At 43.6% G+C, this 288,358-nt stretch overlaps 3 protein-coding genes across 10 annotated transcripts; 2 read left to right on the top strand and 1 right to left on the bottom strand.

Annotated features, from left to right (window-relative positions):
* Nucleotides 1-80,716: 80,716 nt before the first annotated feature.
* plxna2 (plexin A2) lies at nt 80,717-226,062 on the top strand (the record flags this gene model as incomplete). Its single annotated transcript, XM_079274062.1, has 31 exons — nt 80,717-81,916; nt 87,413-87,595; nt 128,212-128,346; nt 150,283-150,383; nt 159,665-159,788; nt 162,483-162,636; nt 165,991-166,087; nt 168,213-168,327; nt 170,141-170,341; nt 171,022-171,118; nt 171,428-171,627; nt 179,394-179,545; nt 183,409-183,526; nt 185,005-185,141; nt 186,690-186,857; nt 188,247-188,340; nt 193,818-194,057; nt 194,723-194,872; nt 195,424-195,652; nt 197,616-197,758; nt 198,824-199,092; nt 205,069-205,135; nt 205,393-205,539; nt 206,212-206,371; nt 208,307-208,410; nt 214,422-214,521; nt 217,646-217,836; nt 217,972-218,141; nt 218,272-218,484; nt 218,747-218,897; nt 222,129-226,062. The coding sequence occupies 31 exons, from the start codon at nt 80,717-80,719 to the stop codon at nt 222,222-222,224; spliced, it is 5,706 nt and encodes a 1,901-aa protein (XP_079130188.1). The 3' UTR covers nt 222,225-226,062.
* Nucleotides 226,063-237,448: 11,386 nt separating this feature from the next.
* cd34 (CD34 molecule) lies at nt 237,449-255,369 on the top strand. The gene is made up of 8 exons (XM_079273318.1): nt 237,449-237,687; nt 247,721-247,828; nt 247,995-248,224; nt 248,474-248,551; nt 251,295-251,406; nt 251,530-251,582; nt 251,885-252,031; nt 252,929-255,369. The coding sequence occupies exons 1-8, from the start codon at nt 237,606-237,608 to the stop codon at nt 253,121-253,123; spliced, it is 1,005 nt and encodes a 334-aa protein (XP_079129444.1). The 5' UTR covers nt 237,449-237,605; the 3' UTR covers nt 253,124-255,369.
* A 17,971-nt stretch (nt 255,370-273,340) lies between these two features.
* On the bottom strand, nt 273,341-282,955 carry LOC306781594 (C4b-binding protein alpha chain-like). 8 transcript variants are annotated; one of them, XM_079274503.1, is made up of 14 exons: nt 282,864-282,955; nt 282,018-282,110; nt 281,711-281,899; nt 281,455-281,554; nt 281,121-281,197; nt 280,850-281,029; nt 280,546-280,725; nt 279,551-279,730; nt 278,562-278,741; nt 277,625-277,804; nt 276,487-276,531; nt 275,973-276,039; nt 274,775-274,865; nt 273,341-274,518 (listed from the first exon to the last, which is right to left on the bottom strand). In XM_079274503.1, exons 2-14 carry the CDS (start codon nt 282,073-282,075, stop codon nt 274,516-274,518), a joined length of 1,530 nt encoding a protein of 509 aa, XP_079130629.1. In that variant the 5' UTR covers nt 282,076-282,110; nt 282,864-282,955; the 3' UTR covers nt 273,341-274,515. The 8 variants fall into 8 exon arrangements, with proteins under 8 accessions (XP_079130629.1, XP_079130630.1, XP_079130631.1 ...); XM_079274504.1 differs by having other exon boundaries at nt 274,775-274,835; XM_079274505.1 differs by lacking the exon at nt 274,775-274,865.
* Between the last annotated feature and the right edge of the window lie 5,403 nt (nt 282,956-288,358).

Genomic DNA, 288,358 nt, shown 5'->3' with positions numbered 1-288,358 from the left:
TACACGACAGCCATAACACCATCCACCTCTCTCAAGATGTTGTTTATCTAGCTATGTTGAGCTCTGACTGGAAACCTGCAGAAAGCGTCATTTCTGGACATGAATGCATAAAACGGCTTTTATCTGCTGGATGACTGCATATATACATAGTTGCCTCTTAAACGTGACAGGGGGGAAAGTGCGATTTTATTTGGTCGCCACCTCATAATGTATTCATCGTAGAGCATCACAGTGCTGCCCATATTTTCCCATTAACGTATGTTGGCTGTATTATGGTTTGATACCAGAAAATGAGCTACGCTCTCATCTCCTTTCTAATGGATATATGCGGTCTGCTCAGCAATTCCTTATATAATGTCATTTTAATTTTAGGGCACATTATGATGAGCCACAGTGGTCACGTCATGGTTGAGGTTTTTTTTCTTTTTTGAGGAAAGGAGGGGTTGTTTGATGGATTAAAGGAACAGCAGCTGTGACAATCCATCACTCTTGCAACAGAGGTCATTGCAGGAAACCGTTCGCTTGCACACCTCACTCTCATTGTAATCTGTTCTGTTGTAACTTGTTCTGAGATACTTTCAGATAAGAACGACAGTTGGGGGCTATTCTGTGAACCGTCATTGATGTATCTCGTAACATTGCGGTGGCTCACGAGAGGGAATCAAATTTTTGCAATAACACAATCATGTCTCCTGGATGAGCTAGCTAAGCTGTTCCTCATTCTGAATTTAGATTTAATACACCGGATCTTTCTACTACACAGTAAACTGACTGGGTTACCACAACAGGCCGGATTATTGGGATGCCTTAAATCTGGTTTTACAACGTAGTTCAATACCATGTGGAGACTAGCCCCTGTGCTGTAGGGGCCTACAGTATCTGTGACAACATGGATCTTGGCACTTCCGTGGGTTATGGTGGATTTACCCTCTCTGTAAAATGCCCCATTTTAATGCCTGACGGATTATTGTCACAACCCAGGTCCTCAGGAGACACTGCAGTCTGCTGCAATCAGAGGTTTATATGGAATTAACACAGCTGGAGATGATGGTAAGTGACAGCTGCTGAGTCCCATCAGGGACCCACCTTAGCAAAATAAAGGTATTTCTTCATGCTCTTTCTTCAGCACGTGAGAGTCTCTGTAATGAGCTTTTCCTGGCCACTCAGGTCCTCTGAGATATAGGAGATCTTCTGTTGGCTTTCCACACCACGCTGACAAGTTATCACTGCAGAATCAAACATAATTACAGGAACATGTCGGCACCATCTGCGGTAGATCACTATATGGTTGTAACTGAGGCTGCAGCTAATGACTATTTTCATTGACAATTAGTCTGATAGCATTACAAGTTTGGGAATGTACAAAAGTGGACTGTGTAACGTAAGACTTTGGATGGCATTTCATTACCATCCCATTTTCTCCAGATAGGCACGGAACGACCGCAGGTAATGGTCCTTTTCAAATGACTTTCAAATGGACTTATTACTAGATGTTAGCAGAGTTAGTGAGAATAATAAACAAAGATATTGAGGAGATGACTTCAACGGTATTGGTGGTTAGTGGCATACAATGTAACAATGCAATGCAGCAGTTAATGTGATCTTTTACTTGGCCTTACAAAAACAGTTTCTAATGTGTGGTCAGACTACTATAAGAACAACAGGATTTATTGAGCTGTAAATTGACTGGACTACAGTGTTTAGTTGTTCACTTATGTCTTTGGTGCATCTCTACAGACTATATGAACCTAAAGCTGCACATTCAAAACAAGAATAGTCTTCTGCACTGGCCGAGCGGTTGTCATCTCTCCTAACATTACACACAATGTGCTCTGCTAAGTTGTACTGTCAAACAGATGTGCTCAAAGTTGGACTTGAACTTTGACCCTTTTTTGCCATCGGCTTATTAAAGGTAAAGTGTGAGATCTAGATGGAGGAGAAATGTATTACACGCACAACACACAACTGCGGTGAATATATTAAAAATGCGTTCCTCTGCACTGGAGGAGGTAACAAATATCATTCCTCAAGGGGGCAATATAAAGCTAATAAGAGTGTTTCAATGACGACAGTAAGGAACACACATGGTGTTGAGGAATGTGCACTGCTGTACTTACTGTGCAGAGAAGCTATTCTTGTTTTAGTCATATACCGTACAGCCCGTTGAAATGTCAGGAAGGGATGAAAAAATAGATACCGTCCAAGCCAGGCACCAACCTTCTGGTTCTGCCAAGTGAAGCCAATGCGGAAGTGTCTTCAAAGGGGGCGACTCCTCCGGTTGGAATAGAAGCCCGATTGTATGGAAGTCTATGAGAAAATGACCCTACCTCTCACTTGATTTATGCGCTCAGTAAACATTGTAAACATTAGTTTATGGTCTCAATGGTTAGTTTTAATTCTTCTTCAATACAGCATGATGTTCATTTAGTAAATTGCTGCCGCTACCAGATATGGCATCTCTATGTCCTCTCAGCATTCCAAATATGGTAACTACCATTGATCGGTTGCAAAAAGTCAAGACAGCAACGGCCGTAATCTAAGATGGCGACGGCTAAATCGCCAAACTCGAGGCTTCACAACGACACCAACGTCAACAAACCAATGGGTTACGTCACAATGACTCCGTCCACAATCGTGCCCTCAAGATGGATCTGCAGCAGATCAATCAATCAACTGCTCATCCGACAAAGCAGTGTCATACCGATACCTGGGAAACATTCCGGTTAACAGCTTTGCCTCAGATGGAGAGGCGCTAAATAGTGAGTGGAGGCAAATAGTCGAGGGGCCATCTGCCTGTAGGACCCTGTATACAAGAGAGAGAGGGCTGCACTACAAGACAATTTCAAAGACAAATTTCTCTCTGAGGCCGGGGTTCTGCCATACGAAAAGGTAGTAGTTAAGACAGGCACTCTGCCCTCAGAATGAAATGCTCATTTTTGTTTCTGTCTATGTTGTTCATGTTCAGTATTAGATTATCCATGAACTAATTTTAATATGATGACAAATCATTGTTGTGTCCTATTGATTGTACATCTAATAGTGTCATTTTTACAGGCCACATATTTAAGCAGCCTGCCTTTTTATTTTCGAAATTCATTTTTTTTTTTATTTTGGACGTCATATAAAAGTGCAACACAAGGCAGTGAATTCTCACCAAGAGCTGATGAGGTGTCATAGATGGACATGTTCAGCTAAAGCTTCAGAAAACTGGTCAGCCATCATTTTTTGAGTGGAACCCAACATGAAGAGGTCCCCTTTCTTTTATTGTTTCGCTATAGCGCCCTCAGCGGCAACGCTCAGACTGCAGCTCACGCTTGCGTTGTGTTGCGGTTTTCAGGTGACACATTCTGGAATGCAAAGACGTGTGACATTGATCTTGCGTCGCTCGAAGCAACATTTGCATACTTGCGTAACCAATGTCTCTGCCTTCATCTTCTGCAAAGAATTTATTGATTTGCTGATAAAGTTTTGAAGCCTTTACTGTTTTTTTTTCTTTGATTTTCCAAAAAAAGTTTCAAAGTCAATTCCCCAAGCTGTCTGACAGACGGAGCCATATTTGTCAAGCTTGACAAACATTGTTCATAACCTAGGAAAAAAAGAAAGTAATTCCATCTGCTTTTGATGAAACTTCCTCTCGCCAGTGATAGCACTGCAGGCCCACTCTACAGATACAATTATCCAACTGGCCTCTGACTTAAAACAATACAACAGGAGGAGAATGACACCAGGTGTTAGAAATATAAAGCCATGAAACAGTCTTTCTTTTGCAGTCTTATTCCATGAAAAACGGCGGCTTTGTGGAGAACAGAGTAGGCAGAGGAGTGTTGTATCTTTTCCTATACTCAGTTGGGCTTTCTTATAACTGATTTTGTAAACCGCTTAAGACTTTCTTTTTGAATGGAATGAATCTATGATTTTAATATAATTTGAGTGTATGAATTAGTTGTGTATGTGTTTACCAGACCTGGGTTTGAGTACAGGCACTCTTTTCTGATCAAATCCCCTTTGTATTCTACAAGGTAAATGCCAGTGCCACTGTCTGAATGCTGATGACTGCAACTTCTGAAATCTGTTTTATTCAGGACTCAAATGAAGGATCTAAAGAGGCACTAAGATTATATTACATTGTTACATTATAATATCCAGACAACAGAGCTGATTCACATCCAAATGAACGAACCAGGCATCTGTCCAGTAAATGTAAGTTTTAAATCCAGTGACCTCAATGCAAGTGGCAGGTCTGTCCTATTAAAAGGTCTCTCCTCCTTTGTCTCTGTGTAAACAGATCTTTAAAAGGCGATGAGGTTGCCTGGCCTGTGCTGCTTTATCTGCAATGTTACGATTGTCTGGAGAAGATGACCCCAAGCTATTGATTTGTGATCCCTCATATGAACACACACACACACACACACACACACACACAAACACCTACTCTGTTTGGTTTACTTTCACTCTTCTGTTGGCCTTCGAAAAAAGGTTATTGATGGCCAGCTCATGAGGCTTGCAGAAAAGGAAGAAATGTAAAATCAGAATTTGAGAACTTGTGCGTCGATATCTACGTGAAGCACATGTAATTGTGCACAGAAAGTTGTTTAAGTGGACAATAGAATATTAAGAGAAAGATGAATTGTGTAGCTTCATGCATTACTATAATTACATCAAATAGGTGACATTAAATCATTCTAGCAACATCTTGTCTTGCAGGTTGTTTTTTGCCATCCTGCCATTCGGTGGGCCTTTTTGTTGGTTTTCCCTGTGTGTGTGCCATCTACCGTCTGCCTGATTCCATATGCATGCAGTATAAGGGAAATAGCTCTTTACAGATACGAAACAGATCAGAGGAAAACTATCCATCTAAAATAAACAATTACTCAAAAAGCCATCTGGACTATTACCACGGCACAGCTTCTTTTCCTCCACAATCTTGCTATATCTTGTCACTTTGCAGAGGCCTGACTGTGTCAAATCAATGTCAAATTTGAATGTTAATAGAATCTTAAATTATTCAACATGCAGTTTAGCCCATTTGAACCATTCCCTGGCTCCAAATGACTCCCTCCCCCCCCCCCCCCCCCCCCATACAAATAAGGGTCTGGCCTAATTCTAAGGTGTGTTCAATGGTTGGGAAACAGGAATTAAGTTAAGGACAGATTCAATTAATAGAACATGTTCCTACTTATTTGACAAATAACAATGTCATTAACAGTTTGTTAAATCTATTATAAATGAATCTCTACTGTCCTATGAAGAAATTCTAGTAGTTATACATGTATATATTATAGTTAAATCATGTGACTACTTCAAAGTAGTATTATAAAGCATTGCTTATATTTTGTTTGGAGAACATGTCAAGCAGTCAATCCCAAAGTCTGGGTTGTGACTTTAAAGTGGCTCCCGGCTATAATTCAGCTATAACTCATGCTTCCCCCTTTTACAATTACAGTGTTTGAGTTTCACTATTCTCTCAATGGAAAGTGTTGACATTTGCCAAAATAAGCATATAGCTGCATTACTTTATGTTAGAATACTTTTAGCTTGTTAATGTGACTGGAACTTTCTTTGAGTCACACGGTGACAGTGCTACAGGGCAGATTGCATCTCTGCACACACCATTGTTACAATCTTCAGTTTGACGACGAGGGCTTACTTCCCTATTTCACAGTGACCCTTCAATGCACGCCATAATCGTTGCAGCATTATTGCCTTCGCTGCCCAGAGGTGTCCATGTCAGTCAGCGTGGAAAAGATAACAGCACAACTAATACAGATGCTCAAAGCTGGTACAGGTCAGAGCCACTTCAACTTTTTTCGAATGTGGGGGGTAGTGGTATTTTAGATGCAAGGAGAATACTAATAACAAGTGGGGTGTTTTTTTTTCATCAGGATGAAAGAGGATGAAATGTCATTGGTGAGGAACGGCGGCTGACTGATGTGGACTGTGAATGGGCCAGTGGCAGCATCTCGGAATATGATTTATTATTGCAGAGGAAAATAGCTGGAACTTTCATTGAATCACAGAGAAATCATTTATCACTTTTATTAGTCTCAAGTATTTGGTTGGCTATTCAGCCTAGAGCCATCGAAATAAACACAGAGGGGGAAGTCGGAGAGATAGGACCCCTAATGGCTGCGGCAGAGAGGCAGATTCTGATATGTTCCAGATGTTTTATGATTAGACATAATGGCCTTCTTGAAATGGCAACCACCGAGGCTATGGCTAGAAACTATTAAACTGTCTACTTGCACCCATTTGAGAACAATGTACTGCCCCTGAGAATACTAAACATCTATCATGTAATTAGGGGGCCTGCACACCATATGTAAAATCAAGTCTATCTGAAAACCTGTGCACAATAAAATGACAGTGAATGGTGGCGGGGAATGGCAGTCATTATTATTCTTTCATCCATCTGTTCACTTCACATAATCGCATCAATTGCCCGGTCCTCTTAACAATAACACACAGACAACCACACTAACGCGTTAGACATCTGCTGGTTGAGACACCAGAGTGGAAGTTACAATTCAGTTACAATTTCGCCACAAAAACAGACGTTCCACTGTTTTCTTTCAATCAAGCTACTTCTTAATTCCACAGGGCACAAGCCTGACACCAGCAATCAGCTGTGACGTTATGTTCCATTGAGATGCAAACAAATGAAGACAAGTCCTTTTGTAATCCATCAAACCTGTGCTTGGACTTATGAGATCTTTTAGCCAGCTTGTCTGAAATGCTTCTGGCACATGTCTGTGACTTTGCAATGCTCCAACAGGCTGCATCCCTGTTTCATGTTTTCTTGACCTTGACAGTGTAGTTTCCCACTGTTCCATATGCATGCTTTGATGAAACCACGTGTCACTCTCAATGCTGTCGGTGCGCTGTCATGCTAATTTGAAGCTTTTAAAATATGTGACAAGCTTTGAAAACAACAAAGCCCCCACACTTCAATCAAGCAAATAAAACACACTTACACAAAGGCAGACACAAGCCGGCAATCCACAAACACGCCCGTGCGCACAGTCTTTGCAATCATGTGCAGACACACAGGATATATAAAAATAGAGAGGGACGGAGTGTCAAACTAAAATTGTCACATTTGGCAAGATGAGGCACCTCAGCAATAACCAGTATGCAGTGTTTCTTCCCTGCGGCTCAGTCATTTAATGGACGATACCTGACAGCGGACGGACAAATATTGGTTTTCTCCATCTCGCTCAGTACATAACTAGAGGGGTCCACATCCCCCCCCCCCCCCCCCCCACACACACACACAAATTGCTCCTGTGCTCATTACCTCTGCAGGATTGATGTTTTCTGTTAATAAAGCACGAAGCTGATATCCCTCGGATTCAGAATGAATAAACTATGAAGGACATTAATATTCCCAGCATTCACATTTTGCTATTATTGCAGCGGTGCTAGTGAAGCCCCTGACTTGCCCAGCCTGTCAATCACCCTCCAGGTACGCTGCTGCCTCTCTGCCCCAGTCAGGCAGGAGGTGAGCACCGCTGACAGACTTCAAGCGCCTCCCTCAAGGCCATTAAAGGGCAGCTTATGACACAGACAGTGCATGCCCCTGCATTTAGGACTCACTTGTTTTAAGGGAGACCATGTTAAGAGGGCCGAGGATCATTTGTTGTCTTTGATGATTTGTTTGGAATTTCACTGATCCCTCAGTCTTTGATTGTAGACCAGCAGGAAAGAGGATACAGGTCTTTATTTTCCATGTTTCCATGCATACACACCTGCTTTCCTAAAAAGTATGGTGGTATTAGGACGTGCTGATGTCAGCCCTGCTTCTTTTTCTTTCTTTTTTTTACAGTAACCATGTCCCTAGCTCATGAACATCTACTTTGCAATATGTAGCTGCACTTTCCTAAAGGATTTTTCTTCTTTTTAATGTCCTCTCATTCAGCCCCATCTTTTCCCTTTTTCTCTTTCACCTGTCCATTCATCGCTACACTGCTCAGCCACGCACACCTGGGGTCACTGACCCAGACAAGTTTCCAGAATCCAGTGATATTTACACACACGGGGGAGAGACGAGGAAAGAGAACGAAGAGTAGGAGAATGACGTGAGTCAGAAGTTATTTCAAAAAGAGAAAAGTGGTCAGCAAGACCAGAGTCTTTATTAACCAAGAATGGACAAACTCGTATCGGTTCATTCTTCCCATGGGCGGTTCAAAACCAGTATGTCGCATAAGACCGTGGCGATAATTAAAAGTGGAAATGTGAAGCGCCACTAGAGACAAAGCATAACTCTTTTGAGCAAACGTATCCCACTCACATCCGAAATGAAGTCACAGATAACAAACAATCTAAGAGCCCAGTATGATCATAATCCTAACACATGTATTCATCACTTGACATCACTTCACACCTGAATGAACTGAATTCAAAGCTTTAAGGCAATTCAATATTTATTTCTAAAATGGAATACTATATTTTAAGATGCACATTTTTCAAAAGCTTTCTGTTATTTAATGTATTCTTTGATCCAGCCTTTATTTTACTTGAAGCGAGAGAAGATCATTTCTTTGTTATTGGAGTATGTATTATTTATAATTCATCCAGTTCAATTTGAAATCTGACAATAAATATTGTTGAGATATTATTCAATTGAACTTTCTTTATTTCATTGACAGTCAATTGTTGACTACAACTGCTAGGCTACTTCAACATATACGGGACTAAATCATTGTCCAAGTTAGACATTACTGTGATGTTCCGGACCTTTGCATGAGGACATTCTCTCAAACTGGACCTCGTTGAACTTTAATTGAACACCCCTGCTCTACACACTGAACATCGTGTTAATGTATGCGTGCCTGCGACCAATTGCATTTGATCTTAAGGTTAAAAAATGGCGGGGAAGGCTGGCTATCTACAGTTATGAGTGACGAGTGTTTTTGCTTTTATTTACCCATTTCATACATTGGCCAGGCCACCGGACATTCTCCTGGTGCTCCCAATACTGCATTTTAATATTTTTATTGTTGAACAGAATATCATGCTGATGATTAGAAATACATAAGAATTTTCATGTGCCTCATTGCAATTTTAATTTCTCCTAAACTTTACCCTTCAAAAAATCGAACAACGCCGTTTTCTTTTGTCTTTGTTTTCACCGAGCAAGCAGACTGGACAAAGGAGTATTCGGAGAGAACTAGATGTGCACATATAGCAGAGACTGATTTTGTGGTGTTCCTCTCTCATCGTAGCGCAGCTTGTCCAGCGCTGTGGCTCTAGGTGGGTTTCTCTGACAGTCTTTAAACATGACAGATAAGAGAGAATAATTAATTTATCAGAGCAGGCCAGGCTTTAATCCCTGGTGTCTTGGTGATAAGGGAAGGTTTCTTCTCCCCTGATGCCTCTGGCGATAGGGGCTTTTTCCTTGGCGGTTTCCCGTTAATAAGCCTGTCAAAGACTCTGGGCTCTGTCCTGTACAGGTTATCTTGCCGCCACACGTTCCCATCTCCTCCCTGACAGCCGACAGCAGCCGGGTCGCTGGGCCTTTGAAACCCAGGGAGAGCAGGGCCTGTGGGCGTCTCTCTGAGGCGCCCTTGTCATTTAAACCATCTAATTCAAACATCAGGTGGGTCTGAACCCACGGGAGACTTGGTAGAAAAGAGAACACAGACTGACAGACCAATGGACGAACATCACTCGCCGAAAGCTGAACTTTAATAATTCTCTTTTAAGGCAAATACAAATGCAGGCTTGTTTAGAACAGCTTTTCTCCCTTTATGCAGTTCCTACCTGTGTGTGTGTGTGTGTGTGTGTGTGTGTCTCTCTCTCTCTCTCTCTCTCTGAGTGGCAGGCGGTGTGCGGAGCTGCAGGAGCGGAGTTTTGAGAGCGATAATTAACGTGTTTTTCGACATTTCTCTTCGTTGGGTAATGTTGGGTATGATGGTGTAGTGGGGTGTGCAGGGTTCACGGGTTTTGTTTGCGTACTTTTATCGGGTTTTTGGGTCTTTTTTTTTGAGCGGAGTGCAGCCGGGCAGCAGGTGCTGTCGGCGTGCTAACCGCTAGCATGCGCCTGACGGAGCTAACCAGGGAACACGGCGTGAAGATCCCGCCGCTGTTCGGGTATTCCGTGGAGGAGCTCAGCTTGGCAGTGGGTGAGATGGTCGGGCACAGCCACGTGAAGTCCGCAGCGCGGATGAACAGCGCTGTGGTCATCTTTCTGGACAGTATCGACCTTGCGGAAGTGGTGTTGATGAACGGGATCTCCATCGGTGAGCACTTCCTGCCCACGTATCCTCTCGCCACACTGGAGGTGCGAGTCACTGTGTCCAACGTGCCGCCATTCATAAAGAGCGAGGCCATCATCAAGGAGCTGTCCAAGCATGGGAAGGTGGTATCTCCGGTTAAGAGGGTGTTCTCTGGATTTCAGTCTCCGCTGTTGCAGCACGTGGTGTCTCACAGGAGACATGTCTTCATGATCCCCAGCAACAGGAGCAGAGTGGTCAACCTCAGCTTCAAGATCACTGTGGGCGACTTTGACTACGTCATCTTTGCAAAGACGAACGATTTTAAATGTTACAGCTGTGGGAAAGAAGGACATCTGAGCAGGGCTTGTCCTGGGGAACACGGCTCAAACAAAGACCGGGATCGGAGAGGTACTGAGGACAGCGGGGACAAGCAGGACGGACAAGAGGGAACAAGTGGAGCACAGGAGGCGAGGGTGGAGGAGACGGGTGGGGCTCAGGTGGAGAGAGTGGAGGAGACAGGTGGGACCCAGGAGGCGAGAGTGGAGGAGGCGGGTGGGGCTCAGGTGGTGAGAGTGGAGGAGACAGGTGGGACCCAGGAGGCGAGAGTGGAGGAGGCGGGTGGGGCTCAGGTGGTGAGAGTGGAGGAGACAGGTGGGACCCAGGAGGCGAGAGTGGAGGAGGTGGGTGGGGTACAGGAGGTGAGAGCGGAGGTGACAGGTGGGGTACAAGAGGTGAGGGTGCAGGAGACGGGTGGGGGACAGGAGGTGAGAGCGGAGGTGACGGGTGGGGTACAGCAGGTGAGGGAGTGTACTGGAGGACAGGTGGAGGCAGGTGGGGAGGTGGCCATGGAAGCAGACGAGGAGCAGCTCAAGGCCCCTCAGCTGAAGAGGAAACAGAGAAGAGACAGAGGAAGCTCACAGGCCAAGAAAGTGGCAACTACAGAAAGTGGAGGAGCAGCCGAGTGTGAGTCCAGGCCGGAAGAGGACCCTGAGTCCGGTTGGGAGGACTCTGAGTCCAGTCAGGAGGAGAACTCTGCTGTAAACAGTGAGCCCTCTACACACGGTGCTGGCAGCTCGCGGGGCTCTGGAGGCTACAGCGTGGAGGAGATCAAGGAGTTTCTGAGGAGGAGTAAGAACGTGAGAAAAGTCAGAGTGGAGGACTACCTCTCGGACAAGGAGCAGCTCTCCAGCTCTGCCAGGTCTCACATGAGGTGCAAGGACAGAGGAGGGCTCACGAAGCAGGAAGGATACAGACTCAAGAAAATAGTTCACAAAGTGAACAAAGAACTGGACAAAGTGGGCACTAAGTGAGAGTCGGGGTCTCGGCCTACAGACAATTGCAGACACGTTTATGTTTGGTGGACCTTATTTGGTTAACCGTTTTAAATGATACCGTATCGTGTTCGGACAATAATTCGGTTTTTTTATCTCAATGATGGAACTGTAATGTCTAAAAAAGCGGTGTCAATAAAGTTTTTTTCAACAGTCTCTCTCTCTCTCTCTTGCTCTCTCTTGCTCTCTTGCTCTCTTGCTCTCTTGCTCTCTCTCTCTCTCTCTCTCTCTCTCTCTCTCTCTTGCTCTCTCTTGCTCTCTTGCTCTCTTGCTCTCTTGCTCTCTTGCTCTCTTGCTCTCTTGCTCTCTCTCTCTCTCTCTCTCTCTCTCTCTCTCTCTCTCTCTCTCTCTCTCTCTCTCTCTCTCTCTCTCTCTCTCTCTCTCTCTCTCGTTGAGCTCTTAGTGAAATTGACTGGTTGCTTGTGAGATGAAATAAGTGTGGACATTTTTCATCCCGCTATAGTATGAAGTGTATGTCTAAATGGTAGAATGATGAGATCGGTGTTGAAGCCGAATCTGGCAGGATATATGGTAATGTTAAGGCAAAGGTCTGTAGCCTTGGGAAGATGGAATTTACAGTATGTGCGCAGTAAGCAGCTTCAAATGGAATAACTCAAAGCGTATTTAAGTACTAAACTGCTGTTTATTGTGGAAAAACTGTTTTTTTGAATGTCTTGCCAGTCGACATAAATTGAACAGTGTTTCTTTCACAATGCTCGGCCATTTGACAAACAATTGAAGCTAAATCTTGAGGACATACTGTGGATATTTACACCAAATTGCAGATGCAACAACGATAGTGACTCGTTTAGCTTTTAATTTGGAGGCTGAGTGGCCCGCAGAGTGAGTAAGGAGGACAGTGCGTATCTCAGGGGACCAGCAGGATGTCTGCTAAGTAGCAACGTGCGGGGTGGCCTTCGCACTGTGGTGCACTTCATCATTTCCCTACAGCCTCACCTATTTTGCAGGCTGACTGCATGCATTATCATATTTTATGTGGGTCATGAACAGCACAAAGAAGTTGCACTGCTCAAAAGAATTTGTGTGTGTTTGTGTGTTGGGGCTGCCACATTTTCTGTCGAACAATCCAACCATTAATCTTCCTTCAATTTTCCATTTAATTTAAGTTCATTTTATTTTGACAACCTGTATGTCGTTGTATAATGCAGTACAAAACAAAAGTAAACAAAAGTATACGTATTAAAGTGCTAAACTGAAGGTTGATATGTGCTCATTGAAATGTGCTATGTGCATTCTGCACATGCAAAAAATATGCTCCATATTCTGAAAGTATACATGGAGTCAGTAGTGGTAATTATTCTGTAGTGGTAGGATTATTTGATGTTGATCTATCAGAATCAGAATGGCTGTTGATTCGCTCTACAAAAGCATTTTTTGCAAAAGCAGCTGGATAATTTTGATAAAATAGTTTTAGGGTTCAAGCCCCCAAGGGACAGAGCCCTGTTGAGTTTGTGTCAGTTTGCACAAATTTCTCTGAGCTGGAACGAGCTAGAAACATGAAAGTTGGTCCAATAACTAGAAATCGTATGCCAATGCTTCCCAAGAAATATGACTCCAATCAGCCACATGGTGGCGCTGTAAATTACCTCCCAAAAACACGATTTTGGTCTGATTAACTTGAAATATCAATGTGCTCGACAAAAAGCCTTTTGGAGCATGACTAGAATTTACGCCATTTTTAAGTATTTGAAAAACACATTTTTGACATCTCTGCCGTTCATCTGCATGTACTGCCCGTGCTGCAGTGACACAGGGCTGGTTGTAAACTCTGGCAAAATTTCCCTTCAAACAATGATTCAATGATATTTCTAAAGCAGCAGGCAGATGACTTAATGGCTTTATGAGTGTGTTTAGCAACTACAAGGACCAAAGATTACAAAAAACATCAGCTTCGACTCCAAATATTGATGTCGTCGCATTTTCAGCATGAACATCATAGATACCGCCTAATTGTAGCAGTCCTAATGTGTGTGGAAAAACTGCACTTTAGAACTCCAGAATGATGATGGATCTGTTGTACTTCTTACCATATATAGCAATATATGTTTTTTGAATCTACTCTTTGTTTTATTATAGATCTTGTGTACTCAGTTTTTTTTATCTTTAAACCAGCAGACCAGTTTACGCACAACAATCAAGTCAAGGTCAGTTCTCAATGATTTACTTTGTGTCCTCGCTCTGCCAGTCTGTCTCTGTCTATTTGTCTGTCTTCTGGCTAACTGGAGCACTTCAGCTTTTTCGACCTGTCCAGCCCAGAAAAAAAAAAAACATTTAGCCAATGCCGCTCCTTATCTCTCTCGCTCTTCTAATCTTTTGTGAGCTGCAAGAGTGGAGGCAGAGGGGCTGTCATTGTCCAGGGATGTGAACCTGCAACCTTTTCAATTTCACCCCGCGCTTTAAAGCCCTTCCGCCTGGACGATCTCACGTCCTGGACAAAGGTGCCATTTGCTTTTCATTTCCTCCACGATAAGAGAGGAGAAGAGAAGTATTGTATATTGTCATGCTCCCTCACCTTTCTGACATTGGCAAAATTGAGGTCCAGGCGACAGATCGATACAAATTAAAAGTAAATACAGGAAAGGCAGTGAAGAAGAGGAGATACATTACCATCATCCATTTGCTCTGGTTCTCTGGATCACAATGTTTTTTTTGTTCAAGGAAAGGTGAGGGCAAAATTGGAAAGTTAAAAAGCTGAAAGCTTAAATTGAGATCTTTTCATAATTTCATTTAAAATTAAATGAAATTAGTCACTCAAACTTGGATCACCACATCTGGCACCAGGCAGGAGTTGGTGTCACCATTAAGCTGTGATGTCATTCCTCATCTGGCCTGCACTTTAACTGGGGTCCCAGCTTGCATGGTCAATGTTGTGGAGAAATCGTGTGTGTTTTTACCCACGCTGCTTTTGTTTTTTGTGAAATGAGCCATGCTGCTCCAGTTTTAGATTCCAGTCTTGATTTATTGCAACATCTTTGTATTTTTCCAAGCGGACATTCCACTATTCACCATTTCCCTTTGCTCTCCTGGCATCTTCTCCCCACTCCTCTGCTGCATTATAGGAAACCTGCAACCTGATATTCTATCATTAAAGTAGCAATATCTTACACAACATTAAGCAAATTGCATCTGGCTGGTAGCATGTTCCAGTGTCTAAGCACACCTCACGGCGTGGCAGGTGGCCTTGCATCGATCAAGCGCAGCACTGCCAAGATTGGTCGGCAAAATGTGGGAAATGGCTGCTCATGGTAATTGTGTTTCTCTTCCCACTCTTCTGTTTCTCTAACAGTCCTGCATTTCCAAAATAATGGCTTGATGATGTGGCACCTATCTACAGGGGTACATACATATTGATAAAATGAAGATGCACTGTTTATTTTAACATCTACACTTTGGTTGTATCTCCTCCCGGTGTAAATGTAGAGGTGCAGCATTAAAACACTGAAAGAGCTAAGATAAGCAAACAAAATAGAATCTGCACAAACCCTGGAGTAACTGCTGTTGCAGTACTGTATGTGCGGCTGTTACCGGTCTCAAGCCTAATACTTTTTCTGAAGGCTAGTTTGTATGTATCTGGTTAAATACAGAAAAGGTTTCTTTCTTCTTTTTTTTACAATTTACAATTGATGAACATTTAAATCACTATTAAATTCCAATTAACAAATGGGATGTTGATGGGGGTGGTTTCGAGAGGCTGGGGGGGGGTAACCAGGCACTGCACTCAGTACAGCACTAATGACAGATGTTTGGGAGGCCAAGGACAATAGTACAAAGTACGGCTGGGTAATACATTGGCAACTGCCATCCTTATCCATCAATGTGACTATAACTTATTCCAAGCCCATTTCCCTAATTGTGTCCATATTGGACCAATCTGCACCTCGTGATTTATATCCAATGACAACAAGCAGTACAACACAGGAAGTAGTGTGCCAGACATTGGATGAGGCGGACAGTAAGGGTGTGGAGATTGGGGTATGGGGTGTTATTGTTGCATAACCCGAACCATTCCTCAACCGTAATGTATTTGCCATAACGTTAAACTTTTGGCTAAAGTTTTAAAAACGATGTGAAGTGTAACAATAGCAGATGCGGTTCTGCAATGGACACCACTGGACAATTTGGTCCAATGTTAATTTCTACCTCGTCTCTCATTGTGTGTCCGTGTGTGTGTCCGTTTGTGTGTGTGTGTGTGTGTGTGTGTGTGTGTGTGTGTGCGCGCATTCAATATACTTAAGTAAGTGATTCCACAAGCAATCTCATATCACTAGCGAAGGTGTTGTCCACTAACATGCACATTTTACACTTACTGGGAGAAGCCATGCGCACAGTGAGCACATGACGAACACCCTGGGAGACGCGGTGGCATTTTCACCGTTATTGCTTCTGTATATCTGAGCGGAGCCCTGGGATTACCATCGGCACAAATTAAAAACAAATAAAGGTTGCAGAGGGAAACAGAAGGCATATATGTGGATCTCTTATGCTCTGATTTATGGACCACTGACACAGAGCAGGTTGGGTCAGTGAGCTAGTGAGTGTGCAGTGTAGCAGTCTCATTGCCAGCTTACCTGCCAGTCAATAACCTATTTAGTTTAATGTCACAGCCTATATGGGGAAAGCATATTGACAAGCTGCAGAATACACCTTCAAGAGGCCCCCAGCTGCTATCGCCAGATAAACTGCAGTTGAAAAATGCATCCTTTCTTTGCCCCAGAGTCCTGATGAATTATTAAGCCCCCTCACCCCAATGAATTTTAGGGAGAACCTTGTTGAGGAGCTAATGTCAGTGATTTGGGTGGGGGGGGGGGGGGGGGGGGGTGATTAGTTGTTCAAAAGACAAGCCACATCGCATTTCCAGTCCACCAATTCCAGCAAGTCTAGCCGCTTTCAGAGGTGACACAGGCACTAGCTGGCCTTTATGAATCTTTCAGAGGAAAGACGGGAAGAGATGGCATTTCAACGTTTAATAAAGTGTCATTCCTCAAGTGTAATGCTGGTTATTTGTTGGAATGCTGTTAAGCATTCCAACTATTGTTATCCTGTTTCTTTATTGTTGGAATGCTGTTAAGCATTCCAACTATTGTTATCCTGTTTCTTTATTGTTGGAATGCTGTTAACAACAATCAACTTCTGTTAACAAACAATCAACTTCTTCTATTTCTTCCGTCGCACCGCAGCTCTTTCACCAGAGGTCTGCTATGACTTTTCATATTTCTAACCTTTAAACTTTTTGAATTATTAAGCTTTTTATTTTCAATAGGATCTCTATGGAGAATATTTTCAAATGGCTTCAGGCACACAGGTGTTCGCGATTGAGCCAATTAGTGATGTTGATAAACACACAGACTCACAAACACACGCGCACATACACTCCTCTCCCTCTCTCTCTGTGTCTCTCATACAGTCATTCAGGTCTTAGGGATCTTCAGAGGTCTTTCCCCCCTCCCCCCCCCCTCCACCCACATTTGACATGGAAGCCGTTAATTGAGAGGAAAACCGACTTTCTGCTCCATAGAGACCAATATTAAATTTTGCTTCAAAAACATCTTCCACAGTACACGGTACCCCATTTCTATATATTTCCCCCTCCTCCTCCACACACACACACACGCCATTTTAAAATAAAAGCCCCACAGAATGAATCCTAACTGAAATGCTTGTGATGAGCCTGTCATTTAATAACCGGTTTGTGTTTATCTAACATTATGATTCTGTCTCCTCTCCCCTTCTCCCCCACACCCCACACCCCATTTCAAAATAAAAGCCCCAGAGAGTGAATTCTAACTGAACTGCTTGTGATGAAGCCTGTCATTTAATAACCTCTGTTTATGTGTCAAACATGATGATTATGTCTCCTCTACTGCTACAACTAGTACTTATTCAAATGCTACTCATACTTATACTGTGAATAATACTTCTACTACTACTACAACAAATATCACTACTGCTGGAATTCTTTTAAGCGACAGAAACCGTTCGAATATCAAAATGTTCAGCTCTTTCAGGAGAGGGGTGATATAACTTCATATTTGTAATCTTTCAACTTTTAGAATTATTCAGCTTTTTGCAATTTTTTTTTAATTGGATATCTATTTTCAGCAATGTTTTTGAGATTCATTTCAGCTTTCAGCATTCCAACGCATTTTCAGCAGGAAATGCATTTTCTAGTTATGTTATGCTGTAGACCGACTCTTTAAATATGACCTCTTTTGCTTTGTGAAAGCCGGATTCACCTAGAGGTAAATATTGAAGAAGACGACAAAGTGCACGATGAGACTTGGACGTGGCAGCTTTGTTTGAACTCGCTTTTGACTGAAAACAAAATCAAGCGTATATGCGTACAACAACGCAACGATGCATCCCTGTGTGTGTCTCCAACATTCTGTCGGTTGGATGACATCTGAAGGTGACTTGCTCTACAAGTCTACATTTTTGATGCCTCTCCCCGGTCGCAGTCAATAAGCCATTTAATCTTGGTGCTCAGCCGAGTCGATGCAGCCAATGTCGTGTTTGGGGCTTATGGTAGACAAGACGAGGGTTCTGCCCAGACCTGATAAACCATTCATTTCCTTGAGCTCCTTTGTCTTCCATTCCTTTCAGAGAAAAGAGCTCGTGGTCTATTTCAATCATGGATGCCTCTCTTTAATGAGCTGCTTTAATCCATAGCAGCGGACGCAGCTTGCCTCTCGGCGTGACAAAAATGTAACAGATTAGAGGATTACTCGCATTTATGTATTCATGTACTAATTTATGAACACAAGCCATTCTAAGAATCCCATGCAGGACAATGAGAGTTTTGTCCATATCAAAAGCTTATGTTGCACAAATTGACATTTTATATGGGTGATACATCCCTTTGGGATTATTAGCAATTGCATATTTTCATCTTCATTGCCTTTGTTGAAATGAGAAACTGCCCGGTTTACTAAGGGCTTGGATGTTAACTGCATGACTGTCATACTGCGGCCATGTGACCCTACCTCTGTGTTGAGCTCATTACTGTCAGAATGGAAATAACTTTGGTAACACTTTATAATAAGTTTATAATTAAGTATGAGTAAACACTTAATTCATCATTCATAAAGCATTGTTCCGACATTAACAATTCAGTAGTATGCAATTCATAACAACAGTTGTAAATGTTTCATTCTTGATAAATAAGCCCGTCTATTATGTGTTTCATTATTGTGTTTTCATACTTTATAAGTGATGGATTCCCCATTTGTAAATGAAATATTATATATTTTACAAACCAATTATTAAGGAGTTGTAGATGATTAATAAGATAATTTATGAAGTGTTAGTAAATGATTAATAACTTATTTAGATGTACATTATTCATGCATTTATATATATAATGGTTAGGGACTATGTTAATATATGCTTTATAAATGCATATTAATACTGCAATTCATGATGAATTCATGATTTATTAAGGTAGTTACTACTCGTTAGTAAAGTGTTTTATGTGAGCTCATCTAAAGTGAGGACTATTTATGCCTTACAAAGCATTTATAGATGACATTGAAAGGCCAGCAGTGCCTCAAAACACATTGTTTTTGAACATAACAGGCAAATAGACACAACACAAAGTGATTGAATGTTTGGAGTCAATTCATTCTGTTAAAACCCGGTATTTCTGTACAGTTGCAGATAAAGATTAGGGTAGACTAATATGACGACACAGCAACTGCCGGCAAAGACTTCATTTGTTGACCCAACCCTGGGGACAACGTCAAAGATGCGCTCTTGGAAAAGGTGCTGGCAGTGCCAGGAGAGTGAGGCGATGGTGGAGAATGAGATGGTGCCACTCAGCCCAGCACATCAACAGCTGGAGATGGAGACGGAGCACACTGCCTACTCCTCTCGGCAAAAATGTAGCTCACAGACGTGCTTGGAAAAAGAAAAGCGAATCCGTGCGGACTATCATTGTCCTTTAATCAAGCAACTTTTATTTTCTCATCTCCCAACACAATAAAATACGTGCATTAGAATTCGAGAAAAGCAGAAAAAATGTGTGCACATTCTTTCGGCTTGTTTGATAAGGAGCCTGTAAAACCCTCCCCCTTCCCATGATATGGTGGGATGGACCAATAACGTTGCACAGTTGAGCTAACTTTTTATACAGACACATATTTGCATATTATTACAGCAGACCGACACAACTAGGGGTGATAATTATTTAATAAAAGATACATGTTGTAAATTAAATCTCAGTTTACATTTTGACTTTCAGGAAAAAGGTTTGCCAGGTTTCTTTTAACGACACATGTTCATTGTTTCTTTGTCTTTCTTTTACCTTTTGAAAGCCTGTTATTTTAGATGTACAATGCCGCTTTGACTTTTCCAATAGATGTACAATGAGAGTTCCTTGCTGCTGTGCGTAGAAATGTGAATATGATTTCATGCATGATATCTTTCCAAAAGAAATTCTATTGTGCGGCTTAAAGATCAAGTCCATGGGAAACAATCAGTGTGAGGAGGTGTTGGTAGGCAGACAAAGTGCAGTGGGACGCCTCCCAGGCTCCTCTGGATCTGGCCACAGAATATCTCGGTAAATGCGGTCAGACAGATGAGTCTCGCCTCGGAGCGCTGCCTCCCAAGGGCAGAGTGACATTTTCTGGGGACAATATGGGACTGCAGTGGCATAGAAAACACCCCCCCCCCCCCTCCTCCATCTCTCCATCCTTTTACTCCAGTTTCCGCTACCTCCCTCTCCGCTAATTTCCCTGGTCCTGAATGCTGCCGTAGCTGCTTTCTGCCTTTTCATTCTGTCACAGGTCAAAAGACCGAACAAAGTTCTAAAAGCCGATGGCACTGTACCGGGGAGCGAAATGGATGAAAATGTGACTGGGTTCAACAAAAGAAAATGATTACAGACAGAAAAGATACACAACAGTACATTTTTCTGACAATGTATGGCGAAAGCTGTAGCTGTTGTGCATATTTCATCAACATCCAGGCTCAGAATACAAAAAACACAGGGAATGAGTTAACAACCTGAGATGCTGAGTATGTTTTGCTTTTCAATATTTTGAGGTTGTTGTGATTTGGATGGTTTTGCAAAATGTTCCCTGCTAGTCCTTGATTATTGTGATTAAAATGCTGATACTAATTTGGGCTGGAAAAATTATGTCAGAGTATCGGCTGATTCGTGGAGTTGCAATGAGGAGCACTACCAAAATCTTAATACGGTTGCAGCTGGCTCGAGGGAGACCGCCAGGAGACCGCCTGAAAGTTTGAGACGGCCCACCACTGCACTTTATGCACCCTGAGTATCATCGCCATACATGTAGACTAACACATAATGCCAGCCATATGTCAGTGTCCCTGCATGTATTTACTCTTCAGCCTCCTGTACTGTGCTGTCATCCGTTTGAGCCAGACTGCACATCTGTCATTGTTGATTGGTACGGTTGTCTGTGTGACAGATGAGTCCTTCCCTCTCAGCGGGGACTCTCTTCGGGGAGGTGCAAATTCCTGCGCATCCAAGCATTGGCAATCATGCATAGCACCTTGATGAGAGACAGGCCCCCGCCACTTGATTGACTGGCATTCTAACGTGAGGCGATGGCTACGAACACCACCACAGGCACAGAAACATAAAAGCTGTAGGCGTTCAGACGCGTCCTCGACACACAGAAACACGCTTGGACACACAGAACGAATCACTGCACATTAAGAGCTCATCCTTGTCCCTCTCTCCTGTACTTAATAATGGGACGAGCTGATATCCGTGGCTAATCTCATTAGGGCATGTCACAGGGCAGGGGACAGGTTTGCATTGAAGCTGCACTGAGGTATTACCGCTGATTACACAACTAAAAGCCACTCTATCTTGAAGGACGATGTTTTTTTTTGTCCACTTCAGAGGGAGGATAATGTATTCAATCAAGGTCTGGAGAGTTTCTTGACATGGGCTGCAGAGGGTCAGAGATAATTAACTTTCAAGGGTCTGGTGAGAATCGGGGTTAAAAGCGTCCAATTAAGTCGAGCAAGTAATTTGCTTTCCCCCGTGTTGCACTGGTAAGCCAGTTAGTGGTCGATCCAATTAAGAATTTCGGTGTCCTGCAGTGGCGTCCTGCAGGCAGACGTACAGAGAGCAGTGGAGGGCTGTCTGTCACACAGGGAGTGTTTGACACTTGTCTTTGATTGCTCCATTTTTCTGTGCTGGGTTCCACCGTAGGAGGCTAACAGGCCAAGTTCAAATCCGTCTTTCTGTCTGTCCTCCCCAGTGAGGACAAGCGTAGATCCCGCTGGGTCAGCAGGACACTGATTGGGCGAGAGACTCTGCGCCTGCCGGGAGCAAGAGAGAGGATGGACCCGGCAGTCCTGCTGTTTGTTTAAGAGCAGGAAGCCATGTGGAAAGGCTTAATGTCTTAATTGGTCTGAGTGGCAACGGACGGTACCTGACGAGACTCATTAATCAGAGCGGGTTGAAAAGGCTAGAGGCTTGGATAGCAAGAGGGAAAGACAGAAGGAGAGAGTAGGGGAGATATCAGGCCAGTGCTGTGTGTCAAGCAGGTCCCCTTAGCTGCTTTGTCGTTCCGCCGCACACCATTCCAAGACACACTGACACCTCGCAGCTGTGTCCGTCACACTCAGCCACTCAACCGCAGAGTGCAGAATGGTGATGCAACAATAATTAGAATCTATTTACACCCGCGCACATGCATGGCACAAACACAACAGCGTTGCATGTTAAAAAAAACACCCATGATCGCTGCCATGCGCCATAGGCCATGTTCAGACCTGGCATTAACATGTGTCTTGGGTGATCCGATCGCAGGTGGACAGTTGTAAGCACAGGTGTTATTGCACCCACGATACATCGAGGATACGTTGTGATCCGATCGCTCAGATCACATTCGGAGGTGGTCTGAGGGATCTGAGGTGGTCTACACTCCATCAAAAAGTGGAAATCAACAAATTAGCTGAATATATAGTTATACAGCTTAATAGCTTGTCGGTGCTTTTGTGACTGTGCTCTGCAGAGATCTGACACCTGCTCTCATCCTCAGTTTTTTGAAGCTCTGTGCGCCGACGGCACAGATGTCCCACCAATAGTCATATCATTTTATGACCATGATATTTACCCAAATTTACAAATATGTAGGATAGTTTGACTGCTGTCTTCCCACGCTTAAAGATTAACAACGCAAACAGAAAAGATGTCGGCTATTTGTTGATTTGCAGCAGGGAAGTGAAATCAGATCACAAGTGGTCACTCGAATCGCATGTGGAGACACATTCTAATACTGTGTGAACTCACTGGTTGGAGCTGTCCACTTGTGATCGGATCACGTAGGACAAACATAGAGACAAGATTTCTGTTGTTCAGAGCATTTTCCACTTTGAGTTTCATCCCTGTTCGTCATGTCCAACATGGCCTTTGTTTTTTGGGGGCCATTTTAAGCTCTGGCACACATTGACAGCAAAACTCAAAAGACTCATATATGAACAACACACCCACACACACACACAAACACATGCTCACACATAAAGAAAACATCACACACGCATACACTCACATACAAGTTTACCCTTTGGGCCAGTTCATCAGACAGTAGCAATTGTTTAGGGACTGATGTTCCTCTGCTCAAAGTGAAAAAGAAAACAAAAGTTCTCCACTGTCTTTCTCAGCTTGTCCTTTCAGCATGTTTGCCCCGATTTTGTCCAGGTCACTTCACCTAATGGAGTAAAATGAAAGCCCTGAGGCCAGGACTTGTCCTCTGGATACAAACATCCATCTTTCAGGACAAGGACTGCTCTTCCCCTGTATCTGCCCCAGGCTTGCAGAGAGAGAAGTCACTTAACTGCCTCTTACGTTGCCATTTTCTCCGGCTATTCATGGTGATGCCATTAAAGCAAGGCTAGCACTTTGTTTGTCTCACTGCATTTGTTGGCTGCCTCTCTGCGTCCCCCGCTTCCATCGTTGACATAACAACCTGTTAAAACATGATATTACTGCTATGCTGCTACTGAAGTGCCCTATACATCTAGTGCCCTATACAGCCAATCACATATATCTTTAACAGGTCAATGTTTCTGTTTTCAAATGATGGTATGGTTTTTGTTTTTTTAATTACATTTTATTGAACAAACAAAACGTATTCCTTGTATTCTTGTGCAATGCTATTTTCCTACACATTTTTTATTTCACTTGTATATTTTATTTTTAGAATATACTGCCTTTTATTTTCTATACATACCCTTTTTTAAATGTGTTGCTTTTTTTGTAGAGTACATTGAGAGTTTTTGCCTTTTCTTCGGTGTATCGCTCGTCTCTGCCTTCGACACGTTTCAAGTGCTTACTCCAGAGACACTGGAGGGTCTGAAGAAGACGGCATCATTTCCCTTAATTCATTGTGTTAGCTACAAGCTGGGTCATTGGCTGCTTACTGCCCCCACGGAGCCCGTTGCCACAGCGCGTCGTGCATCACAACATAGACCCAACTAATCGATGATGAAATTCGTTGCCAACAAATATTTTTACAATTGATTTAATTGATTAGTTGTTGTTGCCACCCTAGACAAGAATCACAACGAATTTGCCCCTGGGGATAAATAAAGTTTCCATCTATCTATCTATCTATCTATCTGTCTGTCTAGCAACATGTTCACTGTACACGAGCTGATCCAGCTCACTGTTCCAGTATGAGGCATCAACACATCTCCACTGTACGCCACCTACATGCGCAATCCCACACAGTCCTTCCCATCAGGCTATGCACACTATGTAGGGGCAGTTTGCCTGGTGAGCATGGTTTTCTTCAAGTGTCCGCCCACCAAAACTCATCATCTTTATTGTCCCTTCTGTTGATGTAAAATTCAATAAAAGTGGCAGGGACCATTTTGAATTGATTGTGAATAGATGCCACTGCCTGGCTGTCTACATTCATGACAGCTCCAGGAGAGTTGATGTACTGTATTAGACAACGTGTGTGTGTGTGTGTGTGTGTGTGTGTGTGTGTGTGTGTGTTTAGGGGGGAGCTGGGCGGGGGTGTGTGGGGGCTTCTTCATTATCTTGACTTGAAAAGTGGTTTGCTCAGAAATGTGGCACATGGGTGACGAATTGTGTCTGCATTGCCCACCCTCTGTTTTTTACATAACCTTGCTGGTAGTGCATAGCAAATCTGTCTCTTCTCATTTGTATAGATATGTTCAATTGCTCACGGGGCATGAATTCCTCATTGCTGCTGGAAAATGGGGAGGTAAAGATGAAAAACCATCAAGTCCTTACTTTTCACATGGCTGCACTCGACTCATTGCTCTTTGATAGCATGCCCCTCCAACTTAAGCTGTGAATAATGATGTTTTTTAGTCCTTTTGACCTTGCCCCATATATACACAACCTGACAAATATTTAACATGTTGCATTTCCTACACCTGCTATCTCTTGGCACACCATCGTTAAAAGGGCCAAGGAAGTTTAAAACCTGTCAGTGTCACACCTGGAAAAAAAGCATTAATCCGTCTGGAGAGTTCAATACTGTAGCACGGGCTGGTGAGTGCACCAGAGTGGTGGCAGATCAGTTAAGATGCATTTAAAGTCATTTCTGGTAGAATGTCATTCACAATTACATAAATACAGCTAAAAACACATTAAAAGTACTCATGACTTAGTTAATTGATGTGCATGTGTCTGTGGTATTTTTCCTCCAGAGAAGCATGAAAAGCATTTGACTGCTCCTTTTTAATAAATCTGTATTGATCAGCAGTGTGCTCCTCTCCAGACAGCAATCAAGACATTGCGATGCTCTGCACCCATTTCCTCTCTCATCCTCAGGCTACATTGATTTTATGAATGCGGGGCTCTTCTGAACCTAGTTGGTACTTTCAAAACCTCATCGTCCTCTCGCCGGTTATTACCGTGGCTCATGAGCCCTTTCTGCCCTTGGGAATGACAGCTATTGCAGAAAATGCTGCCAAAACATTCTATCTATGTTTAAAAAAAACTGATTTTCCTTTCCTTTCACGGTCTTAATCCAAGATTTCCTGTGGCTTTGATTTTTCTCCGATCACTTTTATTTTGAAAACAGTCAAACATGTTTGGATGATGTTGTTGCCAGATAACCTTAATGTATAACAGTTGATAAGCTTTCAATAGATTAAGGCCCACTCAATCTGGTGCAGCTCCACAATCTTTGCACCGGTGAACAATAATTCCCAACTGGTCCAGCCTCAAGGTCAGGAATTTCCCTCAGACATCAGTGGCCATGTGCATTAAAACTCTGTGGATTCATATGTATGTATGTCTGTGAAGTTTTTATTGTGTGGCCCTGTGAAGCCAAAGACTAATTCCATGTTAGTGGACAATACAGATGTCGAATCAAATCTTCATGACCGAAATATGCATCCTGATTTATAAAGCCACACGTACATCTGGTGTTGTTTTCGAAAATCTGTCAAAGTAGAACAGGGCGCACAAGCCTCGTTCCCCTCCCACAGATGAATGTAGAAACTTATTCAAAACATATATGGTGTGTAATAAATCTATTTAAAGTATCTAATAAGGTAGATGGGATCACATTTGTTGATGCCAAATATAAAATTATTTGGACACTGCCGAGTACCCTCAACCATTCCTTTACCCCATGAGCTCTCTCTCTGTCTGTCTGTCGGTCTGTCTGTCGGTCTGTCTGTCGGTCTGTCTGTCGGTCTGTCGCTCTCCCTCACCCTTCATTAATTATAGGCTCAGCATCAGCAGTGCGTCTCACAGCACGGGGTTAATGTAGACGAGGATATGTCGCCCGGGGAAGCATGGTGCCTGATAACAACGAGTTCTCCACACCCCTCACATCCCACTGTGCCACCCACATCCATACTCTTGCTACCCACATGCAGCTAAATGCAGTCTCTTAATCTGCTGTTAGAACTTTCCTAAACACTGAGCATATTTGCATGAACAATTCATTTACATGCTATAGTGGAATGGCTAAGACTGCTGGGCATTTGGTGTTTTCTTTTCGATTCAGACTGACGGGAAGAAAGAATTATATTTGGACTGATTTTCCATTCAAATGAATGCAAGACTGGACCAGATTTCTGGCTTGTAGCTTTTATAGCGGTGGAGATAGGAATGTCAGACAGACACAACCTGGTCTGTTTTATGCGCTTTAGTTGTTTTAACGTTACGGTACTGTATACTGCACCATGTCTGTGGAGGATGCAATTCCCTGTGCTTGGCTTAGATGCGTAATACATTAATAAAAGGATGAGCACGATCAGTGTCACTCTCCGTGTGATTTATATTGCCTGAGGTGTACGTATTCTTCTGAGACAAAGACAAGTCATGATTAATTAGTTACAAACCATTGCATTACTGCAGTGACTAGGAATGTGCAGAAAAATAGAATTTATTCTGAATATCTGCTCACTCTGACGTATGAATTTTGTCAGTATTCTTGTAATTGTGCTCATGCACAGTAAATTCCCTGCTCTGTTCATTGAAATGCAACACTCACATCTCACCAGGGAAATACATTCTCTTATTGCTTTGGGTAAATAAATGAATTCAATTACGTTCTATGCATTGAATAACTTGGCTCTCACACATCCCGGCTTTGCCTGTTTCAAAGTGATTAATGCTGCAGTGGGGAGCGGTAACTAAAACACGGGAGAGCTTCATTGACATCAAAGAAGATATCATCGTACAAGCTCAGACTCTACCCATCAGTGAAAGAGTCACTCTCACATCAGGGAGACGTGCAGAACAGAACAAGAAGTTTCTAATTTCAGCCAGGTTTATTGAGGCGTCACATTGCACCTGCCGTGAGCTCACTCTCCGATGGCCTTTCAGACCTCAACTTCCTGTCTCAATCAGGGGAAATGATTGCCTGGCTGGCTGCTACCTGCCTTCGTCATCTTGTAATTACACTTACTTCCATTTAGAGACACATGCCTAGCAGCTCTGACTGGTACTCGACAGCTCCCACTGGGGGACTATGAGTTGGGTACCAAACAGGGCTCAGCTATAGCAGGGACTAGATGAGGTGGTTGAGTGATGTTGTGCTACCTTAGTATTTATTTAACAATGAAGCAACACAAAACTGCCCATAAGAAGGCAGGGAAATAACAACAGAGCAGCACTGACATGTGTGATGATGCTGACCTCTTCCAAACAAGGCCCTGAGAGGGCCCACGGTGATCCACCCTAACAGCTGCCTCACTTCACAAGTTTGGCTCGTTTTCACGAAGCTTCTGTTGGGCCCAGTTTTGTTGGTTTGGCAAGTTCCACCAAAGCAGTCTGTACTGTTAACCCAGCCCAGTTGTTTAGAAGTCAGTCAGGTAGACACATTGCACAGTAGGCTGTGTTGCCATCTGTTTAGAGAAAGAAACATGAAACACTCCAATAAAGAAGTTTGTTTTCTCTCTCCTTTATCAGTGGTACACATCTGCGCTGTCTCTTAAAAACCTGTACACATCAGCATCATAGCATGTAAGTCTTATTTGTTTTCCATTTGTTTCGGTGTACAGATGGTTCAAAGAATGTTTAATCTCTTTGCTGTGTTGTTTACATACATTTCACAATCTTGGCTTCTATTTTTTTGAAAAAGACGTTTTCAACTATCTTAGGCTGCTTGGATTTAGAATGCATTCAATGTTTGATATATATTTTTAAGTCACGAATACAATTGTTTTACTGAACAATTGTTAAAAAATATGACCCTTAAAGACCAAGTTTGTAAAATCTAGAGGCATCTAGTGGTTCAATTCAATTCAATTAATTTTTTTGTAGCCCAAAATCACAAATTACAAATGAAGCCTCAGAGGGCTTTACAATACACAGTACACATGTGACATCCTATGTCCCGGAACCCTCACATCGGAACAGGAAAACCTTTAACGGGGAGAAAAGAGGGAGAGACCTGTGGGAGAGCATCCCAGGATGGACAGAAGTGCAATAGATGTCATGTGTGCAGAATGCAACCAACTAAATACCCCTCCGCTCACCCCTCCTCTTCCAAGCGCGTTGGAGAACTACGGTGGCCTTCAGGGGGAGTTATCTTTAGGATTTTAGTACAACTAGAAGCTACTTTTATTAACACTTTGCTTTTCTACATGACAAAATTATTGCTTTTAAGAACAGAATTTATATTATATGTTATTATCTTATGGTTACAACAGCAAAGTCGCTTTATAAAGTCATTATCTCACTGGCAACAAATGTAAAATGTCAATACAGCTCACACACTCTTCCTTTAACTAAACACATGTAGTGTATCTTTACACACGTTTGTTTTTGTTGGGAACGTAAAGGAGCGTGTTTGGGTTATCAGCATTTAAGAAACTGAATTCTTGACATCAATAGAATTATTAATGTATGTAACAATTATTAATGATTATTAATAACAACGGGGCACCACCCTGCGAACAGGGACCAATAACCAAACGATAAAACTAAGTCTCATAATTAGTAGTCACTCATAATGTCAATAGTCTGCGTATGACTATACATTCAGTGACAGTGAAGGGTTACGTTCATACACAAGGCTACTACATACAGTTTCATTACACACATATGCACAAGTAATCACAGACGACTGCTCCTTAAAGTATAACAGAGTTTATTAAATCAAAATAACAAATGATCAGATCAATTAATACTGCAACCAACAAACGCCATCATACAATTTGATATGCCTAATACCTAAAGTCAAATGAATAAAATGGATGAGGATGTATGTATGTAAGTATGTGTGTGTGTGTGTGTGTGTGTGTGTATCTAGGTGAGGATGTATGTTTGCAAGTATGTGTGTGTGTGAGAAGGGAGGAGCCTTAAGGAACTACAGCTACAAACTACAACCAAAATGGCGGACAAAATGGTGGCGATGTGGCTATATGTAATCACGTGTGCCAATGCATCGCGTGTGTTGGGACAATAGGCGGGGGTTCACCCACAATCAGCCGGAGCTCTATGTGTATGTAAGTTATGGAAAACAGGAGGAATAAAAAGAGGCAGGGAGAGGAATCAAAGCTGCTGTGTCGCGTTGTAGTGAGAATGAGGGTCGCTGATCATATCTTACACAAGCTGCAGTTGCGTTGCGAACTGACGACACTTATGCACGATAGCTGCGATTCCACACTTCACCCACAGAGTCGATTCAAGGAAGAGAGAAATGCCACACAAAGTGAAATAAAATGAATGAAAATAATCCCCAAACAAAACAGATCTTTGTCACTGCGGTGAGATGAGCGTATTGTTTTCTTATCACATCTCTCAAGTAATAATACACAAACTCTGCATCCACTCGCAGCGACTGATCTAATGCAGACAGTTACAGCAGTTAAATACACAATACAGCGGAGCTTCGGGGTCCGCGCTGATTACGCAATACCTTGATATCACGCGACAGTAACTTCTCACAACAAAATACAGGAATATCAACCATAAATGAATAACCTGAATTGAACATAGGTTATATTAAGCCAAGCTATGCCCAGACGCCATGAACTCTTACTTTGAGATGCTTCGGAGCAAGGGAAGAGTGTTCGTGGAAGAGTTGTCCTTTTTCCTCGAGAGGAAGGGGGGCTGCTTTTCAGCGCGGCGTTTGAGCTGGCGCTGTTTCGGTCCGTCGTGGCGTGGCTCGTGTGAGCAAACGCAGGTCCGATCTGTACTCGCTGCCGAGAGGACAGTTTAACTTCGGTTGAGGAGACGTGGTCCGTGCGTCCTACCGGGAATCATCGGTCACGAGAGGAGTGAGGCTTAGTCGTGATCCTTCTGCCGGAATGTGTACACAAAAAGAAAAAGCGGGGAACGGATCGCGGAAGGGATTCGTCCCAGCGGGATAAGGGCCTTACTCAGAATAGAACGTTTGTTTCGACCAGCGAAATGGCTTGTGACCTGTCAGGGTTTGAGGAGGGTTGAAGGCCGCGGCTTCCTCGTGGCCTTCGGTTGCCAGCGTCGTGCTGGAGGGGAAAGCTGATGGGTCTTCATGTGGCCAGGACGAGTCCTGGTGCGAAGAGGCAGAATCTCGCTGTGTTAGGGCTTATAAGCCTGGTCTCACAAACAGTGGGGGGCCTTTTCTCGGCCAATGGAGGGTCAAGCATCAGGTTATGAGAGGTGGAGTCTCTGGGGTGGACATCAAGGGGAGTTTCGCTCTGATTCCATGTCAGAGCTTGGTGAGGAAGGCAAGGCAAGGCAAGTTTATTTGTATAGCACATTTCAACAACAAGGTAATTCAAAGTGCTTCACATAAAACCATTAAAAGCATCAAAACACAAGGCAAAAGAAAAGGAGATTTCAAAAACAATTAAAAAACAGTGTAAGAAATAAAATGCAGTAGTAAAATGCAGAAATGCAGGAAATTGATTAATATATTAATTGAACGTGGTTCAATTAAAGGCAGCAGCAAACAGAAAGGTCTTCAATCTTGATTTAAATGAGCTGAGGGTCTCAGCAGACCTGCAGCTTTCTGGGACTTTGTTCCAGATATGTGGAGCAGAAAAACTGAACGCTGCTTCTCCATGTTTAGTTCTGACTCTGGGAACAGAAAGTAGACCGGTCCCAGATGACCTAAGGGGTCGGGATGGTTCATAAGGTCGCAGCAGATCAGAGATGTATTTTGGCCCTAAACCATTCAGTGCCTTGTAAACCAACAGCAGGATTTTAAAGTCAATTCTTTGTTGGACAGGAAGCCAGTGCAAAGACCTCAGAACTGGAGTGATGTGGTCCACCCTCCTGGTCTTAGTGAGGACTCGAGCTGCAGCGTTCTGAATCAGCTGCAGCTTTCTGACGGATTTTTTACAGAGACCTGTAAACACACCGTTACAGTAGTCCAGTCTGCTGAAGATAAATGCATGGACAAGTTTTTCCAAATCCTGTTGAGACATAAATCAGGTGATAGTAGGCTGATTTTGTAATTGTCTTGATATGGCTGTTCAGGTTGAGGTCTGAATCCATAACTACACCTAGATTTCTGGCTTGGTTTGTGGGTTTTAACATCAGTGACTGAAGCTGAGCGGTGATTTTCAATTGTTCGTCCTTGGTACCAAAAACAATTACTTCTATTTTATCTTTGTTTAATTGAAGAAAATTCTGGCACATCCAGTTGTTGATTTGTTCAATGCAGTTACCCAGCCCTTGTATGGGATTATAGTCCCCTGGTGACATAGTTATGTAGATTTGTGTGTCGTCTGCATAATTATGATAACACACTTTGTTGTTTTCCATAATCTGAGCTAGTGGAAGCATGTAGATGTTGAACAGAAGAGGCCCCAGTATTGAACCTTGGGGAACACCACATGTCATTTTAGTCAGCTCTGATGTGTAATCAGCTACAAACAAAGTATTCTCGGCCCTTCAAGTAGGATTCAAACCAGTTAAGTGCTGTGCCAGAGCCAGATTTTTAGTCTTTCTAAGAGTATGGCATGGTCGACCGTGTCGAATGCAGCACTGAGATCTAGTAACACTAAGACTGAACTTCTGCCATTGTCTATGTTCAAGTGGATGTCGTTGAAGACCTTAACAAGAGCAGTTTCAGTGCTGTGGTGCTGTCGAAAGCCTGACTGGAAAACATCAAAGCAGTTATTTACGGCCAAGAAGTCGGTCAGCTGTTGGAAAACCGCTTTTTCAATTATTTTACTTAAAAATGGGAGGTTTGATATTGGCCTATAATTTTTCATCGTTGCGGAGTCTAAACTAGCTTTCTTTAGGAAAGCATGCGAGGAGCTCAGCCAGCCAGGAGGTGGCGCCAGACCCCAACATTTTCAAACCTGATCATATGTTTGGTCAGTGCAAACATGAATGAGACAATACAAAAATAGTGTAATTTAGATAATAATGATGACGTTACCTTCTGCTGTGATCAAATTTATTTTTGACGATTGTTTTAAGAAAAAATTATTTTCAATCCTGCCGGCGGATTTTGGGTTTAACTTTGTGCCTGTTGCAGATGTACTGATACTCCTTACCTGCGGAGGTTGGAAGGATATATAAGTTTCTACAACCTTCACGTTTCAATGTACAAAAGTGTTCTGCTAAAATTAACAGAGTAGGTTCGCCGCGTCATTAACTAGCTTTAGCAATTATATGCTACGCTAGCTAATGAAGGTATACTGAATGTGTACACATGCTGCTTTTGCTTTTTAATGACTAAAAGTAAATAAAGACCTACCTAGCTTTACAATGTGAAATATCTTAATGTCATTGGCTTCTGTCTTGATCACCAGTGATATGGTGGTTCACTATTAGACTGTGATCTGTAGGCTTTAGCTTCTATCTTTATCTTTTAAACCTGTTTTTTCTGCTGAAACTGTTTGACAACCCTGATATATCCTTCAAACGTTTATTGTAGACCATTATGTCTGCTTCTCTCAAAAATAGCTTTTTTAGTTTGTCCAAAAATATGATAATCTTTATTCAAGGGTTACAAATACTGACAGTGTGGGCTCCATGGTAGCTCTGACAGGTTGACGGAGTAAAATCAACGGCAGGGCTCAGCGGATGGTCAATTACAAATAAAGGTCTCCTGGTCACTCCAGTATTAATGGCTTGGTTGGTGTTCTGGTTTGTGTTCTGCATGTCAAAAAACAAACGCATGACAACACATTACAGCATTTACTTATCTGGTTGACTTAATGAGTAGTTCATAAAATCTGATTACAAATTCTCCATGAAATTTTCCTTTTGGGCAAATAGCTTTTTAATGTTAAGAGTACATTAGTTATGCTGAAAGGTGGCAACAGTAAGATGTAGTTAGTATAAGTCATAGGTTCTGAGTTTAAATGTGAATGCAGGATAAACAGCACCACAAATAAAACATTCAGCTGAGATGCTGAAAAGACAAATAGCACACAAGCTGTAAGTGACGCACCACAGCTGAATGCCTTGACAATGGTTCATTTATCAGTCATGTCCATGGCATATGCCTCAATTAGAAAGTAATTTTCTACAAATGTCATTGTTTTCCACAGTGGTTCAGCTGCAACAATGCTGTACATTAGGCCCATTATCACAGCCCCCAGAGGCTGTTTGATCTCACAACATAGCATCCAGGTTTTTTAGGGATCTGTAAGAGAGAGACATTTGGGGCAAGGGTTTTATATTGCACCATGATGATGGACCATTTTGCTGAATGGACCACGATATGGAATGGCTTTCTTTAGGAACTGCAGAAAAGGGCCATCAGAGCTGCGTGCCAGAACAAAGGGGCTTCAGTATTGTCTGTGGCTCTCATTCTTACACCGGGAGTATTGAGAAAGGAGATGAAATTGCAGTGAAAACTACAAAAAAGCAAGAGTAAATGTTACACAACTGTTGGAAATGTGTTGAAGCCATAGATTCATTTTTTTCTGAATAGCTTGTCAATAATTGCATTGACTCCTGGAGTTGGCGATATCACATTACTGCAGGATAAAAGGACAAGTCAACCTGCATGTGCTGTAATGAGCTTTTTGATTAAGAATGAAAATCTGCTGGAGGGGAAAGGAGACTTGTGATAGACTAATTTCTCTCGTGCCACATCGCTAAGCTTGGCTGCGTTCACAGAGAGCATTAAATGGCTGCTTTAGCCAAATGTCCTCATCTTCCTCCAGCCCAGTCTGCCCAGCCAGGGAGCCCAAAACCAGCACTTCTGTACTTATGCATCTGTGTGCATTGTTATTTAAAAAGAGATGGCTTGGTTGCAGCTACTTGCCCTGCGAACAAACGTCAGCCCCCTTCAGGATTGCACTCTCGGGATATGAATCCATGTCTTCGTGGAAAGTGAGCAGAATGGCCCGAAATGGAGAGGAGGCTATTGTTGAGAGAGCATTACGGCCGGGGCCTCGTTATCTGTTACCTCCCTCCCTTTCTATCTCCATTTCACGGCCTTTGTGTGTCTGTGCATCCTGCTCTGCTTCTGTTCAACGTTTGGCCTATGTTCAGAGTTCATTAGCCTCCGTCTCGCTTCATTACAGCCTAAAGATGGGCTGCCATCATCACCGACGGCTATGCATTAGTGTCCCCCTTTTCTCCCCCCACCAGTGTGACAGGATACCCAGTTCAACACAGCAGGGGCGATGGTAGTCATGTGGCATGAGCATGTTTTTGTGTCGCTTATTTGTTAGATGGAGCTATTTCCGAGCTCTCACAAGACCCCCCCAGAGCGGTGATCAGCAGGAACAAAAGTCACCTGCCTGTAAAAGATCCAAGCAAATCAAGCAAGAGAGTCCTAGGAAGAGAGCTTGAGGGGATGCTTCTAATTAAAGATCATGGTGATCATGGTGATTTTGGTGGTAGTGGTGGGGTGATGATGTCTGGCTGTTTTGCTGTAAAGTGTCAGGGCTCTGGTAGACTTCCAGTGGCCGCGTATTGACGACATGCTGGGGCAGCATGTGGAGATAATCAGGCTCTTTTCAGATGAGGATCAGGCAGGTTTGTTTGCTGGAATCCTTAGCACCCTATCACTGCCACATATACACCAGGCATGCCACGCCTGGCGGGAGGCTACTGCTGCTGCTGCTGCTAGGGGTGACACAGATGAAGCGTATTTGCTGATTAAATTACAGCTTTCATCAAGTGATTTTCGATTGAGTTTCTGCATGAGTCACTGTAGCTTCGTATTTTTTCTTTGGTAAACAGGATGAACTTTTTCAGTAAGCAGAAGAGCTCAGAAGAGTCTGTGACAAGTCACTGGGTCTGAGTGAAGGTTACTGAGGCGCTGTGTGGGGAAAATTGCACACTGACATATCAGTGATGGAGCCTTGCATGGAGATACTTGGAAATCTGTCAAGTGAGATAAGTTACAAGGATATGACATTCATGTGGAAAACAAATGTGATTTAGTTCAATAAAAGTCTCACAATTTCTCAGTTAAGATGTATGGCCAGTTGTGCACATCAAATCCAGGCATCATTCAACATTTCCTTTTTACTGCAGCTTCTGTCTTCTCCCCTCATGCGCTTAGTATTCATACTGACCTCAAGGGGGCAGTGTGGGAGTCTGATTGTTCGGAGGTGTCAGACAAATGGGGGTCATTTTATACCTGCATGAAATGTGTCCTTTCATCCGGGGCCTTTTCAAGATTACATTTCCAAAGTGAAATGATTTTGATGACATGTTGAAAGAGGCATATGTGTTTCAAACCTTTAATGAATATGTAAATCAAGCATGTTAGCGCTTCTGTCCGTGTTTTTGGTCTCTCCCTTTCTGGGTAATGGCGCAGCTGTCAAAGCTTTTTCACCGTGACGCAGCCTTGGTGCACCCTTCCCCATCGTGTTATCTTTGGTGAAAGGCAAGAATGGATGTGGTGTGTGTGTGTGTGTGTGTGTGTGTGTGGGTCTGGAGTCCATCTGTGGCAGAACAAGAAGGTTCCTGTGTCATTACCCACTCCGCTGCACTAACATCTTCAATTAACAGCAGCCAGATACTGATTACATGTTTTCAGGATGTTGCTCTGCCTCTGTGACCGATCTCCTCATCCTCTGCTGGGCTCCAAAGTGCCAACAGAAAGCGAAGGTTGCACAGAAAGCATATGTACCTTAAGTACCTTTTTCCACTGGTTCCCGCTGCTGCTCTTTCAGCCTGCAGGGTGAAAGAAAACGAAATGTGACTTAGGAATTGGTGCATAATCACGTCTCCAGGTGTAAAGGAATTTGCAGCATGTTTTTTTTTTTCCTCTGGCGGCATATGGGGTGCATAATCAGTTAGCACTTGACCTTGACATGTATCATTAATTCAGCGAGTAAACCGTCAGCCTCTCTCACCAGCTGTGCTCAGGATTGTACCCTTGGTTCCCTGAAGGCCAAGGGCTCTTCACTTTTCTTTGAGTGTGTGCGTTGTGCAGCTGTCTTTCGGTCAGTAGCTACATTACTTTTGTGACTCAGCCCAACTCTGTCAAAGGTGCCTTTAGACACCCCCAAAGCATTCTGGAAACTTGACAGTACTTGGTTTTTTTTACTATGTTACCCCAGGTACCACGGCTCGAGACTGATGAAGTCCCGTCATCCCGGGGACGAAAGAAAATGTCCCTGATAATGCTTCATTTTGAGCAACAAATGTGTGTTGAACAGGAGGAGAAGTGGTAAAACAAGCTGGTAGGGGCCGGTGGGCAGCAGCACAGCGCTGCTTGTATAATAATAAAATAAGGGAGCGAACAGCTAACGAACGGGGCTTACAGTGAGTTACATTATGATGCATTCAAGTTATATTCAGTAAAGAATTGTGTTGGGTGAAGGTAAATTCTAACTTTATCATGATGTGTTCAGATGCAATTTTGTAAAATTTCGTTTCTGGCGAGAAACTGAGATTAACTGAGATTATCTGAGATTATCTGGGATTAGTATTAAATTCACAAAAAACAGTACGCAAACGGTAATAAAGGAGTGTATGTTGAAGTACATGAAATTTATTGTTTCTTTTTTTACTATGGGAAAGAATTGAGCATCAAAATTCGTAGAATTCCACTGGTATTGGTATCGACTATTACATTTCTGATATTGTGGCATATCTAGTCAATAGAGTTTGTTGCTCTTACTGTAGGTGGAGTGAAAAACTCGTCGTCATTGGGGGGAGATAGACACAATAAAGTTTAAATATAGGGATAACTGTGCACATTTTTGAACAGTCTGTCGTAGAAGCTATTCAAAGCATTGTACTTTTTGTTCACACGAAAAGTGAGAACATATAAAAAAAGAGAGCACGAGAAAGTTCCAGTAATTGTCGGACGCAGCCCCTCTGGTGTCGGAAAGCTGTGTGGGGCTGGGGCTTCTGGGGTTACTGGGTTTATTGACTGTAATGAAATGACTGGATCCCTTATCCTGCTGTACTTACTGAAAAAAAGCAATCACGACGTGTTACTATATGGCCAACACTGCCCGGATCTCATCGTTTTCAACCGCTGTGGTAGAAGAGTGTTGGCTTCATCAGGTAGATAGGGGAGATGGAGGTAGCAGTAACTAGGCCAGCGAAGGTGCACTCTGTTGAGTAACAATGGTATAGTTGCAGGTGAGCGGCTGTGTTACCCAGCCAGGAAATTCAATTAGAGCGCAGCGCCTGCCTGCATTCAGTGGGTGATTATAAATCCTCTTTTGGTCAGCTAGGGGTGAACTGTAAACCACGTTTTACTTAAAATAATGTCTGCCCATTTCTCCCCACCAACACCCCGACCTGCCTTCAAATTACATTAAGGGTCCTCAAGGACATTAACCACCGGACAAATTAAATTGCCATTTCAGGAGGAGGATCAGGGTGAAATGAGCCTTTCAAGAGATTTGGACCCAGACTGACTTTTAGAAGCCCATCAAGCATAACACTTATCCTTCTCATGCCCTTTAGACCTCAGTGCCTTTGAGTAGTGTCTCCTCTGCTTCTGTTTACAAGGATACAATGTCATCCGCTCCTTCTTGTTTGCAGTGCTGCAGAACTCAATCAAATAAGCGTCGCTGATTGAGGCAGGGTCACCGCAGAGGATGTCCCTGTCTGTCCCTGTCTCCTGCGTGACGCGGCTATCTCGAGTGAAATGAGCTGGAAAAGCTGCTGTCATGAGGTGGCAAAGGGGACTCAAGAGCGAGGAGCGAAATGGATTGTGGTCACATCCAGATCTGACTTTTGATAACAGGCGAGCCGGCCTTTGTGTGAGCAGACACACTGATGTGCAGTTAGCAAGGGCAGTCATCCTCGGAGTCGATATAAGTCCCGTGAACCATGAAGGGCAGAGGTCGGCAGAGGTCAGAAGCTCAATCGCACATTGGCTACGTAGCAGTTAAACAAGATTGCTACAAGCCTAATGGGAAAAGGTATGTGTTATGAATCCATTTGAAGCAGAGACAGGTCCACATCTGTTTTTGCAGTAAAGTAATTTTATCAGCGATGGTCGAGCGTGATTTTTCCGATCTGAGAGATATGAGAGGCGACAGAGGGTAGCTTGTGAAAAGGTGCAGTGTACAGATTCATTGTTGCAAATACATGCAGATATTGCCCCCCCCCCCCCCTTTTTGAATTATGTGCTGTTTCTGATGTCCTTGATTCCTTTGTTTTCAGATGAAAACTTCTTTGTATTATTTATTTCAAAAGGAAATCTACAACTACTCTGTTTGCCCTGTGAGTCTGTGCCGTGTCGTGCTACCAGCCTGGGGACTTTCAGCAATGCGGCAATGCTATATCAACAGCAGTCTCAGTTGTGACTAATAGTAGCTCCTCTTGTGGATTTTACTCCAGGGGGAAAACAGAAGGTAGTGGACTACAGGAAGAGAGAGAGAAACTACAATTATTCAAACATATACAATCATCTCATCAAATTCAAGAGAATAAACTACTATAAATCAATGTTGTTTTAGTTCTTTGTCTTTGGACAGCACAAAGTCACAGCGGATACAGATTTACAGGCACTGTCTTCAGGAGGAGGAGGAGGATAATTGTATACTCTGTGTAGACCCAAACCCATGCTCACCTCGTTCCCAAATACTGCAGCTTGACCAGTGCCACTTAAGCACATATATGGGACGCACCATGCTTTTAACTAACTCCGATATAAACCCGTCCGCGTCATTATTCGACAGTCAGAACAGCTGATGTAGTACAAAGATCATGAAAGTCTATGTAGGGCTAGGCGGGAGTGAAGGTTGGATGGGTAGTCACAAACAGGACTTTCACCCAGGAGACCGCTGTTCTTGTCCAATGTGAAACCAAGTCAGTGTTTACTTATTTTTACCGTAGTTTTGTGACATAACTTCTGGAATGATTGACACCAGTAAAGTAACGAATATGCTTCTTACAACACAAACCAACAAGTAGTTTTCTTGTTGCAGTAAACCTTGAATAGACACCATGTATGTAATGAGCAGAAACTGACACGCCGTCCCTGACACGTCCAAAACTGACGCTAGAGGGGTATCTAAAGCGACATCGTTTGAAGCTCAGGGCCACTGACCAAGCTGCGGTATTTGACAAGTTGAGAGTGAGAATGTGTTGGTAAATCCTTCGTTATTGGTTCTATAGACCCTGAAACAGCCGGTTTTAAAGCCTGATGCCCAAAGTGTAATTGCTTTAATGGTGGAAAAGGTGAAAGCAGTTTTAAAGGATTGATTTAAGAGATTTGGTTTCACGCTGAACAAACCAAAAAAGGGAGCCAAGGTCACATCCACTGGGCCAAGACAAGCAAATAAAACTGTCAGCTCATTCTCTCACCCATGGACTTGTGCACATTTTGTACTTGCATACACTCAGAGAAACAAAATACACCTCAAGTCATCTCACACCTCACTGTGTTTTCAGTCAGGAACACTTTTCTTTCTATACCCACAGTCAAGTACGCTCCGGCAGGGCTGGAACCACTTACAAACGATTCATTATCACTAGCTTTTATTTGATTGGCTTATATGATGCTTAAATTTCAACATAACTTATATTATATATTTATAAATATATAAGTGAGGCATATATTTGAATGTATGCATTTTGAACAATGCTTTGGGTGTTCAGAGCATGCTTTCAAACAAAGTAGTTTTTGAGCATATAATGTAATTTATTCAATCATTTAACAAAACTGCTCATTCAGTGTATGGTGTACGTCAGAGTCCCTGAATGCCAGGAAATGTATGTAATGGCATCTCCTAACCCCTTTTCTCCCGGTGAGTGACTTGGCATAAGACAGGGTCAATGCCACTGCTGAAGATAGTGGCCTGTAACTGAATTAGCAAATTCAATCTCCTAAAACAAGATCATGCTTACTTTGAAAAAGACTTACTCCACACTTTTAGCGTAATTGCCCACACACAATTATGTTGATCTAGAGGTTCTGTACTTAATGCTCTGCTTGTTTGTTCCTAACCAAAATCCTATGCTAATTTGAAAGGAAAGATTCCTTCATTTGAGATAAAAGCCTCAGATAAATTGCATTTTTAAAAATTGCCTGTAAGTATTTGTCTCCTCCAAGTGTTGGGGGATAAAATGTTCAGTCACAGTAAAAGTTTTTTCTTTGAAGCAGAAAAATTAGAAAATGTTTAACGTGACTCAGACGGGTCTCAGCTGTGCTTCAGCCCCGGTTTTCTACCGCTCTAAACTTTTGTATGGGGGGGGTAAGTAATACGATTTTTATATCTTGGAAATATTGATAACGTTCTTATATACAGCACACTAGATTCATTGTTTGTTGAAACATGCTTTTGTCATGTAGGCATCGATGATATGAGGATATAGGACACTTGGGGAGTTGTTGGTAAAACTATTTGAAGAAAAGCGATTTGGTCAAAACACCTGAAACTAAATAGTTAACTGTCATCAGGCTGATTCTATTGACATAAAGGGCCGTATATGACAGCAGTTAAATATAAATGTAAAAAAGGACAACAAAAATGTAAAGGAGCAATTCAATATTTGGGCCACAGGTTTGACAATTCTCAGCTGCAGATGTCAATTTTGTCCGGAGCAACTGTCTTACCATTACTATTACATTTTGTATTTTAAATAAAATATTATTTCTAATGTAACCACCATTAATTTCGCATTGAAAAGATGAGTGTAACCACAGCCAATATAACAGTGTATTCTACGTATATTCTGATGTAAAACTAGGCTACGTTTTTGATGACAATGATGGAAAATGCACAAGGCACTTTTTCTGTATGGAGGATATCAAATTCAATCATACAAAGTGATATCTCACACATATTATGCGTATCTGTGAGTTAGAATCTGTGAGACATTGGACAGGATTCAAATTTGCACCTTTACTGTTTGTACTGTAATTTCTTGACAGACCATGTCATTGCATTAGCGAAAATAAAAAGACAAGACTGTTCTACAGCACTGCATGGCACAAAGGAAAACAAAGTACCACATCATAAATGTAAACATCTGAGCTATTTTATAGAGAACTGGTTGGTCATTGGTTGATCAAACGCTTCACACATTCCCCTTCATCAGTAAAATGACAAGATTCACCTGAGAGCAATTCACCAATTCAGTTAGATTACAAAACCGTTTCAATAGAAATGTATCTAAAATGCTACATATTGTACATAACAATGTGCATGAATGTGCCAAAGCATTTGCAATTTGCTCAATAGAATGCAATATTACTTTTATTTGTCAAGATGATATGGAGGTTGAACAAGTAGTTTCAACTCTGATCTGAGAACTACTGAGCAAAACTGAGTAGATGATTGCAAATATCATGTTTTCTCTCTGGATCCTAAAAAGTGTCTGAAAACAGGGCCAAACACAGTGTTTCCCATCTCTTAGACATGTCTTTGCCTCTGGCCTCTGCTCCTTCCAGCTGGTCACATCTGTGTGAACAAGCAGAACAGGCACAGCCATACGGCCTGTGTATATAGCACTCACGAGCGGTTGTTGCTTGGCAACCTTAAAACTCTGGGATGTCTAGCTGCGTAGCGGATGGGTAGGGGTAAACGAGGAGGTGGTGAGTTTTGAGCTAAAAGGGACGCATTCATATGAGGCTTTTAAGGCCACAAACTGATTCATGGATTTTGATTGATTGATTGATTTTATTTGATGAATTTAAAATGCAGTACACAATTGTGCAATCAGTACTAAAATTTACAATGAAGTCATATGGCTTATTTCCATTGTGGTGCTTTAGACAGGCTAGGAGGCCAGCATGAGAAGGGGATGACATGTATATGCTATATCCCATTTTTACACAAACTATTCAGAGAACAGGTGGATTTATACCTGGACCTGAGACCCCCTGAAAGCCTCAACAGCAACATTTTGGGCGGTCTCAAAAAATATTTGTCACTTGCAAACTTGTTACGTCGTGGTGCTTCTTCTAACATTACAAGGTTGTTTCAGGTTATCCTGTGTGGCGCTCTTGCAATATGGTCCGCAGTGTTGTGTAGTTTGTAAAGAAAACTTACCCCGTACCACTTTAAAAACAGTGGATTTCTGCTTCGACATCATTGTTACACTGGTTAAACTATGGACACTGTACGCATCAAGTCGGGGTAAATATGTCAAAGAGAAAAGTGAATTACTTGTGCTCCATTATTTTTTTTTAGACAAGATCGATAGCTGGCCTATATTTGCTGTGACTGAGGAATTGTGATGCACCTGCTGTGGCCTAAAGTGAAAAGTTGCACAACAACACACAAGGTTGCATTTGTCAGGTTAGAGAGCGAGAGACGTGGATTCTGTCGCAGGGCATAGTTGTTGCGTGGTTGTGTAGTTTTGTGTGTGGCCGTATTTGGTAACAATGTTAGCCTTGATAAAGCGTGTGCAAAGCGTGCATAGGCTAGTTGATTGCCTTGGTTTGCATCCATGGAGTCTTGTAGGCCTATATTAAGCATTGAGTATGCTTTAGGTTTCAGCATAACATTGGCGCTCCCGTTTGCCACCAGATAGTCCGCACACTGACAACATGCATCACAAGAGTGAAAGCGCCGAGTCAAATGTGCTCATTATAAAAGGCTCATGCAAAGAGCAGTCATTTTTTAAGTCGTACATGGTGTTGGTTAAAAGGTTCGACTTCGAAATTTGAGAGATTACACCTGTGTGTTGGAGTCAAGGCACGAGTGCGGTAGTGTGTGGTACACTGTGTCATTATGACACTGTCCTACTGTATCGACAAGGGCATGCCATCAGAATTGCTGCAAGTGATTCAATTATGATCTAATTTGATCTGCTCCACAGGGGGCAGGAGGTGCAATGGGACATTAGAAATGGATCATTTACGACACTGTCCAGACATATACACCGCGTCTTTAATCCACGACAAAACACACGTGATGCTACGCACCCTATCACACACTGCAGTGTTTTCCAAACGAAAAGAAAATGTGTATTTCTTCTTTTTTCCTTTCTGTGATGTCTCATTGGGTCGTAGCTCCATTAACTCTATAACTCTCAGGCTGAAGATAGCGTCATGCTACATTAGGAATATAGCCTTATGGATTTCTCATTAAATTACTTTTCTGTAGAAAATCTCAAAGATATTAATTTTGGAGCTTAACAAACCACATTTTAAAATGCACAAAACATGTGCTGCAAAACAGTCTTGATAAAATGCAATTGTGTCGCACTCAGGAGGGGTTTGTCGTCATTTGAATGTTTTCTGCTTTTCTATCTATCGTCATAATGTGATGAGCCATGCAGTCTGGCGAACAGCAGTCATGTGTGAGCAGTAATCATGTGGTGTCAATCATGTGCCTGAAGCTTTCACTCAGGAATCAATCAGCCTTGGGCGGCTTACAGGCAAATCAACCCTTTTGCAGGTGGACAGGATGGACTGGCTGACTGGCAGCTTATTCCGTCTGTCAGCAGAGAATTGAGGAGAAATCGAACACTGCCTTGCTGCAAACTGGGCATAAGAGTTTCGATGACTTTTTCTCAGAATGACTCCCACCACCAAAAATACACTCAAAATCTCCTTTTTCCATATCATGAAAACTATCTACCCCAGGGCCTCAGTCTATTAGGTGAGCAAAAAAACAAAGCAACATATACGTTAGTATACTGCAAACATGATGAGCTGTTACAACAGGCTCGTTTGAGTTTGTTCATACAGTATATGTACATAGTGTGTGTGTGTGTTTGTAACTGGTGCTCGTTTCACAAGTCATTTTCAAATAACCTTTACTATTATCACAAATAACAAAATGTTTAATAGATTACAACTTTATTGCACAAAATGACACAAATAGCCAACAATTTAGTGTTAACTATTATAATTACAAAGAAAATTGGGATTTTCTACAAAACGTAGTGTCAAAACTAGGAGCCAAACAGCTTTTTGATCAAGCCACAGTCAGACGTCTCCCATCATGCCTTGAGTCTTGCAGTCGGTGAAGAGCAACTGTGGTGCCCGGCTCTAAAAACTGTGTCCAGCATGCAATGTGCGGCCATCACCGGTGATCGATTCTTCTCAGGCCTGGTTCATCTCGAAAAAAGCTTAATGTTTAAAACGACGTGGGAAAGAAGATGGAGGGTTAAAGTGCGTCCTCAATGGTCAGCAGATGATGGTTTCCAGTCGTTGCAGACTGATGCTATGATGTGAAACAGCCTGGTTACTGACTGAGACCCCGATGTTGGAAAGAATGATGGTGTAGTATGTGATCCATTCATTCATGTCTCTCCATCTGCTCCACACAAAGAAGTCTTCAATATAACTGATGCCTCAGCTGGACCACGGTTCAGGGGAATATTACGCTTTGATGGTCCATGGATTTACACTGCAATTAAAAGACCAATTAAATGCCCTTTTATTCTGTTTGCCAAATAATGTGCTGCTGAACTTGGCATTGTCTTATATGCTGCTTCAGATCCAACGTGCTTCATAAACATGTAACTGCCATTTTACAGAGCTGTTACAAGTCACGCAGAGACACACTGGGTGTCCCTAACAACCCCCTTTTTTATTTTAAATCACTGACTTTCTAACAGCCACACATGTCAACAAAAAAGAAAACGCACAAAAGTGATGGTGCATCCACAGAAACGGACTATTAAGATGTTCAGCTTCAATCGGCATGTTTAGGGCTGTAATGGCCACCCTCGTGGAAACTGCAGGGATGCTTTTGTACACATCATTCAAACAAGTGTGAATTATATTTCACTTTTTCTGCATAACTCATGCAAACTCATTCAAACGGCATGCATGGCTTGAATGCATGTCATATCAAGGTACTGTGGGAAATAAGCATCACAGCAAAGACCGGAGACACTGAGGCAGTGAGGCTTTGCACCAATGGTCTTGTAGCCATACAGTATACAGGGAGACATTGTTAGTTACTTTAAGTCTGCAAAAAGCCCTGAGGGGTGGGACTGAAAAAAACACAAAGCTGTTTTTTACGTAGAAATGTTACGTTTTAGAAACGGTTTGTTGTAGGACCATGGTCGGAGCTGGCCGAAGTTACGCTATGATTGACCAGTCTGCGTGAGAGGGCAGATCTTTTTTTGTCATTGTATTATTGCCACACTAAAGACAAAGCAGTCATCATTCATCTCAGTGGGAATTGCTTGTTTTTCTCCTTTAGCAGTATGTAAAGAAAAAAATCAAGAGGGAGACAAACAAGTAGAGAGTGAAAAATACGCCCTTGAATAAAACAGTGTCATGCAATCCAGACATTTGTACAATACTATTTAGCATTAACAACAATAACATTGGGTTCCATTTTCAGCTAAAGTTGCACAGAAACACGTCTTTTTCTGCAAATTCTCTTGGACCCTGTAGAAAGTGGCTGTGACAGCTACTTTTGTTCTATTTGACAGTTTCTGCGACCACAGAAATCTCTGTGTGCCTCATAGAATAAAATAAAATTCAAGAAAACCCTGAAAAAAATGAGGATCTGTGCTTCTGGGCTTGTCAATGGAAATCCTATTGGAGGCTCCCTGCCATCAGCGATGTTTGGTGTGCAGCATGGGGTACATGCCGGGGCAGGCTGCATAAAAATAGTAGCATTACTGAGGATCCTCGGGGGGTTTGACTGGTCATATCTACTTGGGGAGGAAAATTGTGATGTTCTCTCTTACTGTCTCTCAAACACCTACATGCACACACACACACACTCACAAAGAAAAAGGAGAAAACCAAAGGCCGTGTCATAGGGGGGGAGAGAAAAACCAAAGAAAGGGAGACATAATTGACATAGTGTAAGATTAGTTTTCTGTGCTCTGGTGTCTAGAGGCAGCACTGGCAGAGCATATCGCCTGTGAGAGACTGAGAGAGGGTGCACACATTTCTGGGGGTAGACGAGGTCTCCAGCTGCAGGCTCTCTGTTGTTGCTCTCTTCTTTGTTGTGGTTTTTGTTGCAACTGACCAAAGATAACTGAGGTGAGGCTTCAGAGGCGTCAGCCAGGTATGGATGGCCATAAAAACAACTTTATTTCTGTCTGTCTTCCTGGAAATTGTTCCCGGAAATGTATGTAAGTACGTTTGAAAGCAACTTAAAACTGGAGTCAGATTCCTGGCTGTAATGTAGCTGCAACATGAACATTTTCTTCTTCTGTCTCCTTCGTTAGGTATCCAAGAGAGCCCATGGGGGTAATTAAACCAAACCTGTCCAGAGACAAACTCCCCTTTACCAGCAAAGCAGAGTGCCAACAAGATTGAACACTACTTCAACAATTGCAGAAATGAATGGCAATATCCAGGTGAATGTTAACGCCGCAATATTTAAGAATGCCTTCCACTGCGTGTGTGTGTGTGTGTTGCTTGGCAACCACTCTCCTAAATGCCACTGAAGAACTGCATTGCTTCGTGAAACAAAATGTATTTGTTGTCAATAAATTAGAGCATTGTTTGTTGCTGTGTGTTTATTTTATCAAACCAGGTATTTTTGGTTTTATAAAGGCAACGTAGGCCACCCCAGCCTAACACAGCCCCATGTGGTGAAATCACTGAAAATCACAGCCTCTTGTGGCTTAAGTAGAGGTTGTGATAATGCATGTTTGGCCTTGTAATAGCATGAGCAGGGGTTAAATGGGTCTGGACTGTCTGTGGTTCAGGGCCTGCAAATAGGCTCTCCTATGTCGGCATCGCCAGTCATTTTTTGAGTGTAGCTCGAATGTAATTTGAAATGCTGTGAGGCTCGATGGGAAATGTAATGTGTGTGAGTGTGCGATAGTCTGCGTAACATGACAGACTGGCAAAGTAAATGCAGGTCTCTAAACCGTGTGTGTGTGTGTGTGTGTGTGTGTGTGTGTGTGTGTGTGTGTGTGCGTGTGCGTGCGCGCGCGCAGGGGGTTCTGCCGAGTGACTTGCATCAGTAAGAGTGGGATTAGAGAAGAACTACCAATGAAATAAAACAAATCAGTCTTTTTGTATTTTTCCTAAAAAGGAAGGAAGAAGAAGTTAACGTATGATTTATATTATGAAATGCATTTGTCTTTATCGTGAGATAAGGGTGTTGTTTCCTTTTTATTTAACAAACTTCATGTTGCATAACATTACGTGGCTCCAAAATTAACGAAAACATGAAATGTCTCATGCAACGATATGAAAACTTTGTGCGCAAACTCACTCTGGAGAGAGAAAGACAGACACACAGCAGCAGATAATGGAGAGGTAAACCATGTAAGCGTTACACTGCATGACCTGTATCTGAAAATTGTGTGTGTGGCAGGAAACCCTTTTAGTATGTCAATAGACGAATGTCAACATACAGAGGTGGATGAAGTGCTCAGTTCTCTTGAATAAAAGTAGCAACACCACAGTGTAAATTACCCAAGTAAAAAGTACAGGTTACCAAAAGTAAAGGTACTGCTGCAGAAAAGCCCTTTTCAATATAATATATTTTTGAATTACTTTGAATACTGCTGGGTACTTTAATCTGGGAGTTTGGAGTAGAAGTATAAAGTAGCATGAAATAGATATACTCAAGTACAAGTACTTCATAATTGTAGCCGACTTACAGTGCTACAGTTTTTTCTAACTCTTATCAATAAAGTTGTGAAGTATTCTGTTTCTACTCAGTTCTACTAATTATTAACAACCACTAATATTTTTAACATCACAATTCATAATTAATCTGGAACGTAAACAACAGTTCTTGGGTTACATTTACTAAATTAATTTTTCAAATATGAAGAGATGTACTTTGATAATTAATAAGGTGCCAGAGTGCATTAAAAAGCATCGAAATAGAGCTTGTTTATTCACACTTTTCCCGGGGAGAGGGTCCCCCTGGACCACACTGCCGAAACCACAGACCACCACTAACAAAGCTGTTCAATTTAACCCCTGAGAATAGGTACAGGAAACTGAGATAATTACTACAATAATTAATAATTACAATAAGCAAGTGTGAAATGATGTAGAAAACAATGCACACTTGTGCTGCTTTAATATTGACAGTAAGTGTAATTGCATTAGCATTGATAGAGGGTATGGTTATGAGAAAATAAACAGCTGTCGAATGGGCATACTCCTACTCGGCAGAAAAGTAAATAAATACCACCAATTATTTAAACTAGGTCTCCAATAGAGTGTGTCAAATTGTCATGTATACCTGTGGTGTTTCAAATAGCGCTGTTGTTGTACCGCCTTACAAGGGCATGTGTGGAATAGGTTACATAACACATCATTGTTCCCCCTCAGAGACTAAGCCATGTAAAGGCAGTCAGAAATCCCCAAACCACATATTTATGATTTTTCAGAGAAACCCCCATTGTAGAAAGTTATGTAGAGATTTTTTCTGTATTCAAAGAATGAATTCATTCTCAAGATATTAGAGTGTGTTTATTCATAGCATGTCTGAAATTGATGCACATTTCATTGCATCCATTTGGTGAAAGTTCTTGCAAACGCAATGTGTCGCAGAAATGTCGTTGGGAGAACAGATGAAGAATTTTAAAGGTGGTCCTCAGGCAAAACCTACATTTTTAATATCATTTTTATAGATAATCATAGCCCAGAACTCCTACAGGACACATTTGGTGGTGCTTCAGAGCTATTTCATTGGTGAATAATTCATGATTAAGAAATGAAACTTGGAATGAATACAATTTCAATGTTAATCTTTTGGCAAACCAATGAACGGTTGAAGGACCTGGTGTAAGTATCCAGATAGTCGACGCTGTTATCTGGCTCTCCGCTCTGCTTCTGGGAAGGTGAAGCAGCCTGGTCAGAACCTTCACATTATACACTGTGAAACCTGAGACTCTCCAGCTGTGAAAACATGGATTATTGTTCACGGAATTACTGATGATGAATGTGGATCATATGGAACATGTGGAGAAAATGATTAGCGTCATTCAGATTTCTTTTGTCTTTGCGTCTGCATGTGATTGTGTGTATGGACACGTGTTCATGTGCAGGCTTTTTGAGTGTGTGTGTGTGTGTGTGTGTGTGTGTTTGTTTGCATGTATTTTAGTTAGTAAAGACGGTCTTTCTGAATTCATCTCTGTCATGTATTCATTGTGTCCCATGTCTCTCCTTTTTTTCTGCCTGAGGCACCGAGAACAATGATGAAGGGGTTAATGATTGTGATGCTTTCATTTCCCTGTTGACATCTTTTATCCCCCATTTACATTTCATCTCAGGACAAGCCACTGGCTGGGGCCACATGTGAAAGGCCAGGCTGGATTAAGGTATCATTGTGATTGTATGCTATACCTTATGGAGCGACAGGCAGGAAGAAGACCTAAATCCCTGTCTGGAGCAGAGCGAAGTCTCAAGCTGCTGGTAAGCTCTCATCAGTCTCACCCTCTGCCTGACGGCTCTCCGTCCTCTCACACCTCGGAGATCAGGCGTGATGGCATGTAATGGTGGATATAATTGCTTTGTCCGCTATCTTTTTCCTCCTCTCCTCTCTTAGTTGGAACCAAGCAAATGAAATGAGGTGACGCGCGAGGAGAGCATGAACTCTTTCTGTCAAAAAGCCCAATGAGAAGAAAATGTCAGATTGGTTGCAGTCTGACAGTATTTTGTTGGTATATCTTGCAGTTCTTCCCCCTCACCCACATGCATCTGGTAACTCGGTGCAAGTCAACTATTTTTGTATTGATGCAATGCAGGAAGCGGCAGATGCTGAGTGAATATGTTGTTCGCTCTCTGTTTAACAGGGCTCATAAGCCCTAAAATCATGTTTCAGTTCTGCAAGCTTGCTCCGCGGGACTGTAAATAGGCACGATCAAAAAGTGAGTTAAAATGGAACAGTAATCCCAACGCAGCCAGTTGTCTTCTCCTTTACAAATGCTACGGATAAAGTGATAACCTTATTTTCTCTGTAACACTCATGAGTCAGAATATGTGTTTGTCATTGTTGCGGAACTATTCTCCATAGCCATGAAGGATTAGGATATCCAAGGTGCCTTGTTAGTATGCGAAACAATGGATCATATTTTTCTCTCATTTCCGATTGCGAATGGGGGAAGGAATGGAAAAATATGCGGGAGATTACTGCGTTAAACAATTTGGTTCCGCTTTAAATAGTGACTCCTTTGATTTGGTCCCAGGTCCCCGAGATGAGCATGGATGAGGATTGATTGAGATGCACGGTGGAGCTCGTTCCTGGCTGCCTGCTCGGCTAAGCAGGCCCACTTCACCATAATAAGAGGTCATCCCTGGAGGAGTGTGGAAATGTGTCTAATTAAAACAAAATGCTTTATCAAGAGCTGAGACAAAGTGAGCAGCCCCAGCGAAATGAAATAGCCAGCAATTTCCTGAGATTCATATTCTGATAAGCATCTTATTAAAACAGCCACGTGTCTAATGGAAGTGCTCTGCATTGTAAAATGACTTTTTCTCTCTGTTTCGCTCTTTTTCTCGCCTGTTTTCTTCCCATCCTCTGTGTGTGTGTGCGTGTGTGTGTGTGTGTGTGTGTGTGTGTGTGTGTGTGTGTGTGTGTGTGCGTTTAGCGGTGAGCATTCATGTTTATGTTGGTGGTTGCATGCGCCCATGACGGATAAACTGTACAACAAACTGGGAGTCTGCCTATTTTGTTGGGCATTTTGGATTTGCTCACCTCATCGTTAAGCTGGACCAGCTGTACTTTTGCCACTCTCTTCTCTCTCTCTCTCTCTCTCTCTCTCTCTCTCTCTCTCTCTCTCTCTCTCTCTCTCTCTTGCTATTTTTGAGGTGCCATGTTTCCACACTGATGACATCTGAGTCTGATCTGCTGCCACAAGTGTGATGTGTGAGATTACAGCACCAAGGCTGCAGCTCATGAAATGCCTCCGAGCAAGGACAAAATAATTTAAATTTAAAAAAAAAAAAACATTTAGCACAATGCCTCTCTCAGCAAACACATCAGAGCAGCTTGCAATTACCACATCTCCTGTGATTGCATCTCTGTGGAAATTAATTGCTGTTTTCATTTCGTTTTTTTTCCATTGACAGGCCCTGACAAGCTGAAGAGATGCCTCCAGTGAGAGACGTACAATTGGGCCACAGATCATACGCATGATGTTCACTTGAACTTCAGGGTGCGTTCTTTTCCCTGAAGAGGAAAACAAAATCGCAGCTCTTAAAACCTCGTCATACTCTCGCTGAGATCGTTACTCTGATATGACTGCCACTGCCCTGCAAATAGTTGCAATTTGTTGACTAAAACTTGAACTCGGCATGATGGTGTTCGGTTCTTTTTCCTGTGTGAAATGTTCCTCCAGTGTAGAGCAGGAGAACTGGCCAATCATCACCGTATGGTAGTAGGCTGCTGGTTAGGGTTGGGCGATTGTTTTCATTGTCACATCGTCCAATCGTGCTTACTTAAGATCGCCAACAGCGAGCTTTGAAATACTAGAACATTTTATCTTTTTGCAAGCAATAAACATAAAAAAAGAGCATTTAAAAAAAATCTATTTAACAGCAATGTCTCCTCTATTCATTCATAATGTTGAAATTTGCATTATTATTATTATTAATAACTTCCGGAAAAAATATTCACTAAATATTCTACTTCAATACACATTAGGTGGCGTTTAGCCATTCAAAAACATTTTTGATGTATGGATTACATTTTCTACTATGTCATTTGCAGGTGCCTTCAACATTTGAAGTGTTGATTGTAAAAATAGATTTCGGAGGTCAAAAGACTGTATCCTGCTTGCAGCAGTGAGGCATGCACCTTTTTTAACCGAGCAGTCTAGCAGCAGTCTAACAACGCCATCAATTACATTTATACCACCACAATAACACAAACTCGTATTTCTGCATTTTGATAATGTCATGAAATATGATGACAGACATTCAAAGCTTCATTTAAAAAAACCTCATTCAAAGATGATATTCGATATAACCCATAACTTTAACTATACTATTATGGAGCGCACATGGAAGGCATAGGGAAAACAGAGATGTGGAGTGCCAGATCCATGGAACAGAAAAGGCAAACTGGTTTGTGATTAAGGATTTAATATTCACTTGTCTCTTTTGCTGATTAACAGGGCTTAGCGGGCTGACGTGCTCCCCACCAGAAACTAGTTTCTGGAGATTTTTTTTGAATAACATCTAAGTTCGGCTTTATATCGGCATAGGAGCTAACAACGGTTGATCCTCACTTTAATCGTGGGTATACGACGCGATCACACAGTAGCACAAGCCTACTGCTGAGTCAGCTCCGTCAGTGAGCCATCATTGATGCAATGGGCCACCTGTAATGTGGTTTCTGCGTGTAAGAGTGTGTATGTGTGCAATTTCTGATTGCATGGCAGTATAGTCACCTAGAGCCATTTGAGTGTGAATCCGGTACCCGCTCTAACAGGTGGCTGGTAGGAAGTAAGCAGCGGGGGTGGACTTCCGTAATGGACCTGGTTCAAATGCCACACACATCCAAGTCCCAAGACACATGCTGCACATTCTGGACTCTGCAATGAGAAATAAATATAGATCTACTCTGGTCATTACCTCCAGGATGAAATGAGAAAATAATACATGATTGCAATGTATGCAATGCCATCCGTCCATTATCCGTACCGCTTACCGCTGATCCCAGCTGACAGGGACAGATCGCCAGACTATCACAGGGTTGAGACAACTATTCAGGCTCACATTCACACCTATGGGCAATTTAAATATCTATATATAGCCTATACTGTATATATATGTATATATGTATAAATATATATGTATACATAACAGTTATGTTATAAAAAGTTGACTAAACGATGATTTCTGAGAATAATAAAGTCTGAACTTTAAAAAAAAAAAGATCTCGCAAAGGGGAATCTTGTACCTGCACTTACATTGTAGCGTTACTGGCGTTACAGAGCTGTCCGCCATTGTCTGGTATGAATATTGACGTGACTATCGTCTTGCATTGTTCTTGTTAGCACCCTAAGAAAGGTGGAAAGTCTCTGGATAGAACCTCCAGAGAAGGTCATTGGTGGAACCATTACACAGAGGAGGGTTCTCGATAGAACCTCTCATTGGGGGTTCTGGGTGGAGCCTTTCACAGATGGTTAAAGGCATAACCCTTTATGTTGGTTCAAGGGTTTCTGGTACAAAGGTTCTACCAGGAACCAAAAAAGGGTTCTCCCAATAATAACTGACATGGTTTAACATTGGAACAGAAATAATTGGCATCACATGCATGAGATTGACAGTTTAGTTTTTCATTTAATTGTTTCCTGGTATTTGTTCTTTCTCTCCAGTCAGGCTGATTGCTTACACGGGTCAGAGAAGAGATGGAATGGAGTTTCAGTGGATTCGACAGGTTGCCACATTCCCTCGTGATATCTTCAAATATGGCTAGAGGGAGAAAGAATTAATGGCATCACCAGAGGCCCCTTTGAAACCTTCCAACTTAGTATGAAATCGCTGCGTGCGAGCACTTTGATCAGCAAACGGTCAAGCGGCAGCCCTGCAGTCGGCCATCTCTCCACGTTACCGTTGGGATCCTTATTCCCGGCACTGTGCACACCCTTCCACCTCGCCACTGTTTGATTTGCTCACCGAACTGATCTTCCAACAAATAAGCTTTGTCACGATTTACCCCTCTCTATCGCCCGTCACACATGCCTCGCAGCGTCACTCCCCCTCTTTGCGTGCACCCAGCCTGCCCCGTACATTCAGAGATAAACAGTAGGTACTGCACATCACACAATCATAATTCCAGCAGTTAACCTTCTAACCCACTGTGGGCTTTGAATCCCATTAGTTCCTTGCCTCACTCCTCTCCACAGAAACGGTCTCTAGGCTAAGACTGTCAACCTGGACCATCTTGACACAGCCCTCTGCGTCTGTGTGTAAGAGACAGGTCTTTAGAGGTAAGTGACAAGAGGTGCATCTGTAAGTTATGAGCACATCAATAAGCAAACGCCGCATCTTTGCATCAAATGAAGCTGCTCGAAGGAGCAAAGACACAGAGCTCAGGCACACAAATATGGATATTCTCCTGCTGGATAGCCTGTCACATGATATTTTTGCATGATTGAACAGACATCAAATTTAAGGAAGTTTAAGAAATGAATGCAATGATTCAAAGGCTAACGATTGTCCTTACAAATTACATTTATCTTTTTCTACAAATGGTTATATGAAGATGATTAAAGCTGCTCTACTAAGAACTGTGACTGATAGCATTGCACTGTAATAACCAAGCCATCTATCAGTTCTCTCTTCACAAAAGAGGCAAAACGTCTGAGTCCTGTTCTTTCAATATCAATTGAGTTATATTCCAATCAAACAAATCACAGCTTGCTCCTCCAAACAGGGCCGTGTGTAATGGATTGAAAAAGTCTGTATTTGATTAGCCCTGCTGCGAGGGTTGACTAAGATCCATTTGGTAGGTAGTGCGGTGGCATTCCAATATGGACAGCCTCCAGCTATTGACCCTGTCTTTAAGTGGGCGCTGTGCTTTTAGTGTACTTATATTGGCTGTTCCACATCTTCTTCCTCCTGGCAGTTTTGCAATACTTTTGATGGCAGACGCTGGCTCCCTTTTCCCCACTCTGCATTATTGATGCATCAGAGAATGTGGATAGTCTACTTTTTTTGTCATAATCTCATAACCCACTAAGGACAAAGATGTAAAGGGGTTGGTGTGTTTTATAACTACTTCAATGTCAAGAAATGACTGTAATAGAAAACATGAGGATTGTGTATATATATATATATATATATATATATATATATACACAATCCATCCATTATCCGTAACCGCTTATCCGCTGAGGGACAGGTCGCCAGGGCTGACACAACTATTCAGGCCCACATTCACACCTATGTGCAATTTAAATATATATATGTGTCATAAAAATAAAGCCTTCCCATTGAAATTAATACAATTTGATGGTTTCTGCAGCACAAGTAACATAGATGTAAAGGTCAGAGAGAGAGAGAGAGAGAGAGAGAGAGAGAGCGAGAGAGAGAGAGAGAGAGAGCGCTGAGCATGTTCACAGTTTGGTCTATAGATGGCAGTATTCGAACAGAAACATAGTTGGATGGGAGAGTGTCACTGACACTCTTCAGTGCGTGCTGCGCAGACAAACTGATGGGTAAGAACATTTTCTTTTTTATAAATTTGATACACAATTCCATTGTCTACTTTCAATATTCATCGTCGAAGATATAGTCGGATATAAAGATGTCCAAAGGGAATGAATGTAAATTGAAATCAGTATGAATCATTCTACAGAGAATTATAAATTATAATTAGTTCGTTAGAAACTTCTGGCATCTTTTGGGTATTCTGCTTTTTGGTTACATGTTCGCAGGGGGAATATTGCAAATTGCTATGTGGTTTTATGTTGTTATGGTTTTTTTTTTTAACAAAATGCTTCAAAACAAAGGTATAATCTTAAATGTTGTTTTTATGACCGCATTTCTGAATTCTGCGCGAATGTTTCTAAAAAAATATTTTAATTATTCACGTTTTTCTTTGGGCGGAAACAGTTAACACCATAGTGAGCCGGAGTGTGAGGGGGCTGGGTTTAAACGCGCAGTGTGCCAGTGACAGGCAGGCAGGCAGTGCGCGCACACACACACACACACACACACACCGTACTGTACATTGATGGAGCCGCTAATCTCTGTCAGTCCGGCAGAGCCCCGTGAGAAAGCAACGCTGCGGGTCTGATCTTACGCTGCGAATTTTACACCGTCGGACACGTTGGCAAGCCCGGCCACGGCTGGTACAGAACCTGCGTGAGCAGCCTGGAGGAGGACGCTGAATCCCCAACTGAAGGAATGTGCCGTTTCACTGACACGCGCTAGTAAAGTCACATTAGGAGGTCAGTTCAGATGGTGAATGCTCTGCCGCGAAGTTTACGCACTGAATTTGCAATTACTGGCGGTGATGAAGGCTTTTGTTGTTTTTTTTACTTGAATGAATGACGCCAACGCCGCAAACAGGTTCCGCAAGCAGATGTATTTAAGGAATTGGAAGAAGTAGTGAATGTAAGATTATTAAAGCATCTCCGAAAAGCGAAGCTTTGTCCAGGTAGAGCATTTTGGAAACGTTGTTTTTTTTCCCTACTGTGGATGTGAGTCCAGCGCATCAGTTTACAACCCAGAAGACCGACAGCAGCCGCGCTGGAGGGAACAGGATAACCGGGATAGCCAGTTTAAATGAAGAGGTGAGTGACGACCAACGCGCGTTAAGGCTAAATGTGCTTCACAGTGTGCAAATATTTGTCTACATCCCGAGAGACACCACGTAGCTGTTTAATTCTGGACAAATTTCCGACACTGCAGACAGATACATTTTTCATTTTAGGCTGCGGTCTCTGTTGAGGTAGCAGTCGGTTTCAATATAAATATTTATATATATATGTATTTTTTTACACTTTGACGATGGTGATGTGAGCTCATCACATATGTGGCTTAGAACAATATGTATATTCGATCATTTAATCAGGGTTTACGCACAGGTGTTATTCTGGACCCTGGACCATTTCCGCTTTATTCTCATTCTTTAGAGTTTAGCTCTAATCTGTTCTACAGAGATGATACTATCAGTTAGCATCATTCACGCTGATGTGCTGCTTCTGGTTTGATTGTAAAATCTTCTTCAGGAGTATTTATTAAGGCAGTTAGTTGACCAGTAGTTGTTGTAGGAGTCTTACAATCACCACAGCGTCTCTTGATTTCAATTAGTTGACCTTGATTTTGAGGGCAAAACGTCACAGACATTCTCCATCGTGTCCACATGATTTTATATTCACAGAATCCTTCAGACTATCCTTTTTTAGAGGTAGTATAGTGCCTGCAACAAGTCAACCTGGAGTCTGGTCCGAGTTGACTAACACTGCACTGTGAATATAGTTTCACACGGTCACTGATTGAGTTCACACCATCTAAACATTTCATGCTGGATTTGTTCTCTTCTTCTTAAGTGGTAAAACCGAAAAAGCCCAAATTGCAACAAAAACCAAACCTCAAACAATCTCAATTATTCTCACCAACTGGCATCAATTTAGGATTCCAGATCGGCTCGAGACCTCATCTGTCCCAATTCAGCAGATGCACCTACAAATCTTCATTCTCTGTCAGACTGCCAGCGCTCCGGCAGGCAGCCGTGACAATGACTCTAAAGAAAATAAATGTTGTCTTAAGTAGAAGATTGCCTCCCATTTGCATGAAAATAACTTGCATCTGCCACGGCTGTCGGGTAGCATATTAATCCCTCTGCTCGTGCAATCAAAACCCGTTCCTTCTTGGTGAGATCAGGCTTTTTGTGCATGTGAAGCGTGACCCGCTCACATCATTATTTTAAAATCCATCTCAAAGTGAAACAGCAGTTTGACCCCAAATCAGCCACCAGGGTGGAAATTGCTGCCTTTAAAAGAACAAACCAGCACTCGGCATTGGTTTGATTATCACATGCTGATTATATTCACCTAATTAACTCCAAGCTAATGGGGAAAAAAACTGAGTGAGTGAAAAACCGCTGAGCAATCAGTCCCTCTGACCATTGTATGACAATTTTGTACAGTTCTGTTCGGTCTGCTTTAGTTCAAATGTATGTCCAACATTTATGGAAGCTAACCTTATGTGACAAGTTGATTAACGCTAAGTCGTTCCCTTTAAGACAACCTCATACAATTGCTGTTAAAAATATTTCCAAAGCTGCTGTTGATAGTCTGAGATCATTCAGAATGTAATTAATCACAGTCCGTTCGCTTGCTTTTTACATCGCGGAGGTATTTTCTAATGTTCTGCTCAATGAATCGTTTTCAAAGTGAGGGCTTTGGAGGCACGCCGTCCGAGGAAGCCTTTGGACAGCCGCAGCATCACACCTTCGTCCAATTAATGGAGTTAACCTCACCAAGCTGGAGAGAAATAGCTTGGACTGGACGAACTTAGGTTGACCTTTGTGCTGCGACGGTTGATGTTTCCCCCGCCACTGCCTCTCCGCTTCACCTCTCTGTAGGGAGCCGCTCTCTATGTTTTCAATTGGATTGACGGTCCAGCTGTGTGTTGAGCGAGGTATCCTGTTCTAAGGACTTCTGATGTCCTTCTGATCTCCCCGGGGAAAATACTCAGGTCTCGCATTCTTTAATAGGGGTGTTTTCAGCTGTCCTCAAACGCAAGATAAATATACTTCAGTCAGGATTGTGCCGGATCTCAAACATTTCATGTTGACTCTCTGACTGTGAAATTTCATCTCAAGCCACCTCTGTACAAGAATGCCCATCGCCATAGCTACCGCCGCCATTGTCGGCCTCTATCAGTATGTGCGGCACACTCTGCTGATTGGCACGCGTGGCTCGAGAGCGTCCTCTGTTGATGAACAGGAAAGAGCCTTAACGAGGCGCTGAGTTAATTATCAGGCCACAATCCGAGCACACAGCCTCTTTCTGTTCAGTGACTTCCACTTGTACCGCTCAACAACTATGATGACATTACGAACAATTTTTAATTATTTTTTTTAACTGCAAGATTTGCTCCTGAATGAGTTGTTACTGAACTTCCCTCTCTGCGTGCTATGTCACCACCAGCACTCACAGAGCACACACTGCCCGCTCCTCTTTGGATTCCCCCCTTAAGGCAGCCAGACTCACCACACTTTAGCTTGAGAGATTTTGACAAGTCGTTACGCATGCAGGCAGAATCCTTGACCTATTTCTTAATGAGTGAATACTGCAAATGCACTCAGCGGCTGTGTATTCTGAAAGAAGCCCCCACCCCTTCGTTACAGCAACCCCCCACACCATCCCAACTGTCTTTTGCTTGCACACACACACACACACACACTCACTCATGCAAACACGCCAACACATGCAGATAATGGTGCTTTTGTGAGTTCACTGACTCATTCTCCCACAGATATAGGTCCTCCCTCTTCCCTCCCTGTCCGCTGGAGTGTACAAATAGCGAACGAGTGTTTGTTTTAATGCAATAGGCCTCCCGTCTTCCCTCACTGTAGGCTGTTTATCTGAACCTCTCAACTGTCCAGCTGTCGCAACAGAGATCTCAATCTCCTTGACCCGCGCACACGCTCCACTCACTCAGCCTCGTTCTGTGCATGTTTGTGTTTGGGATCCGTGTATGGCGAGCGTGTACGTGTGACGACTATCGCACAAGGGAGATCTGGATCTGCCGTGACATTGATCAAGTGGAGTGCAGCCAGGGAGAATATTTAGTCTAAGTGGGGTCTGGCGTCAGTGAAAAGCAACTGCCTCGCTCTCTTCATCCACGCAGCGAGCGGCTTCCTTTACATCCCCTTTCCCTCCCCTTGATAATTGTAAACACCGGGAGTTTTTCTACCTGTCTCTTACGCTTCAAGCGGCAGATCCAGCAGTAGAGATATTCTCTCCAGGCGATGATTATCCCAACAAGCGCTCATTTACGCTGTTGTTGGTTGTAGAGGCAGCGCTCATGGTGATGTGTTGATTCAGGCGTGTAGGAACTGAGAAGTCTTGTCTCTCTGCATCTGGGATGTGATGACACAAAACGTTGTTGCAACGATACCGATACTCAGATATCGGGCAGGTATCAGGCTAAAATAAGGAACTGACGTTGGAGAACTTCCACATTCTTACAACTTGATAGCAACAGAACTTAAAGGGGACATATTATGCTCATTTTCAGGCTCATACTTGTACTTGTTTACATTTGTAAATGTTCAAAAAATACATAATTTACTGACTTATTTACTTAACAAGGAGGCTTAAAAGAGACATCGCTGTGCCATATCATGTCATATCATTGAGGTACAACACATGCACTGTAGAATCTGGTCGGCACTTGCTGAAAGGCTCACGAGCTGGCGCACGGTCACAGAACATGAGGCTGATTGATTGGTTTCTCTTAAGTGTCCGCAGTGGGGGTGTCGCAGTAGGCTACCTTATGGGTGAGAATTACAATTCTGCAATTCTAGAAAAGAGCTGTAATAAAAGACCATAAATCAATCGTTTCTATTTGAAAACATCCGATTTATATATTGGAGGCCACCCACTCGCGCGTACCCAAAAAGTTGCATCAGGTCGAGCGAACCTAAAGGGCACCTGAGAGGACACCTGAGAGGACACCTGAGAGGACACCTGAGAGGACACCTGAGAGGACACCAGCCCCTTTAATTCCAGCGTCGTCTGCTGTAACCCTCCAACATCGCAGCCCCAGTTGCACTGCCCATGTGTCATACCCCAAAGCTTCGGACCCAGCTTCCATTCAATAGCCTGCATGTGACATAGGAAAGGGAACCAAATCTGAATGGCTTGTTGAACCACATGTTTTCTGATCTCGGCAGCCCACAATAACTGACTGGGTTGTCCTATTTCACAGGATGTGGGTTAGTACACACTCAGAGTACCCAAATGTATGTGCACGAGCAATTGTTGTTGTTCATAATATGTCCCCTTTAAGAGTAGAGCGCAATTGATTTTCACACTCTCCATTTCAAAGATGAATGTTTGATCTCTTTCCTGGAGAAGTGGATGATTTTTCATTCACTCGGTCCATAAAATCCAAGCTAACGCTATCAGTCTGTGCCTTAACCTTAATGCATTTGGTTAAAATGTTTTGATGCAGCCCAACACTATTTGTCTAAATAGTGTTATTTGTTCTGTGCCAAAGAGTAAATTCTACTGTTGCAATTGATACTGTAAACATATAGCTGTTATAGATCTTAAGAAACGGCATTACTCTTCGATAATTCCCACACAATAGCAAATGTTAGAGAACACCACAGGACTACATTTAATGGTCTGGTCATGCTGCTGTAGCTCTTTTCATCATCTTGAGTAGTTGTGCGTGTAGCCTTCAGTGACTTATTGAATCGTTGAAACCGTTTTAAATTGATGACTACAGGCCACTACATTGTTAAGTAGCAGCTTGCCCAGTATGAGCAACACATAGCACAGAGTGAAAAAATCAATGCCACTCCTTTGCATTTCATTTTTCACAATACACAGGGAGACTAGTCTTTTTTTCTTTTTAAACTGCTGTGAGTACTTGAAAGAAAAAAGGCAGCTTGCCTGCTATAGTGTTGACTGCTTGTATTTTTTCCTTTGATAGGCCTGTTGAGAGAGTTTAATTTGCCATCTCTGTCAGGTTGCCAGCTGTTTTCTTTGGGGGAGTTTTTTTGTGCAAAAAGAAGGATCCCAGCTGAAGGTCCGCAGCTCCCAGACAGGCTCCAGTCGGTCTCATCAGAGGTCCGTCGGGGAACGGTTAACAGTCGTCCCTCTGCCAGGCGCAACCGTGGCCAGTCCAGATCCTTCTCTCTCTATTGATGGCAGCAAGTTAGCAATGAACCCCAGTGTGCACTCTGCTGTCCCAAAGGCATTCCAGCTTGCTGAAACAAAGCCTTTTGTGGGACCGCTGAATCCAACAGATGGAGAAATGGACAGTAAATGAAAGTAGAGGCAAAGGGGAATAAAGGAATTTAGTGGAGCATGTTTGCGGGTAGGCATTTAGGCTACTCCTTTGGGAAGCCTAACACCCTCACAATGCGATACTGGCAGAACTTAAATGTTCTCTCGTTGACGTGCTGCGACAGCGGCTTTGGGCCCCTATGTGAGTGGAGAAGGCAGTCTGCTCGCGAGGGCTCTCCGGGTCCTGGGAAGCCTTTATTAAGATGTTAATGGAACTGCCTTCGTGACACGTTTCCACGGGACAGGATCCCTCGCCTCTGCCATTCTTTAGTGCCTCAATCTGCCTGCCACAATCATCAGTCTCTCCTCCCCTCACACAACAGCCTGTTTAGGCATTCAGCTCCATCTCCACATTCCCCCTGCCCAGGCGCTCTCACTCTTTATCTGATCTCTGCTGTCACAAGCCATCCTATATTTTACCAGGTGTAACAAAATTACGCGATGCCAGCGATAAGAGCAATCTTGGCACAGCGACCCGTAGAATAACAAGTCTGTCTGTTTGTCCCTGATCTTCACACCGGTTGGTAGTCGGACTGTCACCCCAGCAAGCCATGAGGGCTGTTATGATTCCTCTGAAACACTGTCAGCTGGTAGCTTGTTTCCAGGACACTACCGACATTCGCCCTAGCCCTCAAACGGTTCCCGAGGCTGCCCACTGCAGCCGGAGCAGCTTATCAAAGCAGCAACAACAAAAAGAGAGGGGAGGAAAGATCTCAAGCTTTACATACAAATACCCGCACTTCATTTTCTTGACAAGGCACTGAATGCGTTGTCTCAACCATTTTCTCTTTTCACATCCGTTTGAATATAAGTCAGTTTATCCCGGTACCATCAATAATCAATCCGCTGGTGTCATGCGAGGATGTGCGTTTTTTTGTGTGGTGGAAACTTGACAATAAGTGAGCAACAAAAAGGAGCGGGAGAGAGAGAGGCAGAGTGGGAGGGGGGGGGCCTGTGTTAGACGCCAAGGGGCAGCTGTCAGGAGCAGATGACAGTGTGTCTGTGTGTGATTTGTGCTTGGCTGCGTGGGTTTGTGTCCATTTTAATTTATTAGTGTTTGACTGCATGGCACATGTGTCTTTTGTGTGTGTGTGTGTGTGTGTGTGTGTGTGGAAGATGAGGCACCAGGGGAGGCAGTGAGGGCAACGCGATGCTGCGCTGTCCACACTGCCCCCTGTTGATGAGGATGCCCCTGCCTGCCACTGTCACCATGGTTACTGCAGTAAAAAGGGGCGCAGACATGTGCTTTGTCTAGTCTGCTCATGTGCCGTAGGGGAGCCCGGCCGACAGCAGCTTCAACCCTCCGCTCTATACTCCGCAGCCCAGTTACAACTATAGGACCACTTTCAACTCTTAGGGGGCTATTACGACCATTAGTCATTTCAAAGTACTGTGTCATTTTGCTAATATTTGCCCAAGAATTGTAAAACTCCAGCAGGTATTTTCACAAACTTAATTTTCTCTCAGCGCGCTCTATTGAATTTTTCTGAGGTTGCAGTTAACAACACGCTCAAATTCCCCTGTTGTGCTCAGTGACATGTAGATACCTGCATCTGTGCTCTCTTCATTGTTACTGTTTTGCAGTCAGCCGTGGCTTTATCTGGCTCTTCTCAGTGTGAGGCAGGAGCCTTAACTTAGCAGACAGGAGAGGAGAAGAAAAGAAAAGGGGGAATGTGGTCTTCCAAATTCATTCCTGCGTGAGACAGCAAACAGAAAACCCTGTCTGGAAAAGTCCTCCCCCTTCTTCTTCTATCTTGTTTCTTCTCTCGTTCACACACACGCACGCACCCTCTTGATGAACTTTTTCCACTGTTGCAGACCAAAGTAAATTGAGCTAAATTGATGATGAAAGACCTCGAAACTCCCACAACTTCAAAACAGCGAATGTGGCCCACTGTGGCGTCTTATTTCCCTGCGATGTTGACAGAAGCATGAAGGCAAACAATTACACCCAATGCTTGAACAACTGCATAAGTGACTTGGAAGGTCCATTTTCTTTTTCTATTTTTAACTTGGAACCCTTGGTCGTGGTTGTGAAGGTACTCGGGAGGGAGGATCTTGGATGTATCACCAAAAGAAAACACGCTACTGCTGCCAGTCCTGCAACTCCAGACTCTTTGGCCCAAGTGTCCAGGCCAGGATAAATGAATTCTCCCCTGGGATAACAGTTATGTTTATGTATGAGTCCATGACTCTGATCCACACACTGAAGCCAGTGGGAGAAGAGGGATGAAAGGTACTTAAACAGGGAGGTAGCTTGTCATAAAGCCCGCACAAAGTCTTTTAGGATGTGTGGTTGCTCTCCTTGGCATACTCGGGGCAAAACAGTTGACAGCATTTCATGAATGTAATTGCTTTTGTTGTTTGATTTTGACCCAAGCTCAACCTTTAAGATTATATCTTTTTACACCTTAAGCATAGAGCTTTGTGGAATGTGTTGGATACAGAGGGCCAATAAATCCTGTTTCCTCTGGATGCATTTCTGGAAGCCCGTCTTATCAAAGGATATCAACAAAATGGCCATTGTGAATCATGCTGTACAAACTAAATTGAGCTTGGCGAATGACTGGTATTTGTTCCTGCCAGCCAAACATTATCAAGATGAATCTGTCGTAGGGAAAGTTAGACGTTGTTGTTTCACTACTCTTACTTCCTAGTGCCCCTTTGCTATCAAAGGGAAACACTCTATGTTCTCAGTGGGAGCTCGCCCAGACAGCCGCATTACTCTGTCTCTGTCATAACCAACGGAATGGGAAACACGACAGCAGAAGTCTTCATGTAACCTGCATCAGACGGAGAGGAAAATGACATGATGTGATATCACGCCATGCAAAGCGCACACTCGAAAAGTCGCCACATCCTCGCACATGAGCTGCAGTGTAGTGTTTAAGGAGAATGAACCGGGGTTTTGGAAGACAATTATTCAGAGTGTGACAGCCAAGCCTTTTGCTGCAGAGGACTTGTGTTGTCCGTGACGATGTTGATTAAATATGACTGCACTGAAAACGTTGGCCTGCCTGAGGGAGGCAGCGGTAGAAGAAGAAGAAGGAAGGGAGTGAGAAAGGCAGGGGACTGGGCAGGTTTGTATTTGAAAGCAATGAATGAGCAGCCTTTCGTCTGTAACACTTTGGGATTTACACTATGGGAGCTAATGCTGTGAACCAGCCGTTCCACATAGAAGGTGCATATTTCCCTGCTGCTACAGTACAGCCTTGATTTGACCAGACACGCCTTTGTTTCCTCATTCATCTCGCAGGGAGAGTAAAGCTGGGAAATAAGAAGATCTCTTTCTTTTGTCATTGCAGAAGGTATCTCTGAGCTTGTAGGTACAATGTTTACCGTTCAGCACTTTGCACCAGCCTTTCACTCTGCCTGCTGCAAGCCCTCCCCCCACATTTCACACAGAACATGTTCAACCTGACAGGGGTGACTAGGTGAGGCCAATTTGCATTTTATTACAAAGCATGCACAATGTTTCAGGCATTGTTTTCGGTGAACATACTGTTGCATGTAAACAATTTGCTTCTGCGGGGTTTAAGTCCGTGTTTTTATTCGCAAACAAATTTCACTGAAGAGAAACGTGTGATCAGCACAATTTAGCATTCATTTAAGTTGGTCTTTTGTTTTCGATGGGGTAGAAAGAATAAATGGTTTATTCACAGCATGGTGATTAAAACATGTTGTGAAATCTCCTCCGTAGTCCATCCTCCTCCCGTTCTTCTGCTTCCTCTCTTCATTCTCTCGTGTTTATTTGGGGGGTGCGAGAGTGAACGAGGTGGAGGGATGCCAGAGGGGACTGGCATGTGGCTTAGATGCTGGGAAATGTCAGCACATTTTCACATTCACCTGTGTTTTGGGACCTGAGCCCACATTCTGCCATGCATCTTCAGACAAAAAGAAAATGACTAAAATGTGTTTTGAAATGAGGAGTGGCTACTGGGCAACGTGTCACTGAATATATCCAAAGTAAAGCACACATTGGCACATTCTTACTCATTTCAGAGCACACAGACACGCACGCTTCTTCTTACCACAATGTAAATCCTTCATGGGTTCCTTGTGGGCAGACATTGAGAAGCCTGATAAAGGACATCTTGCCTTTGTGTATTTTGCCAAGGCTACGGTGTTCGTGGGTTGTGTTGTACAAAGCATTAGTTGCTTCAATGCGGAGGCTCTGAACATGTACAGTCGCTGTGTGTCAAGGTAAACAACCCCACCTCTCTTTGTGCACAGCTCTTTGACGCAACCAATCATAAGGAAAGCGAAGGAAAGCGAAGTCCCAGTGACACAGGAGTTAGAGGGTCTTTAGCTTCTGTACTGTGAGTATTACCAAGAGAACAGGAATATTAACGGTGTGCAGTTACAAGAGAGATTTAATGAAAATCAGCATCGTCCAGTGCTTAAAAATTTGGCCAAAGTGGCAAATATTACAGTTCCTTAGATATCCACAACGAGCTGGTTCCAAAAGCAAGTCAATGCCCATAGATCCGAATGTTAGAATACACAACTTTATAGCAGAAATAAACAGCCTGGTTCAAAAAAACCTTTTAGTCTCTTTGAGTGAAATGTTGGTTCCATCTCCCTCGCAACTAGCTCACTGCTCTCCAGTCTGCTGGGCTCCACCTGGGCCTGTTTTAGCTCCACCAACAATCCACCGCTTTGCCCTTTCTCGGATGAGCTGGGAGTTAGGCTGTGTGTGTCGTCACTGCCAGGATAGCGACGGCCGGAGCCATCCACTGAAAGCTTCACAACGGCTCTTCAGAAACCTATGGGTGATGTCCATTATTAATACATGCTCAAACACACCTCCCTTGTTGCTTAAAGTTGCAGATCGATTGATGGATGAATGCCATGCTTTTATTACTTGCTTACATAAACCCACATATTTTCTTGTACAGGAAGAAAATCTTTTTATATAAAAATGTGATTTTTGTTTTTAATTTGATGTGCATATTGTGTTAAATAAGTGCATAATATGTGATCTAAAAGGGGAAAAAAATACATTTTTCATTTCATCTTGTCTTAGCTGAATGCACTGAAATTCAGCCTGCAGCCTTTGATCGGAACAGGGGAGGAAACAATGAGGTTTGGGCTTTATTACTCGTGACACTGAGTCAGACAGGAACAGGAGAGGAAGCTGGAAGGGAGGTACGGAAGTCAAGAGGACTTTGTGCCAGTCAGAGCTGTAACCCAGTGACACCACAGGTTAGGTAAATACAACTTTTGAGCTTGGGGAAAGTCTGACTAACTCTGCACAGTAAAGGCTTTTCGATGATCTAGGTGTGCGTGAAAGCGTAAAACTCCACACTAATGGGAAAAGTCTCTCATTGACTCCGAGGCAGTCCCAGCCAGACTGAAACTGAACCAACAACAAAGTGTCCTAATTAGCCCACTTCAGCATGTTAGTCTGCCCCAGCTGCTCCTATTTATGTTAGTGATGAAATGCTGAATAGGCCCCCCCCCCCCCCCCTTGTTACATTTTCTCATGGGAAGCAAATCGTTGATTTTATCATTTTTCTCTTTCCTGTTATTGCCATTTTTGCTGGAGTATGATTATATGTTTTGCCTCTGCTGATGCAGTTCATAGGGAACAGCAGCAGCGGGGCTCTTTTGTTTGGCTAAAAGGGGGACTGCCAAGTACCCTACCCCGTGTTTTGCCCCCATCTCCCCCAACTAAGAAATGACAGAATGTTGTTGGGAATGTAAAGGAGCGTGTTTGGGTTATCAGCATCGAAGAAACTAAATTCTTGACATCAATAGAATTATTGATGTAAGTAACAATTATTAATGATTATTAATACTAACGGGGCACCACCCTGCGAACAGGGACCAATAACCAAACGATAAAACTAAGTCTCATAATTAGTGTTCACTCACAATGTCAATAGTCTGAGTACTATTACACATTCAGAGTGAAAGTGAAGGTTTTTAAGTTTGAGCACAGACCACATATACAGTTATTATCACAATACGTTCACAGCACGCGGGAGGTATGCTCTCGGTGAGAGAGGATCGCTGTCGTCTGGATAAGGGAGTTTCGCGTCCTTATGGCCGGAGTAGCCGAGGCGTTTGGTGGAGAGTGAAGAGTGGAAATTCTCTCGTTCTGAAGAAGTCTGCTTCTTCACTTCTGCAGGATTAAACGGGTTCGCTTCGTGGATGCGAACAAAGATAAAATAGACAGTTTGGTGAATTCGGCCAGCGAATATAACTGTGAAACCTAGCAGGGAGTTTTGTAGAACGGTTGCTGAACCACAGGGGTCCTGGGGTGTCTTTGCTCTTGGCCAATGAGATTGCAGCGGTGCATTCAGGTGACTTCAGGAATGCAGTTTTTTGGGGGGGGGGGGGGGGAAATTCACACCCTAATGTGAAATTCCTTCAGAGGAGGTTTGCTCTCATCAAACCACAATCAGGATGAAACCTTTGCTTGCAAAAGGGAAAGGCCTGACTCTCTTTGTTCTACAGCACATGTTGAAGCCATATGGTCAGACCCCAACAATGTGGTGATCAGAGGAAATACTCAGGCTGCCCGCTGCCGTGTTTACGCTGACTCTTCATCCCGTCCTCTGCCGCGGCATACTTATCATCTTATCATCGAGAGGCTTCGGTTACATCTCTCAATTGGATGGAGAGGGGGCTGGCTTGCTTACCCAAGCCTCATTTTACTGCTCCACTAAACCCGTGGCCCAGTATGATCGCTTTTAAAGCAGTCAAGCCACAGCGTCTCTGCCTCAGCTTCATCATCTATGTGTGCGGTCTGAGGAAGAAGTTAATGCGAGTTAAAAGCTGCCACTGAGGAATTCCGATGGCCTGGGTTTGGCATTGGTCATATACTGACCAAGCATGGGAATGCGCTTTGCTTTTTTCAGTTATTATTGCGCTGTCTGTTCATGTTCTTGATTGCTCTCTTTTCTCTCTCTTGATATTGCGCTTCCCCTCCCTCTGTTCTTTATTGCTCTTCTGTCTTTTTGGCTGTCTGGTCTCTCTTTTGCACTGTGGGATCTGGTCCCAGCTTGCCTCACTTCCTTAACAATAAAGCAGATGCTAATTTAAATCATCTTACTACCGGAGATTAGTCTTTGATCAAACTTAATCTTAATGCTGAGAGAGAGAGAGAGCGAGAGAGAGAGCGCTCCACTTGACTGCTGTTACACTTAAGCCGTTTATACATGCATTTCTCTTGCCCAACATTTTACATGATGTGCAGTCAAAGCATTGTAAGAATGTACACACTAGAGCTGGATTCAAACTATTGCTGCTATGAATGGCAATGCCCCCCCTCTAGACCTACTTATGCGCATGCAAGAGTGTGTGATTACATCAATGACACGCTTTCCAGAGAGCCTCTCCGCTGGGCGCCTATATCAAGATGTAGTACGAGTAGAATACTGACGGACAGTTGTATGAGGCTCCGTGGCCACATATACTGTAATGGATGCTCTCCAGTGTCTGTCTGAAGAATATGGATGGCCGGACTATCTCTGTCTTATATCTACAGCAGAGCAGGGGTCAGATTCAGGAGCCCCTGGCCTGTGAAAATGAGTGTGAAGCACTTATTCCCGGGTTCACCGATGTAACGGACGAGCTGCAGCAGCTCTTCATACAGCTCAGACAGACTCCGAGACAGCCAGGCACTTGTACACTATACGCATCCCACACGTGTGCTTCTCCGCGGTTGCCTGCGTCGACCTCTGTGTCATATCAGGCTGCTTGACTTTTCTTGGTTCACAAAGAAGGAAGATTCTGGGTGCAGAAAAAAATAAAATGAAAAGCGCACCGGGCAAATAATGGTGTGCGCCGTCAAAGGTTTTTCTGTATTGCCATGGCTGTTTAAGGCCACTAAATATAATCCCAAGATGTATTTAAGGCCATTTCTCTTCTCCCTCCTCTCCCTGTGACTTTGAACATAATCAGCATCGGACCTCTTTCCCTTCAGCTGCTTTGCTGTTCTCTGTGCTTCACCACAGCGGTGGGCGATAATGCTCATATACAAACGCCGCTTCCGCCTCTTGCCGAGTACAATACTCAACCTTCACAGCAGTGGTGAATAAAAGCATGCACTGCTATTACTCCATCGATGCGCTATTTTTCATCCTTCTACTGTGACAAATAGTTTACATGCAAAGATTAACTCTGTCAATACTTTACTTCATTTAGAAAGAGGTGCTACGATGTTTGATGTCACAAGGACTGTAAAAGATGCAAATGCAAATCCCGCTGTATTTGATGGTGTGTTCTTTATACTTTGACAGTTTTCTTCAAATTATTTTTTAAAAATCCCCAAATTGCTTATTATATGGCAATATACTGCCATGTATTGAACCGTAACTCTTATATCATAATACGTGCCGGCAGTGTTCCTAAAACGTCCCACGAATGTGTTGATAAAAAAAAACGCTTGCTGTGGTGAAATGCCGACTCAACTTTCAGAACACTGGCTCACAGGAAACCAGCCAGTGCTGGATTTTACGTCATATCCCAGCCTGCACTGCATCCTGCGCGGGGTTCACACGGAACGGGCCGGAAGGTACGCATGCACGCTTCAGCATTGATCCAGCCAGCCAGCCAGCCAGCCAGCCAGCCAGCTTGCTCTCTTGCTCTCTGTCCCATCCTATCGTGTCCCGGCGTGGCCTGGCAGCGGCTGCCGCACTCTGGAGTGAGCGCTGAGCTAATGCTTACTGCAGCGCTCGCCACTGTTTTATGATTCATATTCATTGCAAGACCTAGTTGGACTGGCATACAAATGTAGTGTAAGCTCTTCTCTGAGCTGTGGTCTGTGGCAACAGTTTTATAACTTTGCTTCCATATTTGCTGGACTTTAAACCATTTCCAGATTCAAAAAAACTATATTTTCAGAATTCCTTTCAAACCAGGAAGTTGTTGAGGTTAAACACAAGTTCACCCTATATTGCCCTAAAGCTCATGAATTACTCTTTTAGAGAACATGTAACCAATTATCTTCTTGTCAATTATTTCAAATATTTATTTGAATGCCAGGATTGCTATTTATCATTAAGTTGTAGACTGCTTACAATTGTAATAATAAATAATAATAATTTTATTTGTAACGCACTTTTCATTTTTTTTTTTTTAAATCTCAGAGTGCCACAAATGATTGTATTAAACTGTGGCACATATGGGCTCTATTCAACCTTTTTGCTGCCTGTTTAAAATAACCATGAAGTCTGCTGTACAGAGCGAGATGAGCACCGTTGTTCTGTTCTGCAGTCTTCACAGAAAACAGTGCATTCTGCTTGCAAGGCATGCATCCGTCTGTGTGAGTAAGCACCCAATTTCCTCACCACATGCTGTTATTGCCTCTCATCCAAAGCAGATTGGGCTAAATAGACTAGACTAGAGTAGCTGCAGACTTTATTTGTGGTGTTTTATCAGCTCTGATGAAATTAGAGGGCCATCTACCAGGCTGAGGTAGAGAGGGAAACCGACTGAAAGAGCAGGAGAGAGGCTGAGCCCTTCGCCGCTCTGTGATAATGCCTCTGTTATGTGTGCCTGAGCAGAAAGAGCTTGACAATGGGCATTACTGGTCCACATACAGTGGTGTGTATTTGCGAGGCGGCCATTACTTTGCTCAGGGTCACGGCAGGTCTTGGAACACAATGAGGGAAGTTTTCCTTCCTCCTGTAAAAGTTAACAATAATAACACAATATTAACATTAACTGGAATTCACTGTGTTACTTTGCAGAAAAGTCAATATTATTTACCAGATGACATATTTTTAGCGCTAATGTTCAGGCCAAGTCTTGTTACCATCGCTACTGACACAAGCACTCAGCTCCTTCCTCACTTTTCCACATGAAGCCTTATCTGTGTTATTATTTCACAGAGGTAGTCCGGCTTTGGTTAAACTCTAATGTTTGGCCTTTTTTGACCCTTAATCGAGTTTGGCGAAAAAGACAGAGCAACAGGAGGTGTGATGTTTATACTCTCGCGCTTCGCCTGGAGGGAAGAATAGCGGGTCGCCGGGGTCAGGCGGTTTAACTCCCTCACAAGTGCTTCCACTGCAATAAGTCATGAGAGTGAGATAAGCGTGTGTCTGGCGCTACTGCTGGCCCTGAGCAGACTGGGCTTGTGAGTGGACTACGACTTGCGCCGGAGCTCGGACTGGAAGACCACGGTGACAGCCATATTTCCAAACCTCCTATGTGACAGCGGGAAACCAGCGTTTATTTATACAGTCTTGCTGTGTTTGTCAAAATGTCCGTGAAGGAGCGTGGATAGCTGCAAACATCATTAACCCAGCGGAGAGAGTCCCAGAGGAAACTGTCAGCTGTCCTGGATGAACGCGAGGAATAAAATCGACATGTACGCTGACACAGACAGCGACGGCGACTTGTGTAGACACACACACACACACACACACACTAACACCCCAAAAACAAAACCATCAAACAAACGCATGACAACTGAGTTAAACAAACAACCATCTCCTGCTTTATCAGTTGACTGAAAACTGGGCTTTAACTCTCATAAGGTTCATGGAGGAACAGAGGATGTTTTATGAGTCTTTGTCTTGTGTGTATAGTTTTTTTCTTTCTGTGTCAATGCCATGCACGCTGCCAGCTGGGGATTAGAGATCACACATACTCTACTGTCATGCTAATTGCATCGACAGATAATTGATTTTAGTATGGAAACAGCTGCCCCAGCAACCGTTCATGGTCACATGTCTGTATTACATCATAATTCCCATTTTAACTGCTCAGTGTTGGATCACAGCCCTGTATGTCATCATACACACCACATACCTCACCTGTCGGGCATATGCCTTTTAAGCCATGTAGCAATTCACAGTGATCTCTGGTACAATGTTTTGTTGATGGAGGAGCTCAGTAGATGAGTGTGTTTCCTGCTGCGTTTCCAGTGCCTGGGTGTTAGCCAACCCAGAGTAGCCTCATCCTCTCAGTCGGCGTGTGATTACAGAGCTAGACCAGAATATATCATACAGTCCAAACAGTGGCAGGATAAATTGAAGGGATTACTTTGACTGACAGGATTCCCATCATGCTCCCTGCCTCCTTCAGAAACGCTGACATAACCGTTGAGGATTGTGTCTGTTGTGGGAAATAACAGGTCTCATTGTCTAATGAGCAAATATAGTGTACATTTAGTTACCAATACCGATATTGGAAATACCTCCTCTACAGTATGTGAGTCTATGACTGAGCAATATGATATCATGCTATCATACGATTTCTAGCAATCATATCACATCCGTATACAGCTGTTAAAAAGAAAACAAACACAAAAACCAAGTTCGGGAAAAAAAAAATAGCTGTGTCGATTTTTGTTCACCTCCTTTTCTCAAAATGTCTCTGCTGCTTCTCACTCCTCTTGCTCTGTGACCAGTCCCACCCCCTCCCCTCTCGAGTGTGCCGGCCGGGCTGTGTACATTTGCTCCAGATAATAGTGCACGTGCAGTGCCAGCTTCTGGAGTTGTGGCTGCCACTGTGGCCGTGACGGCTTGTTACCCAGCTGGAGCTGGCTCCATGGCTCACTCTCCTTCTCTCCTTCCCCTTTTCTTTCTTTCTGCTCTCCCAGTTTTTCTTTCGTTTTTCCATCTCTCTCTCGCACACTCAAACTGGGGCCACTGTTGTGTCCTTTCCAGCCCGACTCTGATCCCAATGAGACAAATGATGTAGCAGGAGGGTGAGGATGTATCAGGCTAAAATGGAAGCCAATCTTTTCACACAACCTTCTTCCGTAGTCTGCCTGAACCAGCAATGTTTCTCACACACACACACACACACTCCATGGAACGAGCCTTAATCTTACACAATTCAGCTGACTGGCAGCGCGGTTTATTGGTTCTTTAACTGCTGATTTGGCATGATTATTGGAAAGAAGGTTCGGTCCATCAGTGTCTCATTCTGATTGGACAACTGCACACCAAAGTTCAGAGTCCACGCTTTGTTTAGCACAGTGCAGATGCAGGCAGATAACCCCTCTGCAGGGAGAGACTGTTGATAAAGAAAGCAAATACATCAACACAAACGAGAGCACATAGACTGCGCGCAATGTGCTGAAGCTGGTGCACGCACAAACACATGCACACACACAGGTCATGCTGTGGTCTGCCCTTGTTTGGGTTAATGTCATCTGTATCTTCTTGACTTTGCTGCCCCTCACCAAAGCTGGTCTTAAACTGTTCACGTAAGTGAGGTATGGAATCCAAATGCAGCAAAGCCAGATGAACTGAGCTTCTCATTCATTTCATTCCAGTCTACTGCACACAGGATGCACAATTGCCTGCTCATTCAGACCAATGCCCCTATGGCTGTCCTTTGCACCTGCTACCTGGTTTCACCAGCCAAGTCCATTTGTCTGCTTCAACAACTCATAAATGTGCCACATGATTTGGCCAGAGAGAAGAAAGCCGTTGTTACGCTCTTCACTTCTGTCATTCGATCGTGCCGGGAGGACGCATTAACTGTCGCGTCTCTACGCTCCAAGAATCGGATCTTGTTCGCATTGGGATTCGATCAGCCGGACCACGTGCCGCGGTGGCCTGGCTCTCATTGAGTTCAGATCTTAGTGAGGTGTGGACAGCACGTGGCCACAAAATAATTGTGAATAATTTATAGTAAATGAAATTAGCAGAGCTTTGTTAGCTGCTTTTCTTCGATAAAACAATCTCTTAATATTGTAGGGAGGACACGTAAGCAGCCACAGCCACAGCTTTTTTTTTTACTATAACAGTGTAGTGCTGTCTGATAAAAAGAGATCACAGCCTCTTAGGCCTCTCTGATCAAATAACATAGAATATTATACAATTTCCTTTGGATTACAGGAGATCGGATTTTGCAGGTCCCATCTGTCTGCATATGTCCTGTCTTTAATAATTCATACGGACATGATTCATTTTCAAATTCACCAACCACAAAACACCACAGGTGCTTCACCTTTTGATGTTGTACAATTGCATCCTTCCACGTCACACTTTCATGAAACCACGATATCGACTCTCGGAGGATTGTACAGCGTCGGCAACACGCTTCAGGGATAGTTAAGGCCCTCCGATTTGATCATATGTGTGTGTGGTGTCAATCAACGAGCCTGATTCAGTATGTTAGCTGAGTGGAGCTATCTGATCCCGTGGCCTCCACTGACATCCCGTTCTATTTATTTTCTTCGCCCGCCGAGAATTCACTCTCTTCTCGCTAAGACCCTTTACAATTTAGATTTATGGAAATCGGTCGTAATAGAAAGCTGCTTCCACAGGATGACAGACAGCGATGATGAGGCGTGCAGCGCGTAGCTACTGGTAGCGGGACTGAGATCACGCCTCGGGATTCAACCTCCAATTTAATAAGAGAAGTACTCGGAGGCTGTTTGTTGTGTCAGCGGAAACAAGGATTGAAGGGGGGGGGGGAGTGGGATCATTTATGAACGTCTATGTGTGCCCGTGTCTGTATGTGCACATGCCTTTGATTGTGGGTGTGTGGATATGTGCATGTCTGAGCTTGTAAAAGAGCGTGAGAGTGTGTGTGTGTGTTTTAGAGGAGGCTGTGGGAGGGGAAACAAAAATCATTAGAAAAACAATGACTTTGTAATCTCTCTCAGTGGATTTCATAGGTTTTGATAGCAGTGTGTGTGTGTTTGTTCAAACAGAGTTTGAGGTGTGTGAAGCGAGGGTGGGGGGTGCTCAGCAGAGACGGGGTTAAAGGGAAAGATTATATGCACGCGCCCTTGTTTGCATTCAGGGATAAGCAGCTACGCAGAGACTCGATTATTCTTGTGTCATGATGGACTTTTAAATTTTTTTGTGGAACATTTCACAATTTTTATTTGGGGTGTGTTTAAATGCACTTATGAGTTCGTTGGAGCAATAACTCTGCGAGGTTGATGCGTAATGAAATACTGTGACTGCTTTCAATGGGTGCAATTCAGTGAAAGACAACCGAAGGCCTCGTTGCTGGCCTCTGAACTCAGAAGTCATGAGCAAGTGCACTGATATGGGTCACGAACAAAGATGGTGCTACTAACAATGGATGGAAAGTGTTCCGTTGCAGTGCCTTTAGAGCTGATGCTTAATTGTGTACATGCGCATGTTATTAACCATGTTAATTAAGCATGCACGGCTGAATTACAGCTCGAGCACACATCATGCCTTAAGATGGACAAAAACAAAACAGTTCAAAATGATTATGAGTAAAAATGAGCAACAGCAGTGAGTGCACTACTCTGGTTCCATGTCTCTGTGACTATTTCCTCCTTTTAATGTTGTTTGATTTAAAATTCTGTCCCGGAAAGCAAATATTAGGCATAATAAACCACCTCCAACAGGACAGCACAGGGAACCAGACAGTGAAATGATGGCAGTTACTGGAGGGGTTTTGGTTTCTTATGGGTGTTACCCCCTACTTTGCTACTGTGCCATTTCCTTGTGGTGGCTGGAAGGATGGATGGATGCAGAATAGATGTGTTGAGTTTTCTTGGAGGCTGTCGGATAGAGCTGGCACTGGAGCAGAGAAATCCATTTCCGATTGAGACAAAAGAATGTATAAATATAACTCCAGCTCAACAACTCAAGATGCCAGCGAGTCCTCTCATTATCTCTGCTCTTTATAGCAGCAAAGCGAGACGACTAATGGACTAACCTCTGCAGTGAATCACTTTTTTATAGGCTCCTATAGAAGACGATTTCCCTTTAGGGGAGATTCAAGTTTTTATTTTTACTGTGAAAATGGCCGCGGCAAAATGTTTTCAAACCTTTTCTTGACGAGCTGGTTTGTTGATTTTTGTTCCAAGCTGTCTCTTTAATTTGTAGTGTATCACTTTTACTGAAGCATTAGGATTTCACGCTTTACATTAATGATTTAGGGAATAACACATTAATCCAAGGCATGAAATTACAATCTCCTATGTCAGTTTCCTATCCAACAACAATGGATTTCGCACCGTCAACGGATTTTGGTTTATGTTCTTTATCTTTCGCAATACAATTGCTGTAAATATGAATTTAGGAGATCAAGCAAATTTGGCTGCATTGTTAAGAAGCTTAGGATATAGGGACAAAAAAGGAAAAAAAGGAGAAGACCTGCTGCCTATTCCATGGTGACAGAGGTAGAGCTGCTCCTGCTCCGGAGGCCACATCCTGAAGCCTGTTCTTTTCTGGTTCAGTTTGCTGGCTGCTGCACTGCCCTCAGGCTGTTGTTTTCACAACCCTCAGCGATGGTTTGCACAGCTTATCATTTCACATTCATTTCATTTCTGGCCTCGCCTATTCCGTCCGCTGCTTCTCTGCATCTCTTCGTGAGATAAGCAGACACAATGCAGCTCCCTATTAACCGCAGTTGGCACGGCCGCTGTATCTTGCCCCAGTGGCTGGGGGAAATCACCAGCATCCTGGCACAGGGACCCACACAACCAGAAACAGTGGGACCAGTTTGTTTGACAAGCGCTCAGAAAGCAGCCTGGCTGAGGGTGCGAAAGCAGTGTTTTGTGAGCCTGACTATTCATTACGAATGGGAAGTTTTGCGGAGGGGAAAAAAAACCCTGGCTTTTCTCCGAGCGATGATCACAGCTTGCGTGTGTGTGCCAGAATGCAAGAGCTTTTGGTCTGTCTTGACTCGAGGCTGTTGTTGAGCAAGTGTTGAAAAATAATTAAATACATCGTTGTTTTCCGTAGCTGATGATAGAAGTAGCTCAGAAGTGAACCATCTTTTTTTCCCTCTCATCTCTGGCGAGAGTTGCACATGCGCAGTACCGATCAGGTGCCAGAAAGTAACTGCAGGTAAAAATAAAAGCTTATGAGCTCAAGCACAGGTGGAATTTAAATTACCCAAGAAATAGGAGTTCAGTTGGGTGGCGGCAGAGAAGGTGGGCGAAACTCCAGATTAATTTACTGAAATAAAGATTAAACATGACACCTCTAACTCTGAACCCTGGTGTTAGAATGGAAATCTACTAACCATGACCTTGATATTTTAGTTTATTTTTGCCATTTTACACACTTCATCTTTCTATATATATAGATATAGATAGATAAAGTGTATAATATATATATATATATATATTTATATATATTTATATATATATATATATATATGTGTGTAAGCGGTTGACGTCATGTCAGACCATCTTCCTTCCTGCGTCAGAACCAGGAATTGTTTGTGTTGTCAGAGATAGACAACTGTTCATTTTGTGTTAGAATATTGCTGACATTGCAATTAGTCAGTTGCTGTTAGGTCCTTAGCACCATTGGAAAAAATGTTTCTTACACAGCAGGAGCTAAATGTACAAAGCTGATGAGAGAAATTTGCAATTAAAAGGCAAAAATGCTGCCTTCGTTCTACCTTACCGGTAATTATATTCACTGCTAACTTAGTCAAGCCCTCTTCCTTTTTCTAGGTCAGTAGGTAACTATGTTTTCAATGAATCATTCCTGGTTGCATTTATATGTTAATTTTCTTCTATATGGGTGATTCTGACTTCTCATAAACAACAGAAAGGCATGGCTTTGAACTACAGAGCGCTAGTGGTGATCTGGTGTTGTTCTTATTCTTTTCAAGTTTACTCCTCAGCTGCACAGTACAGAGACGTGTCTGTCAAGTGCAACAAAGAGGTGGTCATGCAATCAACTTCAACAAAGGCTTCATTCCCTCTGTTACTGACAGCAATATGAATGGATAACCTTTTGTTGAGTCTGTTATTTACACCATTCAGTCACTTTCTTCCTCTGCAGCTGTTGCCACAACATGAGGGAGCGATGCATACATTTCTTCCAACAACTGTGGAAGAGGAGAGAAATAAAAAAGACGGGGAAGAAAAGATGGATGGGAGTAAATGTTTTGTACACACATGCGATTAAGGGGCAGGGGTGCATAGCGAGAACTCTAAAGGGCAAAAGGCTGCGGGACTTGAGGAAAAAGCTGGCTCAGCAGGAGGCTGATTATACCACCAAAGGGATCCACTTTGCACATCCAGCATGTACAAACCTAAACAAAGGAGCATGGCAGCGTGCAGGCAGCTGAAAGTGAAGGTGGGGGTCTGACCCTTGCTGTTTTTTCAGAAGCAATGGCACTTTTATGACCATGCTAATAAAGTGCTTCTGGGACAGAGCACCTCCCACACCGCCGTCTGCTCACACGCCGAGAACAGCTTGACTGGGCCTTAGGACCTGTGTTTATGGACACATGGATCAATACACTCCCTAAGGGTCTATATTTAAGTCTGAGCTGAGTAGCGTACCCGTTCATCACAGGGGAGGGGGGGGGGGGGGGGGCCAAGATGGCCATTACCAAATCTGGAACGAGGTTTATGAAAGGACAGACACGGTTCAGAGGGAGTCCCAAATCGGCTCTGCAAATCAAACCTGCCTCTAACACAGTCGCTGTAGTGGCCTGTAGTGGCCTGGGTGCGTAGGATCTCTCCATGTAATGCTCCTTATATAATGCTGGCTTGTTAATTCAAGGCGCAGTCGCTGATTATTCCAGCCACATCCTTCACCGTTGATTCTCTGCGCCCTCACTGCTGGAAATGCAAATTTGGAGCGTGACAAACGATGTAGGGCCATCTCTGACACGTTCGAGCCCCCTGGCGTCCCCACTACGCTCCCCAGCTTACCTCCTCCAGCTCCGCAGTAATTACCGTTGTTGAATTGCTACGCCTAATCATACTTGATTTTGGGATGCACTGCCATTGTCTCCACTTGTTAGCCCCTCACAGTGCTCGGTTATGAGAGAGTACACTGATAATACTATGAGAACGAGGCACACACACATACACATCCTGTATATTATACTGTTGGCTGGTGTTTTTATGAGGGAACTGTGTAATACGGTGATTCATTTTAAGATGATTGTAGTGCCGCCACTGATTAATCCCTCTACAATCTGATCATGGCAGCAGAAGATGAATAGAATCAAATGATAAAAAAACAAAAAAAACAACAACAGCAACGTTTTGAAGAATAATAAGAATAGGTTCAGATTCTGTAAAAGCCTTATAAAGAGCAGAGAGCGAGGGGAGGGATGTGTGGAAGTGACTCCCAATTTGTTCTCACTTTGTTCCACTAATAAGATCCAGGCCTTCCTTTCCAATGGACGAGATAATTAACTCCCGGGGACAGACAGCACAGAGCTCGGTCTCGTAGTTTATGGCAGAGAGATCTCTGCAGCGCAGGCTGAGCATGGTTGCATAAATTGCACACTTTGTCTGATGTATGTTTTTACAGATGGATATGGAAAGGGAACAAATGCTGGGGGCGTTGGTTGATCGGTTGTAGTCGGTGTAAGAAACGCGAGGGAGGGGGTAGAAATGAATTGAAGATGAAACGAGCAGAGGAGTTTCCGCTGTGTGCTTATGTTTGTGTTGTTGTTTGAAAATGTTGTAATTTTTATCAAAACTCAATTCATGTTTTCTGGTATGGTCACAAATATTACTGTCATAATGTTTTTGGAGCTTAGAATCATTGTAACAACATGCAAAATTATTATTATTTCCAATTTACTTTAAGTCTGGTGAGTCATTGCCAAGTGTCCAAGGCTTTGTGTGAGTCTGATGCAGTTTTGTTCTTAGAAACCGCTTGCTCAGTGTGTGTCAGCGTGAGCGGTAGTATGAGTCAGGTCAGGCTAATTTCCGTTGGTGTAACCAAGCCTCTCTTTCCAGCATTGTCCTGCCCCGTTCAGCAACTCCTTTGGAATGTGCACCATGATGCTTTCCGCTCATTGTGTCTTTAAACCTCCACTTCTCTTCTCCGCAGCTCATCGCCTCACTGAGGAAGAACTTTGACCTTTTCAAACAGTGAAAGCTCTTTCAATAATAAGAGGCTTTTCCATTTAGTCAGACGTGTTTCCTTTTGTAGGATGTGCTAGGCATAATGTGATATCTAAAATCGTTTTATTTCTTGTTTTCTTTTCCAGAAACATGTGAAGACCCTTGCAGAGATTTCACCTGCAAGTTAGCCTTCAACAACAGAAAGGCGAAGGTCCCCTCCATTCCTCGCCTCGTTCGTTCTCTCTGCTTCCTTTGCCGTTTCCTTGCAGGCCCATCAAACATGGTGGGCCGGCGGGCTACACGCAGGACTTTATCGCCTGACCCTAAAGTAGGAGCTATGGCTACTCTGCTAGCTTTTTGGCTCTTAGCGGTCCCTGCCTTGTGCAGTGGGCAGACATTCACTAGTTTCCACCCCGAACGCCGGGACTGGGCGTTCAACCACCTGACGGTTCACCAGACCACGGGGGCATTGTATATCGGAGCAGTCAACCGTGTGTACAAGCTCTCAGGCAACCTGACCCTCCTCGTTTCCCATGATACAGGCCCAGAGGATGACAACAAGGCCTGCTACCCCCCTCTGATTGTCCAGCCCTGTTCTGAGCCCCTTGTCTCGACCAACAATGTCAACAAGCTTCTCCTCATTGATTATTCCCAAAATCGGTTGCTGGCCTGTGGCAGCCTCTACCAGGGTGTCTGCAAACTCCTCAGATTGGATGACCTCTTTATCTTAGTGGAGCCCTCCCATAAGAAGGAGCACTACCTCTCCAGTGTCAACCAGACTGGGACTATGTACGGGGTCATTGTGCCTTCACAGGGCCAGGATGGCACCCTATTTATTGGCACAGCAGTAGACGGAAAACAGGACTACTTTCCCACCATCTCCAGTCGAAAGCTGCCCTGCGATCCAGAGTCTTCCGCGATGCTAGACTATGAATTGCACACTGACTTTGTGTCCTCCCTCATCAAGATACCATCAGACACACTGGCACTGGTCTCCCACTTTGACATCTATTATGTTTACGGCTTTGCCAGTGGCAGCTTTGTTTACTTCCTGACCGTGCAGCCCGAGACGCCAGAGAACAGCATGTCATCAAGCGGATCCACCAATGACCTCTTCTACACTTCTCGCATTGTCCGCCTCTGCAAAGACGATCGCAAGTTTCACTCCTATGTCTCTCTGCCTATTGGCTGTGTGAAGAACGGCATTGAGTACCGGCTGCTGCAGGCTGCCTACCTCGGCAAGCCAGGCCACGTTCTCGCCATCTCGCTCAACATCAGCGCTCAAGATGATGTTCTCTTCACCATCTTCTCCAAGGGCCAGAAGCAGTTCCATCGCCCACCGGATGACTCGGCGCTCTGCGTCTTCACCATCCGAGACATCAACGCACGTATCAAGGAGCGCCTGCAGTCCTGCTACCAGGGAGAAGGAAACCTGGAGCTCAACTGGCTGCTTGGGAAGGATGTGCAGTGCACCAAAGCGGTGAGTTACATGTTCATGCACGCATATATACAGATGTACTCTACACCCAGAATGCACCTCTTACAGATTCACAATATGGAAATGATAATGACTTAAATATGTGTCTTCCATGTGGTGACGATAGGGACATTTCAATCAGGAGAGACTTGTTTTATAATTGAACAATGATTTATTATACAAGCTTCAAATATGCAAAGTGCAAAGTCTTTGGCGATTGGACTCCATCCGGAAGTACTATCACCGAGGGTAGGGATACAGAGGTCCAACAGGCCTAATCCCCCCTGGAGTCCAGACACTGGTGGTGAAAGGAGTTGTTGCCATCTGATGATGAATCAGGAGCCTGACTGTGCTGCTGACTGGAGGCGACTGGGGTGGAGGCGGGTCGCATCTGCTTAACGCTGAAATGACAACTGACAGCAGCAGAGAGGAGAACGCTTTAAAGTTTGACAGCAACGAGCTGATTGGCTTAAGGAACCTGTGTGCCGAATCTGGTTGGTTGCTTAACCGTGCACGCCCCCAATCAGCTGTTAGAGTAATTACAAGGAGAGGAGAGACAGCGATCACAAGCGAATGTCTTCCTGACTGAACTTGCGCATGAGCTACATTTCTATTATAGTACACATTATCAACGCTCCAAGGCTGCTCTTAGAGGGAAATGTAAATTCTTATGTACATAGGTCATTTTCAGTTCATTCATTTTTGGCAGGGTGGCTTAAAGAGACATGCGCTAAAATAGAGCGTTTCAAACAGAGGGTGAATACATATTATATATATTCAGACAGACAAAAAAACTGTTTTCTGACCATTAAAGCATGTACATACATGTTCTAGTAGAGACCGAAACTACAACCACGAACCTGAAAATTAAAGTTACGGTGAAGCAGAATCTGATAAGCAGTAGAGGATAAAACGTGCAATTGTCCAACAACATCTGCATCTTGTTTCCTTCCTTAAAATAAGATAGTGAACATTTCGGGAATGACCGACACTTCTCAATGAGCCGAGAGAGCACAGCGTTCAACGTTTTGAGGGCGTATGCTGTTGTGAAAATAAACACAGCAATCATGAGGAAATGCCATTGACTGCCTTGCGCAGCATACCCTCTGTTATCAAATGATTCTCACACTACATGTAATTATGCCAAATTGTTTCGCAGCTCCGATATCAGAGAACATGCACTTTCAAGTATATTTCAATGAGAGATATTCATGAACGAGGGCCGATTTATTTTTCTTGACAACCATCAAAGTGATAATCTCCTCCAGCACAATACAAATAAACACACTTCCACACACCAGCCTATTTCTTTGGAAACCCCCAATTATCTTGGCCTACATGTATCTGCTGCATGTTGTCAAGCAGAATTACGTTTCTTGATTTTCCTTCAGTCCCAGGAGGATACAGTCCTCTGTGCTTTCATTCTGTAATTGCTATTAGGAATTTAAGATGATTCAGACTTAATGACTACTGTAGCTCAGTGTAAGTAAGTAAGTAAGTGTAACTAGTCCGTTACTGTGTGTGGGTGTGTTTGGGGAGGGGGGCTTTAGCGTAGGTCTTAATGTATTTTTAAGGTTTAATGATGTCCCCAACCTCACTATGATGAGAGCCACTGATCAGCTTCCTTTGTAGCTAATCCCCCAGGTCACTCAATTGACCACTCTTATTAAAATCAGTACATTCCCTATTAGCACAATGTCAGAGGTGATTGTAAAGAGGAGGGGGACATTATCTCGAACAGGAGCTGTTGAGTTTTATTTGCTCAACTGAGAAGGCCGTAGAAGAGGCGGGAAGACGGCGAGTAGGAGGAAGAAGGAGAGATGGTGTATAGTGATGACAATGCTGAGGATAGGAGGCTTTCTATCTGTGGGAGCTCAAATTTGAACCTTTTTTCAGTTTCCCAGAAGAGTCCCCGATCATCTCAGTGTGCTCTAAAGGGTGCCAGCCGTTACCTGGAAAACACAGAAATAGATCAGGAGTGTTGGTGATTTGACGAGTACAAATGAAATGGCCATTGATGTCATAGTGACGGCACACGTAGTGGGACCGAAAAAGTGCGCAGCTCGACGGGAAGAGAGCCGGCGCAGCTCCGGAGACAGGTGGCTGGCTAATTGGCTCGATAGCGTTTCCTTCTCCAGAATGGTGGGGAGTGAGACAGTTAGTCCCATTGCTGCTGCTGCTGGCCACCGGCCCGCTGTTCAGCTCATTGTGTAGCATTGTAACCAGTGTTGCAATAAAGCGTCACAGAATTAGCACGCTAAATCCACCATACTTTAATGCTACACTGGTTACCGAAACGAGCCGAACAAAGTCGCTCATCTGGGCGATAGAAATGTGCTTCCCTACACTGTAACAAGAGTGTGCGGATTAAGCTGTAAGCATTAACTCCACTGCTAGTTTGAGTCGTTACTGCAAAACCTCACCTCAGTGAGGCCGTATGTCGGTTTAGTTTACATTGTAGCTAGCCTGGTCATAATGGCAACTGCTCACATTAACATGGCCGCCATGCTTACCATCCTGCTACATTGATTTTAATGGAATTGTCTCGATACTTCTATTCTTTCCCTATACCTGCAAGGCTGCAACTCCCACTCCATTATTTAGGCATGCACTGCCAACAGCTTTCTGCACTCCTTTCACACTATACACCACAAGCTTTGCCAGAGGAAGATCTGAAAGGCAGTCATGAAGACCGTGTCCTCTTGCTCAATGAGCAGCCAATAAATCCATAGTATAATATGGATAATGTAGATGGATGTCAATTGATGAGGAACTCTTGAAGCCTATGCAAATTATATTTAACAACCGGATATGTCAGCCATGCAAATGTGTTTAGTCTGCGTTCTGTTAAAAGCCCCCAACTCACTGTGGCTGCTTTAAAGTGCATGTTTCACATCTTGTATTTCTGAAATAAACATGTTCCCGATGCTCACTGTGCGGTATTTTTAGAGTGCCTGTGTCTCAGGCGCATCAAACTATGAGGTGAATCAAGGTTAGACCAACTCGAGAGATTTTATTTATTGTTTTTGTTAGTTTGTTCTATGCCTCGCTTGGTTTCTGACACACATGCCGTCCCGGTGCCTTTCCTCTGGTCCATTGCTTACAGCAGGTATGAGCTGAAAGCAGAGAACCTTAATTACATCCCCAGCTCTCATTCCCGTCTTGCGGACATTTCACTGTGTGCACGCTTACATGCAGGCCGAGGCTGTGGCTGGGAATGGAACTGAGGCTGAGCCAGGGGATTCAGACATAGCAGCCAATCAAAGATTTATCACTCAGCCGTCCAGCCTTCTGCCATCTGGAGGCTCACACCATCTCTGTAGTCACTCCCAAGGAGGACAGCCATGATAGGATTCTTTCATTATCAAGCTGTCTGTCTGTGTGTGTGTGTGTGTCTCTGACTAACACTATCATCCTGTCCTGCTTTTGCTCATGCCCCACCAACTTATTAACCTCTCATGAGAGCAAAGGGGAGGGAAACTCTCAGAGCAGATATCCCGTCACATGTAATTCATCCGTCATTCAGATTCCACCAAATGAAACGCCTTGTGTCATTGTTTACAACATTATGCAGTCAACTGTTGAAGCAGACCAAACTGTTTTCTCAGCATAGATTCAATATTATACTGTATTGCGAGTTGTTCGATAAGGATTAATCACACAGGGCTACAGTCTATTTTGGTCTCACCACAGCTCTGCTAAAGATAACCAACGTAATCTGTATGAAACAGTCTGAGACGTGGCAAATCTACATTTCTTCACTGCTTGTGAGATTTGTGATAAGGCAGAGGGAAACAGACAAAGCATCAGCAGGAAGGTGTACAAGAGAACTCAACCACATGCAATCCATGGGGGATCAGGCTTGGCGGCCAAGTCTGCTAAGCGTACATCATCTAAACAATCTAGATATAATCAGAACCAAATGGTCTTGTTCCCAAAAGACCATATGTGGAATAGCTGCATGCGTTTGAGGCGGCAGCTATTGATAAGCCGAAGTCTGGAACTCACGGCTGTTTCACAAGATAGATGCTTGCTCTCCCATCTGATTCTTTCTGTGTGTCCATGTCTAATCGGTATATGTTTAAAACTAGCTTTAAACAATTATACACAGCACATTTTACTTTATAACTACAACAGAAAATAATGAGGTACGCTTAGATGTTTTTTTGAATACTGCAGTGGTGTACCCCCTAGCCACTCTGTGCTATTTTGAGCAAAGGAAATACAAGGAAATGCCATACAGTTTGGGGGGCGTGACAACAGACCGGAGGCCGGATTTTTCCCTGTCAGCATTATTGCCTTCGCTCCACTCATGAAAATCTGCGTAGCACTGAAAGGTTTTGCAGCCATGGTGTGTAGTGAAAGGCTGAGCTGCCTCCCATAGTGGGAAATGTCACTCAACACAGTCTGCTTATACCACTCTGACAGGGACGAAGACGAGAGAGAGACATACAGTAGTGGCAGATAGAGAATTAATGAGTTGGGGTTGAAGGGATATACAGTATACATTCTTTAAGGGAGAATGAGATGGAATTTCTGTGCAAGCTACTGTACGGATGTATACATGGGAGGCGTGCTGGGCCTGAGCCCGCCTGGCCATCTCCCTTTACTCCACATCGCACTTTGAGGCCACTGCCACTCAGACTTTCGCAGCTGACCTGATTCAACACCAGAACGACCGCTGTCTTGCTCCTCGTTCACCACCTCCTCATGTCTTCAGGGTGGAGTTAAGTCGTTGCTCGACACAATTCGTGTAAGATATACAGTACAGTCACGCCCAGAACTCAATGAGACTTTATGGCAGTGATTCTCTTCTAATGAATGGGTAAATACAGTTTATTGCAGCCTCTTCGCTTAGATGCCTATCTCATGGTTGCACAGTCATCACGTAGTGTGTTTGCCGGTGCGCATAGAGTTAGCATGCAGCATGTGTTTTCCTGCAGAGGTGTGATGATAGGCCAGGGTAATGAGCCACGGTGAGAGCAAGGTGGAGTTCAGTCAGCCGGAGCTGAGACATGTCTCCCAGGTGGAACAGAAAGCCAAGCGTCTGTCTGGCTGGGAGACTTAGCTGCACACCTCCACCTTGCTCTGACCTCCCTCCCGCTTTCTCTCAGGCTCACCCCTCTCACCTCCCTCATTTCCATCTCAGACACTCTCTGACACTGCTACGATTTTCACAACTTAGACCATCACTCTCTCTCTCTCTGTCTCACTCTGTCACCTTCATCTTTCCTCCTTACCGAGCTGTCTTCTTTTATCATGCTCTGCGTCTCAGCCTATTCTCTCTCCTAATGTCTTCTTCGCCGAGTCTGCCTTTCCTCTGAGGTATTTTTGTCGCTCCCCCTCGTACAGTACATTTCATGTCATGGGTTTCTATGTGACGCATTTGTCTCCTAGTCATGATCTCTTTTTTTCTTCTAATGCTTCATATGTTCCAGTTTATCTCTTGTCCTTCATTCATATTACTGTAACTTTTTTTTGTCTTATCTCTGTCTGCAGCCGGTGCCCATTGACGACTCTTTCTGTGGTCTGGACATCAACCAGCCGCTTGGCGGTTCCCAGCTGGTGACCGGTCACACTCTCTACACCGAGACTCGGGACCGAATGACTTCTGTCACCTCCTATATCTACAATGGTTACTGTGTAGCCTTCGTGGGTACCAAGAGTGGACGCCTAAAGAAGGTGAGCACCAGCTCCTTTCCTTCTCTCACCCAGCAGTTAAAGACCTGTTGTTCTGCTCCTTTCATCACTGTGACACATAAAGACTCCAGCTGTCCAGTGGTCCATAGGGTACAGACTGAAGTGGTCCTATTTCCGTGCAGATGGATCATGGTCAAAGGGAAACATATATACTTAATATTTAATGCTTGCTGTCAAAGTGTTGGAAAAGGAATAATGGCGATGGCTAGCTCACTGTAGTGGTCCATTCCTTGTTCAGTGAGCTCCAGTGCCTCAGTGTTGAATAACCTGTACTGACCCATTTAATTTTAATAAGCACCTTTCTGCCTGCGGCTCACTGAGAGGCATAAGAGAGTGCAGGTCCATGCTTTAAACCTCCTAGTTTTGGTTAGAGAATACATATACACCACAGAGGGTAAAGGGATTAATGATAGATTTCACGCACCTGTCACAGGAAGCAAGGTATTAGAGGAGGTTGCCCACTGACAGGATTGAATGGCGAGGGAAATGAGTGCTATGCTCTCGGTTTAGGATGATATGAGGGGTGAGATTTTTTTAATCAAAAATACCTACATTTTGCTGATTCATTTGGAACAGCTGTTGCCCTTGCAACAGGCACTGATGCTTTGACTGTTTGCCGAATGTTAAAATGTCAATGACGTCTTTTAGAATGCATTACGTGTTTTTGTGTGGCTGCATTGTGTCACCATTGCTGTTTGTCTTGCATACTGTTGGTGCTGTGTAGACTACGCCGATCATGATAATCGTATTATGGACAAATCTTAAAACATGGACATGACCGTGATCATTTTTATGTTATCAACTTATTGTGCGATATATGGACATGAACTCAATACTTTTTGCTGTCATTAGCCAACATGATGCCAGAATACATTTTCTATACCGTTATAAGACTTGGTCATTGCGCAAACATGGCACATTTTTTGATAAGACCCGAAAGTTTTTTATTGGTCGTTTTTTGTTTGGTTTTATACTATTTTATTATTTATTTAGGATATTTTTCATTTTTATTTTCACTTTTCAATTTTAGTGAATACTTTTGTAAACTAAAGGTCCATGCTCTTTGAAAGGGTGTACATGCATTATTATGCTAATTTATAATAATTATATCAGTGACATAAAATGGTCTTAAAATGACAATAGTATGGGTTCTTACAATTATATCTGGAACATTATATTGTCAAAAATAGTAATTGTGACAGGCCCTCCCCCTACTAACAGCTGTGTTAAGCTTAGAGGAAGACTTTGCAAAGGGAAGAGAGTTGCTAAAACCATTTTTTGGCAAGATCTTTGCTATTTCAAGCCAGGCAACGCAACACAAACAGTGCTGGCCTGGGTGATTCGATCTCCATCTATTCATAATTAAATCAATACACCAACCAGGCAGTGGTGGAGAGAAGATTAATTTCATGTAATCCCTTGCTCAAGCTTTTAAATAATTTAGCACATTTTTTGACTTGGTTAAATTAAATGAGACAGAAAAGAGTGTTTTCCCCACTGTGTAGCCATTGCTTGCATATTGTTCTATCTCCCCCCTTCCTTCCATACTCTAGCTGTCACGTCCCTTCCCCAAGACCTCTATCTCCTATGTTTTGCCCCTGTTTGAGAATCCATGCAAACTAGCCTTGTGTACTCCTCAAAGGGGCACAACTGTGACCACACAAACATGGGGGGAGGAATTTATTTCAATATGACAACGGCACCTAGAATTCCAGTGGCCAGAGCAGAAAAACCTTGTGGAGACTGGATCCACAAGACAACACAATAAGGTATACCACGTGTACTAGCAGAACTTCCTAGTAGTACTCTGCTGCAAAATATGCCATGAACACTAGCTCTCAACATGTTGTATTTTGAAGGTATGCGAAAAAGCAATCATCAATGTTGAGGGTAAAGAAACATTGATCACCAAGACTATTGGTGGATACTAAACGTCCTTCCCAAAGGAAAGTTTGAGGTTCAAATCCTGAATTGTTTTGCATTCTAGTACACTTCTATGAACCAATTTATGTTGTAAATGTCTTAATTTATGTTCAGGAAAACACAAAACTTAGGCGGCTGGTGACAATTCAAATATAATGGAATGCAATGAAGGCTCTCAGGCATTCGCTTAGACCCTTTGAGCCCCCGATGGGTTGCATCAGAAAACAATACTTTATATTTATTATTTATCAATCCAGCATTATCGTATTACATTTTTATTATAATATTTAGAATTTTGAGAATTTGACTAGTTGAGTATTCTGTGAAACCCCTAACAATCTCATGATTTAACAAGCTCTGACTGTCCACCTAATGGGCATGAAAAAAAAGAGTGACCACAATTAGCCTGCCCACAGTGTGAGTTTCCTCCGTCGCGCGGAAAAAGAAAATATTACTTTTCTAATAGGGACTGAATAATAAACAACGCTGCATGATAGCAGTGCAAGAACGTGGACTGCTCTGCCCACTGTCATTGTTAAGGTGCGTGGATCTGTTTCAGTGTCTCTGAAATATGCATGTGTTTACATTAAGAGTGTTATCCAGTCACTCCCTCAGGTGCCAAAGGGAGGCCAGAGGGATAGGGTGACCCGATGAGGTGACCCCTGGCTGCAGCTCCTCTGCAGCTGATAAGCTCCTACAGAGTTGTGTTAGATGTGTAGACTGGGTAGGAGGCTGCAGGCTTCCTTCAGATCTGAGCATGACACAGCTATAGGGTGACAAGATTGGATGCTTTGATACAGTTCTATACCGCTACCTCTTTCATGCAACCGAGAGAGACAGACAGACAGATAGGGAGAGGGAGGGTGTGTGGGGATGCATGGTTAGGGGGTGTGAGTGGGTGCCATGATGAGGAAAAAAATAGGAAAAAGAGTAGCAGGAAGAGGCAGAGATAGGAGAAGGAGGAAGGTACTGGGGGAGGGAGGAAGAGACTGTTGAAATGTGAATTTAGTGCCGCCAAAGAAACCAGGGCTGCAACGCTGCCTGTAATTGGATTGGCTCCCTTCCCAAAGAATCCCCCCCCCTACCCTCCAACTCCCACTTCCCCATTCAATCCCGCTCCTCCCCCCACCCTCTTCTCCTTCTCCCGGCAGACCGGCTCCTGTATATGCTGCTGTTTCCTGAGCTTAGCTGGAGCATGGCAAGGCAGGAGGGATAGTGTTGGCGGATATACCGCTGCCTGTGGACGGCTTTTGCAGGGGATTGATTTCGGAAGAGGGGTTAAGAGGGTGGTGGTGCATATATATTGGAAACAATAACACCTCAGTTGTGAGCTTCAGCCAGTATATTAGCACTCACATTCTGTGATCATGTGTACAAGGGTGTGAAGTGCTTACATTTCACTGCGTGATGTAGATTCAAACAAACTCGTCTTTATTTTCTGAAGGTTGGAGTATTTTCATTCCCGACCAAGAGTGAAACCGAGTACTGTCGTACAACAGTAAAGCTCTGTCGTCTGAGTGTCATCAGGATTTCAAAAACTGGTTGTGAACTTCTGGGTGGCACCCTGGAGGCGATGATTGATTGTGGAGGGCAGTAGATGTTCACCTCAGCAGAAAGCTGCCAGGGCGAAATCAATATTCCAGGCCTTTGTGCACTTTTCTTGCAAAAGAGAAACCAGTTCCAATCAGGACCGAAACTAGACCTTTAGTCCACTGTAAGCTAACACCAGAAGCTGTTCCAGCAACCCATTCTCAATCCCAACTCAATCCCATCCTCAGCCTATGATACCAACGCATATAGGTACTCTTTAGCGTTTGTATGAGACGCACCGGGCTCACAACTAACTCCAATATGAACCTATCTGCATCATTATTAGACACTTAGAGCAAAATAAGTAGTAAAAAGAAAGAGAAAGTCTGTATAGGTCGGGCAGGAATGGAGGTTGTTTGTTCAATCAAACACAGGACTTTCACAGAGGACACCACTGTTCATGTCCTGTGTGAAAACAAGTCAATGTTGACTTATTTCACCACAGTTTCCTTATATAGCTTATGTGCTTAAGTAAAGCCAGTTACACAATAAACTGACTTATTTCATGGAACAAAAATACTTTTTCAAACCTATATTTTCCGAAGTTTAACCTCGTACTTTTATTGCCTAAACCAAACCAAGTAGTTGTGCCTAAGTAAGCCTAAAACCTAGAACACGTACGTTTATTTTTAAATAAACGTATGAGGATAGTGTACATTTCCTGTGAACACAAAAGTCTATTTTGAAGAGACACTATACATGTAAAGAGTGAAAACTGACCATCTCTGATAAGTCCATTGACGCTAGAGGGACACCGAGAGCCTCATAGTTTGAAGCAATGGGCCACTGACCAAACATTGGTATTTGAGTGAGAATGCATTGGTTCTAGTTTGTAGTCCTGTCCATGAGTTAATGTCCTATTTAAATTCTAGATCTAGGTTTACATTGACGCTCACCAGGCTCCGTCATCTCCATTATAACTACTATGTACCCAAACACCAAAAGACTGCTACAGCGCTCTGCAAGTCAGATTATAGAGATAGGCGATCTGCTCTGCATTTTCTTCTGAATACACATTCCCCAATACTTGCATCATCTAAATTGGAATTGGCCGTGTGTGGTTCACTCTGTGCTGAAGCACAGATCTATCCCACTTGGGGACTGGGATTAGTGGGAAGCAACAACGGCATTAAGGAGGAGAGGAGCTGCGGGGAGCACTGCCTTTGATATCGATGGAGATGGAGGGCACGGCTGCACATGTAAAATTGGATATTGAAAGACATCCCAGTTCTCTCAGACAGAGCAGCAGGAGTTAAAAGCTTTTGAACCTGAGACAGCAGGGCTATATTCCCAGATGGCCTCCTCTCCTGCGTTCTACATTGAGTTATATTCATTAAAGGTTCTCTATTTAATCTTCAGAGCATTCATTTAACAACTATTTGTTAAAGAAATAGAGGAGTGACCCGAGCAGAGAATGACGTGCGTGTTGTTATCTGCTTCTCTGTGTTTTGTTTACACAGCCTTTAGTGCATGTGAGCGTGCCCCGCTGGCTAGCTCATGACAGTTTCTCTGCACTGCACTCATACGGTGTTTACAGCTGATATGATCGTCACGGAAGCATATCGCTCTCCCTCCAATTCTTCCCCATGTTAATGCTCTGCGCTCTGTCAGCGCTGTTTTCAGCAACGTTTTTTTGTACCGTTAGCGCTGTTAGCTGTGAGCCGCCGGCTCAGCCGTCGCCATGTTCAGAGACGTTGAGAGGCAATAGATGTGCTCTGAATTTCGAATTTAGCTTTTTAAAATAATAATATTTGAACATAAGATGAAAATATGTGCATTTTAGTAACCATTCTTTCAGTAGTATTTCCTCAGTACATGCCTTGTTGTCTTTATTCAAACACCCCAACGTCTCGTTGTGGAAGTGATTGTTGAATTGAATTCAGCAGTTGATTAGTGCTGGGTTGTATCAGCAGTAAACCATGCATGAAAAAAATGTCTTCCGGTTCTGCGTCCTTCAACCATGATGTGCTGCTTTTGGCCTAATTAATTCTTCTCATCATGCCCTGATGGGTAATCAGGAATTGGTTTGGATGATGCCTCTGGCAGCTGAAGGGGGCAACTTCAAAGGGTGGTTCAGGTGTTTAGGTGGACCTAAAGTCCTGTTGAACGGGTTAACGTAGCAGACGGTGCATGTCTGACTCACCTGGCTCCCACACTGGCCCAAATAGCAGGAAGGATGTGTGCGTTGTGCAGACAGTGTGTGTCGCTGAGGGCAGCAGCTGATAATAGGGCATAAAGTGTCCGGAACTTGAAAGGCTCGTAAATGCAGGCAGCTGCTCCTACAGGGCTCGAGTAGACAAGAGGTAACCTCCTCCCCCCCCCAACTCCTCTCTCACCACGTTGTGCTGTGTTCACCCCCAATCAGCCTTAGAGAGTTCGTCCTTGGATTCGTGGCCCTCAGAGGAAATGTGATCAGAGAGTTTTGCCAGTCTGTTGCTTGTCGACCCAGAGGCTGCTCACCTGCTTCACTTGTCCGGGGCCCTGCTTTGGTCGGGCCTGGCCTGGATTTTTATTTGGAAGCGAGGGATCAGCTAAGCAGATTTTTGTCACTCTGCTCTCTAAGCCTTGGGCTCCCTATTTGCTGTAGCCTACCTGGATTGTCAACCTGGTAAATTGAGGAGGGAATTGGGATAGAGGAGAAGCGGGAAGAGAAAAAAAGAGGTGCACATGTGGGAAAAGCACAGAGATGGAGAGACAAAAATGATTGACATATGTGTAGGCAGACCAGAAAGAGAGAGGCTCTAACTAGCATTAAGGATGATGTAGCAACAACTGATTTGGAAGCCTATTATGATGTACAAAGTGATATGATATGAACACAAACCCTGTTAATTTCACTTTAATAACTACTTTCAGTTGTTGTTTCCAGTTGGTCATTAGTGCTTTCACGTGGGATTGCAAATAGGCAAGCACAAAGAATGAATCATTTTCATAGCTTTATTAAACATATCTTTTGTCACTGCATGGCTTGCATTAACCTCGAGCCAACATGAAAAGAAATACAATTACAAATGAAATGTGTCATCAAAATTGCCATAAGGTAGAATATGTTTCCAATCATCATACTCACAAATTGTTATTTCTTGCTGAATGCCGACTATAATAGACATTGCATTACCTTGTTTCAGATTGAACGCTGAGGTTCAATTAATCCCACACAGAGCACATAATTGCTTCACTTTGTTAAACCTTTGTTTTGTTAAAAATTCAATGAAAACCACCTTTCTTAATACACCTGTTTATGAAGCATGCAACTAACATTTGGAACTTCGCAAAATGACAAATTGACAAGTTGCATGGAGACATAAGGAGCATTTTAGCTGGAATGACAGCCGCTAATATGTAACTATTAACAGCCACCTTCAGAACTCTCCCTGCTAGATTGCCTGCAACCTTTTTAATGGTGTTGAACTAAACAATGAACAATACAGCCCCATTTCGCCCACTGGCAACAGCTGGGAGCCAAGCATAGCCTGCAGTTGTTTTGCTAGTAAAATAACATTTATCCTCCCAACACAACTTGCAGCACGTTCTCAAAGAGGCTGAATCATATGTCCTACAGTAGAATCAGCATTATTTAGAGAATTGCGCAAAGACTTTAGGACCTCAGGGTGCCTTCTGGATGCCAGCTCACAGAGAGACTGTCAACCATCCTTCTAGCCTCTACAACAAAACAGGATGACCAACAAATATCGTCTTACGTGAAGGCCTTCTTTGTGCTTTGTGGGGAATGCCCTCTGACACGAATGGGGTCTGAATCAAGCAGCAACCTCTTTAAGTGTCAAAAACCGCAGATCCTATGGCCACATGAGGCTGGCTCCAATCCCTATAGACTCCCCTGTTCAAATGTCCAACTTTACAGCAGCCTACTGCTAACATTTTCAGAACTTTACTGAACATCAATGAGGAAGTTCAGTAGAGATTGATAAGTCTTCCCATTTATCCGTTAAAGCAATTTTTACAATAAATGTTACGATTCATTTACATCAATGCAATTCACATGTGTCTGTGGCATTCTAAAGCCCTGTACACACCGGGGGCATGACCGGGCTGAAATACTAGCCTGAGAATATTTTGCATCAACACTGTTCATACCTGCAGTGATGCAAATTTGGCAGCTTCTGGCAGTGTGTCTGAGATAAACGGATATATAGCCTAGGCAACCGTAAGCTATTTTATTGAGTTTCCTTTAAGCAAAATGCTCTGAGTAGATTGAGTTCCCTCTGGTAAACAGTAACGCAGTATACTGTATACGTCTAATGCTTTTATTGTGAAAGGTAAGAATGAAAGGAGTGGATCTGGTATACGCTGCCTTTGTCAAGGTTGAAAGGAGTAATAAAGTTTGCTGTCTTGGTTCAGAATGAAGAGCCTCTGTGTTGTGGTGCACTATAGTGTATGCTTTGAATCTGTCCGCTTTGGAGAACGTGATTGGTTGATGCCTTTTATTTGCGGTGCAAAAGCTCAGAAAAAACTATAATATATTGGCAATAAATTGATCCCCAGACAAAAACATCCCCAGTGTGAAAAGGCCTTAAGACTGGAAGAATGACTGTTTTGTGCTTATTTGAGTCAGTATGTTTGCGTGTGTTTGTGGTTGCCATAGGTGTTTAATTGCCATAACCATCTATAGTCTAGCTAATGACTAGCCTGTTCATTGAGTTGGTAGGATGTCTGTGTGACCTTTCAGAACCTGGCCTCCACTTGACCCCCTCCTGCTCAGTTCTTAACCCTGTGCCAGATGAAGAGGCGGCCGGCGGCCACCCCGGGCTGCAGCGGCAGCAGCAGGCTGTGTCTTTGGAGTACAAGCTCTCTGTCTTCAAACCCTGGTCCAGGCTTCTCTAAACACTTCACCGTTAAAAGGCTAAGGGAAGACTGAGAGCCCCCGCCGCTCTATTCATCCAAGCCTTGTATCTGCATCACCTTCTTAGTCTCTCTCGCTCTCTGTCTCTCTGTCTCTCTGTCTGTCTCTCTGTCTCTCTGTCTCATTCCCTCTTTCTTGTCATAGCAGTGAGTTAAATGTAGCCTGGTCAGTCAACTGGCTGTCCCCTCTCATTTTCTTTCTCTTTTCTTATTGCCCTCGTATTCCTCTCTTCCTTCCTGTCCCTTTCTCTGTTTCAGTCCCTCACTCTTTCTTTCAGTCTTTTTCTCCTTCTCTCTCTCTTGTGCTCAGACTATTACAATGACACAGCCTAGCCTGCAGTGATCTCATTAATCACATTCAAACAGCTCTCTGTTGCTTTCTCTCCTTCTATCTGTGTCCCTCTCCATTTCTCTGTCTCTAATTGCTTGCTCTTTTCTCTGCCAGTGTCTCCAAGGAAGCTTTTTTCATTGTCAAACAACAGGAGATACTCGCACAGTACATACATTTTACTGCCGATGGATTTTATTCATCTCGGCTTAATTTAGCCACTTTAATTCAGCCGGTAAGAAGCATCATGCATCCATGCCAGCATAGCCAAATCCCCAAAGAAACAAAGACAGAATCACATGTGCATAAATATGTCGAGCGCTACTTATTCATTAATGCATTACCCCGATCCCAGTTTTATTTTCCCGAGCAGAGAAGAGAACTTGATTTTATTTATTAGATTTTTTTGTTGGCATTCACTTCCCTTTTTTTAGGCAACAATTTACCCTGTTGAGAGCTTCCTGTAATTCGACTTAACTTCATGAGTGAGATTAATCAACCCACTATTGTTGGAGCCACTTTTCAACTAGAGACCATGTGCATAATGAGCATTGGTGTAATCAAGTTTTTCAACATATTCTCTTGATTATTGGGCTATGAATTCAGTTAATGGCTGCATTATGTACCTAGCCCATGAACATTTTCTCATGTTTGGAAGTACTTGGGGCCTAAAAGGGAAAATAAGATGTCGATCTTGGCTCTGTCACACTCTCATACAGAGCCTAGGAGTCATACTAAGCCCGTGGCGGTGGATTGTGTGTGTTTTTTTTACCAATGCTGGGAGCAGCAGCGTCATTAGGATAGGGAAGCCACATCAAACGCCGCCGACGACCCAGATCCATGTCTTGCTGGTTAGGCAGAAAGATTAAACAAGTGAAAATAAGGCTGGGTATTCCCAAATGTTTCTCTTGGTCTCCATTCTTATGAATATGGTATTTCTAACCCACACATCCGGGCAATCGAATATTTTATGTGCAATTGAAACACAAGGAAAATATGTCCAAGACATGATGCAAGGGCTCCGTGTTGGGAGGCAGGGCCTCTCGGCCTATCACAATTCTTGTTTAATCTGCAGCCAATGTTGGCACTACAGGGAGAACATTTGAAATTCATAGAAATTCTTATCAGTTGTTGCGTTCGCTGTTATTGATCCGTTACTGTGGAAACAGCATGGTACGGGTGTAGGCCTTGTTATTTTGTTTCTTGCCCGAGGTGTACGTCTGAGAGCTCCAATGACTTCCAAAAAGTTCTACCAATCAAAGAGAAAAGGTCTCTCTCTGTCAAATGAACTTTAAATACTCACTGCCTGACTTTTGTCCTCTGAGTTGCCAGCTGGCACAGATTATGAGTTTTTTTTTTCTTCTTCAATTTCCCCGTTGACCTTGCTGAAGCACACGGAGAGAGAGAGGGGACAGACAGAGAAAGAGTAAACATCTTTCGGACAGAAAAAAACAAAACAGAAATAGATTAGCAAGCAACGTTTGTCAAAGTGGATGGCTGGCTCAGTGCCAAGCTTTATTGATTTGCTTTACAAAGCACTTGAATAGGCCAGATAACTGTGATTAGCCAATTCATTACGGCTGGCTCTTAGAGTGGTCCAAAATGAGATATAAGGCGGCATAGGAAGGACAAATTATTACTTTATAAACTTGCACAGAACCTCCAACAGTGGTTCACAACAGAGGGAATCTTTTTGAAGTTCTTGATGAATTTTTCCTACTTTACATGCGTTGTAATGATCATCGTCATTAGAGGCAGTTACGAAGGGAAAAAAAGAGGCAAAGACGGCATTGTTTATGTGTTTGATAGTATGCATAATGGTTCTAGATTACTCAAGCTACTAAAACAGCGTTCCTCTCGTCTGCTCTGCAAATGTGTTTCCATTTCAAGTGTCTCTTCAAGTTGTACAGCGCCGATAGATCTCAGAAATGGGAATTGTTTTTGATGATATACTAAACTGTTGTCTGTGCGAAGGCAAAGTGAGTGTGACAGCGACTAATGTTTCTGTCTGATAGTGAGACAGCTTTACTGCTCCTCAGTCTCCTACTTCATACAAGACAGCAGCAGTTATCAGGGCCCCGAGAGTTAAGCTTGTCTGGGTGACAGCATTGTTTAATGCATTTCTGTGATCACACGGTGTTTACATGAAGCTTTTATGGGCTCAACACAAATCACTTCTTTGATATGTGCTTTTCGACATCCAACAGTCATCTGGTTTATCTTGTATTACGCATGTTATGACAGTAAGAATTAGAAATTGCAATATCACACGGCATGTTCCTTCTTGGTGCGACGTTAAATTACACATCCCAACCTGGATGTTGAAATCTCTGACAGAGAGTGAGGCATCAGGGCAAGCAGGCCTTTATCATTTTCACAGATTTTTCCTCACTTTCTTTCTGCATTTGTTCCGCGCAACACTCTATCTCCTCATTTCCCTCTCACTCTCTTCATCTCTCACGCTCTTACCGCAGGGCTGTCAAGTAACTCCAGCTAGCCATCAGCCTAATGAACAGTGATACAGTGCTAATAGCATGTGATAATATTTCCAGCCACTGGTAATCTCCAGGCTCACTCAGCCATTACCTGCTCTTCACTTTTGCACCTTTTAATACACACACACACACACACACGGGGCATCTCTTTCTCTTGACAGCTTCATGTCAGGTCTTGGCCTCATGCTGTCATGAAACAGAGTTGTCAGTCTAGACTCCCTCTTAATAGTCCAGCCATCCAGGTTACAGTCTTAATGGGATTGGACAGTTCCTTCTGCAGAGCTTGTAACACAGTATACAGTGTGTTGTGTTTACTGGCGACGACATCCATTCAAACCTCATGGTCGCTTTTTCCCTTATTAAATGGTATTTTAACGGGATATCTGACCACTAGACTGTATATAAATTGTATATGTAGCCACCATGACATCAGCTATTGGTTCGTGGACTACCGTTTTGAAGCCTTGGGTTTGGCATTTCGGCCATCGCCATCTTGTTTTTTTTTTTGGAACAAGAAGCTGCCATTTTTAAATGAGAGGGTGGAGCAGCGGAACAGCGAGGCATGGCAGGACCTGATACCGTTAGCACGGGCCACCTGTTATTCCCACTCACTGTGTTATTAATTGGAATGCTAAATTTGGTTAGTGAAAAAAGGCTTGTATGTAATATACTTAAATTAACAGCGTTTTTTAGTAAAACCGAAGGCTTAACAATGCCATGGTGGCATCACCGTAGCAGCGACTTGTCAATCACAGCCCAAAAGCATACCCTGCTTTATCGTCTATTTTACTCTAAACGAGACCATCATTCACTACCATGTAACACTGCAAACTGATAGATAGAGCAAGACGGAGTATTGAGGCCACAGACACCAGATATGTTTAAATGGAGATAGAGAAAAGGGAAAGAAATATAGTCGTAAAACATGTGATGCATCAGAATATGTGGGTGGATGCCTGACAGACTCTGTGTAATATGAAAGAGTACAAGATAGCAAGGGCATGTGTGCGATTGTGAAAAGCACCTGCACCACCAGAAAGTCAATGCCAGGCCACGGAGGGGCATCAGCGAGGTCATGGTATCAAAGAACAGAGCCGGAGCCAGAGGCCTCTTTCAGCCACAGGTCAGCTCAGCCGCCGCTGTTATTCATTAAACCCTAATAGTTAGCGGTTGGGAAAACATCATCTGGGCCTCCGGTAACTTGACTAAAGGTAAGGGTTCAGGGCCAAAGCCAGCAGGGAGACATCCCCATGCTCAGTGACATGGGCACGCTGTGTCAGATTGGATTAGCAGTCAACACAGAGGTGATGATTTGATGGAATCACAACACAGCGGCGAACCATCATCAACATTCCTCCTTTTTACTCCGCTTACAGGGGCAGTTAAACATTTCTGCGGGGAATACCGTGTTACCGTCAGTCATAGTTAAGTGTTTTGGTGTGTTTGGCAGCCACAGTTTGGTGCCGCTCGAAGCAGCTGTTGGCTCTGTGGGGGTGTACGCGTAGAGGAGGTGTGTCTTGTCTGCGTGCACGTTTGGCCTATATTAGCTGACTGCTGATAATGAATTAGCAGAAAAACAGCCAAACCAGTTTCAGGTTAGTCCCGTGTCGGTTCAACTTGGGGATTAGAGGGCAGAGATCTTGTCGACATCATTTGCATGTTGCTTCCCTGAGGTATTGTGCCTTTAGTGTGTAATGAATCTCTTTAACTTTGACATGTGTGCTCACCAAAATATGCATCTGGAGGTTTGTGTACTGTGGGTTTTATCACATGTACACATGGGCAGAACATTCTCTGGTGTGGTGCACATACAAATTGCACTCACTTATTTGTGTGGCGGGGGGTTGCGAAAAACCCCTTGATCATACATTCAAAAGACACTGCGTGTTTCACTCAATTTCAAGAGTGTTTCATCACGCATGCATGCACACACATTCACATATATACACACACACACACACCGGGGATGAGGGGGCTTTTGCCTTCCAACTGATTAGGAAACGAGCAAGACGTGCCACGAGTTTTCACCCGAATAAGCCCAGATACTTGCGGTCGGGTGCACGTGTGGGTGCAGGTATGCCGTGTTTAGGCTGTGAGCTGGAGTGGCGGGAAGGTGTGGGGGATCAGATGCCTGTGTCGGCTCCCCAGGGTCCCTGGCTGAAAGGGGATAGGACGGTGTTTGGGTTACACCATGCTGGGATTCCTGTCCTCTTTAAATGAGACACACTTGAACAAAGTGCAGCTGATCAGATCAGCGTGGCTGATCGGGTTCCTCAGCAGGTTGTTGGCTCCCACTGTCTGAACATCTTGACTCGAAAACGCTGTTAGTGCTAAACACACTGCAGACCAAAGAGAGGAGAATGAAGGGATGTACCAACATAGTTATTCTTGTTTAGTTGGAAAATATATGATTTTTACTGAATTAGTCTGTGATCAGCACAGCCTCCTTTTGTTCATCGAGTCTTGCTTTTCTGCATCTACAGTCTTTCTCAAGGGCAAAGTTATTCTTTCCAGCAGCAGAGAAAACAAAGTGGACCTATGGGACTCAGTCTGAAACAATGGTAGCAGGATGAATTGTACCAATCCAGTTGTGCTGGGTTCTATTGTTACGTTTGCTATCGTGTGACGAGGAGGAAATTGTTTCTGTTCTCGTGGCCCTGATGAACCCACCCTTCGAAAACCAGGGATCATCGCAACGACATCAGTCGAGGAGAAAAACAAGAATATCATCAGAAAACAGTGTCTTTGTTTGATCCGCCATCGCTACCTTTCTTTCTTCCTTCCTCTCACACTCTGTTGCTGAATACAACTGTCCTCTATCTTTTATCCCCTCTTCTGGCATATCCACTTTTCAGCAGCTTTGTCTTGTGCTATTTTTCTCAAATACCCATTCCCTGCCTCTGCCCTCTCTCTCGCTCTCTCTCTCTCCCTCTCGCTTTTTCATTCTCCATGGCTTCACACCCGTGATCCATCCAGGCCAAGCCACAATCCCTTATAAGGCCAGTGGAAGCCCCCATCTGGCCTCTTATTTCCATATCAGATCTGCAGTAACAGACAGGGTTTATACAGGATCAAGCGTGGAATGTGTGCCTGCCTGCCTGTCTCCTTCGGCTGTGCCACAAACCTCTCTGCTCCTGGGCACAAACCTGGTCACATCTCCTCCTTTCTCCCTCGTCCTGCTCGTCTTCCAGCTTTGTCTCCTCTCACCTCTATTTCCTCACATATCTCCCCAACACATCTTCTCATCTCTCTCCTTTATCCTTCCTCTTCCCCTGTTTATTTCTTGCCTCCTCGCTCCTTCTTCTCTGCCGGCATTCTCTATTTCTAACGCTAAACACGCAATCACACTTGCACATCTCTCGACTTTTTGGCAGCGCCTTACTAGAGCACACGTTTACGTTTGGGGACCGAGATGCGGCATGCTCAGATGGTTGCTTGCTCTAAGTTCATAGCTTAAACAACGATGCAGTCACAGGCAGCTAAAGAAAAGACTAAGCCACATCTGAGAGCAATACATAAAGAGGAACGCAGTAAAGCCTTACAGTACAACTCCACAACAAACACCACTGAAAAAGGCTCAAAGGACAACTGCGGTTTTCCCTCTTTCCTCCATCATTATTACATCTCTCTGTCTTCCTGTGTCTTCCATTATAATCCTTATGCACTCTCTGAGCCTGTTTCTCATTACATTTTGATGTTTCCACAGGCTTTTTCCCTCCCTGCCGAGCTTTAATATGTAAAGTGTCGACTTCCCTATGTGTGTGTGTGGTTTGGTTTGTTGTCGTAGAGAATCTGTTTCTGATTAGGCCGGCTCTAGCTAAGCTTTCCCTTTACTGCCACATTTGGGCCTTGCTTGGCATTGGAGCCTTTTAGAGTGAATCTCATCCAAACCTTAATTGTTTTAAAAAGCGGGCAGACCTGGCTTTTCTTTCTGGCTCGCTTTGGAGTGTCGTTCTATCCCTTCCCTCTCTCTGTTCTCTCCCAGTCTCTCTCCCACATCTACTTCCATTCCACCACATTCTCCTTTGTTCCTCCTTTCTCTCCCAGGGTCTGACACAAATGGAGGGATGAGAGGGTATCTCATATAGCCTATCATGCTTATCTCCTCTGGGGCCTGCATAGCTCATTAACCTACGTTACTCTCCACATGCCTCCATTAAAGAGAGACACCTGGCTCCCGAGGGCCCAACGGGTAAATGACAAGTCCAGTCTCCTTTCCCTTCATCAGCATCCTACACCCAGACAGGAAAAGGGCTCATTACTCCGCGAGCCTGCTTATAGCCTTTGTAGCGGCTCTTGAGGTCCTTATTGTGGCTACGCCGTTTATTGATGCTGATGTGTTGATTTCCCCGTCATGTCAGCTGTGCTGTAATGTGACATGTATATGCTCCACATTGAAATAATGACGTCCACATTATGTACAAGTGGTTTCCCATGAATAACAAGTAGCCCTGCGTCTTGCTCTAAAGGAAATCAGAGGAGCAGAGTATCGGGTGTAAACAACAGAAAGCAGCGGCTCCGGCTCTTCCACACAGGAAACGGACTGTAAGCCGCTGGGTACAGTGGCAAGTCTCAGATTAGCCGAAGTCCCCCTTCAGAGCCAGGTCACCCTCTGCTGCATTCGGGGGTTAGGCATTGAAATGTATACTGAGAGTAATTGCCAGTGAAAAGCCTAAATCTTGTTTGGGGCGATGCATCCCAAATCTGTGTTCCGGTCCCCTGGCCGGCTCTGGTTAATCTGCTTATAGCTTTTCTGATGTGCCTCCCCGTCCACTGTGCAACACAGAGGAATGCAGAGATAAGCAGACTGTCCCTGTACTGTGCCACCTGGCCACAAAACAAGTAAATGCTATCAGCATGCTTTTTTTAAAATCATATTTGGAGATGAAAAGATATGCAGATGGCCGCACTGTCTTTCTTTAATTTTCAGTGACTTCCTGCTCTCCTTGTTCCCTCTTTTCCCTCTTCCCTTCCGTCCTTCCTCGTGTCTGTTCTCTCATTTGTCTCCCTGTGCGTGTAGATCTACCATCCGAGCATTTCTGACACTAAAGTTGAACTGCATCACTTTAATGTCAGACTCCATGTTTTCCACAACACTGACCTCTTTGTCTTCTGCTGCCTGCAGTTTCTCTATCCGCTGCTCTCCGCTTTTCTTGATTCTCAAGTGCTCCCTCTCACCCAGTGTGTGTGTGTGTGTGTGTGTGTGTGTGTGTGTGTGTGTGTGTGTGTGTGTGTGTGTGTGTGTGTGTGTGTGTGTGTGTGTGTGTGTGTGTGTGTGTGTGTGTGTGTGTGTGTGTGTGTTTGGCAGACAACTGGATGTTAGGGAGTTACAGCGATCTGGAACAGTCTGTAGATTTCACATTTTGCTCTCAACCTCCTCTTCTCAGTTTATTTCTCCTCTATTGCGTCTAGCTGCTGGTGCTCTTTCTTCACTCCGTCTCCAGTGCAAGAAATATTAACATATCATTGCCGTAAGGATCTTCAAACTTCACAATTAATGGGTTTTTAATGGTTACCCGGGCCTCACCATTATGTTGCCGGGGTCTTTGGCTAATCCAGTGGGAACCATACGCTCCATACGCTGGACCCAGAGGTGTATTGAAAGCAGTGGGGAAGCAGAGCCAGAATGTATTCAAATCCAAAGGAGCCTCAAGGCTTTATTTGAAACCAAAGAAAATGTATTTGTTTGAGGCCCTCAGAGATCGGTGCGAGTGCAGGAGGGCTCTTCTTCTTTTACAAGAGCTGGATTAATGGTCCACTTTGGTTGAAGGTGTGAAAACATGTGTGTATGTGGATTTGTGCATGGACATCGCTTTTTTTTCTGCGACTTAGAGTTCTGGCCAACGTGCGCATAAAACAAGCAACTAGTGGCAGCGGAGTGAACACTATACAAACAGTCAGTGTTGGTGTATTTAAAGGGACTGTGTGTGGATTTGTCGGCATGTAGCGTTCTGGTTGCCGTTTGCAACCAATTTAACGATTCTTACTTTCAGATGATTATACACTCATGAAAAAAATTGTAATATTATATACCATATCTGCGAACAGATCCCCCGAAATGCGACGCACTGTACCTTTTAGATCGATGAGTATTTGTTGGTACATTCACATGCATTGTTTTTCAGCTGAACTTGGAAAGGAAGGTGTCTGTGTTGTATGTTCATGTGCTGCCGTCTGTTTGTATCAATGTGCCTCTGAGTAAATTCAGAACGATATAGAGTTAACTCACTTACACTGTCCTTTGTATCCCTGGAGTTAGACCGTGGTCGTCTTTGCCTACAGGCAGATAACGAGTCAAATTCAAACGACTTTCCATGCAAAGCTTCTGAATGTGTGTATGTCTGTATTTAAAGGACACTGACTTCATTTTTTAAAAGCGAATTAATAAAATAATTCATTTTGCATGATTCAGCAAATCCAAACATTAATTTGCTCCGCCATCTGTTGCCCACTCGCGACAACATTTCCAATGCCTTCCGACTTTGTCCTTGTTCACTCTTCAGTAAACTCACACTGATCCAATTTGGAAATCCTTCTAGACGGACTTGAGAATGAATTATTAAAGGTCGAAGGAACTTGCCAAGCAGCTAACAAGCCAGCAGAACACCTGAGTGGAAAGCAGCCAGAAAAGCTCTTTACTCATTACATTTTCTGTCAATGGAAAGACGATTAAAAACGAGTAAAGACTGTGTCTCCTCAGCTCACGCACTTCTTCCTCAACGTGATCCACTTAGACTTTGAATGTAATGCGTGTTACAGGATGTGTACGCCTCTCTTTCTCTTTCTGTGTGTATGCATGAATGCTGGACTGTACAGCACAGCGACTGCTGACGCAAGCGATGTGCGTCCATGTCCAGGTAATGGCCTGTAGCCTGGGGCCTGCCAGAGGAGGAATGACATTTACTGCCACCTTAACTAGCTCATTAGCCTGCTTCTCGGCCTTTCTCTCGCTTCACTCCGCAGAGGGTAATTAGAATAGCGCTGTCTTACTTTTCCAGTTGTCGTTCCACTCGTGCCTATCAAGGCTATCAAGTTGGAACACTCGCATTGTTTTTGTGAAATGGATCCTTTTTCTCTTGCTCTCTGCGCCGTTTTAACACGAGTGTTCAGCCAGTCTGTCTTTGAAGCAGCGATTGACAAGAGCGTCGGATCTTTCAATGGCTGCTATTCGTTGTACCCTTGGTGAGACATCACAGATATGTACTCGCCTACAGTGAGCTCATCTTTTAATCAGGGCTGATCCAGGAGACTGATTGGCCCTATTGTTACAGTGTAACAGCGGTTTAAGTCTGCCTTTCATTCCTTCTAAAAAGACAAACATGCATTTGTGTTGACACACACACGCACACACACAGGCAGAGACACACACCTGTGTGCACTGCTCCACAAACTAACATCTTCATTATGCCACTTCTTTGGTTGATTGGAGGGTTGTTGTGTGATGTTGATGCGGGACAGACTCAACACAATCCTTCCTCTTCTCTCTAGCTGCCTGACATTTCCCTGTTCTTCAGGCACAAACGTAATGGCAGCGAAATGACATGCAAACAGCAAAGATGCAATTAAAATATCAACTCACAAGCCGGGCCTCCCATACTGTGGCAGCTGCATCCAGCTCTCTCTGTCTGCTGCTGTTGACTGACATAAGCACCCGCAATATGAGATGTGTTTGTTTAGTAGGCGTGGGAGCACAGTGGCTGTACAGTGTCACTCACACACACACATGCCCCAGGCCCAGGCACATCCCAAGGTCTTTGTTCTGGCCATGTTTTCTAATTGATAAGGCCTGTAAGAACTTACATTACAGTCAAAAAAGCGTTAAGAGATGAGATTGATTAAAAATGCAGCTAGAGAACATTTAAAGTACACAACAAGCTTAATAATCATTTTGGAAACACTTTCTATGATTCCAATGTCTATAATGCATTGGAAACATACTTATTATGAGTTATAATCTGCTTATAGCACTGTATAAGTTATAAGCACACACACACATCCTTAAAGCTTTATAACAATAATCAGAACACAGTCACTCTAAGTGGCTTATTGTTTGCTTTAAGTACGTTTTGTGTGTTCTTCTTCCATAATATTGTTTCACTTTACTTGAATTGACCAGCAATTATGAAGTATTATGATACTTGACCTTATAAGTTATAATACATATATATATATGATGTGATTATTGTTATGAATCATTATGAATATGTATGCATGTTTATAGCTGTGCAGTGCTATAAGCAGTTTATAATGCATTATTAGTATTTTTATAATGCATTACAGACACGGCCGTTATAGAAAGTGTGAACATTTCATTGCATGGCCATGTACAGTCAAGTTTGTCTTCCTCCCTTCCCGTTCATGGAAGCTTGCGTCAGCTTGGTGCAGTCAGTTATCTGGTGGCTCCGGTGTAAAAACAGCCCAGGGCCTGTTCTTACTGTCTGATCCCCCCCTTGTCTTCCTTTCACTAATTGACTCCTGCGTGTAAGTGCTTGTGTGTGAGAACTGATTCACCTCAACCACCATATCCTGTGTTTACAATGTTAGACGGTCGGCTGTCTGTGACTCATAACTCATGAGTTATCGTACCGTTCGCTTGGAGACGTGACCTCGGGCAAAGCGAAGAGGCCTCAGCGTGTCTGCACTCTTAACGGGTATCAGACAGCATTACAGGTCCCCACAACAAGTGGATTAGACTGTACTCCAGTGTGCTCTGGTTCAGACCTTGTTGAGGTTCACTGGGAACTCTCTGGATGTCTGTGCCTTTTAAAACCTCATGTGCTGTCGGTTTTGTTTAAGACGCGTTTCAGTTCTTTTGACCCTGCTGTGTGGTACAGCACAGTCGGAGAAATTAATCATTGTTGGCCCTCCTGTTCTCAATATTTACTCTGAAGAAAGTAATGAAGCGACACTAAAAAGGGACCAGTCGAATGAAGATGTTTCGGCTTCCCTTTTACTTCTGGCACAAGATTATGTTGAAATAGAGTGGGTTTTGGTGCCAAATGAGGTGCCCATTTGGCCAGCACCTCACACTCTACTCCATTCTCTACAAAACCCACAACAGAGGAAGTGTCCTCACCAACCAAATATGCCAGCTGTGACCAATCGCAGAGCTACCCCCTTATACTCTACATTCACAGCTACTTCATTGAGCTTTGACTGGATTAGAATGGCCAGATTAGACTGGCCAGAATGGTCCTTTTTTATGAGCTTCCAAGTCAAAACAAAAAAACAAAGTGACTGCACGCTGTGTCTTTTATCTCGCACAGTCTTAGCTCATGTCCTCCACATCATGAAATCAACTGCTTATTTCAGACAGCTTAACTAAGCTGTGCTCCTCCCCCCCCCCCCCAACTGCTTTGTTAGCTCTGTCTGCTTGTATTTTCAGCCGACAGTCTGTTTGCTTATTGACAGCCTTGCTTTGGCTTTCACTTGTGTAAGTGATTGCTAGCTATAGCGTGCATGCCTGTGTTTGCAAATTTTTGTGGCGTTATGTGACGAAGAGGTCTGTTTTGGCTCCGGCAGGCTTGTTTTGGGGCTCACGTGGCAGTTTGGGGGCCTTGTCGAACCGTACCAGGCTGTCTTAAAGCAGCTCAGCATGGGACTATCCAAGTGTAGTTAACATGTATGAGGGTGGATTAACATGAAGGCCCCACTCCTCAGCAACACTCTGTCACAGATCTGTCAGGCCTCTCGGAGACCCCTCACAGCACAGCTCTCATCTGTCAACAGGCAGAGCCCTACTGACACACATGGGAATGCACATACACATACACACACACACACCTACATGCAGATGTATGGCTGTGGATGCAAACATGCTGCACATGCACACATGCAGTGACACACAGAAAGGATATAAAGACACGTACACCAGTTGTGGCCTCAGAGACTGCATCTCCGTATTTGTTTCATCACATGAATTTTGAAATATGTTGGTGATTTAAAATGATGTCTGCCTTTCCTGAGACGACCAGCTAAGAGTGAACCGCGGCCTGTCAGAGGCAAATACCAAAGTTCTTGTTTAATTCATGAAAGACAGCTGTCCCGGGCTGTAGAAACAAATCACTTGTGACAGTTAATGAAATCATTTAGTGTGCTTTATGCACATGTCGGTTGAAGAAACTAAACAAGACAGACATTGTTCCTCTTTTGTAGTGGTAGTCTCCACCCCGCTCTACCCCTTCAATATACTACGTCACCATAAGGTCTTATCGCCAAATACGCTTCAGATTCTACTTCATTGTGCATCATGTAATGATTTATTGTCTCCTGATTGAAATAGTAATACATTTTCCAGTTACACTGTATGTCTTGGCACACACACACACACACACACACACTGTGCATGAATTATATAAATTAGCTGCCTCTGAAAGACCACAGGCGTAACACAGATGGTAAAGTCCCATGCTTTAATTCACTTTAATTAGTACATTCTTATACCTCAGTTACTGTTTGTTGTTTGCTGTGTTGCATCTCCAGGTCTTATCAAGGCATCCGAGCCAATTTGGTCTGATCTAAGCCACTTACTGTATTGTCATTGTTGAGTGACTCTGAAGGGCTTGCCCAGACACTGGTTGACTCACACACATGCCCACATCGTACATGTAGGCACTGATGCAGTCAGCTGCAAAAACACATTTTGTGACCTTGTGATATAATCATTATAATGAAGCGGTATCTTCTTTCCACAGTGAGTTCATCACTTTAGGTGAAGTATTGTAGGACTATAAGAGGGACGGGTCATGGATGTGTGGAACATGACCGTCATTAAAAATAATGGTATGGATTCCAGAGGTCAATTGGCGTCACGCTGCATTAAAGGACAGGTGATTGATTCAACCAAAACATGATCGATAGGTGACCCCTATGGAGATGCGCTTCTCTATACCCCAGCCTGTGTGTCCACTGACTGTGTCTGTGTGTGTTGTGTATGTGATTTATTTTGTGTTTCTATGCGGTGGGTTGCAGGCCAAGCCAGCGGTCATAGCCGCTCAGTCATCCGGGGAACCATAGGAGGCAGCTGCAGATCTGTCTCCTGCTCGGAAGGGGGACGGACCGGGGTGAGGTGGATCGACAGGAGGGAGGGTGGCTAGGTTAGAGAGGAGGGAGGGAGGGATAGACAGGATCTCTGGCTGCCTGGCTTCTGGCTGCAGGCGGCATGTCAGCTGGGCCTTTTCCCCAGACTCCCACCGCACTTCCCCCATTTCGCCATCCCAGCCCCTCTCTCCAATCAGTGATGGACGGATGGTTTAGGGAAGGAGGAGGCGCACGGCCAGTTAGTTCCGTCCCACAGCGGCCTGCTTTATTGGGCCTTCATTGGGGATTATTGTTATTGAATTATGGAGGGCCTCCCTTCAGACGATCTCTGGCAGGAAGTAGGGACGGCAGGCCTTCACGCAACTGCTGATGTGTGACGCTCTTTTCTAGCCCTCCTCACCCTCTACCCCCCCCCCCCCCCCATCTGCTCCAGACTCCTAGCATCAGCCAGCATCAGTAAGCATGCATGCCATTCAGATCCCTTACATGAGCACACACAGACACAAGTGCAGACATGTGCAGGTACACACACTCAGGCACACACATTGGGATGGCAGAGGAATGCACCATTTATAGTCATTTGCCTTTTGGCTGGCATTAGCCAAGCATTAAGAGAAGCGAAGAATAAATAAATGGAAAGTGTGAGGCAGACAGATGAGGTGTTTCAAGGGGGTCATATGGGGAGCGCTCTGGGTGGGGTGGGGGGGGGGGGGGGGGGGTTCCCGTCTTTCTATATCTCTGCCTGTCTGTTCACCCCAGTTCATCTCAGTTATTGCCCTCAGGACTCTGCATTCCTCACACCCATCCATAAACCCCCTTAACGCTGGCTGGCCTCAACACCCCCTAGCCCCAAACCCTGACACACGTGTTCAGGAGAGGGGCACAGACCAAGAGACACCAACGAGACTGAAAACCATTTATGCATGTAGAACATTCACACACACACACACACACACACACACACACACACACACACACACACACACACACACACACACACACACACACACACACACACACACACACACACACTCATCATCTGCTCTGCACAGGCTCCATGCCTTTGTAAGGAATTGAGATTATGACTCCCTATTGTGCTGCACCCAGAGGATTACAGTAGGTGATCCTGGCTTTGCTGATGTCTGGGACCTACGTATATACTGTCGATTAGACTGTAATTTATAGAGAATCACAGGATTGGTTGATGTCATGAAACTATTATGGCTAGACACCAAACTGATTTCTTTGCAGTGATGTTTAGCCGATTCTAGTGAGGTAATCTGGTTAAAGACACACTGTAAACTAAATCTGAGGGATTAACTTCATATCCACCAGGAAATAGTTCATGATACGATGGCCGCCCCATTAATGTTTCCTCTTGACCCTCCTGCACACTCCATTTCCTTCTCACATGAGATAGCTTATGGCGGGATTTAGTGACCTTTGACCTCAAGCGACCCCCCCCCAACCCTAGTAGCTTTACACCTACATGAAAGAACATATGACATCTGCGGCTCTGCATCAACGCCCATGACCAATAGGATTGGTGTCCCAAACTCTTAGAAACCTCTTGGAAACAAATGGGTTCTTCCTTAAGTGCTGAGGTTCTAACCTGAGGAACTGGTTTTGAAGAAAGGGTTTTTCAAAGGTTCTTTGTTCGTCAAAGGGTTTTTTTTTTTTGGAAGAAATATTTCTTCAAGGATTGTTAAAAGCGCGTGGGTGTTAACAATCTTTCCAACCCACACACCCCAAAAAACTGTGATTGTGAACCATGATTGTTGTGGGTTGGCTGCACCACATTAGCGCCGGCCCTTTAGGTTTCTATATAAAAGCCTTTAAATATGAAAGTGTTCTCAGTAGAACCTCCTCGGTGGTTTTAAGAGAGTTAAAATATTGGAAGATAAAAGATTCTTGGTAGACCCCTCTGGATGGGTTCTTGCCAGCACCCCTGGAAGGGTTCTGGATAGAACCTCCAGGAAGGATTCTGGGTGGAACCTATCACGTTCTAGGTATAACCCTTTACATTGGGTTCTAGTGGAACTTTTGTATTAAAGTACTACCAGGAACCAAAAAGAGATCTAATATGATGACAAGCTTAACAACCTATGCTTTTGGTTAGGACCTTTACTTCTAAGAGTGAACAAAGCGTAAACCTTTTTTTCTGTCCATCATGTAAAATAACCAAACTAAAATGACTGGTGCTTCTGTTTGCATATTGAACTCTCAACCTAACATAGTTCATGTACACGGTGCTAAAACGTTCTGCTCTTCAGACAGCACAGATCCCAGATTGTTTTTCTTACCCCTCTCAGGTACAGCCGTAAATTCTCTACCCAGTCGAAACTGATCCTAACACGTTTTTCTTCTGGCCTGTATATTTTACCACAGCAGTGTGTGATGAGTACACTGTTCCTCTTTCCATCTGCAGTTTTCCATCTCTCTCTACACGCTCACTCCACGCTATAGGTGAGACAGTGAATCATGTGCATAACTGTTGTCCTCGTTTTTTTTAAATGCACTTTGACCTCTCCTTTTCAACAATCTCTTCAGGGAGGGTTTGTGTCTGTGTGTGTCTCAAAGGGGTATCCGCTGTCTGCCCTCTCTTAAGACGGAGAAAATACCTCCCCTGGTCTGCCAAAAACCGTTAACCAACCAAACAGCCCATTTCTCCTCCTCCCTCCTCTTGGTTTTCCTCGTCATCACTCCCCACATATGGACACTGTTATTTTGCCTCTTGTTGCAGGGGAACAAAGAGAGTGTAAGCAGCGGTCAGGGGGGGAGAAATGTAGAGGCATTATATCACCGTGCCATGAATCCTTCCCACAAGGCCTCCACTTTTCCCATACCCCCTCCCCTGTCCTGTGAAGATGGAAAAACCAGCCTCTAGGTTTGTGTTGACCCAAACATTTATGTGGTTTTTACGGTAAGAAGAACAAGGAGGGGAGACGGGGAGGAAAAAGGGAAAAGAAAAGAGATGTGTTTTTCCAGAAAGAGACCAAAAGCCCAGTTGTGGGATAACAGGAAGCCAGAGAGAGTTATGGGGGGATTTGAACCCGAGGTACCAAAACATGGAGCCGTCTGGCCGGAGTCTGTGGTCAGCTCATGAAAAAGAGAAAATGGAGAAAGCAAGTATCGTCTGATGTGGGTCTTACAGATTTTGTTTCTTTAACTGTTTAAAGCCCAAAAAGGACACTGCACCTAATCTGCATGGTTAGTTCATATTTGAATGCTACATTCAAATCAAGGGACCAATTACATTCAACATTGAAATTTGAATTTCAAAGCATTTATGTGTGAAAGTAGATGAACGTTTCCTCTAAGGAGAATGACATCATCCTAAATCCAGCGGAGTCGTAATAGAGTAAGCGAAAACGACAGTATGTAACAGGCCTCCTTTTTGGATTTCACGGTAGTCTTGTATGTTTTTCTGGCACCAGATGTTTAGAGTGACAAAACCCCCTCCATGGCTGCTAATGCTAGACATTACCTCACAAAAGTGGATTTATGCAGAGGAAATAGCAAATCCCGCAGGTACTATGGGCATGAATCAGTCAGGCCAGACAGCAGGAAAGATCATGCTTGCTCCCTTTCTCAGTTCTAGACACAGCAGCTATAGCCCCTCGGTGGTGTAGCTACACTATATATGTGGAGGAGAGGCAGAGCTGTCACAGCCCTTTATACTTTCACTCAATGTAGCTCAAGGCTAGAGTGTAGAGTGTGTGGAAGTAGGAAAAGAATAAGGGGTGGGGGAGTTTGTTGGATTAATTCCTTGCGATTATGTGCCTTGCCGGATAACGAATGGACACCCATTTATACACACATGGGTGTACAGCCTAAGCACGTGCAGGCAAACTCATAATCCACGTTAAAGTATTGCACATGTACATGCTAATACACCCCAAGGTGCAGTAACTCGATTTCTAATTTTGAAATCCTTCGAATATGCACCTATCAAGCACAGCATCAGATTGCGTTTCCTCCTTCAGGGTGTTCTTGTACATCACCAATTTCTTCGCTGCACACACTACGCACACTAACACACACAAACTGGCTGGCTGCTGACCGGCACTAATGCCCTAATGGCGCTGTCCTACATACTTGGTACGGTAGTGTCTGTTGGCAACCTCACTCACCCACCCTGAGCTGGAGGCAGTTGGGGAGGAGAGGGGAACAAGATGGGAGGAGAGGGCTGTCTTCAGGCTGCCACCTCAACTCATTTCCCCGTGTTCTGCTCCAACTGTATTTCGCCACCGGAGCAGCTTTAAGGCTAGGCCATCCTGTTTGGTCCATTGTTAAAATTAGAAACAAGTAGAGTTGCACTAGAGCAGGGGTGTCAAACTCATTTTCACTCTGGGCCACATCAGCATCACGGTCGCCCTCAAAGGGCCGGTTGTAAATGTAAGACTGTAAAACTAACTTCTCCCGAACATATTGGGAAATAACTCTCTCTGCATTTGATTGTTGTTTATTCAAGTGTACAAATATTGTAGCTCTTGTAAATATATTCTGCTGTGATTGCAGTCTGCCTTTTAATTCTTGGACAGTTTGATGTTTTTCTTGGAGGCTAAATTTAGCTCCGTGTTTGGTGTCAAAATGCCGATGTGAATTGTATCCTTCATCACCGACACGCCTCATAACACAGAAGACAGACACGTTGTTCTCCTTGAAGCACAAACATGTATTCGCTTTACCATCTTTCATTACATTTTCTTCCCTCTGCATCAATTGTTCTCTTCGTGGACATTTTGGGATTATTTGTCGATCTTTTTCAATCGTTGGAAAACCGCTTTACGGGCTGTTGCCTCTCCTGTCCACCTGTTGTGATAGTTTTAATGTCAGTACACAGACAACATGCTATCTCATAATTTCAACTTTTATCTCATAATTTCGACCATGGGGATACTTTTATTTTCAAGTCTAACTTTTAATAATTTTTCTTAAAAAAAAAAAAAAGAATAAATTTCTTTTCTTTTTTTTTTTTTCTTGCTGGCGGATTCGCGGGCCACATAAAATGACGTGGCGGGCCGGATTCGGCCCGCGGGCCTTGAGTTTGACACATGTGCACTAGAGTGCCTGTTGTCCCTTTATGTTGCTTATTTCTTCCGTTCATCAGAATTTGCATTCGCTGTGTTCTCTGTGAGCAGCAGACAAGGTTTCTGCAATTATAGGATAATGGCTCATACAATTTCCCTGCATCTCCCAAGAGTGTCTCCAGTATGTCGCTTTAAACGGATAGGTTTCGATTTGTTTTCAAGTGTATTTTAATGCAACACTCACATGCCATTTACGTTGAATCTAAGTTGGGCATTTTTCTTTTGCTCATGAATTCAATTCTTAACTTTTTTTATATTTACTATAGGTAAAGATACACCTCACAAACATGACAATATGATGACATGACAATATTACCTCAAAAATACAGCTCACAAAAATAAAGAAATATTTGGACAAAAGGAATTTTTTTTAAATTAATCAAAATGGGTTGATTGATACATTTAGAGAAAGAAATATACATATGACAGGTGGGGTGTTTTTTGTGTTTTATATCGTCTAACTCTTCACTAGAGCACTATTTCACAGTAATGGTTTGTGGCGATTATTTTTTCCAAAATAAATTGGCATCTTAATGCATTTATTAGGAAGCCTGGATTCAGATTAGTTCTTGATTGAATATAAATATATTAACCAACAGAATAATTGTATTATTTGGGGGAAATTAATATCTCAATTTGTATGTGAATGAATGGATTGCTTTTCATTTAGAAATGTGCTGCATAGGCTTTAAAATGAATTCTATTTTTATTAGCCACTGCTTCCAAAAGTGCTGGTGTGCCTAAACCTGATGTTTCCCCTGCTGTTTACCCATTTCCCAAATGTGACTTGCAGACAAATTGGAGGGCATGTATCCATTTCTGCACTTCCTCGGTCCCTACTTGATTACCACACGGCACTGTGTGTCTGCCAGCGTAAGTGTCATAGACACAGATGGTGTCACAGAGCAGGCTGGTCATCAATGTCTGCACCATGAGCAGGCCAAGTGCCACTGTCTGGGCTCCTATTTATCCACCCATCCACCAAACCCTCCACTGCTCCCCGCTCCCTTTGCATACGGACGAGGGAAGCAAAAGCTTTGCGGTGTGATGGAGGTGTGTATTGACCCAGCGAGGCGATGAGGATGGAATACTAATAGGGTTAATAGAATTAATGGTGCTGTCACCATTGGTTGGGGAGGAGTGCTGGGCTTCTTGCTGGCTGTTTGCAAGCTGATTGCTTTCTGCTTGCTGTAGCTATACTCTGGCTCTAATTTGAACTGTATCATTTTGACTTGTGTTCTTATCTTCTGTCTCTCAACACCTGTGTCTGTCTAGTTCTTGTCTTTCTCTCGCCCGCACTTTAAATCTTTCTATTCCTCTCTCGTTGTCCTTTCAAATCGATTAAAATAGCAACATGCAACAATTAGTGCGTTAATATAGACGCAAACAACTAATATCTATGTAAAGAAATAGTGGAGCAATGTGTAACTGAGCAGAGAATGAAGATGCTCTACCTCTGTGTGTGTGTGTGGTTATCCAAGCCGACCGTGCGTACTTTAGGTCATATCCATGCATGTGAGAGTGCCCCACTGGCTAGCTCATGACACCATGCACCGTCCTCGACCAACAGCGCCGTCTGTGAAGCGTGGCACCCATCCTCTGGTGCTCCCTCAGGTAAACACTGCAAGCTGTGTCAGCACGTTTGCCTTAGTTTGCACTGTTAGCGTTGTTAGCGCCATTACCTACGAGCTGCCGGCTCAGACGGCGCCATGTTGAGAGCAGTTGAGAGGCAATCGAAATGCTCCCAATCCTGCATTATGTACCTTAAAAGCTGCAGTAATAATGCACCTTCTTTAGCAAATGCCCTTTTTTCATTTAGTTATTGATTTTTGTAAAGTGGTTGTGATCTATAAGTCTTCATATCCCTTGTGCCCTTGCAAGGGCCTGATTTGTGTACGTGTGTGTGCAAATGTGCTGTGCGTCTGTGTGTGTGTGTTTATGATTCGGCGCTGGTCCTGAGGCAGGCGGAGTGTGTGTAATAATGGAAGGTTGACATTTAAAGCAGTGCATTTAGTGCCACTGAATTAGCATACTCTAACTGGCTGGTCTATTCCTTCTTGTGAAAAGCAGGCATTAAATCCTGACGCAAGATTGGTCGGCAATTTTAGAGCTTTAGATTCATAGACTACAAAATGTGCCGGCATCGCACACAAAGGCAGGTGCACACACGCACACAATTCTCTCTACCTTCTTTGTCTCCGTCCTTCTTTTTCAACTTACTCTGACCCGGGTGTATGCCGCTCGTCTATTCTGCATACACAGCACTTTCCTCTCCTGCCTCTTCAGAGCATGTGTATGAGTTATGAGGGGATGAGAGAGGATGGGTGAGTGTGTGTGTGTGTGTGTGTGTGTGTGTGAGTGTGTGTGGGATAAAGGAAGATACTCTGTCACCAACACATGTCTCCACTGATGAGTATCTCTGATCCCCCGGTCGACATGAAGACGCCGGCAAGTTTGTGTTTTGCATGTATAATGTGAAGCTGCAGTGTACAACGTCAATAGAGGCCCTTGTGTGTGATTTTGTTTGTTTTGCTCGTAGTAAAAGTCAGAAATGTGCATAAAATTGTTGCAGGTTGCAGTATTAAGGAGGCTATTTCATCACCTTGTAGTTTTTTTTACTGATGTTACAGGTAGTTTAACAGGTAGGGGACAGCTGAGAAAGTATGTCATTTCAAAAGTTACAAGTGTAATTCGTATAATTAAAGATGTGGAATATGCAAGCACGATGTCACTACGTATTTCTTTTTAATCGTTTATTGAAAAAGAAATAAGAATTTCACATGTTATATTTGTATTTGTGTACGGCTCCTAGTTGATCGGTTTCCCCCGGAAGTGTAGCTTGCGAGAACCTCTCATGGCTTGTTGATTCCAGAGAAGTGAAGAAGCCTTTGGTTGTAACTTTAGTATATTCAGCTTCCAGCAGCGAAAGTGAACTGCAATCAATGAGCTGCGGCCTGTAAAGGCCTGCTGCGGACGACGTGTTTAATATTGAATGTGTCTTGTGTTTTCGAACTTCAACACTGCACATCCTTGGGAGTGGGACCCCTACAATGCACCCACCAAGTGTGCAGATCAGATGGACTTTACTCAACATATGCGAAGAAAGAAAGACACACAGTCAGAAATAGAGATTCCTAGATTTATAGTTCGATGATTCTGCTACTGCGCCACCTATTGGCCAAATGGCACCAAATTTCTCTACCAAATGTGGTTGCAATGACATTCAGGAGATATACTTGTATCTATAATAAAAGCCCTGCCAACAGCATATGAGGCCCAGCTGTTGCAAAACTGTATGCAACATCACAAATTCAAAATACAACTTTTCCCGTCTTGGTCCAGTGATGTTCTGTACCAAATTCAGTGATGATTGCTCAAAATGCGTAGGAGTAGCAGTGAACAGAAATATTTGGACACAATTCAAAATGGTAGAAAATGGATCTGGATGCAGCTGGGCACCGCTTATGTGGCTAGAGTCGTCTGGTCCAACAGAATCAAGGCAAAAAATTGTTTCTGAGACTTAGGGGGGCACTGAAATCCAGCCAACCAAAAAAAAGTCCCTTGAAGGACAAAGACTAAAAATGAGCAGCACACTCTCGTAACCAGTTCATTCTGAGCTGAAGAACAATAGGAATGACATAACAGGGTATTTTTATATCCACACACGCGCACATACAGTTCATTCACACAAACACAAACAGTTGATTCCCTGCTGATCTCGTGCCCAAAGAGAGGGGTTACCATGGCAACCCTTGTCCAGCGCAGGGGTCCTGGCCTGCTTTTCTTGTGAACATGTTGAATGGGGTCAGACAATTCACCCCCACCCCCAACTCATCAGTTCCATCACTGTCTTCTGCAAAGGACTGATTGGATAACCCCTGTCCCTCATAGTTCATCCCAGTTTCTTATCCCCCCCCCCCCCCCCCCCCCACACACACACACACACTCTTACTATGTGTCTGGTGACCAACAGAGGTTAAAGGTCCACAGTGTGGTGTCCATCTTAGCCTTGTGTCTTTGTGGCCTACAAGAGGAGCTCTAACTATCCAATAGCTGCTGGGGACTTTGTAGGTTGGAGGTAAGAGGAGGTGAAAGGGTTTCTGGCTCTATGGTGCTATATGTGGTATGATGTTGATGTTATGGTGTTGGCCGAATACCATTTAAAGAAGAAATGGTGCCTCCTCACGTAACCACTTCGGCATCTCTGCACTGGCTTCTTACATCAGCATCACTCTGCTAAACTAATTTGACGTGTTCATTGATAAATGATAATTTCAGTGATCATTATTCTGATTGATTGATAAACTCCTGGGCAGACGTAGGTTTTTATATGAGGAAAAACATCGACCAACGTGCTTTACAAAGACAATAATTAAGTTTGCAACAAATTTAAGCTTTTATGGTAACTGGATTTTAATGAAGATTTAAAAGCAATTTCGATAAAAATCAAGGAAAAATAACTTGCAGTAAGCTGTGCACAATACAAAACAAGCTGCAATGATTTACTGACTAATCAAGGGTGGCGCTAAAAGCAAACAAAAATATGGATCTTGCGCGTCACACTTCAATATAATCTTGTATAATCTTTCTCTTGACTACGTATCAGTCTTTCTATTATTATATATGCTTACAACTCAATTTCCCTTCATTCTACCTTAACATTTCTCCAATTCTCTTTGAGTCCTTTGCTTCTCCTCACGCTCATGTCTCATTACATGCCACATGCGTATCAGTAATATGTCTAAAACATGTCAAAGAGGGCCCACTTTTTTGTGTAGCCTCATAGCGATATAATACATCCCTCATCAACCCCAGCATGAAACATATATAGGGAGGTTCTTCAAACTCGCACACATCACAGGTGTAAAAGGTGGGTTGATTGAAGTGCTTTTATTCTCATTTGCTGCGCGGATCCCGCTGGCGATAATTTCCTAGTATCTCACTTCTACCTGCCAATCTTGTCCCACATTTAAATCTCACAAATCTAGTGGGAGAAATTGAAACAATTTCAGCTAATTCGCCCCTCGCCCTCACCTTTTCTTAGCTACTTTTTTTTGATTTGCATATCTTTGTGATCTACTTTGAAGTATGCCGAGGGAGAAAACAGGAGGTGGGATCTTCTTTTTTTTTTCTGGTTCAGACTGTTTGACGTCGCTGTAATAGCTTTTGTCCAACCATCAGTGCATCAGCCGTGTGTGCTGCTTGTAATAGTTGTGTTATTGCTTTGTCCCTTTCTTATTTACTCACATAAAATAAGTGCAGCCTCTCTTTTGAAAAATCATTTTGAAGAGAATGTTCCTTTTATTAGAAGTCAGGCTTTTGTTCGGTGATGTTTTTTGCAATATGATTTGCAGTGACATACCACTGCTACAAAGTAACAAACGACATGCAACTCTACTTGAAGACGAGGTTCCACAATCTTGCCAGAATATGCCAATACAAGCAGGAACAGAGCAAAAATATACGATCTACTGCCTCTGCATCACCATGGTTCAGAATATCTGATGCAGCTTTTGACACAAGAGTGTGAAACCCTCTCTCCAGAGCTATTGGCAACCAAAACTCCTGGACCAGAGGAAGTGGAGCAACAAGCCTCGACACGTTAATAAGCAACTCACCTCCGCCTCACAAATAAAAGGCAAGCCTGGTGCGAGCAGTTTTCAAAGCTACCTTACGGATGCTGGACAGTTGTTCGGTCAGTCCACAATAAATACCAACAAACAAATTATGTAAATAAATAGCCAAATAATGAACTCAATGTGACGCTAGGCTGAGGAACATGCTAGCTGTTAGTTCACGTTCCATAGCAACCGCCTCGGTATGTGCAGGCAGGCAGCCCAGGAGACAATAAAAAAACGATTTAAATATGAATGTGTCTGAAACTTTCTTATTGCCATACTTGATCGTTTTAAAATGATAATGACGCCATCAAATATGATTATTATTTTGTGTAACCGTGAGAGCATGTGTGTCAGTGGGCTTCTTAATGCAGGTGTTGTGACTTGATATCATGTATTGTGAAGGTGTCTGTACATTCACACTGAACCAGGGCTAAGTCGTCGTCATCACGGTTGAAGTGTGAATGCTGCTGTTTCTCTGTTGGGAGTAGCCACAGTGCTGAGTCATTTTCCTCACCTCCCCTTTAGACTGCCACTTTGCATTCCTCGAAAACATCCTTTCCTTTTCATTCTCTATGTGTTTAATCCACCTCATCTCTCTCGCCGGTAGCTCCCTCTGCGCTATCCGTCTCTTTCTTCTGTTGCGTCAGCTAATCAAGGAAAACTTATTGTGGTGTCAGCTATTTAGTTTGTGTATGCAAACCATTATTCTCTCAATGTTTTGAGAGCCAGTTGAGTAGAAAGAGTTGCTTTCTCCGTTCTGGCCAACCTCCGTTTTTTTGAGGGCTCAGCAGAAAGTCCCTCCCACCGCATCCCTCTGCTTTTGCTCTCTCTGAACCTTCTTGGCCTGCATCCATCACTGGCGAGCTGGCCCCTGTTCAGTGTTTTAATGCGGAGCTAAATATAGGCCTTGCATTGTGCCGCTGTGCTTAATATGTGTGTTTGGGTTGATTAGAGTTGAGGCCTGATCTCATCCTACCACAGACCCCAAATGCATGTGGTGGTTTCTGGTTTCTATTTGGGTACGGGGGGGGGAGATGTAATCATGTTTAGGGTTGTGAGTTATGTGACCGAGAGAAATGGCAACAATACAGAGCTAAAATGGAATTGTTGGATGGAGCTATTATAGAGACGGCTGTTGTAAGAGTGGTTGTTAAGACTCGCTGGGATTCTGTTTAATAGGATGTTTTCTTTCGATATTCACAATCGGTGATGATAAAAAAGAAATGCTCATCATGTGTGATTTGTTGGTCACTTGCATTTCTGTCCAGTCAAATGAGGAAAGATGTTGTACAGGAGGGGGTTAACTGCTTTGCACATGGAGCGCAGAGGCAAATCAATAGGCTTTAAAAGAGACGGCGTGCTTGGGCTGTTGAGAGCCATCACAAACGCACACAGCACATTTCTGCATGGCGCTCGCTACTGACACCAGAATTCTTCAGCCTGACACTGGTGATGGATTAGATGCGTTATCGAGGCGGAGAGCGGCTCCATGTTTTTTCCCAGTGCGCGGGGAAAGAAGGAGAGAGAGGGAGACACACACACACACACAGGCAGCTGAATAGACATTCCACCTGAAGTAAAGAAATACAATAGCACTCTGCGAAATTTCATGCTGAGTTTCCAGGACAGACACGCGAATAGATAAAGATAGTGAGCCTGGTCGGTACACCGTGTTCTGCCAACTGTCAAATACAACAGTTGATTTATATTCATGTTCGTGTGTGTGTGTGTAAAAGAGAATGCCCATTTATGTTCCGTCATGAGCTGGGCACGTTTGTGTGTTGTAGAGCTGCATGATATATCGTTTCAGCATCTACATTGCGATGTGCGCATGCGCAATAGTCGCATCGCATCTCCTGCGAGCAAATAAGCTCAAACATCAGGCGACTAGTTGTTTGCTGCTTGACAACCAAAGGAAAGCAGTTCTCATTTTCCACGACGAGTCCAGTGTTTCCCATGAATTACCTGCAGGTAAGCCCGCCACAGTTCTATAATGAACCATATCTGTACTTACACTTCTCAACGGGTGAGTCAGACACGGCAGGTTGTTGTGTGAGGATCCTCTCATGTGCTGGCTGTGCTTGCAGTGTCATCACCATTCATATCAACACAACCAATATGGTTAGGATTGTTCTAATATCATGCAGCCCTATAGTGTATAGTCAGGCATTCATGTGCCTCTATTCTCTTGTTAAACACATGTAATACGAAGGAATTTGTGTGCCTGGCTGGTGTCTGACTTTTGGTGTGTTGGTGATGAATCCCTCCCCCCCCCCCTCCCCCTCCCCCTCCCCAGGGTGGCTCATACTTCCAGTCCACTCACCCTGATGCAGCTCCAACTCATGCCCCAAAGGGACTGACTTCATCGTAGTCTGGACATTATACATCCATCTCTAAAGGGGACTGATAATGAATCTGTCAGTACACCTCATACCCTAGTGCCACCCGTCTTTTTTACGGCGCCATGTAACATGCAGTAACCACACTCGCATACTATATGTGCAGATGTACTGTGACACAGTGGTGGATGTTCACTTTGCAGCAAATGACAAATTTCAATAAGTATGCATTGGAAAATGTCTGTTTTTCCTCCTCAAAGTTGTGCTTGCAATGCAAAGCGGATGTGGTGAGAGTGCCCTGCTGTCACAAAAGCTTTTCAAATCACAGATGCCTCCTGACAAGCTTCACTGGCTCTTAAAACGCTGTCAGCAGTCTGTCACCTGTCATCTGGCCCAAGGTACTGACCGATCTCAACATCCAATTCAAGACCGTTTACTGAGGCTAAGATTGGTCCTTGGAGTTGATTGGATACGGTGTATCATTCTCATTGTCAGATCCCTCTGGCTTGTGTCTTTTTCAATCAGCGTGACCCCACTTCACTACAAAGCTCCCATTTCCTCAGTGGAGTTGCCTCGGTGGTAAAGGGTTGTTGTATTTAGACAGAGTGATGGTGGTGGTGTACTTTTGCAGAATCTAATCCAGTGTGTGGGATCAACCAGAAACATCTCAAACTGTTGAACTGGATTAGCGTAGATGCCGGAGATAGCTGGCGAGTAGCCAAATGGGAGTTCAACTTTCACCCTCCACTCGCTCCCTCTTTCTTTCCTTTGGGTACAATGTGTTACTGAGCTTTAGCCATGGAAGCATAATCTTCTTAAAATCAACTCCCAGTGTACTATTTTGGTACGTGGTGTAGGTGGAGGACCTACAATTTGACTTAATCCTATCCTGTACACGACAAGGTGTTGGAGTGTGTTGCACACTGTGGCTTGGTGGAGGTACCCATGCGTGGGTTACAGTCTGCTCTGCCAGCAGAAAGTGTAGTAAAATAATATACACCCTCAGATGTGTATGTATTGCGTGTGTGTGTGTGTGTGTGTGTGTGTCCTGTTTCAGAAACACTAACCTCCCCCAAGGCTAAGGTAACAAAATAGCATTTTTTGCCAAACTGAAAAGAAAGCAGCTCTCAGGTAATTGTCAGCAGCTGTGGCCATTAAGGGAGAAACATTCTTCAAAAATCGAGTGGCTAATGCTAAATAAACGCTTGGAGACAAGCTGTAAAACAGAGACCAAACCAGTATATCAGTTCATCACCCCCACCGTTTTGCTTCTGCAGTTGAATTCAAAGACTCATTTTTATATCTCAGTGGCCTCTCATTCAGTAGGATTATGCAGTGTGGAAAGGGATCATTTTGGTACTTTTCATATGTAGCATAATGGTGTCTATAGGGAGTTTGAGCTTTTTCCCTTTCCCTCTGTCTCTGAGCAGCAGCATCCACAATGCACTGCAAATACACATTTGATGCACCTTTACCGTGGATTTATTCAGCACTTTTCACTCAGCAAATTGCTTCACACAGACTCCCACGGTTGGGAATCCTGTGTCTGGCACAGTGTTCAAAACCAGTGAGACCAAGGGAGAAGGGCAATTTGAATTGGAGTTTGGTCAATCTTCAAATGTTTTTGCAGGGTGCTTACATGGTCTGATCAAAAGCACCCCGCTGGCACAGGCCCTCGTAGCCACAAGGGGAGGCCTCTGATGCCGCTGCCATGGCTTCCCTGCTGGCCAAAGCTTCCACCCGCTAATGCCTGACTAGGTGCTGCAACATTAAGTTCGTACACAGTAACACAAAAGTTCCCTTTTTTTTTCTTTTTTTTTTCAGGATGTGGCATCTTGGGAAAGTTGCCCCCTGTCTTGAGTTGTAAACTATTGGAATTTTAAACATAATTTACTTCCTGTCACAAATATATATATATAACAGAAAGGTCTTAGAAATTTAGATTTCAACACCAAAACATTCAGTCTTGAGTTGGTTTCAATCTGCAACCACTACTAGATGCCACCAAATCCTATACACTGTTCCTTTAAACAATACTTGTCTGAGTTTTGAGTTATTATAAGTGTAGCAAAATATAATGCTGTACACAAAAACAAACCCGTTATAGCTTGTGCCTGCAATGCTACAGAATAAAGGTGGAACTTTGGCGAAACCAAAAAGAAAGAGAGAAATGCAAAAATGGTGTGGTCTCACCCACTTTGTCACAGGTATCATCTGAAAAATGGTGATTTATTCCTTACATTTGTACTACAACCAAGACAATGAGGTCCACAGTTATGTGAAAGTGGTTTGGATTTTGAAAAACTAAATATGGCAACTCTGCGTTTGCTCCAGGATTTAAAGGAAGTCCTCCTACTCAGTGGCGCTTGGGGACATTTATTTCTGTCCTCAGCTCTCCAGGCCTCTTTCATCATGGCTCTGTGCGTGTCTGTCTGGTTTTGTTTGTGTCAAGGATATCATAACCCACTTAACCCAATATTGTGAATATCTCACATTCAGGACGGTACTTTTTTTTTCTTTTCACAAATATTAACTACACAGGCCACGGTGCCCCTGAGGTACATGTAGAATGTTTTTCAACTCTCTCATTCATCTTCACCTTTTCCCCCCTTTCCTCACTTTACTCAGTTGCAGCTCCCCGACACTGGTGATAGAGGCAGACCAGCTAATGGCTGTTGTGTTGAAATGGGGGACTGAGGACGGGTCTCTGGGGCACCCAGGGTTTCTTTCAGTGGATGGATTCTCCTAAAATAGAGGCGCAGCGATATTGTCAGAAGGGCTTGAGGGTATGAATCCAACCTGTTAGCAGCCTTCTCACCCAGCCTGATAAATAATGCAGGGTGAAATGGGACAGACAGGGCACAGGTTTAAGTACCTGAGAGAGCGGGCTAAAGACTGAAGTAAAGTGACGCTGAGGAACTGGATGTTTGGCCTGAGAGCTCAGGTGGTAGATTATGTAGGCGAGTGGAACGGTAGCATGGGAGTGAGTGAGGGAGCGTGGTAAAGAGATGGAGACATCATCATTTTGGATTTTCCATTTACTTGCCCAAGGTTTTAATTTTCCTCTCTCTTTTTTTTTGTGGTTGTCTCATTCGCCCACCCAGAGGTGAGCCTGCCCCTCAAAGGTCCCTCATATCCAACCCACACACACATTTCTTCACTTCCTTACAATGCTGTGGGTGTGTGTTTGCATCTGCATATGTGTGTGAATGTAACAGAGTTTGCTCCCATAGAAAAAAACAGCTTCTTAATGTAAAAAAGCAACTGGATGTGTGTTTGTGTGTACACGATGGGAGAGTGTGAGGGCTTCTGGAGTGCTTGAGTATCGGTTCTGTTGATTCCATTTTCTCTGGTGGAACTATAAGCAGTTCAAGAAAATAAAGAAAAGATGCTGATAAAATGCATTTGCGATTAAGTGATAACGAGGACTAATTCCACAAAGACCCACCCTACACTGCCTCTAATTGGCTCGTACTCCTTCTTTGCGAGACTTTCTTCAGGTTATTGCTGTTGCAGATGATGTGTGATGGGTGGTTGGTAGGGTTAATGATTTCAACTCAGATGAGGGTAGCAGCCTTGTCCTGATTATGGCAGAAAAATGTTTTTTAAAAATGTTGCTATGCACGTTGCCTACATGGATGGAATGAAATCACAGATCCGTTGGAGATTAACAATTTGATGAGGTATCATTATTCAACTTAATGTTAACATTAACGCTGATTAACAAGAACATGTTAAAATGGCACTTCATATATCAAAAAGGTTGCCGACCCGTGCTCTAGAAACAGCTGTGTGTGTGTGTGTGTGTGTGTGTGTGTGTGTGTGTGTGTGTGTGTGTGTTTCTGGTCAAATGTGAATTTAGAGGTCCCTGGGCCGTTGTGAGAGACTGCGTGATAGCAATCTGATTCAGATGAACTGCAGGCGTGCAGGGGGAAGGTCGGGTTATCTTGTGATCCCTAGTGGCGGCCTGCTTGGACACACATCACAGCATTACACACTGCTCCTACGGGTGCACACACATAAATGCACGACGCCCACACGGAAACAACAGTGAACAGAGCAGCGCAGGTCTGGCCGTGTGCCGTTGACATGCTTTATGGATGAGCATATTTGCTGAGGTCTCCAGTCACCCTGCAGTGTCAGTAACCAGATGAAGACTGGCAAGGCCCCCGCATCCTGCCTTTCCCCTCATACATATGGTTTTCCCATATGTCTTCTTTTCCATGTTTGGTTCAGCCATGCCAAGGTCAGACGCAGGTCAGCCGTGGAAGGCTCAACCACTTTTGAGCTCTGCCCCTCAAATGTGCCGCCTGCTGTCGTGTACTGAGCTAACCATCGAGCTTTGAAGGCAAAGCTCCAGGGGCTGTGTGTGAACTTACATCACGTTTCTCAGACTTTACCATGGAGCAGTTTGACACACATACATACACAAAGGCCTGTGTGTGTGTGTGCACATTTGCTCACGTACCCTCCCGCCCTCCCAGTTGGTCTTCTTTTGACAGACATATGACCTAGACTTTCCCCTCTGTGATGTTTTATAGAGTGTCTAGCTGCTATTTGGTGCTGTCAGTATCTGAATAGACAGATGAATGTTTGGGTGGAGGGTAGCAGGCGGCGATGGGCAGATGATAAAGCCATCAGCTTTCTTGAGTGGAGGCGGCCCTAGTGACATGTGACATCACAGAGACATATCTCACGCCCATCATCACGAAACCCACGCTACCCCTCAAGATTTACTGGCCTGGTTATATATTTGTCCAACAAGCATCTGGTGAATAAAGAAGAAACGGGGCCCGCTTAGGTCAGGAGGGTCATGCTCCTCCAAAAAGTCATTAGAAAGCTTTTCCACTGTTTTTGAAGTTAGGTGGTCTTGGCCTCTTCAAGGCTTTACTGAGGGAATACATCACTCATCGGGAGAAAGGGGAAAAGAAAACAGAGCTCAGGTTTCACAAAGGTCTAACAATATTAGCTCATGATTCCTCACAGTTGTTGTAACCCCATCCTATATGGGCTAACATCTACCTCACACCATGAAATACAAGGTTAAAAATAAAGTATTTGAATGTGAGTTAATTATATCTCTGCCATTTTTAATTATTCACTCTTTCACTATCCAAACAGCCCTCATGGAGTATTTCCACCTACTCCAATCTCCAACTCGCTAAATGATAATAATAGATTGTTTTGCAAATATTGTTTGACCCAACATCTGACATCCCTTTCAATCATTCTTCGTCTGCTTTCCCCCTCCTGCTGTCATACTGGTATAAATAGCAATCATGGACCTGTTTCCGTTCTGTTTTTCTCAGATTCGTGTCGACGGGCCGCCTCACGGTGGTGTCCAGTATGAGACGATATCGGTCATCAAGGACGGCAGCCTTGTCCTGCGAGATATGGCTTTCTCCCTCGACCGCAACTACCTCTACGTCATGTCTGAGAGACAGGTAGGTGTTGGAAAAGATGCATGCATGCAAACCTCTGTTCACCAAGTGCCCTCTTGCAGGAGAATGGAGGGTTTATGTGTGTCTCTGTGTGTGTGTGTGTGTGTGTGTGTGTGTGTGTGTGTGTGTGTGTGTGTGTGTGTGTGTGTGTGTGTGTGTGTGTGTGTGTGTGTGTGTGTGTGTGTGTGTGTGTGTGTGTGTGTGTGTGTGTGTGTGTGGGTGGGTGGGTGGGTGGGTGGGTGGGTGGGTGTGTGTGTATATATAGATCTGTTTAAATGTCAAGAACAGTGTGTGAATGTGTGTGTGCTTCAGCAGGGCCCTAAGATGGCCCACCTCTCAGCATCATGAGCATCACCACCCTCATAGCTATAAATAACCTGGGTGGCACAGCGGGGGACATTATGACAGCGTTTGATAATGAAGGGGAACAATGAGGGCAGGGAGAAAGAAAGAAACGAAAAGACAAGGTAGAGAGAGAGAGAGAGAGAGAGAGAGATGAAGGGCACTTGCCGGCTGGCTCGCTGAGGCAGAGTATGAAAGGAAGAGTGATGAGGGAAAGCGGGACAGCTGGAGTAGTGTATGACTTAGAGTAAAGAGAGACACTGAGCAAAAAAAAGAAACAGAGTGCAAGGTCATCCTATCACACTTCTAATGAAGTGACACAGCATTGCGGGGCGGGTGGGAAGCAGCCGATAGCCACTAATGCAGCTGACATACTAAGTAGGCAGCAGGCGAGGATGGAAGGGGACACAAGGACAGAGTAGGGGTGAGGAAGGGAAGGAAAAAGGTGAAGAGAGGAGGAGAAGTGACGGGAGGAGAGGAGGAGAAGTGACGGGAGGAGAGGAGAGGAGGAGCAGCTGCAGGGGAGCGTGGCAGCCCAAGAGACAGACGATGTGCGAGGCTGTCGGTGTGAGGTGATAGATTGAAGTCCTCTCTCCTTATCTCTGCTTTTAACACACTCAACAACTAGCTGGCTCGAGTTTACAGGTTAGGATCCGCGGTGGTCAGATGTGGTGTGAAGGAGTTATTTAGGCAATGGTGTCGATTGCTAAGAGAGGAGCAAACAGGTTCATGATAATCTACAGTTTTTTCCCCCCTTAGTATCTGTGACTAACGCATAGCTGTGCTGTGTGTGATTTTATTTATTTTTTTATTTTTTTTCAAACAATTTGCAAGATTTAGTCAGAAATGTTCCTGCTGTGAGAATAAAAATATAACAATGCCAAATGCAATCACATCACCAGTAATAGCTCCATACTTCAACAGGCTATCAGGCTCCGGCTGAGATTATTAGTAGGATGGATATCTGAACAAGTGGTGGTCCAAATTATTTCAAATATTAAATCTCAAATTTATGTTTCTTAACATTTATACAGTCGTCAAAGCCGCTACGTCCACGCACAAACACAATACATGCACAAGTATCTTACAGTGAGATGATGACTCTGCAGCCATTTGTATGGAGTCTAAAGTCTGTTTCCCATATTTACTAAATCCTTTATTCCCACTTATTCCGCAGATGCAACAAGCTTTTGATGTTGAGCTCATAACTGCTAGTCATCTGACTGAGAAGTGATGTTGGCAAATATTATTAGTATTCAGCACATAGACTCCTCTGTCTTGCTCTCCGGGGTTGGGGAGGATCGAAGCGGACACACACACACACACACACACACACACACACTGAAATGCTCTCAACTACTTTGGGGATGTTGCCTTGCATGTTCAAGGATACAACTCGATAGTCACGCGGATTGGGATTTTGTGTGGCCACACTTTTTTTCAGAAATTCAACAGAACTATATATTGTTTGATATATATATTTGTCTAGATGTAACCGCACATAATGCATAATATTATGTGTATTCAGTCTGACATAACCTCTTTCTACTCTGGGGTGAATTAAGAACATATAGTATTGGGAACCAGATTGTATTTTTCAAGAAAGCAAAATCTACTTTAAAAAAAAACACACACACACACAGAAGCCGCCTTCAAAACCAACCCCTTTGCACGAGCTGTCAGTGACCTTTATCTCATGGTTAGCCTAAATGTCCCCTCGAGCTACACTTGAAGACAGACACACTTGACATCACGAGATCCGTCTCGTCTTGTCCCCATGTGCCTGCTTGATGCCGTCTGAGGCCGAGCGCATGGTGATGGGAGACAAAGGGAGGGATGATATCAAACAGAAAGCAGGGCAGATTTGGCTCCGGTTGCATTTCCGACTCTGAATAACAAAGAGGCCCTCTGTGTTTGGCACAGTGGGAAAGAGAGGATACAGAGGGACCAAGAGAGAGACAGACATTGAATGAGAGTGAGGGGGAGAGAGAGAGAGAGAGAGAGAGAGAGAGAAATTGGGAGAGCGAGAGTAATATTTGCTCAGCGAGGCCATGCTCCACAATCTGGGCTCGCGCTCTCTCCAGTCCTCACACCTGGCTGTGTGTGTTGTGGCGAAGCTGGGAGTCGTGGGATGTGCGAGGCCTTTTGTAAACACAAACATGCAGACAGGCACCCACAGGGACACGCACACAGCACATGCTCCCTCTGATTTCATTTCCATAGGGCCCGACACAATGCACTGGCTCTTGCACACTCGCACAAAAAAGAAAACTATAATTACAGACACATGCGAGCACCAGTCTCCCATTCAGTATTCAAATGGAATCTCCATTAGGCTTTCGGAGGCTTTTCATCACGCCTTATTCTCTCACCCGCAATATATATATATATGTATATATATGTATATATATATATATGTATATATATATGTATATATAGGTTACACCTATCTGCATATGTATAGTTATTCTTTCACGCTCTTACATATTCCCTGCTTCCTCTTTCAGTGCTTTCTCTCTCTCGCTCTCATTCATTGTTTGTTTCTCACACGCCCACACCAGACAGCGATCATTCACTCCCCCCGAACATATTTAATAGCTCCCTGTTTCACATTCGGTCCATGGTGCTGCCATGTTACACTGTGCTTTTGTTTTGTAGATATATTGACAATAGCATCAACCATATTAATGATGTGGTGAGATTGACCCAATGCGAGGCAGCGCAGTGGAACTGATGAAAAGACCTGGCTCACTGACTTTCTCTTCTACAGGAGCAGTATGAATGTGTGTGTGTGTGTTTGTGTGTGTGTGTGCCTTCGCTGTATTATTACTGACAGTCCTGAAATGTGTAACAGCAGGTTTTCATCTCACGATCTTCAGACATCTGTGTATATCCACTGCGGTGCCTCAAAAACATGCTCGTCACCTTCATAGGACTCACACTTAGGGCTCTGTGTCTTCCAGCTCTCCTTGTGCAACCTGTGATTCCGCACATCCATTGTATGGATTTCTGCCAGATCACATGTTTGAGTCATGTTGCCTGTGTCTGTGTGTGACTGCTTCTATATTTAGACCAGTAACCCAGCGATTTTTGGTGCTTTGCTGGCAAGCGACGCCGGCGGCAAACGCAGTGATGGAGAGAAAAAGGTCGTAGCTGTTTTGGGAGATTCAGCTGAGCTGCCTCCTCGACTCTTTCCCCGCTCCTCTTCTACCGTCTTTTCCTCTTCGTCTGCGTCAAATGAAATGCCCCCTGACATGTCTTACATTCTTGAAACCACCTCTCTGCAGTTGATATTGCATCACAAGCTGTGGATTTCAAAATGAATACCACACCTTCCACTGCTGTAACAAAGCATGCATGGCTACGTGCTACATATGTTTAACGTGGTAAAGCACAGCTTTAACCTTTACATACAACCAGAGACACCGTGCCTACAGCAATACTCCAAAGCCATAACAATCCCAGTAGAGGCTCCAATCAAACAGGTAGAAAGAGTATCCATGTGTGAATGGCAGCTGGAGCAGAGCTAAACCACTGGTGCTTTTGCCAGCTCATGCAAATTCACTGAGTGTTTGGCCGGCTTCATCCCCACCAACTGGAGAGCCTGTGTCGTTCTCTTTGTCTCTCATTTATGACCCTTTGTGATCCTTTTTTTCCCTCTCTTTCTCGTGTTTCTTTTAAGATGTGTATGCCTGAGAATGCAAAGGCCTCACCTGTTTCTTTTACCTCCGTGATCAGTCCCGTATTTGTGTGTGTCTGTGTGTGTGCTGTACTGCATTTTGGGAGCCATTTGTACAGATATACAGTACAAGCATGCCGGACACTGTGGCCCGCATGAGGCCTTTAGCAGCATTTACTCTCTTTGTTGTCGGTTTATCGACACAATTGCAGCGCACTGGGATAAATGACGACCACTACCCCAGTTCTGAAGGAGGTCTTTTGGGGCCTGGATAATCAACATTTTTTACGAGGCCTTTTCATCCCCTCTGTGGTGTATTGTGCTGTTATGGCCGCTGGCACCCAGCAGTAGGGAGAGCACTCACCGCACACGGTTGAGAATCAGTGACTGCATTATGTCGGTTGCTTTGGTCAGCAGCCAGTACGCAGAGCCCAGGCTATAATGTATTATTCATGAAAAAAACAATCAAGATTTAACATCTGAAAGGGTTTTGAAGTGATACCTGTGGCGTGGCCTTAGTGCTGCCTGGAAAGGTTTTTGAAAACACCGTAATAAAGAAAAGGAAAGAAACACACAAAAAAAAGCACACACACACACACACATGTGATGGTTACGTTTTCATCACGTCTTAATTCAATTTAAAGAAAAGAGGCAGGTGTTGACTTTGTAATTGAGCTGAATGGTTTCCGTAATGTTTTATGGCTGTGGCACACAAGAGTAGATAATAGACCTTAAACACACTGGATAGTGTTCCCTGTGAAATAGCGGCCGTCTAAATGCCAGCTCTTTATAAGGATAAGTGTGAAATTCTTGCTAGCATGACCAACTGAGGGATACTGAGCTGGCTTGTAAAACAGACTCGTCTTTCATGGACAGACACACAGTCCTCCCCCTATAGAGGCGTCCAGCCATGTGCTGCTGTCACTCTCCAATACACCCGTGGCTCTTTAGCAAACATTAAACCCCCTCAGCTTCCAATCCTCGTACGCCATCCTTCCTCCCTTACCCAGCTCCATGTATGGAACGGCAACATTACAGCTCACGGATTATCAGAGAAGAAAAGAAGTCTTCTTTTTTTCAAGCCTGGCAATTTCTTCCAGGTGCTCAGCTGTGAAATTTGAAATCCATGCATGGATTCTTTCTTACTTTTTAACCATTTTTTTTGTATGAGGCCTCTCTTCCACCTGTTCTCCCTCCAAGAACCCCCATACCTTCTTTCCCCGAGAGTTTTGTGGTTCTACTCCCTCCTTATCCCCCAGAACCTTTGTTTGGATGCTGTGGTTAGATTAGGAGGAAATGGGTTCAGTGGTTATCCAGACGAGAGGAAATGGGATTCATTCACACCTCATCCAGGCTTGGATTAGCTGACATTCTACTGGCTCATCATTATGCAGGACTTTGGTGTGTATGACACGCTGATTTTACATGTTAATGGCCATGGAACGCATGATGGCTCATAGCCAGGCCTTCCGCTGTGCACTGTAGGTGCCGCAGCTTGTGCAGACTTTTAAAAAAGCGACTAGCAGCAGTGTTGGTGTAGAGCCTTTTGTTTCCCGGGTTTACTGTTTACACTGTCCGCAACAAGCAGATTGGACTGGCTCATCTCCAGACCACTCATTCAGAGACCGAAGAATGTGTGCATGTTGTGTGTTTTTCCTAAAAGCCCAATTCTTATTTTAACCAGAGCTTAGTAGAAGACGCTTACTTTCTTATCCCAAAGAAGAGGAACAATAATATGTTGGGGAGGGGAGCATCCTGGCAAAGGTTCAGGTCGAAATAATGGACACAACAGTTTAGGGCAAACAAAGTCAAAATGGCACAGGGACAAAAGATTAGCGCTTTGTGTCTACTTCTTCGGAGCCCCTCCTTCCTTTGCACTGTTCAGTTAGTTTGCAGTCAGGGCCGAGTAGCGCAGCGGTTTCCGGCGACGACCAAAACCTCAACAAGTGTTGCCTTGCTGTCCCTTGACCTTGTGTCGGCCTCGGGGCAGGCTGTTTAGCTTGCAGCTGGCAGAGAGTGAACAAGACGAGGGGTTTGACCATTGACCTTTACCTCTGCGTTTCCTACCAATCTGTCCTTCAGTGACAAAGAGTCCCAATAACTCGACAACCCACCATTACAGGGCAGAAGACAATCAAGAGGCAGCTTTCAGGATGTAGGAGCATTGTGCAGAATTGAGTTTCCCCTCTCTTCTCAATCCTTCCCACAATCCCATTGAGGTCCAAAAACTGGACCGCTACATTACTTTCTCTCTAAACCCTGAATGTGAAGTGCTTCTCTGCATTCCACAGGGTTTAAGGGATGTCTTTAATCTTGTAAGTTCCCTGTATTTTCCCAAATTCCCCTGTTGAATCGGTGGTTGGGTTTTAAACCACATATATTGGAGTTAAGAAAGATATATTGTACCCTACACAGGCCTTTATCCAGGCCTTCAGTTGAGGTCAAATGAGGTGTTATACGGTACAACTGACATACATGGTTACCTATATGACACTGCCATAGATGCCAGGTAACCATAAAGTCTACACCAGTGTTGATATGAGAGGAGCGACTTGAAGAAAGGTTCTCCGTCATGCATGAGGAAACTGTGATGCCATGTGCCGACATATGGACCACGCACCTGCATCCCGTTCCTCCCTCATCGAGGCTGATCAAGAGAGAGGAACCGTGGCCACAGCTTACTAGCATCTGTTTTGTCGACAGACCTCAACAACAGACAAACATCGCCGGGACAGCCCGCTATCAGTCAGACAGCAGACACTGGCCTTGATAGATTGGCTGTCATGTTTTATCTGGGATGTAAGCGTGATGGCTGGGTCAGTTTGGCAACAGTATGGGGTGAGGGCCAGAAAATCAATCGCATGGCCGCTTCCTTACCCAGGTGTTCAGCAGTTGGGGGGGGTGGGGGGGGAGGAGCTGCAGCTAGGAACCTTGGGCTTAGATTCTTCGCTGCTTCCCTGACAGCTTCACTTGATATTGACACTTGGACAAATTAGGATAAATTCTCCTGTCAATACACACATCCAATGTTATTGATGATGCCGTTTCGCTTTTCATTCTGAAGAAACCACTTTCATCGCTGACCCACTTGTCAAGCTCCCTTTATCTTGAGCTTATGTGCGTGTGTGCACATATATGTATCGTTAGAGTTTGCGTCTTGTGCAGTTTAAAGTGAATATACTGGTCCGACCGCACATTGCTATTACTTTGTGGTAGCTTACTTTAAGTTTTTAGTGCCGTTCGTTTTGTTCTCTCACTCCCAGTCCGTCAAATTCTGTTCATTCTATATTTCATGTCATTCTATATTTTTGGAAATGTAAGGATTGTATTCTCCCTCTGTGTCCAGTCCCATCCCCCGCTACAATCATTTCAATGTCTGCCTATAAGTGGTTTTGTCTTTCAGTCATGTGAATTTGTATCATGTGACTTTGCAGCTGTTGAATGAAAGATTCCCTCCTCAGATGATATGGTCTCTTTAAGGGAGTTCAATTACGTGCATGTTGCCTCATTTCCTGCCTCAATCAGACGTGTTGGAAGGTTTATGTGGATGCATGTTGACATACACGCTCCATGTGCTTGGTTTATTGTTTGGACATTTTATCTGTTAATGTGCGGTCTCTCAGCATTGTGAGGTCAGGGGTGGTGGGAAGTTCAAGGGTTCACTGACTCTGTTCACTAAACCTAAAAGGTCACTCAGCAGGTCAGTTAGAGAAGCCCCTTCATTAAATCATGTTTTAATAGCTTCCATCTGCAGGACCACTGTTAGTAAGCTTTTTCTTTCTCATGATGACCAATATTAGTCTCCTTACCCCTTTCGGCTATACGTTCTAGCATTGTTTTACATGTCTGAATGTCGAGCCCTCTTTTCTTCCTCTGTGCTTGCCCACCTAACAAAGGCACCTCATTTGCATGAGTCTCTGAGCAGGCATTGTTAATTGACTTAAGCCAGGATTAGTGTTAATCAGGTTTTGTACCCTGGAACCATTGGCCAATCCTAACCTCATTATTTGATAGCAACACACGTCCTGTCAGCCCCCATCAAGCTGTTAATTAATAGAAGCCTGTGCACCCAGGTCCCAGCCTGAACGCTCTCTTACCTCCCATTTCCCTATCCGTCCATCCATCCATCCCCCCTCTCCCCCTCTCCCACCTTCACACCTAAGTCCCCTGCTATATCAGCAAAGGTCAACACAAGCTAACGCACTGTACAAGCTGTGAATTTGTGTAGCCGCGTGGAGCGCGACATCAACAAAATAGACTCCATAGTGTCAAGTCGAGTATGAATGGATTTGAAGACCCACATGAGGGTTTGTTTGTGTCTGGATTTGCCTCCATGTGTGTGTCTGCAAACCCCTCAATACCACCTTAAAACTCACAGCTGTCTCCTCTCACCCCCAACCCTCACCCCCTCCAACCCTCACCCCCTCCATCTCTCCCACAGGAGTCTCTCACTGGCCCCCTGACATAATATGAGATAATGAGGAAAAGGATACATGATCCTTAGACTCTCTGACACCTCTGCTTCTGTATGTCTGCAGTCTCCCAGAGTTTGCCATTATCCAGCTGACCCACAAACGTAGCCCCCGGAAAAAAAGATCTCATTTCTACATGCAGTCTGCACTTTTGCTACATGGTTGAACCATGCAGAATTCATGCGAGATTCTGCACAGAATAAATGCAACTAATTGCACATTTTTAGAAAAGAGCTGACATAGACAGACAGACAGACAGACAGACAGACAGACAGACAGACAGACAGACAGACAGACAGACAGACAGACAGACAGACAGACAGACAGACAGACAGACAGACAGACAGACGTGTCACTGTTAGGCAGACAATCATCCCTCTAAGCACCTTGAGAAGCAAACCTGTCCGCAAAGTTGTCCGCTTCATATTGCGTTGCTGTGTTTAGTTACTGAATTCAAAGCAACTTCCCTATTACTTTTCTTCCCTTGCTTCATATTATGTGAATAAAATCAACATTGAGAAGGATTCGTGATGATGATTGATTCGTTGTTCCATCTTGTCTTCTATTGCTCCTAAATAAAGCAAAAGTATGTTCTTATCCCATTAATCAAAGGTTAATCAAGTAAAATACTTGATTCCTAAAATAATCCAAAGCTGCAGCCCTAGTTCACATTTGTGTGTCGTACATGTGTTTGCATGCACACTTTGTCACTTTGTGAATGTGAGCCAAAGTAGCAGTCCAGGAGCCATCCTGCCAGAATAATCAGCTCTGTAATTAAGAGCTGTGAGTATGTCAACTGCTGTCATATACCCCCTTCTCTCTTTCTGTCTCTTTCACTCTCACTGTCTGTCTGCCTCTATAATGGCACTGCATTTGTCTCTTTCCTCCCTGTGCCTATGCAGAATGCTCATGACATTTATTGTGAAACTAATGGCGGTGCTTCAGTCCTCCTAATTGTAGGCTTTAATTGCAATCATTATTTACAAGCCTAATTAGAGCCTAGAGAGTGTCAGGGAGAAACACGAGTGCTGGTTGAAGGAATCACGATGGGTTTGTCAGGAGCCGGGAGAACGGTACGAAGTGAATGGAGTGGCAATGTTTGGTCTATAATTGGGGGAGGCCACGTCTTCAAGACTCCCTGCCTCTGTCACTCCTGCTTTCGCTGTCTCTCTTAGCTTCTGTCGGTCGCCTTCCTCCTTAGCGCTGAGATGGGGCTGCAATCAGCGAGTGAAGTGCGGTGTAGTAGTTTTTGAAGCTGAGCCCACGCAGCAGCCGAAAGCAGCAGGCTCGGTCCCCGGCACTGTGGTAAAGGTGTTTATGTATGAGGTCTCAGGCTGACTCTGTAGACTGATCTTTCCTGTTTGAGAGGGGCTGACAGCTCACTTCACTTCACCGCCAGCTGCCTTCTAAACGGGTGAAGATGCGTTTGTGTATGTGCACACACGTACATCTCACGTGCATTTGTCCCCGGGTACATTTGTTGCCGTCTGTGTCGTAACCTGGGCCTTGGTTCATTTGCTGCAGTTTGGCAGACCCTCAGGAGGTCTTTTCTGCCTGTATGTTTGTGTGTTTTGTCGTGTGATGCGGTCATGCTGCCAGGCCTGCAATATGCTCTTTGTCTGTCCCCAGTCTTAGCAAACAGGCCACAGCAGGAGAGCTGCTGGTGTTGATGGGCTTCACATGGCAGCTCAACCTCTTTGTCTTCTTCTTCTTCTTCTTCTTCCTCCTCCTCTCTCTCTCTCTCTCTCTCTCTCTCTCTCTCTCTCTCTCTCTCTCTCTCTCTCTCTCTCTCTCTCTCTCTCTCTCTCTCTCTCTGCTGGGGTTTGTGCAACACATTCCCTGATTTTCATCACTTCTTTCCCCCCCTTTCGTTTCTCTTCTATCCCCTTTCTTCTCTCATGTCAGCGCAACGTCCGATGGGAGGACTCAATGCCATTCTCCTCTCCCGTGCGGCTCACTGTGACAAAGCTGTCAGCCTGAGCCCGAGTGATGGATGTAGTATTGTACAGTGCGTGTGTCTGCGTGTTAGTTACTGCATAGTTGAATGTGTTATTTGGTGTCGAGTCTGGTATCTTATTTTTGAATCTTGCTGGGCAGAAGAATGGTCTTGTTGATGTTTTACATCACAGTTTGTACGTTGCAGACATTATATGGGCCCGCGTCTGTGTTTTTGGTAAGAAGTACTTATTCTGTACTTATTCAGACACACATTCAGCTAAAGGAAGAAGATGAATGTGCAAGGATGGATAACATATTTCTAATGCAATATATGAGGAAAAATATTCGAAAGAGCACAGGCTAGATAAGGCCTGTGATTTAAACAGTGCGTCTGCCGACAGGCTGTTGAAATATTACCCTTCTTGCCAACTTGTAAATCGGATATTTGGAGCCAGAAGGATCACATGGCAGTAATAGATCGGGCCACAGAGTGACGGATGGGGCTGTGCGAGGGATTTTGGATGGAGAAAACTATAGACAACAGATTTGTGGTGGACAAATACCGTTGTACACTCTGAATGGAGGCAGCATCCAGAGCTGTTTAAAGTTCACATGAGGAACGGAAAAAAAAAAACCCCACTGTGTGTCTCAGAGGCAAAACGCTTATTTATTTCACACCAAAAAGCAAGTGGGGAGCAGTTGATTTGGCTGCACAGAAGCAGCTGTCTGAGAGTCATGGGATGCGAGGGAGAAAGAGACAGAGGGTGGAGGGAGAAGAGAGACGACGAAGGCAGTTTGGGCTCATTATGTTGATTTTTTTTTTTTTTCCCTCTTCTGCCAAACAAAAACACCCAGACACTCATACACACACCACCGGAGATCAGTCACTGCTTTCTCTCTCCTTCTCACCCTGCAGAGGTTCTTTATAGGCAAATCTAATCATTCTCCACTGCAGGAGCGTGTTTCTTCATAACCTCTGTGTCTAGATAATACTTATGGAATCAAATTGGATAAATCATATTATAGGCTGTATTATAGGGTCTGAGGAGGTCCTTCAGCCTCAGTAGTACTTGTATACTCTCATGAACGTATCACGGCTGAAGTCCAGGTGAGGAGTATTTCACGCAAGATACAAACCTGCACAGCACAGATGTGCATATATGCATGCATGCATTCTTGCAAGCATGCTCTCACACACACACACGCGCACACACACGTATTGTACAAATACACATCCAGTTTGGGATTAGATGAAGTGTCCCTCACCACCTGAGCCGAGTTATCAATGCCCCTCCCCCCTATCTGTCTCTCTTTCATTCATCCAGGCAAAAACACACACCAACACACACGCTTACGCTTATGCAAAAGCAACAGCCCTTAGAGCAGCAGGGTGTAACCAAACCCTTCATTTGTATGTACATCATGTACACTGGCAGAGACGCTGAGACAAAGAGAACAAACATCCTCACATGCATGCACACACGCACACACTGTTGCACACACACAAAAAAAACGTCCAATGCTCCCGACATGCACTGTGGAGTCCCTCTGTGGATCAGAATTCATTTCTTTCTGCCTTCCCCTCCAAATCAATACCCCCATTGGTCAACAGACATCCATAAGTGTGCCAGGGAGGCTTCCTAGCCTTCACACCCTCCCCAAACACACACACACACACACACACACACACGCTCATGCCTGTTGATGTGTGATGGCCTCTGCTGCTTCCTTATTAACTCCTCACATGCTGACTGAAGCATACGCCTCATTACTGGCTGCATTGACAGTCTGGGATCCCGCTGAGAGACCCACATACATGTTGGACTATAAGACAGACAGGCTAGAGATACATAGAGAGACAATGAGGTACAGTGAAGTGACAGACAACAAGAAATGTCACGTAGACAGGTGGGTCGAGAAATGGGCTCAGACAGGTAGATTGACAGCCAGGAAAATCAGTCAAAAAAGGCAAAATTGAATGCCAACAGAAAAGCAAAGACATAAGTAAACATATGAATGAGTGAGACTGGTATATAGACAGACATTGTGACTTTGACTACTGTAGGTATGGACTGGCCTTGAGATATGGAGTGACAGCTACGGCAGGCGTTAAGTGTAAGAGTAGTAACAGCTTGTTAATGTAGCCTCTAATTATCACTCACAGAAGCAAACTCACTTATGTGACGTTCACTACATTATGGCACACTTGAATTCTGTCACGACTTCAACCTTTTTACAAAAGTGACGAAAGATTTTCCAACTCACTGCTTATGTCAATGAGTCGTATTCGGCCTTGAAGTGGCTGCCTTTCTGAGACCCTATACTACAGCTGTGTATAGAGTGCTGCAGGGATAATGTGGTTTTTTTTTAAATTAGCTTCGGAGTGGTTCCCTTGCTGGGATTTTCCATTGGATGTTTGGATTATTGCAGAAAATAAACTCTGTGGCAAACACAGGCTTATGATACTTACACGTTTTGTTCAGCCAGATAATCTTCACAAATGAACACCGCTTCTATGATTTGTGAAGCTTTAAACACCTGCACAACGGAATGAAAGTACGGAATTACAGTTTTAAGAGGAGCAGCATCAGTTGAGAAAAAAATGAAGGTTCAATGTATTTCAAGCATAACAAACCAGACTGTGTCATCACGGGATTTTAGTGTGCCAATTTGTTATAGCTGTCTTCGCATACTGTATGAGTGCACACACTCACGCATACACATCTACAAGCACTTTCACAGCTCCCTGTTTCCATCTCTTAAATGTCAGTGTGGTCCTTTAAACCGGTTGCCAGTGAGCAAGCAGGGTGGAAGGGGGCTGAGAGCTCAAAGTGGTCGGGGCAGCATGGATGTAATTCCCTCCCTTTAGACTCCTGACTGTATTACTGAGCAAAGAGGCCACCTCGACCGGAAACCTGCAAAGGGGAGAAAACACGGGAGCACAGAAGATTGGGTTCAGTGGGGGGGGGGGGATGAGAAAAAGCCAGAGAAAGATCCATAGACTTTCACATCCCATCACCGGTATCCATCTTAACATCTTTTAAAACCGGGTGGAAAGGAAAAGAGTTAAGTCTGTGGAGGTATAATTGGCTTTGCTTGACGTTATGCTATTATGTGAAGCTGTTCAATTATGCATAAGCAAATGAAGTGTTTTTTCTGTGCAAGTGTTTTTCTTACAGTGAGGTTAATAGTTGTCACATGCTTGTTGGTTATTAGGAGTGAGAAATGACAAAGAAAAAGACACATCGCTGAAATTCAGATGTCTCACCACACCGTAGCTGTTTTATGAACGTTGTGTTTGATGTCAGTTGTTGAACAGTGTTGGGAGCATATTAAAGGTCTTCAGTGGTCTGCTATTAGGGGTGTAACGGTACGCGTATTCGTATTGAACCGTTCGGTACGAGGCTCACGGTTCGGTACGCATGACGAACCGAATACGTTTGAATAAAAAAAATAAAAAAATAAAAAACTTTATTTAACCAGGTAGTCCCATTGACATTAAAAATGTCTTTTGCAAGATGTAAGTAACAATACAAGATGTAAGTAACAATACAAGATGTAAGCAAGATGTAAGTAACAATACCACATAACATTAAGGAGCAGTTTTTGTTTTTTATGCTTATGTGTTGCTAAGAAGACACCCCAGAAGACGGGTCACTCAGGTATAGTTCCATTATTGTTCAAAGTCAAAGAATAACTTTATGATGTTAGTTGTAATGAATAAATATATTTTAAAATCAAGTACATTTCTCTGGCATTTATAGTTTTCTACTGTACCGAAACGTACCGAACCGTGGCTCCACTGTGTCGTACCGAACCCAACCGTGGATTTTGTGAACCGCTGCACCCCTATCTGCTATATATGAAGCATATACACACACAATCAAATCACACACAAACGCCCCCACTTTTCAGGCTAGCCTCCTCTGCTCTCCTTTGCCCAAAAAGAGGATTGAAGCCATACATAATTGATACACTCCTAGCTGTATCGACTGGTTGGATTTTTCATCCTCCTCACTGGTCGATTCCCTCACTCCATTATTTCTATGCTCTCGCTCCCTCCGCTGCCTCACATCCCCCTGTGACTCCTCCCTCTAGTCTGTAATAGCTAAACACACACACACAAACAGAGATTAGAAGTCAGACAGCCCCATCTCCCTCCTCCATCTTCCTTATTGCCCGTTGTGCCACTCTGTCTTTAATCCATACAGTTGGCCATCAGTCCAGGGGACACATGCTGAAATCCAATGCCATTGTTTGTGCAAGTGTGTCCACATGGGAGAAGGGACTTGTATGTGTTTCTGTACATTGACATTTTTTAAAAACAAACAGGATTTTTTAAAATTCCGATGCCCTTACTGCTGTGCTATTTAAACTAAACAGAGTATCACTGGTTGGCCAACTAGTGTGATAATGTGTGCAACATAAACCGTGTGATATCCTACAGCTGATCAGCAAATGAATGTGTAAAAAGATGAATATTTCAGTCTTCATGGACAGATGAATTCAATTCAGCTACTCTTTGTTACAAAGTAGTAATTCAGCTGGACATTTACTGACGGAGCGGTGGCGTATATGTTCTGGCAAGATAGTGCCGTGCCAGTAGAAGAGCTTGGATTTTAGCCAGAGCAACAAAAAACACCAGGACTGAGCAAAGAAACGCATGAATGAGCGACACCTACAGAAATCGCAAATGTCTTAGCCACACCAATTCCACCACAGACACCGCGACAATGACTGCTCATCACAAGAGATGTCATGATGAAGACATTGAACCGTATTATCAGTTATGCAGTTATGCAGTTGGCGTTGACACACGATGTCCAGTTCAGCTCCAGAGTTCAAACTGCGGTCAGAAGGCACACGCCTGACCTGTTCTTCACCTTCTCTTCCTGCCTGCCAGTTTGTCTCCCACCAGTCTGTTACTTCTGATGAGCTGCCAGGGACCAGGTCTGTCCGGGTCTGAGGGGGTACAGGGGGGGGGCGCGCCCTAATAAGAGGCGGAGGGGGCCGTGTTGTCGGGCTACCGAGGCTTGGGTAGCCCGTAGTAGGGATTTGGAAACAGCAGTTCTGCTTAATTAAACTGTGATAGCTGGATATCCACCAGAGTCTAGCAATTCAGAGATAGTTAGTGTACCCCCCCCCCCCTTCTTTCATTCTGACTTTAAACCCAGCCTGTGTGGTGCTGTTGCTGTTTTCAATTGACCCAAATCTACGAGCTCAGGCCAAATCCAATAAAGTAAATGAATGTGTGTGTGTGTGCCTCTGTGTGTCTTCTCTTTGTGTGGGTGAATAGACAGAGAACTAAGGAAAAGATGGGCTGAGAGAGCTGGCTGTGACAATAAAGGTTAAAAGCTCCCATTTTCACACCAAATCATTTTTGGTGTATATGCGAGATGGCTGTTCGTAGATGAGGCGAGCTGTATCATTTCATTTTGCCTCTGCTTTTTCTCCCTCTGAGGTTTAGCCTCTTCAAAATCAATGAATAATATTTACTCTGAACACTATCTCCTGTACTTTAAAATCAGTTCTTCTGAAAACGCACCCCAGTAAAACAGTTTATGACCTTCAAAGAACACACAATGGTGGTGTATATCCCATTGAATTATCCCAACTCCCATTTATCCAGAACCTATCCCGCATTCGTGCTGTAAGACAGTTCTGTAATAAAAGTTATACAGCGGAGGAAAATCAATATTGTGTATTTCTACACAAAACTTGTCAGGGAGGCCTCTGACATCTGTAACAAGAACCACAACAAAGACAAGTATTCTAAAAGCCTTAAAGCCGGAACAGAGCTGTAGATTTCAACAGCTCGTCTCCCGGGACTGAAGGTCGTAGTTTTTTAGTTTTTTTTTGTATGCACGTGATGAGGAGGATGCTTATGTGCAGCCATTATGTGCACATGTGGTTGTAATGAATTACCTTTACACATTTGCTCTTGGAAATGTGGATTTTAAGCTGTCATCAAAGCTCCCAGCTGTTGTGGTTTCTTTGCACAGTCCACTCAAGGCCTCCGAGGGATCAGCATCCCGAGCACCCACAACAAGCACACGCATGCCCCGCTCGGTCCTTAATCAAGCTACCGCTAGGTATAATTGGTGCGAGTCTCCAGGCCCGGTTATCCTTGGACCAGCCATAACACTTCACCGGAACCCCTCACCTCTCTGCTCAGAGCCAGCCAGGCTTAGGATGAATATTGATGAGTGAGTTGAACCACTCACTGACCTCTGAGACGGCAACAACAACAAAAGAAAAGTAATTTGTTCTCATTTTCATTCCTTTAAAACAGGTTGAACAAAGTCAGAGGGGTGTGATAGCCCTTGCTTTGAATGCACAGTTGAGTTTTTGTTTTCTGCTACTCCCCGTGGGCGGACGTCAACAGGCTGGATGAGATGGCGCTGCCACATAACTACAGAGCGGATTTGTTTGGCTCTCGGAGAGTATATAGTGGGAGGATTTTGTGCGTTGAGGAATAGACGACCAGAAAGACGAGGGGAGAACGAGACCGAGACGAGGGGGAGATCTTTACGGCTGCTCCTTAGGAAGAGCGTCAGTGGGATTACTAGAGCAGATTTACGAGTGGCCGTCCTTGTGGAGGTAGTCTGGACACAGGAAACACTGGCGGCCGGGTCACTGTGGGACTAACCGACTCTGGGACGTGTAGATTCCATTGCTTTTCATTCATTCAGCAGCAAGTATTTGCTCTGCTTTTGTCCCTTTGTCATTAAGCCCGCTCAAACACGCACATACACCCCTCCCATGCTCTTCCCCCCCCCCTCTCTGCTGGAATGGGTATTGTGTTCATGATCGATGTGCCTCATTCCAGTGGCGTGGTAGCCTGGCTAACTCTCATTAAAAATGGATAAGGTGTAGGGGAGCCGCCAGTGTGTGTGTGTGTGTGTGTGTCTATACATGTTTAAAAAGAGGTGTAGGTGGCAGGAAGTCCCAGAGGTGCCAGCTGTTTACCGTGCACTGCTGACGGTTTCGAAGGTTGGAGGGAGAGGTGGTGGATGGTGGATGTGGGGGTGTTCCTGAGGTCAGAGCCAGACCTGTTGCCAAGGCAACCACTTGCAAAATAGCTTCCTCTGAATTAGTGGTGACGGTGGGATTTTTCTCTCTTTCTGCTGCTTTCTCTCTCGCTCAGCATGGCGAGGCACATCTGGCACCGCAGAGACCATGGGTCTCATCAGAACACAAAACAATGGGCCGCTTCCACTCTGCTCTGTCCTCCTTTTATCCCTTTTTTCCCTCAGTCTTTCTTTTTCTCTCTCCCCCCCCCCCCCCCCCCCCCCGGTCTTCTTTTGCTATCCTGCCCCTGTGCTGTGCCCCCATCCATCACAGAGATGCAGTAAGCATGGCTGGGTCTCAGGGCAGCAGGACAGAGGAGCTGAAATGGAGCCTCCTTTCACAGGTGGCCAAAAATAGCATTGAAATTATTTGCAGTTAAAATCTTATCATCTGGTATATTTTTTTATCACAACATGCCTCGAAGGCAGTAGCATGTTTATTATGCAATACCCACCCGTGGCTCTCTGTGACAACACTATCACCTCCCTGAATGTTGTTGAAAGTTGTTCTTGAACCACAATTGGAGCAAGAATAAGCTAAAAGAATAAGCTAAAAGTTATACAATTACATTTCTCATGTTGGTAGACCCAAATGGCTTTCAAGAGGTTGGATTTAAAAGCCTTCTTAATGTCCCAGTGAAATGGAAGTTCGAGTGTCTTTAGCTTCTGTACTGTGACATTTTCCCCAGTGAAACTGAATATTTGAGCGTTGTACAGTCACAAGAGAGATTTAAAACAAATCCTTCACATTTGATTGGACCGCTTAAAAATGGGCCGGCTTAGAGTTTAGTGCGATACGGAGCTACAGAGAACCGTTTGCTCCACGCACACATATATATACCTTCCTCACCTGTTGTTCGATTATGAGGAGGATGAAGGAGAGATAAAAGGGCCACCATTTTTAACCGACTCTGTGTTATGAATGGCCCGCTGTGTCCGCGTTGCAGTAGTTGAAAACTAGTCGTTTTCTCCCTCTCACAGCCATGTTGTTTTGGGAAATGAAAGCAACATTTTTGCCCACTTTTCCCTCAACACACATCTCTTATTACTCCATATTGCTCTGTTAGCGACCAAGATCCAACGGGGAAGTGCAATTTCACATAACCGAGTCGCACAAAGTGTCACCTGATTTGATGATTTTTTTAACAATGCCTCTGAGTGCAAGATGAATCATCAAACATTTGAAACCGTTTCACAGAAGAGAAAAAAAAAAGGGATTTGATTGACTGATATTTTTTCTTCATATTTGGCATTTAACAAGAGATGAATGAACAATTAACACAGGGACGGTGGATTAAAACTGGGAAAGTGGATTTTCCATTTCACCAGGACTTTAATTTTGCAAAAATCATGTTAGGTTAAACATTAAGCATAAAAACCCTGCTGCGTTAGGACAGCACTTCAATACTAGAGCCCAAAATCCCTAAAGGTTTCAGGAACAGAGAAGAGACCCGCTGGTTTAGAGGAGGCTTGGCAATAATAATGGAAGCTGAAGCCTATTCAGCATTGGCCTTTGAAAGAGAGGAAGCTGTTGTTTTAACCCGCGGCTGTCAGTCAGTCACCCAGGTTGCTCCAGTATGCGGCTCCACTGTAGCCTCTCTGGTTGAATAACCCCCCCGCTGAGGCCATCTTAAGCAGGAATTTTATTAGCATTGATTTACCAGAGCGCAGTACTTCTCACCGGCAATGCTTTCTAACTCAGGTCAGCTGCGGATGAATGTGTGCAGATGGCAGAGAAAGTGGGAGGCAATATCAGATTGTGCGCTGCGCTTCTTTGTCTACCTTGAAAACACAGGAACAACAATCTGCACATGCGTTATGTCGCTGCGCCTGTGTGCCTACAAACACACACACACACACACACACACACACACACACATGCACACACAGTGGGAGAAGGGGCTTCATTGTGCAGCCCTGCTGTGTTGAGTGGCTGTAGCGTGTGCTGGGCAACAGCTGCCCCCCCCCCCCCCCCCCCCACCAACCCTCACCTCCACTACTGGCCCATGCTGGTCTAAACATCAATGCACTCTCTCTTACACACACACACACACACACAGTATATAAAGCACAGCAATGTACACCCTCTATGTCATATTCTGCCCTTTTTCAGTCCTCATGTGTTTGTTTTCCCGTTTACCTCGCTCCCCTCCTGTATTACCCCCGTACCTTTTTGTGTGTTTCAGTCTGTGTCAGCTGACAGCGGGCTGTGTCTGTCTGTCTGTCTTTAGACACCGCTCCATAAGGGACACCCCCACTACTCCCTGACTTTCCCCCCTGCTGACAGCTGTCTCCACCCTGTAACCCTTTCATGGCTGCATCCGTGAAAGTTATCCCACAAAGTTTCGTCAGCCTATGACACGTTTTGGGAAGGATCTGAAATTAGTTTTTGGGTTAAGAGGGCTTCACTTTGAGACATACACGCAGGATGTTTCCCCGACCGCGTTCCTGGTGGGCTTGTTTGTCATCAGTTGCAGCTTCTGCTGCTGATGTGACCCCGTCTGCAGCTCATTACAGCATGCCACCTGTTTGTCCTGAAGCTAGGCAAGACACACACACGCACACACAAATAGAGTTTGTTGAGGTGACAGGGGGTTAATCGAACAGTAGTGTCCATGGCGTAGCTGCCACACAGAGCAGGGACTGTTGACGTCCCACCGTGTCAATGGCTTTCTTTGTCCCCTGGGCGCGTCTTTCTGTTGCCGCAGGGTTTAGGACCAGCAGGCAGACAGGTGGAGGGTTATTGAGCTTTTGAGGAGCAAAGACAAAACAAAGAAAAAATAATATAGGCTGGAGCACATGTAGAGTGCTGCAGAGTTGACGTATTTCTGTAGACCAACCCTGAAGTTAGCGTGGCACTGGTTCCCTAAACAAAAAGCCAATGTGATTTTTACATTGGATTTAGGATCATTGCAGAAAATAAGCTCTGAGGCAAACCAACGTTTACGATACTTTCACATTTTGTTCAACAAGATGTTCTTCACAAATGAACACCGCTTTTTTTTGATGATTTTTGAAGCGTAATTGGAATTGCTAGGGACAAAAAGCTAACGTGAGGATATAAATAAACTACACGACGGTTGCGTGACTTCACATCACCACCATGAAGATAAAGGCGGACGAGTCAGCGTGACGATGCTTAGTAGTCAAATTTAGCCTTTTTTAAGGCACGTAAAAGCTTCAAAACTCAAAAAAAGGGGCATTTACTGACATATTTTGCATTGTGGAACACAATGTTAAAATGTTTTAAGCTTGTGCTAACTGCAGACCTCATTTCCATTCAAAAAGCCCATTGACATTGAGACGAGGGAACCAAAAGTGGAAAAATACGAACTCATATCGGGGTTTTGGGACTCAATCCTGCAGCACTCCGTTGCTCAGAGTTTTCACAGCAACTGACAGTTGACACACACTCAGTAGTTGGCCAGCTGAGATGTGTGATTTGATTATTCTCGACTCGGTTGTCTCCACATAATATAAATGATCAACCCTGCATTTGTGTACATTTATTTTGTGAATCGCATAAGCACATAAACGCATGGATGTTTGTTCTTCATTCAAATGATTGTAGTCCAACAGCCCTGTGTGGATTAGCGTGGATTCGTGGGTGTGGAGTGTTTGCTTTGTGCTGAAAGTGCTTATTCAAATACTTTGCTGTTGACACTTTCAACATGTTTAGCTTTGAATTATCTGCTCCATCAATTTATAAAAAAAAAGAACTGGCAGTACAACATAAGTAATTACTTTTCAGTTTTAAAACTATTCCGCAATCATCTATTTGTTTAATGAAGTGGATCTTTACACAAACTTGGGGGAAAAAAGTTACACCTGTAGTGTTTATAATACGTTTGTTTATACTTTTCTAAAAAGTATTGACCTTACACTAGCTGGTAAAAAAAACTAGTTTGAAAAACTTGTTTTCAAATGTACGGTATGTAATCAAGTCAGACTTGAGAAAAGCATCTGTCACTACTTGTGCTACTGTCCACGTGTAAGTGTCTCTGCACAGGCTCTACCCATGTGGACAGATGCCTCCGTGAAGACAAGAGACGATTGATGGCAGAGCAACAGCTTTCTCTGGCCAACTGATCCCACCTGCTCACTGCTGTTTCTCTGGCTTAAGATAAAGGCTGCCTGTGCAGTTGACGTCTCACACATTGACACACAGGGGCACCCAAGCATTTAAGGCACATCATCCCCATACATAATCAGTCAACATAAAACATCATATATGACTTATCATAAGATGGAAATATCACATTCAAATGCTGCCGGTGAATGAAGATGTTTGTTTGTTCAATCATCTGTTGGTGTGTGCTTGAATGGGTATTCCTTTAGTACACACACACACACACACACACACACACACCCAGAGGCTTCTTTGTGTGCATCTTGCGATGTGTGTTGCCTGCACTCTGACGCTTTCATGTGCTTTCAGGTTATCCAGGTTCCCATCGAGTCATGTGAGCAGTACGGGACCTGTGGAGAGTGTTTGAGCTCCGGGGACCCACACTGCGGCTGGTGTGTCCTGCATAATATGTAAGTATCCCTCAATCGTCATTCGGTCAGTTTGAAGGCACTTTACACACACCTTCTCCAAAATGGCCTACTAATTTCCTCACACAAAGGCAGATAGGTTTATATTTTCCTAATGTGTATCTACATCAAATACGTTTGAGGATAGAAGACTGTCTGTCTGGGAATGGTTGTGTCGTCTTTGCTTTGCAGAGCTGGTTCTGTAGTAACATGACTTGATATTAACAGGAAATGACAGCACTCAGTTGGTGTATGACTTACTGGAATTTGAAAAGACACAAGAAATTACCAAAAAGGAATATCATGTATGCATTTTGCTGTGCCTGAATGCATGTGTACTGGACATCTGGTGAAGCCTGTATTTGTTGAGCCTGTTCCAGAGCAAGATAGGGGATATTTACTGTACATCCCGCTGTTGCCTTAAGAATAAGCATAGAAGCCATGAGTGACACCTGCTGGAACTGAAGCGTTACTGCAACAAATCAAACTTCTAGAAAGCCAGACTTAGGAAAGAAGATGTATATTTATTGTAGTTTGGATTGTTCATTGTGATACACATCTGTAAATTTAACTGACTGTGGTTAGAAGATGTGACGGAGAGAGTACATTGGGGACACGAGATGAATGCAACTCATTACTAAAGAAGCCAGAAGACATCATGCTCTTTCTCAATCTCTCCCCCTTTGTGTCTTAAGCACACACACACACACACACACACACACACACACACACACACACACACACACACACACACACACACACACACACACACACTCTCTCTCATCAGTCCGAGCTTCTTCTTAGCTGATGTGTGTTGAATTCCCCACTTACAGTCCATCCTGAATGCAGCCCCTCTCTCTAAAAGTACAGCTGAATATCTGTGTGTGTGTCAGAGCCCCGCCGCAATCATCATTACCGTGATGGCGGCCCCTGCAAAGTGCACTTAAAGTAATTTACATCACTCCAAAGCTGGGACAGGACAAATAATTGCCTTGTGACAAGGTAATTCCGCGTGTGCCTGCAGAGGTACGGGAGGGGCTGGCTAAAGCTTTATATTCTTTGCAGTCTGCGTGCCTTCACACAGGGATCATTTTCCACAACATTAGCCTTTGTGCTTCGCTGTTAATCACATGCTTTTTTTGTAGGTGTGGTAGAGTCATCTTAGTTGGTAGGGATTCAAATCCACAGCGTGTCAGGGGTGGTGGTGCTAGAAGGTGATTCGGTTTTTTTAGCTGTTATGGTGAAAGCAGCTGTGAGGAGGGAACAGCTGTTTCGTCTGCAAAATGCCTTACTGGAGTATGTTGTGTGTGTGTGTGTGTGTGTGGGCTCGTGTGTGAATGTCTGTGCGTGCACGTGGGTACGATTTTTTTTTTTTTGAGAACACAAACACATGTGTGGACTGCTGTACTGTACCGTGGGGGAGAAAAGGTCAGCACCACAATTCATGTCGGATCAGCCATCTGTTCTTTCAACACAGCGGACCTTCGTGCCACCTGTCTCTGGTCCTAATACCCCTTTCTCTGCCCTGACCCTGCAATGAGTGCGGCGGGACCCCTGTCAGCTCTGGCGGAGTTGCTGCAAAGAGGAAAAGAAGTTAACGGGAGAATAGTTGCCGATAAAACCATTTCAGGGTACACATGGATCAGAAAAGACTATGCCATTCATTAAAAAGAAGAAAAAAGCGTCTCATCATGCCATCTTGCATGAGAAGCAGCAATGAAATGTTGATGATGTCTCAGAGTTGTAGGCGCTCAATTAATTATGTAATCTTGTCAATCTTCTCTGACTACTTGCAAGACAGTTAATAGAAACAGGCACTTAGTTATCTGACAGTTCAGGGTTTTAAACATGACTAATGACGTAGTAAAGGTAGGGGTTTGCTTTAAGGGATTAGTTACCATGAAGACTGCACACATTTCATTATTGTTATCAGCGGTTGATAGATTTGAACGCAAACCTATAGTGAATTTGTGTCCAGTGAGAAATTGGGACGGTCTGTGTTTGACCAAATATTAATGATGCACATGCTGTCAAACCTTCAGGTAAAGTCTCCAATTCATTTTTTAAATGTTCATCAATGGATGTCTAGTTTCCTTTATTGTAAAGCACCGTGTGAAAGGTGCTATACAAACAAATGTTATTATCATTCGTAGTAGTCGTAAGTATCTGTCGACTGCAGCTGGAGAAAAGCAGCTGCACCCTTCTGGTGAAGAGCTCCCCTCTTCCCACTCGCCCGCAATTCAATTTCTTGCCAGCCGTGGTGCCATCCACAGCTGTGATGCTACCGCTTCCTTCTGCCCCCTTCTCCCTGAAACCGTTGTTGACTATTTTTTAAATTGTCTTTCCCCCTCTCCCATGTTTGTGTGCACCTCCTTCAGCTAGCATCTAAGGTATGCCACTCATCTCCTCTCAGCTCAGCACAGCTCACTACTGCGTCGTCTCCATCTTCCCTCTGGAATAAGCGCTTCCACACTCCAGAGAGGGTTGGCTTGCCACACACAAACACCCCTCGCTTTCATCACCCCCCCCCCCCCGCCCCTCCTTCTACAGCTGCCATCCGCGATATCCATCCTTCTTCTCCTCTAAACATTGTGTCCCCCTCCATCTTTTCTTTATGTCTGTGTGTGTACGCTCATTGAAGTGCAGCATTTAAGGTGGCTAATTAGGAACATAGGAGGACATTAGGTTGGTTTGCGATGATGATGAGGAGGAGGAGGAGTGAATGCCAAGGAGGCGGTGAGCTGGTCAGGAGTGGCGTCTCTGTCTTCCCTGTTGTTCTCCTCGCTTTCTTCTTCCTCTGATTCAGTGTGGTGTGAGCCTCTCAAGCCCTTTAATTACCAGCAGCTGCAAGGCATCCACTGAATGCACGGAGAATGAGAGGGGAAAAAAAGAGAGGGGATAAGAATGAGAGGGGAAAAAAAGAGGGGGGATAAGAATGAGAGAAGGGGAGAGTGTTTGATGCTGCACACTCATCGGCCCACAAGACCGAGCAGCATTTTGATTGCAGCTGAAAGGGGAGCTCATCATCTCCAGCGCTCTTCAGTCCAAGTCCCTGTGAATGGGTAGTTCAGCCTCCGTCTGACCACAATCCTAAAACATGGGCCTGTGGCGATGCTTTCTCTCCGTTGCTCCCTCCCTCCCTCAGCCTGCTCCTCATCACTGTTAGATTAGCTGTCTAATCATGCCCAAAAGAGGCTTTTCCATCTCAAAATGTCCCACGTCACTCTGTTGTACCTCCATCCTATCGGCTGGCTCCCACATTCCAGGAGGAGACGGGAGGTTTTTGTTGAGATTTGTCAGGATTAGTCTGGACTTCTCTCCAGGGGCTGATATAGTGATCTAGTGCCAAGGTCAGCAGTTGACCAGTATAGCATGTTTCAATACTATTGGTTATATTATAAGAATTACGTCTTTACTCAAGTAGTAAAATGTAGTCCTATACAGTATGTGGAAATCAGCACTAGTTTGTTGTGTGGATGACAGCTTAGGGCTATTGGTGTAGTAGGCCCCAGCAGAGAGTGAGTCAGCATTTGAGCGCTGCTCTGAGCAGAGTAGCATATCACGACTACACTGTGATACTGTATTGCACTGTACTGTCAATCTGCATGTGGCTGAACTGCTCTGATTTGTTCCAACCCACACAGCAGCACCCTGAATGGCACAGCTGTCCGCTTGTCAGACATCGGTGTTACGAGCTTAAATGCTGCCAAGCGATATGTTTGGCAGCCTGGTTTGGAGACCATTATACGGGTACACTTTGTCAACTGCAAGTCTCTGGGTTTGAGAAATAGTTTATGTTGTGTTTGTGTCAACTTAAAACTATGCACCGCAGCCCTATTTTCCAAAGTACAACATTCCCCCATGAGCAAGCACTGGTAAAAAAAACTCCCCTTTAATGGGTAGTACTATACTATACTATACTGTATTATACGAATAATAGTAGCCGTGGATATAATAGAATGATAATAGCAGGAATAGTAGCAGTAATAATCTAATTTGACTGATAATGATCGCTGTCAAGCAGGACCATGGCAGCAGCAGATCCAGGTGTAAACATGATCCATTTATACCTGCGAGACGAAAAAGCACAAAGACTCTGGGGAAGGAGCCAGTTTAGTAACATGCATTAATGGGTCATGAATGCATACAGAGGGAGAGATGAGCTCAATGTATCATAGGAAGTCCCCCAGCAGTCGAGGCCTATAGCCGAGTAACTAGGGGCTGGTCCAAGGCAAGCCTGAGCCAGCCCTTACTATCAGGGTTATCAACAAGCAATGTCTTAAGCCGACTCTTAAATCTGCCTCCCAGACTAAAACTGTGATAGTTCCACCAGGAGAGGAACCTAATGCGTCATGTTCATCATTATGCTTCGAATTATGTCAAACACCGACCATAAAACTCCTCTAATTTACCAGTGGCAACAACAATTAGCACCGCAATGAAAATGGCTGCTTCAGCCCATTGTGGATGTCAGACTGTGTGTCTAATGGCAGACTCATCAGCTGCAGACACCGTTAGCAGTCGGAGGGGAGCTGCATCCATCTTCCCAATTGTGCCTAATGAGATATCGATCACGGACGTGCAGGTCTATCAATATTTCCATAGATGCCTAGCACATAGAGCTAGTCCACGTTGGCTCCATGGTTTTTGAAATACTGCACCGGTATGTGTATAAGTGGGCAGACTACATATAATACATTCAATGATCCTAAAAAAAACCCCAGTGTGTTTGTACCTTGCTCGCTCACTCGTTTTCTTTTTGAGATGCTTCCATCCCCGCACTGCTCTTTCTCTCGGCTCAGCCCACGCAAGTAAAGCTATGGCTGCTGCAGAGCAGTGAGCAATAGTCTCTTCATACATCTTTACCCTCCCTCTCTTTCTCCTTTCCTTTACCCTCACCCAGTACCTTCAACAGAGACTGACTTGATTTGCATAAACCTATATGTGTGTACACATGTGCTTCTGAGTGTGTTTAACTCAGCTTACGCCACAATATCTTCCCAGATCTATGAGAAGACGAAGTGAATGGGCTGTGTCCTCTGGGCGCTGTCCCGCAGTGACATTATCAGTCGCCACATGAGTTGCATCTGTTGGTTTGACCCCTGACATGAACTGTACACGACGTTGGGGTTCAAACTGTGCCCTCATGTATAAACCCAGGCCCACACAGCAACATGAGCTGGTGGAGTTTACCATCTCTGTGGTGGTTTGAAATCGAAAACCTTGCTTTTTTTTATCATCCCTCCTTCACTTCCCTTAGTACCTCCTGTGGTATGCGTTTAAATGGATGTTCTCACACTTTAGGGATGCAACATTGAGAAACAAATGCCCTGAATCACTCAGAATGAGGATAAAACACTAAAGGAAGGAAGTTTGTGTGTGTGTGTCAAGCCCCGGTGCAGTCAAGCTTCATACATGTTCATGTTAACATGTGTTTCTGTTGAAATGTGCGGACCAGGGTTCCATTCAACGAAATCAAATCACGCCAGTGATTCTCTAACATAATGGGTTGCCACTTAAGCCTATTAAAGCTTTGTTAAGCACCATCAAATATTCAATATATACATCTCGTTCTTCCTCACTGTACCTACATCATGCCATACTACTTCTCTTCACACCCCACTCTCTTTGAGAGCCACTCTGCCTCCAAACCATCTGTTCTATGCTGTCGTTTTCCTTTCTGTGTGGTGTTTGTGGTCCGGCCCTATCAAGAGAAGGAAGGTGATTTTAAAATGGCTCCCCCTCTGTTGTCTCTCTTTTTTTTTTAAACACTTCCATTGAAGTCCTTCGATGTGGTAAGGGAAGGGGAGGAGGGACAGAAGAACGTGCGTGTGTGCATAAATGTATGAAGGATTTAGTGTGAGGGACTGCATTGTTTTATGGTTGTGTACGTTTATGTGTGTGCATGTTTGAGTGTATACATTATTTGTCTGTGGATATGTGTCTGTTTGTTGTCATGTTTATGTGAATGGGTGTGTGTCTTCATAAGTGTATGTGTCTGGCTGTCCGTCAAAGCTTGGCACAGCAGAGACGACAGTGTAATTGCCTGTCCAGGGCAAAGCAGGCGCTGGTGGAACAGACCCTGAGGTTTGGCCTCTGCTAACCTCACCCTTCCCCTCGGTAAAGTGTTCTTTTCCACCCACAAAACACAAAAAAATGACTCTGCACATTAGATACAGCTTGGTGACTTGGATCACAGTGAAAACGTGTGTAGCGGCTTCATTTGCACCAGGGCAGCCAACAGGAGACAACAATATGCTGTCCTTTGTTTGTTTTTTATTTGTATTTATCTTTGGCTTTTCTCACTTGCCTTACATGTCTGCATGAAATGTGACTGCCACTTACAACTGCATTCATACCCTGCAGTGGGGTTGTAGATTCCAGAGAGGAGTAATAATAGAAGTGCAAGCACTTACTTCAGCACCATGGACAGGGCTTAACACTCGGGCTGCTTCCAGCAGAAAGCTCCTTATTACAGGAGAGCGGCGTGCATTTGTACTGCCAATCTGCATGGCCGTGGAATTGTGTATGCAAGTGTTAATGTTTGTCTGTGTTTTTCGTTCTCTTTTGAAAGAAATTCAATTTGCGTACCACCTTTTCACACCTTATTTTGTCTGTGAGAGCCCCCACCCCCTCAGGAATGTGAGTGATGGAACACAAAGCATCGGCGAAGCTACTGAGTGACAGGCCAGGGCCAGACAGGAGGATAAGGGGGGGGGGGTGTACAGGAGAGAGGGGGTCAGGAGGGGGAATATGAGGAAGGCAGGATTCTAGTCAACACTCAGTGGCATGCACTTCAGCTAATGAGAGAGGCAAGGGGTCAGTTTCTAACTACACAGAGATAATGGCCATCTCCTGAAACCATGGCAACAGCAGCCGTCCTGCACCCCCCCCCCCCACCCCACTCCCCCTCTCACCCCCGCTGCCACGTCCCCCTCGCCGCGCTCTCATCTTACTTTACCCCACCGAAATGATTTTTTTTTTTTTTTTAAATCACAGTGAGGAAAATCAATGCAGGGCTTTTTGTCAGTTAATGACCACCCAGGTTTTTGCATCTGTACCCATGAGGCTTGGAGACATGCATAAAACATTGTGCCGCACGCGGTCCACACCTGAAAGCAAATTAAGTATCATTTGCTGCTGCCACTGTGAATGTAAAAAAAGCGCCAAATTGCCGACACCTTGCCGACACCTTGCCGAAGAAAGGTGTAATTTCAACTTGTGAAAGAGTGAGACAAAAAAGGGAGACACATGGAGAGAGAGTGTGACAGAGAAGTGGCAAATACAGCATGAAGTCAAATGTGTAAAATGGACAGGCAAGGTAATTTATATCTGGAGTAACAATGAAAATGTCACATTTAAAATGTAGAAATAGCGTTTCAAAAGTGATGAAGGGGACACCCAGGTAATAATTCGGAAAGAAAATGTAAAAAGAAATCTTGCCAGAGTGGCCCTCCTTTGCCAGAGATTCACACTACTACACTAATTCTACACTTGCCTGCTCTCTAGGGAGGACTGTGCATGTGTGCACATGTGTGCACATGTGTGCACACACACACACACACTGTGTGTGTGTGTGTGTGTGTGTGTGTGTGTGTGTGTGTGTGTGTGTGTGTGTGTGTGTGTGTGTGTGTGTGTGTGTGTGTGTGTGTGCCTGGCGTGTGCTTGTGCCTGTTCATGTGAGTCTGCTGGATATGGCTTGAATTTCTGACAACATAATTACAGACAGAAGCTGTGGATGAAGATGTAGCTTAGAGTCAGTATGTGTGAGAGTATGTGGTTAAGAAGCATGATATGGGCCCTGATACACACACACACACACACACACGAATACGGAGTCAGCAGCCAGGGGAGAATGGACAGGGTTTGTAGTGGCACATCAGCACCGCGGACAGCGACTGACCCATCGGAGTCCAATTAGAGCTGCTTTGACCAGACAGCCAGTTAAGCAGCCTGGGTTGGATGAGGAGAGAGAGCCTTTGGTGTAATGGGATAGAAGGAACACACAGTTTTAATAAGAGGGAGGAGGTGGCTTAGTTTTATTTTAACGAGGGATGTGGCGGTTTGTGGGGGTGTCGCGTGGTACTTGATATACTATTTGGCCACTAAGATCTCTTATGAGTGAGCACCGTGTAATTTGCACCAGTTGCATCACCAAAGTTGTCCAGCGATTGAAGAATATAATTCGGCTGTGTAGTGCTTAGTGCTGTGGCTTGGTAGTTTATGTTAGTATGGTGTATTAAATTACCCACTGGAGGCAGAGGCTCCACTGCTGGTGCCACCACTTGTTTGTGTGCTTTGTTGGGAAGCTTCCTGGAGGCCATGATCGCCTACTATTGTATAAAATGTTTAGAGCGGCATGTCCTCGAAGCCAGCTGCTATTTTTTACTAGTAGTGTCATAAAATACACATTTTTACAACAGTGAGCTTTTTTTCCAGTAAAATCGTTTCCTATTATGGCTTCAATATGCCGTGTGTTTTGCAAAACAAGAAACTAAAATAGTCTCATAAAGAACAGCATAACTCAGCCAGAATCAAGAGCATGTCAAATTGACAGCCTTTTATCATCAACACAAAACAAACACATCTACATGAGTGAAACAGACAGCATGAAAAAAAGAAGCGGAAAGATGCCCGGAGCATCTGGTGTAGTTCTCCAGTGATCAGTGCAGGTGTCTTGAGACTGAGGTTCGTGGATCAAAATTCACTTCTACAATGTGTCCATACAATGTCCAGGAGAAGTAGGGCTGATGAATCATGCTTTACAGCATTAGTTCTTCCTCAAAGCACCGCTAGTATTTTAAAAAATAATTATTTTTACAACGTAGCTTGATGCTTGTTTTTCTCAACAATGTTTACTGCTCGCGTTTTTGATAGTTTGAATTCCCATCTTTCCATCCCATTCCCTGTCACAAAACTGGCAATTTGTCTTTTTCAGACCCCGACTTAAACTGTCACATCGTATTTTCATTGCTGCACTTATTGTACCATAAGTATTTATTTCTACCACAATTGTTGTTGTTATTTTTAACCCTTTCTTTACTTTTCATTGTGAGTGTTTTCATTCCTATTATAACTTTGCCAGCACGCTATGTCCTGTAATGTATTCATTCATCGGGTTACTAATGTTTTGTTTTTTTGTAACAATATAATCAAATTGATTTTTTTGTGAACTAGTTCCGGTTGCCTCTCTTTTTCTTTTTTCTTTTTTCTTTATGTTCCTGCTGAAAAACAAATATCACTAAAACCATACTTTCTTGTTCCTCCCTCTCCTTTCTGTTCAGCTGCTCTCAGAGGACCCGGTGTGAGCGTGCAGATGAGCCTTACCGTTTCGCCGCCTCTCTCAACCAGTGTGTGAAGGCCACTGTGTACCCAGACAGCATTGCGGTGTCAGAGCCCAGTGTACCTGTAAGTTCACACAAGCACATTCCTACATCCAGTACGCACACAAAATGCCAAACACCTGCAATCTTAACCTCTACTTGCTCGCATTACAATGATAAATAAGCTACCATTTACATATTCGCCACCCACGTACAGATGCAGAGCATTTTAAATGATCCCACATAGCAGTTTGCCTAGTTGTGATTTCAGTTGATGCATAAACATTAGATGAGAAGGTTCATAAGAGCTTGATGTGGGCGTTTCAGTGTGCATATGCTCACTTGGTACGAAGCAATATGTGTGCCAAGACATGTTTGTGTGGGTGGGTGTGTAGGTGTTAAAGTTGTCCGAGTGCAGCTGAGTACATGGACCGAGCGAAAACGGGCAGATAGAGCATCAGTGAAAAAGGCTCTGCCTGTCCAAGTTCTGCTGAACTTTGCTGAACATATGTTACCACATGTTGGGTCTTGAAATACCCCCGCTGGGTCAGTTAATCCGAAACACAAAAGATTCATCTCCTTAGGTTTGGATTTATCAGAATAACGGTGGTGCAGAAACTGCTCACAACAAGGTGTCAGCTGTAATATTTTTACAATTTGGTCATACAAAACAAGTGTAACTCAGCTCTATGATAGCAGACATAACTACAGCGGACTTCTCCAGACCTCTTTAAATTGCACATAATATCCTGGTTTGATAGTCTGCACGGGCACATTTTCCTTGTATTTGGTTAAGATGGCGGGTATTAAGAGTTACTAGAGCCCAACATAAAGGGTTAAACCGAGTGGTGAAGTGGTCATTTGTTGAGGTGAGTGTACTGCTAGCTAGATGAGTTGGTTACGAGAAAGAAGTGGGTATGCTCTCCTATGTATTCCAAAACGATTTGGCTCGTAGGTGGGTACACAGTAAGCCCACAGTATACCCGGCAAATAACCTTCACTTCACCACAGTTTACACCAAAGAATCACAGGTTCCACCCAGAATCCCCTGAGACGCTCTATGGTGTAATGGTTTCACCCAGAAACCTCTCTGGGATTCAATGCAGAATCTTTTCTCCCTCAAAAGGTCCTAACAAGAACCCTCTCTCTTTTGAGATCTCTTTTATATCCCAAGGGTTTCATCTAGAACCCACCTACCTCATGAGGCTCTTAAAGGGCCAGGGCTGGTGTGGTGCAGCGCAACACACAACAATCATGATTCACATGACTGGGAAGATCTTTCAGGGTGCAGCCCTCCGTATACTTGGCCCCGATTGTCCACTTTACAACAGCAGTTTATCCGAAAACATGTTGTTCCCATGTCACGCTGTACCAGCAACAGGGTCATCTCACCAAACCGTCCACGAAAACCCCTCACAAATTCTCACAGTTCACAAATTCCACAGCAGCAGACATCTCCATGACAACACAGCCTCTTCATGTGGGCAATACAAGAGATAGAAACACAGCAAAAAACAATCAAATTACCTTTATTAAAACTCTGCCACCAATTAGGCTGGTTGTTGCTGCCAAGCTGCAAAAACACCCACCACCATCATCATAAGGGAGGACGGGAGATCAAAAAGAGCAAAGGCTTAACACTCTGAGACAAGCTCACTTTCTGTTGCAGCCTTGCTGCCTCTGTGTGTGTATGTGTGTATGTGTGTGTGTGTGTGCATGAAAACAATTTGAGTGTTTATCTGTATATGTGTGTCTTGACGTGATGAGAGCTAATTAATGTGAGAGGTACCTCGGGGAATTCGACATTGAACAAAAGACATTGATTGCTGTGATTGCTGGAATCAAGGATCTCTCTAACACACCTCAGAGCGAAGTAACACAAACATGGTGAAAGTACAACAGGGTGGAAGACAAGAGGTCCTCAGCAGAAAGAAAAAAAATTAATAAATCATCTCATCCTCTCAACGCGTACCAGAGTAAGCTAGCTAACGAGGGAGGCACTGTAGTCAGACAGTCAGCATCTCTTGAAAGACCTACAGTTAAGCTGCTCAGCTGCCTTCCCTGTCCCAGTAGCCCCGCGGTGTTTAGTGAGCGGCAGATAAAACAAAGAGAAACTTCAAACGGCATGGCCCAAAAATAACAGCTAATGGAACAAGGCTGTGAAATGCCATGATGATAATTATCCAGGCTGCCTCTCTTGGCTAGAGAGCAAGATCATGCGCAAGAATACATTTATTTATAGGCAGAGCAGCTGAATGCTCCAGCCCCGGTGTCACCGATCTCCAGAGGATGACTTCAAACACTTCTATGTGCATCTGCATGCGTGTGGTATTGCACATGTACTGCCCATTGTGTGCAAGTTTGTATCGGTTATTTTTTTTTGGGGGGGGGGGGGAAAAAGAAACAGAAATAAAAGTTGCAGAGTGACCATTGTTTCCCACTTTCCTTTATGCAGTTCAGTATTGACCACTGACTGAACCACAATGTCTGCCTCTACCTCTGGAATTATACCCTCTACATTCAAACAATCTAAATACAGCCTTATTTTCTTTACCAAGGTGTTGATAACATTTTGAAGACACTGCAGCATTTCTTGGCAAAATCGATCGACAGTATTGCCAGCAGCGTTGTGTTCTTCTTTTCTTTGTATTTTGGAGCTTATTACACTTCTGCCAACCATCAAACCATCATGCCCGTTTTGGTTCATATTCAAACAATTGTGCGTAACAAACGTCACATCACGTTAACATTGTTGTCATTTGCCCCACCCCTTGTGCAGCTGCTGGTGAAGGTGAGCCACGTTCCAGACCTTTCTGCGGGCATCACTTGCTCCTTCGGCAACCTGACAGAGGTGGAGGGGCAGGTCAATGGCGACCAGATACTGTGTGTGTCTCCTACTGCCAAGGACGTCCCCGTCATTCCCACCGACCAAGGTAGATACAACAAACAAGACACGCACATACCACTCTCCAGTGAATGTAAACTGATGAGTGGTTTGCTCACACTTTCTATGATGCCCGTGTCTAAAATACGTTATAAACATACGTATACTGCGTTATAATCTGCTTACAGCGCTGCATAATTATAGTTATACAATTGAATAGATATTCAAAATGCCTGATAACAATAATCATAACACGATATAAAGCATTTCATAATGACTTCCAAGTCTTGATTATTTAGTGTGGATTGTAATTCTGATGACAGCAAAACTGTTGAACAATAATTCTGATGGATACGTACATTGTAATCACTGTTATAATGCATTATAATGTTTATATATATATGTATATATGTATAATTCTTTGCTTAAAGTAAAGTTAAAAGAATACTTAGATCTATGCAAGCACATCACACACAAAATCGTAAAATATATTTTACTTTACAAACAATGACCAGGTAGAGAAACCTACAATCACATTGTTATGCAGTGTAAAAAATATTATAACACATATAATGTATGATTCTTGCCAAAATTAAATGTCAGTGATTGACCAGCAAACACAGGTATTATTATACCTTATCTTATCAGTCATTATAAAATGCTTCATATTGTGTTTATTTTGGCATTATGGATATTTATGAGTGCTTACAACTATGATTGTACAGTGCTATAAGCACATTGTAACTATTATAAATATATTTATAATGCATCTTAGACATAGGTCTCATAGAAATTGTTACCAAAATATTTTACAATGTAGTCCACACAAACCCTGGTCCGAACATTGCGATTTAGATGTGAACCGTAGCGCGTCTAAACGCAGCCTCGGACTCCCATACGTCCCTCTCTTTCTGCTACTTATGCTGCACTGAGCTAACCGTTCAACTGCCCGCACTCTCAAACATCTTTATTGATTCAGCCCCCGTAATTTAAGCAGGCACCGTCTACACATAACAAGCTCCCATAGATCCAGAATCAGTCTCCTGGCTGTGAAGTGTGCTACACACAAGGCCAGGCCACATTAGAGCTGACGGGGGGGTCAGACTGAGATCCCCTGGCCTGTGGCTGAGCTGCAGCTCACCACATTGCTGCCCTCAGACTGGGATGATTGGCAATGGTCTAACAAGCAGGTTCAATCAGCCTGGGGACGGTTTAGCTGAGGGGACAATGGGGAAGTTGATGTGATGAATTAGTATCTTTCCACAGCCAAGGCACAGGGAGCTGATCTGCTGTTTGCTTTGAAGAAAAGTGGGACTTGATATAGACACACAGAACAAAACGTATACTAAATAAGAGTTGTAATTCGTGATAGCAAGGAATTATATTTTAGCAGGTAAAAATGTCCAATCAGCCATTTTTAGCTCATTTCACTAAATCTAGAAACTTAAATTATTCATAGTTGAGTAGAACATATCTAAACATTGCTAATCACTTCTAATATACTATTCATAAAAATCTCGTGACCTGTCAAGCATTTCTCCAGCATATTTTCATAAATATACCATCGTGGCTCCTGGGTCCATTTATTTGCAAACATATATATCATTATAATACTAACACCTGCTATTTGACAATAATAACCTGTTGTTTGCCAGCCAAGATGGCTGCAGGGTGACAAAACCAAACACCCTGAATAATATATTATGTGCATATTATGTGCAGCGTGCAGTGGAAATCACTGTGTGTTTTGGGGGTGTGGTAATCCTCCTCCCTGTGAGTAAATGACAGCCCTGTTTGCCCAGAGCTCCCACGGGGACTGGTGCATCAGGTACTAATATGAATGTTCTCCCCTAGGTAAATGTCAGCCAATCCCCCTGGTAAGCCCTTCCTCCATCCATCTAGCTTTCCATCCATCCTACCGTTCCTCTCTTTGACCAACTTCCACCGTTCCTCCCTCCTCTGTTGTCGCCTCTCCGAGCGGTTTATACCTCTTTTTTTTTCACTCCACATCCATTCCCCTGAGGCCACTTCCTCCTGACCTCCCACATCCTCCTCCATCTCCTGTCCCCAAGCAAGCATTTCTATCTGTTGCACATCAACATCGATCCTGCAGTGGCAATGACCTGAGGAGAGGGGAGAAGAAAGGAGAGGAAAAGAGAGGACACATTGAAATAAGATATTGAAGTTGGAGAAGAAGGAAAAATAAAGGAGAAATTAACACAAGAGCAAAGGAGTGAAAGGAGAGGTTAGAATAAAACTGTGAGGATAGTAGACTGAGCTTGACATGAAAGAAAATAGCTATTCTTCACAAAGGAAAAAAAATAAAATCCGAGAGGAGGTTTTGTGCGGACTCTGTACCACTTTGTTTACCCGATCCTGTGAGACAAATGCAAAATGGTAGAAGTCAGCCATGAGCCTAGCCTGCCCGCCACTCAGACTTGTGTGAAACAGAGCCTGATTCCCAACAGGTGCTGTGGAGAGAATGGGGCACGGAGGGTCATTCAAGCCTCCTACTCACTGAATGTCATCTGAAATACACACACACACACACACACACACATTTATATGGAGTCTGTATTATTGTGGGGAGAGATAAGAGGCTGTTTTTACAGAGAACAGAAGCGCGGCCATAACTCTGTCCAGCAAAATGCAGGAAAACTAAATTTGATCAGATGAACAGGCTCTGTATGTAACTGAAATTCGCTCTTATTTGGCTTGCATATATGCAACACCAGCGATACCGCACAAGAAGTCCTACCTTTCTAGATATCTTGTATACTTACCTTGTAGCTGATTAGCAGAACGTTCAATGATGTCTGCTCTTCACAACCTAAGCAAGAAATAATCCACCCATCCATTATCCTCTGCTTATCTGGGGTCGGTCGCCAGGGCAGTGGGCTTAACGTATTCCAGCCATCCCTCTCCCCAGTAACGTGTTCCAGCCCTTCCTGCGGCACCCCGAGGCGTTCCCAGGCCAGACCAGATATATAATCTCCCCAGTCGTCTACTCCGGGGTCTCTTACCTGTTGGATGTGCCCGGAAAAACCAGTCCAGGAGGCATCCTGATCAGATGCCCCAACCACCTCAGCTCGGCTGTACTTCGAGCTCACTCCGGATGTCTGAGCTCCTCACCTCTCAGGCTAAACCCAGACACCTTACAAAGGAAGCTCATTTCGCCGCTTGTATCGGCAATCTCATTCTTTCACCACCCAAAGCTCATGACCACAGATGAGGGTTTGAACGTAGATGGACTGGTAAATCGAGAGCTTTGCCTTCCGGCTCACCTCCCTCTTCAACAACGGTCCGGTACAACGCCCGAATCACTGACGACGCCGCTTATCGTTTGTAAAAAATAATGCATGAGTATACAATACAAGTTCATCGTTTGTCTCCTCTCTTTCAGATTGGTCAGGCGTTGAGCTGAGGCTCAACTCTAAGGAGACTGGTCAGATGCTTATCAGCACAGAGGTCAAGTTTTACAACTGCAGCGTCCACCAACTGTGAGTATCTCTTTCAGAGCCCATTCATTCTCTTTTACAAAAACAAAACCCCAGACCTGCTGCCCAAAGCCACTGGATCAATGCTCTGGGAATTAGTTACAATTTGTCCTCAACCTTAGCCGGCCCCGGTCCCCCTAAAAATATCCCCTGTAAAGACTAATGTAATGTGATAGCTGACTGCTCCCTGAGCACAGTCACGGGAAGTTTCGTTGCTGCTGCGCTAATGAAGCCTTCTTCTCAGACACGCCGCGGTACAAAACACGAAGCTTTCTGCCTAACAGCCCTTCAGGAGGGATTTCACGCCCCGTTTTCATGCTACGTCCGTCCCCGAGTCAGTGATGTTGAATCCAGGTCCCTGTATCGGCGATCTCAGGGACGGCAGTGCCTTTGCAATTGCTCGCTTCATTCCCGTGTACAGCAGATTCTGTTTGTGCTAGATCCAAAGTCCTTGCTGACTTGGGAGTATCAGTGAATGGAGAGATAAGAGACTCAGGATATCACAGCAGTGACGCTAGCAGGAGTAGCATGTCATATTACCCTTTTATTACCCCCTCGACATTAAAGCAAAATGTTGTAGCCACTGTCTCCTTTGTTATTGTGCATCTCTCGCTCTCACACCGCCCTACAACTTCATATGGTTGTCTGCTTACTGAGAACCCTGTCTGAGTAGCACAGAAAGCAATTACCAGCTCTCACATCAGCTCAGTTAAATGGCCGATGACAAACACACACACACACACACACACTCAAACACACAAAGAAAGATACATACACTTGAAAAAGCTCTCCCTCGCACGCTCACGACGTAAACTCTGTCTCTCTCTGTCTCTCCCTCTTACACACATGCTGTACACTCTATCTGCCAGAAGGTGAATCAGTCCTGTTCTTCTGAATTAGCGTGCTTGCCAGAGATCACTCCCATGCTTTTGCATCGATGAATATTTAACAATAAGCAAGTATGCATAACTCAACCGCATTTCAGAGAAAGAAAGGGAGAGGGAGAGCCAAGTGTGATGACAATACGCTCTCCGAACAACTGTGAATACATGGCGTAGTAAATTCAAAATCAATTGAAAGTCTTTGCCATGGCAACATGGAGAGAGAATCAAGTATGGTAGCCTCAGGCTTGCCCATGCTTGTGTTTGCTCATCTCTCCATCCATTCATCCAAATAGTAACCAGTACACAGGGTTGCTAACTGTCCCGTATTAGCTGGGCCGTCCCCTATATGGGGCTAAATTGGTTTGTCCCATACAGACCCTTCCCCTTGTCTTGTATATTGACCGCTACTCTACTCGGATCACCAGACGGCACTTTTACAGATCCCATCTGATACTACAGCAGTAGAAGTTCATGTGCTGATCACTGAATAAGAGATCCAGATATAACATATTTTGCACAGAATAAGTATTACAAAAGTACATATTATAGATAAATATATCAGTATTGCACAGAGGCAGTTATTGTAGAGTATAAATAGTGTACCTTTACTGCAGAGTTCAGTGTGGCGATGGGTAGAATCTTCGTTGGTCTTAAGGATCTGATTACTTCTTCCACCGCCGCTTGCAGTACAGTATGTACCCCATAGTGACACATACACACACGCACACTTACATATGGTAAATGCAAAAATGCTCACACACAAGCACACACCTAACAGCTGGTAATAACAGCGACACTCCAACAATGCAGGGCTAATGGTGATTGCAGGATCACGCTGCGCCAATGTCTTATTTGGCCTCATTACTCAACGTTCCTGCACTCTCTCTCGTCTCTCTTTCTCCATGTGATTCAGGCCACGAGGGCTAATATGCAGCCCAGCATTCATACACGATACGCAGTATTAATATATGGCTTTATAAAATATGTGCAGGGGAGAACTTGGCCCAGCAGCTACAGTATTAGGTGGCGTGCCAACCACAAGGGCACAACAACAGCAGGTGCCCACTTGGGATCTGAACAAATTTCCTCCGTGGTACTTACCTCCTTAACTGCACGTTTTTTTCCCCTGACTCTCTTCTTCCGTGTGTGTGTGTGTGTGTGTGTGTGTGTGTGTGTGTGTGTGTGTGTGTGTGTGTGTGTGTGTGTGTGTGTGTGTGTGTGTGTGTGTGTGTGTGTCCATGCAGGTGTCTGTCTTGTGTGACAAGTGCCTTCCGCTGCCACTGGTGCAAGTACCGCAACTTGTGTACCCATGACCCCTCCAGCTGTTCTTTCCAGGAGGGACGAGTCAACGGCTCTGAGGTTGGTGGAACACAAATGTGCACAAGCGCCCACACATGCATATAAGCAAGCTTTCTAGCACAACTTTCTCTCTCTCTCTCTCTCTCCCTCTCTCCTGCACCTTCTCTCTCTCTCTCTCTCTGTGTCTCTCTCCCTCTCTCCTGCACCTTCTCTCTCTCTCTCTCTCTCTCTCTCTCTCTCTCTCCCTCTTCCCTCTCTCCTGCTCTGTGTCAGCCTTAGGGCATATCTTCAGAAAAAGCCATCTAAGCTCTTCTATTTCCGAATTGGCATTTCTCATTCAGAGCTCTTGTTCTTTGTAGTGGCAATTAACACTCTATTATCTCTGCAGTTATTGAGTTTAGCGTGTCTTAACAATGACACAGGATCACTCTGACCCAGTCAGTCATGTGCGGTAGATACACAGTGCTTGAAGTATGCCTGTGTGTATGGTTTCTGTGTGTCTCTATGCACATAGACAGTACTTGGGTATTTGCTGGGGGGCTGTTATACGTGTTTATATTCTTTTACTTCTTTAAAGTCATTTACCTGCACTAAAGGAGAAAAAGCGTGTTCATTGCTTCTTTTGGTGGTAAATTACAGGAGATACGGCCAGTGGGCATCACTCCTGCAGTCTTTCATCTCTTTATGAATACAGGCCGGCCTCCCGCTCTACGGCTATATGCATTAAGCACCAAGAGCATAAAGCAAAAGTGTTGTGCTGGGATCAATACATGATTTCATATCTATGATCCAAGAGGACTCAAGATGTATGAATGTGAATAGCTAAAGGCCACACAGACCAAAGGTTCAGTGTGTGATGCTGCTGTGATAGTTTTCAAATGTTGCTTTCAACATCATACCGCGAACAGAGTTGACCTCGGAATCGCTGCCTTGCACTGTAAACCACCGAGCACTAGTTTAATCATTCTCTTCACCAATTTAGCCGTTTCAAAACTCCACTCTTCATAATGAGTTGTTCATCAGCTCGGAGCTCTCCAAGGTCACAGGAGTCACTTTTAAACTCGAACTCGAGATGTATTTCCATTTCAGCCGCGCTCACCACACTTCGTACTCACCTTAACACCAAAAAAAGGAAAAACATGTTCTTCTTCTGTTTTGTTTGTGCAACTGATTACTGAACTCTCACAGTTCAGTTCATATTGCGGTTTTGAGTCATGGATCGGATCAGCAGGAACAAAAAGTGGCAAATATACCTCTTAGAGAATATAGAGCAGATAGCTATATCCGACCGACGATGAGCATATCAGATACAGATCGTTTTTTGTGTTTTTTTGTTTTGTTATAGATGCCAGGCTCCAGACATATTTTTTTTTCTCCACCATCTAGTGGTTATTTGCATAACAACGGACAATTCAAATGATTAGGAAATAAAAGATAGTATTTTTATTGATAGAAAAACCCTGGCATTAGTCGTTTTCATTATGTATTATAAGCTGATTGGTATATTTGTGTTGGAAATTAAAGAGCTCATCATTCCCTCTCTTATTCTACTGTATATTGCTGTGAAACTATCTCCTTCAAACAACAATATTTAAGTAAGTTTCTCACCAAAAACTACATTTCACAAGATTATTAAAACATATCTGTAACAATAGGGTTACAATTTACCTTTGCCTAATGCTCATTTTTACTGAAGAAACTTGATCACATCACTGTGGAACTCAATGGACCTTTCGTACGCTAGCTCCAGTACTGCAAAACCTTATTTCAAACTATGTAATTAATCCAGTGGTGTAACGGATCAACAGCGGTCCGTTACACCACTAGTCGGCGCTCACGTGTGCTCCCGTCCCTGTGCATGTTACACCTCCAGGACTGTCCCCAACTGGTGCGCTCTGGGGAGATTCTCATCCCAGTGGGGGAGGTGAAGCCCATCACCCTGAGGGCAAGGAACCTGCCCCAGCCCCAGTCCGGTCAGCGAGGCTACGAGTGCGTCCTCCACATCCAGGGGGTCAGCCACCGAGTCACCGCCCTCCGCTTCAACAGCTCCAGCGTGCAGTGCCAGAACAGCTCGGTAGGTTTGGTGAAGCTCGCCCAGATTGTGGCAGATCGGTCATAAATGGCGACGCATGGTTTTCTGTTTGTGTACACATTGCACATTCAGCAAAGAGAGGAATATACCGCACATGTTGATGACATAGGTTATTTCGCTCACTGTTTAAAACGTGTGCCGTAGGCTACCACATTGCGTGTGTGTCTGTATTTGTGTACATGTGCCTGTCATTTCAGAGCAGACACACTAGACGCAGCCGTGGTAGTAATTACACTGGAGAGGACTGCAGCAGGGCTCTGCCCTCCAGTCAAGCACGCACAGACTCCTGCAATATATTCCCAGAGGAACTACGGACATACACATTAGGAACCACAGACAGACACATTTTCTCCCCCTCTCTCTCTTTCTCTCTCTACACACTCGACACACCCATGCACAATGAAAGTCAGGCTAGAATTCAGGGCACAGGAGGCAGTTAAGGACAGCGTCTGCAAAGGCCAGGAGGGAAGCTCAAGCCTCTGCTCAGCTGTCCAGTTCCTTGTGGCATCTCACTTTGCCAGCTCTCTGATGATGAAACTTCGGGTTCACATCTACAAGGGCTCATGGGAATTCAAATTCCTCCTCTATATTTGTTTTAGTCTCTGTTCCACCTTCACCCCATATCTCTGTCTTTTTCTCCCCTCCATGCTTTGGGCCTCTAGTATCTGTACGACGGAATGAAAATCAGTGAGCTGCCTGTGGATTTCTCGGTGGTGTGGAACGGCAACTTCATCATCGATAACCCGGAGAGTATCCAAGGTAAGAACAAAAGACGCTGCTGTCAACATGTGCTGGCAAACTAGTCTACGTAGTATTCCTAATCTCTCTTTGCTTTCACGTATTGTCTTTTCGAAGCAAAATGTATGTAAATATTTATATGGTAAGCACATATTAAGTTGTGTGTTGTTGGAGATAAAAGAAAGACGACATAACCGGTGGGGATATTTCACTCGTAGCAGACCGACAATATGTTTCCTTCAAATATAGAAAGTCTCTCATAAGACTTGTATAGGTTTCTCAGTTGTTGTGTGTTCACTGTTCATCCATTCTGCCTCCGATATCCCACAGTGCACCTGTACAAGTGTGCAGCCCAGCGAGACAGCTGCGGCACGTGCCTGAAGGCGGAGAGGAAGTTCCAGTGCGGCTGGTGCAGTGGGGAGGGAAGGTGTACTCTGCGGCACCACTGCCCTCCCATCAATCCTTACACCACCCGCTGGCTCAACCTGTCCAGTAAGAATGTCAAGTGCACCAACCCACGCATCGCTGAGGTCAGTACCCATAATCCTCTGTCTGTCCTTCCTGGCTGCCCACGCACATTCAGCTCCAATCGATGTGCAATAATCAGCTGCCACTTTCTCCTTCTTCTGAGAGGATCACGAGGCTGAAGGCATTTACACACCGTGTTTACGCGTTCTTAATTAGCACGTCAAAAAACCTTTATTTTTAATTGTTGTTTTTGTCAGGAATACTTTGTCACAGACCGCAAATTATGCGGCCAAAAAGCGACATACTGTTTTTTTCTGAGGCATCAACCAATAACGTTTTGCGTAACAGGTTAAGTTGCGCCTGTACCTTTGAAGCAACAACACAGAGTAGTCTGAACCAAGACAGCACATTTTCTCACTCCTTCCAACCTTGACAAAGGCAGCACAGACCAGATCCACTCCCACTGTTCTTACCTTTCACAATTAAAGCCCTAGAGGTGTAACGTTAGCAGGCAAGCATTTCTCATTTTCGTGTCATTTATTCGTCACGCCCCTGGTCTGTTAAGGCCTTGATACTTTCGGACTATATTTCAAATGAGAAAGCTTGTAACAGCTTGATAAGACACAGCGGCGATGCTATTCCACAGCTAGACTTGCTCAGTATCTGTTTGAGCACATCTCTAACGTGCAGTAAACTCAGATTGCGCTTGATCCTAGTTTGCTTTGAGACAGTTTGAAACAAATTGTCATTGTGCCAATGAACTGTCTGAATTGCATTGAGAGGTATTCAATGAGAAGCAGCTACGCCACTCTGCTCTCTTTTGCTGTAGACCCAGGATGAATGAGAATAAGCCTTGACGAAGCTCCCCAGGGTGCCTAATGCTTGCAGATTCGTCTTTTCTGTCTCTTTCTCTAATTGAGAGCATCTGTTGTTTGTTGTCCACCGTGTTTATGAGTATGATGTGCGCAGGGCTGTGCGATTATGGCCAAAAATGACAATCAGAATAGCTTTTTTTTATCAATGTTGAGATCACGATTAGTTATCACGATTATTCGTTGATTTTAGGGACAAAATATTTTCATTGCACTTTTACATTTTAAATCAACAGAGCACTGCTTTCGCTTGTTTGTCGTGCTGCGTTCAAATCTTTGCATCAAAATAAGACTGAAAATAAGGTTCTTCTTCACATGAATTCAGTGCATTTTTGTTTTGCCCATCTGGTAATACGGTACGTTACTTCTCTACGCTGGACTGCAGCAACGACGCGACAGCTCCCCAAAAGTGAAGCCAAAACATCTCGATCGCCCTCTAGTGGCTTGCTGTTAGTTTAGGGAGCGCTTGAGTTGATATGCAGCAGAGTTTCTATAAGCGGAGCGTTTGAAAGGTCAATATCACAGTCGATCATGTTCATTTAATTGTAGGAAGCCAAAATTGTGATTGCGATTAATACTTGATTGATATGCAACCCTAGTATGTGTTGTGCTCCAGGTCTACATTCATGTGGGAGTTATTCTCACCTTCAGGGTTTATCCAAGGGCAAGGGCCCTGACACACACACACACACACACACACACACAGGGCCAGATATATTCCGTTTTATAGGCCTGTCTCCTTGACATCTGCCTTCTCTTTGTGCAGTATGCACAGATGCCTGCTCATAGATTTTATCATATTTTGTCTTCTCACAAGGTTATTTCAGGCCTTTGAAAGTAACTTTAGCACCAAAGTAAAAAAAAGGAACCAGATAATACAACCACACAACCAAAATAAAAAAACTCTTTATCGCTAGATAACAGTTATAGGTCTCTTTAATATCTCGCTAGTCACAAAGACAACAGGGAGATGTATGTGTGATTTTCCTTTTCTTCCTCCGTGCACTCTGTGAGCGTTCTCAGACATTGCAACCAACCACGCCAATGGTTGGCTGTCCTCCACCTCAGCGACCCCATGGTCATGACCTGGAAGTGATTATTTGTTTAGTAGGCCTTTGCTTCCTCAGGCCACATTCTCATCCCGCCTGGTGGGTTTGCTGTCACAGAGGGAGCCAAGCCAGGACGACATACTATTTAATTAGGCTTGGTAACGCACCAGTGCATTGTGGTTAACCTCACCAGACCCCTCTACCTCCACATTGATTCATTTGGCCTCTCATTCCTCCAGCGCACACTCCCATCTAACTCCAGCCAATTAAAAAAGTGAAGTTAACGACTTGGTTAATTGATTTGCTATACTGTATGCAGATTAAGACAGAAAAGGAAGAAAGACATTTTTTAACTCTGCCTCCCCATCTGTTTCTTTCTTCTTCCCTCCCCTGTATGTGTGTGTATCACTATCTCTCACTCATCCTGGTTGAATTACACGATGCTCTCATTTAACTCCATTGTTCTTTTAGTTTGTCATTGTACGGCACATACTCATTGCCATCCAGAGCGATGTACCTCATTCCCCTCAGTGTTTTTATGAGTGTTATGATCACAATATATGATTACCACTTGCCCACTTTACAAGCATTAAGGGGGGAAAATAGTACATTTACTGATATACAGCAAAAGCTTTACATTTTAACAATGCGAGCAGAGTATGTGACGGTGTTTTTTTCTTTATTTGAGGACACGGAAATGCCCAATTTAAATAACTCGCAGAGTTTGTAAAATGATCATCTATGAGGCAGGTGCTTTGGCCCATCACATATTGAGGCACAAAGCAGAAGTATGAAAAGAGCAATACAAAGAAAAGTACACTTAAACATTAAGCAGCTTTAGGTGCAGTATACCTTTGATTATTGGATCCATTTCTTGTCCGATGATGCATCGATCATTACTCCTGGCCTGTTTCAGCTGACAAGACATCACCGCAAGGTATTTCAAATGTATACAGAGAACATCAGGTTCATGTGTCAGTTTGTCAGAATCACAGGAAGGGCTTACGGACTCGCTCATGGTCAACAGTCAGGGAGAAATCCATCATATATCGAAGGCAACAATGCACCATTTGTCCACTTCCAGCAGCTGCAAGGTGTTCTGTTTGGAGCCAGAGATTTCAGCTTGTGCGGGGAAACAAAATCTTACTGTCGGAGCTCTTTCCAACTACACGCAGTGTGTAAGACGGAGATCGATGCATCACGTTTAATGTTGCAGGGGAGCTGTCAAAAGGCACACAGAGAAAAGAGGGGTATTCAACAAAAGAAGTTATTTACACAGAAATACAGCAAAACAACTCCTGACTCATGAGTCAGTGTTGCCGAGATTTTCCTTGAAGTCCCGTCCACGGGTAGTGTTAAAACTGCGAGAGCAAGGAGAGCAGGGTTTGATTGGGGCTAAGTGAGGCAACAGAGAGAACAAAGGACAGAGCAGGGGAACTGAACCAAGAAACGGTGGGAAGAACCAAGCGAAGTGCTGGGAGATGGAGCCCCCTGTGGGCTATCTAAACTTGGCTGTTTACAACTGTTGGTGCCAAAACCAACTCTGCATTCATTTAGACGATTCACATGAGCACGTACTTCAGACGCACACAAATACTCCTCCTGTTCTCTGGCTGTGAAGTCGGCATTCATTTGTGCCGCGCCCTACCCCCCTTCGTCTCTCAGTGATTACAGTTTCTTTAAGAAGCAGGCATCTCCCTGGTGAGTGGAATTTATTAATAAATTTGCTTTTGATTGTATGCACCAAAGCCCCCATCATGAGCTGATTTGTATACATACTAGCACATTAGTATATGTGCCTACCACAAGATAGGCCTTTTGAATAATGAATGTTTCTATTAAGTGCCATGGTGCCTCCCACCATGGGCCATTAATATTGAAGAGATGTAAGCCCCTGCTAACAGCAGAGGGAACGACATCAAATGAAGCTGGGAGTTGGATGGGCTTTTCAAAGGCATCTTCTCAATAGGCTTTGGCCGTGGCTTCTGTATGAGTTTACAGTGTAGTAAAGAGGCTTCCCCGCCTCCCAGTGACAGTGAATGTAAACATTTAGCTGTTGCCTTGGGATAGAACAACGGTAGGATCCCCACACGGTGTATGCGAGCTTGTTGTTGATAGGTTTGCACACCACAGGGATGGTGGGCCCGTCAGTCAGTATCATCGCACAACTGAACTCTCCTCTCTGCTGTAACCCTGAGAGAGCAGCAGGACTGTATGTGTGTGCTACCCCTCATTAAACCAGCCAATAGAAGGAAGAACATGTTGCACAGTAAAGTAAGTCTTTAGACAACATGTGCAGTAAAATGCCAACACATGTCTACGTTTTGCAAGAAGTTAAAGTGGTTTGTTCAAACACAGCGCAAGTGTTCACACGGAGGAAAGCTCAGTCATCCACATGCAGACCCGTTACCCCATCATTCTGTCTGTTTTCTCCTCTATACACACTAAAAAAACTCCTGTTCATCACGCCCCGTATCTCTTGGCTGGCTACAAGACATTTAAGACCCCATAAAGTATTTAGGGTGTAGTTTGTTAGGGAACAAGTGATCAGTGGGGTTTTTTATCAAGCCCATTAAATGCTACTCACAATTAAATGTGACATGCTCGAATTAGTCTGAGCAGAGTCCAAAAGACAAAGAGATTAGCTGCAAGCTCCTAAATTGTATCCAGGGCTATTTCATTTCAGAAGCAAAATATCCAGCTGTGGAATCTACAACTCAGAGCTTCAACGATCCTGTTGTAAATAATGTGTATACTAAACGTTGGTGTCAAAATTCTGCCCTAAATGGTATTGAAATGTCTCAAATCAATCGTTCTAAAGTCTGAAAAATGCGTCGGTTTTATTTTTTTTTCTGACATTGCAATTTAAACACACTGTCTGCTTGGTATAGCGTCGACATGGGGAAGTGCAAATTCAATGAAAATTGGTTGTTCAACCAAGATTTCATGACATGCCTGAAACCTGTACAGGGCAATGTACTGTGTATGAGGCACAGTGTATTTTGAGCAGAGAGTGTTTCAAACTCGGCACGATGGGAGTCAAGGCACTGGAATCCAGCACGCAGAGTGAGAAACATGAAACTGCCAAGCCAACCCGCCATCGCGCAAATTATTTCCCAGTTCTGTTCCGCCGCTCCCATCTCCGATATCAGCGCCAGCGCAAGCAGATACAGATCTCTGGACAACAATCGGGTGTATCTCTAAAATTGTCCCTAACACTGAGTAATTGATGTCGCTTTCTATTCTTCGATTTTGGTCATTGTAGAGTGGCATTAAAAGAATCAAAAAAAAACCTCTTAAATTGAACTTGCCTTAAACTGTAAGAAAGGTTGCTAATACAGAATGTGCAGTAAGAATGCTGAAATAGTATATTTTCACAGTAGGTGGGGGTGATTCAACATTATTCGCTATGAATTGTCTCGGAGAGTGCCATTCAGCTCGGTCAGCTGCTGCAGTTACAGGGACATGCGAGGCTTGCATAGCCCGAAGGCAGCAGTATTGCTCTCTGCATGTATTGAGTTTAGCCTTGGCTGCATCAGCACAACTTTCCCCACCATTACTTCAGCTGAATAAGTCAACACCGCACTGGCAGATACCCCCAGGCGGTTCACGTTGACGGCCATTTCGCTGCGTCGCCATTGTTTTTTCTTTTGCTCAAACTAGCAGATTGTCTTCGCAAAGGAGCAACGTTATATTGCTTCTCTTCTCAATTTCGGTCATCTCGTCCCTCTTAAGTCTTTCTGTGGTTGTTGCCAAATCCTGCAGAATGGTTGAAGGAAGTAGTGGTGGTGAAGTGGCCAATACGTTGATCCCCTGAGCTGCAGAAAAAGGATCGTGCTACAGGAAGCACAAGAGTGGGAGCGGGGAGTGCGATGTGCAAGCTGCCTGGCTGTTTGTTGGGAATTACCCTCTAGTGACAGTGTGACAATGCCAGGCGGGCAGCAGCACTGCTCTTAAAAGGATTACACAGAGAGCGTGGCATGGCAGCACTGGCTGGGAATGGGGGAGCAGGAAGGGCGGGAGGGTGTGCGATGCATGGCCAATGAGGCTTCATCTTCCGCTTCCCTCTGAAAGTCTGTATGTTAAGACAAACAAGCACGCCGGTGCTTAGAGGAGGAGGATGTGTCAGCCAGCCCAGGGGGAGACGAGGTGATGAAAGACAGAACGCAAAAGAGCCGCAAAGAAGCTGCTGTTGCAGTGAAATATAGAGACGAACTCCACCCTTCTAAAGATTATCAGCACATGACTGGAGTGAGTTCCCTCTGGTCTGCAAAGGTCATCAGAATCTGGTTTACAGGCAATCAAACCACAGTCTCCTGTAACAAGGAGGTTGCTTTATAGATTTAGTGCCTGTGTTTTGTGTAAGAAATACAGACACAGAGACAGAGAGCAGCACGTCTCTCCCAGCCTGGAGACATCAGTGGCGTGAGTCTTTTGAAGTGGTTATTTTTCTACGATCCGCTGATGAATCAAGGCTCTATCTGCCAATGGGGAGCTCAGTCAAATGGGTTTCATGCATGGATTAAAGCCTTCCCGTGCTTGGTCCACCGTGGGAAGAGCTCCATTTCAGCCTCAAAAGTAGAAGGAGGAGGTCTCCCAAGCTTTTAGCATGCCCATCTGTGATACAGCACTGCCGCCCTGTCGCCATACCTGCCTCACCTGTCATCCATCATGGCTGATAGGACTGAACAGAGTGGCATCCACGTTCCCTCTGTTGCTCATCCCATTTTCTCTGCCCCATTCTTTCTTTCTGTCCCTTTCAGTTTTCTTCACTCTCTACTTTTCCACTCCCCTCTTTCTCTTATCTCCCCTCCTCTCTCTCTCTCTCTTGTTCCCTCTCAGGCCCTTGCATTGCTTATGTAACCATCACTAAGTCTACTCGAATAGCTGCTGCCATCGCCTGACATGGATATATTTAGCCATTATGTTGTCCCCCCCCCCCCCCCCCCCCTCTATACCCTGCATGCCCAAGCAGTGCTAAAAGATTCATGTATTCAGACCCCTCAGGCGGTGCAGTGACACACTTACTTTACATCCAGAGCAATTAATGTCCACTGAATCTAGATTACAATGCCAGCGTCCCACAGCGAAGCCGCAATGCCCTGGTGGGTGTCGGGGGTTGGGAGGGGAGGGTGTACAGCACCACTCCAAGGGTCGGCCTCACGTGGCACTTTGCGGCTCAGTAAGCGGGCACAACTCTGACTGACTGTTGTTTTTCTTCCCCTTCTGCTTGCATGGGCAGTGATAGCGTATTGATTGTTTACAAAGCAGCTCCACACAGCAAAGGGGCCGTGTTCCTCCTCCTCTCTTGTTTAAAGGGCTGGATGATGGCCAGGTCGGCGCCTCAACGGGGCTCTGCAGCACAGAAGGCAGTGTGGCACCCTGTGCCAAGGTCATGCTGGGTAGCCATATTGTATTTTATGAAAAGGTGATCTGCACTAAGCATTAATATGGCACCATGTTAGATTTATCATCTGTGGCAACAGCAGTAGTTTATGAGCACCAACCTATCCAGACTGTTAAATTCAATGTTAAAGTTGTGATTTAAAATGTATTGGACTTACTAGTCTAAAGGAAGGAGTTGTTGCAGAAGTTTTAAAAGTTGTGTGTGTATGGATGCTATGTTTAGACCAGTGCCATTAGCTAGTGTTGTGATTAGAGCATGCTCCTGGCACAATGACTCACGGCATGTTGTTCTGTGGATGCCGGCGTGGGGAGTGCTCTTAATTGCTTTTACAGCCACCTGCACCGTATGAGCGTATTCACCCTTGAGCATCCGTGGAAACCTGTTCCCATTTATAATGTCAAGACAGTTCCATGACTGAAAAGAAAACACCATTTCATTCCACTTTTCACTCACCAAAAGCAAGTCTCTCCCCGACTCATTTTTTACTGTGTGTTCTGTAGGTGACCCCAGTGGCTGGACCGCCAGAGGGAGGCACACGGGTGACCATCCATGGCACGAACCTTGGTCTGGCCTTCTCGGACATGGTGGGCAACGTGGAGGTGGCTGGGGTGAGGTGCAGCCCTGTAGAGGATGGCTACATCATCGCTGAACAGTAAGCACCAGCATTATTATTGAAAAGAACTATTGTTATTAGTTATATGCTGATTGTAAATCAGATGTGTAGAAATACCTTTGCTTGCCATTTCTCCTGATAGGCAATACAGAGAATAGGAGAAACAGTCATTTTTACTCACATTAAACTGTAGTTTTAATATAGTGTACGGGGTGTAGCAGCTAACAAACTCTGATCGATGCTGCTCTACCCGACATCTCTGCCTTAATGAAGTGTGGAGCAGGTCCAGACAATCTGCCCCTGACATTGCTGTTCTCCCCCTGCAGCACACTAGCTCATCTGGTCAGCAAGCAATCCCACAACAGCTGTGTGTGTTTACCTCCCTAATTGTCCCACGCTGTGCATGCATCACGTTAGAGCCTGTCCCGCTCACCCTGAACTAATGAAACGTTGCCCATGCTTCACAACTTGCCCATCTCCCAGAGAGCGCGTAGATTGAGAAACCCAGTGCCTTATGGTCGTTCAACCTCCCCAGGAGATGCAGACCTCGCACGGGAAAGGCAAGGATATCACCCACATACTGCTCACTAAGATGCTTTACCCTAGATCGATACATTTTGGGATTTGGTTTCATTAATGAGGGAAATGCAATGCTTAAAAAAAATATATAATACTTTTATTCTCATATAAATATTGTAGTGTGTTTTTTTACGGATGACAAATGCTCAAAAAGAATCAGACTATTAAATTTCAGTCCGTGTGAAATTCTCCATTGACTTTGAGTCAGTTAGAGAATTGAGTAAAGTTTTTAGCTGCACACTGAGGCACAGCTGAAACGCATACTCATACGCACTCATGTAAACTCTCACACAAGCTATCACAGTCACGGCTCTCAGAGGAGACTTTAACCCTGATTCTTTCTTTGGCCTACTTCTGCCCTCAGAAAGAGAACAGCTCAGCACTGCACCAATGCTGCAACACACGTACTGTCAGCCTTATAGTGCTGTTACACGCATACCAATCTCTATAAACAGCTTCTGCGTTCTTATGCAGAATGTGAAGGCAACAGGACACGATTTAGGTATCTGAAGCGTTCTGGTTACCGTTTGTGTAGTGTGTGGTATTCTCCAATCACGTTTGAGCAGGCTTTGGTTAAATGCAGGTAAACGGTCCACGTGGAGAGCAAAACCGGTGGAGCCGAAATGGAACCCACCGGCAATTGTCTGACAATGAGTTCGCTTTTTATTGGTTTAAAATTAGCTTGTAAACTGGCTACTTTTGAAACGATCCGTCATCTCTCAACTCCAACTCCGGTCTACTTTATCTTAAGTTACGAATCAGAGTGTAAACACCAGAACCTGAAAAATATAACCCTTGCCCTCAGAGGCTTAGCTTTGTCAGAAGGATACATGCACAATTGCTACTGATTCACGATTTATTTTTGATAATCACATTTTCCCCTTTTGGTGGTATTTGAAAGATGTTAGAATTAATAGTGTGGATGACACACAGTATGTCTTTGTGGTTCCTAGCTCTTCAATGGGCAGTTGTACTTAAAACTCACGCTGTGCCACTTGGCTGTAGGGGACAATTTGTCAGCAGTGCACTGATCTGACACCACTTTAATCCAATTAGGGACAAGCTAGGGAATTCATTTATATGGCATATTAAAAAAAAAGAAATTGACTGTGCAAAATTAAAAAACGAACCTCTGACCCCTTTAGTCTAACTTCGAAGGAGGTGGCGTCCTCGTGATAATGTTTCAAGCTGCACTTTTATTCAGAGCCTTTTTGGGTCATATTGGCTGTATAGGTTCAATATGTGCTCGGGATGCACCGATACTGAGTGCTGCTATTTATACGAATAATGGTATCAGATACCAATTTGGCACATTGTCACTGATACTCGATCCAGCTATTTCAGTCAGTATCGGACCGATATCTCTATTATATGCGTGTCCTTATCTGACTGTTGCTGTTACTGTTGTTTGTTTTGAGTCTTTATTCAGTCACCAGGATGGACTGGACTGGATCGGACAAAAAAAAAGTGTCCCTGATGGTACCACTTCAGAAAAGTGTGTGAAATCCACTCCGGCTTTGAAGAAAAAGTCTCAACTTTTGTGTTATTCAGCAGCCAGAAAGTCAATTTTTTTCCTGAGCGCTGATACTACTCGGCAGCATTTTTTTTTATAGTGGCCAAATTGTGTCCTCATTAGAATTTGGTTTAAATTGGTGTAAAGTAACCCTCAGGTTTTACGGACAGAGCAGGTCTCTTGATGGACACAGAGGACACAATTGAATTTTCCATTTTGAAATCCTATTCCCATAAATATGCCACTTCACAAAGGACCGGTATAGTTGGCCTTGAGGTGGGGAAAGCAAGTGAGTGTCTGTATCTCTGAGGCCATGTTAGAAAAAAATATCAGTTCTGTCAGTGAGTAAATCCTCCTTTAGCCGCTGTCTTCCACATATTTCATCCAACAAAGCTCTCATTCATTCTCATCTCACTTTATAATAACCATCACTGTTCAATGGTAAATTTATAGTTCATCAAATTTAAGTTGATCATTTATTACTGTTAACAAACATTAAAATGATTATTAATAATAATTAGTATTATAAACTACATTATGAATTTCTTTATATTGTATTATAGCTGAAAAAACACGAACAATAATATTCTGATTACATGAGTAAACTATTAACAGTTTAATAATAATAATAATGCATTTTATTTGTAACGCACTTTTCATTTTTTTTAAATCTCAGAGAGCCACAAAGCCAGTACATATTAAAAACATAGTAAAAACACAGTTAAAAAATAAACGATATTGTTGCACACACTATAACATTTTATAAAACTCCATTAAGTATTTGTTAATTATTACCAAAATATTTGCAAGCCCTTAAGAAATCATTTGTAAAACATCTATAAATATTACACATATAGATGGACCAGAAAGCAATTATAAACCATTGACATAGTATTACCTATCTAGCTAAATAATGTTCATAGATGTTGTTTGTTTTTTACAAATAATGTCGTCATCATTAAAATATACTTAATAGAACGTCTTATCATGTGTGCAATAAGAAGCTGTTCCATAAATGATAGCGGTGTTGATCATTCGTGAACATTTTTAATCACCGTTCATTTTACCATTCATGGATGACAGTTATTATATAGCGTCACAATCGTGGGTTGTAATTCAGATGATCAGTGCTGCAGAAACAATATTTCTACTCTGATTCTGCCCCTGCCATGTGCCTCGTCGCCACGTATCCCATCTCTCTCCATCCTGTGATTGTGTCTTGTACTTTCCTGCTGCCTGGCACCACTGATCTATAGACGTCCTCGTTTTATGATGTCATTTGATCTAGTCACCTGCAGCGCTTTGGTCTCACCTGATCACATGGCACAATAAAGCTGTATTGATCCCGCTGCGTGATTTACAGTTAGATGTACCGCGCTGGCACAGCACCAGAGCAGTCAGGGGGGTGGGGGGGGGGGGCCTTGTTGCTGGTGGGAAATTGACTTCACCCAGGTTGGGTGTGCTGTAGTGCCAAGGGAGGAGGAGCACCGGTCTCATTTAAAGCCTGTCATCGAGGGGGTCCTGGTCGATGCCTGGATGTGTCCCGTAATGAAATGAGTGAGACATCAAAAAGAAGATTGCGTTGCGAGCGGAAGATGAATCGATATCAAGCAGAGAAGTGTTTTGATTACTTTCTCGCAACTTCTCTCAAGCGTTTAAACCTATAGGCAAGTTCTGCGCTTTAAGTTATTTTTTAAGAAAGATTGAGTTCTCTCCAGTCCAGCTGACATTTTACAAATAGCTAGTATTTTCTTTTTTTCATCTTTATTATGTGCAGTGATTTTGATGAATTATTTTGTGTCTTTTATAGGATTGTATGTGAGATGGATGCCGCTCCTGCAGAGAGTCGACCTGGTCCAGTCCAGCTGTGCGTTGGAGAGTGCAGACCAGAGCTCAGGGCTCGCTCCTCGCAACTTTACTCCTTTGTGGTATGACTGGAATCACTCTGTATATGATCAAACATCAGTCAAATCTGCTCTACTCAGTGTGAGACAAACGAAGTCTTACAAAACATGCAGTTAGTTCAATTACCTTGAAAAGTAATTGTTTATGCGCCACAGGCCAATAACGATGTGTGAGTTGTCATGCGTACCGGCAGCGTGATTAAGCTGCTCTTTGTGTATGCTTGCTTCTTATTTGGGAAATAACATTCTTCCATAAACAGCGCAACGCTTCCAGTAATGATCTCTGCAGCTCTCTGGTGGCGGATGCTCTTTGCTTTTATTGAGATAGGATCATGAAGCAAAGTTAATATTGCATCTTACACAAAATGGTTTTGCAAATCAATATATTCTTTACAACTCACTTGCTGCATAAAGTTCAGCATTGCTTCATGGATGGGGGGGAAAAAAGAACAATAATGATCTTGCGGTGCTTTAGGTAAATTCCTTAGGCAATAGCTGGTAGATGGAGTGTGATTGAATGGTTGTGCTTGGTCATAAGAGAGAGAAAGACATGAACAATCAACTTGCTGAAATGGAAAGCAACGCTCCCCTCAGCAGCTAAACGTTATCTACTCTCCATTCTCACAAGTTCGCGCACACATTTACCCGTCTGTCATTTGCTGTCTGCGCAGCCTGCAGCTAACAGATAATCGTCGTTTTGCCATTTGCGCTCACTCACACCTTCACAATTAGCACTCCCTTAACAATTAGCAGCAGCCAGTAATTACCCCTGTTGCTTTCAGTTTACCTGCTTTTGCGTGCATCCTTGGAAGTCACACTTAGCTGACAGTTTTGAATCGATGCTCTCGGCTCTGCAGCAAATGCTCTAAAAAAAAAATGTTCTCACCAATGTTACAGCTGCTACTCTGGGAAGCAGTGGAACTATCAAGAGAATAGTTCGCGGAGCCAAGAATTGGCACCACTTATTGTATTGCAGGCCACCTAAAAGCAAAAACGACACCATCACAGAAGCGTTCTTCAATTTTCCCGACAAGACACACTCCCTATGTGACTGTCTTTTCCAGCCTGCAACACTTATGCGCGTGTGCTAGTGTACATGTGTTTTTTGCGGTATGACGGCCTCTCTGCTTGGATATTTCTCCCTCTGTCTGTGTGACGGAGGGCTAGCTGCCTGCAGCTGTAAACACTGCCGTAGTTATTTTCAGACTGTTTTTAAAAAGCTTCACTCAAACACACACAGGAGGAGGATCTCTCAGGGACTCTAAGAGCTCCCGGTTTTATCCTCTTTTTCTCCCACCAGCGCTGCACTCTATACTGCCATCGGCCTGGCAATATGAATAACTGTAATTTGTGATAATACGTGAAGGTATCAAGAGGTACCGCAGAAATGCTGCCCTTTTTGCCACTAAATGTCCCATCTTTTAGTCTGCTTTGTTCTTTCATTCTGCTCCTTCCCTCTTCCTTTAATGTGCTCTCTTACCCTGCATCTCTCTGTTTTGTAGATTCCCACAGTCACAGGTCTGTCCCCTAGCAGAGGTCCAGAGTCCGGGGGCACGAAAGTAACCATAATGGGAGAAAACCTTGGCGCCGGCAGCAGTGTCAACGTTCAGTTTGGAAACCAGACATGCGAGTTCTTTGGGTGAGACTTTCCTCTTGTGTTCGTGCTTTTAGAGGCTCATAAAGGTTCATTTGCTTTTACAGCCAGCCTGCATGATCGTGCTTTTGCTTAAAACAGACTATTCATGGAGAAAGGCTTTTTTTATCGCACTTTAAGGTGAGGGGGAAATTAATTCACTAAAGTGCAAATGAAAGACACACATTTGAATTTCACAGTTTACAGTTCCATCATTACAGTGTAATATGGATATAAGGAAGTGAAACAGATCCACTCACTGTGAATGTTGAATTGTCCCTTACATTAAGTTGAAAAAATGAAAATCAACAGCGACATTTCATGGTTTGTTCGTCTTTGTTTTCTGTTTTCCTATACAGCACCTTAACACCCACAGCATTTATGCCTCATACAACAAAAAATATTCACAGCTATTATCACAATTCTTTTGACTCAGTGTCTCTTTCACTTTTTTGAGCTGCTACATACATCACTGTCAGACAACGTTAGATATATGGCTTGCTGTGAGCAAATGAAAAAAGGACGAAGAAAAACAAGAGCTCTTGTTCCCTAGATGACGGTGTGTATTACGACCGTTAAAGAAGCTGCTATATTTCACGGCTTTCTGGTAGTTCTTCCCCCTTGATATTACTCAGAAATCCAAGCTTTCTAGCACAACTTTCTCTCTCTCTCTCGCTCTCTCTCTCGCTCTCTCTCCCTCTCCCTCTCTCTCTCTCTCTCTCTCCCCCTCCCTCTCTCTCTTTCTTTCTTTATTTCTCTCCCCCTCCCTCTCTCTCTTTCTTTCTTTCTTTCTTTCTTTCTTTCTCTCTCTCTCTCTCTCTCTCTCTCTCTCTCTCTCTCTCTCTCTCTCTCTCTCTCTCTCTCTCTCTCTCTCTCTCTCTCTCTCTCTCTCCCTCTCTCCCTCTCTCTGATGACCTACTGCATTAAACTCTGTAATAATAGCTTTCATAAAACCTGGAGCTCCTATGGATCTTTCTTATTTTTTATCCAACCCCCGTCCTTCACATTCTATATTTCTATCAATGTGTTCATCTGAACACCTGTTTTTCTTTATTCTCTTGTCTCTCACGCTCACAGTTTTCTTCCATCTCACTCCACCCGTACCTCCTTCCCTCTCTTAGTTGCTCTCACACGTCCTCCTCCTACTTTCCTCTGCTGTGGGCATCTATTTTAAGCCCCGCCAGAGTAGTCTGACTGTAATGTTGTGAGGTTGAGGAGTCAAGCCAGCTTTAATGAGATATGGGGCTAATTACTGGTTTGTGTCTCTCCACTGTATTCTTGGCATGGGAAGGAGGTTGGGGGGCCGTTCTAGTACAAGCTCTCTGCTAATAAATTAGGAGAAATTCAGGGGGGGGGGGGGGGGGGGCTTGGAGAGGGAGGGGAAAGAATTCTTATATAATAAATTAATAAATTGTGCTGAATAAAGTGTTTTCTTCAGTTCTACTTTTCAAAGCATGTAGATACTTTCTGTACTCATGTATAGCTTTTCATACACAGATGTCCATTACTCTATACACACATTTTGAAATAATTCCTATTGTGCTTCACTTGTAGACGGACCATGACGGAGATAGTGTGCTACTCCGCCCCTTCCCTGTCTGGGGTCGGCCAAGTGCAGATCAGCGTGAGCGTGGACCGCGCACAAATCAGGGAGAGCCTCACCTTCGAGTACATAGAGGACCCGACCGTCCAGCGCATCGAACCAGACTGGAGCATTGCAAGGTACAGTCACGACACGTGTCTCGTAGGATTGCATCATAAAGACTTCACAGAATGTACTTGTGGGATGCCAGTTGATATCCACATCCTTGCCAACCAACCCTGAGCTTCTGTCACCCGGACTAAGTATTTCCTCCCACCACCAGTCCAGGCCAGTGGCAATAAGCAGACTCGAGTCAATATTGCACTTTCAATTACTGTTCGCTTCTCTTCCAATTAGTGTGGATCTGATCGAACTGCCACAGCTCACAGATTGGGGAGGATAGTTACTGTTGAGGCTGAGATTCTCCTTTCGAATTCAATGTTGATCCATGTGTTGAAGGACTTTGGCAGATAGACACATACACTACTAATTAAAAGGAAGAGAGGGATAAAGATGAAATAGCGGCTTAGTAGAACAATGTGCTGTCAGAGGTGTGACTCGACAGCAGATGGCTTGGGCTTAGAGACAGAGTGTAGGCGACGCTGCAGCAGAAGTGTGATGGCACAGAGGGAGAAGAGAGGGGAAATGAATGAAGGAAGGATCATCATATTGGTCATCTCTCTTTGCTTTGTAGATGGATGGATCGATAGATAGACAGACATATGGATAGATAGATAGACAGATGGATAGATACTGTATTTAGACAAAGAGAGAGCAGAGGTCAGTGTGTGAGTATAGCATATGTCATTTATAAGCCTATAGATAGCACAAGGTCCATCTATAGTAACTCCCTCTACACAGTTTTAAAGTGAACCCATAACAGCCTAATAACACAGACCCATCTGACATTCATTATTGCAACAGCGCTTGTCTGGTACCATCTTTATTCTGCATGCCACATTGGCAGGTGCAACAACACAAATGACAAACATCAGCAACAACCCAAACAGCTGTAGGGAGAGCTGCACACCCAGCAGTTTCCCCTCCTGCTTCGTTTGCGTGCTTTGTTTGTGCTGCTGTGTTGTGAAGCGCAGGACTACCACTGCATCCTTATATGCTTGAGCTGCCTTGTTTTTTCAAACACAAATGTGCACCAGTTGATTGTAGCCGGCGAAGTCAGATAAAAAGCATCTCTAATCATCCGCCACTCCAACGGCTATTATCTCCTTAAAGAAACTGAGGATGAAAGGCGGTTTGATGGGCTCATTTTTGACTGATGGCGAATATTCAGACGAAAGATATACGTCTGGGTCAGTAAGTTTAGTCTAGAATGGTCTTTGAATTACTTTGTTTCTTTCTGTTTTTATTTTTTTCTTACTTTATTTTTCTTTCCGTTTCGATGACTCCCTTTCAGTCTTTCTGTCTTTCTTTCCTCTTTCATTTTTGAGCCAGAGAAATGAGACGTCTTTTGACGAAGATGTTTATTTAAACCCTCGGAGTAAATTGGGTCCTCTTGTGTTTTTCCTCAGCGGCAACACCCCCCTGATGGTGTCGGGGACCAATTTGGACGTGATTCAGGAGCCCAGGATCCGTGTCAAATACGCCGGCAGAGAGTCTGTCAATGTAAGAACCACTACACTGTCTTAACCATAGAGCAAGTACAGAAAGTACTCATTGAATACACATACTACATGCTGGAAAATGTATGCTAACAAGGTCCTGCTCACCCAAATACTGTGATACAAGCAAGCTAAGTGATGTTTAGCTAGGATTTTAAAAAAGTACTATCTCTGCTAACAGCCCCTCCAGCTTTCTACGCTTCCCCAACTTTCACTTAAACCCAGTTGTCTCAAGCACTCCAACGATCATCTGAATAATGCAGCTGACAGTGAGAGTGGTCTGTATGCAGTATTTAATTAAGAGTTTATCCAAATTTTCTTCAGGCTAAATCACAGCTCCAGCTCAATTTTGAGATGTGGGGCTAATTTGCTACATACCTGTTTCAGACTAGTGGAGAGAAAACATCCAAAATACACATTTAGCTGTTTATTTTACTACACTTTTTACTGTTTGCATCTGTAGAATTATCCTTAATGCCCAAAAGTTAGCATTAGATAATGCCTTGTTTGCATATTTAAACATAACATTTCTGGAAACTTGTAATACAGAAAGTAGTTGTCTTGGTTTTACCCTATTTGCCTGTAGTGTCTTGCAAAATGTATGGAATGTTACCAAAAATCTCTTGAAAGACAATTTTCTCAAAATGAGTTGTTTTTTTTCAAACCTGTGACTTTAATATATTTCTTGAATGATATGCAAATTAGGACATACACCAGATAATGCCTAATTTGCATGTTTAAACATAATATTTCAGAAAACATCTGATACAAAAAATAATTGCCTTAATATAATTAATCAGCTGGGGAAGTTTCATTGCGATATCCATTAGTTGTAATTTTCACCCTATTCATCTCCCCGTCAAGGACAGCAGAGTTTGAGGAAAAGGGGTGTGGGTGGGTCATTGTTGGAGGGGTGGATGATCGGGGCCAAGGAGACTGCTAATGGGTTTCAATGGAAGATTAACTGCTTTCAGAAGTCTTTGGTCAGCATAAAGAGCTCTTGTATAATCAAAGTCTTGGCTGTGGGAAATCGTTACAAATTGCATTTGAGCCCCTGTCCTGGGGCTCCTTGTTTAATTAAGAGGATGGGATTTTCTTTCCGTGGTCTGGGGAAAGGTGGCGAGGGCAGGCGAATGGACTTAAGTTGAGTATAAAGGATAAAGCGTGAGAGGAGGGCAGAAGGGGAGGATAGGTAAAAGAAAAGAGCTCAATGCTCATAGCTACTGTTCTCCATATCGACTTTTTTTATTTGTCAATAATTCAACTTCTCTAATAAGCACATATTTTATACAAATACAACTGGGTTATGTCATATTGTAATTCAGCATCAGCAGAATTTAGATTTTCTTATTTTCTCTATTTTGCAAAGATCCGTCAGAAAACTTGACAAAAATATACACTGCAGGCAGACATGCATTCACAATCTACACTCACGCATTTACTGCAGCATGAAAAATTGGGAAACATGCAAGTTGGCACATACTTAAACCAGTCTCACACATGACACTCTTGTATATAGCCTCCGAAATCCCACGCCTCATTTGTAGAATCTCATGGGAGTTTAGTACACATGCATGCATAACCAAAAACCTCCTCAATGCCACGTCTCGTTTGTAGAGTTCCACACAGATTTGTCCCAACGTGCCTCTTCCCTCTCTGCAATTCCAACCTCCCATCCCTGACAACAGTATTCTAAAATTGGCCTTAAGTGTCTGACTTGCTTCGTGAATGTTGCTTTACTAAAAATCTAAACTGTGCCTTGGGCTTTTTCTGCTACAATAATACCTCTTATAAGGACACAGTTTCCCCAAAACACCTTTTGTGAGTTACAAAACAGCAAGTAAGAGATAGATCTACTGTTTTATGTTCAGAAAAGAGAAGACTTGATGAGAGGGAGAGACTCCCAGAGACCTGGGATTTGACTCGCGTGTGCGCTGTGCTGTCTGGTTTGTCAGTTTCTGAGGCTTTGAAAGAGAATTCTTCATCTCTGCCCTGGCTCGTCTCTTGCAACTCCCCCACCTAGGAGCTTGCAAAAGAATCCTGTGTCAATGTCTTGATTGACCCCACAGCCACAGAGAATGAATTTACCATTAAATGCTAAGGTTACAATTACCCCCACCCTCCCCGTCTACCCGTTTCCCCTTTTGTCACTGGAGGAAGGCAAACAGCAGAGCAGCCTATAGCAATAAGAGCTTCTGTCTGTCAGCCTTCAAATGATCACCTGTCTCCCACTAAATTGCCTCTCTTCTCTCCCTCCCTTGTGTTACCTGCACAGATTTACAAAGAGACCGGGAGAGGGGGGCAGACTATTTTCTTTGTGAAATGCTCTGTATCTGTCACAGGTTTCACAATTGAAACATTTATCATAATCTTGATTGAAGCTAAAAGGGTTATTTTCCAGCTCCAGAACATTTCCCTGTCCCAGAAAGATTCCATCTACCCGCATTCGCCACACTTAAGGCGCCTGGACTGAGTGTCTGCTCTGCTGCTGATCAGAGAAAGTGTTTGGGTGTGCCAGGCTCCTATCACGTCTCGGCCAATCAGCCTGATTGTCTGACTGATGCACTGAGCAGTGGAGGCGCCGATTATACTGCAGGCGATGATAATCGGCACTTAGAACATATATACGACATTCAGAGCATTCATATAGCAGCAAACAGCTATTTGCTATGGAAAGACATAGTGGAGTGATGTCTTCCTGTGCAGAGAATGAAGTCACTCTCCCTCTGTGTGTGTTGTTAATCGAGCTTCTCCCCGTTCTTTGTCGGCCCGGCCATGCCTGCATGTTAGTGCGCGTGAGCGTGCCTCACTGGCATCATGGCAGTATAACACCGTTCTAAACACGAAACACTGTTCGCTCTGTCGGCACGTTTGCCGTAGTTTTTGCTGTTAGGTGTGTTTGCGCTGGTAGCTACGAGCTAACGGCTTAATTAAGCGTCGCCATGTTGAGAGCTGTTGAGAGGCAATTTAATTTGTGTAGTGCAGCTTCTTGACTTTTAAAGAAGAGCCACTTGTTGATGCACAACGCAGTGCTTACGGAGGACATTAGTCACAACTTTATCACAAGACATCCAGCAGATGATTTCTTTCACTTTCATCCTGAGAGGAAAATGTAAGCTCCTGATTCTCTCTTTGCACTAGCTTAAATACCACATGTCTTTATGGACAGATCAGAGCCGGAGTTAGAATGAATGCCAGTATAATCAGTTGGTTGGAATAGCATGGCAGACAGGAAGATAGACAGTGTAGGAGTAACACAGTACAGGATGGAACAGCCAGTGACTAGCTATCGAACGTTCGCCTCCAGATGACCTTTGACTGTGTGACCCCCCCCCCCTCACATTTCTCCTACGCACATCTACACAGCCAGTGCATCGTATCCCTTCCTCCTCTCTCCCTCTGTCTCTCTCACTGCTACCCTGGCCAGAGACCTTTGAATGGTTGAGTGGGCTGTAGCAGCACAGTAGATCATGGTAATGTATTCAGCCAGAGGGGTTGGAGTGTTACTGCCTTAAAACACCCGGGCTCCATCCAACACTAGAGAAAGAAGACAGATGAGGCCAAGACTCAAATTATTTTCTCTATCTGTTGACCTCAATTCACTTTATCAATACTGAACAATGTGTAGCCTCGTCCTGCACATGGCCTAAAGGACTGGATGTACAATTGTATACTTGTATTATTTTTTTTTATATTGAGATAGAAAGCGCAGATACATGTTGTTTGGAGTCGGAGCAGTGACATGACTGTATATTGTAGCATTCTGCTATGAAGTAAATCCAATTGTAAAAATGAATCTTGTGATCCAGAGTATATAGAAATCCAGTAATCCTACTAAATCCTTTGCAGAGTATACAGAATGCACTAAACATTAGCATAAAAAACGACTTAAAATCCATCTATTGAAAGGCAGAAGTCATGCTAAGGTGCTGTGATGTTCTGAAATACAGTCATTTATTGCCCCATCCACCTCATTTTCTTCATCAAATCCCACAATGCCCCATATACCCATCACGATTTACTTGCTCATCCATTGGATTCACAAACGTCACACTCACTGCCACGCTGCCTGAAAAAACACCCTACAGTGATAGCATCAGTCTTCAACCCTGACAGGATTTATTTAAGTAAAATGGAGAGAGAAAGAGGAGAGAAAGTGAGGACAGTGTAGGAAAAAGCCAACACAGTATCCATCGCTGGCGGAGCAGATGGTAGTCAAAGCTGTAGTTGACTTGCAAATGCCTCGCTGTTCCAACGTGACAGTCACGAGGATGCTGCCGGAGCATCTGGGCCTGTCTATATAACATGTCACCATGCAAACAGTAAGAATATATCAAACTTTACGTGAACCCCTTTGTCCGTTAAACCTTTTAATTCCTACAAACTGATACTGAACACACTTTATGAGAGGGTAAAAACAAATTCACATGATCTTTCCCGATGCCGTATATAAAAAAAACATCATTCATCCATGAATGAAAGGTTACATTCTTGAAAACAATAAGGATGATTGTTAGTTGCAGCCTCATACAAGTCATACACATGTGTTGTCTGTATATGCACACAGTGTATCCAAGTTCTTGAATTTATTTTCACTTTTTAATTGATTGCTGTGCATATTGAAAACACACAAACACTCCCTCAACTGGCCTTGCACCGTGCTGGCAAAATACAATCAGGTGTAGCTCACACAGCATCAGTTTGCATTGATCTCCCTGGATTGCTCCGTAGCAGCAGACACCAGGTAGGAGGCGTGGTACTCGCTAGTATTCACCAGCTTTGATGATATTTACCTCTAATTAAGTTTCTTCCCCAGAGAGAAACAGAGAGAAACAGAGAGAGAGAGAGCTGGGAGGGAGTGAAAGAAGATAAAAAACCTCTCTGAACAGAGTGTTGTGCAGCAATCAATCCTCTGAGCTGGGGAGGATGGATGGAAGACAGGTCTCTCATCTGGGAAAACTGGAGAGAAGTAATAAAAGAGCCATACCTCAACCTCTACCCGAGGAGACAAAGGAGCAATGCCTCCATCCTTTGCGCTTGTTGTCCTCCAGTGTTTTTCAGTGAAGCAGCAACAGCAGTTTATTTCCGATTTTACGGAGGCTTCCTCTCCAGTAAAGATGGATTTCATTTAACAGACAATAAATCTTTTGGGGATTTTATATGCCAATTATTAGGTGGCTGAGCTCCCTGCAGGGTTCATGCTGATACCGATGTGTTTCAGTTAAGATCAGGTTAAAACAAACGGAAGGCTTTACAACAGATCAGCTCAAATCTTGGTGTGTTTTTATTTCGTAGCCAGAGAAAAAGAAAACCAAACATCTTGGCTGCACCGCACTGTCTAAATTGACCCTGGATGACTGATTCTCATTTCTTGTTTCATTGCAGGATGTTCAGGCTATCTTAGCATGTGTTTGAGTGCTACATATGCCCAGTATCATCTCAAAAAGTGAATTTTTTCCTCTCTTTATTCATTCTCCCTAGGTGTGTAAAGTATTGAACACTACCACTATGAGCTGCTTCGCTCCCTCCCTGATGGCAGAGTACACTCCAGGTTTGGACACAGTAAAGCACGCAGACGAGTTTGGGTTCATCTTCAACAACGTCCAGGCGCTGCTGGTCTACAACAACACCAACCTCCTCTACTACCCAAACCCTTACTTTGAGCCTCTCAGCACGAATGGAGTCCTGGAGCAAAAACCAGGCTCACCCATCATTCTCAAGGTACAGCAACCCCTGATTAGTATTTAAATCTGCAGATCATTTACTGGCTCAACCCACGCGGCAACCTCTGGTGGTGAAAAGGGCTTTAAACTTGCCTTAAACTTTGCATGCTTTCTACTGACTATCAAGGTAAACTATGACCCTACTTCTCACTGAATTTATTCATTACCTCAGTAAACACTGTAAACATGAGTTTATGGTCTCAATCGCCAGTTCTTCAATACAGAATGATGTTAATTTTGTAGATTATGTCCACAATGACTGTTTCTGGGCAAAACACCGACGCCTCTTCTTGCTCAATCTTTGTTACTTTCTCTGGATGTCAGCTAAATATATGCAATTGATGTGATTTTTTTTTGTTCTCATTATAAAGGTTGTAAGAAGCCTTGTACCTGACTCTGAATTGATTGAGGAATATACTTAATTTTTTTCACGATCGCCAGCTGTCCTCACTTGCCGCCATTGTGAAATATATCACCTTGTTTGATATCAGTATGGAGTCACATTTGGCCGCAGCTGTGCCCAAACCAAGGGATGTTATTTACAGTGTTTTAAAGGGATATATTGGCTTTTTTTTTTTTTTTTAATTGTCTTCATTCCCAACATGTGCTTGTGTGTTCCACTCCCAATTTCACACCCTTCTGGCCATCTCCGTGTGCCCACAGGGCAGAAACCTGGTCCCCCCAGCATCAGGAGGGGTGAAGCTTAACTACACTGTGCTGATCGGAGAGACTCCCTGCGCCGTCACTGTGTCTGAGAGCCAGCTGCTCTGTGAGCCGCCCAACCTCACCGGACAATACAAAGTCATGGTCAGTGTGGAAAATGGGCTGTGTGTTTGTTTGTGTCTATTTCATAACTCCCTCTTCCACTCTATTTCCGTCAATCCCCGAATTTGCGGTTTCTTGCCCATAATAGCTGGCCTCTAAACTTCATTATTCGTGCGCTCATCATTGTTCATTCAACTGAAGAAAAGAGGTCAAAGAGAGACCAGCATGAGTGTGCTCTAGCTGTCAAAAGGTTCTGCCAGAATCCATGGCAATTATTTTTAGTTGTCTATTTGCTTATTGAGTGCAAGCCCCAGACTATTTCCCTCTCAACGTCAGCATGTAGGTGCCCACGTGTGTTTTCACTCGGTATCAATTTCAGCTCCCAATATTTACTTGTGTTTTTGCAGGATTTCTGGGACTTGGCTCATGCTTTGCTGTGTATCAGTTATGTTGATTTTAAGACGAGTGATCAGATCATTTTGAACACGATGCGTCTTTGTCTGTGGTTTTGTTGTAAGGATCTTCTAAACTACACTCATTGAAGATGAATCGCCATGTGCATGTCCATTATGTATTTGTGTTTCTCTTCGCAGGTTCAGGTAGGTGGTCTCCACGTCTCTCCTGGTTCAGTCCACATCATGTCCGACAGCCTGCTGACCCTTCCGGCCATTGTCAGCATTGCCGCCGGCGGAGGCCTCCTCCTCATCATCGTCATCCTCGTCCTCATCGCCTACAAGCGGAAGTCGCGGGAAAATGACCTCACCCTGAAGCGCTTGCAGATGCAAATGGACAACCTGGAGTCACGAGTTGCCCTAGAGTGCAAAGAAGGTAATTATTTAGAACAGTATCAGAGTCCGCCGTCAGACCAAGTGCAGCACTGTGTAACGACTACTGTTAGACTGTAGATTGTAGAGGGCGATTATGGCTCTGCTCTGCTCCATTTTCAGCCAGTCATTTTAGAGGCTGCTCCATCACTCGTTTAGCTCAATGGGGCTGATGAATGCATTTTACTTGTGCAGACTGCAATCACAAAACAGGCATAATTTGTGCCCATAGTACAGAAAGTAAATTACCGGTGGTCTGTGTGTTAAATAATGCAGTGGAAATTTCTCCAAATCTGGGTCAGTGAATCATCTCGGTTCTATATCACAACACTTATTTGAAGTGAGTTAACCCTGCATGCGACCCGTCTCGTCTTGGAGTGAGTCCTTCCAGCTCTTACTTCTTTCGATAGTTGGCATGCTGGATACAGATTCGCACACAAACTGACACATGAATGGAGTGTTTCTCATTGGAGTTACCCCAACCACCACCCAGCGAGAGCCACATCAGGCTTAACCGGAGGGTATAATTCCACATTTATCTTTGTATGCAATGTGTGTGTCTTTATACCTGTGTGTTGTTGTGTATGTGTTTGTATGCGCGTGTTTTGGTCCCCTAAAGTATGAACAATGAATGTCGTTAAGCGACAATGACATTGCGACGGTTTTGAACGCGCAGGTGCTTTGATGCACCCGTGGCTCAGGGTAAAGAGAGGGCACAGTTGTCCATCTGACCTTTGACCTTTCAAGTCACTGCACTGGGTGGCACACGGATAACTTCAGGTTGACCCCGAGCCATCACTCCAAGTAGCAGTTCACAAAGAGCGCTCTATATGTTGCAGCGTTCAGTTTGATATGAATGCTTTCAAATAACCTCTGATTCGCATCGAGTTCGGACCTCAGTGAGGTGTGCACAGCATGTGTGCACAATCCTTGCAATGTGACAATCTACTGTTTGAAAGCCAATCCTTTGACCAGGTCAAAGTGTGGACACGCATATGCGACAGCTGAGTTTTGATCTGACGCAGCCGATCACAAAAAGTCGCATTGAAAAGACGAGTGCATCCACGGCCTGAGATGACAAAACGGAGGTGTGTGAATTGTTATGTTTGAGAGTGTTTAGGGGATTTCATCAGCCAGACATTATATATCCCCTCCAGCCACCCCTGACCGGCTCTCCCAATGTTATTATGCAGTGGAAAAAAAGAAACATCCTATTGCAGCAAACTTCAAGGATGGCCCAGACTGATCTCCAGACAGGCAAACAGGGGGAATCAGTCACACACTGGCAGCCTTGGGAAAGGAAAGATTAATGTTTTAACCATTAGCAGTGACCAGGAGTGTAATGCCCCTGCAGGGTGGATTTCGATGGGTACCTGGGTTCCTCCTTATGAGTATACACACTCCATGTGTGCCTGTAAGCCCATGTGTTGGTGTGTAAACCCAGGAGCCGCAGGGGGCCAGGAGGTAAGGGCTAAGACTGGTTGGAGATGGCGGCGTAGGGGACTGCTGCTGCTCCTGTGATAGGCTGCAGACAGGGAGCCTCCCCAAGGGCGGCGAAGCAGAGCAACAGAGCCGTGGGCCTGAACAGGAGTCAGTCAGGATGGAGCCAATTAACTAGTGCTCACCTGCAGCCTCACGCCGAGATGACACACACTCTTTGGGGCCTTAGCTACAGCCAATTTACTGGCTGGTAGATCAAATCGAGTGAGAAAGGGAAGCGTGTGTTTGAGAGTGAGCGTGAGGTCGGTGTTTTTTAAGGGAGAGATGTGAAATATTGAGTTTCTCTGACATGAAGACTATCTCTGGCTTTAACTGTCAGCTCCGTGATAACGGCAGTAAACACTTTGAATATGAAAAGGATTCACGTATTTCTTCCCTGGGGATTAAAGAACGGTATTATTCTCATGCTGGATGCCTCGAGTATTTCCTCCAACTCGTCTCTCTTTCTTGTCTCCCTTCTCTCCCAGCCTTTGCAGAGCTGCAGACAGACATCAATGAGCTGACCAGTGACCTGGACAGAGCTGGTATCCCCCATCTGGACTACAGGACATACGCCATGAGGGTCCTCTTCCCCGGCATAGAGGATCATCCTGTCCTCAGAGAACTGGAGGTAACGGGAGAAAGACGGAGGGCAAGAAAGAGAGACATTGGAAAGAAGATGACTGAGACAACTAGGCAGCAAATGCATGAAGAAAGGGCAAAGAAAGTCAAACTGAGGTGAAAAGAGAGATATGGAGAGAGGAGTAGATTGTGTCTGCCCTCACCGCGCTCTCTGCAGGGTAAGCTCTATAAGCGGGAACAGTGCTTGAGGGGAAATGGATACCAGTGTGCCACTTATCCTTTCAACCCTCTAGTCTCACAAACGTACACACATATAGCCAACTATGCTGGGCAGCACACACACATATATATATATATATTTATATACATCTTACATGCAAGCTCCCTGGTGGAAAACAGGGTCCCAGCACATGGCTATTTCATCCACCAGTGGCTGCAGTGTGAGGGGTAATGAACTGAATAATTCCCTATCCTCAAGCAGGGCTGTGGGGTTCTCCATTGGGAGGAAAAACTGGCTGGTTAACACTTTTTCGCTCCTCTTCATGGGGCCAGAGGGGTGCTGGGAAATGAGTTTATTTTATGTGGAACACAGTCCAGAGGATAAAAAGATTGTGATGCAGGATGGTATTGGTTTACCGGGAAGAAGTTGCATGGTTGGGTAGAGGGATGGTGGTTCAGATCCGATAGCCTTGTGGGGTAGAGGTCATAGTGTCACTTCTTACTACAGTGAGGTTCAGTGAGCAGCATAGGCTTGTGACAAGTTTCTTTTATTTATTTTCGATTCTCAAACCTTTTGAAAAGCAGTAACGTTCACTCAAACAAAGAAAGTGAGTTTTGACACTTCGGGTTGGTGTTACTCAGGCAAGTTATTTGACATTTGACTTGAAAGTGAAATGGCAGCGAACTCTGTGTACAATGCTTTTTTGGTGCCTTTGAAAAATAATCTTTATTTTCTGTGGGACAAGGTCAAGATGAAAGTTGAAGAGCAACAATCCTTTTCAAAACACATTCAGCTCACTGCTGTTCAAGTTATTACTGGATATTTATTGGTCAAATTAGTGCTGGAATCTTATTAGCACTAACGAGCGTTATTCTCCGTCCCTCTTCTGTCCAGGTGTCGGGGAACGGCCAGCTGAATGTGGAGAAGGCCCTGAAGCTGTTCGGACAGCTCATCAACAACAAGGTCTTCCTGCTCACCTTCATCCGAACACTAGAAATGCAGCGCTCCTTCTCCATGAGGGACCGGGGCAACGTGGCCTCACTTATCATGACGGCCCTGCAGGGGCGACTGGAGTACGCCACCGACGTCCTTAAACACCTGCTGTCGGACCTCATCGACCGCAACCTGGAGAGCAAGAACCACCCCAAACTGCTGCTGCGCAGGTAACGCAGCACATGATAATGTCCTGTCGCGTAGGGATCACGCAACTCGCTGTTTCGGAGCGCATGTTGGTTTTGAGTGAATGATTCGATTGGCGGAGTCCCGCCAATATCGGATTGATGATATTTGATGAGCCAAAATGAGCCGACACAGGTTGTTTTTGTCGTATTCTTGTTATAGCGGTTGGTATTGAAGGCTCCAGGCCTTTTTTTCACAGCTTTCCCTAAAAAAGTGTTCCACCACCCCAAGGGCAGTGTAAACCATCACAAATTCAAAATGTTATCAACCAAAAAGCTTTTTACTGCAGTTGACAAAGAAAAACGAATTTGATTGACATTAATGTTCCTATTTTGACTTTTGATGATTAAAAAGTAGAAAGAGAAGAGAATTAACATAAATTCCCATAATCCTCAATAACACCGTATGCTCTTTCAGTTGTTTGATTTGATGAACTCCAGTCAGGAAGAATGAGAACATATTGTATCGCTGAATATCTGTAAATATGCGATCGTGTTCTCAGAGGACAGTTTTGCAGTCCTAATTCAAGAAACATGTAAAGAAGCGCAAGGCTGTAGGAGGATGTTGATGCATACAGACAGATGGATGGGGATTCATTTGGAGCTGTATGTTCTTCCCTCTTTTTATCTTGTGGGTGGATGCATTCTGATTTTCCCCTGTCTTACTCTGTCGACGCTTCACAGAATAAGGCTCGTAATGAGTGCTAACAGAACATCTACGGTACACTGAGATAAACGGCAAGCACTCTTCGCATCATGAGAAACATCTCGATTCTCTGCATAATTCCGTAAGTGTCCTCAGCTGCTTTGGTGGCTCTGCAGGCATAGAACGGGTTAAAAGGACTGACAATAGTCGGCTCAAAGGGTACGGAATGTTTTAGGCACAGTTCTGTGAATAGTCTCTCTGAAAGCTTGACTGCTCTGGACATGATTTTGATGATTAGTAGTCAGAGTAAATAATCGCTCGGCAGGAAAGACCACGCACAGAAGCAAACAGAATGAGGTTGAAAAGACAGAGAAGTGGACTAAAGCGACGCAGCATCAAATGGACCTGGATTAAGCTGTGATTTTCACATGACATCACTTTTAAGTTTTCACTCTCCTCTCTCATTAGGAACACAGTGGTACGTAATCCTCGCGTCCTGCCGTTGCAGCCTGGAGGCTAAACGTCCCATAGTTTTCACATTTCACTCCCCATTTTTTTCTGAAGAATTTAAGGGATTATCGATTTGACATGGCTCTTTGCTGTTGTTGTCTTCCTCATTGGCTTTTTAGAGAAAAGCCGACAGTCAAGCCAGCGTGTTGATTGTACACACATGTACACACACACACGGGTGTCTGCGACCGCAGTCAAATTAAGCACGTCTCGAAGCAGTAATTGTGTTTGCACAGGTCATGGAGAGAGGCTGTTGGCCTCCGATTTGTTGCAATTTTGCGTTTATCTTTTCTGTCAGCCCTTTTCCTCTTTCAGTTGTTCCCGTTATGGGTCGCCACAGCGGATCTTCTATTTCTCTGAAGTCGCTAATCCGGTTTGGAAATCAGATTTTTATGCCGGATGCCCTTCCAGACCTGTTAGTTAAAGTAACCGTATGCCACTCTGCCACTCTGAATGTTTAAATGAATTATTAGTAAGCTTACAGTTCCTGCTGGGCCGACTTCACATTGCTATAGGAGAGCGCCAACATACAGGAAGAACCTTGAGGTCACCCAACCCTCTTCCTGTTCTCATTTATATTACAGTGGGTTGAGTCGTGTCAAAGGACTGAGCTTCTTTTTGCTGCTCAGCTGTCAGTGAATGCTTGTCTCTAGAGGGGACATGTAGCAGGGAGGTGAGTGTGGGTGTTGACTCTAAATAAACTCTGCTCATGTTACTGTCGGATATTTGTGTGATTTGGGGTCAACTATAGATTTCTATTGAACAAGCAACTGAATATTAGGTTTTGGCTACACGGGCAGTGCATGTTGGTAAGATTAATGAATTGTTGTTTTGGGCTTTTTTCTGGTGCTTTATGGGAATCGATGTCTCGAATATTACCAGACTTTTTCCTGAACGACACAATCGCTTCTTTATCTTTTGTATACATTTAGATTGCAATGGGATTCAAACATGCTGTCATTCTCAAATGAATTGACAGGTATTTTGATGCAAGGGCTGACCGCATTCTGGTAACGGTGTATCTTGAAAGCTCTACAGTATGTAGGGTTTTGAGTCTACGTGCTGTATAATGTTAATGTGTGGAAGAGAATGTAGGTCCCGTATGTGCACACGGTGCGGAGGGAAGCTATGGCAGAGCAGCAGCGTGGTGCAATGTGGGTTCTCCAGCGAAGCAAGGCGCAATTAATTCTTTAGCTCCGTTCAGTGCGGAGAGAAGATGGAGTAGGACGCCATCACTGGCCACAGCGCAAACGGAAAGCAGAGGACAAGAGGGAAGACGAGAGGAACACATGAGGGGAAGAGTTTCTTTCCAGGTTTCTTGGCCAGCACGTTGAAGATGCTGCATGTAAAGTTGTCCTCTGATTAGCATTGACACTGCGTCTCTGCCTGCCTCTCACCATCTCTGTATGCCTCCAACATGCCCCTTATCTGACTGAGATTTGTGCAAGTTACTATCTTTGGCGGAAATATTAGCAGCCTCCACGGGGCGCAGCTGCGTCGCTCTCCCGCTGCAACGTGGCCGCCAGAGCTGAATGAAACGGACCGGGTCCGTCCCCCTTTTTGAGAAATCAACAAATCGCCAACCGTATATAATGGAAGGAAAATGAATGCGTGTGAAAAGCCTCTTGGCATTTTAAACAGGATGGAAGTAGTTAACCGCATGATAGTTACTGAGACTACAACAAATGCAGCAGACCTTGGCTGATGTCATTGGCTGAGTATAACGGTCGGCTTGATGTTTTTTAATGCCAGAGAGGATTCTGTAATATGTTACATTGAAGTTGGTCTGTGCCACATACTCATTTTCCTATTATGCTCATCCTTAAGTGCCAGATCCCATTTCACCATCCATCCTACCAGCCCAGTGAAAACAAATTCTGGCATGTACAGTATCTTGCCTTTTTGCAGCAGAGATATAATATCCCCAGTCAGTTAAGTTTGTTTGAAGGGTGCACTCATGCTCTCTTCTGAGGCGTGTTTCTCGTCTCTTTGGTATTTAACAGTTTGTGATGCCTCGTCCTCTTTCTTTGTCTTGATAGGGATACGTTTTTAGCTCGCAGACACTCACGTTCTCCTAAAAGCTTTTTGAAAGCAACATCTAAGCTTTGACACTGTGTTTGAGTTCCTCAATCTCCGGAGTGCTAAGTGGAACTGATGCTGCGCCTCATGGTGTTGGATTGTATTCCGCTACATTGGTGAAATATGTTCTTGAGCTCGTTTTCTCTCGGTGCCCTACCTCTCCATTGCTCATTCCAACCTTCCTCATGTCTGTTGTCATTTCACAGTCTCTCTTTCATCCCGTCCATTGTTACTGAAACTGTTCTGGTGCGTGATGACCCCCACTACACCAGAGCATTCTCTAATAGCAAGCCACTTCTTTTTCAAGCTCTATTCTCTATTCTCTCCATCTTCTTCCTCCATCTTCCAACATTCAAGTTTTGCCAAAGCCACTCTCTTTACCCAGTTTCCGCCTCTTCCTTGTAATGTTCTTTTCATGGAATCACAGAACATTGCCTCTATCACCTTGAGACTTTTCAATCTTGTATTATTTTCCTCCTCAGCATTTTTGTAATGAGATTTCCGCCCATGCAGAGCAATAGAGTACAGAGTTATTAAGAGTGGGAGTATTGTGTTTGGCATTAGTTTCATTGAAAGACATTCCACCGCCTGCTAATAAAGCCCCCCCCCCCCCCCCCCCGTCCACCCGAGCTGCCATTAGGAGACCAGAAATGGGAGAGGGGATGTGAGGCCCCTCTTAAACACTATGTGGGATAATGAAATCCTGATGTTCATTGATGAAACTCAATTAATAGATAGAAGGAAGTGGAGGCAGATGAGGAGGAGGACAATAAGGAAAGGAGGAGGAGGAGGAGGAGGAGGAGGAGGAGGAGAACAAAGTGCCTCTCCCCCGTCCGACATTGAAAAGGAGAGATATTAAGGGGGAGTCAGCACAGCCCCCACAAAAAAAAGGCTTCATTTGACTTCCTTCTTAGGGACTTGCTGAGCTTATTAAAATGCTTAATAGGTTCCATTAACTTCTAACACACTCAAGTCTCATACAAGCTGGGAGGGGCGCATGGTGAGCATGGGGAAGCGAGGTGAATTCTCGTAAAAGAAGGAGGGCAATTACAGAGGGATTTGGGGTATTGTCCAAAAAAGAAAAAGAAAAAGATCCACAATATAGTTCGGTTTATTCAGCGTGAAAGCACATCCTCGGGCACTTGGAGTGGCCCCTTGTGTTTTCGAATGAATGCATTTTTTTTATTGCGCTGCATTGACAAGGTTCAGTTTGTGAATTCTGTATGTGTAAATCTTTATCTATCCACGTATACTCCCACCTGTGTGTTTGTATATGTCAGAATGACAAAGGGGAAAAGCAGAGACCTCGCTTCGACATACAGTATGCTTCAGTTCAAGTTAGCTTTTCAAAAGTCAGTGTTTTTTCAGCCATTGCGCTGCGTTTTTTTACACTGAGTAAAAACAACTTGGAGAACATCCAGACGGGCCAACACACGGGGTTGCTGTAATTTATTGATACCATGTTCACGTCCTGCGAAAGCAGTAAGTATATTGCGGATGAGAGCGAATCATCCAACAGTCATTCTGTTAGAATGCCGGTTAGGAACTGGTTGTTCACTAATGTTGGATGTTAAACACTGATAAAGTCACGGATAAAGCAAGATTCGGTGTTCTTAATCTGCGATTTGTAGAATATGATTTTACAAGGCAAACATTGCCAGAATAATCAAATGTTTGTTTGAAAATGATGTACCCCAACAGCTGCACAGCACTTAAGCTTTCTAAAAACGCAGGAGGGACCCTGAAGCTTATGGCAAAATGCTGTTAATAACTATTAAATATAAATGATTTTGGCCGGCAGGCAGGAGCATTTTTAAAGGATGAGCTTGTTGTTGCTATTCACCTCAGGTGCTTGTACACACGAGCGACACAGAACTAACCCTTTCATCTGGGCTTCATGCTCGTTAACCAATCCCACCTGGCTGTTTGGTGTTCTGCCTTATTTTTTTTATTTTTATTTTTAAATTCAACCTCTGTTTCTCTAGTGTTACATGGTGCTAATGAGGCAGAGGAGGGTGGGGGGGGGGGGGGTGATTGTCTGGCATTCAGATAAAAAAGATATGAGCAGGAATCAAAAACGAGGTACACACACACACACACACACAGTCCTCTCATGTGCTCTGCGGTAGAAACAGTCGAGAGGTCATTGCACACTTGTGTGTTTTCATGCCCAATCAAGCCCGGCAGCAAGCTGTAGCTCCGTGTGTGATTGACTGGGAAGGGAGGCGAGGTAGGGGAGGTGGAAGAGAGGGACATGAGAGGGGAAGAGAGGAGATCGTTTTGGCTGTGATCAGGCGTTACCTGGCTGTGACAGCACTCGTCTCTCTCAACAGCTGAGGCTTGTCGCAGCTGCTGATGTCCCGCTGTGTTCAACCACACGTGAATACACACACACACACACACACACACATCTCACGCTCACATCCAGGCATACTCAATCACACACTCTTTTTAACATGTCCAAGCACACACAGGTGCCCTCTCTCGCCTCTGTTCTGCTCACTCACTGTGACCACAGAGTTGCACAAACACAACCAAACGCCAGGATGCACCCACCCAGGATGCCAAGATAACCTCCCTGAAGTCTTGCACATAACCTCATGAATTATGCAACTCGAGTATTATCTAAAGGTTTTGGAATATCAAGAGAAAGAATGGAGTTCAATTTAGCTTTTCTCGTTTCAAAACAAAAAAAAAAATATATATATATATATTTGTGATTTCAGAACGGAGTCGGTTGCAGAGAAGATGCTTACAAACTGGTTCGCCTTCCTCCTCCACAAATTCCTCAAGGTCGGTACACCAAGCAGCAACACGTGTAGTGTGTGTTTGTATGTGATGACACGTACAAATATAAAGCTATTCTGGGTATCTTCTTCATTTTCTAAATTAAAAGTGTGATTGCGCGTGATCAGATATTTACGTGTTTTCGTGTTCGGTGTTTTCTAAGTTTTTTTGTGTGTTTATGCTGTGATGTTCTCTCATGTGTGAATCTGTGGGTTGTGTCTGTCGGCGTGTGTGTGTGTGTGTGTGTGTGTGTGTGTTCACAGGAGTGTGCTGGGGAGCCTCTGTTCATGTTGTACTGCGCCATCAAGCAGCAGATGGAAAAGGGGCCCATCGACGCCATCACTGGAGAGGCCCGCTACTCCCTCAGTGAAGACAAGCTCATCCGCCAGCAGATCGAGTACAAAACCTTGGTACGTCACACTCCGCGGGGCTCACAGATATGCACAAACACACAGGCAGAGCCATACGACTACCACTACTACTGTACAGTCCAGGCAGCTCTCGACTGTGTGAAATACACACACGTACACAAAAGCACAAACTGTCTTGCTCTACTAACATGCACGCATACAGTTCTTCTTCTTTACTTTTTCACCACAAATCATTTTCAAGATAGCATAGCTGTTTCTGCTGTGTTAAAATGAACTAATGATCCCACAGGCTCAAGTGTTGGTCCAACATCAGGGTAGCTGGCTGTGGAGATTGGAACACACCAAACAACCTCCTCTACACACACACACACACACACACACACACAATAAAACTCACGCAGCCAGCATGTGACATGACAATGCTCTGATTGCTCTGACTGGGAATTTTGCTCATTACGTGCTAATACCCTGGCAGAGCTGGAAATTGGTGTCCCGCCGAAGGTGTGAAATTAGATTTTGAGATGCCAGTGAGGGCGGAAATGGTTTGTCAAAGCTCCTGCCATGCTCCAAGGAGACTCGAATGAGGGCGAAGCCTCAAGCTGGACCCAAGTCGCAGTAGCAGGACACCTCTTCCTGTGCTCACTCATTTCCTTCTGTGATATTCTGTCCTGTCTTATTCTCGCTCCCCTTCTCCCCATGTGTACAATCCAGACCCTGAACTGTGTGAACCCAGACAATGAGAACAGTCCAGAGATTCCGGTTAAGACGCTCAACTGTGACACCATCACCCAAGTGAAGGAGAAGATACTGGACGCGGTTTACAAGAACATGCCCTATTCTCAGCGTCCACGTGCCGTCGACATGGACCTCGGTATGAAACACGCACACACACACACACACAAACAAGTCAGATGCTCACAGATGCAGTTGGCAGGTTTAAATTCCTTCACACCCACAGATGAATGTATCAGTGGGAGAAAACCTAGCCATGTGTACAGATTATCAGTGCATTAGTGTGATAAAAGCTGTGTTCCAGCAGCCCAGCCAGCCAGCCTCAGTTAGCTGCTGCCAGGTCTTCTATCAAGCTGACTGACAGCGTGCGCTGCAGCCCTCCGTCTGGCTGCTTCTGCTGCCTGGTAGTGCCAATAAGACACAGTAGATCGAGATAGAGAAGTGTGCATGTCTGTATGTTTGTGTGCTGTTGCGTCTGTGACGTGGCTGTCCGACCAGGTACGAGCTGACAGACGGGCTCGCCAGCCTCACGCCGGGCTCCACCACCCACGCAGTCTGCCACTTCCATCCTCGCCTGTCCGTACCTTGCCTCTCATTTCCCTGTCCCTCTCATTTTCTCTCACTCAACATGGGTGGAGAGAGAGAACAAAAGGACCCCTCCCGCTTTGTGGCAAATCAGCACGCCGGCCGTCACTCCACCATATTGCTCTCCATCCATCCACTGTCCTCTCTCTTGTTCACCTCTATCCATTTCTCACCCTGTCACTGATGCCCTGAAAATGATCTGGTCTGTACATACTTATTTACTGAATTGTTGAGATGAGAGCCACAATGGCTGTCCACTTCCACGTCAACATCCTAATTCTCGTTTCAATCAGGAGAGACGTCATTAGAATGAACAATAATGTATGACACATGCATAAGAAATGAATCGTGCAAAGTCGTTGGCAATTGGGCTCCATCCTGAAGTAGTCGAATAGAAGAGTAGTGATGCTGAGGTCAGATGAGACATAATCTCCCTGGAGTCCAGACACTGGTGGTGGTGATGAAGGGAGTTGCTGATGATGAATGAGGAGCATGACTGTGATGCCGGGTTGGAGGAGGGTTGCATCTGATTGACGACTGACAGCAGCAGAGAGTAGAACATTTTTTTTAAAGTTTGACACCAACGATGTGATTGGCTGAAGGAAACTGTGCAGAATCTGGTTAGTTTTCTGAAGGTGAACGCCCAAAATCAGCTGATAGAGTAATCACAGGGAGAGAGAGACGGAGATATTATGAATAAAAAGGGACTGTAAAGAGAGTCTTCCTGTCTGAACTTCCGCTACGCTTCATATCATTAACCCGCAACGAGGCGTCAGCCACTGCCCTCCACCAGTGCTGCTTATAGCCTCCACCTGTTTCCCCCCTGCTTCCAATTTTCTCCTTTTCAAAGGAGCTGATTTTTTCATTGACAGCATTTTCATCCTCTCTTCTCTGCTCCACTCTTCTCTTCTTTCTGACCCTGACGGGCCGACTGTGGCGTATGCTAATAGCGCGCCATTTCCACAACACAAGTATCAATTAAGGCGTGCAGGCTGCCTGCATATACATCTTGAAATCGTTTTTTGTGTAATGTTTAATGAAGATGCGTGTCAATCCAAATCTATGAGAGGAAAGCGCTTGCCGGGAGCCGTACAAGAACGCCGGCTGCTGGTATCGACTCATCTGGGTAATGTGTGAAGAGAGCTCTCTTTGGGACTCATGTAGTCTGACGTTCCACCGACTGAAAGGTGAATGAGGTTTGAAAGAGAAGTGTTTCAAGAGTTTGTTTTGTGTGATGTGAGAACGTAGGTTTATTTTAGCACACTTCACAATTGCCTTGCAAGGTAACTGGTCCTGAAGGCGTTGAATGGAGCCCACACATGTTCATTCAAAGCAGATGTGCGTCTTGAACACATGGTGTTTTCAAGTTGTACATGTTTTAAAACGTGACACCAAACCTCTCCACAGGAAAACCAAGACAAACAACGTTCTTTGTGGCAAGGTTTGCAAAGGCAGCTGTGTATAATTCAGAATGTGTCTGTGTCCTCAGAGTGGCGCCAGGGGCGAATGGCTCGTGTGGTGTTGCAGGACGAAGACATCACCACCAAGATAGAAAATGACTGGAAGAGACTCAACACTCTGATGCACTATCAGGTAAATATACACAACGGCTTTAGTTTGATATTTACCTTCATCAACTCTCAAACTTCACTTTTCTTTTTTCAAGAAAAAGCTTATTTCAGTTCAATTTGCGCTGTTGCTTTTATTATGGAAATTATACCACATACCTTGCCAAACTTTGATGTTTTCCCGCTCTTGACTTTTAGGCTGCCAATTTTCAGCTCCTCATTTGCATGCCCTTGCCTGGTGTAATCCCAGTGACAGAATAGAGGACAATTACTGTACAGGTGGCAGGAGAGATGAACTCTCAGTATCTCAGCTGACACTTCTCCCTCCTCCCTGGAGAGAGGAAGCTGCTCCAGTCAGGAGGACAGCATCTCTCTCTCTCTCTCTCTCTCTCTCTCTCTCTCTCTCTCTCTCTCTCTCTCTCTCTCTCTCTCTCTCTCTCTCTCTCTCTCTCTCTCTCTCTCTCTCTCTCTCTCTGCCCCGTTGACTCCTACGCTGGCAACGATTAGACCTGTTGTGACTGCCTGCTTCTGTCTCTTCACATGTAGAACCTCTCTTCACACCCTGCAATTGTAGGGCCCATGGGCTTACCTGCTTCCCCCTGGTTAACGGAGAGGAAAGTGAAAGGCTAAAGAGGAGGAAAACTGAGTTCAAGTTCAGTTCTGCATTTCCCAGCGAAATGTATGGCTGTTAAGGTTCAAAATGAAAAAAAGTGAGAGCAGCAGGGAGTTAGAGGAAGCGAGAGTGAGATAATAAAGAAATTAATAAAAAAGGAACGGGCAAGGCAGAATGAGAAGGCAGCCTTCTCAGCAGGTCATGAATCTTTCGCAGCACACGCCCAGCCAGCTCTCATTAGTCAACCAGGGGGGACCATCTGCTTAAAGACTGCATGAGGCTCGGTTCTGGGCTACCTGGTCAAGAGCAGAGGCCGCGGCTGAGATGCAGCTGTGGCTGGCAGTGCTGGGGTTGGATACTTGGGTCGTGGGGCCAAGGGATGCAGCTCCATATAGGAGGAGAAAATAGGGACGAGCTATGGTGAGGCTCAAGCCCTCATGCTGGGAGTCATTCTGAACTACTGCCCCAGCAGAGTATGCAGAATAATCGAACAGATGTAGGAGTCATTAGAAGAAGGGACACGTCATAGTGTCCTTCACCAAGGACTTGGCGCCATGCGGCTTCTCTCCTCTTTGTCTTTCCTCCCTTGTCGCTCTCCTTTCTGTCCTCACCTTCGTTGTCTCCACTTTCTCAGATTTAGTTTCTTTACATTTTTCCATACCCTCTTCACGTTTTTTCCTTGTCGCCCACTGACGTGCAATTCTTTTTGCCTTCATTTCCTACTCTCTCCCTCTCTTGGTCTGAGCACCTCTTCTCTGGTCTCAGCAGTGCTTTAGTGCTTGATGAAGCGGTGCAGTATGTTCCACCTCCACACCATAATGGACTTCTCTGTTGTTGCTGTTGTTGTTTTTTTACAACCCTTTGCGTCGCAGTTTGTCTACCATCGTTGGCCAAGGGAGATGCTACGGGGAACGCGGTAACGTGCGTGTCGCTGCTTCACTTATTCGTTCGCTCAATAGCAGATCTAAAGATTCCTATTGATCATGCATCTGAGGTTCCCTGCGCAGAACATAAGGCCCGACACTGTGCAACTTCAGAGGAGATGCCGGCGGGGCAACGTGGGAAAGAGAAAAAGAAGGGAGGGAGCACTGAGGAATAGGACAGTTGGTGGTGGGAGAGATGGGAGTCGGATGGGGCAACAGAGACACTTGTGCATCGTTACTGTTTTGATGAGCTGGCAATGGCCAGCAATGTGTGAGCTGGTGTGCTTGCGTCACACACACAAGCATTGGCAGTGGTGACAGCACAGCTGGCTGCCTATCACAACAAGGGAGCACAGCTCATTAAGCCCCAGAGTGAGGCAAAAGCTTAAAGGAATGGGAAGAGGTAAAGAGGACGTATTGAAAGGGGCTCTGAAATATGCAGAGTGAGACCGAGCATCACCTCGCTAATTCTCCCGTAGAAGAGACACAGCGACCAGACAGAGGCATTACAATTCATAGGAATCACAGCCTCCCAAGAAACCCCATCGGGTATTTACCCTGCCACATGGGAAATAATGGTTTACATAACCTGGATATGGAAATGCGCACCTTCCTAGCTCCCTGTTACACCAACATTAAAAATATGAATGCACACATTTAAAATGAGTCTTTATTCAATCTTTATTCAACTGCTTGGCGTTCACAGTCAGGGAACTCAATTCTCATCCTCCCACTCTCTCTGTTTCTGTATTTTTTACAGTCTTTGTGCATAGATCAAGGTAGGGGAAGATAGCAGCACACTCAGATATGCACACAGCGCATGTGCACACACATGCAGCACATACCCGCATTGCACATGCTTATACACAGACAAACACGGGAGTTGAGATGAAAGTTTTTTGCGATTGGAGAGTTTTTGGCTGATTGCTGATTTGGATCTTTTTGTTATTTAATCCTCCACCCCCGTCAAAGGAAAGTGTTTCATCACACCTTCTTTCTTCTCCACCTCCCCCCCCAGTCTCTGTCATCTTGAGACACGTTAGTGCAAACCTTGCTCTTGCCGGGCAGTGAGCAGGGATGCCACAGCCACATGAGTCACTTTGGAGAGAGGGCAGCATTAACAATCCCCATGAACAGGACGTTGTAACGAAGTGAAGTTGACAGACTGTTTAGGTTATTTATGATGATTCAAATTTCAAGCAGGCCTGCATCATATTCAAAGGCAGTGCGAGAGCAATTACATTGATAATGTTTGACAAAGTGCTGATTCATGGCGGGTAGATTGTGGCTTTACCAGCATATTAATATTTGTTTGCCACATCCATTTGCAGGGACACATGGGCAGTGTGTGTTTTGTCTGGAATATTGTTCCTAATGTGCAAATAAGTGACAGTTCAGGGCAGACTGCTCCCTCTTTCACTTAGGCTGAGCCTGCGTCAAAAAACAAGTCAGTTTGGAAACTTCCATCCCCTGCTGCCTGGTGACCTCTGTCTGTCCTCTTCTCTGCGGTGAAGGAACAGGGAGAGCAGACACTGATGGCCACACCAGGAGAGCCTGCCAGCTAGATCCTGTTACCAACCTTGCAGACATCACTTGGGGCATTTTTGGGCTATTTTCAAACAGCCCCAGACACAACGGATACTACTACATCGCTATCTGTTCATGAATCCAATGCTCTGGCTGTCTTTGCCCACTGGTCCCCAATGTAAATCTGAATACAGATCTCTGCCAGCTGGTAATACGGTGCTGCCGGGATGACGTATTTCTGAGGCGCGAGGCTATAAACAAACTACACCACGACCGCACGGTTTCACGTAACCACCACGAAGCCAGAGGCGGACTAGTGGTTAGCAACCGCCTTTTTAAAGACTCATAAAAGCTTCACATTTCTTGAGAGGGGTATTTTATGTTACAAAATGTTACATTTCATAAGCTTGTGTTAACCACAGAATTTATTTCAGGCATCTAACCAAAAACCCATTAAAAAAACATTGACTTTGAGACGAGGGAATTGGAAGTGCAAAAAATATTCACTCGTTTCCGTGTTTTGGGACTTATTCCTGCGGGACTCGATGTGAAGCTTTTTGGCAGGATGATTATTGAGTAAATATTTGAGGAATAGCATTTCCCCCAATGAAAAGGAAGAGACATATTTGATTTATCCTGCGCCGCTGCAGCTGCACCCTTAAACATACCTCCAATAGCAACAACCGTAGTATTTTGTAAAAACTTTAATGACACATTTTATTGATCAAAACCCGACTTGAATTCCATTAAATTGCCAGCAGATTGGCATTTAACTTTTAGAAAGATTCACCAATGCAAGAGTTAAATTCCGTCGTTACTGACGAGATGGGCACATATGTGCAGGTTGTGTGTTTCCAAGCTGCTGGGCAGAGTGGACAGGTGTGATCAGCATCATGATCTCGGGGCACGAGTCCAGCTGAGATGGGACACGGAGGGGGAACAGGCTGGGACCAGGGCTGTGGTTTGTGTGGAGAGGGCTGAGAAAAGAAAGATAGGGGCTGACCACACTCTGCTGTCTGGTTCGGCTCTGCACCGTCGAATGGAAGGTCTTATCACAGGCAGGGCCCACAGCCCACTATCAGCCCCACACTGGATTATCCCTGAAGGGCGAATCTGCACGCCTTCAATCATTTACTCTATCACAAGGACCCATCTCTGCTGTATCCTCTCTGTCAGCCTTGAAAAAAATAAAAAGCAGAGAGAAATCTCTTTCGGGAAGGGTGGCAGAAAAGCTATTTCATGCTCCCCATGTATCACATGAATAGTAGGTGAAACGTCACGGAAGTCTACACTGTTGGTGTATCAGAGATGGTCCGTGCATCATCAGTCTAGAGGAGCCTATAGTATGGAGATGCCTTAGAAATAAGATTTAGGAAAGCAGAGACAAATGAGAAGGGGGTGAGGTGAGAGATAGAAGGGTCAAAGATGCCGCTCGTGGATAGGGGGAGGGGGTTAGCAAGACAGAGTTGCGTCTTTTAAGAGGATTCCTCCAGATTCCATTTCCAGTTTCAAGTGTCTCTCCTGCGAGGACAGTAGAGGCCAGATGGCAACTCCAACTAATAGCGCAGGCGAGATTAGTTTGGCAAGAGTGGGGGAAGAAAAGGGTGAGGACCAGACTGAGGGAGGATGAGAGGCGGTTGGGTTTAGAGAGCAAACGAGGGACTCGTGTACATGCTCATCCCGACATCCACTAGCTTATTCTCCAACAAGGGATGGGAAGGAGCCAATTTCCTCGAAAGCAAATGAAAATAATACATTTCTGTTCCTATATAGACTCTTTGAGGTATTTTTCTGGAGCCTGGCATTTGCCTTTTGTTTATATCTTCACTGGCGATTCGTCAGTTTTTTTTCTTTGGTAGGTCTGAAGCAGAAATCCTTCCTTGGGGTGGGCTGTAAATGCCAGCCAACAAGCTGTTTGTTGTTTTGGCTTTCTGAAAAATAACACAAGTTGTGTTTGCTATGTTTTAATTCTTTGTAAAACAGGGTTGTGCTGGCATACGAACAGTGGTTTATTCAATTGAATATATTTTGCATCGTGGCTTTGAGTGTGCGACTATCTTTCCTTCACATTTGAATCGCCACCGTGGTCAGCACCTGGTGTGAGTTCCCCCTCTTTCTCATAGCACAGACAGTGGTATGGTTTTAAAAATGTATTGTAGTTAAACTGCCATCTCATGAATAATTAAACACACTGTTAGACTGATGAAGGATCTCTGTTAAGAAGTCTCTTAAAAACTGTTCTTTTTATTGTCGTTTCTCTCAGTTTTTCAAAAGTGAAAAGTCAAAAGTGACATCACACAGGGCCAAGAGCCCTTTGTGAATACAAACCACAGGGGGGGGATGAACCCCAGTGTCTGTCTATTGTTCATGACACACCATCTTTTACACAGATGCTTCTCATCGTCTTTCTCTTTGACTCTGACTCCGTGCTGCTCTGATGCTATTATTATACCTGCGCACCCCATTTTCTTTAAGGGTGAGAAGTGTACACGAGATGTGACATTCAGCATTTCGGTCTTTTGTCGCTCTCTTTCTGACAGTCTCTCTTTCCCTTTTCCACCTGCTCTCGCTCTCCCTTTCACTCCCTCTTAGCGTCTTATCCCTGTTCCAAAGCTTACATCATGTCTCTGATGCTTGTGAAGGGGATGACAATGACAGTCATGTTGAGTACAGCCATCATGCAGCCACAGCACTCTGCTCTGCTGAAAGAAAGCCACAGGGCTGTGGTGGAGAACAGCAGGGAACACAGATATGACAGGAAGGGATGGGTTGCGCAGGGGTTTTGGGATGTGTTTTGTTTACGGGATTATTGACTAAGGGCCTTGCATTCCTTCATGTAATCGACCCCTTTACTATGACATTTTCCATAGAAAACTCTTCATAATTAACACCCATACTCTGTTCTAATTTAAAATGTTAAAAATGAGCATTATGATACCAGCAGATTCATGTCATATGTGTCTCTTCTCACAGGTGTCAGACCGCTGCATTGTGGCTCTGGTGCCCAAACAGACCTCGTCATACAACATCCCTTCCTCGGCCAGCATATCCCGCAGCTCCATCAGCAGATATGGTGAGTCGGTAGACCAGATTGCACTTTCCGTACCCTTGTTGTGACATTGATTACATTAATTGCAAAATGCTAAATGTAATCAACAGTTAATTCCATGCAAATGTAATCTTGTTGTTCTCGTTGCCTCACAGAAACCTTTTTATAGTAGTGGTTTCAGATATGAACAAAGCCAAATCCACTTCCCCCGAAGCCATGGTCAGCTCTGTTTGGAGCAGCTTTTCTTTTTGCTGCAGAGGGGCTTCTTTGTTTTCTTGCAGCCTTTTTTCTCTCTCCAACTGTGTGCTGCAGTTTCCTTTGCGGTTCGGGGCCAGTCTCTGTTGGATGGTCCAGTAATGAAGAGACTAGAGAGAGAAAGGGTAGAAGCGGAGGAGAGAGGGAGACATAAAGCTGTTGTTTGATGATAAAGCCGTGATATTATTATCATGTCGATGCATTCTATATGCAGGACACAGTGGGCTACTACAGTAGCTGCCTGCACACTTGCACCCGCTTGTAGTTTTGTGCTGATGAGTGCAAAATGTGGTCCCATGCCAGACACTCACAGCAACACGAGGCAATGTGTGGTTGCTAATTATTCTGTGTGAATGATACTTCACAGAAACATGGAAAAAGAAACGTGAGCATGGCCAATTATCAGGATTGGAGATAGAAAATGAACAATGCCTTTAAACTGCCGAACACAGAAACAGAGCTAATCCTTCCAAGCAATTACAAGTCTTATTTAGGATTGTATACCTGTGGATACTTTGTGGATCCTTCAGTGTATGTGTTTATCTATGATGACCTTAGGTCCAACATTACAGTGCGTTACTCTCTACACACCATTGTAACAAAAGGGAGGAACCCTTATCTGCATCATGTTGTTATTTTAATATCATATCTTTATTGGCCCGCTGCTTCTGGAGTTCTGCACCTACATCATTACTCTCAAATATCTCAGGCCGTGGTTAACACGAGCCATTTTTTCATCCCATCATTTCCCACACGGGAGATCCCCACCTCTGGAGCAGGAGCTTCTGCTGACTAAATTAGAGGTGTTTATGTGTTTATCACCAAATTAGCAAAGCTTTTTTGAGCAGCTATTCTTCAATAAAACACGACTGATCCAGCAAGAAAGGAAGATTAAGCTGTAGAAGTAATGGGGGGCTTTCATTGTGAAGAATGTATAGGAAATTAAGTGTATTTATCACCAAATAAACGGAGCTTTGTCAGCGGCAATTCTCGAATAAAATCAAGTCTACTCATAGTGAAGGGAGGAAGAGTAAGCAGCAATAATGAAGGGGGACTTTTGTTGTGAAGACTTTATAGGAAATGTAATGAGTTTATCTGATCACTATCCGGTCGGGCAGGTCGTATGGAGGTGTAAATGTGGACACACAAATGCAGACACAGCTGAGTTCCAATCTGACGCATCCGGTCACAAAAGTCGTATTGAAAAGACAAGTGTAGCCACGTCCTCAGCCACAAGGGATATTCTAATCCATCATGAAATTGCAATGAGCTCCTGCGGCTGGTGGCTGCTGAGAGGCTGTGCTCTCTTGCATTCTTTTCTTAATTTTGACTTTGTGTGTGCGAGTGCTCCATCACCGGAGTTGGACGTGCATGGCATAGGAAGCAGAGGCTCTGCTGGCGCCTGCCCGTCCCTCATCAATCATGGGTTGGCACAGCAGGCACAGCTGCACCTCGACACCTGCTGATGGATTCATACCAATTTCACGTTCAACACTTAGCATCTTGACTCAATTTTAAAGCCCCCGTCCCACCAACCCCTCCTCCAGCCTTAAAATCTGCCAGAACACATTCCCCGACTGTTCAGGAGCTGAGGGCTGCAGCAGAGGTGAGCTGCTCGTCCCTGCTTAGTGTTAGGAGAGAAGGCTGATGGTGCCGGAAGGATGGAGGGGATGAGGAAAAACCAGTGACTGGATTAAGATGAGATTTGGGACCTCAATCCACCCTGCACACAAGCACATATATTCAGCCCTCCTAACTCAGGCCCTGGTCCCTAGTGGCCACTGCAGAGGCGCAGGTTGGTGTTATATGAAAGGTGTAAGTGGCTGTATCTGCAGCAAAAAGCTTTGTTGTTCAGCTTGGCCTTTGAAGCCGGGTCAGATTCTCATTGAGATCCTCAGATCCTGAATCTCTAGAGAGCCCGCTGTCGGGAGTAGATGCCGGCTAATTAGGGGAACTGAAACCAGCATCATTCAGACGGAGTGAGTCGCTAGGAGGCAGGAACAGAGGAGCAGAGACGAGGACGATGTACTGTATGGATGAAAGAGAGTGGCTTCGCTGCTTAACGAATTAGAGATCTTTTTACGCATTGACTGGAGCGTGATAGGGACATTTTCGACATGGCGTTGGTACAATGTGGCAGCGCAGAGCCAATTATGAGTGCCTTTAAGAAGAGCCAGACGCAGCCGTGTCTCAATCAGTGAGGCAGGGATTATATGAAGAGGGAAATGAAGAGAAAAATGAGTTTACAACTTCCCCTCTCATTTATTACTTGCTGTTCTATGAAATGATCCACCACAGCAATTTCCTTTACAGCACAGCTTAAGTCCTTTTCACACCAGGGGTGTTTTTGTCATGCAAATAATCTGCACGTTAGTACATTTGACCAAGTACTAGATTCACTCTGTCCGTTCCTACCTTTCACAATAAAAGCCTTAGACATACAGTATACAGAACACTGGTTACCAGAGGGAACTCTAATTCACTCAGAGCATTTGGCTTGAATAAAATAGCTGACAGTAGCTTAAGTTACACAAGAATGTATCTCAGACCGACTGCCAGACTCTGCTCTGGGTCAATAGGATGCTGGTAGTTTGTCCTCTGCCTGTGCAAATCTATCAAAACTTTTAGTTGGAAAAAGTTTTGCAACTGTTGCAAATTTGCATCGCTGCCAGTATGTTTAGTTTTGATGCAAAAAAAATTGCAGCCATGTATTCCACATTTTTGTGTCGTTTATTCATCCCGCCCCCGGTGTGTAAAGGCCTTTAGAGCAGAGGTGGAACATGGAAGATTCAGCTTTGTAATGCGTTACAAAGGAGTGATGGAAATGAGAGAGAGAGGCTGTGTCATTTAGGCTTACTGACAATTCTGTATCTGTTTCTTTGTCCCTGGACAGACTCGTCATTCCGCTACACGGGCAGTCCCGACAGCCTCCGCTCACGTGCCCCCATGATAACCCCTGATCTAGAAAGCGGTGTGAAGGTGTGGCACTTGGTGAAGAACCACGAACACGGAGACCAGAAGGAAGGAGACCGCGGTAGCAAGATGGTCTCTGAGATTTATCTGACCAGGCTGCTCGCTACCAAGGTAAGATATTCTCCCATACATCAGCGTGAGCACACGTTCAGTCATCTTTTCATGACATCACTGCATTCTGGCTGCTTTAGTGTTGTCTCCCGTTGCCCACAAATTGCTCATCTCTGTGTACTCTCCTTTTCCCAGGGTACTTTACAAAAGTTTGTCGACGATCTATTTGAGACGTTGTTCAGCACAGTTCACCGAGGGAGCACTCTTCCCCTCGCCATCAAATACATGTTTGACTTCCTGGACGAGCAGGCGGACAAACATGACATTCATGACACAGATGTACGTCACACGTGGAAAAGCAACTGGTAAGGGCCTTTTTTCAACAAAAGTAATTTCACATGCAGGAGATCCTCATGCCATGGCATACGGTGAAGCAATCATTTGTCTTGTGAGATCACTCTTCTCTTACTTATTATTTTTGTCTCCATCTTCCAGCCTTCCATTGCGTTTCTGGGTGAACGTGATCAAGAACCCGCAGTTCGTGTTTGACATCCATAAGAGCAGCATCACGGACGCCTGCCTGTCTGTAGTAGCTCAGACCTTTATGGATTCTTGCTCCACTTCGGAGCACCGCCTGGGAAAAGACTCTCCATCCAATAAGCTACTCTACGCTAAAGATATCCCCAATTACAAGAGCTGGGTAGAGAGGTACGAGTTGTAAACACCCATCTGTCACATCTTTTTTGTATCGTCTTCCAATAAAATCTGGGATACTTGGGGGAATTGAGTCATAATTCTCTTTCTTCATGCCTACACTTCTCAATCAGATTATGTAAAAGCCTTTTGTCAAGCGTCTATTACCAGACATTCATTGTTATGGCAAAGAAATGTGACGATATAAAACATTTCGCATTGACTCAGTGAGTGCCTGCGAGTGATGCCAAGTGTTGCCCCTTGTCTGCGTCCTCAGGTACTACGCTGACATCAACCGGCTGCCAGCCATCAGTGACCAGGATATGAATGCCTATTTGGCAGAACAGGCCAGACTCCACTCCACAGAGTTTAACATGATCAGCGCTCTCAATGAGATCTACTCTTACATCAGCAAGTACAGTGAGGAGGTCAGTGATGCTTACATAAACGCATAACATCAGCACAATTCTTTCCATCCAACTTGTTTCCGCCCCGATAGCGATGCCTGGACTTCGGGTGCCGGCCGACACAGAGTACCGAGCCAATACAAGGCTTTAATTAATAAGTCGTACACCTCACTGTGTGGAAGTGACTCGGATCATTCCTTTATGTGTAAGGCCACATCATGCATGACTCATCAACTAGAATTACAATTCAAAATGCAGCCAAAAAATTGGTCAAAAACAAATAGAAATGAATATTCTGGTACATAATGTATCTATCTATAATGTATCTAATCAGCTATGTGAGTCAGTGTCGTCCCAGTATCGGTATCGGTGCCTCCCTAATTTATTAGGTCCAGTTTTGTGCAAAATATCCTGAGCACGATTGGCATAGGAGTGTTTAAAATAACTATTTTACAGCACCAAAGAAAGAGAGGATGGGAAATATGTTTTCCTAATTAAATTTGATATGACATTTAGCTCTGTATTCTATTGAAACGTCATCCGTATCAGCACCATCGCCATCCTCCATCTGCTCTGCGTTAAGCTTCTGCTGCGCTGTTCCGTTATCTCTGTTTCTCTATCTTCTCCCTCCCTCTCTCGCCTTTTTCATAAATAGTATAAATTCCGCCAAGTATATTATAATAAATGTATACAAAAGAATGTTTTTGCATAATTATTTCTGCGCAGCTTCATTTCTTTTCTGAGCTTGGTGATCTCGGATAAATCCCTCCTCTCTGAACTACATACTGAGCACCTTCACTTGGAAGATTTCACCTGGAGGGCTGTCCCAGGTCTGATTGCGTAATTAGCTGCTGCCTTAGAAAATCAGCTGCTAATTACAGGCAGGTTGCCAGCGCAAATTGAACAAAAGACGTGCAGCAAATTCGCCCCTGCACTTTAATATACGTTTATCTTGCCCTTGGTGTTCCCAGACTATTCATAACTGGCAAAGGTTAGTGAGGTCAGCTCAGAGTCTTCAGTCGACTTCCCCAAAGCCTAGAGGTCTAGAGAGACCTGCGCTTAACAAGGCAGTGTGTCTGATCTGCAGAGCAGACAGTAAATGTCTACAAGCTCTCAGCATGCTGCTCCGTCCTTTCGTCTGTGCTGAGTTAGAGTGGACTATCTGTTATATATGGCTCTCATGAGTGGGATCGTAGGCAACACACACACACACAGGCACACACAGGCACTGTCAGATCACAGGAAGCGTAAAAAAGGAGGGCGGAAGATAGGGAAGGAGGAGAAAGAGATTGCTTTTATGGAGACATTCTGCTTCTAATGTCAGCTCCTCCTCTGGGAAGCATTAGCCCGTCCTTTATGTTGGACCACAGTCTCTCTCTCTCTCTCTCTCTCTCTCTCTCTCTCTCTCTCTCTCTCTCTCTCTCTCTCTCTGTCCCTCCTTCCTGTACTTCCTTTTCTTTTTACCTATTATCCAGTCAGCTTCCCCTTTGCTCTCCATGAATCTCATCCACCCACTTTTGCTGCCTCTGCAGTTGTAGCTGTCTGATGCCCACATGCGTCGAGACATATGCAAACTCACACTCATTTTGCACACATGCGCTCTACACACATGTACCCCATCAATCCTGCAGTATGCACAAAGGGCTGACCAGGCCAGAGCTGCATGGATTTTTGGGAGATGGCAGTGGGAGCTGCACCTGCATACAGTGCTACAGATTAATAATAGATTGCTATCGGGGGCCCAATGAGGAGGAGGAACCACTCTGCCTGTAGCTGCCAAGCCTTTAAGAGCACTTAAGCAGATGAGTGGAAGACGGAAGGCGTTCTGACGGATACTGTGTTCTGCAATACGGCAGCCAGCAAGCACAGGTTTGACATGCTATGAAAAAAACATGTCTTCCAGACAACAAGCAGTCAGTCAACTTTTACTGCAAGGGGGTGGAGCTACCGACTCACCACAAACAAACCTCTGCAAACTGAAAGTGTGGTTCTCATTGACTGAAGGACACCTGACACTTGACACTACACGCCTTGTAAAATCGTTCAAAGCACATAAATAGACACAGCACTGTTTTCTTTAGGTTGACAAAATGCTCGTCCAAGCCAGATATTTTATCAGTAAGAATGAAATATCATTATGATATATGCCCGTGTCTTTGCTGAGCATCTGAGTGACCCCAAGTATAAATAAATGAGTAAAGGCAAAAAGAAGTTCCGTGATTAATCTAAAGTGTGTTCAACATGAATAGATGGTGCATTGTGGGCGACGGTTTTTCTCCCACATTCATTTATTATTTATCTCTTTACCTCGTAATATTTCAAATGACTTTGCATAAGAGAGGTCAATTAATTATTTGGTTTGAATCATGAATTATTGAGTGAAACACTGCATACCAGTCGAATGTAGTTTAATGTGAAACGGATCTGCAGTTGCAAACTAGAAACATTGTGTTGAAAGAAAGGCTCCAGCCCTTGGACACAGACATCCATATCAAAGGTGATGACGACATGGCCCATATTGTAGTATGTTCTGCTGTTTTATGTTCATATTAAAGGCCTTTGCCATGTGTGTTGCTGCCACTCTGACATGGATTCATCCTGACAAGGCAGACACTAGACGAGAGAACGAAGCGGTGGAGAGCCTGTCTGAATTCCTTTTGAACCCGACTTGACAAATGCCAAATTTACAAGAAATGGGCTCGGAAGATAAAACAGGAAAGGCTAATACACAAATATTCTCCATGTCGTCAAAGACAAAGTGAGTGATGTAATTCTTTTCTTCTCTTTCATGTGACTTGCCTATGCAAACCAAAAAGACCAAGCTCTACTCTGTGAGGAAACACGCAGGTTTCTAATCAACGTTATCAGCTCTAATTTGATAAACATATCATAACCAACAGGGATGCAGTCACACTATCTATTTGTATGTGTCCGCTCTGCGACAGCCGTGGCTGGAGGTAATATGTTATCAGGCGATCCATCTCTCTTGTCAGTGTCGCCGGTGAGGACGCATTATGTTTTGGGGTTGTCTGTCCATCCCATTCTCGTGATGTCTCAGGAACACCTTGAGCAAAGTTCTTCAAATTTGGCACAAACGTCCACTTGGACTCAAGTTTTTGTCGAATGGGATAAAATCATGACATTTTTGGACAAATGTGGATGTAAACTGCAACTTGACTGGTTGGTCGAGGCAAAACAACAGCCAGACGGTAATTCTAGTTTGTTGACCATATAGTCTTTTCTTCTCTTCAGATCACAGCAGCCCTGGAGCAGGATGAACAGGCGAGGAAGCAGAAGTTGGCCTACAAGGTGGAGCAACTCATCTCTGCCATGTCGCTCGAGAGCTGAGAGTGACCGCCACTCAAAGAGAGAGAGAGAGAGAGAGAGGACGAGAGAGACAGGACCACAGAGCCTCCCAAAACGGTCCCGAATGACTGACCTCTCATCGTGGGAGCGACAACCACGAACCAGACCTGGGACCTCTCTGCATCCAAAGCCAGACCGACATACAACTGCTTTAGTTTGTAATTCTCTCACCTCCTTCCATGATGGCACCAGCTAAGGGCCCACAGACTAAGATAGAGGCCCTGCAGCTGGAGCTAACAATGACATCAGCAGAGAAGGCAACAACATGGCTTGTTTTTATTTTTTTTTGTCTCTGTTTCTCTCAGTTTGACAGGAAATTGTATGTTGTGTGTGTGTGTGTGTGTGTGTGTGTGTGTGTGTGTGTGTGTGTGTGTGTGTGCGTGCATGAGTGTGTGTTTGTGTCGTACTGAGGAAGACTTCTGCAAGACGGTGAGAGCAAATGGAGGAACTAATTTATTCCCCACCCAGACAGAAACTCACATTTGAGTGTGAAACGGAGACAAAAAAAAAGGCGAGAAGCAGAGGAGCAGATCTCATGTTGGACAGCTGAGTTTGCGTTCAGATTTTCTCCGATTTTATTTTTGTACTTGTACATTTGAATATTATCAGTTGCAGTTGAAAAACATCCACCCAGGATCCCATACGTGTTGTTGTATAAAGACATTAAGCGTGCAACACTCCCATCAGCGTAGTGCGGCAGTGAAACGGGTCGTGGCCCATGTCTTCTCTCACTCCTTCCCTTCTTGGACTGATGCTTCGCGTGACTCGGACTCTGCTTTTTATCCAATCAGAAGTGTACAGGAAAACATGAAACTTGTGCTCATCATTCGAAGAGTACACGGAACTCCGCTCGTGTTGGTCACAGTTCAGCCGGCATGCTTGCACCTAAACTGAGGGTGACAGAGATGAAGTCTATAGTGTATTTAGGAGATGACCTTAAATCAGCATCAATCTGGTGTCCAAGGCTTTTTTTTCAGCAGGTAGGTTCATCTGTGTATGTACCGGCTGATGCTGGCCAATCAGTGTATGTGAATGTACAAATGTTTTTAGTTTGTTTGTTCGTATGTCTATTTGAGTTTTGCAAACAGAAAGGGGCTCGGTGGAACTGAGCTCCATAGATATTTGCAGTAGCTCATCAAGTGAACAACTCCATTCGTCCGTCCTGGCCCCAGCCCATCCAGCTGCTTCCCAAACTTTATTCACCCCAAATCACTTTTCTGCTGGAGGAGGGTGTGTATCGTCTGCATTGTGGCCGCCGCTGCTCATACGCCACAGTATGTGCAGCTTGCAGTTAGTAGGAACTGGTCTCTGGAGGCTAACACTCTCATTTATATAACCACGGTGTGTATCTCTTTGGGAACTTGATCAACTTTACGTGTACTTGTCATGCATGCTATCACACATCAGAAGTGTTCTAAGGGTCCGTCTTTGACTTTATCACGTGGCAATGAGTCCTGCCAGCTCTAGTTGGCCCGTTGAGGTGTTAGCTGATGGGAGTTTTTTTTACCCAGCCACCACCACCCATGTCCTCACACAGACAATAAGAAGTCTAGCTCCGTGGGTTTAGTTTGAACAAGTGCCAAAAGATCCTGTCGTTTCAAATTGTTCACTAACGTGTCAAAAATCGGTTCATGCTTTACAGAGGGAGCAAAGCTCTCACGTTGGAGTGTAGAGCCGGTTACAGCGGAGGCTCTTATGACTGGAATGGTGAGTTTTGTGAAAGCAGCAGAAAAAGGGATCTGGGAATGAGGGGAAAGAACACGAAGACATAAAAAACGAGTATGTTTCGTGTTGTGCGGCTGCGTCTCCTGACTTAAACCAAAACGTCTCAAGTTAAAAGGATGATGTCACCTTTCAACCTTCTAGCTCGATGACAACAAACTGTAGATTCCATCCTCTGGATACGTCATTTCATTTTGTTTCTGGGATATATGTTTGCTTGTTGTTTACATCAAGTACTTGAAAATAGGTAGTATTATAGGTTTGCACAGTATACTGCAATTGTGTGTGTTGAGAGCATGATAAACACCAGTAGTGGGTGAAAGGTGCTTCTTTTCTCTGTGGCCTTAGATACCCACCTGCTTAGTGTTCCTGATCTTATTAGTCCTCGACTCGGGCACAGTCCTTTCAGTGCTTTGGGAGCCCAATGGTTTTTCAGTGATACCCAGCACTGGCACTCTGCTGAGAACTGTCTTAGCGAGATAAAGTAAAAGTAAAGGTGAAGAGGCTACAGCCTGGCTCAGGCAGGCATTGCCTCGCTCAGCACTCGGCTCGCCTGAGCCGTTTGAAGAGAAGTGTTGAGCAATGAGGAGAGAGGGAGAGGTAGAAAGAGAGGGAGAGAGAACCCCTTTAGCTCTAGTTTCCTGCTCCGGCTTTGAAGCTGCCCTTTGATCTGAGTCAGTTGTGTGCACAGTGTGATCAGAAGATGGAAAGAAGAAAAAAAACATCAAACTAACATGCAAGGAGAAATGTAGGATGAGGTGATGATTGACATGGTATTCCTGTGTTCGGCCAGTGGGGGCAGAGTAGTTGTATTTTGGTCCGTAATCTGAAAAAGCACCTTCTCGCTCCCTAACTTCCTAATACACATCAATAGATACACAGTGGCGCAAATATACAGTACATACACGAAACATGAAGCTTCTTCCTATTGATTAAGGTGTCTTCCCAATTTCAGCATATAGAATTGTATCCTCCTCATACCTCACATTGCTTGTATGGAGTAATGCTTTTTATCATTTTAACAGGACCTAAATGCCTTTTACTTTTTGCAAGGGATGAAAACAAAAGTATGTTTATTCGAGTATTTCCAACCCTGACACGAGCTCCCCTGTATTCAGAATTGTGACGAACGTAATCAGAGGCACACAAATTGGTTGAAAGTGGCTTTGATTTTTCTCTCAGAGATCATTCATATCAGGATGTTTCCTTTTGTCTTGTGTGAGATTTGTGCATGCATTTTAATTCATGCTTTAGTTCTGCTCGGTATTCCATATCGATCCACGCCATCATTCGTCGAACTGAAATTCTTCCCGAAAGCCCATCTGTGCACATCTTGCATTACAGCTGAATGCACCTTTTTTTTCGTGAATGACGTTTTTTTGTCACCGGATATAGCTTGTCTCCATGCTGTACACTCATTTCTGAGTTTTAAATTCAGTTTGACTTGAGAAGAGAAAGATTTGTGTCCTCTTTCTGCAGCGCAGAATCCCAATTGACTGCCAGTTGTGTGAGATATAGATAGATTGTCTTAAACACAACCTCTTTTCAGCTCAAGCTAATTGCGAATTGAAGATGCTTTGTGCACTTTTGTTTTTTATTTTGCTCTCGGTGTAATGTGTTGCCGAAGAGATGGTGTTGTGGTGTTTAGACTGGCACGTGTCATTCCTTATACGAAACAAAGCATTTAATCAGCATTTTGTTTGCTTCTTGGCATTAGACAGAGGAATTGAAATCCTGACCAATGTATTACTCTCAAGTTGAAATATCACAAAGTATAAAATGAGTATCCTTCCATTTTAAACACATTGTAAACAAACCCTTTGTAGACACTGGAGTTCTGTAAAATAGTAATTACTGGCGATGATGACGATGATAATAATAATGGCTGTCTGTTCTTCTTGTTTTATAAAAGTGTTGTGAAAATTGTAAGAAACTTAAAGTATTTAAAAAAGGTTGTTCTCTTGTTTTTTTATTTGCTTTGATTTTGTTATGATAATATATTATTGTGTACCTATTGTAAATATGAAGCACACCTATTTTGCAAGCCAAGGATTCACTTTGTACTGTTGTTATATATAAATAAACTTTGCTGGTTAAAAATTGCATAGAGCCGAAATCTGTATTCGTGTCTCTTTGTTGAGCAACCACCCAAATTGGATAAATAGAGACGACGGAATCGTAACCAGTTCCCACAATGCTTTGGGGAATGTAAACAGGAAGTGTAATGTTTACAAAGATCCAGCATGAAACGCGTGCTGCAACTTCAGCACCGCATCTTTGGACTACACTTTGTAATCGTGTGCCGAATTAACTACGGTAGGGCTGGGCGATATGGCCTAAAAAAAAAATCTCCGATTTTTTTACAAAAAATCCGATTCACGATTTAAATCGATTTTTTTCCCCCAAAATTTTTTGCAGATGACAGAAGCTGTTGAAAACAATTTTTTCTTTTATTTTGTGATGATTTTCCCAAGTAGGTTGATAAAAATAAAGTGCAAACAAAACCTGAACATTGTAGAAAGGTGCCTGTAGTATACAAAAAGTATTTGGTCACTCTTTTGTTTGCCTGAATCATTTAAATATAAAATTAAATTAAACATAACATTAAATGGCATTAAATAGTAGCCTTCCATTGTAAACAACTGTGCAAATGTAACTTTTTACAGTAAGCTTTTCTAACTGAATACACTGATACAAACACAGCATGAAATAAAATGTATGTGACCCTTTAACATTCACATTTTCAAAAGTGCAACATCTGATCTAACATCAACATAACATATTTTGCACAGTAAATAAGTGCATGTAAACAAAATCAAGTGCATTCACAACATAACCAACAGTATTAAACAGTAGTGCATGTTTTTTCTAAATATTTTTTGCCAGGAAGACAAGCCTGTCTACTACCTCTGGCTTCAGGCATGCACGGTGGCATGTAACAATGCCCCCCCCACACACTGAAAAGCCTCTCAGAGGGGGCACTTGTAGCTGGCACAGAGAGGTATTTCTTTGCTAAAGTACTTAGCCTTGGAAAGTTAAGTTGGTGACGCTTCCACCAGTCAAGTGGATCGGTGTCTGGGTCAACCTGCTGGACCACAGGTCAGTTGTTGCGGAGTAGAATGACATCCCCTCCAGCTCCGCAGAGATCCTTTGGCGTGTACTATTGTACAGCCGAGGCAAGGCAACGTCAGAAAAATGTTTACGGCTTGGTAGCACGTACCTGGGGTCCAAAGCTTTGAGACGGTGAATAAACCCCGGCTTTTCCACGGTGTATATGGGCACCATATCTTTTGCGATATACATCGCGACTGCATCCGTGATGGCTTTCCACCGGGCACTCTTCTTCTCATGCGGAGTACAGTTGGTGAATGTCTCCAAAATGCTGGGTTGTTGTTGTGAGGTGGCGGCGGCGGCTGCCAGCAGTGAAGCTGCTGGCCGCCATTGTTTTAGTTTGTAAACAATGCGCGCGCACTCTACTACGGGAACCCAACGGGGGGGAGGGGTGGGGGCGATTTTCTCGATTTTCAATAAAACACATCGCCTTAAAGCACACATTCGAATTAATCGATTAAATCGATTTATCGCCCAGCCCTAAACTACGGTAAGTATTTACATTGCGCTCATGGATTTATGCCTACAGACAAACATCACTGGATTAGTTTGATACTGAAGAAAGGTTGAAATGTGATCATTCTCGAGCAAGATGGAGTAATGAGGAGCGTCTCTAAGTCACGTTTTTGTCACGTTTTGATCAGCGGGCCAAACCACAATAACTAAATCCCCGTTGTTTTTTGGAACACACCCGTCCCTTTCATCTCTCGCAGTATATTATTTGCCTCCCGGGCCTCACAGTTTGGAATCCTCTCTCCGAAGGTGATGCCAATTTCGGCCTCTGTCAGACACATCCCCAGACCCCCCGCAGCGTTCAGGAGACACAGGCCATCTCTCTCCCATCGCCTGGCTTCATCCTGCATTTCCCACCCACTTCCTTCCTGGCCAACAGAATCTAGCCCGTGGCTATAACACGCTGAAATGCGGCCGTTTGTCTGTAATGCAAGTCTGTTAGCGCACACTGGCGCTCGGCTTCTTTGCGCCACCACAGGGGCTGCAATCACATTAGGTTGCTCCTGGAAGTGTTGGGGCCGGCGTGTTTAGCTGGAATGAAATGGCGCTGCGACGTCATTGATTCCTCAAGAGGATGATTGTGGATGACCACTGAGGCACAAGCTCAACCGTTTGTCATCTTTTCCTGGTGCGTTTGTATTCAGAGAGGAAAGAAAACAAAAAGCCATGTGAGTGGGCAGACTGAAGGAGGTGCAGGTGCCCATGAAGTCCTTCACTGCATCTACCACCTTATTCTGTCATAATAATCACGTCGTGTTCTCATCATCCACACTGTGAGAAAATATATTCTGGCAACCACTTTGTACCACAAGAATAATGGTGTCATACCTGTGTCAAAAGATGTATCTGATCGTATAGACGGAGAGAGGAGTGGTCCTTCATACATAACATTAATACAAACAAACAAAAAAAGTGTAGTTAGACACAGTTTACAGAAGAATAGAGTCGTGGTAAACAAAGCTTCCTGTTGCAGCCTGTTATCAAGCAATATATATTCTTTATCTTGAGTCTCTTGGCCTGCGCCTATATTTCCTCTAGGGAAGGTCTAATCCCCGCTGCTCCTAATCCTGTACTGCTGAGACCAATTCAAATCCACGCGGGATTTAACGCCCTGTAATGCCTTTACAAGTAGTAGCATAAAGCTGACATCCCATTCGTTCTGGGTAGGATTCTCAGCCTGGATTACAAGGCAAATTCTAAAATAATTACGGTAATGTGGGTTTCCAAGACGATGCCAGCGGTGATTTCTGCTCCGTTTTTGAGGAATATTCGGGTGTTCATTTCACAATGAAAGAAACCCTGACACTGTGTTGGACCCCAGTGCTTCTCATTCGGATACCGACGGTTGCTAAATGTCTTTGTTTTCCCATTGCCACTGGTCGAGATCTTCTTTGGGGCAAAGTGAGGAGAACCGCTGCATTGGGGACTTGTGGCTCACATCTGCCACTTTGTAGCCATGCGGCTGATAAGGAAATGTGCCGTATTATTCTGTAATGTGGTGTTAGCAGAGTTCTGCTTTTATAGCCGAAAAGCTCTCATTCTGTAGGTTAGATTTATGGGAGACAACTCCAAGCGTTCTTGAACAAACACCCCGAGCTGCCTCTGATGAGTGCATGGAACAATTTGGGGCATTGTAAGGGGCTTCCAACCCGCTGTATACCTGCACAGCATCTATCATTTAGATCTATGCATGCAGGTCATAGGCAGTAACGTAAAGGTTCTGTTCAGAATCAGCTTCCTAAGGATAAGTCTGGCAATAGTCTGGGGTGTAAGAACATTTGGAAACACTTCAGCATCGCAGTATTATGTTTTGTGGTATTGCATTTTTCTATATAATTTTAGAATGATAGTTTACATGCAAAGATTTGTGGCAGAGTCAGAGGCTCAGATTTCAAAAAAGAAGTGCTGTGATGTTGGATGTTACAGGGACTTTGATAAATGCAAATGCCAATCCCGTTGTTCTGATTGAGTTACAGAATTAAACTTGTTTTACTCAGATTTAATGCATATGGTGGTGTTTTTTATATTGTGACAGCTCTCCTTAAAAACTTGCAATATATCACCCTGTTGTATAATCGTAATCCCTGTATGGCGATCGTATCGGCAGATTCTTGTCAATACAAAGCCAAAAAACCAATGAAAAGGCCCAAACCAACAGTGCATCAGTCTCTCAATACTTAGGAAGCGACATCCCAAAACACATGACCATCTGAGCAAGAGGAAGTTAATAGAAAGAGAGAAGACATTAGAGGCAGCACGGAGGCCGAGAGAAAGAGATGTGGTTGGTGTGGAAGTTGGTCGAAGGGAAATTGCGAACGAATGTGAATCCAGGTGTCATAAACTCTCGGCACAGGCTCTATTTATAGTCTGGCTTCCCGTTGTGCGGGCTGTCATTCTCAGTCTGCTCCGCAGCGCGTCTTGCCTGCCGCCCGCTAGCCTCTCTCTCATTAGAACTCCACCGCACAACACGCGCCGGCCACGTCAGTGGGCGCTCTGCATAACTCACAGGTCAGAGACTCGTATAGCAGCGTGTGTCTCACACACACACACACACACACACACAGGAAATAGTATGAATTTCGAAAACAACACACACATAAGGATACAGGTGCATCACGAGACCCTGGACTCATGCAAACATGCATGTTCAACTGAAAAGGGAAACAGCTATTAATTAACTGCTTCACTCATGCGTGTAGAAAGTCTGCCTCTGCTAACAAGTTCTCCCACTTGTCTGAGCACTGCGAGTGTCCCTATCAGCAGGCGAGGCTGACGATCAGTGCCTTTCTCTGGACGCGGCTCGTCCCGGCTCGTCCCTGCTCCCTGAGATGGTAATGAGCCTCTCCCAGCAGGCCCGCTGACAGCCTCCTGTTGTGTGGCCTCCTCTCTTTTAGCACGGCACAGCAAAAAACAAAGAGGTGGGAGAATGGCGTCCATTCGACCCAGTGCCCCCCCCCCCCCCGGTCCACCCAAACCAGCTGTGCTTCTAAAAAAAAAAAAAAAAAGTGCAGGAGTAAGTATTTGTCAGCTATGCAAATGCACAGGAACATTAAAATACACAAGTGCAACAGGGTTGTGTTATGAACATGAAGTCACAGAACATACATAATTAGATTTTGTGTGTGTGTGTGTGTGTGCCTGCACTGTGTACACAACCACACACACACACACTCTCACACATACACACACGGTGACACAAACTACCCTGCTGCTTTCAGGCACAGGGTGCAGGTGAGAAACGCCTGCCAAATTTCCCTAGCTGGAGCACTCGTTTGCATATGCAGATGTTAATTACCACTGGAGCTTGTATGGGCCAATCAGCATGTTGCTGGAACAGCTTGTGCACCCCCCCCCCCCCCCCCCCCCCCACCCCCCACAGGTCGCCGTTTCCACAGTTACTCCCCTGGCTGATAATAAAGATAATCACCTCCGATTTCCTTCATGGCTCATTTTCTCCGGCTCGCATCTGAAAGGCCACAGCGCCGCTGTCTGATTTTCCACGCTATGAGCGCTTATCAGCGCGCCAGGGCCGAGGACTGGGGCGGGGGCCAAGTCGACACACCACCTGCCACACACTCACCAGAGGGGACAGATTCGTTCAGTCAGGGGCTCCGATATGAAGGGGTAATGAGTGCGAGATCATCCATCCGGTATGGTGTAATTGTGGTTGGAATAAAGTCCTGGATGAGAGCAGGGTCAGATCAGATGAGATCAGGTGCTGGTTGTTATCACACAGACTGACAGGGGGTGGGCTCAGTTAGCATGAAAGTATAGGTTTTCAAAAAACCTTGAACATTGAGACGTGGTCCACCAAATCAACAGATAATATCCATCAGATATTTTCCGTGTGATTTATCCTCAGCCCATCATGGAAGTCAAACCGCGATGAATCAGGATATTCAACATTGTCTTCCGTGATCTTTATTTGCCTTTCCGAAGCAACATGTTTCAAATGTTACACCGCTTTAAATCTCCCTTAACGTAATCTGTTCTCACTGAAGATGTCGCACACTGGATATTCAGGTGATAACCCCTTATCGCAACCCATCTGTTCTGGGCCCACACAATAGATCCAATCCACCGTCCCCCCCCCCCCCCCTTCTTTCTGTCTCTCTCCTCATTGTCCAGATAGAAACGTGCCCTGGATTGCAAGGGCTCGCTTACGGCACACTTCTTTGAGAATTATTTAAGGCTTAGGAGTTTCTGTGAAATGAATATTTGATGTGGAGGACCTAAGCGTCTCCCGGCAAGCCCAAAGCAACACTTCAGAAGGTGTATCGCTACCTGCTTCAAAACACACACACACACACCACCTCATCCACTCATCACCATATCCAAAAAAACACTCCAGACGGGTTATTGGATGAAATGGTCTGCCTCATACAGTCTGGAGGCCAACTGATCTGGTTGTGGGTGCGTGCTGTCTGAGACTGTTCTTTTGTTTGCCATCTTCACTTACACATTGGTTTAGTTCAGCTTTTAGTTCACAATTTTCCTCTGGCTCTCATCTTCACCACCATTCATGACATGCTGACAGTTCCGTGGCATGGCATTAGCCAACTCCATATGTTTTCTATGGCAAGAATTGGGGAAATTCAACCAAAATGGATTTGTTTAGTTTTTCTTGTTGCCACAAGAGTGCAGAGTTGAGTCATTTAGAAATCTATCTTCCCTTTGTGACAGGCATGGGATGCTTTTAAAAGCCTAATCCTGTAGTGCCATCTCATGGCTGAAATAGCTTTGTGGTCAAATGTCCTCGTAAGACCAAGCACACCACTCGGAAAAACAGAAATAAAAACATCAAATTAGGAGCTTGCAACTGTTGATTTTCATATTAACACCTGCATTAAGTATAGCCATTCATATCCTGGTAAAACTAATTCATAATAACAATGTTTCACTTCTGTTTCAGCAAAGCTGTATTTGAACTTCATGTTGGTTTTTAATAGGGCCCCTGGAGACCATAATATCAGTCAATACAACTGGCTAGAATTACCACGTTTCTTTTACTGATGGACAGCCGTTACTGCCGACAGTTTGATTGATGAGAAAGCGCTCCAGAGATGAATTGAGCAGATACATGTAATGAGAGCCATCTGGGCAGCCAGCATCTCTAATGAATTAATCCCGCAGACCTTATCTGGCCACGTGTGGCCAGAACACACACACAGTTTATTATGTACTTACAGGATGCCAACGCTATGGTGGGGGGGGGGCTCTCGTCTGGTGTCGCGCAAGTAGCAGCAATGTATTTTCTGCAGTCCCTCTTAGTTGTGATGGATGAAAGAACAGTCAGAGGGAAGTTAGGCATTTCAAAAACAGTCCAAACAAGGAGCTGTTTTCGAAACATGTTAATGGGATTCTATGGTAAAAAAGTCTTTCATTTCTTGTTCTTGTTTTTCTCCCTCTTGATCTTTTGTGGAAATTAATATCAGATTAGTCCTATAACTTGGGCATTAAGGGCCAATAAATGATTGCTCAATTTAATTGCAAAAAGTGGAATTACACACAAAAGCATCTGGAGCCGGCCGTGAATATGAGTTCTGAAATGCTTTTTGCAGTACCTAATGCTTTGCTCTCGTCCTCTGCAAGTGCATCAATATGCATAGACCCATAATAGATACACTCCAAAGGAAATCTGGATCGGGGATTTAAAGCTCCTGGGGTTATGACTGAGAATCTCTGAGACCCAAAGCACTCCCAACCTTCACAACCCTCTCAACCTTGAGCATAAATCACTTCAAGATGTCTACGGTGCCACCCAATCACAGCCAATTAGGGCTCGTTACAGGCCTGTGGAGTTTTCCCTTTTCAAAAAAACGAGGGACAGGACTCGAGGAAGCTGGGGGACAAAGAGGAGACTCAAAGAGAGGTTGTCGGGGGACAGAAAGTGAGACAGCGAGAGAAAGAGTCTATGTTTGTGAGTTTCGCTATTAAGACGCTCTCCTCTGAGCAGGGATTTCCCAGAAGTGTTCCAGTTGTTGCTATGTTGACTCACTTTCCATGCTGTGTTATGTTTCTCATCATGTGTGTCGAAGACCGAGTATGCATGATTGTCTGCTCGTGAAACTGAACGTGCGTGCTGTGTGTGTGTTGGGCGGGGTCGGCCGGGACCGTGGAATTGATTTTTATGAACAATAGGTTGTGGGCTCCCTCCAGAGGGGAGTGCTAAAGAAGAACATCTGTATGGGATCAAGGCAGTGGGAGAGTTAAAGATGGGGGGGTTGGCAGTGGGCTCTGTGTTTTGGAAAGTGCAACAACGCAGATCAATAAAGCAATAAGGTTGTGTATGTCGTAAGTAAACCAGTAAGATTTCTCCAGCTCCACACAAGATTACCGAGAGTGTGTATCGAATATTCGGTTTGTAGGTCCTGCAGGACATATTCAACAGTGTTGTGTGTGTGAATTGTGTTTAAACACAGAAACATTCTTTGGGTTTCCCAGAACATAATGTAATAACAGAAGAGGTTGAGGAGGCCTCTGTTACATTAACTGTTTGCTTCTGTCTCTTCTGGCTGCACCTTTTCCTCAATAAGACTTGTGAGTGCTGTCAAGATAATGTTATGATGACATCATGTCCCGAAACTATAAAGCAAAGAATCTCTGTCTGTCTGTCTGCACTTCTGTGGCTGTGTCCTTTGTATATCTTGAGCACCGATCTACTTTACACTTGGCAGATGTATTGCTAGGGACCCAAAGACGAGAGAAGAATTTCCATAAATGCTCTCGCTGATCCCAACACAATTAGATTTCCTCGTAACACAGTATATCTTCATTGTTCGCACATTTGGGCTACCTGAGGCAGACGGCTATGCTCTACACATCCATCAACTCCAGAGTGATCTGCAAAGGTTTAGCTGTGTTACACAATGTGGTTTCCTTCATTTTCTCTTTCCGTGTTGCTCTTTCCGTCTGCTCACTTCTGGACCTGCACAGGGAAGGGTGAAGCCGTGGCTACGAGGAAACATCACGCACAAGGAGAGTGGCAGGAAACAGAAGATGAATTTAGATGCGGGAGTGGCGACAGATGGATAGGTCAGCAGGATGTTGAGGGAGGAGAGGAGCCCATCGGACACCGGCAGTGTCATTTCATTTTCAGGATTCAGGATTTTTCGTTGTTTCCTCCACTCCATTGGTCAAAAGCATTAGTGATATCCGTGCCTAGGAAGTCTTTCTGCATTCACCCTCCTAATCCACACTAATGAAAAGGAAAGCAGGAAGGCCTCTCAACTTCCAGGAATGTTTGTTTTTAAAGCAAATTGATTTAGCTATTGTGGCATAGTCTTAAAGTGTCTCAAATGACCTGAAATTGAGCTCTTTTAATGGCATAATGTCATTACATCAGCTTCACAATTGCCCATTGTTCGTTTATATTTAAGAACATTTAAACAAAAGCAGAATGACACTCCATTATCAAAGGGAAAGGGGGACAAAACTCCATTCAATTATATTTCAGATTTTACGGCTGTCGACGGCAAAAACAAATATTATAGTATGAAGGATGTTTGGACATGCCACAGTAGAAGAAACACACTGGATGAAGAAAAACAACAAAACGCCCTGGCCAGAGAGACAGATGAGGGTAAATAAGGCCACAACCATGACTAATATTTGGAACAGTAACTTAGCCTCCGGATCTCTTGCAGTGTTCTCAAATTCATGCATTTGAACAAAATGTGAGCTTTTAATATAATCAAGATGACTCACGTATTCAGGCCTGTACTGTCACCACTGTCACATGTCAGGCATGCTCTTATCATGGTTTGCATCCAACTGGATTCCAGCTCACTCACAAAACACCAAATCCTCCAAACAAAAACAAAGCTAAACAGGTCCCTGAGGGTCAGATTCTCTGCTACCATGCGCTGATCCTCGTGATGTCCTGATAATGTCCTCTCTCTCTCTCGCTCTCTCTCTCTCTCTCTCTCTCTCTCTCTCTCTCTCTCTCTCTCTCTCTCTCTCTCTCTCTCTCGCTCTCTCTCTCTCTCTCTTCCATTATGCAAATTAGGCATTTCCTTATCAAATACATGTGAAAATTTGCTCACATTTCCCGAACAGAAATATTGGATGAAGCCGGGCGAGTCAAAGGTATTTACAGAGGGAATTTTCGGTATCTCTTTTTATCACTCCATAAATCTGAAAATACTGTCAACAGATATACAAAACAACATTTGCCATGTTTTTAGGAATAAAATAGCATATAAATCATGTTGTGAATGAATGAAAATTGAAAATTGCAAATTAACTATGCAATTAACTATGCAAATAAGGTATTATCTAATGCTCACTGTTTGTGGAGTTAATTTAAACACAGAGTCAACCTCTCGTCCCACAGGACTGCTCTCTGTCCTGCTGTCCGCCCGTCAGGTGCAACGTGATCCGGGATGAACGATGGAGCAAGGTCTCTGTGAGGATGTGGGCTACTAAACAGTCACCGACCTGCATTCATCCATCTTATTTTTCTGCAACAGACAGCCAGCAGTAGGCTGGGTGGTGGAGTAGCCTTAGGTCCTAGCTAGTTTAGCTTAGCTTCCAGCTCGGCTCTCCACCCTCTCCTCCCTCTCCTCCCTGGGCCAGTTTGGTGGCGTTTGGTCGGGCTGGACTGGCTGGTCGGTCGGTCGTGGGCGGTGATTGTCTCAAAGTCTGCTGCTCTTAATCCAATCCCCACGCTTCCCTATTAAGATGTTGATGAATGTATTCTGTCACATGCCATTAGTGATGAACACAAAACAAATTTTGGATTTGCTTCCGTTTAATGAATTGTGAATGTGATTTCAAGGCCCCCTTAACAAAGTTTAACAAGAATCTGGTGTGAAACATACAGGGTGACCAGCAGGAGTGCCTGTTTGCCAGACAGCAGCCTGATCTTGGCTTGATTCAGCCCCCATATGGTTGCATTGTTTGACAAGCGCGTCTCCAGGCAGTCCTCAAAACCCCAGTGCAGTGCTTCCAGATGTGGCCTGCCTGACTTCACTGGAACAGCCCATTTCTGTGTGAACATGAACGGTGAACACCCGACATCACACCCCTCCAGCACACCGCACATTGGTTCAACAGTCCGTCACTTTTCTGCTGACGTGGTGTAATTAATGATGTCAGTGTGCGTGTGTGTTACAGCATTCTTAAAAAGCACGTGCACTGTACATGTAAGTGTGCACGTATGTGTGTACTTGTGCGGTTCAGTGGATGACGCACAAAAACCAGGGGCCAAGTGTTCTGTGTGACGGCATGTGCTTTTACAGGCCTCTCAGCAATGTACACAGCATGTTGGCGGCAGGAGGAGTGCTTCCTGTTTACCAGGTGCATCTTCAAATAAATCGAGAATAAGGACACGCTCAGCTTCTTTAAAGCCTTTTTCTACAAATCCTGTCGAAGTCAAGCTAAAGCCTGTTGTAGATATTTCAAATTTGTGTTCGTATAGGGGTGCTTAATCGGCAAGTGTTGAGCCAGTGTACCTTCTTTTCATAGACCAACCAGTGGAAACAGCCTGTGTTTGTACCATGTCTACTAAAGCATCACCTGAAGCTTTCCTGGACTCCAACCACAGCCCCCACATTGCAAGAAAAACCGTTACACCACTAGCATGCATTTACCCAACATTTTTCCCCAGGAAACAAAACTGCAGTGACGATAAAGCTGAACAGGATGTCACCCACTAACATCTGGTTCTGGTGCTTGCTGTACATGTGCACACATACACACACACACACACAAAGGGACAAGGGAGGACGTAGGGACGGTTGCATTGGGGGAAATGGGTTAGCAGAAGGCAGTTAGAAAAAGGGGTGTGGAAAGAGCAGAAAGAGAGAGGGAGAGAGAGAGAGAGGCTAAAGGAGTGGGGCCATATATAGAGCAACAGAACACTAGCCAGGCTTTATCCTGCCTGACTGTCCCGCTCACTTAGACCTCACAGGAAACTCCCGACTCCCCCGGCCCTCACACACTCACCCATTATCAATCACCACACTTTTTACTCTCACACAGTCCCACCGGCCGCACTGAGTCTGACCAGAGAGGATGGCTGCGTCCATGTGGAGAATGAATGGCCCCTGGAGAAGGATGGCTGGAGTTCTGGTGCTCTGCGCTCTAATGCTCAGCAGTGAGTACTCTTATGATTGTTGATTATAGCATGCTCTTTTGCAGCTCTAATATTACCTCTCTTCTTCGAAAGTTATCTATCCACACAGAGTCTTTTGCTATTTGTGGGTATCAACTTTTTGCTGTTCCTTTTGTGAGTCTCCAACATTATAGTGGGCAGAATTCTTGTTTCACGTCGTGCAGTTTGTGTGCATCAACAGTGTGTTTTTACACGCTGGTTGGGGGGGGGTTTGCTTTGCTGTGTTCTGCCATGAGGTTGCACGCAGATGCAAAGAGGCATGGTTAGCGACGGGGTGGCTGCAGACACAAAGGGTCTGCTCAGGAGTGGAAAGTTGCAGTTGAGAATAATTATGCTTCACATAGTGCCGTGCAGCTGGGTGGAGCTGTTTAAATGTGTGTAAAGGGATTAAAACCAAGCACACAACACAGCATTAAAAAAAAGTATCAGTTTGGTCTCATCTGTTGCACATGCCCTGACTGCGACTCCATTGAGTGAAAAAGATATTTAATGTGAGTGTGTGTGTGATACGAACAACAAAGTGACCGCATGAGACCTGGATTCACAGACAGCAATAAAATAGTTCCCTTACTTGTGTTCCCTGTAGATCTACAAACTAAGTGTGTGTGTGTGTGTGTGTGTGTGTGTGTGTGTGTGTGTGTGTGTGTGTGTGTGTGTGTGTGTGTGTGTGTGTGTGTGTGTGTGTGTGTGTGTGTGTGTGTGTGTGTGTGTGTGTGTGTGTGTGTGTGTGTCTGTGTCTGTGCGTGCAATCATGTGTGGACGCACTGGGCAGCCCACTCCAAATCAGACTGAGGCCAGACGCTAATTGCAGGGTGATGTATGGCTTGGATGGTGTTGCTGCCCCGCTGGTTGTAATGCAGGACTCGTTCTAGTTCAGCCCAGTGTGCTGCAGAGCCATGATGACCCATCTATGGGCACGGGGGCGGGGTGTGTTTGGGGTGGCCTTGGGTAGAGGAGTGTTCCAGACTGATGAAAATAGTTACGTGTTTACTTTAACGCGGAAAAGATCATGACATGGCGGAACATGCTTGTAGCTTGCACAATAAAAGGGAACACCACATACCGCCTGCATCAGCAGCTTAACAGATGGTAATTAGATTGACATGGAAATCTAATTATTCTGGGCGCACCCTGCCGAGAAATTAAAGCTACAATACAGGGGCAATGTCTTTAGACACAACTAATAATCAAGCATGGATTTTGTTGTTAATTGGGAAAACAAAACGCTATTCTGCTGTCTTATTATCTGTGTGATTGTTTTTAGCGATTGGGATGAACTTGAAATAGGATCTTACATCGGCCCAAACGTCTTGCCTCTGCTTTAGGTTTTTAGCAGACAGCTTCTGATTTCCACTTTAAGAATATCATAGAGGTGTTGCCTCAAGTCTGCTGACCCGTCCTCGATTCTTTACCACATCCAACAGCAGTCCACCGATCGCACAGAGTTGCTACATTGTTGACAGTTGTGTCCAACTGGCGATGCGGTGCGAGTTTTCAGAGGCATGGTCACATAGGGCTCGGAAAAGAAAGGGAGAAACCTCTCACTTAAACATATGCAATGGTTTATTGCTACTATTATTACTCTGATCTACATCCTGCCAGTTCTGTCGTCGTGTCGATCGTCTGCATACTTGCGTGGCCAAGTCACAAGAGGCAATCTGTCTCCTCGTTGACTCTTCTCACAGTATAGCCCTATATGTGGCTGCAGTGGTATATGCGGCATTATTCATTCAAAGACACAAAGCCATTTTAATGCTTCTTGCTCCATTATGGCTGTCCTGATGTGCACAAAGAAGACCTCTTTGTCGAGTCACTCTATCCTGACACACGAGGCGCTCCACTGCACAGCTCCCGTGTTGTTTTGTCTCGTTCCCAGTGTGGAATTGTCTTGTATCGGGAGGTTTAATCTATGCCACTTCAGATTTGGTGGCGGTGATTTCATGAGCCCCAGAAGGGGGGAAATGGGTGTGGCAGCTGATCTGAGGTCAGTCTTAACCAGGCTTTCTAGCATTTCTGCAAAACAGAGAAGAGCTTGACTGTTAACTTTTCTCTCTTTGTCTCACATTTGGAAACCAGCGAACTCATTTCACAAAAACCTTGGACTTACCACTCATCGCACGACATCTTTGAAGGGATTGGAAGGTTCGAAAAACAGATTCAGGCAAAAGAATATGAGTGGAAGGAGGATGGGCTGCAAGAGAGACAGGATGAGAGCCTTTGACGCACTTGATAAGTGAGTGTGTTTGACTTTGTTCATCAGAGCAAACATCCTTGTCTTGTATGAGCAGGCCAATCATCCAGAATCTCCGGCAAACAGCTTTAGTTTATGCTCTCACTTCCCATGGCTGTCATTCAGTAGTTGTGCAGGCGTGCAAATATGTAGCGCAGAAATGGGCATGGACTGCAATGTTGGATGATGTCATTCATCGCCTCCTGGAGTATGTTTGAAGCTGTCGCTCTTTCAAGATTTCGGGGGAAAACCCAAGCTTTAAATGTGCTGTGGAGAAGGGGAAAAATGTAGCGTCTTGCTCATTTCAGGTTGTCATCTGATGACTGTTCCTGTTGCTAAGTCAGTGCCGCAGGCCAAGCTGAGTTCCTCTGTGTGTGTTTGTCTGTGCTCAAGCCACCAACGCTCAGTAGATCTACTTTGTGCAACACACACTTAAGTGGCCTTCACTGAGACACGTTTATTGGAGGGAAAATGTATCAGAAAAACAATGTCCTGATGAATAAAACCTTGAAAAAGAGAACACATGCTTCACAGAGAGTCGAGATCAGCGCTCATGTATGTCCGCACAGAAATGCACAAGACTTTGTTTCTCAGACAGCAGCTTCCGCCCTGCCAGCGTAAACACGGGCAGAATATTGCCACTCTCTTTCTCATGGCTCTCGGCTATTGACCGGCATTCTTTCAGTCCCAAGTTGCGATGGTGAAGTTTGAGTCACGTCATCTGCTGGTGGGTGTGGGTCTTCTTGTATAAGCCTTGGCAGATAGCGGTCTTATGTCAGGCTAGGGTGTGTGTGTCCACTTGGGCCCAGAGTTATGGCTTAGCAGCCACGTGAGCGTGCAGAGTAATTAAACCTGGAGCCTGTGTCCTGTCAAACTGCCAATTTGCTTCAGTGATTTCTACATGTGAGAGAGCCAGGTCAGGCTACAGCTGAAACCATTCAAATATTCGAACAAACACATGCCTGTCGCCAGTGTCCGCTCTGTTACCTCGTCTGCTGGCTCTCGTCAGACAATCACCGTACCGAGGGGAGGGGAGGGCATTTTACGATGTTTTTTCTCTCTCTGAATTATCTTCATTTAAAGCTAACTCTTGTCCAAAGAAAACATATGAATGACAAGAAAACAAAGCCACTGTCGCCGCTAACAAATGATCATCCAGAAAAAAAGGAGTTGACTTGGAGAAGTCGTTCATCCTGCAACAATATTTACGCAGTGAAACTATTTAAAATGAAAAGCAGATGCTGTGTTAGCATTCAAATCTTTCTATTCCAATTACTGCTGTTTTTCTGGTGAAGTTATTGTTCCTTGTTCCCCTGGCACCCTGCTGCAATTTTACAGCTGTTGGTTTTTACCAGCAGAAAGGCGGGAGGGGGGAAGGGGGCTCTCCCCCTCGCCTCCTTTAGCGGGACAAGGTTCCAGATATCACTGATCACAAAAGAAATCGCCCATATGTGCAGCTAATGAGCAAGCCCAAAGATTATTGTGTGAAATCCAACACGAGAGCACTCTCTGCTTCTTGTGCCATCCCTGCCTTGTGCAGGCTTTCACGTGTTATTTTTTAAGCGGTTATCAAATCACAACAAAGATCAAAGTTAAATGTCATGTTTAATCTTTATTAAAGTAAATTAATCTGCTTCAGTTTGTAAACTTTGTCTTAACCACTGCTCGATCGGTACTGCGTGCGACATTCCAAATCCTACAAAAGCAAAGACATGACCTGCCTTACTCTGCCTCTGATTGGCTTACCCCGATACGCTCACCCCAACCAGTCTCACTTAATGAGTACTTGCAAAATCATTGACAGAGTAGGGCAGGTCATGCAGGATTCATAATTTAGCATACTATGCATGTGAAGCTCTCAACAGAGATGAGAAGGAAGCAAGATGGCTCACTCCTTAGCTACTTCCATCATCAAAAAAACGATGTTTTTAATTATTTTTGCATTTATATTTATTATTTTTCAAATGAGTTTCTAGATTTACTAACCCGAAGTGGCATTTTACTTGCCCCGGGCAAGCGGGTACTCCTTATTGTTCCCGGAGCCCTGTAGTGTATGTTGGCTGTATTCATGGAGGGGTATACTGCTAACCTCTGAGAATGAAAGCATTTAATGAGCCTTGGCTGAGGCCTTTTGGCTGCCGGAATAATTGCTCCTGATAATTAATGTTCGGTAAAAGGTATGCCGTTGAAGCCATTCGCTTATACTTGCTGATTGAGAACACCAGGCCGTGCTCTTTTGCAGTTTGGCCCTTATTCATCTGTCCTGTATGTGCATAAACAGTGTGTTTCTGTGCACTTAAAACAAAACTGCAGCGTTTAGCTATATCTGTAAGGCGATCACATTTCGTGCTATTATTTCTCAATCTTCCTCTCCCACTTTGGCTCCTTAGCTTCAATCCTATCGAAGCCAGATTGTTCAGGGCCATAGGTTTCAATATCTTTTTACAACCCGGTCTCATGTAAAAGCAGCAGCTGGAATCGGTCCATGGACATCTGCTGTTGCAGCCCCAGTGCTGGTTCTGACACAGCGTCGAGAGCAGCTGGTGTTTCCAGTTTCTAATCCGCTCACAAAAAATGGATGGACTGTTTTGGAAACAGGTTTTAAGTTTCCCTGCACCGCTGAAACTATTTGAATGAGTAAATTAGAGGTTGAATCGAAACAACGGTCAAGTCGCTGCAATCGATCATAATGTTGCCTTTTCATTCTTTGCGTTCATCCCTCCTGAGGGTTTCCTCAGCCTTTGGTTTTTACAAACCCTGAAAAAGTGCACATGCAGGAAAGACAAATGTTGACGTTAGAGTAACGTTTTCAGTAAATTATCACATCAAGCCACAATAATGCAGAGGACAACCGCCGCGCTGCACCCCCCATGATAACAGTTGGTGTGTGTGTGTGTGTGTGTGTGTGTGTGTGTGTGTGTGTGTATAATCCCACTCCAGGAGTGTGTTTCTGTACTCCAGAGTATTCCCAGCATGTTCACCTCTGCAGTTGGAAGAGGTCACTGCACGCCATGTGACAGCCACATCCTGTCCTCGGATGTGCATCGATAACATTCCAAACCTGTTGTTCATTCATTTTCATTTTTTCCCCCCAAAACTATCTTGTATTTTGTTTAAAAACACCAGGGGGCGTCGGCAGGGTGGAAAAGTCAACTTTTGCCACCCGTCTGTGCAGAAACAAAAATAGTTCTCACGCTCGGGGGCACGAACCGTGTATTCCTGCGTTACTTTGTCTTTTGGATTGTTAATGCAGAAGGTAGTAGTAAAGTGGACTTTGGGTGGTTTCCATGGCTACACTTCATAGTATACTTTTTTATTTTATTGCACAGTCTGAGGAGTTTGAAAATGTGTTATTTGTGGTGTGCTGTGAGACAACATTATTACCTGAAGGATAGCGTTACTATGATTGCAGGAACTGTTATTGTAGCCAGTAAGCCGGCAAAGCATCGTGGCTCATCTATTGCTGAAATGTGAGGATTTGCTCTTTCGTCGTCTTTACTGTTATCTCAAAGGGCCAGAGTGTCGCATTTCGGAGGATCTATTCGCTGAAATGGAATATAATATTCATTACTATGTTTTAATTGGCAGTCTTGGAAAGGGAGGAGTCAGCTGAATGAGTCCTGAAACTTGGCCAGATGCCGCCAAATCCGACACACTTTTACACAGGTTTCTGGGTATTTTATTCACGAAACAATCAATTGAAAATCAACTGATAATACAAATAATTAGTCAAAGGCTCGTTACTGCATCTTGGTTGCCTTGGTAGCATTTCTTAGTCCCTGAATTTCCTTGAGTGTCTGTGAGACTGAAAGAATTCCCAAGTTAAGCTGAAGTGACATTTCTCCTCATAGGGAATGAAAAGAAAGGAGTGAGGTGAGATGTCAGGCTCCTTTGTGGACATCTGGATACAGCGGTCAATGGGAGGTAAAGGAAGGGAGGGTGTGGCACATAGTGACAGCCAAAGTGTTGTCTGGGTGGAGGTCAAATGCAAGATTTAGAGCTGAAGAATTCCCCCTATGATGTCAGACACTTGACAGCTCTCTGACAGTACAGCACATATGCAGGGAGGCAACGGGCTCCCTAAGGAGACCTACTGCAGCTGCTGTCCCCTGCTCATACACTGACTGCACCCGTTTAATCAGGAGTGACTATGTTTGTTTCTGCTGCTATTCCCTCACTCTTCCCCACCCTACATCTGGGGCCCGGAATGGCAGGAAGAGTAAAGAAAAATGGCAGTCACAATGGCAGCTGTACGCATCAGGGAGGAAGTGGAAAAGGCTGTGACAAATGAGAGATTCAGAGACATGGTGAGTGACTGCGTATATGGGACCAGATAGCACTATTCAAAATATACTTTCCCTCTATCTAAAGTGCACAAAATCCACTGGAAAAATCCCATTGGCTTTTTGTCAAGGGAATTATTGCGATGCTAACTTTCAGGGCCGACCTACAAAAATACATCATCCCTGCACCGCTCGATAGAATCTTTCCCCACGAGCGCCTGACCTGTTGGTGTTCTATCCAAACAATGGCAACATTGTTTTAATAATATGTAGAACAGCTATGGTAGCTTTTTTTGAGGGCCTTTCTAACAATAGAGTGATGCAGGGACGACTTGTTGTTGACCAAACCCAGAAGTTAACGTGTCACTGGTTCCCTTGACAAAAATCCAATGGGATTTTTCAATTGGATTTGGGATTATTGCAAAAAATCAACTCTCTGGCAAACAAACGTTTCTGATACTTACACGTTTTGTTTGGCAAAATACTCTCATCTACACCATGTTTATGTTTTTTTTTTTAAGAAGCAAGAATCCAACACTAGGCGAATTAAAACCTCGGTCACATAAGCGTGAGTATACATGATGAGGCTGTAAAGGCAAACTGGGCATAATGACATTTAAGAGTCTCATTTTGCCTTTTTAAAGACACTAAAAAGCTTCAAATTTCACTGACATATTCAACACCACAGAACAAAACGTTAAAATATCTTAAGCTTGTGTTAACCGCAGACCTCATTTCCGACCAAAAATGCATTGGAAAAAAATATCGACAAGGGATCCAGAAGTGCAAAAATGCAAACTCATTTGCAGTTTTTTGCGACTCATTCCTACAGCACTCATGCTGTGGCAACACGATGGACTGCATGTGAAGCTCTTGATCATGATTCCTGACACTGGTGATGAGAAGAGAGGCCACGGAACTGACAGGGAAGATGTATTAGAGGAGGAAGTCATTAATGAAGACGTTACAGAATATGATGCAGACCAATGGACAACTGATGCCCAAGTCCTTTCGTTACCAATAGAAACAACAGGCCATAAAATAGCAAATAGAAGTTCAAAACGTATACGTAACATAACAGTGGGGTCACCATGCTAATATCAGCATTCTAGACTGATGTCTACACTCCCTCCACAGAATGCTGTGCACTATGTACTTCCTCCATGTGTGATTGCAGATGTGTGTTCATGAATTTATGTGGGTGTGTCTGTAAGTGTCTAAGGGGAAGTTGGAGGGTTTTTTCCCCAGTGAGGAGAAGGGTTGGAAGGAGGTTGTCTGGCAGGAAACAGAACCGAATGTAAAAAAACGTAGCTTTCAAAACAACTTCATGATATAAAGTGATGATGAGACACAGTCTCCCCCTCCACCTTATCATTTCTCTTCCCTGCTCCCCCCTGAGTCCTCGCTAGTCATGACTGCCGTGGAAATATATGGTCCACCACCTGACACAGAGCTAAACCATGGAACACTCCCGTCTGCACTTATCTCATCACTGTCCTTCGTGTATGCATCGGTCCAACCACAGCTTTGAGTGCTACAGAATGCGTTTATGTGTTTGTTTCTGTCTCAGCTTTGTAGATGAGATTTATTTGTGGAGTGGACTATGTCCTGGAATTCAAGCTGTACATGATAATGTACAACTACAGGTTTGTTAAATAAGTGATCAACAGAGTGCAAATTATTTAATGATGAGTCAAAATCTGCAGGAGCATCTCTCCCCCCCCCCCCCCCCCCCCTTTGGAATTGTTTTTCAATGGTGCCATTCATGCATAATGTAAAGTCCCATCAATACTAATGTCTGCATGATGAAAAGTATTAAATAAAACATCTTACCTTCATTCCCATTGCTCTCCATACTGAACAAAAATCTTGCTTGCTTAACGTGAAATTCACAAGACCCTCCTGGTAATGACACAGAATATTCCATTTCTCCATCCATAATCTATGACAGTCATTTGTGAAATTCTTGACAATCTTCCAGGGGATTAGGCTTGCTTTATTTATGCACCTGATATATAATATGTATAGAATGTAACTAAGTTTAAAAGCTGCTTTTGTCCCCTTGAAGTATGAAGTACATTGAGTCAGTTTACAGACCAGCAACTCATTAGCTGCAGCACATTCCAGCAGCATGTCAACAACAACGATTGTGGTCTTGTAAATCTTCATAGATGGAGCCAAAAACTTGCCTGGGGGCTTCGTGTGCTAAATATGTCAGCAGGCACTTGAAGCATCCACCATATTACATTTCGTTAGTGATATATCTGCCTTTGTGCTGCCTTATAATCGCAGTTGATTTGTCCAACCACAGGCAAAAAACATATGCTGCATTTGAACTGCCACTCAGCATCATTCTCTCTTTAACCTATGATTTAGTTCTTTGCATCTGGCAACACACCACACACCACACACCACGTCAAAGACCGGAACACCCAGACTGAAAGCTTCAAGGAGGAGAAAATCCACTTGATGTAGCCCAGTAGTGAAGATCAGAACTGAGCCCAGAGGTTACATAGTCTGCAGCCTTGGCCTTGTGCTCTCTGAGCCATTTAAAAACACTCTGGAGAGACGCACCAAGGTTGTGTTTGTGGAGTAGGAGTGTTATGTATGTTTCCCTGTGTTTGTGTTGAGTCTGGAGGCTTCATGTTGATGCTGCGGGGCCTGGCTGAAAACACAGAGACATTTCTCACACAGCTGTCTGGTGCGTTTCTGTCCACAATGGTGGAGAGTTACTGAACATAGTGCAGAGTTTCAGCATGTGACAGTTTAAAGGGTGTTGATTGTTGTATGTTGTATGTGCATCTTGTGATCATCATCTTGTGTGCAGAATCGGTTCATGTAATGTGTGTTTAACAAGGAAGCCATTTAATACAATTATGTATTCTTTCTAAGAAACTGAAGGGGAAACTTACAACATAAAACAGAAATATGCATTCCTACTGCAGCCGACTCTTAATACTTAGCTGCAGGACAGTGAATGGCTTGAAAAACATTCCATAGATGCTATTTGTCTGAATACGATAAAATGCACTGCAGGGGGGAACCGTATGTTACACAGCCCGGTCCATACACAGTGCTGTAAATATACGATCATGGTGGCCAAATGATGCAACACTACCTTTTGTTGGGGATGCAAATATTCCCACAAGGAGCTTGGAACTAATTCCAGAGTGTGTCAACGTCAGTCATGTGTATTGTATTGCAAACACACAAAACATAAATTCACCTCATATATAATTGCTAATGATCTAAATAATGGTAGTTGTGCACCAAATACATTTCTCCTGTGATTGCATGATAGCTTTTGGTTGGATGTTCACGTACGACATTGGTTTCCTTCCATGCGGAGGGGAGTGTTTAGAAATGACGTGTCGGATGAAATGGATTGCATTGCTGTAGTCCTTGTTAGATTTATACCAGAAATCAGTGATCTCTTTTTGATTGAAAGTGTTTAAGTTGCTGTCTGTCTCTCAGTGTGTCTCTTGCTCTCCCTTCCTTTCAGATGAGGTGATGTGTCAAGGTGACCCAGCAACAGATGCACCTGCTTCACCTACTTCACCTGCTTCACCTGCTTCACCTGGAGACGCTGGAGACGCTGGAGACGCTGCTGGTAGGCTGATAAACCTGCAACGATACTTGAAATTTCAATGGGATTTTTGAGAAGTTATTCCAGAGTTCAGGTTTTTGTCAAGTTATGTTGCTTGACATCACGTGTCCTTGACACATCCAGTATGAGCCTGTGTATAACAGCGTTGTCCTTGGATTCTGTTCTTTAGTGACAAATGGCACTGCTGCCAAAGATGCAGGTGCTACTCCAACCGCTGCTGTCGGTGGACAACCTGCTGCTACCGTTGCTCCTCAAGATATTACCGGTACATTGCCAGCAAAGGCTGTAATCCTCACACTTGATAAGATCCAGGGTGGAGACACCTCAGGCACCACTGCTGCCCCCGTTGTCAAAGCCAGCGTGATCCCAGAACTCTCCAACATTTTTAGAACAGTGGTGGTGAGTACCTGCCTGTACCATATTCAGATGGTGCTTCTCCACTTTTTGACTTGTCAACATCTAGAGATAGTATAGGCATAAGTGCAAAAGCACACAACTCAAATAAAGATGGTGTTTAACATGTATTTATTTTGGAGGAAGACGTGATTACAATGGATGACTGGTGTTGTGGTTGCGATCATATGTGCGAAGTGTGCCGTCTCCTCCCGACCTTCTATGCCTCTCTGACCTGGCTCACTCTCTCCACAGCCCGACGTGATGTGTGTTGGAGAGAAGGACATTGAAGAAAGTAATGCTGTCGAGGCTACGTTGTCAACAAATGATTGTGTGAGTATGGGTTTACCTCTTTTATTTTGAACAATGTGACTGTAAAAGTAGAATATTCCCACCACCACCAGAGCTACATCCTACCACCACCTTCATGCCATTTAACTTGCAACAAAGAGCCCTCCAGAATCAAACTACCAACAGCTGAGATTTTGGAATGCGACATTTAAGACCACAGTGAAACGAGAGGACAGAGCTGAGCGTGTTTACCTTCAAGTGACACGTGCCTCTTACCAAAACCTTATCTGACCCCCTTCACAATGGCTCCACAGGAAGTAGCTTACTCCACTTAGAGGAAGAAGATGGATGTGTTTTAAAGAGTTACAGTTGAAAATATGGCCCTGACAAAGGCAGATCTTTTCACTGACATTCCTCAGCCGGTGTAAATCTTGAGACTGTATTCCTGGCGGGAGACAAATAAAGAGGGAGGGTAGTGTTTCCTCTCTTGCCCTGAGGTCCTTAAGAATAAAGGGGGAATAGCAAGGGTGTGGCTTTCAGTTTTTCAGAATACTGAAAGCCTACACAGAGGGGCTTTTTTTTGTTTTTTTTACATCAGGAATGAGGGAGGCATCTATTGACTTCAACCCCTCAAGTTTGGGGAACGGTCGTCACATCAAAACGTACACTTCACCTCTCTATGGTAGTGTAGCCCAAGGTTGTGAGCAAACCACAGACTGTATATAAGAAGTGGACATTGTGACAGCACCCATTGGTTTGTTAACTGCTGTGATGAAGCTTCGAGTTAGACGATTTGGCTGTCGACATCTTGGATTATGGCCGTCGCCATCTTGACTTTTTGCAACCGGTAAACAGAAGTTACCATATTTGGAATGCGGAAGAGTGACGTAGAGACCTGTCAATCACAGTAAGCGCGCCCTAAAGCATACTCTGCTTTACGGCCTATTTTACTCTAAATAGGATCCATAATTTACGAAATGAACATTATGCTGTTTTGAAGAAGACTTGAAACTACAGCGATTGAGACCATCAAGTCATGTTTACAATGTTTACTGACGTAATAAATCGAGTGAGAAGTAGAGTCATTATGTCATAGACTTCCATACGATCTGACTTCTTTTTGCAATCGGAGGAGTTGCCCCCTGCTGGCCAGTAGAGAGAATGCAACATTTAAGACACTTCCGCATTGGCTTCACTCGGCAGAACGGGAGATTGCTGCCTTGAGCCAACCAGAGACACGACTTCCTTTCTTACCTTTCACAATGAAAGTCCTGGACATATACACAGAAACACTTTTTACCACAGGCAACTCAAAGTTACTCATTTTGAAATACAGAATGATGTGAAATAAATATTTTATTTTTGAAGAATGAGTTGGCGAATCTATTTATTTGAAGTGTTAAACTGTTGCCAAATTGCATCGGTGCTGGTAGGAATAGTTTGGATGCGAGAGATTCAATTTTGCATTTTCCTTTATTTGTTGCGCCCTAGGTGTGTAAAGGCATTCATAATTATGTGCACAGTTGTTAGATAATTCCTCAAAGTACATTAAACACATGATGTCCAAATACAAGTCATTGTTGCATTGTACAGTATGTCAGTCCAGGTGCACAGAGCCGAAGCAGCTGGTCAGATCCCAGTCCGCATACTTTACATAGCCTCTATTTGGGTCATTACTGTGTCATCCACAGAGCCAGGGCCATCTGTAGAAGTCATCTGTCCAACTCAACCTGAAACTAAACATGGACTGCAGTGCCAGAAGCCTTAGCCAGCTGATGATTAGTTCAAACTGCACGTAGGGAGAAAACCAAGGTTATTCTCCTCAGGCAGGAATGGGTAAATGGCATGATAAAGGAACAGCATGTATTCGTTGAACAAATGTAATAAAGCAGCAATGCTCTGAAGTAGTGGAAAATGAGAGAGGTCTTTTTTTTAAACCTTTGTAAATCCCAAATTCCTGACTCGTGTGTTGAATACGACAAATAAAAAACATTTTTCTCAGTTTCAAATTAAATCTTTGGTTTTATTCAAATCAATTCTAACTGGAGGGAGCCACGTAAGGTCAAGCGAAGCAGGGTATGAGACAATGTAGGATTCCTAAGAGCAACATGTGATGAGTCACAAGTGACAAACACAGATGGAGAAGAGAGTAGCTTTCATTCCATGAGACTGACATGCAGCCCTCCGGAGTTTCTTCCTCCATGCCTCAAAGATTTGGGTGTTTCAACAGAGTCCAGCTGTGGGCCCACTCCCAACGATCTGAAGATTCAGGGTTTGCTCACAGTGTTCTTCTGGGAGCACTGAGAGCTGTCTGGATCACGTTACAGAAAATGAAGAGTGTTCCCAAGTCGCAGAGCCTAAAGTTGTGCAATAAGGTGATATCATAGTTTGGGGTTAAGGTGGGAAAAAGAAGGTGTGGTCAGTTTTCCATCCAACTGAATTGTGTCTCCATTACTCACACAAAGGCTTATGTGCGCTGATGGTCAACGGGGAAATTCAGGAACACACACTGGATTGTTGGCCCCAATGATCACCCATAAGCTGTACACTGAGAATGTGAAAGTTGTTCAGGCATTGGCTAGTTTTGAGTTCATGCTCAATTTGCCCCAATCAGAGAAATCTTGTTTTTCAAAATATACATGAGAAAAATGAACTTTTTCATTATTATTTATTACTATGTGATGCACTTGAAGAAACATGATTTCACAAAATGCGCTGCAAAAAATAAGCCTTTAACATATATATATATATATATATATATATATATATATATATTCTCTTATAGGAAGCAACTAAACACATTATTCAGGCGAACCCTGCATTCTGGTGCCACAAGGAAAACTGTAATCTAAAAATCTTCCAGAGCGGCAACACGGCGCTGGTGGCCAGTGATGATGGTGGGTATTGATGGCATCCATTAATGCACACACATGCACAGTTTATTTAATGTGACATTTATGTTGTGTTGCAGAAAATACGACATAGACCTGATTAATTAAGTACTGATATATTTCCTGCAGCTAACTTGGCTACTTTGGCTGAAGCACTCGAGAGTGAACATCTGAAGGACCAGGTAAGAGAGCATTAGATGCTACCTGCTTGAATATGATGGTGTGGAGATGAAATAACCATGAAACCCACAAGTCCTTCACTTCAAGTCCTGCAACTGAAAGTACCTCTTCTCCCATGTCTGAAATCCATACTACAGCACATTCTAAGTTTAAACAGTATGTACAAAATACTATTTGTCATAGTGTACAGTTTTTTGCGGTTTGTATGCAAAAAAAAAAACATTTTCTACAAACAGGAAATGATCAATAACGTTGGACATCTACTGCGTTTGACCACAACATTATGTCTTCAACTTGTTTGCAGCTGGGCGTGACAAAGACTGAAACCCCGACTTCATCAGGTTCCTCTGTCTTTGTGGGAATACTTGTCACTGGTCTGCTTGCTGCCCTTGCAATCACTCTAGGTTACCTCAAATGCCAACGCAGGACTGACACCAAGGGAGTGAGGCTGGTGAGCACATTTTCTGTTTACAATATCCTGCACTGTGCTATATGTTGCCACTGTGGACCTCGTTTACCTACTTCCTGGTTTACGTGTCCATGCTGGCTCTACAGGAGTTGTGGTTCATCATTCAGCCTATAGCCCATTAATTACAAATATTTTGCCTCTTCCACTGCAGACCATGCATAATGCTTGTTTGATTATGTTTTCAATTAATCAAATTAGTTGACCTGAAAATTTGCATTCAAAAATGTTTAACACGGATCTGAGGGACTTTAAATATTGACCTGATGGTTGTTTTATCAGATGTATGTACTTTTTTCCCACCATGTGTTTTGCCAGTTTCTGCAATCACACCCCTCATTAGAGATCCAGTAACTCTATGCATAGATTTTCTCAGGCAAGGTTCATGTTTTACTACATCTAAAATCAAAACAGCACTCTTTCTTTTTTGCTGCCAAAGTTTTAATTAGCGGATGTTGCTGGCCAGTTATCACAGAGAACACGCGGAGAAAGAGTGTGCGTGATCCAAAGACCCACGCCCTGTTCTCTGCTGCCTTATTCATGTGCAGAGCTCACTGTTTCATCTCCTAGCCAGACACAGCTGTTTCTCTGTATACTCGCAATATCACATGATCGAGACCACATCAGAGGATGAGCTGTTGTTCCTTTCAATATACTGAAACAATGCATGGGCAAAAGGGGAATCTCCAGCATGGCTGCTATGTTAGTGATGAAGACTTCAATGCACATGTTTAATTTACACATTTATCAAAAAGAGAGGGGGACAGCTGCTTCACAGCTAGTTCAGTTTATCTGCGAGCAATACGTATCCTGGCTCCCATGTGTTGTTGACATTCTCTATCTATCCTGTCCACGATGAGTTCATTTGTGCTGTATTTTCAGGCAGAGGAGGCCTGTCCAGCAGATCAGGAGAACCAGGGGAACACTCTTGTATCTGTGGCCCCCCTAAACCCCCCTCTGGAAACCCCAGAGAAACCCAGCGTAAATGGAGAGACCCCAGAGGCAGACAAGACGCAGCCTCCTCCTCCTCCCACCAACGGCCACTCCACCACCAAGACAGCGGACACCGAGCTGTGAAATCGTCTACAAATAATTGTAACCCAGGAATGACCCCCAAAAACACACCTATTCACACACACACACACACACACACATGCCTATGCAAACTCGCCCCCCTTTCTGAATCCTCTCTTGCCCAACCACAGTGAGCCCACTTCAAAGTGGACATCAGGGACTAGAACAATTTACTACATCAACGCTCCTCTTGTTGCGGTCCCCTTTCCTCCCTCTCTTTTGGCTCGGTGCCTCAATAAACATCAGGAAGAACTAGTCTGACGATGATGGCGGTGATGAATGAGGTTGATGATGACGAAGGCTCAGTCCCTGGGTAGTTGACGGCAGTCAGGCTGGAGACGAGAGACGGGATATGGGCAGTTTGGGGTGGGAAGAGAGTGTATTTGAGCATTAGTCAGCACTGGTTCCCATGACGCCTGCAGCCCCTGGAGTCCCAGCCATGTGCCGTCAACACAAAGCAGGGTCTCTGCATGTCGTCAAGTATAAAGCTTCAACCCTCCACTAGTAAATACAGCATAAGCACATCAATGAAATTGTTCCTTAGTTGATTGTATAGCCATGAGAGACAGAGAGGAAATAAATCAAACTGCCTTGAAATCTGTTTACAAACTCAGAGAGAAAATACATTGGGCTCTGATCTTGTTTGTCTGAGTGAGTCATTGATTGTGGAGGTGTGAGAATGTATGTGCTGCTTTTACGTTTTGCATGCGTGTGTTCGTGTTTACTTGCATCTGGACTGTATGTATATCCATACATGCATCTACGCTTCCCTTGCTTACTGTATCAGGGTTCCCACACGTGAGCTGAGAGTAAACTACAAAGCTATCACAACTCCCCAAGACGTCTGAGAGGGCTAAGTTATGTTATAGGATCATATTAATTCAAATGATAGTTTATGGACAAGAGTATTTTGGTAATGTTGTGGAAACGCTGTGAACCCCCCATGTTAAATGGGTTGGCATGTTTGGTTTGGTTGTTAAAGTTGACGTGCTTGCCAGCTTGTTTTGGTTTGGTTTAAGGTTTGTGATTCAACTCTGGCTAGGAGCAATGGTTTCAAATGTGTGTTGGCCATTGTTGAGGGAGTTATATAATAATGAATGAGAAGCCGAGGTCAAAACAATGAATGGAAGCAGAAAAAACTGACTAAATGCTGGCATTTTTTTTTTACTTGGCATGAATTTTCTCGTCAACCGCAGTGTTTCATTGTTAGTGTAAAATGGACCATGACATGACAACTTTTGCAGCGGTAGCTTACAGTGGGAGTGATTAGCCTTGTTAGAGACTCCACTTTATATTACTATATAAATTGGACTTAGGTATAGTGTGTGATTAACAAATAAGAGTCATTGGCGAGATATTTGTCTGCTAAACCAGATCATCAATAAAAATGTCCTGAAATAAGTGTGGGAACCCTGTGCTTGTATGTGTAGTTGATGAAAAGTATGCGAGTGAATGATGAGTCTGAATGTGACATTAGCCATGAAAAGTGTACAATTTTGTTAAAGTGATGGCTCACCGAGATTACCGTGGTGAGGAGAAAGAAGTATTGCAGTTTGAATCACACTATTTTCTTGAAGAGGGTCAGCCGCAAGGAATTCTCCCATCTATCACTGCAAACTGTGGTGAAATCAATCACAAAGCCAACAAGCCTCTTGATCATGAGACTGACCAACAGAGTCCGATGCAGAGCCTCTTACTGTCAACTCTGCCCATCCATTTGTCAGTGTTATTCTCTCTTCAATATACTGTGTATGCTCTTTCTACTATCAGTATTCTATTGAGCAGTGTGTATAGTATGATGACTTTTTTTGTCTTGTTTTTATTTTGTGAACACATGTTCTGTTTCTTCTGTGTGCCAAAGAACTGCATTTCATATCTTATGTGCTAAAATATGTACTTCTGTGGCACCTTTATAACATTTGATCCAGGACATATAACTCAAAGAAATATGTCCACGGGCTGTTAAAAGGAAACATCTGGCGGCCTAAACCGGTTTGGTTGTCCTGTAAATGCAGTTTTTACTGACATAACGGAGATCAAACACTGAAGAAAACTGCAATATTTTGTAGTTGAACTGGAACAAGGAAAAACATTCTGACATATAAATGGAACGTCTTGCATTGATTTCTCCTTTCAATTCATTTTGTATCCTTTCTTTGCTAACATTCCAATGTGACTGTTTCATTTTGCTAGCAGCCTGCCGTTTAAATTTGATTAAAACATGAAGAAAATAAAAAGCGAAAGGTGAATCACTTTTTAAGAATTCGTCATGTTTTGAACCATTTAAAAAGAGTGAGTGGAAAAAGCGATGTTTTTTTTTAAACCACAGGAGCATGTGCACATGTACTGAGACACACATGCACCCACATCTGTCCTCAAACTCAGTGTTTCGCAAGCTGTTTATTCTGGGACCCACTTGAGCCAATTCACAACAGGCCTTATCTATAAATTGTGAGAAGAACAAATTTGTACATAAATGAACATTCTTGATCATTTTGACTGCCATTATTAGAGGATGGGGAAGCATTGACTATATTAAACCAGCCAATTTGAAGGAATATATGTTTGATAAATCACAACTTTGTTTTATGCATGTGTTTTTGAAAACATACACACATGTTTAACACTTAATAATTGATACCAAATAGAAGCATTTCGGCAAAGTAAGCAGACTGTTGTTTTTGTCCTCTCAGTAAAATAAAACATATGATTCAATATTAGATTCAATGTTATAGGTATGGGCTACAATTATCAGAACAACACAAACATTCAGGCTCCCTCATGTGGCTCAAAGGTGTACAGCAGATATTAATATTAAATAAAAGACAGGAAGAAATTCTGCTTATTTATTTGGTGACCCTAAAAAAAAATCCTGCGACCTTCCTGCGGGTCCCGACCCAGTCTTTTGGGAATGATTGCGCTGACTAGCACATGCTGAATTTAAATCCCGAACAGCCCATAAGTTCACACAGCTGGTTTGCATGAGCAGTAGTAATGACATCACTCCACACTGTTTTGTCGTTCACAGTTTGGGTGGGGCAGTGAAAACATCCACCGGCTGTCTTCTCTAAAATGCACAGGACATGTTCATGAGCACCACGTCAGTCCAGAGTCTACACACCGTCATCGTGTTCATAAAGGCATTTTCAATACATTTTCTGTCACCAATCCAAAGCATGTGACAGCGTGACTAGTTTATTTCCCATCCACTCACGCCCTTCTTCCATCACAAGATCAAGCCCCATGTGAGTTGCTACGCTGCCCTTTCCCCTCCCACACCCTACAAGTAAAATATTTCCTATAGGCCATTGAGCAGTGCTGCGGAACAGTCCTGTTGTCACAATATGCCACAACCGCAGCGCCATCATAAAAGGCCCCTAAAGACATAAATAAATTGGATTCAATGCGGTCATCTAAAATATGAGACATGGCCAACTGCTGCATGGTACAAATATAAAAAGTGTAAATCCCAGTGGACGTGAACATGCATATACACACAGACACAGACAGACATCTCTGTTATTTTCAACCTGTGTGACCATGAACTCTGACAGGTGAAAAACAAGATCATCAGTGTCTAGATTAAAGAAAACTGACTTCTCCCATTTGAGAATATTGAGTCTCTTTTGTCTGGTCCACATTCACTAATTCCTCCCGCTCTCCCGCCTGTCAGTTGTTTCACTCAAATTGCACACACAAAAAAACTACATTTTCTCACTTAATAGTGTCTTGCCATGCAGATAGTTTTATTTGCCCGGGTATTTAAGTTATACATCTCTGAGTTTTCCACCAATGCCCCAATACAATGGAGATGAATGGAATTAACTTTGAGCTGGAAAAAACAACATCTCTTTCTCTGTTTGCAACAAAGGACTTATGGAGAGACCTTGTTGTGGACATTTTACTACTTACTATGAAAACAACATTAAGCTTATTGGTGGGGATTGTGGCAGAACATTAAAAACATAAAAGCAATGCTATTTAACTGTCCAAATACCAGAAGTAAGTGAATAAACATAATTTGGATGAACTGACCCTTTATATTTTCCACCCATTTACCCCTGTACACCTACAGTATATCACTCTAAATCTTCTCTTCCACAGCTTTTCTTCAATATCACACAAGCCCCCCAGCTCCAGCCGGCTCCCCTCCCATCCTTCACCTCATCCAGCTCTTTAGTTTCTCCACCCCTCTATTCCTCCATCGAGCCAAGAGTATATGTGCACTGGAATCTGGGATTATGAGCAAAATTCAGCTGGTTGTTTTTATTGTGGGGTGGCTTCCTCCTCAGTGTACTTACAGCTGCCAAGTACGTCATGTTTTCCCTCTCCGTGCCAAAGCACGCCCTTCTAAACTCAATTGACGGTAAGATAATATTGGGTGGAATGGATGGGTGGGAGGTAAAGGAGAGCACACAAGAGACAGAGCTATGGGACTCGGAGGTCAGGAGGTGTGGTCCGCAGGGTGAGCCTATGATGAAAATTAAAAGCTGATCAACTTTCAGGTTCATGAAAAGGTTACAGGAATGCAAGCAGGCAGAATTAGCAAAAGGAGTCCATTGAGTCTTTTATTGTGCATGATAAAGGATTTGGTCTCTGTTTACATGTTTTCCCATTATAAATATGCAGTATATCCAGGGATTATTATGGGCATACTGTATTATTTACAACGCAATTAAGCACAAGATAAAAAAAAAGGGGAAAAGAGCCTCTATCAGGTTAAGCAGATGGAAGTAGAAATCTTCATTTTTATCATAGGCTACATCGAAAAAAAAGAGGCTTATTAAACTTGCAATAGCTGATTTTAGCCACTTGGGGGCAGAAGAAACAAGCTATGATCAAATCACTGACATATAGCGATCTTATTAGCAAACAGTTGCCTTTAGACATTTAAAAAAATAACAGCATACACATTCTAAAATGGCACTTTTGTTTTCCCTGCTGCAAGTGTTTGTTAATACAGTAGCGAAATTAAATGTAACCAAAGGTGTTGCCCAAACAAAAGAAAGGCAATGCAATGGTTAACTGTTAACCATTAACACATCACTAACTTTTATTTGGAGTCACGAGTCTGCCTAGCTGAGTGTATGACGTAAGACCATTTCAACGGAATTGCAATTGCTAATGTCATTCACATGCACTGCAAGAGGAAAACAAACTGGGACACACTGTGAAATGCTTTATTTCCACAATTTCTAAAGATAAAAGAAAACAAGAATACGCCCACTGAATGAAGGAAATCATTTCAACCCATTCCCCAATTTGCGCCACTGATTGCCAATCAAAACAAAGATGGCAGCCAGCCGGCGAACGGGACAAGGTGAATGAGTCACACAACTTGGAAAACGTGAAACGTTTTTTTTCCAGTCGTGCAAGCGGACGGACTATGTTTCCATCCCGGTGGTTAGAAAAGTCTTTGATGATTTAGGAAAATGCCCTCACAACTGCGGTAAGTACTTTCCAGCAGCTTTTTGGGGTTTTTCAAACATTGCATGGTTAATTGAAAATAGTTAACATGGTGACCAAGGTACAGTTGATCTGAACCTGGACTCCATTTACACAACTCTGGCTGGTTCACCTGTTTTTAGGTTCTTAAGAATAAATCAATTAACGAACCAATCACAGTATGAGTGGAAGAGGAAGTTTCAGTAATGCGCTCCACACTGTGACATGAAATGATTCTCGTTGTTGACACCTTGGCAGCAGTGAAAGGTCTTTTTTCAACATGAACACAACAGTATGCATCCACCCACACTCACAAAGATGTTCTATCAAAATCCAAAGTGCCTGACAAGAGAAACATGATATACTTCCACATACTTTGAACAAAAGAAAAACTTGCATCAAGGGAAATGGACTATGCAGTTTCAAAGCTGCGATCCAGATTAAGGGAGGGACCCTCTGTAACACAAATATGGGGCCCCTCTGACTAATGTGCACGCATGAGGGAGTGACCAGACACATCCTTGTAACTGTCCCATCAGGCAGCTGTGTCAGGCCAGTAAGGTGTTATCCAATGCTTTAGTAATGACACGTTTAGCCTGGAAAAAGTTACTACGAAATGTGTTTATTGTTAATAGACTACAGGTTCTTCTCATGTGTTATGAAGCTATCGTACTTTCTTTTTTTCTTTTCTTTTTTATCTCGTCTGAGTAGCAATATAGTATTGCGTTATCAAATAAATGAATATACTAATGAAGGAATGATGGAACTTAAAAAGCTCAAACATAATATTTTGTTTCCATAGACACCTCAATGAAAAACAACAACGGAAACTTCAATTGATATCCCGTCTGTTTCCTGTCCATTTCTCTGTGCTGTCGTTGTCTATTCCCAACATCTGCTTAGGGGAAACAATCTGGAAGTGATTGTCTCTTTTTTCCAGTGATGCACTGTCCAAAGAAGGCACATCACACCCTGTAGTGAACTGTAGAACGCACAGTTAATTGCATACTAATGGTAATTTACTAAAGCTCATTTAAGTAGTGCAGACAGATTGCCCTATAACATTACATACGATTAATCTAATTTATCAGTCTTTATAAAAAGGTGTGACCTGAGGCTTTAGATACTAAAACGATAGATGCTCATTTAAAATGTACACACTTTGAAACGGGCACATACTCTACATTCTGCAAGTGATTTACATCAGCCCACGTTGAAAGAATCCAAACTATAGATGGAGTAAAGCATACAGAGGAGAGGGAAGTGTGAGTGTGATTGTTTGGTTTGGGTGCCCCCTGCTGCGGCCCTGGGGCCAAACCACAAACTCTCAAGTTAAATGAATCAAATAAAAAGCAAACTTTTCAGTTTCTATAATTGTAGAAATATGATCTATGTGGCCCAATTCAAGTTTTAAGTTCAGCCATGTTTTTTTCATACACATAATGTGAACTACAAATCTGAAAAGTACAAATAAAGCAACTGTTAAAATGTTAACATATCTGCAGGTCTCTGGAATCTCATTAGTAATCTTAACAAGCTTCACATTTTTTCTGGTTCACAGAAGCTACAAGAGTACAAGTAATGAGTCAACCATGAATCAAGCTTTGAGTTGTTAGATATGTTCTTAACCGAATACTGGGGCCTCGGCAAAAGCTTAACTTAATTGATCTGCACTCAAACATCATTGTCACTGCAACAAAAGGAAGTACAAGAACAGATCTAAAGTAAATTTAATAACCTTAACAAACTAAAATACCATACACATTTGAGCATCTATGTACAAGATGATGTACATATCTGCACCATAAATGGCAACTGCAAAATGTATTTATAAATCATTTTAGGTTAGGAAATTGCAGTTAATAATTTGAACAGAAATTGCACTTGAGGTCATGAAATTGGATGGTGTGTGAATACATTTAAAAAAATCTAAAGTGAGCAGATTTCAGCAGGAAAAGTTGTTTATCACATGTTTCCGTGCAGTTTAGCTACATTTTGACAAAAATGTGATGACAGTTGTAAGATTGTTTGCTTACAGATTCTTAAAGATTTAAATTAAGGTGCCTCATGGATGCAAATTTTCTAAAATGTTTATAATTTATCCTCTACAAATATTTTTTTCTAGTAGCTTTGTGACTCATTAGGGCACAGAGGACATCTTTGTTAGCATATCTGGACTCTGAAAGAACGTCCAAGCTACAATTGAACCTTTCTGAATTCCTTTCTAAAGGAAAGCTTCTTTTAGTTAATTGTATATTGTTTGATTTCAATAGTCTGCACATATTGTGTTATATTTAGCAACATTCTAATATCTGGAAGTGGTTGGGAAGTGTCTGCATAAAGAACGGGAATCATTTACTGAGAGCAGACCTCCCAATGTGTCTCACATTATGCAAATTCACAAATCAAAACACTTGTAAGGGCTTAAAATAATTATCATTTAAATATGCATGTTGTCTGAATGTGTTCCCCCTCCTTATACAACCTGTTAGCCACGCCGTTACGCTCTCTCTCCCTGTAAGAGAGGAAAGAAACTGAATGTAAGCTAAAGCGGAAGTACCGAGGAGTGTACCCTCTTGTTTCGCCAGTACTCTGCACCATCGGAAGTTTAAAAGAGAACACTCTGTTCTCACTCTCTGCGCCTGTTTGTAAACTTGCGTCAAAAGCACGTGATCCCGCTGACGCCTTGCGGAGCGACGTCCAATCAGGACACGGGGGTGTGCGTGTAGTGGGCGTGGCTTGTTTGTGTTGCTGCGAACATGTCGATGGACAGGGTCTGTCATTAAAGGGACCACTCTGGATTTCATAATAACTGGGAGGTAATGGCAGCGGTGACGGAGTAGTAAAGGGACCGGACGTGTTACGAAAGAGGCGGTAAGGCATCGTACCTTCCAAGAGATACTGTTTCTACACTTTCATATACTGTACCGTCACTTACATGGATTTAGTGCTTCTATTGTTTTAGTGATTTTGCTGTTCAATTATTTTTTGTTTAAAACTATTATACGGTTGTTGTTTTTCCTATTAAAGGAGATCATTTTTCGCATGATTGTGACTTTATAATCGCGATCTAGGCTAGTGCGCAATTTCCAGCGTTGTTTCCAACGTTACCCGGAAATAAGCAGGGTATTTGATCACAGCTGTTTCCTTATGAAACATGTCTGGGGTGGATTTGTGCCTGTTTTTTCTTCAGAGCCAGCGAGAGGGCAGGAGAGCAGGGTGGGATGGAGAGGTGTGCTGGAGGCTTGCTGCAGGAGGATGTTGCGCACTTCAATTTACCGCCAGCAGTGAGTGCGTCTTTGCAGCCATGCGGTACTGCGTAATGATTTAATTTATGTAGTAGATGTTGTTATTGTCTGTCTATACTATTGGTTAGTAGTAGTTTAGACTTGAATATGGTTGATTCAACTTGTTATATCTTTGAATGTTAATATTCTAAGCTCTAAGTTTATTTTAAAGTTACAGAGGAGGGGAATTACTTTTAACTAGTCATTTACAAAAAAACATCATTCATAATGGAAATAATATTTTGGCTACCTTTTCAAGAATGTTAAATGATACACTTTGAAATGCGTCACTATTGCATCTGTCGGAGTGCATCCTGCTGTATGTAGTTAATGCTATTTGCAGCTGAGCATACTGTATTTAAATTGTAACATGAGTAAAGAAATGTAAAATAAGTTGCCACTTCATTCAACAGCATTTTGTTGAATATAGACCTAAAGTTCAAATGTTATCAGCTTGTTTTTCCCATTGTGCATTTGCAGAAATAGATGTCCTTCCAATAGTTCAAGAAAAGCCACTGTAATATTGATTCTTTCTGAAGATGCTTTTATTGTTTGTAAACATTAAGTGCGTGCGCCTCCTGTGCCAATACCTTGACTCAGCTCCATCCATCCAGAGGTTTCTATGTCATACGCACTTTTTATTCCTGATGTAAACAAACCCTCCAAAAGCAATACCCTTACTTAACACAGGGTGGCATATTTGTGCAGGCTTAGATCTTTTACAGCGCATGAAGTTATTCAGATAAAGTCTTCTTGGAATGAGTCAGATATTATCAGCATTAATGCAGCGCTACTGGGTGATGGCAAAACAGTAGTTTGAACTTCATCAGAGCAAGTGAATGTGTGTTTCTGTTCATTTTGTGCCCTGCTGTATCTTTGTTGACAGGAGAACTTGACGCATCCATCGGTCTCCTGACGTCAACCCCAAACCGACTGCAGTCGATTGACCGATTGTTTTTCTGACTGCTTCAGAGGCACAGTAAGAGAAAATGTTGTTCAGTTGACCTGTTGCATAGTATTCAAGTGCGAGGTGGAGCCAGTGGTAAATGGTCATTTTCAACATCAAAGTGCCACATTATACCTCTACAACGGTCACTTTTCTCTGACTTTGTCCAACACTCTGATGCCAGAAACAACTGAGCGAAAGGCTAAGTGGAGACGTTTTAGTTCACTGCGTAGTACGTTTGACACGTCTCGAAATAACGCCTGGGATTTCCTCAGGACCTGACGAGGATGACGCTCTTCTTTTCCGTCATACAGTGCGTGACCCTGGAGCGCGTGCTGACATCTCCAGAGAGAGCCTGTTCGCATTCTTCTGAGTGGTTACTGGAAACCAGGTAATAAAAAGATTACTTTCAATAAAACACTGTAAGAACATTATACCTTTTTCTTGTATTTAGGAGATGTGTCCATTGTTACCAATACAGTCAAAAGCAATGTCAATGGAGTCGACTAGGCCATTTTCCAAGGGAGAGATTAGGGTTTAGGAAGTAGAACAGGCATGGCTGATGGATGACATGGCTAAAATTAACTGCCCACTGGATGAGGAGCATAAATAGCAAAGAGGAAGGACCGGTACTTCAACGTGTCTTTAAAGCTGCAGCGTGTCTCTGTCAGCATAAACACAAACCACCAGCACAGTCAGGCTTCCTGTTCTCTTTAGAGGCTGCATGATGTTGGGAAAAGCAATAATAACAAAGTTATCAACAACAATGGGTATGGATATAGTAGGACTGCTACGGGCAAATGACAGCATTCAATATGAGAGCCCATTAAGGGCATCAGTTATTATATATATTCTGCAAAGTAATGCATCACTATTATCTATCAATCAATCAAACTTTATGTGTACACCTTTTAAACAGGTTAATGATGTTCCAGGTGCTTCATAGATGACTTGACGAGCCGAAAATAAGACGGAACAAGTGTGGATCATGAAAACAGTTGAAAAGACAAAAACATTCAGCAATTTGAAAATTTGAGATAATAAATCTAAAACAATGTCAAATAAACACTATTATTAAAATATAAATATGATCAAATATAATTATACAACTTAAATACAATCAAATGATTTATTAATACAATAAGAATACAATAGAACACCATTTTACAACTGAAGCTCAATAGAATAATGTAAAACCATGTCTACATTGTTAATCACAGGCCTGGCTGACTAGGCCGTCTCTCAGAGCTTAGTCTTCTAAGGAGAACATGTAGCACCAAACCAAGACCTCAACTTGCGTTCATATTCCCTCGTGTTATTGTAGTTACCTTGCATAGGATGCATGAACAGACATCTTCATCCGAGAAGAGAAGATGGACCTCGATCCTCAGATCGATACCCTCAGCATCTACCAGTCTGCTCAGCAAACGTGCCTTGATCCCTCAGATCCCTCACATTTCCCATACAGCTCTCGGGTGAAAGCTGATTCTTTTGTCGATGCGCAACCTTTTCTCAGTCCTGTAAAGTGAAGCTGTGGGCTCCATATTCTCTGCCTCCAGTGGGGAATTAGGACCTCACAAGCTTCAAGTACTTGAGGGAAGAAAATGTCCAGCCATATGAAAATCTAGACCTGTAAGTGGAGGATAATGGAAAGGACCGGACATCACACTCGGGGGGGGGGGGGGGGGGGGGGGTTTGTTCCTTGTCTGAACAATGTTTAGGTGGTCAGTGAGTCCTCACTTTTTTAAAATTCCCACTCTAAAAAAGTGTTTTCCTCCTTTGTATCTACCCACAGCCCCTTCAGTCTGATTTACATAACACATGATGAATCATCTGATCGAGGTATGTGAACAATCGGACACAGAATGCAAAGACTCGAGTTCTTCAAAGAAACTCTGCTGATGTTTGACTGAACCAAAGCAGACTATTTATAACGGGAACACAGTCCTTTTTTAAAGGAACAGCTACATTCCTACTTAACATTCAATACAATGCACTCGTCAACAGGAATGTCTTTTTTTAAATCTTCCTGGTATTCTACAAGATTCATTATTAGTTTAACTGGATAACCGTATCATTTAGAATGGCAACGGGATGGAGCAGATTCCTTTTGGCCAGAGCTGTAGAAGGAAGCACCAAGAACTGAAGGAGGAAGTACATGTGCGGTAGGCCTATTCATGGTGAGGTGTCTGCGTTAAAGTCACACTGAATAAGAAATCACTGTAGTAACCAACATGTGGGTATTACCAAAGCATCATATTACGACATAAATGGACTATGTAAATAGTCCCTTTGCTGCAGACTGAGAGATAAGTGTTGTCCCTCGTTGGACTGCATTTAAAAAGCCAAAAGACCATCCGAGTGCTTATGCAACTGATACACAAGCTGGTGATGTGCCTTTAAAAGCAGTGGGTTGTCAGGTGATCGAGGAGGCTCAGTCAGCTCAGCCTCGCAGGCAGAGGAGCCAGTGCGTCTCTAGCAGAGAGGAGCGCGCCAGAGAGTGAGAGAGAGAGACCCAAATGCAAGGGGACATGGGGGGGAAATGGGGACACTGCAACGTGACACTGTTGGGGGACGTGGAGCCACGGTGGTAGGGTCCCTTTAACTGCAGTCTGCTCATGCTACCTTGTCTTGTGTGGCAGCTAGCTAGTGTGTTTCTGCCTCAGCTAGATCAAGAAGTTGCATTGTGTCGTTACAACTGTGGCGTAAAAGCACCGAGAATTAAGTGCTGCGTCACAGTCGGGAAGAGGTCTTCCCGACACACGCGCGTGATCTTGCGTGTGTGTGTGCATGTGCATGCGCATGTACATGTACATACGCATTTGTGTGGGCTCTGTATATGTGTTAGCTTGAAGTAGCAGACTAATAGCAGTTCTGCTGTTGCAACAAGATGAAAATAAAGAGTGCGTGTGTTTGAGAGGATAGCAGAAAGGGAGCGAGAGGCAGATACCAGGAGGGAGGGAGGGAGGGAGGGGGAGAGAGCAAGTCAGAGAGTGAGACACACGCACACAGAGAGAGATATTTTGGATTAGTTGCTACGTCACTTTTTCATGTCAGGAGAAACAGAAGCTGAGATAACAGAAGCTCAGAGTCATCGAGTTTTTTCACCCGAAGTCGCCACAATGGTTTCGGACAACCTCGGCTTTCTCCTCCTCTTCCTCCTAGGTAGTTTTGTTCTGCTGCGTGTGTGTCTGTGTGTGTGTCTGTGTGTGTGTGTGTGTGTGTCTGTCTGTCTGTCTGTGCGTTGTTGATCCTGTGAGCTGGTATCGGGAGTTTCAACATGGATGCTGAAGATGTGACACAGTGTCTCTAGGTCTTGTTGTGATAACCTGGTAAGGTGTGTGTGGTTTGGGTGGGCAGAGGTGCGACAAAGGGGTTAACAAAAGAATATTCTGGAGGGTTCTTAATATCACAACGAAGCTCGGTCAGGAATGTTTTGCCGAGAATTATCAACGTATTCAAACATTGCTTTTTTTTGCCACCATCACCTTAAGGAGTACGGATGGCTACATTGATGAAGATCGGTGAATACAATCATGCATGGTGCCGTCTGACCTATTATGAAACAGTATTAGACATTTTGTACACCATTTTATGGGGAGTGTGCGCAGATGCAGCCAGGTGGACATTACAGCAGCCTTTTTAAAAAGACGACAGGATAAGTTCGTTGTTGAATTTTAGTCAAAGAGAGGAACCATTTATGTCACGACATGTTTACTCTTGTGTGTCTGTGTTCGAACTGTTGACTGCCTACTTGAGGTTAACTCTTGATGGAGTTAAGGGAAAGAGTGAGCATGGAGAAGCAGGCATGTGTGAAGGCAGAGACTGGTTGGCATCCAGCTGAATGCTGCTATCAGACAACAGATCAGCTCGGTATCTGTGGCGAGTGGCACTTGTGTCATGTGATTTGTTCCCCCCCTCCCTAGGGCCACTGGGATTTTTCAAAAACCCTTCCCAAGACATTTGTTTCTGCGTAGTTAGGAGAGACAAAGATGGTGATGGAGTCATTTTTGGGGCTGGACTTCTCTTCAACCAGTCCACAGCTTGTATCAAGCGACAGAAGGGGCTACATGTCATGGCTCAGGATCAGAGAGAGAGAGAGAGAGAGACAGGAAAGGAGGCGAGAGAAACTTGAGACCGAGAAAGAGAGAGAACTTGTTTACTTTGCTCTCTTGGTGGCGCCGCGTTGGCTTCTCTGCAGTTCACATGCACTGGACCTCCTAAAGCTGCTGCATCACAGGCCATCGTGCCAAAGCTGGATTCTCATCGGGTGAGAGGAGCTCCTCATGCTGCACAGCAGCGCTTTATTGGCTTATTGCAAAGCGGTCAGCTGGAGTTCAACGTCTGATTGGTTAAAGAGCACTGTTCTCTTCTACAAGGGCTTTTAGTTGCAGAAACACTTTTCCATGGATACACGAGTCTCATGTGTTTATGTGGGTTGAGCTGTTAATATATTAACAGTCAAATAAAAAGTTAACCAGGGAGTTTTGTAAAAGTTGTAACATTATTTTCCTCGGTAGGTTTAGAAAGCTAGTAAGAGATGAATCGGACATTAGTTATTACATTAGTTTTCAATAGAAGAGTCTGAATGAGTGTGATTTCATCAAAGTTAGTTCGGAGATGCAGAAGTTTTGGGGAATTTTAATATTTTATAAGTGCCTTAAGATGAGGAGATTTTTTTCTTCTTTTTATGCATTTGGTGTAATCTAAAGTTCTGTCAATATTTGGCTCAAGTGGCTATGAGATCTAATAACGTAATCATGATCCCAGAGGCATCCATAAAACTCGCTGCTCTAGCCGATGCTGACCTTTCTATCCAGGCCTGCCTCTCGTGATGCAGTGGGCCAACCTGATTGTGTCACAGAGTACTGTCATTTCCATCGTAGCTTCCTAAAAAGGGCAACAACAATAGAGCAGGTGTTGATTTCCTTGAAAGAACTGCTAAAAGATGAATTACTGAAGAAACTGGCAGTGATCCATTTAAAGCAGATTAAATATGTTTATGTGATGGCAGAATTAGAATTTTTTTAATTCTTGCCTGTAGACCAATTTCAAATATTTGCATGTAACCTTCTGAGCACTGACTCGAGGCTGCACGAGCAGTTAATCAGAATTAATTAATTGGAAATGTAGCAATAGACACTGTCCCAATTCATACCAAATTACATTGTTCCTTCCTACAAATGTGCAGTGACATATCGGCTCCTTTTTCTGTGGAATTATGGGATGCTATGGTGTCTGTAAAATAAAGCGCTGCCCTGTTTACTGGGAACTGTCAGTAAAAGAGAGCTGGTCAGCATTATCTGCATGCCTGACACTCTGATATCTGTGATGATGAGGAAGGATTTAAATCCCTAGACAAGAGAGGTCCTCTCGTTTTCCCCACTAGCAGTACAACACCCCAAAGATGGCACAGTTCTACGATGATGCAAGAGCGTGTGCGGCTGCCCGTGGTCTGCATTGCAGCTCCAGCCTCTCCAGTCAGCGTCTTTCTCTCCCGCTCCCTCTCCTCTAAATGATTCTTAGCATCAGCGCTGGAGCTGTTTCTCTCTTCACCACTCTGGGGGGGGGGGGGGGGATTGGTTACCACTGCGGTTCGTTAGTCTACCGGGCTAAATATATGACACACAGTCGCAGATAGAACTATTTGTGTATTTTAACGAGTATATTATCTTGTAGATGTGTTGAGAAGTGCAGCTGTACAAATTAAGTGTTGTTCATGTTTCACTTCAGCTTACTCGCATCGCAATTTCCCGTTGATTTTATGTTGTTATTTCTCTGTAATTAAAGACCGGCTGTGGAGACGTTCACCCCTTTGGGTTTCCCCAGGGTGCTGCACAGTTCAATTCTCATTCTGTTGGTGGCCGCTCTCTGAAGGCTCCCTGTCCCTTTAAATCTTTCATAAGCATTACACAACAGGTCCAGTGGCGCACAAGCAACAAACAACCCCGGAAAAGTGACAGTTGAGCCAGCCAGGCAAAGGAACCAGACACCTACGGACAGACAGGCCCTCTGATCAGAGCCGTCACTGTGGCTACAGTGCAAACACACACACACACGCACACACCCCTCACAAAAGAAAAGAAATGGCTTGGCCCGGTCCATCTGAACCCTGATAAGGACTTTTAAGGGCCGTGGGGATTTTCTCCTTCCTCTTATTGTGAAAATCAAAGTCAATAGTATGTTTTGGGCTGGGGCTAACTATTAGTATTTGTCATTGTAAACATGAAGAAATGAAGGCAGACTGTGTGTGGGTGTGTGTTCTGGAGGGACACGCGGTGTTTGAAGCAAGACAATGAATTGTTAGCGGTCCTTTCTCCTGCATGCAAAGTGTAAAGACAGCAGGAGGGGAGAGAAAAACAAAAAGGATGTTAGAAACGTTTGGGTAGATTTGTACTTTGTTGTAAGACTTGGCAACAAGTCGGTGAACTGGCCACTACCTGTCCCTGCCCCACCCTGTCAGTGCTTTTGTAGCTGCGTGTCTGCGTCATGGCTCTCATTGCCAGCGATTCACTGGCACTTCCTTGCTTTTTCCCTTTTGTAGTGGCCGGAGAGCAACACACTATCATCCTCACTGCTTCTACCGAGCAGCGGAGAGAAGAGGACTCATCGATAGCTGTATGCATAGAGCTGCAGGTGAGCTTCAAAGACATGCAAGTTGCAGTGTTTTGTGCGTCTGTTCTTGTTTTGGCCGTTCACACATCCGCGAAGCTCGGATCAAGTATCGGATCAGTCGCGTGGGTGTGTTGGAGACAAATAGGTTGTGAGAGAGAGAGAGAGAGAGGTGTTCTGGTGCCTTCTCTGTGGTTTTCTAGTTCATCTCTCTCTCTCTTACTCTCCCTTCATCTGCTTCCCTCGTCTCTGCTTCCTGTCCTGAACCAGAGCGGTGAATCAAGCTTCATCCTGGGCGAGAGCATCAACCGAAACCATCCCAGCGTGCATTACATTTGAAGTCTCTTGACAGTCTCCCCGGATGCTGATGGGCTTCCGTCAAAATCAAGGTAGAGACAGACAACATTGAAACGCCTAGTATCACTAATTCATCAGCGTAATGGAAACCAATGTTCAAAAAAATGAATTGTTCAACTTGCAAATGGTAAGGCCTCCAGGTGAACCAAGACGTAACACGGCAGCGCGGCTAACAGCTGGTGCCTCTTCAGGTTCCTCTTTCAGGTAATTGTACTTTGAAGTAGTTTCTGGTCTACCAGCTGCCTTGATCGGTTAGTTTGCGCCCTTGTGGGACTTTGCTTAGTTTGGATTCAGCAAAGTCACACAAACCACAAACTAACCTATTGACCCTACTTCTACTGTAGGTTATACACTGACCATCCATAAGTACCTCATAACTCCCAACTAGCCCTTAAAGTCAACGAAAAGAACAACAACATAACAGTCTGTTGTGTTGTTTTATGCATAATTCACATCTGCAAACAGAACCTGCGATGGGTATTTTCTACATTTCATACGATTATGTATCCTCGACTGTTCCATAAAAGATGCATTTCACTTTGTGGATGCTACGGAGTACCACTCCTCTGTGATAACATGTAAGGACCTGATGAGAAATAGAAGTCTAACTCTTAATAATTCACAGTACTTAATTAATAACTCCTAGACTACGGAGATCCAAGTTTTTTTCAATTCCCATAACTCATTTTTACCCTCTTGAAAATATAATGAATATATTCCAGTCGTTTGTGTCGCAGACACCGAAGTCTAGGTTTTCTCTGGGGCTACTGCAGTAGCTGTTTCACATCTACAGTCGGCTCTATTTATTTACAGTACATGCAGACATCAAAGCTCCGCGTGTGTCTGCTGCTGCATCTGAACCACTCCTTTCTTCTCTCAAACAAACATCTTCTTGTTTCAATCAGTCTGATGCTTCTGAGAACCCCCCTCTCTATTTTAATGGAGGGTGACTTGCTTCTCGGGTCAAGCTAACAGCGAATCAAACTGTTTCCCGCTATTTCCTGCGCTTATTAATGTCAGTTTCCATTACTTTTTAGATTTGAGGGCGCTTTACGCCACAGAAGGGTGCTTTTGTGAGAAGTGCCCTCCTTGGAAGCTGGTTTCAGATGGTGGCTTAGAGTGTTGTCGTCTATCTAGCACCATTTGAAATCAGTGTTCTTGGGGTGGGAAGTATTTCACTGGCCAGCAACAGGAAGTGTCCGGAGCTAAAGGAATCACTTCCTGAAGCGCTACTCGCTTGGGCTACAAACCACCACTGATGACCAGTGATGTGCTGACAGCTCTTAGTCCTTTCTCCAAGGGTGACCGATTACTTTTGGTGTTCAGAGTCTGCTTATGTTTCTAGCACCATTTGAAATCGGTTACAGTGAAGGACAGATCTCATCTTACCCTGTGGAGGATTGAGCAAGTACGCTGTGCTCTTTATTTTACAGACTGTCGTACAATTACACAATAACTCGCCCTGGATCATTGATATCTGGACTGATGTTTGCAGTGGAGGAGGAAGTATTCGGATCCTTTTCCTTAAAGTTAGTCACAATACACTCATCGTGAGTATAGGTCCTGCACTTTACTGAAGTGAAAGTACAGAAGTATTTTTTGCTACATGTATTGTTTTGTATGTAAAACATCGATCTGCAAAGTAACGAAACGGTCAAATAAATGTAGTCGTGTAAAAAGTACAATATTTCCATTGAAATGTATTGATGTGATTAAAAAGAAGTGTTCAAGTACCTTGCAAATGTACTTAGGTCCTGAACTTAAGTTCATGTACGTGTTAAATTCCACCTCTGGATGTCAACTTGATCAAGGGATCATTTGAAGAATTGTCTAGTTAAATCCACAAGGTGGCACTGTAGCATAGAATATTAGAGGAATTATGTCCCATCCATCATCAGGTCAATCATTCACACAGCAACAGTGCTAACCGCTGCGCCGCCCGGTAAACCATGTTTGATTTTCAGCATTTATAGACCTGAAAGTGAATTTGTCTATTGCTCATATTTAGCAGTTTACCGCCCTATATTATAGAGTGGCTTATTCAACAACAGTAATATTAACTTTATCTATATAGCACCTTTAAAAACAGTTTGAAAAGTGCTTTGACAGATAAAGCAAAAGCTGAATACATGGCGATATAACAGAGAGCCTCGTCGCCTCAGACGGGTCACCTTTAGTTTGAGACCTCCACTGTGTTACAGGCAGACGGTCCCCACCTGAAGATCTACGGCTGTTCAAGGTTAGCCACGCCTCTGTCATGTTCAGTCATAAGCAGAGCTTCCATACATTAAGAGTATACTGCGAACGCATCTGTGTGTGGCTCATGGGGTGGATCAGGTTAACCACTGATTGCAGGGTTGGCGGTTCAATCTCTGGCTCTTGCTGTCTTTGTCGAGGTGTGTTCCAATTAGATATGCAGTATTACACCATTACATTATCGTTTCATTACATTTTAGTTGTTTGTATTGATTACAAAAGGTAGTGCCAATATGAAAGTCTTGAGATGTTACAAATTTTTATTTAGTAACTACAGATTTAAGAGGCCAGTGTGCTACATTCAGTGATCAGTCTATACCAAAACAATGCTAAACATGGATGATTATTCAGTATAAGCAGTCTAAGGTAGACCCACAATCAAACCTTCATTAACAAACTTACAACTGTTATTTTCCATTATTCTTTTTTAGGTTTGAGGGTGCTTTTTGTGAGAAGTGCCCTCCTTGGAAGCTGGTTTCAGATGGTGGCTTAGAGTGTTGTCGTCTATCTAGCACCATTTGAAATCAGTGTTCTTGGGGTGGGAAGTATTTCACTGGCCAGCAACAGGAAGTGTCTGGAGCTAAAGGAATCACTTCCTGAAGCACTACTCGCTTGGGCTACAAACCACCACTGATGACCAGTGATGTGCTGACAGCTCAGGCTCTTGGTCCTTTCTCCAAGGGTGACCGATTACTTTTGGTGTTCAGAGTCTGCTTATGTTTCTAGCACCATTTGAAATCGGTTACAGTGAAGGACAGATCTCATCTTACCCTGTGGAGGATTGAGCAAGTACGCTGTATGATTTGTTTCATTGCTTACCATACTTTGACTTTTCTTCATGCCTTTTTTTTTAACTGCATATTTGACAACACCTCCCCTCAAGTTCATTCAAGTCTAAATGCTTTCGTCCTTCAAGGGGCAATTCGAGACAAGGTCTCGTGCAAACAGAAATATATACAGAATGTTTTTAATGACATACTATGACACGTTACACTGCCTTTTTAGTGACACTATACTGTGACTTTATGAAATACGTTACATGACACTGACTTTTTATACATACTGTTCTATGCCTTTATGTCTTGACATACTATACTTTTTTTAGGGCTATTTGACACTTCGGACTTTCTAAACAGTTTTATTTTTCATGACATGATGTACTGTGTCTTTTATGAAATATTACAACTTACTGTCTTTTTTTAAATTGTATACCATGTTGTGAACGTCTCGTTTGAAATAGTTCCCAAGTCGGCCACATCTAGCCTATGGTGTGAGTCGATGGGAGAATTGGAGGAGAAAATTGTTAAGGCAGTACACTTGCATTGCTTGTCCGTTTTATTTCATTATTTACAAACGCTAGCGCCAACATAAAAACCTGTCACTAAATAATCTTGCAGAGATGTTCTGAAAAATATTTTTGTTCAATAAATACAAATGATTTTTAGGTTTATACAGAAACCACGCCTGTGTCCCAATACTTTTAAAGTATGCTGTGTGTGTCAAACAATATTAAACAGCTGCTCCAGGAGAGTTGTCTACAAAGCCAGTACTGGTACTTGAGGGCTGGGGGAAGTTTTAACTCATTCTGTTTAAATACATTTGGTGAAGTTAGTGCTACACAGAAAACTGTGCCAAACATGGCATTTAACATGGCTAATTATTTAGCATAAACATTAAGCTAAGGTAGGCCCATAATTAAGCCTCCATTAAAACAAACATACAACTGACAAGCCAAAACACTTGGCGTTTTGCATTAAGGCATATGGAACAGGCCATATATTTAGGCAATGCTAGGTTGTTTCACAGATTATCTCTAGGCAGGTGGAAGTTTAATCTACAAACAGGACGCCTCAGCAGGTCTCTTTTACACAAATGTCTTTTCCAATGAATTCATTATTTCCATTTCAGCTACACAAATGGTGTCATTTCTAATAAAAGTCCACAGTGTTCCTGAGTAAAACTCAGGTCTCTGCCATTTTGAATGTTTCAGAGTTTAACACAAATATTTTAATCATAACAGCAGTATTCAAAAAAAAAAAAAAAGTCAAGCATTGAAACATTTACTGATTTTGCTTGTTTTATGGCCGTCGAGCTAAATTGACCAAGCTATGCAGTGCAAACATTTTCAAACCAACACGGTTTAGAGACTCTAGCAAACATGAAATCTCAATCCTTCATAATTATAGCATTGAAACAGTGCAGCCATGTTAAGGAAAGTCATCCCAAACATCACTGAATTAAAATGATGTGCAATAGAAAGTCATTATGAATTATTGTCAACAAACTAGAAGAGTAGTGGCTCACAGCATGAGTTACTGCAATTATTCAGCGCCATTTGCTGAGCTTCCTGAATCGCAAGACTTTTCAGCGGCTTTCACAAGACTGTGTCGACGTGCACATGGACGACACGGGTACATTCAAAGACTCGTCTAGTGGCACCATCTCCTCAACCGGCCGCTCTTACAGCAAGCAGTGCGGCACCAACAGGGCGCTTACTGCAGAGAACAAGAGAAGCAGAGGAAAGGAATCTAAATTAGACATGTTTACACAAACTGTAAAAAAATAAAATAAACTACAGCCCTGTGAAAGAGGAACAAATTAAGTGAAGAGTCGAGCAGGTCAGTTATCAGCCCATGGAAGGAAGAAAATATTAGTAATACATGATGGATATACAGTAAGACATATTAAAGCTACTGCCAACATTATCACATCATTAACTGTTCCTTTGGCATAACTGGCCCGTCTTCTTACCGAGAGTGCTACCTCCTCTCCATCTTTTGGAATGGCATTGTCAGGATAGCTTCTCCGAGAGCTGTAATCCAATAATGACTGATCAGCGTTACTGCTTATGAACAACCAGGCACACAAGAAGAGAGAGAGTTTCAGGAAGCCTAGAGAAACACCTTCTTCCCCCCCACAAGACTACAGACCGCCCATCTTCTAAGACAACCTCAAACACACAAACATCACATCTAGTCTGCTGCTTTCCATCTGTGCCCTATAGCCCGAAACATCAAAAAACTACCCATTCATTTCTAAGAGCCAAAATCAACAAGTCACCACAACATCAAAGACAACAATTCAAATAAGATTACTGTAAACAAAAATAAATGGTAAAAATGTGAACACCTCTTCTGCAGAAAGTAAAACGACTATAATATCAACAAATGCTCTGTTGTCATAATGTTATTATATGGCCTCCATCTTTCCATTGAGGGGCCAAGTTGTGAAACTTCAATGCAAGTTTCCAAACTGTATACACAGTCTAACTTTGAAGACACTCCTAAACAGAGATTAGGCAAATAACTCCACCCCAACAGGAAACAAACAGTTTCCTCAAACCAGACGTACCACTACTTCCTATTTTGCAGAGATAAAAATCAACCAAAGTTTAAAAACACAGAAAGGAAATTTCAAGCAGAAACTACAAATCATACTTCAACCGAACAGCGTTTCTGTTGATTCTACAATCAGACATAATGTGCCTTCTGCTTACCCAGCATCAAGTATGCAAATTACACTAGCATTGATGACAGAAGTGCCATGTGACCAGTAGCTTTCCTTAAGTTGTGATTCTTAACTGGACAGACCCTTGTTAAAAATGTATCATCTATGCTGCACTGGATTTAAAACTATAAAAGGCATTTGGGGCAGAGCTCTTTCTGAGTGACCAACAGCTCTGTGTAGGAGTGTTTTGAGGGCTTATTACAGCACTCCTTTATGACAACATTGACACTGTGGTAGAGAACATACCTTTGTTAAAAAGCCTATCAAATGCACCCAACTTCGACATGCAACCCTTGACAGATAGCGAGCTTTAACAGTAAGAAAATGCTGACCAAACACAAAGCATTGGGAGACAAAAGGTTGGAAAAGCGTCGACAGAGATCTACCACCTTTGACGAATGGCCTGAGATGTTCTGCAGAGATGAATTAAACAACATTTTACCGTCGTTTGTTGAATGCCCGAAGTCTCCAGATAACCAATCCAACGATAACGAGGGCAATAAGAATGACTATTTTGATGAGGAAAAAAAAAAAAAAAAAAAAGATATTTGAAGATGGTGAGCCATGAGGCCCACAAATGAAGAGCCATTTAAAATGCCAGACATGGAAAGGGTTATTAAATTGGTAATTCCAAAAGCTTTTTTTATGAAATGAATGCTTTTGCTCTTTGTTAGAATACCAATTTAAAAATGAAAACCTGATATGCACACTCCATAGAACACGGACATCAAGTACCGAACACAAACTACAGTAGAATGACACATCCGGACATCACTATGAGAGTATGCTCTAATGGCTGAATGTGTCACCTTGTTATTTGTTGTCTCAAATAAGAACACGATGCCCGCTCTACTGTAATACAACCATGCTGCTCTGAGACCATCGTGATCTTATTTGGGTCAACGTTACCACTTTACAGTCTTGAGCTACTGTTAAATTATCAAGTTGAAACTTACCAGCAAAAACGATACCCAACACTTTCACCAGGTTTCCATTGTTGTCTGTAAAAAAAAAACAAAAAAAAAAGAAACAATGAATAAGGACATAATTGTGTCAGTGGTTTTGGTTTAAACTACAATGCTGATCTGTAACTATCTCACACGGACATATCAACGAGGGCTCAGCAACGTTTTGAGGAAGGTGTTAAGGTGAAAGACATGATAGTGAAATAATTGGAGAGTGTGTTTTGACTGCTGTGACTTAAAAAGAGCGTGTGTGACTTGATGACTGCCCTACACATTCATTCATGAACCACGTCATAAGCAAATCTTACCTTTTCTAAATGGATATAATCCATTCATTTGCCAAATAAATCCATGAATTTGTCAAATACTGTACATAAAAAGTAAGCGAAGAAATAGTTTTTTTTTTTGCATACATTGTTAAACAGGTACACACAATGACCTGGGACGTGATCTAAAATGTTTAAAAAGGCATTTTTCATTTAACCTCGACCAACACAAACACAATGATAGTTTGATCCAAGATATATTAATGAGCGTTAGACTGTAAAATAGTTTAGCCCTTTGGTTTTTTTTGGCACAAAGAAATTGCAATAGTCGATTACTGCCGTGGTGGTTAAGAGGCCGGTAGAGTCAGACTGACAGCCGCCAGTGGGCCAAGTGGCAGTTCAAGCTCTGTGTGTGTGTCCTCTGCTCAAGCCGTGTGTGCTACGGTTGATAGCCTGACCCATTAGTGCGTTTCCTATTGTGGTGTTTTGAGTTGAACGATTACTGCTGTTAATTAGTGTCGCTTTCCTTTTTCAATGAAGTCATTTTCAGTTGTTTCCTTGTGAGCATTTCAGCTTAACATTAATAAATCACTATTTTGTTTATCCAGCCGTTGCCCATGACTCTTTTTCCCCTGAGTTGTTTACACCGTTACTCCCCTCATCCCCTTAGACCTTAATCGGGGAACGTAATCAAAAAGGAAAAAGACAGACAGCTAAGTATATAGAACCTTATGTGATAAAGCTGATCGCATAACAGAATGCAACGGCATCTGGATTGGTATAAAACCATCACCGGTCAAATGTAACAGGTTGACTTTTCTTGACAGACCTAAACAAAGCAGTACTTTTCATTTATGACTTACGTTCACATGCTGGAAGTCCAGGTGACCACTGACCGTCTACTCCACATGTTTGGGTGCGCTCTCCTTTCATATTGTACCCAGATACGCACTCATAAGTCACCATAGACATGTAATTGTAAGGGGGCAGAGAACCCCCATCCAAGGCAGCATTTTCTATATCGGGATCTTTGCACTGAACCACTGCAGGCAAAGAACATTTTAAATAAAAATTAATATAATTGCCCAAAATAACCTTCTCCACAGTATGGGAGTCTGTCACATCCCGATGACATTGTGCATACATACATACACACACACACACACACACACACACACACACAATATTAAAATTGAATAATCTGTTCTTGTAAAACTAAATATGAAACTTAATTACATAAGCTAGTACCAACCAATAATATCATTCACACTAAGATGACAACATACTCATAAGAAAAATTATGAAATTATAAAATAGATAGCTTTGTGATTCTGTTCAGGCCAGCAGAAAAGGCCTTGCAGGCCCTGACGGCCCACCACTGGATCACGTCTTTGTGGGAGGCTATTTGTCCCTCCCCTCTTCCACCGTGATTGGCCGGCTGGTTAAAAAGTGACGAGTGCCCAGGGAGCCTACGTTGCCTAATGCTTAAGTCGGGCCCTGGTGCTTTTTCCTCATGAACCAGTGTATTTCACCAGTGTTTGAGTCGTCACGACTCTGGTGTGTGACACAACTATTGCTCAGGACCAAAGAGCTACAGTGTTGAGAGTGACGTTGTTTGTTTGAGCGGTTCTCGAGAAACACCACAGGCCAAGAGAGGATGTGTGGTAATGGACTTTCAAGTGATGTTATGGATTCATCCTGACATTTTTAATTCAGCATTTTGTATGCAGTAATTTCATAACATAAATAAAGGTGCATTTAAGTGACTATACAAAGCAGTACTTTTCATTTATGACTTACGTTGACATGTTGGAAGTCCAGGTGACCACTGACCATCTATGCCACATGTTTGGGTGCGCTCTCCTTTCATAGTATGTCCAGAGACGCACTTATAAGTCACCGTAGCCATGTGTCTGTGAGGAGGCCGAGAACCCCCATCCCAGGCAGCATTTGCTATATCGGGATCTTTGCATTCAACCACTGCAGGCAAAGAACATTTTAAATAAAAATTTATATAATTGCCCAAAACAAACTTCTCCACAGTATGTGAGTTTCTCTGTCACAGCTCAATTTACACTGTGGAAAATGTTGAGAAAAATGTTTTAACACCTCATAGATACACTTATTCATTCTCAAGTCAAGAAGAAATGAAAAATGATTTTAAACCCTTTTAGATCACATCCCAGTCATATTGTGCACGTATCTAACAATATATGTAAGTTAAAAAAAAAAAAATTCATATTCAAATTGAATAATCTTTTCTTTTTGTAAAACAAAATATGAAATGTAACTACATAAGCTAGTACCAACAAATAATATAACAGTCAGACTAAGACCACCACATACTGATAATAAAACACATCTGATCACGTCTTTGTGGGACGCTATTTGTCCCTCCCCTCTTCCACCGTGATTGGCCGGCTGGTTAAAAAGTGACAGTGACGAGTGCCCAGGGAGCCTACGTTGCCTTATGCTTAAGTCCGGCCCTGGTGCTTTTTCCTCATGAACCAGTGTATTTCACCAGCGTTTGAGTCGTCACGACTCTGGTGTGTGACACAACTATTGCTCAGGACCAAAGAGCTACAGTGTTGAGAGTGAAGTTGTTTGTTTGAGCGGTTCTCGAGAAACACCACAGGCCAAGAGAGGATGTGTGGTAATGGACTTTCAAGTGATGTTACGGATTCATCCGGAAAGGTTTAATTCAGCATTTTGTATGCAGTAATTTCATAACATAAATAAAGGTGCATTTGAGTGACCAAACAAAGCAGTACTTTTCATTTATGACTTACGTTGACATGTTGGAAGTCCAGGTGACCACTGACCATCTATGCCACATGTTTGGGTGCGCTCTCCTTTCATAGTATGTCCAGATACGCACTTATAAGTCACCGTAGCCATGTGTCTGTGAGGAGGCCGAGAACCCCCATCCCAGGCAGCATTTGCTATATCGGGATCTTTGCATTCAACCACTGCAGGCAAAGAACAGTTAAAATAAAAATTTATATAATTGCCCAAAACAAACTTCTCCACAGTATGTGAGTTTCTCTGTCACAGCTCAATTTACACTGTGGAAAATGTTGAGAAAAATGTTTTAACACCTCATAGATACACTTATTCATTCTCAAGTCAAGAAGAAATGAAAAATGATTTTAAACCCTTTTAGATCACATCCCAGTCATATTGTGCACGTATCTAACAATATATGAAAGTTTAAAAAAAAAAAATTCTTCATATTCAAATTGAAAAATCTTTTCTTTTTGTAAAACAAAATATGAAATTTAACTACATAAGCTAGTACCAACCAATTGGAACCAATAATAATATTCAGACTAAGACCACCACATACTGATAATAAAACACATCTGATCACGTCTTTGTGGGACGCTATTTGTCCCTCCCCTCTTCCACCGTGATTGGCCGGCTGGTTAAAAAGTGACGAGTGCCCAGGGAGCCTACGTTGCCTAATGCTTAAGTCGGGCCCTGGTGCTTTTTCCTCATGAACCAGTGTATTTCACCAGCGTTTGAGTCGTCACGACTCTGGTGTGTGACACAACTATTGCTCAGGACCAAAGAGCTACAGTGTTGAGAGTGAAGTTGTTTGTTTGAGCGGTTCTCGAGAAACACCACAGGCCAAGAGAGGATGTGTGGTAATGGACTTTCAAGTGATGTTATGGATTCATCCTGACATTTTTAATTCCGCATTTTGTATGCAGTAATTTCATAACCTAAATAAAAGGTACATTTGAGTGACCAAACAAAGCAGTACTTTTCATTTATGACTTACGTTCACATGTTGGAAGTCCAGGTGACCACCGACTGTCTATTCCACATGTTTGGGTGCGCTCTCCTTTCATAGTATATCCAGATACGCACTTATAAGTCACCGTAGCCATGTGTTTGTGAGGAGGCCGAGAACCCCCATCCCAGGCAGCATTTGCTATATCGGGATCTTTGCATTCAACCACTGCAGGCAAAGAACATTTTAAATAAAAATGAATACAACTGCCCAAAACAACCTTCTGTCACAGCTGAATTTACACTGTGGAAAAAGGGTTGGGGGGGGGGGGGGGGGAAGTAAAAACACTTACTGACACATGTTGGAGGAGCAGGCTTAAATGTTCCTTCCTCTGAACAGGATATTGATTTTGACCCATTGAGTGTATAATCGTCTTCACAACTGAACTCCACAACTTGTTGGTAGTCATAGGAGTCCTGTATTGGACTGAAAGTGCCAGCCACTACTCGTTTTAGTGGACTACAAGTCACCACTGCAAAATAAAAATGACATCTATTAGAATGGAACTAGAAACAGAGTTCATATTTAGTCATGTGCCACGTATTAACACAGAGATTACCAACCTTCACATTCAGGCAACCTGCCCGTCCACCCGTCGACTCCACAAATGATGTTGGGACTTCTGCCAACCAATCTGTGACTAATTAAATATAAAAAAAAAAAAAGATAGTTTGACTTCGGCCAACAAATGTCAAGAAGGATCAGTGTTAGCCCTTTGATTTAGCATGACATCACTGACTGATCAGCCCTACTGAACACCCACATTGATCAGAATAACTTTTTTCATGTTTAAACATAATGGGTGCTGACATTTTAGAGTTAGTTAGATTTCACAATTATATTTAAAAAACTAATTTTCTGAACATGAGCCATCAGAGTACTCAGTTTATTACTAACCCAGTGTTGCAAGTCACCACTAGTTTAGCGCCAAAGTCATTCCCTTCAGGGTAATCAATATATCCATTATCCACTTGTCCAGCATTGCCACAGCTCTTTACTGAAAAAAGAAGAACACATTACGTCCAAATGACTCATTAATCTATTCATCCAGAATGTTTGTTGAACAATATTTACCAGAAAAACAAATAATAATGACAGTTTAAACTTGTTGTTATTATGAATTTGAATGTAAAAATAAAGTGCTGATATTCACTCTCGCATTTCAGGTTCACGCGACTCCAACTGCCATCAGTACAAGTAATGGTTGAAGACCCTCCTTTGGTTATGTAGCCAGTATCACAGGCAAAAGAAACTCTGACCCCATGTGGGAACATTTCCAAAAGAATGTCACTGCCCTTCAATCCCATGTTGTCTCCTCCTACTGGTTTGGAGCAGTCTTGAGCTATAAAGAAAGATAGCGAGAGATTAACACTAGACGAGAGGACAAGATGGCGTAATACTAAACACCAGCTTGTGTAGAATCACACAGAGTATGTTATAAGGTTATCCGCTCTACTCACCTTGAGTGTTAATGGTAAGGGCAAGACTGCTCAGTAGTAAGAAGTAAGCGACACTCATGGCGGGATCTGGAAAGTCTGACTGAAGTCAATGAGCTTTGAGGCAAAGACAAATAATAACTTGGTTAACATGGTTCATGCTGCCGCTGATTCCACTCAAGCCAATCACACACATGTAAGTTATCAATAACAGCGAGTGCCTCTACTTACATCGAACTAAAACATCAATATAGATTCAGTTTAAGTTAAAATCCCCAACTTCACAAATAACGACGCATAGTTGCTTAGTATGTGTCGCCTATTTAAGAAAACGTAACGTCTAACTGCATTACAAATATTTAAAGTTTAATCAATTACCGTGACACAGTTTATATACCAAACCTTACAGAGATAATTCACAACTTGTCTGTAGCTACAGTTTTGACTGGCAAATTCGGCATATGTTTAAAAATGAAAATTACAAAGATGCCACTGTAACAGCCCGTGAAACTACATGATGCATGTCGTTTCCTCCATTTAGCACTAACGTTACACCCTGTGGGCGGCACCGCGTCACGGGTAAACTAACGGTGTAAAAGACGAACTCTAACTTCCGTTTATGTATAATCTCCGAATCACCAAAGGATCCCCGGGGCAGGGGGGGGAAACGTTAAATCGCGTTCAATTGAGTTTTTTTAATTCGCTCAGTCAACACAGACTGCGTTAAGCTAACGTTAGCTAGCTTTCGTAACATCAACAAACGTCAACGATACATTGTTTTAGTCGCGTTTGAGCGGTGTCACCGTTCCGTTTTCGGTTGGGTTCGTAGCGCAGCTTGTTGTAAACAGCGGATAATCGGATTTCACTTACCCAAGTACATGTGAAGAATCACAGTGGCAGCAGCTCAACGACAATGGTGCATTTGGTTTCCGTCCTCGCGGCTGCCTGACGTGACTCCTTGCCGGAAACAGGCGTGGCCTTTTAATCAGTGACGCATCATCATATCCTCAATTTCTCTCTATTCAGTTAGCGCATGGAACTTGAATATTGACGAGACAAAGTTATGGATCACGATGTAGGATGAGTTCATGGAAACTCCCAACAATACAAACGCACTTTTATTAATGCCAATCATTTATTTACTGTTTAAAAATACTCGGTGACAATTATAAATCACACATTCACATTCAAACTCCTGAATAAAAGTTGGACTAAAGTGTTAGCTCTGTCAAAATTATGCATAATGCCCTATTTCTGAATAATGCTATCACATTACTGGATTATAATTATTGATGCATTGATATGTAGTCTAAATGAATGTTTTAGGTCGAGCTGATTCCCAGAGTATCTTAACCGGTAATACAGCTTTTGACCGAGCAACATATTTTGTAAAATAATATGGAAAGACGTCAAAATACTTTGACCTCTCCTGTAAACCCGATGGGGTCATGTTGCTTCTCATGGCCAGTCACAATCCACCATCATTTCAAAGGCATTCATATAGCATGATGTAATGGACCCAACCCTGGCAGGGTCAATATGAGGAAGAGATGTACTTCCCACTGAGCTTAAGTTGTTGGCCTTTTTATGAAATGTCCCTCTTTCACTATTATTCTCACAAAGCCCATTTCCCTTTTAAGTCACTTCCAACCTCTAAAAAATAAGACAGGACTTATGTAAGGAAGTTTTGAAAATTGAAAGTTGTATTTTGAATTATTTTGACAATGTTCCAATGTCAGTACTGACTTAGGGACCTGCAGCTTCTAGCACTGAGAATGGATGGGTCCAGACTCCAGGCCACCACCCAGTCATATATATCGCTGCCAACCCTTGGCATTTTGATTAAACCAACTAAGACAATACGTTTCCGTGCCATAAAACACCTCACCGCTGAATCATTGTTTGTGCAAGAGATTAGTTTAAAATATGTGGAAAGAGGTATTTGCATTTCTTTAGATTCTGAAAAACTATCCATGTGTACATAAGGCCGCATCACTCATAACATGTACAGACTCTAGATGGAACTGGTTTACATTAACTGAAACAGAATCTGCAACTAAAAGCTTTATTTACATTTTTAATTACACACACACTTTCATTGGATTGTCTCCCAAATCACTCTCATATATCAACATAAAGCTAACGTACTAGAAGTCAGTGCTACTGCATGGACTTCATTCGTTTTAATCATTGTGGAGATGAGAGCCGTGCTGTTTGTGGTCAGGATATGTGGGTTTGGCTTTCTGTTGTAAACAGTACAGGGCCTGAAACACGCCCCCTGTTTCCTAACGTTCTATTGTATGACAGGTTTACATGGAAGAATGGAATGAAAATAAACACTCAAACTAACTGCATTTGCTTTATTTGATACAAGTACATTAAAATGAACACATTAGGAATGTTTACAGCAGAGCAACAACTGGCCTCCTTTCACATCAAGAGTCATGGTCATCTTTCCCAGCTGGCATTGAAAAAGTTGTTTGCCTTGATTTAAATTAAACTATTCCATTCTAATATGATGTAACAAATACAATATTATCATAATGACCTATTAATTGAGCATGAACATGTGGTCAAAGATCATTCCTCTTTTTTCACCTCTTGGTAAGGCAAGCAAGGGCCTCAGATGACTCTTAAAAGTTATTATTTGTGATGAACATCATCGTTATGACCCAGACACCATGGTAAAAATAATAACACCACAAACCAATGTCACGTGAGCTGATATGACTTCCAAAGAACGACTGCTGTAAAAATGAGGTCAATGAGCCAACTGGGGCATTGTCCTGGTACAAACCCTTCTCTTCCTTTTGGCACGTTTGTGTCTTGCTTTGGTACCTTTGAGTACTGCGCACAAAAATATCAATATGGACACAAAAGAACCCCAACGCAGCAACGTATACCAAAACGGCACTCCTGTCCATGCCCTGTGAAAACAAAGATTTGATTGGTGACTGATTTTCACTTTGTGGATCCATTCAAAGATATATTAAAGTTGCTAAAGACACAATTTCAGAGCATATTTATTGCCTCTCAGCGGCTTTCAACATAGCGTCGGCTGAGTTGGCGGCTTGCAGCTAACGATGATAAAAGTGCAGAGAGTGCAAACAACAGCGAACAGTGTTCTGGCTATATTTTTCTGTAGCAAATAGTTGTTTGCTGCTATATGCTCTGAATATCGAATAGAGAACCTTTAATGAATTCATCTAAAACATATAGTGTTGTAGTCTAACCTGCTGAAAAACGGATCTTGACCAGTTCGATTGATTGGTAAAGACCTGTTTCTTGTGTCAGAGTGGATTTTCATGGTAGCTTGCCAAGTAGTCAGAGGTGGAGTTGTGGCAGTGGTGGTGCTCATTCTGTCGTCGCAGTCATAAAAGGGTTGGCCTGATGAGCGAAAACAACATTACAATGGAATTCTTTCATGAGCTTGTGCTTTGTGCAATAAGGATTTCACAACAGTTTTAACAAATCAGATCCTGTCAGTCCATTCTGTAAAGCCTATATAATGTATTACATTCATATCAAAAGCCCCTTTTTGTATGATTTTGTATTATCATTTTAGATCTAAAACAATCCCATTTTAAACTGGTGCAGTGTACTGTATGTGTCATGTATGTGTCATGGGTCAGATGGGAGGTTGATTAGAGGAAGGGTTGGTATGCACTGCTGTTTGCTACAGTGTCTTTTTAAATACGGCCACTAAGAGTCACCAAAGTCAAACCCAGCACACTAGGCCTTTCATTCATTATATATACAGTAATACAATAAACATTTTTAAATCATCTAAAAACTAAAAAATGTTTTAAAACATAGGCTTCACATTAACTGTTACTAATTCTTGCTTTGATTGCTTTGATTCTTTTTTCATATATTTTTCTTGTTTATTGTAAATTTGTGTTTGTACATTGAGAGCGGAGTGGAAACCGGAGACAAATTCCATGTATGCGTAAGCACACATGGCCAATACAGCTGATTCTGATTCTGATTCTTTGGCGAGAATACAGCATCACATCTGTGCTTACCCTGCATAGTAACGACATAGACACAGCTGCGGTCTGCAGGCATCAGCACCTGCACAGAGAGGACGTCACTCTCCTGACTGCTGATGGCATTACTGGCAACACAGTAATAATCGCTGTCCTTCTGTACTGTGCCACATTCTAGGTGCAAGTCTGACGAGCGGTGGAGCAAACACTCGTTGTGTTGTGTGCGTTGGTACCAGACGTAACCAACACCTGTGCCCTTTGTGCAACCACAGCGCACCGTCACTGGCTTCCCCCAGCACGTGAGCCTGTCCGCCAGAGAGCTCAAGGGCTGGAGCCTCGGTTTAGATACTGGAACTGGGAAAACAAGTAGACAGCAATGTATTTGAATTCAGCTTGACATTACATAGAAATACATTTCCTGTGTTCCATGTTTCAAATGATCTGGTCTCAATTTTTAACTCGTCAAATACCGACGATTGGTCAGTGCCAGTAGGCATCTAATACCAACGCATTCGCGTCGTGTCTGTTTCACCGTTTTTTCTCGTTTCAATTGATTTACTAATAGTACGATGTCAGCCAACACATACTAGAACTTTTTTAGAACTAGAACTGTTTTTGCGTCCCCCAGATCAGTTCGCCTGCTGGGCTACTATTGGCTCGTTTGTTAGCCCTGGGCTGTGAAGCTATGCCAAGCATCGGTATTCGAGGATTTGGGGCGTGAGAATGTGTTTCTGATGTTGTGATTCTGATTTATTCTTACCTTCAGTGACGACCACATTAACTGATGTCATGATGTCAGCATGTACTTTGTCGATCCCAACCCAGTACACTCCAGTGTCGTCAAATTGGAGATCCGTGACTTTCACAATCAGCCCTCTTCTTCTTGCATCTATTATGTGAGACCTGCGTGTGTTTTTCGTTTTACTTTCTGAATCGACCAAAATCTCACAGGTTGTTCTGGAGTTCCCTCGACACCAGTACTTTTTACTGTACAGGAATCGGGTTGTGTCGTAATTGCAGATTAGATTGAGTTCACCTCCAATATGTGCTGTGATGTGGCTTTTATCACACTGGAGCTGAAGACTTGCTGTAAGACAAGAGTCCAATCATGAAACCGCTCGCAGCCACAGCAATCAGATACATAACTTGCTTCAGGCTGTTCCACAATAAAATCAACTTTCAATTTAAGGAATTTCATTGTTATTTTTTTACCCACATTTTTATATTAACCTTGTAAGCTTTGCAAAACATGTAAAAACAACAATGGGTCACCGCATGTAAATTCAAAGTGCACGTCGGTTGGCATCACATATTGGTTTTCAGTTACTGGAAATGAAAGTGAAAATGTCCCATGTGAAATAACATTTGCACATGTAAATACTTTTTTTAAGAATGACTGCATGTTGTAAGACTATAACATGATAAAATGCATATCCCAAATTCATACGTATGTCAATATGGCACAGTAGTTACTCCAGTGTGACTGCTGAATATAACATGCGCTTAAATAAGTGTGAAGTCTTTAATCTACTTTTCAAGTTACTAATCAAGTTTGAATTATTGATAAAATTACCGGTACCGTTAAATGCTGTTAAACAGATATTTGCACAAAAAAACTGCCCCCTTAAATGGAGATTATAACCTTTTTCTCATTTTCCAAAAGTCATAAATAAATTAGTTTCTCTTTTAGAACTTTTAGAATAAACAAAAGGACTATTATTATTATTATTATTATTAAAAGTTGTAAATCATAGTCCACTCACCATGAAAAAGCAAAATCAGACACAGTGTCCTCATTTTGATGTTTAAAGTAGGAGAGTGAGATCTTAAGACTCAGGAAGCTGTAGAGGTGGACTATGGTGACATAGCTTCCTGTAGGTACATTGCAGGACGCAAAACTTTTGCACGCTGTTATGCCCTGAACACACATGCGACACAGGCTGCATTTACCTCAGCGTGTCATTAAAAAAAAACCTTGAAACACTGGTTTCATAAGTACATTTCTCAGAAACTGAGAGCCATTTAACTCGGTCACTTGTATTTAGACTGGGTTTCTACTATGTCACAAGCTGGCCAAAGGTCACTGGCTCCTGAGCCAGGAAGTCAAATTAGACATACAGGCAACAGGCAATGATTTTGCCTATAAAGTCGCACAACTCACTGTGTAAATCTAAACACCCAAAATATCTATTTGGGTTAATCTACAACAAAGCCACTAGATGTCACCATACTATTGTTATGCAACACCTGCTGGATCCAGCATGCAATTCATTGTTGTCTGCATCATGTCAACTCAATTGCAGCTAGGCTGCCTCCTCTTACATGGACTGCAGTGGTTTACCATAACAAATGGCTACTGTGGACAAACAACAAATG

This window comes from Melanostigma gelatinosum (assembly GCF_949748355.1).
Source record: "Melanostigma gelatinosum genome assembly, chromosome: 8".
NCBI lineage: Eukaryota > Metazoa > Chordata > Actinopteri > Perciformes > Zoarcidae > Melanostigma > Melanostigma gelatinosum.
This window is presented reverse-complemented; position numbering and strand designations above follow the sequence as displayed.

What these genes read in the sequence shown, in the direction of transcription:
- cd34 (XM_079273318.1), top strand. Translation starts at nt 237,606, where the DNA reads ATGGCTGCGTCCATGTGGAGAATGAATGGCCCCTGGAGAAGGATGGCT. An exon ending in CTGCGCTCTAATGCTCAGCA is followed by an intron (nt 237,688 to 247,720) that starts GTGAGTACTCTT and finishes CCTTCCTTTCAG; the next exon opens with ATGAGGTGATGTGTCAAGGT. An exon ending in ACACCAAGGGAGTGAGGCTG is followed by an intron (nt 252,032 to 252,928) that starts GTGAGCACATTT and finishes CTGTATTTTCAG; the next exon opens with GCAGAGGAGGCCTGTCCAGC.
- LOC306781594 (XM_079274503.1), bottom strand. Translation starts at nt 282,075, where the DNA reads ATGAGTGTCGCTTACTTCTTACTACTGAGCAGTCTTGCCCTTACCATT. An exon ending in TGGACTTCCAACATGTGAAC is followed by an intron (nt 279,731 to 280,545) that starts GTAAGTCATAAA and finishes CTTTGCCTGCAG; the next exon opens with TGGTTGAATGCAAAGATCCC. An exon ending in TGGACTTCCAACATGTCAAC is followed by an intron (nt 278,742 to 279,550) that starts GTAAGTCATAAA and finishes CTTTGCCTGCAG; the next exon opens with TGGTTGAATGCAAAGATCCC.